The 288,358-nt window shown below is 45.1% G+C and overlaps 3 protein-coding genes across 5 annotated transcripts; 1 reads left to right on the forward strand and 2 right to left on the reverse strand.

Moving 5' to 3' along the window:
- Window positions 1-74,595: 74,595 nt before the first annotated feature.
- HMMR (hyaluronan mediated motility receptor) lies at window positions 74,596-151,514 on the reverse strand. 2 transcript variants are annotated; one of them, XM_073573818.1, is made up of 21 exons: window positions 151,371-151,514; window positions 147,756-147,854; window positions 147,252-147,340; window positions 145,308-145,385; window positions 142,410-142,598; window positions 142,012-142,098; window positions 137,916-138,027; window positions 131,208-131,273; window positions 115,957-116,030; window positions 115,710-115,796; window positions 113,010-113,107; window positions 112,672-112,758; window positions 102,522-102,700; window positions 102,302-102,450; window positions 101,591-101,805; window positions 99,887-99,991; window positions 97,820-98,791; window positions 96,452-96,545; window positions 95,948-96,124; window positions 94,703-94,865; window positions 74,596-74,771 (listed from the first exon to the last, which is right to left on the reverse strand). In XM_073573818.1, the coding sequence occupies exons 4-21, from the start codon at window positions 145,317-145,319 to the stop codon at window positions 74,752-74,754; spliced, it is 2,886 nt and encodes a 961-aa protein (XP_073429919.1). In that variant the 5' UTR covers window positions 145,320-145,385; window positions 147,252-147,340; window positions 147,756-147,854; window positions 151,371-151,514; the 3' UTR covers window positions 74,596-74,751. The 2 variants fall into 2 exon arrangements, with proteins under 2 accessions (XP_073429919.1, XP_073429918.1); XM_073573817.1 differs by lacking the exon at window positions 151,371-151,514 and adding an exon at window positions 151,230-151,364.
- A 160-nt stretch (window positions 151,515-151,674) lies between these two features.
- NUDCD2 (NudC domain containing 2) lies at window positions 151,675-205,983 on the forward strand. Of its 2 annotated transcripts, XR_012231768.1 has the most exons (5): window positions 151,675-151,976; window positions 164,518-164,566; window positions 175,856-176,007; window positions 185,006-185,147; window positions 204,891-205,983. XR_012231768.1 is itself a non-coding variant. In XM_073573819.1 (4 exons), the coding sequence occupies exons 1-4, from the start codon at window positions 151,722-151,724 to the stop codon at window positions 204,972-204,974; spliced, it is 540 nt and encodes a 179-aa protein (XP_073429920.1). In that variant the 5' UTR covers window positions 151,678-151,721; the 3' UTR covers window positions 204,975-205,983. The 2 variants fall into 2 exon arrangements, 1 of the variants encoding a protein (XP_073429920.1); XM_073573819.1 differs by lacking the exon at window positions 185,006-185,147 and having other exon boundaries at window positions 151,678-151,976.
- A 59,687-nt stretch (window positions 205,984-265,670) lies between these two features.
- Window positions 265,671-278,373, reverse strand: CCNG1 (cyclin G1). Its single transcript, XM_073573820.1, has 7 exons — window positions 278,214-278,373; window positions 274,997-275,260; window positions 273,928-274,181; window positions 272,611-272,689; window positions 271,014-271,112; window positions 270,634-270,830; window positions 265,671-266,781 (listed from the first exon to the last, which is right to left on the reverse strand). Exons 2-6 carry the CDS (start codon window positions 275,258-275,260, stop codon window positions 270,639-270,641), a joined length of 888 nt encoding a protein of 295 aa, XP_073429921.1. The 5' UTR covers window positions 278,214-278,373; the 3' UTR covers window positions 265,671-266,781; window positions 270,634-270,638.
- Window positions 278,374-288,358: the final 9,985 nt, after the last annotated feature.

Below are 288,358 nucleotides of genomic sequence, written 5' to 3' on the forward strand. Positions count from 1 at the left end.
CTTCTCAAACCTGTTCACATGGCCTGGTTCTCTGAGTCATCTGCCGGGTCATCAAACTTGTCTTTGAACGAGCTTGAGGTTAACGCCATTGTGGGACGCAGGATTGTACATGGCAAAAAGTTTTATTTGGTGGACTGGAAGGGTCATGGTCCAGAGGCCCGGACCTGGGAGCCAGTGGAGAACATCCACGCTCCGCTCCTGATTGCGGCCTTTGAGCACAGCACTGATTGCAGCTGCACAGCAGGAATCCAGAGCCGTACATACAGCAGTCTCCCATTCCTCTCCGACCTCTCAGGGACCTGCACTGCAATCTGTTAGGAGCGGTGGAACACACTAAATAAAATTATAAATAAAGTGCGATCACCGCTCGGGGTCCACCGTGCGGTAGTTGGTAAGACCGCTGCTAGGTGGTGGCAGAACTATCAGGCGGTAGTGTGCACAGGGTTTAACAGCACCCAAGAGCACAGAGCAGACTCTGTTGTATTCACAGAGCTGCACAAATATATAAGTGTACACAGGGTTAACAGCACCCCAGTGCATAGTGCAGTCTCTTTGTAATCACAGAGCTGAAAAAGTGTATAACAAACACAAAACACTGAGTCTGTTTTAGCCACAGACCTCAGCGCTACCCACGCGGTATGTGGTCACAGGAGCAGTCCAAGCTGACGGTACTAACTCCGTCTAGACCTAGACCTACTGTGTTGGATAGAGAGAAGGGCGTCGCAACCGCAGACGCACCAGGAGCTGCTACTGCAGCACGGCGACAACTGAGCCGCAGATAACACACCGCAAAGAGGCAGGCGCGATGTAGACGCTAAGCTGCTGAGCGCTGGAGCAATGGCGCGCTGGCGCTGGCGCTAATACTGGCTCTAACTCAACCACACACACATTCGTAGTAACCAAGGAATGGAGGTTTCAAATGAGTCATTCACCAGTCCATGCAACCATCAGCAAACATACAGCAGCAAGTATGACTATACTAGCGCATGGCGGAACAGCCATGCGCACTTTTTATAGCGTACGGGACCTGCCGGAAATATCCAGAACTCCCAGAGGAGCCAATAGGATTCAGAGCAGGACCTGAGCACCTGACACCTGAACTCCAATAGGAGCTCATCCTGTGAGCATGCTCAGAAGCTGGTACAAAGGACTTAGCCTCTGGAGATAAATGTGAGGAACTGGATCTCTGCATAGGTATGGCAGAACACAGATTCCTAACACAATCTCAGCGATCCAGGTGCCCTGCTCAGACCAGCTCTCTGGGTCTGGATGTTGCTGCCACCTCTGGACCAGCAATGGTAGCACAGCCTGCTTTGCAGGAAACCACTCCAGAGGCTAAGTCCTCTCGCCGTGCTACTGGGCATTCCCACGAGACGATCTCCCAGTGGAGATCGGGGGTCACGTACTCAGGTCCTTGTCCTGATTCGATTGGCCCATCTCAGAGGTCTGGAAGGTCCCGGAAGCGCATGGCTGCTCGGCCATGCGCTAGTATAGGCTATACTTGCTAGATGTGTGAATGGTGACAGATGTATGATTCTGGTGGCTGACTCATTTGAAACCCATTCCCTCTGATATTACGCATGTGGATAGGGAAATAGAGTTATAGTCAGCGCCAGTCAGTGGCAAGCCATACGCCACAGTGCATACCGCACCGCTACACTAGTGTCCGATAGTGTTATGCCTCACGGCACTGTCGTACAGCGGCAGTAGTTACCGCCGCGCTGCAGTTAGCAGCACTTACCAGCGTCCATGGTAGTGACGCCGCACGCATGGTAGGTCAAGATGGACACCGACCTCTGCCTTGGGCCGTGTCCTGTGGCCATATACCGTGTGTGCAAGCCAGCCGAGACCTGTGAAGCTAACAGGCTCGGCATTTATGCTTTATTTATACTAAAGCGCCTCTGTGAGTCTAACAGAGTCAGCTCTGCGCTCCTCGGGTGATGTTTAACCCGAGCGCAGTATACCGCCATATAGTGAGTCTGCCATTACTCAGCAGCGGTTGTTACACCTACTACACGGTGGACCCCGGGCGGCGAACGTACTTCCTATTATTTATATTTAGTGCGTTCCGTCGTCCCTAACAGTGAGGAGCGTACACTGCTATACGGTGTCTGTATGGAAAATTGTCAATCTCCGTCTATTTTTTACGGAGTGACACACGCTGTCTTTGTATAGTTTTGACCATATCAAACAGCAGATATACGAAACTGTTTGAAAAGCGGACAGCTCTATAAGGTGTACAATAGGCAGTGATAGAGTTGCTTGGATCGGTAAGGGTAAGAATTAAATCATCTGCATATAACGCTATTTTAAAATTTCTATGCAAGGTTTTAATTCCTGAGATCTTTGTACTGTTCCTGATTAATTGGGCCAGAGGTTCAATGGCCAATGCGAAAAGCAATGGTGAAAAGGGCAGTCCTGTCTAGTCCCAATAGCTATATTAAACGTAGGGGAAAGATGATTGTTGGAATACACCCTCGCCCCAGGGCCAGAGTACAAAGCCATAATACCTCCCGTGAGTCGAGAATTCATTCCAAATTTTTTGAGAGTCGCTTCGAGATAAGACCAACTAAGGTGGTCAAACGCCTTCTCAGCATCAAGAGAGATAACAGTGGCTTTGAGGTTTTTCGAGGAAATGAGCTTAATTATGTTAATGAGCCTTCTCGTACCATCTATGGATTGTCTTCCTTTAATGAAGCCTATCTGATCGTTGGAAATTAGTGTCGATTGAAATTTAGTCTATTAGCCAAGATTTTTGCGTAAATTTTTACGTCTGTGTTGATGAGGGATATAGGTCTATAATTAAAAACTTGGCTAGTGTCAGAATTTGGTTTAGGGATTACGACAATGGTCGCTTCCAGCATCTCTTTGGGAAATTGACCTGATTGGAAAGCTGAATTAAATACTTTTACAAGGTGAGGGGCCAATAAATTACTAAAAGACTTGAAATAATCATTACTAAATCCTTCTGGTCCGGGTGATTTAAATGTTTTAAGTTTTTTTTTATAGTTTCCAGGATTTCTTGTTCAGTGAAGGGAGAAGACAAAAAAGATAAGTCTTCAGAGTTGAGTTTTGGAAGGTTCATGCTGGAAAGGAATGATCCAATCTCTGAGGTAGTTGGCTGCAAATTAGGGTTATCCTGATTAAAATTATACAGATTTTTGTAATAATCGACAAAAGCCTTTACAATATCTTTAGGGTGGACCAGAGATGTACCATTAGAGGAAGTTATAGTGTCAATTCTATTCTGTTTCCGTATATTCTTAATTCTGTTTGACATGTATTTTGAAGGGCGATTTATAGATAAGTAATGCTTGAATTTTGCCGATCTAATAGCTGAGTCGTAAAAATTGAATATGAGCTTCCTTAATTGCATTCTAAGATTGGTAAGTTCTGATAATACAGCTTGTTTGCTAGAGGAAACAGAGGATCGACAAAGTTCCTCTTCTTTAGATTTAATTGACTGTTGTAGGGTAAGGATTTTATCTCTGTTAACTTTTTTTGTCTGGAGGAAATTTGGATCAAAACTCCCCTCAATACCGCCTTGTGAGTGTTCCAACAGGAAAATGGATTTAGGAGGACGGAGTCGTATTCACTAAAATAATCTGTATGGCTGAGCTGATTTCAGATTTGGTGGAGGGGTTGTGAAGCAAAGTGGAGTTGAATTTCCACATGAATTGGGGGTGAGTTGGAGGCCCTATTGTCAATTCTGCAGTTACCGGAGAATGATCTAAAATAGATTTATTAAGTATGGAGACGGAGAACCTTGGCAAGGAGAAGACATCTGTGAGTCTATGGCCATCAGAAAAATGAGTAAATTCTCTAGATGTGGTGTTCAAACAGCGGAATGAGTCGAATAGCTCGTGATTATAAATCCAGCTTTTCAAGGATTGCGATCTTTGTCTGCTGGGGGAGGTGGAGTCTAGTGTATTATCTGGCACCATATTAAAGTCACCTAATAAAAGTAGAGTTCCTGAGCGTAAGGTGTCGATTTTTTTCATTAGCTTATTTAGGAAGCTAAGTTGTCTGATGGTGGGAACATAAGTATTAACTAGAGTTGAGCGAAACGGGTTGAAAAATTTCAAAAGTCGCTGACTTTTGGTAAAGTCGGGTTTCATGAAACGAAACCCGACCCTAGGGTGAGGTCGGCCACGAGCTCGGCGACTTTAGCGCCAAAGTCGTGTTTCAAAAGTTTGTTTTCCGCCCTTTTTCAGCCAATCAGGATCCACGGACACTGTGGGCAGCGTGATGACATAGGCAGGGGTCACCACCATCTTTGAGAAGGGCATGCAAGTGATTGGCTTGCTTTGGGGGGCGTCACAGGGGGTATAAAAGGGCGTGCACGCTGACCGCCATGTTACTCATGCTGATCTCAGAATAGGGAGAGCTGCTGCTGCTGCTGATTCTGTAGGGAGAGCATTAGGCAGGGAAGAAGACACCAAAAACTGCTTCTGCTGCTAGCAATTTTGCCTGTACAACACACCAGTCACTGTGTGTGCAGTGCAAGTGGAGGCTATATTTTGCTGGATCAGCTGTGTTGGTTGTTATGCTGCCTTATAAGGCTTCCTGATAGCTGCATTGCTGTTTTCCCACTGCTCTGCAAACTGCTTTTTTAAAAGCAATCCAAATTTTTTTTTTTGTTCCTGGTGAGGTACTGAGCGTGCATTTTTTCACACCATACAGCGGTGTACGCTCCTCACACAGCACCGTGTAACAACTGTTATCACGGCCACAGTAAAGCTATCTGTGTTTGACTCTGTAAGAATAAGTCGAGGACATGTTCCGTTCTTACAGACCTACACCTTCTAGTTTTGTCTGGTTTTCAAACAGTTAAGTATATTTGCTGTTTGATCACATTCAAAACTGTAGAGAGACAGCGTGTGTCAGTCCGTATACTTAAAAAACACGGAGCTTGACAATTTTACGGACACCGGACAGCGGTGTACGTGCACGCTCCTCTCTCAGTACCGTGTAAAGGCTGTTATCACGGCCACAGCGAAGCTATCTGTGTGTCACTCTGTAAGAATAAGTCGAGGACATGTTCTGTTCTTAAAGACCTACACCTTCTAGTTTTCTCTGCTTTTCAAACAGTTAAGTATATTTGCTGTTTGATCACATTCAAAACTATAGAGAGACAGCGTTTGCCAGTCCGTATACTTAAAAAACACGGAGCTTGACAATTTTACGGACACCGGACATCAGTGTACGTGCACGCTCCTCTCTCAGTACCGTGTAACGGCTGTTATCACGGCCACAGCGAAGCTATCTGTGTGTCACTCTGTAAGAATAAGTCGAGGACATGTTCTGTTCTTACAGACCTACACCTTCTAGTTTTGTCTGCTTTTCAAACAGTTAAGTATATTTGCTGTTTGATCACATTCAAAACTATAGAGAGACAGCGTGTGTCAGTCCGTATACTTAAAAAACACGGAGCTTGACAATTTTACGGACACCGGACAGCGGTGTACGTGCACGCTCCTCTCTCAGTACTGTGTAACGGCCGTTATCACGGCCACAGTGAAGCTATCTGTGTGTGACTCTGTAAGGATAAGTCGAGGACATGTTCCGTTCTTACAGACCTACACTCTAGGGAGATTCCTATTGTTCCCAATTCTATATACACCTTGTACAGTCATGGCCAAAAGTTTAGAGAATGACACAAATATTATATTTTCACATGATCTGCTGCCCTCTGGTTTTTATGTGTGTTTGTCAGATGTTTTTATCACATACAGAAATATAATTGCAATCATATTATGAGTAACAAAAGGTTATATTGACAGTTAGAATGAGATAATGCAGCAAGTCAATATTTGTAGTGTTGACCCTTCTTCTTCAGGACCTCCGCAATTCTCCCTGGCATGCTCTCTATCAACTTCTGGATCAAATCCTGACTGATAGCACTCCATTCTTGCAAAATCAATGCTTTTATTTTGTCTGAATTTGAAGGTTTTTGTTTGTCTACCTGTCTCTTGATGATTGACCACAAGTTCTCAATGGGATTAAGATCTGGGGAGTTTCCAGGCCATGGTCCCAAAATCTCTATGTTTTGTTCCCTGAGCCATTTAGTTATCACCTTTGCTTTATGGCAAGGTGCTCCATCATGTTGAAAAAGGCATTGTTGATCGCCAAACTGCTCTTGGACGGTTGGGAGAAGTTGCTCTTGGAGGACATTCTGGTACCATTCTTTATTCATGGCTGTGTTTTAAGGCAAGACTGAGAGAGAGCCCATTCCCTTGGCTGAGAAGCCACCCCACACATGAATGGTTTCAGGATGCTTGACAGTTGGCATGAGACAAGACTGGTGGTAGCGCTCACCTGGTCTTCTCCGAATAAGCCGTTTTCCAGATGTCCCAAACAATCGAAAAGGGGATTCATCAGAGAAAATGACTTTATCCCAGTCCTCAGCAGTCCACTCCCTGTACCTCTTGCAGAATATCAGTCTGTCCATGATGTTTTTTCTGGAGAGAAGTGGCTTCTTTGCTGCCCTCCTTGAGACCAGGCCTTGCTCCAAGAGCCTCCACCTCACAGTGCGTGCAGATGCACTCACACCTGCCTGCTGCCATTCCTGAGCAAGCTCTGCACTGCTGGTAGCCCGATCCCAAAGCTGAAACACTTTTAAGAGACGGTCCTGGCGCTTGCTGGTCTTTTTTGGGCGCCCTGGAGCCTTTTTGGCAACAAGGGAACCTCTCTCCTTGAAGTTCTTGATGATGCGATAGATTGTTGACTGAGGTGCAATCTTTCTAGCTGCGATCCTCTTCCCTGTTAGGCCATTTTTGTGCAGTGCAATGATGACTGCACGTGTTTCTTTAGAGATAACCATGGTTAACAGAAGAGAAACAATGATGCCAAGCACCAGCCTCCTTTTAAAGTGTCCAGTGGTGTCATTCTTACTTAATCATGACAGATTGATCTCCAGCCCTGTCCTCATCAACACCCACACCTGTGTTAATGGAGCAATCACTGACATGATGTTAGCTGGTCCTTTTAAGGCAGGGCTGCCATGATGTTGAAATGTGTTTTGGGGGATAAAGTTAATTTTCTAGGCAAATATTGACTTTGCAAGTAATTGCTGTTAAGCTGATCACTCTTTACAACATTCTGGAGCATATGCAAATTGCCATTAGAAAAAATGAAGCAGTAGACTTTGTAAAAATTAATATTTGTGTCATTCTCTAAACTTTTGGCCATGACTGTAGTTTGTCATACACTAGCCAATTTCTGCCTGTGACATAGCGGTGTGATATTCACTGGGCCTCACACATTCCAACAGTGTCCACAAGTGTGTTCAGAAATTCTACATCTCCTCTGTCCTATAGTGACATTTTTCACACCTGCGACATTGAGCCTGTGACATAGCAGTGTGATATTAACTGGGCCTCACACAACAGTGTCCACAAGTGTGTTCAGAAATTCTACATCCCCCCTGTCCTATAGTGACATTTTTCACACCTGCGACATTGAGCCTGTGACATAGCGGTGTGATATTAACTGGGCCTCACACAACAGTGTCCACAAGTGTGTTCAGAAATTCTACATCTCCCCTGTCCTATAGTGACATTTTTCACACCTGTGACATTGAGCCTGTGACATAGCGGTGTGATATTAACTGGGCCTCACACAACAGTGTCCACAAGTGTGTTCAGAAATTCTACATCTCCCCTGTCCTATAGTGACATTTTTCACACCTGCGACTTTGAGCCTGTGACATAGCGGTGTGATATTAACTGGGTCTCACACAATCCAACAGTGTCCACAAGTGTGTTCAGAAATTCTACATCTCCCCTGTCCTATAGTGACATTTTTCACACCTGCGACATTGAGCCTGTGACATAGCGGTGTGATATTAACTGGGCCTCACACAACAGTGTCCACAAGTGTGTTCAGAAATTCTACATCTCCCCTGTCCTATAGTGACATTTTTCACACCTACGACATTGAGCCTGTGACATAGCGGTGTGATATTAACTGGGCCTCACACAACAGTGTCCACAAGTGTGTTCAGAAATTCTACATCTCCCCTGTCCTATAGTGACATTCTTCACACCTGCGACATTGAGCCTGTGACATAGCGGTGTGATATTAACTGGGCCTCACACAACAGTGTCCACAAGTGTGTTCAGAAATTCTACATCTCCCCTGCCCTATAGTGACATTTTTCACACCTGCGACATTGAGCCTGTGACATAGCGGTGTGATATTAACTGGGCCTCACACAACAGTGTCCACAAGTGTGTTCAGAAATTCTACATCTCCCCTGTCCTATAGTGACATTTTTCACACCTACGACATTGAGCCTGTGACATAGCGGTGTGATATTAACTGGGCCTCACACAACAGTGTCCACAAGTGTGTTCAGAAATTCTACATCTCCCCTGTCCTATAGTGACATTCTTCACACCTGCGACATTGAGCCTGTGACATAGCGGTGTGATATTAACTGGGCCTCACACAACAGTGTCCACAAGTGTGTTCAGAAATTCTACATCTCCCCTGCCCTATAGTGACATTTTTCACACCTGCGACATTGAGCCTGTGACATAGCGGTGTGATATTAACTGGGCCTCACACAACAGTGTCCACAAGTGTGTTCAGAAATTCTACATCTCCCCTGCCCTATAGTGACATTTTTCACACCTGCGACATTGAGCCTGTGACATAGCGGTGTGATATTAACTGGGCCTCACACAATCCAACAGTGTCCACAAGTGTGTTCAGAAATTCGACGTCTCCCCTGTCCTATATACACCTTGTACCTTGTTTTACATTACTATATAGTTTGTGGGATTTTGTGTACATTTTTCCCAAAAATGAGGAAGGCTGGTGGAAGAGGCCATGGAATTGGGCAGGGGTTGCCAGCTGGTAATGATGGTGTTGGTGGTGGATCTGATGGTAGTGGCAAAAGCAAAATAGGACCGAAAGCAGGAGGAGTTGAGCCTGCGTCATCGTCTGGCTCCGCAAGGCCTCGAAGGCTTACTTTTCTAGGAGTTGGCAAACCGCTTTTAAAGCCAGAGCATCAGGAAAAAGTTTTGGCTTACATTGCTGACTCAGCCTCCAGCTCTATCGCCTCCTCTTCTGAAGTTGTAAAAAATAAAAGCACTGAGTCGTCATTGGAGGGTCATGTTCATGAACCACAACTTTCCTTGTGTCCTTCACCCCAACCAAGATTGAAGGATGACGCAGGCCATACAACTGATTACTCCATGGAGCTGTTTTCACATACCATGCCTGGGTTATCAAGTGAAATGGTGAATTACCCAGGCCAAGATGAATCTGACATGGAGTGCACTGATGCACAGCCACTGATAGATGATTCTGCTGGTACATTCAGTCAGAGCACTACATTGTCCTCGCAGTGTAATGAGCCAGATTCTGACCCTGATGAGACTCAGGTGCCCCTTCCCGCATACTATACCACCATACACGGTGACACAGAGGAAGGTGCACATGACATTGAAGAGGAGGTGATGGATGACCCAGTTGTTGACCCAGATTGGCATCCATTGAGGGAAGAGGGTGCTGCTTCCAATAGCTCAGATGAGGAGGAGGAGCATCCACAACAGACATCGACATCGCAACAGCTGTTATCTGGCAGGCCCGGAGCACTCCAAAGACAGGTTCCAAAAATCAAAAGAGTTGCTGGACAGCTTGTCCAGACGGTGAAAATAGCACAGCGTGCTAGGCCGCAAAATGTCTTCCAAAGTAGGAAGAGTGCAGTGTGGCACTTTTTTGAACAAAATCCTCATGATCAGGCCAAGGTTATCTGTAAGAAGTGCGCAAAGACCTTTAGCCGAGGGAAAAATCTGAAAAATTTGAATACCAGTTGCATGCTTAGACATTTAACCAGCATGCACTTGCAAGCGTGAACACAACATCAATCCTCAAGTACCACATGTGCAACTGATCACAAAGAAGGTAGTCAGCAACGCTACATTGTTTCCCCCACTGTAAGCCCACCGGTTAGCACAGCAGCAAATGTTGAGGTGTCGTTGCAAGGCCAAAGCAGTCAGGAAATCCCACTGTTATATCAACGAAAGACTGAATCTAGGCCATCAGAAAGAACACCAACTCCATCACCATCATCAACCCTCTCTCAGTCCGCCCTGTCCACCGCTAGTTCCACCATATGCAGCTCTCAAGTCCAGCTCACCCTCCCAGAGACTATGAGTAGGTCAAGAAAGTACTCAATCTCTCATCCGTGTACACTGGGTTTGAACGCCCACATTGCCAAACTAATCTCGTTAGAGATGATGCCCTATCAGTTGGTGGAAAGCGCAGCTTTCCGAGAACTCATGGCCTATGCAGTAACACGCTATGACCTACCCAGTCACCACTTCTTCTCTCGCAAAGCCATCCCAGCCCTCCACCATCATGTGAAAGACCACATTGTCCATGCACTTAAGCAGTCAGTGAGTGGAAAGGTGCACCTCACAACAGATGCATGGTCCAGTCGGCATGGCCAGGGCCTTTACGTGTCCATCACTGCGCACTGGGTTAATGTGGTGGATGCAGGGTCCACAGGGGACAGCGGTGGTGGGACAGTGCTGCCTAGCCCACGGTATAGGAAACAGTTGGCTGTAGGCGTTCAACCCTCCTCCTCCTCCTCCAGAAGCGAAAGCTCGTCCACAGAGCGCAGTCGTACGAGCACTCCATCTGCAGCTGCCACTGTTGCACATGAGGTGTCCCCCTATCGAGCAGCTAATGGAAAGCGTCAGCAGGCTGTGTTGCAGATGATGTGTTTGGGTGACAGACACACTGCCGAGGTGCTGGCTGACTACTTTCAGCGACAAACTGAGTCATGGCTGGGCAGTGTACATCTTGAGGCAGGCAAGGTAGTTAGTGATAACGGCCGTAATTTTGTGTCAGCCATAGCCCTTTCAAAACTCAGCCACATACCTTGCTTGGCTCACATCTTGAACCTGGTGGTGCAGTGCTTCCTCAACAATTATCCGGAGTTATCAGCCCTGCTCCAGAAGGTGCGAAGACTGTGCGCGCACATCCGCCGGTCGCCTGTACACTCCATTCGTATGCAGAAGCTACAGCGATTGCTCCACCTTCCCAACCACCGCCTCATTATCGACATTGCAACAAGGTGGAACTCCACCCTGCACATGGTTGAGCGGCTGTGCGAACAGAGGCAGGCCATAATGCATTTGTGGGGGGATACACGGCCAGGCACTTTGAGAGCAGACATGGAGTTGACAGTTGTGCAGTGGTCGAAGCTGAAAGACCTCTGTAAAGTCCTTCAGTGTTTTGAGGAATGCACACGGCTGGTAAGCGCAGACGACGCCATCCTAAGCATGAGAATCCCACTTATGCGTCTGCTCATGCAAACTTTGACGCACCTTAAGGAGCAGGCGTCTGCAGCCAATGTTGACGGGGAGGAAGAGGAGGAGGGAATCCTTGATGACATTCAGCCATTGTCTGCTCAGGGACCTCTCCTGGATCAGGTGGAGGAAGAAGAGGAGGAGGATGATGATGGGGATGATTACTTAGGGGAAGGAGGATGCATCTCGTGGGGCAAGTGAAAATGTCGGCGTGGCAAGGTCTGGTACAGGGTTTGTGCGTGACTGGAGGGATGTGGATTTGCCAGAAAGTGCTCCTCCAACCAGCACTCACAGTGCCTCATTGACACCATAAATACCACCATTGCTCTGGTCATGGTGTAGTGGTATTTATCCCTTTTATATGGTACTATTCAGTTACTATTTGGTTCTAATATATGATCTGGTCATGATGTGGTGATATTGTGCACATATTTGGACAGGACAGGTGACAATGAGACTGTACATAAAGGTGCATGCAAGGCAAGAAGGGGAATGCACTTTAACAATTAGCTATTGCTACTTTACCTGCTTTGAGCAGGGGGTTGGACCAGATGGCCCAGGAGGTCCCTTCCAACTCTACAATTCTGATTCTATGATTCTGACACCGGGAACATTGGCCCACATGTCAGATTATGCCTTGCAGATCCTAAAAAGGGACCCCCGCATTGCCAAAATGATGAACGATGACGACTACTGGTTGGCCAGCATCCTGGATCCACGCTATAAAGGCAAATTACAAAACATCATGCCACACGAGAACCTTGACCTAATATTGGCTAATAAACAAGCAACTCTGGTAAACCGGTTGGTTGAGGCGTTCCCAGCACACAGCAGCGGTGATGGTTCTCACACGAGCCGTACGGGCCGGGGGCAGCTTGGCAGAGGTGTTCGTGGTGCACACAGCAGAAGTGGCGTTGGAGACAGGGGTTTCATGACAATGTTGTGGACTGATTTTTCAAGTACCGCTCACACAACTGGTAATACTGCATCGATGGAAAGTGACAGGAGACAGCAGTTGTCAACTATGGTTACAAACTACTTTTCCTCCCATATCAATGTTCTCCCACACAGGTCATTCCCCTTTGACTATTGGGCCGCTAAACTGGACACCTGGCCTGAATTGGCACAATATGCCTTACAGGAGCTCGCTTGCCCAGCTGCAAGTGTGCTATCGGAAAGAGTCTTCAGTGCAGCTGGATCAATCCTGACAGAAAAAAGGGCCCCAGCATTTGCAATCTTTACCTCTCCCTGCTCCTCCGCTGTGTAGTCTGGGCCGTCAAATCCATACTGTGCCTGACACCGTCTGAGCCTGCCTCCTGATCTATAGACATATATTTTGAATGTGTACACTATGCTATCCATACATGTTATCCGGTGATACAGTACCCTTTCTCATATTTGTGCAATCATGTGTAATCCATACTGGGCCTGACACCATCTGAGCCTGCCTCCTGATCTATAGACATATATTTTGAATGCGTACACTATGCTATCCATACATGTTATCCGGGGATACGGTACCCTTTCTCACCTTTGTGCAATCACGTGTAATCCATACTGGGCCTGACACCGTTTGAGCCTGCCTCCTGATCTATAGACATATATTTTGAATGTGTACACTATGCTATCCATACATGTTATCCAGGGATACGGTACCCTTTCTCACCTTTGTGCAATCACGTGTAATCCATACTGGGCCTGACACAGTCTGAGCCTGCCTCCTGATCTATAGACATATATTTTGAATGTGTACACTATGCTATCCATACATGTTATCCGGGGATACGGTACCCTTTCTCACCTTTGTGCAATCACGTGTAATCCATACTGGGACTGACACCGTTTGAGCCTGCCTCCTGATCTATAGACATATATTTTGAATGTGTACACTATGCTATCCATACATGTTATCCGGGGATACGGTTCCCTTTCTCACCTTTGTGCAATCACGTGTAATCCGTACTGGGCCTGACACCGTTTGAGCCTGCCTCCTGATCTATAGACATATATTTTGAATGTGTACACTATGCTATCCATACATGTTATCTGGTGATACGGTACCCTTTCTCACCTTTGTGCAATCACGTGTAATCCATACTGGGCCTGACACCGTCTGAGCCTGCCTCCTGATCTATAGACATATATTTTGAATGTGTACACTATGCTATCCATATATGTTATCCGGGGATACGGTTCCCTTTCTCACCTTTGTGCAATCACGTGTAATCCATACTGGGCCTGACACCGTTTGAGCCTGCCTCCTGATCTATAGACATATATTTTGAAAGTAAAAAAGTAACTTTAAACTCCAGCGGACAAAATCCAGGATGCAAAATTTTAAAAAGTTTTTTCTTGCATTAGCAAAGATTTTTATTATGAAAGTCCATCATAAAATAAATCCACACTTCTGGACAGTAGATAAATAGATTAGGGGAAGGGGGGTTAGCCTCTCAGACTACGCGTTTCGGCGAATTAACGCCTTCTACATGGTCTGTCCAACTGAAAATTAAGCTACCAATATATAAGGAAGAGTGGGGAAGGGATGAAAAAAGGAATTAAAATCAAGAGTAAGTCCTCCCATACTTTAACCCTATGATGACAAAACCCCAATCAATAGTGATACATGGAAAGAGCATATGAAAAATCAGTTAACAAGTATACAAATATATATATGGGAAAAAAATGTTCCAGCATTCTACATCATAATAATGTCACTAAATAAATATCTTGACTAGAGTTGAGCGACTTTTGCTTTTTTAGGGTCGCGTTTCGTTTCGTGAAACCCGACTTTTCCAAAAGTCGGGTCGAGCAAGATCGTCCGATTATAGGGAAAAGTCGGGGTCGTCCCGAAACACGAAACCCAATGTAAGTCAATGGGGAATAAAAGTCGGCAGTGAGAGGAGGACAGGAAACACACCTACAGTGCCCATTTGAATGGCAAAAGCATCAATTCTTCTTACTTAAGCTTGTCAACCTTAATTAACTTCATAATACAAGTTACGCACTGAAAAATGGGGGTTATTTGGCTAAATTTGTGGGGGGGGGAGGGCTGGCTGCAGGTTTTCATGTGCCCTGGGCGAAAGAGCGCCCCTTTAACACATACCACAACTCATCATGCTCCGATACGGCAGAGGAAATAGCGGTATAGTACAATGAAAAATACCTCACTTTTTACATCTCATGACGAGGCCCATCTATTTCTCCATACAAAATCATTGGTCCCATATAATGTTTGAAACAGTATATGATGAGCTCCACATAATGCTACAGTATATGTTGGTCCCCATGGATGAAGCTCCACTGTCTTATGGGCCCAAATAATGCTCCAAACATAATGGGCCCCATTTCTAATGCTCTAGTGTATAATGGGCCCTGTAAATGCTGCTCCAGTGTCTGATGTCCACCTTTGGAATGTTCCAGTGTATGGTGGGCCCCATCTATCATTCTCCAGAGTATAGTGCTCCCCAAAAATTGCTGTCCCAACATAGAAAACAATCAAATAAGTCTACTCGCTAGGGAATCCCTGTACTTGTCTGGACAGGTGCTGTAGCTTGCTTAACAGCTCGCCAGCCGTTCTCACGCCCAGTATGGATTGCACGTGATTGCACAAAGGTTAGAAAGGGTACCGTATCCCTGGATAACATGTATGGATAGCGTACACATTCAAAATATATGTCTATACAGCATGAGGCAGGCTCAGACGGTGTTAGGCCCAGTATGGATTGCACGTGATTGCACAAAGGTTAGAAAGGGTACCGTATCCCTGGATAACATGTATGGATAGCGTACACATTCAAAATATATGTCTATACAGCATGAGGCAGGCTCAGACGGTGTTAGGCCCAGTATGGATTGCACGTCATTGCACAAAGGTTAGAAAGGGTACCGTATCCCTGGATAACATGTATGGATAGCGTACACATTCAAAATATATGTCTATACAGCATGAGGCAGGCTCAGACGGTGTTAGGCCCAGTATGGATTGCACGTCATTGCACAAAGGTTAGAAAGGGTACCGTATCCCTGGATAACATGTATGGATAGCGTACACATTAAAAATATATGTCTATACAGCATGAGGCAGGCTCAGACGGTGTTAGGCCCAGTATGGATTGCACGTCATTGCACAAAGGTTAGAAGGGGTACCGTATCCCCGGATAACATGTATGGATAGCGTACACATTCAAAATATATGTCTATACAGCATGAGGCAGGCTCAGACGGTGTTAGGCCCAGTATGGATTGCACGTCATTGCACAAAGGTTAGAAGGGGTACCGTATCCCGGATAACATGTATGGATAGTGTACACATTCAAAATATATGTCTATACAGCATGAGGCAGGCTCAGACGGTGTTAGGCCCAGTATGGATTGCACGTCATTGCACAAAGGTTAGAAGGGGTACCGTATCCCCGGATAACATGTATGGATAGTGTACACATTCAAAATATATGTCTATACAGCATGAGGCAGGCTCAGACGGTGTTAGGCCCAGTATGGATTGCACGTGATTGCACAAAGGTTAGAAGGGGTACCGTATCCCCGGATAACATGTATGGATAGCGTACACATTCAAAATATATGTCTATACAGCATGAGGCAGGCTCAGACGGTGTTAGGCCCAGTATGGATTGCACGTGATTGCACAAAGGTTAGAAGGGGTACCGTATCCCCGGATAACATGTATGGATAGCGTACACATTCAAAATATATGTCTATACAGCATGAGGCAGGCTCAGACGGTGTTAGGCCCAGTATGGATTGCACATCATTGCACAAAGGTTAGAAGGGGTACCGTATCCCCGGATAACATGTATGGATAGCGTACACATTCAAAATATATGTCTATACAGCATGAGGCAGGCTCAGACGGTGTTAGGCCCAGTATGGATTGCACGTCATTGCACAAAGGTTAGAAGGGGTACCGTATCCCCGGATAACATGTATGGATAGCGTACACATTCAAAATATATGTCTATACAGCATGAGGCAGGCTCAGACGGTGTTAGGCCCAGTATGGATTGCACGTCATTGCACAAAGTTTAGAAGGGGTAACGTATCCCCGGATAACATGTATGGATAGCGTACACATTCAAAATATATGTCTATACATCAGGAGGCAGGCTCAGACGGTGTCAGGCACAGTATGGATTTGACGGCCCAGATTACACAGCGGAGGAGCAGGGAGAGGTAAAGATTGCAAATGCTGGGGCCCTGGCCAAGCAAGGGGGGCCCACTCGTGGGCGTCGGTACTGGCACTGGGCCCCTCATAGTACAGCGGTGTGTCTGACGGCAGGTGTGCACCACCACCGTCAGAGACACTTGATTGCACTATGAGGGACCCTGTGCCAGTGCCCGCGCCCAAGAGTCGGCCTACCCACCTGTCCAGGGCAACGGCACTCGCACGGTGTCGTGCGCTAGGTGGTGACCCCGGCCATGGGGGGGAGGCAGCACAGTTAGGGAGTTTTAGAAAGTGGCATATGTTGATGTTGGACATTCAACTGATGCAAAAGGCGAAATAGGTGAAGTACCAGGAAGAGGTGGACCAAAGCAAGCCATTTTTCTGTCACCCTATGTGTCATCAGGGGAAGGTGGGACAAAATCCTTGGAAACCCATGCGTGGTTCATTTTAATGAAGGTTAGATCATCCACATTTTGGGTTGACAGACGGGTCCTTTTTTCTGTCAGGATTGATCCAGCTGCACTGAAGACTCTTTCCGATAGCACACTTGCAGCTGGGCAAGCGAGCTCCTGTAAGGCATATTGGGCCAATTCAGGCCAGGTGTCCAGTTTAGCGGCCCAATAGTCAAAGGGGAATGACCTGTGTGGGAGAACATCGATATGGGAGGAAAAGTAGTTTGTAACCATAGTTGACAACTGCTGTCTCCTGTCACTTTCCATCGATGCAGTATTACCAGTTGTGTGAGCGGTATTTGAAAAATCAGTCCACAACATTGTCATGAAACCCCTGTCTCCAATGCCACTTCTGCTGTGTGCACCACGAACACCTCTGCCAAGCTGCCCCCGGCCCGTACGGCTCGTGTGAGAACCATCACCGCTGCTGTGTGCTGGGAATGCCTCAAGCAACCGATTTACCAGAGTTGCTTGTTTATTAGCCAATATTAGGTCAAGGTTCTCCTGTGGCATGATGTTTTGTAATTTGCCTTTATAGCGTGGATCCAGGATGCTGGCCAACCAGTAGTCGTCATCGTTCATCATTTTGGCAATGCGGGGGTCCCTTTTTAGGATCCGCAAGGCATAATCTGACATGTGGGCCAATGTTCCCGGTGTCAATGATGCACTGCGAGTGCTGGGTGGAGGAGCACTTTCTGGCAAATCCACATCCCTCCAGTCACGCACAAACCCTGTACCAGACCTTGCCACGCCAACATTTTCACTTGCCCCACGAGATGCATCCTCCTCCCCTAAGTAATCATCCCCATCATCCTCCTCCTCTTCTTCCTCCACCTCGTCCAGGAGAGGTCCCTGAGCAGACAATGGCTGAATGTCATCAAGTATTCCCTCCTCCTCTTCCTCCTCATCAACATTGGCTGCAGACGCCTGCTCCTTAAGGTGCGTCAAAGTTTGCATGAGCAGACGCATAAGTGGGATGCTCATGCTTAGGATGGCGTCGTCTGCGCTTACCAGCCGTGTGCATTCCTCAAAACACTGAAGGACTTTACAAAGGTCTTTCAGCTTCGACCACTGCACGCCTGTCAACTCCATGTCTGCTCTCAAAGTGCCTGGCCGTGTATCCTCCCACAAATGCATTATGGCCTGCCTCTGCTCGCACAGCCGCTCCACCATGTGCAGGGTGGAGTTCCACCTTGTTGCAATGTCGATAATGAGGCGGTGGTTGGGAAGGTGGAGCAATCGCTGCAGCTTCTGCATACGAACGGAGTGTACAGGCGACCGGAGGATGTGCGCACACAGTCTTCGCACCTTCTGGAGCAGGGCTGTTAACTCCGGATAATTTTTGAGGAAGCACTGCACCACCAGGTTCAAGGTGTGAGCCAAGCAAGGTATGTGGCTGAGTTTTGAAAGGGCTATGGCTGCCACAAAATTACGGCCGTTATCACTAACTACCTTGCCTGCCTCAAGATGTACACTGCCCAGCCATGACTCAGTTTGTCGCTTCAAGTACTCGGCCAGCACCTCGGCGGTGTGTCTGTCGCCCAAACACATCATCTGCAACACAGCCTGCTGACGCTTTCCACTAGCTGCTCGATAGGGGGACACATCGTGTGCAACAGTGGCAGCTGCAGATGGAGTGCTCGTACGACTGCGCTCTGTGGACGAGCTGTCGCTTCTGGAGGAGGAGGAGGAGGGTCGAACTCCTACAGCCAACTGTTTCCTAGACCGTGGGCTAGGCAGCACTGTCCCACCACCGCTGTCCCCTGTGGACCCTGCATCCACCACATTAAACCAGTGCGCAGTGATGGACACGTAACGGCCCTGGCCATGCCGACTGGACCATGCATCAGTTGTAAGGTGCACCTTTCCACTCACTGACTGGTTGAGTGCATGGACAATGCGGTCTTTCACATGATGGTGGAGGGCTGGGATGGCTTTGCGAGAGAAGAAGTGGCGACTGGGTAGGTCATAGCGTGGTACCGCATAGGCCATGAGTTCGCGGAAAGCTGTGCTTTCCACCAACCGAAAGGGCATCATCTCAAACGAGATTAGTTTGGCAATGTGGGCGTTCAAACCCAGTGTACGTGGATGAGAGACTGAGTACTTTCTTGACCTACTCATAGTGTCTGGGAGGGTGAGCTGGACTTGAGAGCTGCATATGGTGGAAGTAGCGGTGGACAGGGCGGACTGAGAGAGGGTTGATGATGGTGATGGAGTTGGTGTTCTTTCTGATGGCCTAGAATCAGTCTTTCGTTGATATAACAGTGGGATTCCCTGACTGCTGTGGCCTTGCAACGACACCTCAACATTTGCTGCTGTGCTAACCGGTGTTCTTACAGTGGGGGAAACAATGTAGCGTTGCTGACTACCTTCGTTGTGATCAGTTGCACATGTGGCACTTGAGGTTTGGTGTTGTGTCCACGCTTGCAAGTGCATGCTGGTTAAATGTCTAAGCATGCAACTGGTATTCAAATTTTTCAGATTTTTCCCTCGGCTAAAGGTCTTTGCGCACTTCTTACAGATAACCTTGGCCTGATCATGAGGATTTTGTTCAAAAAACTGCCACACTGCACTCTTCCTACTTTGGCAGACATTTTGCGGCCTAGCACGCTGTGATCTTTTGACCCTCTGGACAAGCTGTCCAGCAACTCTTTTGATGTTTGGAACCTGTCTTTGGAGTGCTCCGGGCCTGCCAGATAACAGCTGTTGCGATGTCGATGTCTGCTGTGGATGCTCCTCATCTGAGCTATTGGAAGCAGCACCCTCTTCCCCCAATGGATGCCAATCTGGGTCAACAACTGGGTCATCCATCACCTCCTCTTCTATGTCATGTGCACCTTTCTCTGTGTCACCGTGTATGGTGGTATAGTGTGCGGGAAGGGGCACCTGAGTCTCATCAGGGTCAAAATCTGGCTCTGTACACTGCGAGGACAATGTAGTGCTCTGAGTGAATGTACCAGCAGAATCATCCATCAGCGGCTGTGCATCAGTGCACTCCATGTCAGATTCATCTTGGCCTGGGTAATTCACCATTTGACTTGATAATCCAGACATGGTATGTGAAAACAGCTCCATGGAGTAATCAGTAGTATGGCCTGCGTCATCCTTCAATCTTGGTTGGGGTGAAGGACACAAGGAAAGGTGTGGTTCATGAACATGAGCCTCCAATGACGACTCAGTGCTTTTACTTTTTACAACTGAAGAAGAGGAGGCGATAGAGCTGGAGGCTGAGTCAGCAATGTAAGACAAAACTTTTTCCTGATGCTCTGCCTTTAAAAGCGGTTTGCCAACTCCTAGAAAACTAAGCGTTCGAGGCCTTATGTAGACAGACGATGACGCAGGGTCAGCACCTCCTGCATTTGGTACTATTTTGCTCTTGCCACTACCATCAGATCCACCACCAACACCATCATTACCAGCTGCCAACCCACGCCCAATTCCACGGCCTCTTCCACCAGCCTTCCTCATTTTTGGTAGAAATGTAGACAAAATCCAACAAACTATATAGTAATGTAAAACAAGGTACAAGGTGTCTATAGGACAGGGGAGTTTTAGAATTTCTGCACACACTTGTGGACAGTGGACACTTGTGGATTGTGTGCGGCCCACTGATATCTGAGCGCTATGTGACACGCTCGATGGCACAGCTGCCTGTGACCAAAGTGACGAGAGGATAATGGAGATTTTGAATCTCTGCGTACACTTGTGGACAGTGGACTCTTGTGGATTGTGTGCGGCCCACTGATATCTGAGCGCTATGTGACACGCTCGATGGCACAGCTGCCTGTGACCAAAGTGATGAGAGGATAATGGAGATTTTGAATCTCTGCGTACACTTGTGGACAGTGGACACTTGTGGATTGTGTGCGGCCCACTGATATCTGAGCGCTATGTGACACGCTCGATGGCACAGCTGCCTGTGACCAAAGTGACGAGAGGATAATGGAGAATTTGAATCTCTGCGTACACTTGTGGACAGTGGACACTTGTGGATTGTGTGCGGCCCACTGATATCTGAGCGCTATGTGACACGCTCGATTGCACAGCTGCCTGTGACCAAAGTGACGAGAGGATAATGGAGATTTTGAATCTCTGCGTACACTTGTGGACAGTGGACACTTGTGGATTGTGTGCGGCCCACTGATATCTGAGCGCTATGTGACACGCTCGATGGCACAGCTGCCTGTGACCAAAGTGACGAGAGGATAATGGAGATTTTGAATCTCTGCGTACACTTTTGGACACTGGACACTTGTGGATTGTGTGCGGCCCACTGATATCTGAGCGCTATGTGACACGCTCGATGGCACAGCTGCCTGTGACCAAAGTGACGAGAGGATAATGGAGATTTTGAATCTCTGCGTACACTTGTGGACAGTGGACACTTGTGGATTGTGTGCGGCCCACTGATATCTGAGCACTATGTGACACGCTCGATGGCACAGCTGCCTGTGACCAAAGTGACGAGAGGATAATGGAGATTTTGAATCTCTGCGTACACTTGTGGACAGTGGACACTTGTGGATTGTGTGCGGCCCACTGATATCTGAGCGCTATGTGACACGCTCGATGGCACAGCTGCCTGTGACCAAAGTGACGAGAGGATAATGGAGATTTTGAATCTCTGCGTACACTTGTGGACAGTGGACACTTGTGGATTGTGTGCGGCCCACTGATATCTGACCGCTATGTGACACGCTCGATGGCACAGCTGCCTGTGACCAAAGTGACGAGAGGATAATGGAGATTTTGAATCTCTGCGTACACTTGTGGACAGTGGACACTTGTGGATTGTGTGCGGCCCACTGATATCTGAGCGCTATGTGACACGCTCGATGGCACAGCTGCCTGTGACCAAAGTGACGAGAGGATAATGGAGATTTTGAATCTCTGCGTACACTTGTGGACAGTGGACACTTGTGGATTGTGTGCGGCCCACTGATATCTGAGCGCTATGTGACACGCTCGATGGCACAGCTGCCTGTGACCAAAGTGACGAGAGGATAATGGAGATTTTGAATCTCTGCGTACACTTGTGGACAGTGGACACTTGTGGATTGTGTGCAGCCCACTGATATCTGAGCGCTATGTGACACGCTCGATGGCACAGCTGCCTGTGACCAAAGTGACGAGAGGATAATGGAGATTTTGAATCTCTGCGTACACTTGTGGACAGTGGACACTTGTGGATTGTGTGCGGCCCACTGATATCTGAGCGCTATGTGACACGCTCGATGGCACAGCTGCCTGTGACCAAAGTGACGAGAGGATAATGGAGATTTTGAATCTCTGCGTACACTTTTGGACACTGGACACTTGTGGATTGTGTGCGGCCCACTGATATCTGAGCGCTATGTGACACGCTCGATGGCACAGCTGCCTGTGACCAAAGTGACGAAAGGATAATGGAGATTTTGAATCTCTGCGTACACTTGTGGACAGTGGACACTTGTGGATTGTGTGCGGCCCACTGATATCTGAGCGCTATGTGACACGCTCGATGGCACAGCTGCCTGTGACCAAAGTGACGAGAGGATAATGGAGATTTTGAATCTCTGCGTACACTTGTGGACAGTGGACACTTGTGGATTGTGTGCGGCCCACTGATATCTGAGCGCTATGTGACACGCTCGATGGCACAGCTGCCTATGACCAAAGTGACGAGAGGATAATGGAGATTTTGAATCTCTGCGTACACTTGTGGACAGTGGACACTTGTGGATTGTGTGCGGCCCACTGATATCTGAGCGCTATGTGACACGCTCGATGGCACAGCTGCCTGTGACCAAAGTGACGAGAGGATAATGGAGATTTTGAATCTCTGCGTACACTTGTGGACAGTGGACACTTGTGGATTGTGTGCGGCCCACTGATATCTGAGCGCTATGTGACACGCTCGATGTCACAGCTGCCTGTGACCAAAGTGACGAGAGGATAATGGAGATTTTGAATCTCTGCGTACACTTTTGGACACTGGACACTTGTGGATTGTGTGCGGCCCACTGATATCTGAGCGCTATGTGACACGCTCGCTGGCACAGCTGCCTGTGACCAAAGTGACGAGAGGATAATGGAGATTTTGAATCTCTGCGTACACTTGTGGACAGTGGACACTTGTGGATTGTGTGTGGCCCACTGATATCTGAGCGCTATGTGACACGCTCGATGGCACAGCTGCCTGTGACCAAAGTGACGAGAGGATAATGGAGATTTTGAATCTCTGCGTACACTTTTGGACACTTGTGGTTTGTGTGCGGCCCACTGATATCTGAGCACTATGTGACACGCTCGATGGCACAGCTGCCTGTGACCAAAGTGACGAGAGGATAATGGAGATTTTGAATCTCTGCGTACACTTGTGGACAGTGGACACTTGTGGATTGTGTGCGGCCCACTGATATCTGAGCGCTATGTGACACGCTAGATGGCACAGCTGCCTGTGACCAAAGTGACGAGAGGATAATGGAGATTTTGAATCTCTGCGTACACTTGTGGACAGTGGACACTTGTGGATTGTGTGCGGCCCACTGATATCTGAGCGCTATGTGACACGCTCGATGGCACAGCTGCCTGTGACCAAAGTGACGAGAGGATAATGGAGATTTTGAATCTCTGCGTACACTTTTGGACACTGGACACTTGTGGATTGTGTGCGGCCCACTGATATCTGAGCGCTACGTGACACGCTCGATGGCACAGCTGCCTGTGACCAAAGTGACGAGAGGATAATGGAGATTTTGAATCTCTGCGTACACTTGTGGACAGTGGACACTTGTGGATTGTGTGCGGCCCACTGATATCTGAGCGCTATGTGACACGCTCGCTGGCACAGCTGCCTGTGACCAAAGTGACGAGAGGATAATGGAGATTTTGAGTCTCTGCGTACACTTTTGGACACTGGACACTTGTGGATTGTGTGCGGCCCACTGATATCTGAGCGCTATGTGACATGCTCGATGGCACAGCTGCCTGTGACCAAAGTGACGAGAGGATAATGGAGATTTTGAGTCTCTGCGTACACTTTTGGACACTGGACACTTGTGGATTGTGTGCGGCCCACTGATATCTGAGCGCTATGTGACACGCTCGATGGCACAGCTGCCTGTGACCAAAGTGACGAGAGGATAATGGAGATTTTGAATCTCTGCGTACACTTGTGGACAGTGGACACTTGTGGATTGTGTGCGGCCCACTGATATCTGACCGCTATGTGACACGCTCGATGGCACAGCTGCCTGTGACCAAAGTGACGAGAGGATAATGGAGATTTTGAATCTCTGCGTACACTTGTGGACAGTGGACACTTGTGGATTGTGTGCGGCCCACTGATATCTGACCGCTATGTGACACGCTCGATGGCACAGCTGCCTGTGACCAAAGTGACGAGAGGATAATGGAGATTTTGAATCTCTGCGTACACTTGTGGACAGTGGACACTTGTGGATTGTGTGCGGCCCACTGATATCTGAGCGCTATGTGACACGCTCGATGGCACAGCTGCCTGTGACCAAAGTGACGAGAGGATAATGGAGATTTTGAATCTCTGCGTACACATTTGGACACTGGACACTTGTGGATTGTGTGCGGCCCACTGATATCTGAGCACTATGTGACACGCTCGATGGCACAGCTGCCTGTGACCAAAGTGACGAGAGGATAAGGGAGATTGGATTGCTTTTAAAAAAGCAGTTTGCGGAGCAGTGGGTAAACAGCAATGCCAGCGTGTCAGGAAGCCTTAGAAGGCAGCCCAACAACCAACACCACTGATACACCACAATATAGCCTCCCCTTGCACTGCACACACAGTGACTTGTGTGTTGTGCAGGCCAAATCGCTAGCAGCAGAAGCAGTTTTTTTGTCTTCTTCCCTGCCTAACGCTCTCCCTACAGAATCAGCAGCAACCTCTCCCTATACTAAGATCGGCAGAAGTAAGATGGCGGTCGGCGTGCACGCCCTTTTATACCCCCTGTGACGACCACCAAAGCAAGCCAATCACTTGCATGCCCTTCTGAAAGATGGTGGTGACCCGTGCCTATGTCATCACGTTGCCCACAGTGTCCGTGGATCCTGATTGGCTGAAAAAGAGCGCAAAACAAACTTTTGAAACGCGACTTTGGCGCGTAAGTCGCCGACCTCGTGGCCGACCTCATCCTAGGGTCGGGTTTCTTTTCATGAAACCCGACTTTGCCAAAAGTCGGGGACTTTTGAATTTTTTCGACCCGTTTCGCTCAACTCTAATCTTGACACAAAGATACAACAAACAAAAGATATATATATATATATATATATATATATATATATATATATATATATATAAACATACATTCACCAGATGGATAGATCATCAATTTTAATTATAAATTTATTATTTCTTATTCGATTCCCTTTAATCCTTCTTTCTGAAAAAAAAACAAAAAAAAAACGGAAACACATTCAATAACAAGTAATAAGGTCCTGTCTCTTATTCATGCCATCTGGTGTACGACTACCTAAAGTAAAAATCCAAAACCTCTCACTATTTAATAATTTGCGTTTATAATTACCGCCACGTGGAGGTGGAATAACCTATTCAATGCCCATAAAGGAAAATGAATCTGTGTTTCTTCCATGGACTATCACAAAATGTCTAGATGCAGCAGAAATAGTAAGTGCCGTAGTGCTCTCAATATCGCTCAGATGTTTACGAATACGCCTTTTTAAGGGTCCTGAAGTACAACCAATATATTGGATCAAACAAATGGTGCATTCTATTGAATATATGATATAGTCAGAAATACAATTAATAAAATTGTTAATTACATAGGTTTTTTTATAAGCAAATGAAGAAAAAAGTTTCGATTTTTTCGCAAAATGACAGCACTTGCACTTTCTTGCACCACATGGAAAAAACCCTTTCATATCCAACCACGTTGTTGGAGTGGTGGATTTTTCAGAAAAATAACTCGGGGAAAGGATATCCCTTAAAGAAGGTGCTTTTTTGGTAATAAATTCAATTTTGTTATTTCTCAAGATTTCCCTTAATTTTGGGTCCTGATTAAGAATGGGTAAATATTTCAGAAGAATTTTCTTGATATTATAAAAATCTGTACTATATTGTGTTGAAAAAAATATTGTAGATTTTCTAGTATCAGAATCTTTTTTCTTTTCGCCAAAAAGGTCACTACGTTTTACTTCATTAACAATTTTATCCGCTCTATCAAGACACCATCGGGAGTATCCTCTTTTCTTTAATCTCTTACAAGTTTTTAATTTTTCACTCTCAAAGGTAGCAGGGTCTGTACTATTCCTTTTAATCCTTATTAATTCACCAATGGGAAGATTTTTTATAACATGGGGTGGATGGCAAGAATCCGCCGCTAAAATGTTATTAGAAGTTGTAGGTTTTCTAAAAGGTAAAATCTCAACCTTCCCATCTATATTAGTCCTCAATGTAACATCCAAAAAATTAATTGAATTTTTGTTAGAACAAAAGGTAAATTTCAAATTGAAATCATTGTGAATAGAAAGGAAAAATACAGGGCGCATCCACTGTGTAAAATCCGTATCAAAGAACACATTAACAGAGAAAAAGGAAGGTGCTCACCTATTGGGGTTGTGAGAAAGTCACAACACCCATAAATGCATGAGAAGCAGCAGAAAGTCTGCATAGGGTCCTAGGACAAAATTGCAAAAACGGCGTGAAAGTGCAATGAGGACTGCGCTTGCTTCTGGTGGAGTACAAAGTTCTTTATTCAGCCAACGCGTTTCCTGAGCCTACTGGCTCACTTCATCAGGGCAGATTACACTGAAAGATAATGAAACATTCTTATAGAGAAAAAAAAAAAAAATTGGCGCCAATGCAGGGTTAAATGACATCAACAAAGGTAAAAAAAAAACAAAAAAACTCAAAAACAATGAAATTTTATTACAAACATAAAAACACTACAATAAAAGTGTATTAAAATAAGAAAAAGTATAAAATTATGCAAAAATAAAAATAGAACAGAGTGCTATGGATCACGGGGTAAAAAGTGACTAAGGTTAATGAAAAAAAGGGGGGGGAGGGGTGAGACCTCAAGGAGTATTAGAACCTGGCTCATGAAGTGCAGATGTATGCTGTAAAGTACAAGTACCAGGTATTAGTCCACTAAACCATTGGATTTAGCTGAAGTAGTTTAAGAAAAATTTTTTAGAAATTATTTGTTTTATAAAAATCAAAATCCAGCAAAATAACTTGAAGTGGTATTAGAACCTGACTAATAAAGTGCAAGTACAGGTTGTAAAGTACGAGGTATTAGTCCACTGAACCATTAGAATAAACAGAAGTGGTTTTAAGAACATTAAAGGAATTATTTGTCAATTTATTTTATAGGAATCAAAATTCAAAAAAAAACTTCAAATGGTATTTTTGTAAAGAAATAGTCTTTTCATTTTATTTTGTAGAGGGAAAATCAAAATCGGACATCGGAAAAAAAAAAAAAAAAAAGTCATAAAATTGGGTAAAATGTAATAAAAGTGTATGAAAATCACAATAAGGATGAAATCAAATGAAAGCATCATTGATAATATTGAGGCCATAGGAGCCAATTGTCTTCAATTTATTGATCCAATAGATCTCTTTTCTGTTTAATGCTTGGGTTCTATTGGAAACGTGTTCAGGGATGTGTTCTATAGGAAAAATGATGGCTTTAGAAAAATCTCTTTGGTGAAATGAATCAAAGTGTCGTGACAGACCATGTTGTTGGTATCCAATTTTAGTGTTGTGTCTATGTGAGTTCATTCTACAATGAAGGGGTTGTGTGGTTCTCCCAACATACAATTTAGGACAAGGACACAGGATAACATAAATAACAAAGGCAGACACACAGGACAGGTGATTAGTGATGGTGAATTTTTCTGAGGTGAATGGATGTGAAAAGATGAAAGTATTATGGGCAATATTACTGCAAAGGCTACACCTGGGCCTCTGGCATCTAAAAATGCCTGGTGTCAAGCCGGTATGATTGTCGGGAGTATATTGGCTCAATCTGCTAGGGGCCAGATGATTTTTTAGTGATCTGGCCTTCCTAAATGTAACAGTAGGTTTGTCAGGAAGAACTTTATTAAGTACAGGATCTTTTTGGATAATGTACCATAGGTCCCCTAGTATATTTTTAATCTCCTTATGTTGGGAGTTGTAGGTAGTGATAAAATTGGCCTGATAGTTAGCATGTGTATCTTTTTCTTTAGATCTCCCACTTAAAAGAATTTGCTGGTTAAAATGTTTTGAAACATTATTAAAAGTAGAATGAACCAATTGGGAAGGGTATTTTTGAGCCAGGAATCTTCCCTTGAGGACCTCAGCCTGATTATTAAAATCCTCATCTTCTGTACAGTTCTTTCGGATTCTCTGAAATTGATTATGAGGAATGTTAAAAAGCCATTTAGAATAGTGGCTGCTCTTAAAATGGACATAACTATTGGAGTCTACCTTCTTAAAAAAAGTTTCGGTATAAATTTTGGAGTTTTTTATATAAAAGGTGATATCAAGGAAGTCCATCTGGGTATTACTAATGTGGGGGGTGAACTCCAAACCCCATATGTTGTTCTGTATAGAAGTAAAGACGTCAACTGGAATAAAACTGGTGTCAAAGATTAAGAATAAATCATCAATGTATCTTTTATATAAAACCACGCCCTCTAGAAATGAATCAATGGTAATAAAAGTATTCTCAAAGACCCCCATAAAAAGATTAGCATAAGTTGGCGCGACCCGTGATCCCATAGCGGTGCCTCTGATCTGATGATAAAAATCCCCCAGAAAAGTAAAAAAGTTATTATGTAAAATAAAATCCATCCCATTAAAAATAAAATCCTTTTGAGGGTCAGACAATCGAATGTCAGTAAGTAGAAATTTTTTAAAACCGCTCAAACCCAGTTGGTGATCAATATTGGAATACAAAGCAGATACATCAAATGAAATAAAAACATAAGAATTTTTCCAAGGTATATTGTTAGTTAGGTTGATCAATTGTGTAGAATCCTTTAAAAAACTGGGGAGCTGTAGGACATGAGGCTGCATGATTCTATCTATATAAAATGATAAATTGCTGGTGAGAGAGTCAATACCAGAAATAATAGGTCTTCCTGGTGGATTAATGGTACTCTTGTGTATTTTGGGTAAATGGTACAGGAAAGGAGTAGAGGGGTTCTTAACTGTTAAAAACTTCCTTTCATGGTCATTAAGAACCCCAGAATCATGCGCCTTTTTGATAAAATCATTGTAAATAACAGTAGCTTGGGGGATGGGGTTCTGGGGGATGGGCAGATAAAATTTTTTGTCAGATAAAATTCTAAAAGCCTCATTCACATAATCAGTTTTATCTTGAATCACTATCCCTCCACCTTTATCTGCAGATTTGATAACCAAATTCGTGTTTTTCTCCAATCTTTCCAATGCCACACGTTCTATTGAGGACAAATTCCGTTTTACTGGTATATTTTGTGTAGGTAGTGTATTAAGACGATCCAATAGAAGATCAGAGAATGTTTCTACATGATGTCCTCTACTTTCTAGTGGGTAGAATGAGGATTTCCCTCTGACATAAAGGTGGAAGGAAGAGACCACTGTGGTGTTAGAAGTGTCAGGGTTAGAATGAACTTTTTTGAGTTCAAAATGTCTCAGTAGGGTAAGTTTCCTAATGAATTTTTGGGCATCAAGAAATAATTCAAAACCACTGCTTTTATTTGTAGGGCAGAAGGAGAGTCCCTTGCTTAATAACCCTTCCTCATCTGGGGACAGGGGGTGAGATGATAAATTAAAAACATTTGATTTTATGGATTGTCGCTTTTCTCTTTTTTTCTTTGCTCCTTGGCCTCAGGCTCCTCTATAGGATTTTTTCTTTTTAGTGTGACCTTCTGAAAAAAAGAAGGGATATCTCTTTTTGCTTGGGGAATGCGATTGCATGCAGCTGGTAAAAAGGACACTGCTGCTGAATGACCAGTAGCTGAGTTGTCAATAATGACCTGGTCATTAATGATCAACCTCTTTTCAGTAGAAACAGCAGGGAGTTTGTCTATACAGGAGGTAGTAGGGTTGTCAATGTTAAGAACAATGAGATCAGTGGTGACCGGAGGATCAAGATCAAAGACCTCAGTAGTGTCTAATTTTGCAGGGGTGAGCGGGGGTCAAAGAAAGGTAGGGGGAAGGAGGAAGACCTCCTTCTATCAATAATTAGTGCTGCCATGTCATTGGCAGAATTAGGAGTGACATTAACAGTGGGTATGGAAGTAGGGCTTTCCCCACTTGACTTGAAGGAATTGATGTTGGAGTCCATCAATTCAGAAAGGGTACGTGTGGGCATAGTAATGGTGGAAGGAGTAGGTGTAATAGATACAGCTGGCCCAGGGGGATCCCTCGGTTTGCTTCTAGGGTGCTGGTTTTTCCCTCTATTGCTATTAATAAAGACTCTCCCTGGGTTGGTGTTCATGGAGGAGTGAGTCTGAGTGTTAGGAAAAAAAAGGGGGGGGTTTTAATGTGAGAAAAATTTTTAAAGTGAGAAGAATTATTAGGAACTACAGAGCTTTCTTCTAGAATGGGTGAGTCAAGGGTAGGGGAGGAAGGGGACTCTCTATCCCTGCTCAATTTCTTTGACTTTTTTACAATTGTATCATGCTCCAAATTAAGAGCTGCAATAGAAATACTAGAATTGATTTTTCTAAAGAGAGGGTGATCAGAGAAATTGGATAACATTGCATTAGTTTCCAGTACCTTTTCTGCTGCAATCTGAGCAAGAGTAGTCCTTTTCTTATGTAGGCAATGTAAAAGCCTCTGCATACAGTCATACTGAATATCCTCCCATTCATCTGAGAATGCAAGATCTTGCGGAAAAGGTGTCTGTAAAGAAATCCTGAGTCCTTTAGGACAGATGTGTTCGTCCATATATATAGCTAGAAATCTAGCGTGTAGGCTGTTGGAGATTTCTTCTTTGATGGAATCTTCTAAGGTGTGGAAAAGGGTCCTCATGGTCCTGGTGTCGTCCTCCGAAAAGGCTACTTGTGGGGTCTCCTCCTGGTTGACCGGGTGGATTTTGCCAACCACCTGTAATATGAGGCGTTCTCTGGAGAGAAGGCGATGATTGAAATAGTCCATAACGGATCCTGGACAGTGGAGCAGCTCCTGAGAAAATCACCGACCGCTGAGCCCCCGCCAAGGGACACGAGTGAAATGTGAATAGAAAAGAAAAATACAGGGCGCATCCATTGTGTAAAATCTGTATCAAAGAACACATTAACAGAGAAAAAGGAAGGTGCTCACCTATTGGGGTTGTGAGAAAGTCACAACACCCATAAACGCATGAGAAGCAGCAGCAAGTCTGCACAGGGTCCTAGGACAAAATTGCAAAAACGGCGTGAAAGTGCAATGAGGACTGCGCTTGCTTCTGGTGGAGTACAAAGTTCTTTATTCAGCCAACGCATTTCCTGAGCCTACTGGCTCACTTCATCAGGGCAGATTACATTGAAAGATAATGAAACATTCTTATAGAGAAAAAAAAAAAAAAAAAATTGGCGCCAATGCAGGGTTAAATGACATCAACAAAGGTAAAAAAAAAACAAAAAAACTCAAAAACAATGAAATTTTATTACAAACATAAAAACACTACAATAAAAGTGTATTAAAATAAGAAAAAGTATAAAATTATGCAAAAATAAAAATAGAACAGAGTGCTATGGATCACGGGGTAAAAAGTGACTAAGGTTAATGAAAAAAAGGGGGGGAGGGGTGAGACCTCAAGGAGTATTAGAACCTGGCTCATGAAGTGCAGATGTATGCTGTAAAGTGCAAGTACCAGGTATTAGTCCACTAAACCATTGGATTTAGCTGAAGAGGTTTAAGAAAAATTTTTTAGAAATTATTTGTTTTATAAAAATCAAAATCCAGCAAAATAACTTGAAGTGGTATTAGAACCTGACTAATAAAGTGCAAGTACAGGTTGTAAAGTACGAGGTATTAGTCCACTGAACCATTAGAATAAACAGAAGTGGTTTGAAGAACATTAAAGGAATTATTTGTCAATTTATTTTATAGGAATCAAAATTCAAAAAAACAACTTCAAATGGTATTTTTGTAAAGAAATAGTCTTTTCATTTTATTTTGTAGAGGGAAAATCAAAATCGGACATCGGAAAAAAAAAAAAAAAAAGTCATAAAATTGGGTAAAATGTAATAAAAGTGTATGAAAATCACAATAAGGATGAAATCAAATGAAAGCATCATTGATAATATTGAGGCCATAGGAGCCAATTGTCTTCAATTTATAGATCCAATAGACCTCTTTTCTGTTTAATGCTTGGGTTCTATTGGAAACGTGTTCAGGGATGTGTTCTATAGGAAAAATGATGGCTTTAGAAAAATCTCTTTGGTGAAATGAATCAAAGTGTCGTGACAGACCATGTTGTTGGTATCCAATTTTAGTGTTGTGTCTATGTGAGTTCATTCTACAATGAAGGGGTTGTGTGGTTCTCCCAACATACAATTTAGGACAAGGACACAGGATAACATAAATAACAAAGGCAGACACACAGGACAGGTGATTAGTGATGGTGAATTTTTCTGAGGTGAATGGATGTGAAAAGATGAAAGTATTATGGGCAATATTACTGCAAAGGCTACACCTGGGCCTCTGGCATCTAAAAATGCCTGGTGTCAAGCCGGTATGATTGTCGGGAGTATATTGGCTCAATCTGCTAGGGGCCAGATGATTTTTTAGTGATCTGGCCTTCCTAAATGTAACAGTAGGTTTGTCAGGAAGAACTTTATTAAGTACAGGATCTTTTTGGATAATGTACCATAGGTCCCCTAGTATATTTTTAATCTCCTTATGTTGGGAGTTGTAGGTAGTGATAAAATTGGCCTGATAGTTAGCATGTGTATCTTTTTCTTTAGATCTTCCACTTAAAAGAATTTGCTGGTTAAAATTTTTTGAAACATTATTAAAAGTAGAATGAACCAATTGGGAAGGGTATTTTTGAGCCAGGAATCTTCCCTTGAGGACCTCAGCCTGATTATTAAAATGCTCATCTTCTGTACAGTTCTTTCGGATTCTCTGAAATTGATTATGAGGAATGTTAAAAAGCCATTTAGAATAGTGGCTGCTCTTAAAATGGACATAACTATTGGAGTCTACCTTCTTAAAAAAAGTTTTGGTATAAATTTTGGAGTTTTTTATATAAAAGGTGAAAGAAGGTCCATCTGGGTATTACTAATGTGGGAGGTGAACTCCAAACCCCATATGTTGTTCTGTATGGAAGAAGTAAAGACGTCAACTGGAATAAAACTGGTGTCAAAGATTAAGAATAAATCATCAATGTATCTTTTATATAAAACCACGCCCTCTAGAAATGAATCAATGGTAATAAAAAATCAATGGTAATAAAAGTATCAATGGTAATAAAAGTATTCTCAAAGACCCCCATGAAAAGATTAGCATAAGTTGGCGCGACCCGTGATCCCATAGCGGTGCCTCTGATCTGATGATAAAAATCCCCCAGAAAAGTAAAAAAGTTATTATGTAAAATAAAATCCATCCCATTAAAAATAAAATCCTTTTGAGGGTCAGACAATCGACTGTCAGTAAGTAGAAATTTTTTAAAACAGCTCAAACCCAGTTGGTGATCAATATTGGAATACAAAGCAGATACATCAAATGAAATAAAAACATAAGAATTTTTCCAAGGTATATTGTTAGTTAGGTTGATCAATTGTGTAGAATCCTTTAAAAATCTGGGGAGCTGTAGGACATGAGGCTGCATGATTCTATCTATATAAAATGATAAATTGCTGGTGAGAGAGTCAATACCAGAAATAATAGGTCTTCCTGGTGGATTAATGGTACTCTTGTGTATTTTGGGTAAATGGTACAGGAAAGGAGTAGAGGGGTTCTTAACTGTTAAAAACTTCCTTTCATGGTCATTAAGAACCCCAGAATCAATTTATCATTTTATATAGATAGAATCATGCAGCCTCATGTCCTACAGCTCCCCAGTTTTTTAAAGGATTCTACACAATTGATCAACCTAACTAACAATATACCTTGGAAAAATTCTTATGTTTTTATTTCATTTGATGTATCTGCTTTGTATTCCAATATTGATCACCAACTGGGTTTGAGCTGTTTTAAAAAATTTCTACTTACTGACAGTCGATTGTCTGACCCTCAAAAGGATTTTATTTTTAATGGGATGGATTTTATTTTACATAATAACTTTTTTACTTTTCTGGGGGATTTTTATCATCAGATCAGAGGCACCGCTATGGGATCACGGGTCGCGCCAACTTATGCTAATCTTTTTATGGGGGTCTTTGAGAATACTTTTATTACCATTGATTCATTTCTAGAGGGCGTGGTTTTATATAAAAGATACATTGATGATTTATTCTTAATCTTTGACACCAGTTTTATTCCAGTTGACGTCTTTACTTCTTCCATACAGAACAACATATGGGGTTTGGAGTTCACCCCCCACATTAGTAATACCCAGATGGACTTCCTTGATATCACCTTTTATATAAAAAACTCCAAAATTTATACCAAAACTTTTTTTAAGAAGGTAGACTCCAATAGCTATGCCCATTTTAAGAGCAGCCACTATTCTAAATGGCTTTTTAACATTCCTCATAATCAATTTCAGAGAATCCGAAAGAACTGTACAGAAGATGAGGATTTTAATAATGAGGCTGAGGTCCTCAAGGGAAGATTCCTGGCTCAAAAATACCCTTCCCAATTGGTTCATTCTACTTTTAATAATGTTTCAAAAAATTTTAACCAGCAAATTCTTTTAAGTGGGAGATCTAAAGAAAAAGATACACATGCTAACTATCAGGCCAATTTTATCACTACCTACAACTCCCAACATAAGGAGATTAAAAAAATACTAGGGGACCCATGGTACATTATCCAAAAAGATCCTGTACTTAATAAAGTTCTTCCTGACAAACCTACTGTTACATTTAGGAAGGCCAGATCACTAAAAAATCATCTGGCCCCTAGCAGATTGAGCCAATATACTCCCGACAATCATACCGGCTTGACACCAGGCATTTTAGATGCCAGAGGCCCAGGTGTAGCCTTTGCAGTAATATTGCCCATAATACTTTCATCTTTTCACATCCATTCACCTCAGAAAAATTCACCATCACTAATCACCTGTCCTGTGTGTCTGCCTTTGTTATTTATGTTATCCTGTGTCCTTGTCCTAAATTGTATGTTGGGAGAACCACACAACCCCTTCATTGTAGAATGAACTCACATAGACACAACACTAAAATTGGATACCAACAACATGGTCTGTCACGACACTTTGATTCATTTCACCAAAGAGATTTTTCTAAAGCCATCATTTTTCCTATAGAACACATCCCTGAACACGTTTCCAATAGAACCCAAGCATTAAACAGAAAAGAGGTCTATTGGATCAATAAATTGAAGACAATTGGCTCCTATGGCCTCAATGTTATCAATTATGCTTTCATTTGATTTCATCCTTATTGTGATTTTCATACACTTTTATTACATTTTACCCAATTTTATGATTATTTTTTTTTTTTCCGATGTCCGATTTTGATTTTCCCTCTACAAAATAAAATGAAAAGACTATTTCTTTACAAAAATACCATTTGAAGTTGTTTTTTTGAATTTTGATTCCTATAAAATAAATTGACAAATAATTCCTTTAATGTTCTTAAAACCACCTCTGTTTATTCTAATGGTTCAGTGGACTAATACCTCGTACTTTACAACCTGTACTTGCACTTTATTAGTCAGGTTCTAATACCATTTCAAGTTATTTTGCTGGATTTTGATTTTTATAAAACAAATAATTTCTAAAAAAATTTTCTTAAACCACTTCAGCTAAATCCAATGGTTTAGTGGACTAATTCCTGGTACTTGCACTTTACAGCATACATCTGCACTTCATGAGCCAAGTTCTAATACTCCTTAAGGTCTCACCCCTCCCCCCCTTTTTTTCATTAACCTTAGTCACTTTTTACCCCGTGATCCATAGCACTCTGTTCTATTTTTACTTTTGCATAATTTTATACTTTTTCTTATTTTAATACACTTTTATTGTAGTGTTTTTATGTTTGTAATAAAATTTCATTGTTTTTGTGTTTTGTTTTTTTTTTTTACCTTTGTTGATGTCATTTAACCCTGCATTGGCGCCAATTTTTTTTTTTTTCTCTATAAGAATGTTTCATTATCTTTCAATGTAATCTGCCCTGATGAAGTGAGCCAGTAGGCTCAGGAAACGCGTTGGCTGAATAAAGAACTTTGTACTCCACCAGAAGAAAGCGCAGTCCTCATTGCACTTTCACGCCGTTTTTGCAATTTTGTCCTAGGACCCTGTGCAGACTTGCTGCTGCTTCTCATGCATTTATGGGTGTTGTGACTTTCTCACAACCCCAATAGGTGAGCACCTTCCTTTTTCTCTGTTAATGTGTTCTTTGATACGGATTTTACACAGTGGATGCGCCCTCTATTTTTCCTTTCTATTCACAGTTCACTCGTGTCCCTTGGCGGGGGCTCAGCGGTCAGTGATTTTCTCAGGAGCTGCTCCACTGTCCAGGATCCGTTATGGACTATTTCAATCATCGCCTTCTCTCCAGAGAACGCCTCATATTACAGGTGGTTGGCAAAATCCACCCGGTCAACCAGGAGGAGACCCCACAAGTAGCCTTTTCGGAGGACGACACCAGGACCATGAGGACCCTTTTCCACACCTTAGAAGATTCCATCAAAGAAGAAATCTCCAACAGCCTACACGCTAGATTTCTAGCTATATATATGGACGAACACATCTGTCCTAAAGGACTCAGGATTTCTTTACAGACACCTTTTCCGCAAGATCTTGCATTCTCAGATGAATGGGAGGATATTCAGTATGACTGTATGCAGAGGCTTTTACATTGCCTACATAAGAAAAGGACTACTCTTGCTCAGATTGCAGCAGAAAAGGTACTGGAAACTAATGCAATGTTATCCAATTTCTCTGATCACCCTCTCTTTAGAAAAATCAATTCTAGTATTTCTATTGCAGCTCTTAATTTGGAGCATGATACAATTGTAAAAAAGTCAAAGAAATTGAGCAGGGACAGAGAGTCCCCTTCCTCCCCTACCCTTGACTCACCCATTCTAGAAGAAAGCTCTGTAGTTCCTAATAATTCTTCTCACTTTAAAAATTTTTCTCACATTAAAAACCCCCCCTTTTTTTCCTAACACTCAGACTCACTCCACCATGAACACCAACCCAGGGAGAGTCTTTATTAATAGCAACAGAGGGAAAAACCAGCACCCTAGAAGCAAACCAAGGGATCCCCCTGGGCCAGCTGTATCCATTACACCTACTCCTTCCACCATTACTATGCCCACACGTACTCTTTCTGAATTGATGGACTCCAACATCAATTCCTTAAAGTCAAGTGGGGAAAGCCATACTTCCATACCCACTGTTAATGTCACTCCTAATTCTGCCAATGACATGGCAGCACTAATTATTGATAGAAGGAGGTCTTCCTCCTTCCCCCTACCTTTCTTTGACCCCCCCGCTCACCCCTGCAAAATTAGACACTACTGAGGTCTTTGATCTTGATCCTCCGGTCACCACTGATCTCATTGTTCTTAACATTGACAACCCTACTACCTCCTGTATAGACAAACTCCCTGCTGTTTCTACTGAAAAGAGGTTGATCATTAATGACCAGGTCATTATTGACAACTCAGCTGCTGGTTCATCAGCAGCAGTGTCCTTTTTACCAGCTGCATGCAATCCCATTCCCCAAGCAAAAAGAGATATCCCTTCTTTTTTTCAGAAGGTCACACTAAAAAGAAAAAATCAAGATGAGGAGCCAGAGGCCAAGGAGCAAAGAAAAAAAGGGAAAAGCGACAAACCATAAAATCAAATGTTTTTAATTTATCATCTCACCCCCTGTCCCCGGATGAGGAAGGGTTATTAAGCAAGGGACTCTCCTTCTGCCCTACAAATAAAAGCAGTGGTTTTGAATTATTTCTTGATGCCCAAAAATTCATTAGGAAACTTACCCTACTGAGACATTTTGAACTCAAAAAAGTTCATTCTAACCCTGACACTTCTAACACCACAGTGGTCTCTTCCTTCCACCTTTATGTCAGAGGGAAATCCTCATTCTACCCACTAGAAAGTAGAGGACATCATGTAGAAACATTCTCTGATCTTCTATTGGATCGTCTTAATACACTACCTACACAAAATATACCAGTAAAACGGAATTTGTCCTCAATAGAACGTGTGGCATTGGAAAGATTGGAGAAAAACACGAATTTGGTTATCAAATCTGCAGATAAAGGTGGAGGGATAGTGATTCAAGATAAAACTGATTATGTGAATGAGGCTTTTAGAATTTTATCTGACAAAAAATTTTATCTGCCCATCCCCCAGAACCCCATCCCCCAAGCTACTGTTATTTACAATGATTTTATCAAAAAGGCGCATGATTCTGGGGTTCTTAATGACCATGAAAGGAAGTTTTTAACAGTTAAGAACCCCTCTACTCCTTTCCTGTACCATTTACCCAAAATACACAAGAGTACCATTAATCCACCAGGAAGACCTATTATTTCTGGTATTGACTCTCTCACCAGCAATTTATCATGTTATATAGATAGAATCATGCAGCCTCATGTCCTACAGCTCCCCAGTTTTTTAAAGGATTCTACACAATTGATCAACCTAACTAACAATATACAGTACCTTGGAAAAATTCTTATGTTTTTATTTCATTTGATGTATCTGCTTTGTATTCCAATATTGATCACCAACTGGGTTTGAGCTGTTTTAAAAAATTTCTACTTACTGACAGTCGATTGTCTGACCCTCAAAAGGATTTTATTTTTAATGGGATGGATTTTATTTTACATAATAACTTTTTTACTTTTCTGGGGGATTTTTATCATCAGATCAGAGGCACCGCTATGGGATCACGGGTCGCGCCAACTTTTGCTAATCTTTTTATGGGGGTCTTTGAGAATACTTTTATTACCATTGATTCATTTCTAGAGGGCGTGGTTTTATATAAAAGATACATTGATGATTTATTCTTAATCTTTGACACCAGTTTTATTCCAGTTGACGTCTTTACTTCTTCCATACAGAACAACATATGGGGTTTGGAGTTCACCCCCCACATTAGTAATACCCAGATGGACTTCCTTGATATCACCTTTTATATAAAAAACTCCAAAATTTATACCAAAACTTTTTTTAAGAAGGTAGACTCCAATAGTTATGTCCATTTTAAGAGCAGCCACTATTCTAAATGGCTTTTTAACATTCCTCATAATCAATTTCAGAGAATCCGAAAGAACTGTACAGAAGATGATTTTAATAATCAGGCTGAGGTCCTCAAGGGAAGATTCCTGGCTCAAAAATACCCTTCCCAATTGGTTCATTCTACTTTTAATAATGTTTCAAAAAATTTTAACCAGCAAATTCTTTTAAGTGGGAGATCTAAAGAAAAAGATACACATGCTAACTATCAGGCCAATTTTATCACTACCTACAACTCCCAACATAAGGAGATTAAAAATATACTAGGGGACCTATGGTACATTATCCAAAAAGATCCTGTACTTAATAAAGTTCTTCCTGACAAACCTACTGTTACATTTAGGAAGGCCAGATCACTAAAAAATCATCTGGCCCCTAGCAGATTGAGCCAATATACTCCCGACAATCATACCGGCTTGACACCAGGCATTTTTAGATGCCAGAGGCCCAGGTGTAGCCTTTGCAGTAATATTGCCCATAATACTTTCATCTTTTCACATCCATTCACCTCAGAAAAATTCACCATCACTAATCACCTGTCCTGTGTGTCTGCCTTTGTTATTTATGTTATCCTGTGTCCTTGTCCTAATTGTATGTTGGGAGAACCACACAACCCCTTCATTGTAGAATGAACTCACATAGACACAACACTAAAATTGGATACCAACAACATGGTCTGTCACGACACTTTGATTCATTTCACCAAAGAGATTTTTCTAAAGCCATCATTTTTCCTATAGAACACATCCCTGAACACGTTTCCAATAGAACCCAAGCATTAAACAGAAAAGAGGTCTATTGGATCTATAAATTGAAGACAATTGGCTCCTATGGCCTCAATATTATCAATGATGCTTTCATTTGATTTCATCCTTATTGTGATTTTCATACACTTTTATTACATTTTACCCAATTTTATGACTTTTTTTTTTTTTTTCCGATGTCCGATTTTGATTTTCCCTCTACAAAATAAAATGAAAAGACTATTTCTTTACAAAAATACCATTTGAAGTTGTTTTTTTGAATTTTGATTCCTATAAAATAAATTGACAAATAATTCCTTTAATGTTCTTCAAACCACTTCTGTTTATTCTAATGGTTCAGTGGACTAATACCTCGTACTTTACAACCTGTACTTGCACTTTATTAGTCAGGTTCTAATACCACTTCAAGTTATTTTGCTGGATTTTGATTTTTATAAAACAAATAATTTCTAAAAAAATTTTCTTAAACCTCTTCAGCTAAATCCAATGGTTTAGTGGACTAATACCTGGTATTTGCACTTTACAGCATACATCTGCACTTCATGAGCCAGGATCTAATACTCCTTGAGGTCTCACCCCTCACCCCCCTTTTTTTTCATTAACCTTAGTCACTTTTTACCCCGTGATCCATAGCACTCTGTTCTATTTTTATTTTTGCATAATTTTATACTTTTTATTTTAATACACTTTTATTGTAGTGATTTTATGTTTGTAATAAAATTTCATTGTTTTTGAGTTTTTTTTTTTTTTCTTTTTGACCTTTGTTGATGTCATTTAACCCTGCATTGGAGCCAATTTTTTTTTTTTTTCTCTATAAGAATGTTTCATTATCTTTCAATGTAATCTGCCCTGATGAAGTGAGCCAGTAGGCTCAGGAAACGCGTTGGCTGAATAAAGAACTTTGTACTCCACCAGAAGCAAGCGCAGTCCTCATTGCACTTTCACGCCATTTTTGCAAATTGAAATCATTGATATTAATATAATATATAAAATTCTGTATTTCCAATTGTGTACCTCTCCAAATAAACAGCAAATCATCAATGAATCTACCCATCCATACCACATTCCTTTTAAAGGGATTACTATAATTATGTAAAAATAATTCTTCCCACCTCCCCATTACAATATTTGCAAGGGAGGGGGAGAATTTAGATCCCATTGAAACACCAGATCTTTGTAAAAAATACCGATCATTAAAGGAAAAATAGTGATGTGACAACAAAAATCAACTGCTGATGCTAAAAAATCTTTAATGACAATATCATAGCTACTGAAATGATCCAAATAATAAACAAGAGATTTTAAGGCTATAGAATGTGGTATGGATGGATAGAGAGCAGTAACATCACATAAAAGCCAGATACAATCCTCCTGCCACTGAAACCCCTCTAGCATGGATATAATTGCCTTAGTATCACGAATAAAACTTGGAATTTTACAGGCAAGAGGTTGTAGATAGAAATCCACCCACTCTAATGCCTCTGACGTCGACTGTGATATGGTTAAAAATAATCCTGATCTTTTGATACGCCCTGCAGACAAGGGAGGTGCAGTGGTGATCCTTAATGCGGGATTGTATGCTAAACTGAACCTTCTGGTATTGGAGGATAAGGAGATGTATATGGAGTTGAATAGGAATCCTACTAAAGAATTTAATATTGCATTGAAATCATTACTTGAGGAAGGATGTTATACAGGTGCCATAGATAAAAATCTTATGGAATATATTCATGTTTGTGATCCTGTTGTCCCAGTCTATCATTCCCTCCCCAAGATCCATAAAAATATATTTCCTCCACCTTTAAGACCTATAGTAGCAGGTATTGGATCTTTAGGGGAGAGGTTGAGTGAGTGGGTGGATTTCTATCTACAACCTCTTGCCTGTAAAATTCCAAGTTTTATTCGTTATACTAAGGCAATTATATCCATGCTAGAGGGGTTTCAGTGGCAGGAGGATTATATCTGGCTTTCATGTGATGTTACTGCTCTCTATCCATCCATACCACATTCTATAGCCTTAAAATCTCTTGTTTATTATTTGGATCATTTCAGTAGCTATGATATTGTCATTAAAGATTTTTTAGCATCAGCAGTTGATTTTTTGTTGTCACATCACTATTTTTCCTTTAATGATCGGTATTTTTTACAAATATCTGGTGTTTCAATGGGATCTAAATTCTCCCCCTCCCTTGCAAATATTGTAATGGGGAGGTGGGAAGAATTATTTTTACATAATGATAGTAATCCCTTTAAAAGGAATGTGGTATGGATAGGTAGATTCATTGATGATTTGCTGTTTATTTGGAGAGGTACACAATTGGAATTACAGAATTTTATATATTATATAATATCAATGTTTTCAATTTGAAATTTACCTTTTGTTCTAACAAAAATTCGATTAATTTTTTGGATGTTACTTTGAGGACTAATATAGATGGGAAGGTTGAGATTTTACCTTTTAGAAAACCTACAACTTCTAATAACATTTTAGCGGCGGATTCTTGCCATCCACCCCATGTTATAAAAAATCTTCCCATTGGTGAATTAATAAGGATTAAAAGGAATAGTACAGACCCTGCTACCTTTGAGAGTGAAAAATTAAAAACTTGTAAGAGATTAAAGAAAAGAGGATACTCCCGATGGTGTCTTGATAGAGCGGATAAAATTGTTAATGAAGTAAAACGTAGTGACCTTTTTGGCGAAAAGAAAAAAGATTCTGATACTAGAAAATCTACAATAATTTTTTCAACACAATATAGTACAGATTTTTATAATATCAAGAAAATTCTAATGAAATATTTACCCATTCTTAATCAGGACCCAAAATTAAGGGAAATCTTGAGAAATAACAAAATTGAATTTATTACCAAAAAAGCACCTTCTTTAAGGGATATCCTTTCCCCGAGTTATTTTTCTGAAAAATCCACCACTCCAACAACGTGGTTGGATATGAAAGGGTTTTTTCCATGTGGTGCAAGAAAGTGCAAGTGCTGTCATTTTGCGAAAAAATCAAAACTTTTTCTTCATTTGCTTATAAAAAAACCTATGTAATTAACAATTTTATTAATTGTAGTTCTGACTATATCATATATTCAATAGAATGCACCATTTGTTTGATCCAATATATTGGTTGTACTTCAGGACCCTTAAAAAGGCGTATTCGTAAACATCTGAGGGATATTGAGAGCACTACGGCACTTACTATTTCTGCTGCATCTAGACATTTTGTGATAGTCCATGGAAGAAACACAGATTCATTTTCCTTTATGGGCATTGAATAGGTTATTCCACCTCCACGTGGCGGTAATTATAAACGCAAATTATTAAATAGGGAGAGTTTTTGGATTTTTACTTTAGGTAGTCGTACACCAGATGGCATGAATAAGAGACAGGACCTTATTACTTGTTATTGAATGTGTTTCCGTTTTTTTTTTTTTTTTTTTCAGAAAGAAGGATTAAAGGGAATTGAATAAGAAATAATAAATTTATAATTAAAATTGATGATATATCCATCTGGTGAATGTATGTTTATGTATATATATATATATATATATATATATATATATATATCTTTTGTTTGTTGTATCTTTGTGTCAAGATATTTATTTAGTGACATTATTATGATGTAGAATGCTGGAACATTTTTTTCCCATATATATATTTGTATACTTGTTAACTGATTTTTCATATGCTCTTTCCATGTATCACAATTGATTGGGGTTTTGTCATCATAGGGTTAAAGTATGGGAGGACTTACTCTTGATTTTAATTCCTTTTTTCATCCCTTCCCCCCTATTCCTTATATATTGGTAGCTTAATTTTCATTTGGACAGACCATGTAGAAGGCGTTAATTCGCCGAAACGCGTAGTCTGAGAGGCTAACCCCCCCTTCCCCTAATCTATTTATCTACTGTCCAGAAGTGTGGATTTATTTTATGATGGACTTTAATAATAAAAATCTTTGCTAATGCAAGAAAAAACTTTTTAAAATTTTGCATCCTGGATTTTGTCCGCTGGAGTTTAAAGTTACATTTTTTCATTTGAATCTTTCGTGGCTGGCTCCTGCTCTGGTCTCCGTGCAGACTTTCTCCTGGATTGATATTGGATCTCACACACCGGGGTGTATGGGTAAGCTGGCTTTGAAAATCTGGAGTTTTTTTATATTTTGAATGTGTACACTATGCTATCCATACATGTTATCCGGGGATACTGTACCCTTTCTCACCTTTGTGCAATCACGTGTAATCCATACTGAGCCTGACACCGTCTGAGCCTGCCTCCTGATCTATAGACATATATTTTGAATGTGTACACTATGCTATCCATACATGTTATCCGGGGATACAGTTCCCTTTCTCACCTTTGTGCAATCACGTGTAATCCATACTGGGCCTGACACCATTTGAGCCTGCCTCCTGATCTATAGACATATATTTTGAATGTGTACACTATGCTATCCATACATGTTATCCTGGGATACGGTACCCTTTCTCACATTTATGCAATCATGTGTAATCCATACTGGGCCTGAGAACGGCTGGCAAGCTGTTAAGCAAGCTACAGCACCTGTGGTTTGCACACGTAAGTTTTTCATTTTTTCAGAAATGACGGTTAGGCCTAATTCCGGAACTGCGGTTGACCTGCACTTACTGGGAAATCATCGTTCGCGGGTAATAATTGTAATCCCAGATCCCCATCACTAACGTTGTTCAGCGGGTTATCTGCACCTGTAAGCGATAAGCGCTGGCCTTTTCAGTGTAGCGCACATGCAGCCACGGACATGTAAGGGCATGACACCAGTTATTGGCCAATCTCACGTGCCAGAGCCTCGCGTGTCCCTCTAGTAAGCCGGACTCGGACCGCGGGGCATGACGGAGTCTCGTTCGTTAACGGAATTAAGCTAGCAATGTGTGCATCTTTTTTGTGGCTGGATGGTTGAGGTTGCCCATGTTGAGTCAAATTACGCCGTAGGCTCCACTCCTGGTGGTGCCCTTCTGGACATTCCTTTAAGGTTCAGCTTTGCAACCATACTGCCCACGTAAAACAAACACTTTGCCTTCATGAACGCTGTTTGGAGGGTCATGACTCGTGGGAATAATGCCGCCCAATCAGTTAACCTGCTAGAGAGATCCTTCGTTGCTCCCAAGCATGACATCACACTCCCTAGGAGGAAGGTAATGCCACTGTGGCGACCGTACTCCTGGGGGCGACACAAGTGCACTGATGCCCAGCCACTGCTCGATGAATCTGCTGGTACATTAACCCAGACCACTACATTCCCCTCGCACGCTACACGGCCTGAATCTGACCCTGATGAAACTCAGGTTACCCTTCCCATATACAGTTCCATCTTACACGGTGACAAAGAGAAAGCTGCAGATGAAAGTGTAGGTTTGGCCCACCCGCCGTCAGACACACCACCGTACTATCAGGGGCCCTGTGCCAGTGCCATCACCAATGAGTGGGCCCCCCCTGCTTCCTCAGGATCACAGCACTTGCAAGGTTGAAATACTGTGCAGTGAGATGGAAGATGGGGACGACGAGGAGTCCAGACTAGTACAGGGATTCCCTAGCGAGGAGACTTATTTCATTGTTTTCAATGTTGGGACAGCAATTTTTGGGGAGCACTATACTCTGGAGAATGATAGATGGGGCCCACCATACACTGGAACATTCCAAAGGTGGACATCAGACACTGGAGCAGCATTTACAGGGCCCATTATACACTAGAGCATTAGAAATGGGGCCCATTATGTTTGGAGCATTATTTGGGCCTATAAGACAGTGGAGCTTCATCCATGGGGACCAACATATACTGTAGCATTATGTGGAGCTCATCATATACTGTTTCAAACGTTGTATGGGACCAATGATTCTGTATGGAGAAATAGATGGGCCTCGTCATGAGATGTAAAAAGTGAAGTATTTTTCATTGTACTATACCGCTATTTCTCTGCTGTATCGGAGCATCATGAGTTGTGGTATGTGTTAAAGGGGCGCTCTTTTGCCCAGGGCACATGAAAACCTGGAGCCAGCCCTACCCCCCCACAACTTTAGCCAAATATCCCCCATTTTTCAGTGCGTAACTAGTATTATGAAGTTAATTAAGGTTGACAAGCTTCAGTAATAAGAATTGATGCTTTTGGCATTCAAATGGGCACTGTAGGTGTGTTTCCTGTCCTCCTCTCACTGCCGACTTTAATTCCCCATTGACTTACATTGGGTTTCGTGTTTCGGTCGGATCCCCGACTTTTCCCTATAGTCAGCTGATTTTGCTCGACCCGACTTTTGGAAAAGTCGGGTTTCATGAAACGAAACTCGACCCTGAAAAAGCAAAAGTCGCTCAACTCTAGTATTAACTATTGTGAAGGTGTGGCCGTTCAATTTGCATAGGAGAATATGATAGTGACCTTTTACGTCCTTGACTTCAGAGAGAAATTCAAAGGAAATTGAATTACCAATCAGGGTTAAAACCCCAGCTTTCTTTCATGGGCTGCAAGACTCAAATACAAATGGGAAATTTTTGAGATTTATAGAAGGGTGGTTGTCTTTTTTGAATTTAGTTTCTTGGAGGCATACAACCTCAGGATGTAACCCGTTAATTTCTTTACCAATGGAAAATCTCTTCCAAGGGCTATTTAGCCCCCTGACATAAGACACAACTTTTATTTTCATGTTACAAGAGTGGCAAGGACCATATGAAGTGGGGTAGATGAAATAAGGAAACCAGAGGGCACCTACCTTTGAAGAACTTAGTTAAGAAAAAAAAACCTAAAACTGAAGACCTGTTTAAAACCGAAAACAGAAAAACACAAAACAGTAAGAACAAAATTGTCCTTCAGAAAAAGCCTAGCCGGTAGACTCTAATTCCTTAGTGGGGAAAGTTTGTGTAAGGATCCCATCAGAGGCATCTTTTAGCTGTCAATCATAACTGCACTGTTCCTAGAAGGAAAATAATCTCATGTGATATATGAGTCCATAAAGAAGTAGAGAAGTAAGAAAACGTGTGGAAAGAATAATAAGCAGAGTAATACACTGAACAAATAATCAAAAAGTGTAGAGAGGCCTTTTAACCAGGAGTGAAAATATGTAGGCAGGGTCTTTCCGTTGGATCATCCCGTCTCTGAAGAAGGCCTGGGGTCTTGAGAGTTAGAGTTTCTATGGCGATCGAGTATCCTGCAGTAGGACAGGAAATCTCTTCCTTCCTTAGGTGAGAATAGGGCGGTCGTCTTTCCTTTGTAGAATACCAAAAGTTTAAGTGGAAAGCCCCATTTATAGGGGATATTATTTTCCCTCAAGGTGGAGGTGACTGGCTTAAAAGACTTTCTACCTTCAATCATTTCCTTTGAAAGATCTGTGAATAGCTGAAGGTGAGCATAGGGTTCTGGAAAACCTCCTAGATTTTTAACAGATTTTTGAATTTTTTCCTTGATCTTGAAGAAGTGGACCCTTAAGATGGTATCTCTAGTTAGATCTTTATCGATATTCCGTGGTTTGGGAAGTCTGTGGATCCTATCTATGAGGAGATCCTGGTCTGTAAGTGTCGGTAGTAATTTTTTGAAAATTGTCTTGACGAAGTCTTCTAGTTTATCCGGTGAGATGGATTCTTGTATTCCTCTTATTTTCAAGTTGTTTCATCTGTTCCTGTCTTCTATATCCGCAACTTTAATTTTAAGTCTGTGAAATTCAGATTTGAGGTCATGGGTGTCTTTTGATAAATCATCAGTGTGTTCTTCCACTACAGTTAGCCGTTTTTCGTGGTTGTCTAACCTGCTGCTAAATTTATCCAAGGTGGACTGTAAAATTTTATTTTGGCTTTCAAATGATTGAGAAATACTGGACGTGATTTTCTGTGAGAGAGTATCCATGTAAGAGTGTATGGATATAACATCCAGATTTTGGGAAGGAGAAGGATTGGTGTTATCCATCTTAAATTTTGACCTTTCCGGCGAAAAGTTTGATGAATTATCTCCAGACTCAGGACTTGAAGCGTCGGCTGGCGATGTGAATTTTTAAGAAGTTTTACCAGGATTTTTCCTTTTTGATGAGAGAGATGTATCCATGACCTCTGTATGAGGAGATCTGGCCTTAAATGGGTTAACGATATCCACTTGATCTTTAAAGTGACGATTGTAAGAATCCTGAAATTTTTGTGCTTTTTGAGGAGTCGTATTAGACACTTTCGTTGATTTGGACACTGGAGTAGACTTGTGACTCATCTTGTGCCCTTTTTTGAATCCTGCTTTGCAGGGATTATATTGGAGAAAATTGATATTATTGGTGATGTTTATACAGAATAGACGTTAAAAATATAGAATATTCTTGTGTCTTCCTATGCCTTTTTATAAAAGGGACCGTGCGGAATGAGATTCACCACAGAATCAGATGGCACTTTTAATATTGTATGATGCATACAGTAAAATCCTTTATTAACTGTGCGCCAATATAGACGCGCTCCCTGTGACTTTAAATGCAGCCGTGACAGGCGGCTAGTCTTCACACAGGGCTCAGTGACGTCAGTCCCCGCTCATGAAATATTTAACAGGGGAGCCGGCAGCTGATACACGGCACCGCTGAAGAAAGGCAGATCACCCCAGTGGAGCCGCACAGGAGCGGTGGGGAGCGGAGGAAACATAGAAATAGGCACAAATCACGGACTATTTTGGATCCTTCCACCTCACAGATCTCTTATGACAGGAAAATGGCGTACTTGAGATAGGACGTTGAGATGAAAGAGATCCCTCTGCAGCCGATATAGCTCCCGCAGCCTCGCACAAAGCAGGGGAATATACAGTAGCTAAATTAGGACACCCTGGGACTTCCAAAGGGTCTAAAACAGACAAGAGGAGATTCCAAAAAAAAGTCAATGTCTTTTAATTATGCAACGAGAGAAATCCTGTCAGATTAGGCACAGGGTAGGGACTATTTTGTATCCTTCCGCGAATCAGCTGGTATATGACAGGATTTTTGTAAAAAAATCTCTCCAAAAGACAATAAAAATCTTTAAAATGTGGTAGACAAGCGTGGAGATACTTTTTCTGAAGACAAGGACAGCCAGTGGGTAATAGAGGGAGCAGGGAAAGGATTTTTTTACTCACGGTTAGTGTTGAGTGATACCATCCGATATCGTGAAATATCGGATCGGATTGGATCGGACCAATGCCCAAAAAGTATCGGATATCGCTGATTCCGATACCGGAAACCAATGCAAGTCAATGGGACAGAAATATCGGAATTAAAATAAACCCTTTCTTTCCTTGTAGGTAGAGTTGAGCGATACCGTCCGATACTTCAAAGTATCGGATCGGAATGGATCGGCCGATCTTAAAAAAAAGTATCGGTATCGCCGATTCCGATACCGGAAGTCCCATTCAAGTCTATGGGACTTCCGGTATCGGAATAAGAAAAACCCTGTTTTTGCCTTGTACAGCCTCTCTGGGGTCTGTACGGGCCTTTCGGGGGGCTGTGCCGGCCTGCCAGGGGGTCTGTGCAGGCTCCGGTGGTCTGTGCCGGCCTGCCGGGGGGCTGTGCCGGCCTGCCGGGGGGCTGTGCCGGCCTGCCAGGGGGGCTGTGCAGGCTCCGGTGGGCTGTGCCGGCCTGCCGGGGGGCTGTGCAGGCTCCGGTGGGCTGTGCCGGCCTGCCGGTGGTCTGTGCAGGCTCCGGTGGGCTGTGCCGGCCTGCCGGGGGGCTGTGCAGGCTTCGGGGGTCTGTGCAGGCATCGTCCGATGGGACTACAAGTCCCATCGGGCGATGCCTGCTACCATGACAGTGATTGACACATTAGACAAAGATGGGACAGTAGTAGTCCCATCATCCGGCTAATGTGTTGAATGTAAAAAAAAAAAAAAAATTACATGCTACATACATGCTACATTCATACTACATACATGCTACATTCATACTACATATATACTACATGCAACATATATACTACATGCATGCAACATGCATACTACATATATACTACATGCATGCAACATGCATACTACATATATACTACATGCTACATACATGCTACATACATACTACATACATACTGCATGCTACATACATACTGCATGCTACATACATACTGCATGCTACATACATACTGCATGCTACATACATACTGCATGCTACATACATACTACATATATACTACATGCATGCTACATACATACTACATATATACTACATACATACTACATGCATGCTACATGCTACATACATACCACATACATGCTACATACATACCACATACATACTACATACATACTACATACATACTACATATATACTACATGCATGCTACATACATACTACATATATACTACATGCATGCTACATACATACTACATGCTACATACATACTACATATATACTACATGCATGCTACATACATGCTACATACATACTACATGCATGCTACATACATACTACATGCATGCTACATACATGCTACATACATACTACATGCATGCTACATACATACTACATACATACTACATGCATGCTACATACATACTACATATATACTACATGCATGCTACATATATACTACATGCTACATACATACTACATGCTACATACATACTACATGCATGCTACATACATACTACATGCATGCTACATACATACTACATGCATGCTACATACATACTACATGCATGCTACATACATACTACATACATACTACATACATACTACATGCATGCTACATACATAACACATATATACTACATGCATGCTACATACATACTACATGCTACATACATACCACATACATACTACATACATACTACATGCATGCTACATACATACTACATGCTACATACATACTACATGCTACATACATACTACATACATACTACATACATACTACATGCATGCTACATACTACATACATACTACATACATACTACATGCATGCTACATACATACTACATGCTACATACATACTACATGCTACATACATACTACATACATACTACATGCATGCTACATACTACATACTACATACATACTGCATGCATGCTACATAACACATATATACTACATGCATGCTACATACATACTACATATATACTACATGCATGCTACATACATACTACATGCTACATATATACTACATGCTACATACATACTACATGCATGCTACATACATACTACATGCATGCTACATACATACTACATGCATGCTACATACATACATGCTACATACATACATGCTACATACATACATGCTACATACATGCTACATACATACTACATGCATGCTACATACATACTACATGCTACATACATACCACATACATACTACATATATACTACATGCATGCTACATACATACTGCATGCTACATGCATGCTACATACATACTGCAAGCTACATGCATGCTACATACATACTGCATGCTACATACATACTGCATGCAGGAAATGTAACATCAACTGTTATTCATTGTCCTATTAAGGGAATAGAAGAATCCAGGATATCTATAAACAGAAAGATAGTGAGGAAACACTTAGCAAGCCTAAATGAATTCAAGTCTCCAGGTCCAGATGAATTACACCCCAGAGTACTGAAGGAGATAGCAGAAGAAATTTTTGAACCCCTCTCTATAATCTTTGAAAATTCTTGGAGAACAGGAGAAGTGCCAGAAGACTGGAGAAGAGCAAATGTTGTTCCTATCTTCAAAAAGGGGAAGAAGGTGGACCCAGGTAACTATAGGCCGGTGAGTCTGACTTCTATACCAGGAAAGATCTTTGAACAAATTATTAAACAACATGTATGTCAATACCTGGATAAGAATGAAGTGATTAAACAGAGTCAGCATGGGTTTGTAACTAATAAGTCATGTCAGACTAACTTAATTTCCTTCTATGACGGTGTCACTGATTGGGTGGATCAAGGAAATGCTGTAGATATAGTATATCTTGACTTCAGCAAAGCATTTGACAAAGTCTCTCATACAATCCTTATTGAAAAAATGATTAAGTATGGAATGGACAAGGCAACTGTTAGGTGGATTCATAACTGGCTTAGTGATCGGACCCAAAGAGTGGTCGTAAATGGCTGCACATCCAGTTGGAAGAATGTCTCAAGTGGGGTACCACAGGGCTCTGTCCTGGGCCCTGTATTGTTCAACATCTTTATCAACGATTTAGATGAAGGAATTGAGGGTAAACTGATTAAATTTGCTGATGACACAAAGCTAGGAGGGATAGCTAATACTAGAGAAGAGAGAGAGAGGATTCAAAAAGATTTAAATAAACTGGAGAAGTGGGCAGCAACTAACAGAATGGTTTTTAACAGGGAGAAATGCAAAGTACTACATCTGGGCAATAAAAATGGAAAAAACATATATAGAATGGGAGGAATAGGGCTAAGTGACAGCACATGTGAAAAAGACTTGGGTATACTAATAGATCACAGACTGAATATGAGTCAACAGTGTGATGCAGCAGCAAAAAAGGCAAATGCAGTTCTAGGATGTATTAACAGAAGCATACAGTCTAGATCACGTGAAGTCATTATTTCCCTCTACTCCTCTTTGGTCAGACCTCATCTGGAATATTGTGTCCAGTTTTGGGCACCACATTTTAAAAAAGACATCAACAAACTGGAGCAAGTTCAGAAAAGAGCGACCAGAATGGTGACCGGTCTGCAAACCCTGTCTTATGAGGAAAGGTTGCAGGATTTGGGAATGTTTAGTTTGCAAAAGAGAAGACTGAGAGGAGACTTAATAGCTGTCTACAAATATCTAAAGGGCTGTCACATTGTAGAAGGATCAACTTTATTCTCATTTGCACAAGGAAAGACTAGAAGCAATGGGATGAAACTGAATGGGAGGAGACACAGATTAGATATTAGAAAAAACTTTTTGACAGTTAGAGTGATCAATGAGTGGAACAGGCTGCCACGAGAAGTGGTGAGTTCTCCTTCAATGGAAGTCTTCAAACAGAGGCTGGACAGACATCTGACTGGGATGATTTAGCGAATCCTGCTTTGAGCAGGGGGTTGGACCAGATGGCCCAGGAGGTCCCTTCCAACTCTACGATTCTATGATTCTATACATACTACATATATACTACATGCTACATACATACCACATATATACTACATACATACTACATACAATACATTCATACAATACATACATAGACATACAGTACATATAACATAGAGTAACATACTTACCAATACTTGTCACATTGTTCCCCGAAGCCATTGTCTTTTAAAGGAATAAATATTAACATAACAAACCACAAAAATACTCACCCACGATCCGTAGCAGTCCACGAGTGTGTCCCATGATGATCTTGGGTAGAGAACTGCAGCATCAGCTGATGCCGCCGTTCTCTACGGGCTGCAGGAATCCAATGACGGAAGGTAGGTATCCTTCCGCACTGTATTCCTCCGCCACTTAAAAAAAAAAGTCCCTAGTCTCACTTTATGCCATTGCTGCGTGGGAAATTCCCACACAGCAATGGCATAAAGTGAGACTAGGGACTTTTTTTTTTTTTTTAAGTGGCGGAGGAATACATTGCGGAAGGATACCTACCTTCCGTCATTGGATTCCTGCAGCCCGTAGAGAACGGCGGCATCAGCTGATGCTGCATGCTACATACATACTGCATGCTACATACATACTGCATGCTACATACATACTGCATGCTACATACATACTACATATATACTACATGCATGCTACATACATACTACATACATACCACATGCATGCTACATGCTACATACATACCACATACATGCTACATACATACCACATACATGCTACATACATACCACATACATACTACATACATACTACATACATACTACATGCATGCTACATACATACTACATGCTACATACATACTACATGCTACATACATACTACATATATACTACATGCATGCTACATACATACTACATGCATGCTACATACATACTACATGCATGCTACATACATACTACATGCATGCTACATACATACTACATGCATGCTACATACATACTACATGCATGCTACATGCATGCTACATACATACTACATGCATGCTACATACATACTACATGCATGCTACATACATACTACATGCTGCATGCTACATACATACTACATGCTACATACTACATATATACTACATGCATGCTACATACATACTACATGCTACATACATACTACATGCATGCTACATACATACTACATGCATGCTACATACATACTACATGCATGCTACATACATACTACATGCATGCTACATACATACTACATGCATGCTACATACATACTACATGCATGCTACATACATACTACATGCATGCTACATACATACTACATGCATGCTACATACATACTACATGCATGCTACATACATACTACATGCATGCTACATACATACTACATGCATGCTACATACATACTACATGCATGCTACATACATACTACATGCATGCTACATACATACTACATGCATGCTACATACATACTACATGCATGCTACATACATACTACATGCATGCTACATACATACTACATGCATGCTACATACATACCACATGCATGCTACATACATACCACATGCATACTACATACATACCACATGCATACTACATACATACCACATGCATACTACATATATACTACATGCATGCTACATACATACTACATGCATGCTACATACATACTACATGCATGCTACATACATACTACATGCATGCTACATACATACTACATACATGCTACATACATACTACATACATACTACATATATACTACATGCATGCTACATACATACTGCATGCCACATACATACTGCATGCCACATACATACTGCATGCCACATATATACTACATACATACTACATGCATGCTACATACATACTACATGCATGCTACATACATACTACATGCATGCTACATACATACTACATGCATGCTACATACATACTACATACATACTACATACATACTACATGCATACTACATGCATGCTACATACATAACACATATATACTACATGCATGCTACATACATACTACATGCTACATACATACCACATACATACTACATACATACTACATGCATGCTACATACATACTACATGCTACATACATACTACATGCTACATACATACTACATACATACTACATGCATGCTACATACTACATACATACTACATACATACTACATGCATGCTACATAACACATATATACTACATGCATGCTACATACATACTACATATATACTACATGCATGCTACATACATACTACATGCTACATATATACTACATGCTACATACATACTACATGCATGCTACATACATACTACATGCATGCTACATACATACATGCTACATACATACATGCTACATACATACATGCTACATACATACATGCTACATACATGCTACATACATACTACATGCATGCTACATACATACTACATACATACTACATGCTACATACATACCACATACATACTACATATATACTACATGCATGCTACATACATACTGCATGCTACATGCATGCTACATACATACTGCATGCTACATACATACTGCATGCTACATGCATGCTACATACATACTGCATGCTACATGCATGCTACATACATACTGCATGCTACATGCATGCTACATACATACTGCATGCTACATGCATGCTACATACTGCATGCTACATGCATGCTACATACATACTACATATATACTACATGCTACATACATACCACATATATACTACATGCTACATACATACCACATATATACTACATGCTACATACATACCACATATATACTACATACATACTACATACAATACATTCATACAATACATACATAGACATACAGTACATATAACAGAGTAACATACTTACCAATACTTGTCACATTGTTCCCCGAAGCCATTGTCTTTTAAAGGAATAAATATTAACATAACAAACCACAAAAATACTCACCCACGATCCGTAGCAGTCCACGAGTGTGTCCCATGATGATCTTGGGTAGAGAACTGCAGCATCAGCTGATGCCGCCGTTCTCTACGGGCTGCAGGAATCCAATGACGGAAGGTAGGTATCCTTCCGCACTGTATTCCTCCGCCACTTAAAAAAAAAAGTCCCTAGTCTCACTTTATGCCATTGCTGCGTGGGAAATTCCCACACAGCAATGGCATAAAGTGAGACTAGGGACTTTTTTTTTTTTTTTTTAAGTGGCGGAGGAATACATTGCGGAAGGATACCTACCTTCCGTCATTGGATTCCTGCAGCCCGTAGAGAACGGCGGCATCAGCTGATGCTGCAGTTCTCTACCCAAGATCGTCGTGGGACACACTCGTGGACTGCTTCGGATCGTGGGTGAGTATTTTTGTGGTTTGTTATGTTAATATTTATTCCTTTAAAAGACAATGGCTTCGGGGAACAATGTGACAAGTATTGGTAAGTATGTTACTCTATGTTATATGTACTGTATGTCTATGTATGTATTGTATGAATGTATTGTAGGTAGTATGTATGTAGTATATATGTGGTATGTATGTAGCATGTAGTATGTATGTAGTATGTATGTAGCATGCATGTAGCATGCAGTATGTATGTAGCATGCATGTAGTATATATGTAGTATGTGGTATGTATGTAGCATGTAGTATGTATGTAGCATGCATGTAGTATGTATGTAGTATGTATGTAGCATGCATGTAGTATGTATGTAGCATGTAGTATATATGTAGCATGTATGTAGCATGCATGTAGTATATATGTAGTATGTATGTAGCATGCATGTAGTATATATGTGTTATGTATGTAGCATGCATGTAGTATGTATGTAGTATGTATGTAGTATGTAGCATGCATGTAGTATGTATGCAGTATGTATGTAGCATGTAGTATGTATGTAGCATGCATGTAGCATGCATGTAGTATTTTTTTTTTTTTTTTTAACATTTAACACATTAGCCGGATGATGGGACTACTACTGTCCCATCATTGGCTAATGTGTCAATCACTGTCATGGTAGCAGGCATCGCCAGATGGGACTTATAGTCCCATCGGATGATGCTTGCACAGACCCCCGGACATCAGCACAGCCCCCCGGCAGGCCGGCACAGCCCCCTGGCAGGCCGGTACAGACCCCCACAGGGTGCACAGACCACCGGCAGGCCGGCACAGCCCCCCGGCAGGCCGGTACAGACCCCGGGCAGTCCACACAGCCCCCCGGCAGGGACCCCCGGCAGGCCCGAAATGACGGCGCATCATGATGCGCACACACCGCGCATCATGATGACGTCAGGCTGTCAATCAACTTTGAACTTCCGATTCCGATGCCGACTTCCGATATTGAAAAAATATCGGAAGTCTGTATCGGAATTCCGATACAGCAAGTATCGGCCGATACCCGATACTTGCGGTATCGGAATGCTCAACACTACTTGTAGGTTAATTCTACATGAAGAAAAACAACTAATAATAATGTAGAATGTATTGGGGGAGGTGGAAGAGACATTAAAGGCATAGAGGTTTAGCCCAATCAAATGGAATAGCAGGAAATTTTTTTTTTTTTTTTTAAGACGTCCGGAGTTACAAAGATATTGACTATGTTAACCTTTTTTATACTTTGTCAGATATGTATGTTTCACTACTTCCATGCTCTTCACCTTCTTTTTTACTTCTCCCACACTTTCTCCTTCATGATCTTCAGCAGCAGCATCTTTTTCATCAACTTCTTCTTCACCTTATTCATCTTCTTCTATCTTCACATTCTTCCTATTATTCTTTTTTTTTTACATTCTTCATATTCTTATTCAAGTATTATTCTTCTTCATATTCTACTTCTTCATCTTCTTCCTATTCTTCTTCTTCATCATATTCTTATTTGTGACAGGCATTCCTGTAGCTGTTATCTATAAAATTTTGAAGATTACACAAGCCGTTCTGCCTTTCACAAAAGATTTACAACAGGATTTGTCCTCGTTCAGTTTGGCCTGCAGCAGCAGGCATTTTCCAGGGGCACCACGACGAGGAATGGACTCACCCCCATACACTGCTTAGTCTTCTTCTGTTTAAAATTTGATAATATCTTTTGCTCTGATTTTTAGTCTTATGCTTAATGTTCTTCTGCTTTTTGTTATTCTGCTTTTTGTTCTTCTGTCTCTTGTTGTTCTGCATCATGGTGGTTGTCTTCATGTTCTTTGTCCTCTTTGTCATCTTCTTCAGGGTCATCTTTTTGGTCTTCTTTGGGGTGGTCTTCAGGGTCGTCATCAGGGAGATCCAGAGTGATTACCAAAAACCATTTCAAAAAGTTTGAACTTGGAAATGTTACAGAAGGTACAGGAAGGCTGAGGAACTGCCGAGAACCAGCAGACGGTGCTGGAACCCGGATGGGCAGCAGAAGGAACAAGAGGCGATGGAACTACCGAGGACCAGCTGACAGTGCTGGAACCCAGATGGGTAGCAGAAGGAACAAGAGCCAATGACACTACCGAGGACCAGCTGACGTTACTGGAACCTGGTGACTAAGCAGGAGGTACCTGTGCTAGAAAGCACTACCAAGGACCAGCAGACATTGCTGGAACTCGGATTCCGAGATGGAGGCACCTAAGCCAAAGGCACTGCCGAGAACCAGCTGATGGTGCTGGAACCCGTAGGGTCAGCAGAAGGAACAAGAGGCAATGGAACTACCGAGGACCAGCTGACGGTGCTGGAACCCGGATGGGTAGCAGAAGGAACAAGAGCCAATGGCACTACCGAGGACCAGCTGACGTTACTGGAACCCGGTGACTAAGCAGGAGGTACCTGTGCTAGAAAGCACTACCAAGGACCAGCAGACATTGCTGGAATTCGGATACCGAGAAGGAGGCACCTAAGCCAATGGCACTGCCGAGAACCAGCTGACGGTGCTGGAACCCGGATGGGTAGCAGAAGGTACCCATGAAAAACAAAGTTGCAAGGCCGTGAGCCGGCCGCAGTTACTGAAACCCACAGTCCTACAGGGGGTGCTTGTCCTATTGGCAGTATGGAACCAGCCTTTATTGTCAGAACCCGCAGCCCACATAGGAAGCACCTAAACTGCAGGCACCATAGAGTCGGCTAACCCGACCGCAACACGACAGGACAATGTATTAGTGGCAAGGTGATGTGGACACTACCCGGAAACAGCTGGCGTGCTGGAACCAGGCTGCACAGGAGGGAGTACCCATGCCAAAGACACTGCCGAGAACCAGCTGACGGTGCTGGAACCTGGAGAGGCAGCAGTAGTAACAAGAGCCAATGGCACTACCGAGGACCAGCTGATGGTACTGGAACCCGGTTACTAAGCAGGAGGTACCTGTGCCAGAAAGCACTACCAAGGACCAGCAGACATTGCTGGAACTCGGATACCGAGAAGGTGGCACCTAAGCCAAAGGCACTGCCGAGAACCAGCTGACGGTGCTGGAACCCAGAGGGGCAGCAGAAGGAACAAGAGGCAATGGAACTACCGAGGACCAGCTGACGGTGCTGGAACCCGGATGGGTAGCAGAAGGAACAAGAGCCAATGGCACTACCGAGGACCAGCTGATGGTACTGGAACCCGGTTACCAAGCAGGAGGTACCTGTGCTAGAAAGCACTACCAAGGACTAGCAGACGTTGCTGGAACTCGGATACTGAAAAGGAGGCACCTAAGTCAATGGCACTGCCCAGAAACAGCTGACTGTGCTGGAACCCGGATGGGTAGCAGAAGGTACCCATGAAAAACAAACTTGCAAGGCCGCGAGCCTGCCGCAGCTACCGAAACCCACAGTCCTACAGGGGTGCTTGTCCTATTGGCACTACGGAACCAGCCTTTATTGAAAGATCCAGCAGCCCACATAGGAAGCACCTAAACTGCAGGCACCATAGAGTCGGCTAACCCGACCGCAACACGACAGGACAATGTATTGGTGGCAAAGTGACGTTGACACTACCTGGAAACAGTTGGCGTGCTGCAACCAGGCTGCGCAGGAGGGAGTACCCGTGCCAAAGACACTGCCAAGAACCAGCTGACGGTGCTGGAACCCAGAGGGGCAGCAGTGTTACTACTGCTGCCCCTCCGGGTTCCAGCACCGTCAGCTGGTTCTTGGCAGTGTCTTTGGCACGGGTACTCCCTCCTGCGCCGCCTGGTTGCAGCACGCCAACTGTTTCCAGGTAGTGTCAACATCACTTTGCCACCAATACATTGTCCTGTCGTGTTGCGGTCGGGTTAGCCAATGGCACTACCGAGGACCAGCTGATGGTACTGGAACCCGGTTGCTAAGCAGGAGGTACCTGTGCTAGAAAGCACTACCAAGGACCAGCAGACGTTGCTGGAACTCGGATACAGAGATGGAGGCACCTAAACCAAAGGCACTGCCGAGAACCAGCTGACGGTGCTGGAACATGGAGGGGCAGCAGAAGGAACAAGAGGCAATGGAACTACTAAGGACCAGCTGACAGTGCTGGAACCCGGATGGGTAGCAGAAGGAACAAGAGCCAATGGCACTACCGAGGACCAGCTGATGGTACTGGAACCCGGTTGCTAAGCAGGAGGTACCTGTGCTAGAAAGCACTACCAAGGACCAGCAGACGTTGCTGGAACTCGGATACAGAGATGGAGGCACCTAAACCAAAGGCACTGCCGAGAACCAGCTGACGGTGCTGGAACATGGAGGGGCAGCAGAAGGAACAAGAGGCAATGGAACTACTGAGGACCAGCTGACAGTGCTGGAACCCGGATGGGTAGCAGAAGGAACAAGAGCCAATGGCACTACCGAGGACCAGCTGATGGTACTGGAACCCGGTTACTAAGCAGGAGGTACCTGTGCTAGAAAGCACTACCAAGGACCAGCAGACGTTGCTGGAACTTGGATACCGAGAAGGAGGCACCTAAGCCAATGGCACTGCCGAGAAACAGCCGACGGTGCTGGAACCCGGATGGGTAGCAGAAGTTACCCATGAAAAACAAAGTTGCAAGGCCGCGAGCCTGCCGCAGCTACCGAAACCCACAGTCCTACAGGGGTGCTTGTCCTATTAGCACTACGGAACCAGCCTTTATTGACAGATCCCGCAGCCCACATAGGAAGCACCTAAACTGCAGGCACCATAGAGTCGGCTAACCCGACCGCAACACGACGGGACAACGAATTGGTGGCAAAGTGATGTTGACACTACCCGGAAACAGCTGGCATGCTGGAACCAGGCTGCGCAGGAGGGAGTACCCATGCCAAAGACACTGCCGAGAACCATTTGATGGTGCTGGAACCCGGAGGGGCAGCAGTAGTAACAAGAGCCAATGGCACTACCGAGGACCAGCTGATGATACTGGAACCCGGTTACTAAGCAGGAGGTACCTGTGCCAGAAAGCACTACCAAGGACCAGCAGACATTGCTGGAACTCGGATACCGAGAAGGAGGCACCTAAGCCAAAGGCACTGCCAAGAACCAGCTGACGGTGCTGGAACCTGGAGAGGCAGCAGAAGGAACAAGAGGCAATGGAACTACCAAGGACCAGCTGACGGTGCTGGAACCCGGATGGGTAGCAGAAGGAACAAGAGCCAATGGCACTACCGAGGACCAGCTGATGGTACTGGAACCCGGTGACTAAGCAGGAGGTACCTGTGCTAGAAAGTACTATCAAGGAAAAGCAGACGTTGCTGGAACTCGGATACCGAGAACGAGGCACCTAAGCGAAAGGCACTGCCGAGACACAGCTGACGGTGCTGGAACCCGGATGGGTAGCAGATAGTGTTGAGCAATACCTTCCGATATCGGGAAATATCGGATCGAATTGGATCGGACCGATACCCCAAAAATATCGGGTATCGCCGATTCCGATACCAGAAACCCATGCATGTCAATGGGGCACAAATATCGGAATGAAAATAAACCGTTTCTTTCTTTGCAAATTCAGTTCGGGAGGGGGGAAGAGTGTGGGCGGTGCATGGGCGGAGACTGTGTGTGTGGGTGGGGTCTGTACGGGCCTCTCGGGGGTCTGTGCGGGCCTGCCGGGGTCTGTGCGGGCCTGCCGGGGGTCTGTGTGTGCTGCCGGGGGTCTGTGCGGGCCTGCCGGGGGTCTGTGCGGGCTTGCCTGGGGTCTGTGTGGGCTGCAGGGCGTCTGTGCGGGCCTGCCGGGGGTCTGTGCGGGCCTGCCGGGGGTTGTGTGTGTGTGCAGGCATCGTCCGATGGGACTACAAGTCCCATCGGGCGATGCCTGCTACAATGACAGTGATTGACACATTAGCCAATGATGGGACAGTAGTAGTCCCATCATCCATGTTGAACGTAAAAAAAAAAACATACATACTACATACTAGATATATACAACATTCATACAACATACATACTACATACATACTTCATATATACTACATTCATACAACATACATACTACATATACAGTATACTACATTTATACAACATACATACATACTACATACTACATATATACTACATTCATGCAACATACATACTACATATATACTACATTCATGCAACATACATACATACTACATACATACTACATATATACTACATTCATACAACATACATACATACTACATACATACTACATTCATACAACATACATGCATAGTACATACTACATACATATTACATACATACAACATACATAAAACATGCTACAGACATACAACATACATACTACATACAATACATTCATACATTCATACAATACATACATATAGACATGCACTTTTATGGAACTTTGGAATAGGAACTTTTAAATTCCTATTTTGCATCTGTTTTCTCTCAGAAAGGAAATGTAACATCAACTGTTCTTCACTGTCCTATTAAGGGAATAGAAGAATCCAGGATATCTATAAACAGAAAGATAGTGAGGAAACACTTAGCTAACCTAAATGAATTCAAGTCTCCAGGTCCAGATGAATTACACCCCAGAGTACTGAAGGAGATAGCAGAAGAAATTTTTGAACCCCTCTCCATAATCTTTGAAAATTCTTGGAGAACAGGAGAAGTCCCAGAAGACTGGAGAAGAGCAAATGTTGTTCCTAACTTCAAAAAGGGGAAGAAGGTGGACCCAGGCAACTATAGGTCGGTGAGTCTGACTTCTATACCAGGAAAGATCTTTGAACAAATTATTAAACAACATGTATGTCAGTACCTGGATAAGAATGAAATGACTAAACAGTGTCAGCATGGGTTTGTAACTAATAAGTCATGTCAGACTAACTTAATTTCCTTTTATGACGGAATCACTGATTGGGTGGATCAAGGAAATGCTGTAGATATAGTATATCTTGACTTCAGCAAAGCATTTGACAAAGTATCTCATACAATCCTTATTGAAAAAAATGAATGGAATGTATGGAATGGACAAGGCAACTGTTAGGTGGATTCATAACTGGCTTAGTGATCGGACCCAAAGAGTGGTCGTAAATGGCTGCAAATCCAGTTGGAAGAATGTCTCAAGTGGGGTACCACAGGGCTCTGTCCTGGGCCCTGTACTGTTCAACATCTTTTTCAACTATTTAGATGAAGGAATTGAGGGTAAACTGATTAAATTTGCTGATGACACAAAGCTAGGAGGGATAGCTAATACTAGAGAAGAGAGAGGATTCAAAAAGATATAAATAAACTGTAGCAGTGGGCAGCAACTAACAGAATGGTTTTTAACAGGGAAAAATGCAAAGTACTACATCTGGGCAATAAAAATGAAAAAAGCATATACAGAATGGGAGGAATAGGGCTAAGCAACAGCACATGTGAAAAAGACTTGGGTATACTAATAGATCACAGACTGAATATGAGTCAACAGTGTGATGCAGCAGCAAAAAAGGCAAATGCAATTCTAGGATGTATTAACAGAAGCATACAGTCTAGATCACGTGAAGTCATTGCCCTCTATTCCTCTTTGGTCAGACCTCATCTGGAATATTGTGTCCAGTTTTGGGCACCACATTTTAAAAAAGACATCAACAAACTGGAGCAAGTTCAGAAAAGAGCGACCAGAATGGTGACCGGTCTGCAAACCCTGTCTTATGAGGAAAGGTTGCAGGATTTGGGAATGTTTAGTTTGCAAAAGAGAAGACTGAGAGGAGACTTAATAGCTGTCTACAAATATCTAAAGGGCTGTCACATTGTAGAAGGATCATCTTTATTCTCATTTGCACAAGGAAAGATTAGAAGCAATGGGATGAAACTGAATGGGAGGAGACACAGATTAGATATTAGAAAAAACTTTTTGACAGTTAGAGTGAGTGGAACAGGCTGCCACGTGAAGTGGTGAGTTCTCATTCAATGGAATTCTTCAAACAGAGGCTGAACAGACATCTGACTGGGGTGATTTAGTGAATCCTGCTTTGAGCAGGGGGTTGGACCAGATGGCCCAGGAGGTCCCTTCCAACGCTACGATTCTATGATTCTATGACTACATATAATATAATAAATTTTTGGCACTCAACTTGTTGCAAAGTGAAGATTTTTATTTGCAGTCTCAATAATTAGACGTTTCGGCTTTCACATATAAGCCTTCATCAGTAAGCTGCAAATCAGATACAAATGTACAGTACAAGTCAAGGGCTACATGGTGTACAAATAATCAAGATAACATACAGTGGATAACACAATGTATTCATAGTAGTGCACTAGTGATAGACGGGACGGGTTGAGGTATAGGGAAAGGGAGGAAAAAACGTTTCTTAGGAAAAAAAATTAAGGGGGGGAAGGTGTATAACCTACCCAGACTGCTCTCTTGAATAAGTCTGCAGTGTATCTAAAGTGACAGAAAAAAGAGTACATATGTAGTATATATAATAATAATTGTATTAGGTTAGTAACCGGAATCAATGGTCCGTCACTACTCACTCAATAGTAAGGTACCACTATGTTAGTGGTGTGAATGGTCTGATCCGTGTTGAGAATGATTCTCATTCATCTTGAAAGAAAGGAAATTGTGACTAAAACAGAGGACTAAAATGTAAATGTACCATGTTTTTATGATAAATGCCAGTGAAATATTATAGATACCAACCGATAAAGATTTTGTAACTGGAGTAATCTGTAAAGATACCGTAAAGAATCCTATGTGAGGGGTCTGTAGATCATAAAAAGCAAAAGAATTTCACTCAATATATTGAGGAGTAAAATTGACAACGAGCCATCAATAGATTTACTCACTTAGTGTCAGATTAGGAATCAACTGTAGGTTTCAATTCCCTAGAGAACCCATACCACGCTGTGTGATGTAGCTGTTAAATAAAAACGTATAGTGTATGAGGGGTTAAATAGCGCTACAGAATAAAGTATATATATGGATGTCCAGTTAGGAGTGGGCTTACCATTGGTGGGTGGCGGCGTGTTGTATCAGGAAGAACGCGGTATCCACCGCTTGTAGCCAGGGTGTCCATAGCGTGCATCGTGGATTTTAAATAGACGGTGGGCGGGACATTGTCAGATTGATTGGACCGCGTCACCGGAAGTGACGTTAGCGTCCATTTGAATGCGCTGATAGGCTTAGTAAGATGGAGGGGCGTGTTATGGGAGGTGGCGCTGGAATGCTCGTCACCCTACAGAACGTACACAGGCAATTGTGCTTCCTGTGTTGACGCGCAGAGCGAATGTTTGTAGAGAGTAAAGTTTAAGCGAATGTGCATGTGGTGTTATGTATGAATGCGGTTATATCTAAAAAAAGAAATTAAATATGTAATTGTGAACAATATGCAGATTGAGCAATCTATCTTAAGTCACTGAAGAAAAAGGTTTTTGTTTCATGATGTCCCACATAAGAGTGAGTTCAAAATATCTCAATCGGTGTTCCAAATCAAGAGAGGTTCTAATGGATAAAAAATAGAAAATAGTTTTAAAGAAACTATAATATGTAAAAAATGTTTTAGCTTGAAGGAAGCAGGAGGGGGAAGTCCGAGGGAGTAACAAAGACAATCGGTGACATTTGCGTGTAGTTCAGAATTGACGACTCGGCAAAATCAAAACAATGTGTTAGAATGAGGCAAAAATGACATGATTTAATGGCAGAACACAATACCATATATATGTTTATTGAATCACAGGACTATTTGACTATATGTGCACAGATCCCTTATATGAAGGACAGTAAATCATAGTCCCTATTAAGGCCCTTAGGTGCTAAAGTACAGTGGGGCAAAAAAGTATTTAGTCAGTCAGCAATAGTGCAAGTTCCACCACTTAAAAAGAGGAGAGGCGTCTGTAATTTACATCATAGGTAGACCTCAACTATGGGAGACAAACTGAGAAAAAAAAATCCAGAAAATCACAGTCTGTTTTTTTTTCATTTTATTTGCATATTATGGTGGAAAATAAGTATTTGGTCAGAAACAAGCAATCAAGATTTCTGGCTCTCACAGACCTGTAACTTCTTCTTTAAGAGTCTCCTCTTTCCTCCACTCATTACCTGTAGTAATGGCACCTGTTTAAATTTGTTATCAGTATAAAAAGACACCTGTGCACACCCTCAAACAGTCTGACTCCAAACTCCACTATGGTGAAGACCAAAGAGCTGTCAAAGGACACCAGAAACAAAATTGTAGCCCTGCACCAGGCTGGGAAGACTGAATCTGCAATAGCCAACCAGCTTGGAGTGAAGAAATCAACTGTGGGAGCAATAATTAGAAAATGGAAGACATACAAGACCACTGATAATCTCCCTCGATCTGGTGCTCCACGCAAAATCCCACCCCGTGGGGTCAGAATGACAAGAACGGTGAGCAAAAATCCCAGAACAATGCGGGGGGACCTAGTGAATGAACTGCAGAGAGCTGGGACCAATGTAACAAGGCCTACCATAATTAACACACTACGCCACCATGGACTCAGATCCTGCAGTGTCAGACGTGTCCCACTGCTTAAGCCTGTACATGTCCGGGCCTGTCTGATGTTTGCTAGAGAGCATTTGGATGATTCAGAGGAGTTTTGGGAGAATGTCCTATGGTCTGATGAAACCAAACTGGAACTGTTTGGTAGAAACACAACTTGTCGTGTTTGGAGGAAAAAGAATACTGAGTTGCATCCATCAAACACCACACCTACTGTAAAGCATGGTGGTGGAAACATCATGCTTTGGGGCTGTTTCTCTGCAAAGGGGCCAGGACGACTGATCCGGGTACATGAAAGAATGAATGGGGCCATGTATCGTGAGATTTTGAGTGCAAACCTCCTTCCATCAGCAAGGGCATTGAAGATGAAACGTGGCTGGGTCTTTCAACATGACAATGATCCAAAGCACACCGCCAGGGCAACGAAGGAGTGGCTTCGTAAGAAGCATTTCAAGGTCCTGGAGTGGCCTAGCCAGTCTCCAGATCTCAACCCTATAGAAAACCTTTGGAGGGAGTTGAAAGTCCGTGTTGCCAAGCGAAAAGCCAAAAACATCACTGCTCTAGAGGAGATCTGCATGGAGGAATGGGCCAACATACCAACAACAGTGTGTGGCAACCTTGTTAAGACTTACAGAAAACGTTTGACCTCTGTCATTGCCAACAAAGGATATATCACAAAGTATTGAGATGAAATTTTGTTTCTGACCAAATACTTATTTTCCACCATAATATGCAAATAAAATGAAAAAAAACAGACAATGTGATTTTCTGGATTTTTTTTTCTCAGTTTGTCTCCCATAGTTGAGGTCTACCTATGATGTAAATTACAGACGCCTCTCATCTTTTTAAGTGGTGGAACTTGCACTATTGCTGACTGACTAAATACTTTTTTGCCCCACTGTATGTAGTATGTATGTAGTATGTATGTTGTATGAATGTAGTATATACGAAGTATGTATGTTGTATGAAAGTTGTATATATGTAGTATGTATGTATTATGTATGTATGATGGGACTACTACTGTCCCATCATTGGCTAATGTGTCAATCACTGTCATTGTAGCAGGCATAGCCCGATGGAACTTGTAGTCACATCGGACGATGCCTGCACACACACACACACAACCCCCGGCATGCCCGCACAGACCCCCGGCAGCCCGCACAGACCCCCGGCAGCCCACTGCAGACCCCCGGCAGGCCCGTGCAGGCCCCCGGCGGCCCGCACAGACCCCCGGCAGGCCCGCACAGACCCCCGGCAGGCCCGCACAGACCCCCGGCAGGCCCGCACAGACCCCCGGCAGGCCCGCACAGACCCCCGGCAGGCCCGCTCAGACCGCGCATCATGATGACATCATTTCAGCAGCCAATCATAGCCATGCCATTAGTTAACATGGCTAACACAACTGGCTCATTGCATTATGGGAACTTCCGATTCCGGTATTCGATATTGTAAAAATATCGGAACTCGGCATCGGAACTCCAATACAGCGAATATCGGCCGATACCCGATATTTTCAGTATCGGCATGCTCAACACTAGTAGCAGAAGGTAGCCATGAAAAGCAAAGTTGCAAGGCCGCGAGCCTGCCGCAGTTACCGAAACCCACAGTCCTACAGGGGCTGCTTGTCCTATTGGCACTACGGAACCAGCCTTTATTGCCAGATCCCGCAGCCCACATAGGAAGCAACTAAACTGCAGGCACCATAGAGTCGGCTAACCCGACCGCAACACGACAGGACAACGTATTGGTGGCAAAGTGACGTTGACACTACCCGGAAACAGCTGGCGTGCTGGAACCAGGCTGGGTAGGAGGGAGTACCTGTGCCAAAGAGACTTCTGAGCAGCAGCTGGCGGCGTTGGAGCCCAGGGATTACAGTAGAAACAGAGTGTATCCAGAAGCCTAATTGGAGCAAGTTTAAAATCTGGAGTAGTGTGAATGTGGACACAGCAGGCAAAATTGCCGGACACACAGCAGGGGATCAGCTGACGTTACTGAACCCCACTAACACTGGAACATGTGTTTTTCTCTGTGCAGACGGCACTTTTGAGCAACAACTGGTGGTGTTGGAGCCCACGGTCATTCATGGAGTAGGCTAAGGCCTAATTGGAGCAAGTTTAATATCTGATGTTGGGATGAATGTGGAGGGAGCAGGAGATATTGCCGGACACACAGCAGGAGAGCAGCTGGCGTTACTGAACCCCACTAACACAGGAGCGAGTGTTTTTCTTTGTGCAGACGGCACTTACGAGCAACAACTGGCGGTGTTGGAGCCCAGGATCAATCATGGTGTAGGCTGAGGCCTACTTGGAGCAAGTTTAAAATCTGATATAGTTTAAATGTGGAGGGAGCAGAAGATATTGCCGGACACACAGCAGGGGAGCAGCTGGCGTTACTGAACCCCACTAACACAGGAGCTAGTGTTTTTCTTTGTGCAGACGGCACTTCCGAGCAACAACTGGCGGTGTTGGAGCCCAGGATCAATCATGGAGTAGGCAGAGGCCTACTTGGAGCAAGTTAAAAATCTGACGTAGTTTGAATGTGGAAGGAGCAGGAGAAATTGCCGGACACACAGCAGGGGAGCAGCTGGCGTTACTGAACCCCACTAACACAGGAGCTAGTGTTTTTCTCTGTGCAGATGGCACTTCTGAGCAACAACTGGCGGTGTTGGAGCCCAGAGATTACAGTTCAGGTGGTAGAAGCATGAACACAACAGGAGACCTGGATACTGTTGCCAACCAATTATTTATTCTGGAAGAGGACTGGCAAATTCCGGCGAGATCCAGGCCTTGTTTATTTTCAGAAAATTAAGCCTGTCAACGTTATCGGAGGATAGTCGCGTGCGACGGTCTGTTAGTACACCACCTGCGGCACTAAAGACGCATTCCGATAATACACTAGCAGCAGGGCAAGCCAGCACCTCCAATGCATACTGGCTAAGCTCTGGCCATGTATCCAGCTTAGAGACCCAAAACTTGAAGGGGGAAGAACCGTCTGGGAGTGCACTGACAGGGCAAGACATGTAGTCTGTCACCATCTGACGGAAACGTTGCCTCCGGTTGACTGGAGCCGTCTATGATGGAGTAGACATTTGTGGCGGGCACACAAGTTTGCCACATTTGGGCCATACTGGTTTTGCCTTGTGCTGAGGCGCTGACTCTGCTCCCACTTTGTGCCGAGCTTCCTCCACTGCCTCGACGCACAGAGCTGCTTTGTAAAGCACTAGCAGCACTGCTCTCGGGTGGAATGGAGAACATGATGGAATGCACCAGTGTGTCTTGGTACTGCTGCATTTTACGCTCCCGGTTCAACAGTGTTATGAGGCTTTATAAGTTGTCCCGGTAGGGAGGATCTAGGAGGGTGTACACCCAATAATCAGCCGTGTTGAGAATGTGGGCGATGCGGTGGTCGTTTCTCAGGCACTGCAGCATTAAATCAACCATGTGCTGCAGACTCCCAACTGGCCAAGAAGCGCTGTCCCCTGCTTGAGGCGTCATCTCTGCCTGCTCTGCATCACCCCACCCTCGCTCTACATACGGACTACTAGAGCATTGTGCACCTCCCTCCTCTGGAGATGTCTTCCTCCTCCATTGACTCCTCCTCACAAAGTGTCCCCTGCCTAGGCCTTTGTGAGGAACCACGTTGCGCAGACTGTCCAGAAGCAGATGGCATTTGTGACTCCTCATCCTCCACCTCTTCCAAAACCTCCTCCCTTAGTGCTTGCAGTGTGTTTTGAAGCAGGCAGATAATGGAGACAGTCATGCTGACTAGTGCATCATCTGCACTCGCCATCCGTGTGGAATCATTGAAGGCGCGCAAAATGTGGCAGATGTCCTTCATAGAGGCCCACTCAATGGTGGTGAAGTGTGACCGACGCGCAGTGCGACTTGTTTGCGCCTGATGAAGCTGGTACTCCATTACTGCTGCCTCCTGCTCACACAACCGCTCCAACATATGTAACATTGAATTCCACCTGGTGGGTAGGTCACATATGATGCGATGTTCCGGAAGGCGGAATCGGCGCTACAGAGCTGCAATGCGTGATCTTGCCATGCTGGAACATCGCAAGTGAGCGCACTCTATGCGGACCTTGTGCAGCAGTGCATCAAGATCCGGATAGTCCTTCAGAAAGCTCTGCACGACCAAGTTCAGCACATGTGCCAGACAAGGGATGTGAGGTTGCCTAGGCCCAGAGCTCCCACCAGATTTCAGCCATTGTCACACACTGCCAAGCCTGGCTGGAGATTCGCTGGCACAAACCACACGTCGCTCTCCTGCTTGATGGCATTCCAGAGCTCCTGCGCCGTGTGGCTTCGATTCCCCAAAGAAATTAAATTTCAGCACGGCCTGTTGACGTTTGGCCACGGCTGTGCTCATATCGATCGTAACAGGTAAGCGTTCACGGGTCCATGTGGAGGTCTACCTGCAGCGCTGATTCTGAGGAACTGGAGTATGAGGAGTCAATGTGTACAGACTGGATTCCTGCAATCCTTGGAGTTAGCAGAACACGTTCAGCGCCACTCTCAAGATCTGTACCCGGCTCCACAACATTGACCCAATGGGCAGTGAGGGAAAGGTTTCGTCCCTGTCCATGGTTATTGGTCCATGCATCGGTGGTCAGGTGGACCTTGCTACTGATGGCATTTAGTAGCGCATGTTTAATTTTTCCCTCCACATGCTTTTGCAGGGCAGGGACGGCAGCTTGCCTGCTGAAATAAAAGCAGCTGGGCACGGTGTATTGTGGGACTGCCAGTGCCATGAAGTTACGGAAGGTGTCAGTCTCCACCAGCCTGAATGAAAGCATTTTAAGGGCCAGTAGTTTTGCAATGCCAGCATTCAGAGCCTGTGCTCGGGGATGGTTTGCCGAGTATAGCCGCCTTTTCTCCCATGCCTGTGCTACCGATGGCTGTAGAGTGGCCTGGGAGTATGAGGATGACAGGGAACGTGGTGCTGTGGGTGGAATGTCACTGGGTCTCCGGATAACAGTGCCAGAGGTTCTTCCTTGGCGATCCTGTGAGGAAGTCGAACCAGCTGTGTGAGCTGGAGGCAGAGGCCCCAACACGAGCTGAAGAGGTGGTAGGTGGTGCTGTACGTTGGCCTACGTCTTCAGTGTGTCTTTGTAACTCCACCACGTGCTTGGTCCGCATGTTTCCACATATTTGTGGTATTGAGGTTGCTGAAACTTTTCCCTCTTGACTTTGATTACACAGCTTGCATTTTACAAAGCAAATGTCATCTGCAACTGTCTAAAAAGGACCACGCACTGCAAGTCCTGGGAGCACCCGTTTTGGAAGAGGAATGCTCCTAACAGGTGCCGAAGTGGAGGCTACAGGCAACCAAGTTTGCCCCCTCCCTCCTGTTTTGGCCGTTCGGGGAATCTCTTCCTCAGAGCTGCTCCCACCACCTTCCTGTTCCTCACACCATGATGGGTCAAGGACCTCATCATCTACACTCCTCTTCAAACACCAGCTTCTCCTGGGTAGTCTCACCAGCACAGTACGCACCAGAAAGTGGTACCTGAGTCTCATCTGATACATACTGAGGTGTGCTGACCCTAGGCACTGGCCCACCCACCTCTTCAGATTTAGAGGGACAAAGCAGTTGCGCATCACTGCATACTCCATCTTCACATTCTAGAATGCTGCTTGGCTGGCCCCGTTTCCAAGCCAAGAGATTCAGAGAACTGAAGTAGAGATGGCTCCTGTCCAGGGCTCTCTGTCTGCCTGGGCAATTTGGTAGGTGGTGAAGAGACAGATGGTTGCTCTTCAGTGCTCTGGCTCTGAAAGGATGTGGACGTAATTGAAATCGATCCATCCGACATTGGCTTCAATTTGTTCATCCCGCAGCAGTGGGGTACGGCGAGGTCCTACAAAGCTGCGCATACAGGACTGTTCCCTGGTAAAACTGGGGGATGCTGAGTCACTGGTGCCCGCAGCAGGCACAGAATCCCCACGTCCTCTCCCTGCTGAGACTCCACACCTTCATCTTGGTAGACTGATAAAGATACGCAGAAAAGTACAAAGGGGGGGGATTAGTGTGCTTATTCCTGAACAGCTGCTAACAGGTATAAGAAACACTAATTTTATAAAGTGTGTGGACTACACTTTAATGTGGCCTACACAACTGTCAAGTGGAGTGCTTGTGAACTGTGTTTTTTTCCAAAAAATAAAAAGGATGTGACCAAAGATGTGAAAGCGATAGTATCACAAACTTTTTGGAGCCATTACAATGTAGGAAGGTAACCTACAATGCAATAGATGAGGCTCCAAAAAATAAGCTACTACTAATCTGGCTGGGGCTGCATTGCACAAGCCAGAAAAAAGGCTCCTCTATTTACTCCTATATAGTGTTTGCAACCAATCTAGCTGGATACAGATGGAAGCACACTAATAGGAGAAATTCTGGAAAAATAAGCAGCACTACAGCAAAAAAGAACAATGTATGAGGCAGTGACGTACGCTGAGCGAACTACAACAATAGGAGGCTGCAGAACACACTAAAGCGTGAGCTGCACTCACACACAGAGACCTCACAGACAGCTGTGAACAGTGCTGAGAACTGTGCACTAGCACTGAAAGGCTGCAGAAAGTCTCCGCTGTCTACTCCTAGTGTTTGCAACCAATGTAGATGGATACGGATGGATGCACACTAATAGGAGACTTAGTGAAAAATGAGCAGCAATAAAACAAAAATATGTATGAGGCAGTGACGCACGCTGAGTGGCCTACAACCAGAGGTGGCTGCAGGACACACTACACAGCGTGAGCTGCACTCACACAGACCTTGCAGACAGCTGTGAACAGTGCTGCAAGGCAAAAGAAAGCTACAGTGGTTGATAAAGTAGCCTGGGTAAAGAACAATATTATATAGCAAATCGCTATCTTTAACTGTCCCTCAGAGTCTTGAACAGCAGCCTGTCCCTAACTGAATTCACAGCAGCGTGAACCCAAAATGGCGGCGGCTTTTATAGTGCATCATGACGTTTCAGCAGCCAATCACAGCCATGCCATTAGTTAACATGCCTGCATGCCTAACAGGATGTGCCCACACTTCTGAGGATTCCTCATTGGCTGAAACAAATCAAACTGACTCATAGCATTATGGGAACTTCCAATTCCGGTATTCGATATGCATAAAGTATCAGAACTCCGTATCGGAATTCCGATAGCGCGAATATCAGCCGATACCCAATATTTGCGGTATCGGAATGCTCAACACTATTCACGGTTCAAAATGGTGTCACCTTGCAGTAAAATGGCAGGAAAAGGCCTCAGATTTCAAAGATGTCTTTTTTAATGTCCAAAGCTCAGACAAGGGGTATCAATGTACCTCTGAGTAATGAGATAACAATCCTTCCGTGGGTTAGCGGAGAGCGATTTTCTTTTGCTTTGTCACTTTAGGAGATGCCTCCACAGAGAGCCTGAGCCGTGCGTGTTACACCATCGCCAGCTCAGGCCACGCCCCCTTTCGTGGCCTTTGAACATCGTGTTTTACACAGGAGAAGCTCCACTTTTGACACAGGCTCTGATGTCAAAGAGCTTCCTTTAACCAGTTTTCTATATCCATTTTTCTCTTAGGCCATTCCCTTTAAAAGGCCATTTTGTTCAATTTTGGACAAGCATCTAAGAAGGTTATTACTGTATAGCAAACTAATATGGACTTGGACCACTGGTGGAAAGTTTAGAGGGGATGAGGAGAGCCTTCATATAGACACGTTAGAGGAACATCCAGGACAATAAGACATCAGCAATATAGAGATAAAATTTTATTAAAAGAAAATAAAAACAACTAATTATTGTATAGGTATTCTAAATTCTTTTCACGATATAGACATTATTGCATTTTATGTGACAATACACAGTACCACATTTAAAACATTACATATTGTACATGTAGAAATGGCTCCTCAGCACTTCTTTCGGTTTCCTGTAAAGAAGCACAGAATAAAGTTACCATGAATCGAAAGTTGGACAAGGAATAACACAATGTACATTAATGAAAGTAGACTTCCATTCAGATGCTTAACTCCGAGGGAAAGGGATCAAATCTTTGTTAGATGCCCCAAGACAGGGGACTGGGGGAAACCTCAAGCCCGTGGGCCATTTATCCAGCTCTCTGGCAGATTCCAGGGAGCCACAGTGCTTGGGCTGGCAGCTGTATTTTGATGGCCTCAATTCCAGCATTAGCTTCTTCTTGCTCGGTGAACATATGCACGCAGTGTTCACTACTGAACGGTGAGGCGCAAGCAATGAAAGATTACGTCGTGACACCTGTGCCAGCATCCGGACGTACTTTGTGAGGAGTTAGCGTGCAATTTGTATGGTCCCCGTAGACTAGTATAAATATCCAAATGGCTCTTGGAAAGAAGAGGATTCCTCACCTCTGTTTTAAGAGATAACAGTAGCTGCATTACCACGTTGGCCAACTATCATGCAGTATTAGTCTATAGTGCCATGACGCCCTGATATGGTTTAGGAGTCCTGCCGGGCCCATTAGTCAAACTGCTCACAAGCATTAAGGAGACACAAAAACCATTTCCAATAAAACAAAGGTAACAGGTTATGATTACTCTGTTTCCTGACAGGATTTTCTATCACATATTGTGTGGTAAAAATTACATGGCAATATTATTTATCAGGCTAATTATAGTTATATCAAACAAGTATGACAAGACCCAACACAGGGCGAGTGTCGGTCAGGGGTGCGGTTACTGCGGCGGCTCTCTATACTCTGAGCAGTAACTGAACTGGCGACGTCCCGGTGACTGTTCCCCCTACTGGCAGTGTTCCAGTTTCAAAATTAATTTTCTCCCTGCAGCTTTCAGCTGAGTGCAGGCAGCTTAATAATGCCATTAACCCCATATCTGCAGATTTGGTCTCCTGATCAGTTTTTGGAAGACATTACCCTACTTGTAGTTCCTCTTGTGACATACATGCCCCCATTGGAACACCTATGACAATCAGCTCAAATAGATCACACTCAACACCAGAAGTTTAACCCCTTAAGGACAAAGCCTCATTTATAAAATCTGACATGTTATCAGTTTATGAAGTAACTAGCTGAAGAGCCCGGCGTTGCCTGAGTATAGTAACCAACTGTGGTTAGTTATAACAAATTATAATGATTATATTGCACATAAAAACATTTCACATCATATATTCAACACTACAGATTTGCAACACAAATTAACTAAACGATTACCCAAGTATTGATAGTATTTTATTTTCAACTCATTCAAAAGCCTTTTGATAAACATGTGTGTGTGTATCTAACCCTATCCTGTGTGATGTCTGCTGAGCTGTGTCTAATCCTCTCCTGTGTGATACTTTCTGCTGAGTTGTATATATAATCCTATCATGTGTTACTGACTGCTCAGCCGTGTATCTAATCCTATCATTGTGATACCGTCTGCTGAGCCGTGTATATAATCCTATCCTGTGATACTGTCTGCTGAGCCATGTATCTAATACTAGTCTGTGTGATACTGCCTGCTGAGCTGTGTATTTAATCCTATCCTGTGGGATACTGGGCTCCCCCTGCAGTCTGTGTCAGAGGGTGGTCTGTGTTGGCACGGTAATAAATTGTGTTATTTCCAGCTTTACAGAAGGATGATAACACCATAGAAATTATAAGAATAGGCAAAATTGTATGGTGAATTGGAACACATGGTTAAGATTTCACCTCACAACATAGCCTACGACGCTCTCGGTGTCCAGACATGTGACTGTGCTAAATTTTGTCGCTGTAGCTGCGATGGTGCGGATGCCAATCCCAGACATACGTACATACACACACACACACAGAGCTTTATATATTAGATAACTCTGGAACGCTTCATATTGTACTTTATGTTTGTGGTAAATTTGGTTGATATGATTGCGAATATTTTTGATATTTTCAGAAATTAAGGGCATAAAAATTCAATTTTGAAGATTTGCGTTTTATTTTTACAGTTAGGCTGGGGTTACACTTGCGTGTGCAATGTGAGAAACTCGCACGAGTCTCTTGCATCAATACCCGGCACTGCCGCCGGCACTCAGACAAGAGTGTGCGGCTGCATGTATTTCTATGCAGTCGCCACACTCCGGTCCCGAGTGCCGGCGGCAATGCCAGGTATTGATGTGCAAGTTTCTTGCATTGCACACGCAAGTGTGACCCCAGCCTTACACTTTATGAGGCAATAGCTCAGGAATGCTTCAACGTATCCCACAGAGTGTTTTTTCGTGACATTGAACTTCATGATAGTGGTAAAATTTCCTGGCGTTTATTTATGCAATTGTCAAACTTAATTTTTGTGCCCTTAAATCAGAGTCATGTCACACACAAAATAGTTACTAAATAACATTTCACACGTCTACTTTACATCAGCACAATTTTGGAAGCAATTTTTTTTTTGTGATGAAGTTATACACATTAAACGTTGAACAGCGATTTCTCGTTTTTCAACAATTTTTTTTTTTTTGTTAAGGATAACATCAGGTTTGAAGTGACTGAGGGGTCAATATGACTGAAAATACCTGAATGTGATACCATTCTAAAAACTGCACAAAACCACATTCAATAAGTGTATTAACCCTTCATGTGCTTCACAAGAACTAAAGCAACCTGGAAGAAAAAAAAAAAAAGTGATGTAAAAATGAGAAATAGCTGGTCAACTTTTAACCCTTGTAACTTCCTAACGAAAAAACATTTTGGTTCCAAATTTGTGCTGATGTAAAGTAGACATGTGGGAAATGTTACTTAAGTATTTTGTGTGCCGTATCTCTTTAAGGGCATGAAAATTCAAAGTTGGAAAACTGCAAAATTTGCGCCAAATTTCCGTTTTTTTTCACAAATAAAACACATGTTAAATCAAAGAAATTTTACCACTATCATAAAGTACAATATGTCACGAGGAAACAATGTCAGAATCACCGGGATCCATCGAAGCGTTCCAGAGTTATTACCTCATAAAGCAGGGGTGGGGAATCTTTTTTGCCAAGGGCCATTTGGATATATATACACCATCCTTCAGGGGCCGTACAAACTCCGCCCACAAAGTACATCCTGACTCTAGCACTGGTTTCATGACTTAATCTTTCATTTCATGCCCTTCAATGTTCAGTAGTGAACACTGTGTGCTAACAGAGCAAGAAGAAATTAATGAGCTTGTGGCAATCAAAATACAGCTCCCTGCCCAAGAATGCGGTCCCTGAGAATCTGCTTGGGGGCCTGATAAAAGATCGAGGGCCGTAAATGGCCCTGGGGCCTGAGGTTCCCCACCTCTGTCATAAAGGGACAGTGGTCAGAATTGTAAAGATTGGCCCGGTCATTAACTTGCAAACCACCCTTGGGGGTAAAGGGGGTTAAACTTTTGCCCTTTTAGGGATCCTTTAATCTTCAACTTGCATAAACCGTTCACAATAACAGTAACTTTCACAAGGGGTGCGCAAACTTTTACATGCCACTGTACAAATACATACTTCACGGTTTTGCTTTTTCACTTAGGCTGGAGACACTAGCGATTTTAAAAATCTGTCAGATTATGATGCAGGAGAGTCGGACGAGTGTAATGCAAGCGTCATGTGTTTATGTGAGCAAATCCGATTTACATTAGAATGCAGTGAGATTGCTATCTGATTGCAATGCGATTTTAACATGAGCTTTTACATACAGCAATTCTGTAATTTAATATACAGTACAGACCAAAAGTTTGGACACACCTTCTCATTCAAAGAGTTTTCTTTATTTTCATGACTAAGAAAGTTGTAGATTCACTGAAGGCATCAAACTATGAATTAACACATGTGGAATTATATAACAAAAAAGTGTGAAACAACTGAAAAGTCTTAGTTACTCACAGGTTAACGGTATTTTTCGGAGTCCATGACAGCACCACCTGAGAGGGGATCCGCCCTTTAGGAACAGGAAACCTACAGATACAAAAGGGTGGCACCTCTCCCACGCATCAGTTGGATTACAGAGCACAAGAGGACTTCCAAGGTTAATGCATGATTTATGTACAGTATTGTTTACAATTATAAACTTTTATCACCAGTGAGCATATACAAGAAATAGACGTGCACACCCCAATTAAACTAAAGGGAGGGAATATATGGGTGCTGTCATGGACTCCGAAAAATACCGTTAACCTGAGTAACTAAGACTTTATTCGGTCGTCCATGACAGCACCACCTGAGAGATTTACAGAGAGTAATATCAGCTTTAGGGAGGGACTACAGCCTGCAGCACCCTTATACCAAAAGAGAGGTCTGTGGAAGCACCCAGGTCTAGCCTATAATAACTATAAAAGGTGCTCGAAGAGGACCAAGTAGCCGCCTTACATATCTGGTCAATGGAGACTTCTGATCTTTCGGCCCATGAGGTCGCCATGGCCCTGGTGGAATGCGCCCTCAGCTTCCTGGGTGGCGACCTGCCCTTTGTGGTGTATGCTATTGAAATCGCCTCTCTAATCCATCTGGCTAGTGTATTTTTTGATGCTCTACAACCTTTTCTGGGGCCTTGATGAGAGATAAATAGGGCATTATCTTTCTTCCAGGTATTGGTGACTGTCAGATATTCTATGAGGCCTCTCCTGACATCCAGGGTGTGTAGTTTCCTTTCCTTCTCGTTAGTTGGATTAGGGAGGAAGGATGGAAGAACTATTTCCTGTGTCCTATGGAAACTAGAAACTACCTTCGGCAAGTACGCTGGATCAGGTCTAAGTATTACCCTATCCTCTTTGAACTGTAAATAAGGAGGACACCTAGATAAAGCCTGGATATCGCTTATTCTGCGGGCTGATGTTAGAGCTACCAGGAAGGCTACCTTGAGGGACAGGTTTTTTAGGGAAGCCAACGAGATAGGTTCGAATGGGGTCTCTGTCATAGCAGTGAGGACTAGGTTCAAGTCCCACGGCATGAACCTATCCTTCATTATTGGCCTGGATCTACCTGCCGCCTTAATGAATCTGCTTACCCAATAATTACCAGCGATGTTACAGCTAAACAGGGCCCCCCAAGGCTGACACTTGTACTTTAAGGGTACTGGTAGAGAGCCCCATGTCCAGACCTTTTTGTAGGAACTCTAATATCTGCATTATAGGCGCTGAATCCCAGCGACTACTCCTGAGTTCTGAAGGAATTTTTTCCAAGTTCTGACATAAAATTTTGTGGTAATGATTTTTCTACTCTTAAGTAGGGTGTTAATTAAGTCTGCGGAGAAGCCCTTCTCTTCTAATAACGACCGTTCAAACTCCACGCCGTCAGATGAAGGCCAGCCACCTGAGGATGGAAGACTGGGCCCTGGGACAGGAGATCCGGGATGTCCAGCAGAACCCAAGGATCGGATACCGACATGGCCCTGAGGCATGAGAACCATGCTCTCCTGGGCCAAAATGGAGCGATGACTATAACCCTCGCTCTGTCTTTCCTGATTTTCTTCATCACCAGGGGTAGAAGAGATAGGGGAGGGAAGGCGTAGGCTAGTTTGAAGTCCCACTTTATCAGGAAGGCATCTACCGCCAGAGGATTCTCTCTGGGATTTAGGGAGCAGAATTGTTTCAATTGCCTGTTGTCTCTGGTGGCGAAGAGGTCTACCTCTGGATATCCCCACTTTTGAACAATCAGATTGAATATGGAGGTGTTTAGGGACCATTCCCCTTGCTTTAGCTGATTGCGGCTTAAAAAGTCTGCCGTGATGTTGTCTCTTCCTTTTATATGCAACGCTGTTAAAGATAGAAAGTATTGTTCTGCTAGATGGAACAACCGCTCTGCTACAATCATCAGGGGTCTGGAACGGGTCCCGCCTTGGTGATTGATATATGCCACGGTGACCTGATTGTCGGAGAACACTCGCACGTGATGGCCCTGTAGATACACAAGGAGCTTTTTAGCCGCCTGTTCTACTGCTGTCAATTCTTTTAGGTTAGATGACATTCCTAACTGATCATGTTGCCATTGGTCCTGGACTAATATTTCACCCATATGAGCTCCCCAACCGTAAGGACTAGCATCCGTGGTGACTATGCGGGTTACGTTATACCCCCAGGGTACCCCTTCAGACAAGTTATCCCTGTCTAACCACCACTCTAGGGACTCCCTTGTGTTACGGGACAAGGTTAGCTGACCCTCCAAGTAACCCCCAAGGACTTTTTGATGTAATAAGACCTCGCTCTGTAGTTTCCTTGCATGAAACTGGGCCCACTGGACTGCCAGGATACAGGCCGAAAGAGAGCCTAGAAGGGACTTGGCTTTCCTGAGGGACATGGTGGGGTTATTGAAGGCGTTCAGGATCTGATAATAGAGGCGAACAAGCTTCTCCGGAGGCAGACGGCATTCCTGTTTTTCAGAATCCAGGGTTAGGCCCAAGAATTGTTGGACTTTCATTGGTTGCAACCGAGACTTTTTGACGTTCAGCAACCATCCTAACCGTTCTAGGGCAGACATTGTGTTTTGTAGCTGTTGTAAACAATGAAAACTCTAGTCGTAGTCCCACAGCTATTATCCCCAATATCGAGCTGCTATTAGAGATCAGAGACCAGGATGGGTAGAAGGCAGCTAGTCTCCCTCCTACCGGGGCAACTAGTCATTGGGGCGGCTTTTTCGTATCCCGAGCTGGACCTTCCTGGCGCCCCCCTCCAAACATGAATCCTGTACCTTTCCTTTTTTTCTCATCCCATCTGCCCTGATCTCTGGACGGCCTTCTCCGGAAAAAACCTTTCCTGGTAAAGGGACGTCTGTAAGAGGGGTTTCGGAGACTGGGAAATTTCTTTTTGTCATCTCCAGCTTTCTCTAACAATTCCTAGCTTTGTGTCATCAGCAAATTTAATTAGTTTACCCTCAATTCCTTCATCTAAATCGTTGATAAAGATGTTGAACAATACAGGGCCCAGGACAGAGCCCTGTGGTACCCCACTTGAAACATTCTTCCAACTGGATGTGCAGCCATTTACGACCACTCTTTGGGTCCGATCACTAAGCCAGTTATGAATCCACCTAACAGTTGCCTTGTCCATTCCATACTTAGTCATTTTTTCAATAAGGATTGTATGAGAGACTTTGTCAAATGCTTTGCTGAAGTCAAGATATACTATATCTACAGCATTTCCTTGATCCACCCAATCAGTGATACCGTCATAGAAGGAAATTAAGTTAGTCTGACATGACTTATTAGTTACAAACCCATGCTGACTGTTTAATCACTTCATTCTTATCCAGGTATTGACATACATGTTGTTTAATAATTTGTTCAAAGATCTTTCCTGGTATAGAAGTCAGACTCACCGGCCTATAGTTGCCTGGGTCCACCTTCTTCCCCTTTTTGAAGATGGGAACAACATTTGCTCTTCTCCAGTCTTCTGGCACTTCTCCTGTTCTCCAAGAATTTTCAAAGATTATGGAAAGGGGTTCAAAAATTTCTTCTGCTATCTCCTTCAGTACTCTGGGGTGTAATTCATCTGGACCTGGAGACTTGAATTCATTTAGGTTAGCTAAGTGTTTCCTCACTATCTTTCTGTTTATAGATATCCTGGATTCTTCTATTCCCTTAATAGGACAGTGAAGAACAGTTGATGTTACATTTCCTTTCTGAGAGAAAACAGATGCAAAATAGGAATTTAAAAGTTCGGCCTTCTCAACATCCTGTCTTACCATTTCATCATTTTCATCCTGTAAAAATCCTATAGCATCTTTGACTTTTCTTTTACTTTTGACATATCCCCAAAATCCTTTATTATTGCTTTTGACATCTCTTGCAAGCCTCAATTCATTTTCAGCTTTAGCTAATCTGATTTGTGCCCTGCAGGTTCTGCAGACAGCATGATATTCTTCTTTAGATATGCCTCCCTCTTTCCATTTTATAAACATTTTTTTCTTCCTTTTTAGCATGTGCTTAAGTTCTGTGTTCATCCATCCTGGTTTCCTTAAATGCTTCCTATTCTTCCCTCTTTTCAGAATTGTTAACAACTGTGCTTTGAGAATTTCATTTTTCAAGATTTCCCATCCTTCCTGGACATTTTTGTCTTTAAGGATATTCAGCCATTGGATCCCTCCAATTCTCTTTCTGAATCCCTGAAAATCTGCCTTTCTGAAATCTAACCTTGACGTCTGAGTCTTCACAGGTCTTCCGCCTCTAGTAATCCAAAATTCTAATATAGCATGGTCGCTACCTCCTAGGGTCCCAGCCACTTTTACCTCCTCAACCATTTCCTCCCTGTTTATAAGGATTAGATCCAAGGTAGCAGTTCCCCTTGTTTTCTCCCCTACCTTTTGGAAGATAAAGTTGTCAGCAAGAGAGGATAAGAATTTCCTTGACCTGTTAGTTTTGCCTGAGAGAGATTCCCAACAAATGTCTGGATAGTTGAAATCTCCCATGACAACTATGTCATATTTTTTGGAGAACTTGGCCATTTGATGCATAAAGAGTTCATCCATATCTTCAGCTTGCACAGGCGGCCTGTAGTAAATGCCTACAATGGTGTCCTTTCCATTGTTCTGTCCTTGTATTCTTACCCAAACAGTTTCCACAGAACTCCCAGTCTCTGAAGCTTCAATCTCTGTGCAGATATACGCGTTTCTAACATACAATGCGACACCCCCTCCTCGTTTATCAAGTCTGTTTCTTGCAAATAAGTTGTATCCTTCTTGTCTTGTATTCCAATCATGTGTATTGTCCCACCAAGTTTCAGTGATTCCAATGACATCATATTTCTTTTCCTGTGTTAGTAGTTCCAATTCTCCTTGTTTGTTGCCCATGCTTTGTGCATTAGTATAGAAACATTTTAGTTTGTGATTTGTTTCTCTTTCTCCAATATTTTTGTTAATCAGATTCTTTTGTCTTTGTTCTTCCTTTCCACTTCTAATAGCAGAGTTCTCAATAGCATTTGTCAGGTGTATGGCTTTTTCTGGTCTTTTGCTTCCCTTCCCATGTTGTTCTAGTTTAAAGCTCTCCTTACAAGTGTAGCGAGGCGACTTCCGAATACATGCTTTCCAGTCTTTGTAAGGTGCACCCCATCTCTAGCAAGTAGTCCATCGTATAAGTAATTCACTCCGTGATCCAGAAATCCAAATCGTTGCTGACGGCACCATCGACATAGCCAGTTTACCTGCAGAATCTTATTCCACCTCCTTGTTCCATGGCCATCCACTGGGAGGATAGAAGAGAAGACCACCTGCGCTCCCAGTTCTTTCACTTTCTTGCCTAAGTCTTCAAAGTCTCTGCAGATGGTTTCCAGGTCATTTCTTGCGGTGTCATTTGTCCCCATATGTAGTAGCAGGAGTGGGTAGTCATCTGTAGGTCTGAAGAGTCCTGATATCCTGTCAGATACATCTTTAATTTTTGCACCTGGAAGACAGCACATTTCTCTTGAAGTTATATCCGGTCTGCAGATAGCGGCCTCTGTTCCTCTCAACAGGGAATCCCCCATGACCACCACTCTCCGTTTCTTCACAACATTTTTCTTTCTCCATCCAGGAGGACTCTGCAGGCGTACAAGGTTGCTGTTTGTTGGCAAAGTCTTATCCTGATGTATTTCTTTGGTTCCAACCACCGTGTCTTTGTGCAACGCAGAAAAGGTGAACGGATGGACTCTACATGCCTGGTTCCCACCATGAAGCATGGAGGAGGTGGTGTGGGGGTGCTTTGCTGGTGACACTGTTGGGAATTTATTCAAAATTGAAGGCATACTGAACCAGCATGGCTACCACAGCATCCTGCAGCGGCATGCTATTCCAATTGCTATTGCGTTTAGTTGGACCATCATTTATTTTTCAACAGGACAATGACCCCAAACACACCTCCAGGCTGTGTAAGGGCTATTTGACCAAGAAAGAGTGATGGGGTGCTACGCCAGATGACCTGGCCTCCACAGTAAACAGACCTGAACCCAATCGAGATGGTTTGGGGTGAGCTGGACCGCAGAGTGAAGGCAAAAAGGCCAACAAGTGCTAAGCATCTCTGGGAACTCCTTCAAGACTGTTGGAAGACCATTTCTGGTGACTACCTCTTGAAGCTCATCAAGAGAAGGCCAAGTGTGTGCAAAGCAGTAATCAAAGCAAAAGGTGGCTACTTTGAAGAACCTAGAATATAAGATATTTTCAGTTGTTTCACACTTTTTTGTTAATTATATAATTCCACATGTGTTAATTCATAGTTTTGATGCCTTCAGAGTGAATCTACAATTTTCATAGTCATGAAAACTCTTTGAATGAGAAGGTGTGTCTAAACTTTTGGTCCATAGTGTGTGTGTGTGTGTGTGTGTGTGTGTGTGTGTGTGTGTGTGTGTGTGTGTGTGTGAGAGTGTGAGTGTGAGTATATATATATATATATATATATATATATACATACACATACACACATTTTACACATATACACACACGTGCACACAATCAGTGACAGACACACAAACACGTGTCACTGAGATATATGTATTTATATTGCATAAAGAGATAGACACAAGAAAAGCCAATCATTTATCCGCCGGGTTCTGTAAAATCACAGTAGGCAGGATAGAATAGATGGATTACATACAGTAAATACAAATGGAGTAGGTAGATTTATAGAAGTCAGTGACAAATATAATTAGTACAGATGTGCAAATTCCATGTATTTAATTAAAAGATTATTTTTCAGAAAAAAATGGTGTGGGCTCACGCGCAATTTTCGTAACCAGCAGAGGGAAACGCGGTGACTGGGGGCAGATGTTTATAGCCTGGGAAGGGGGTAATACCCAAGGAGCTTCCCTCCCATGCTATTAATATCAGCTCACAACTGTATACTTAGCCTTTACTGGCTATTAAAATGGGGGACCCAAAACACATGGGGTCCCCCCTCTAATTAAAGGGAATCTGTCACCCCATTTTTGGCCTATAAGCTGCGGCCACCGCCATCAAGGGATTATCTACAGCATTCTGTAATGCTGTAGATAAGCCCCCAATGTAATCTGAAAGATAAGAAAAACGAGTTGGATTATACTCAGCCGGGGATCCGGTCCAATAGGTGTCACGGTCCGGTGCCTCCCATCTTCTAGAGATGACGTCCTTCTTACTTCTGTCGTGGCTCCTACGCAGGCGTACTTTCTCTGCCCTATTGAGGGCAGAGTAAAGTACTGCAGTACGCAGGCACTGGACATCTGACCTTACCCGGCGCCTGCGCACTGCAGTACTTTACTCTGCCCTCAACAGGGCAGATAAAGTACACCTACGCAGGAGCAATGGCAGAAGGCGGACGACGTCATCTCTAGAAAATGGGAGGCGCCGGACCAGACCGCGACACCGACCGCACCCCAGCGAGTATAATCTAACTTGTTTTTCTTCTTTCAGATTACATCGGGGGCTTATCTACAGCATTACAAAATGATGGCAGTGGCCGCAGCTTATAGGCCGAAAATGGGGCGACAGATTCCCTTTAATAACCAGCAAAGGCTATGCAGACAGCTGAGGGATGATATTAATAGCCTAGGAAGCACTATACTGTTATTACGCAGCGCCATGTACAAGTGTTGGTGAGGAATAAGGCTCATTATTGGCCAGACTGTAAAGGCAAACCAGCAATCAATAAGGGGTTAGTGAGCTATAAAAGTTTGACATGATGTTTGGGGAGTAATTGGTACTATTTTCCTACATATATTGCAAGATAAGCAAAAAGAAAAAAAAAAGGAAGAGCAAGAAAAGTGTGTCACGCGCGACCCTGAACCAGACCTGGCAAAACCAGAGTAGTCGGTCGCCCACCTTGCTGGTGTCTTCTGGCAAACGCCTTGAGTCATTTGGCTGATCTTTGGGATCTGGATCCCCTCGATCTGGGCTGCTGAGCACACATTCTCCCCAATTGATTGGTTCTATAAGAGACCTGCCGCTCCCTATCCTGGTTGGGGTGGCTTGAGGCGGCGGAATTGGCCGCTGTGGTCCACCCGGGGTTGCGAAAGGCCCGGAAACGTCCCTGAAACGGGTGGCGAAAAGGCGGTTTAACCTTTTGCTGAGGGAGAAAACCACTCTTTCCTCCTGTGGAATTGGAGATAAGTTGATCTAATTATCCCCAAATAGACAGCCGTATTGATAAGGCAGGGAGGTCAAGGACGTAGAATCAGCCCGCCATGTACTTAACCATAGAGCTCTACTAATAGAAAATTGCGTTAGCAGCAAGTGCCACGCAATTGGCTGCATTCACAGATGCATTGATTATGTAGTCTCCAGCATTCGCGATCTCTGATATCTCTGCAGGCAGATCTTGCCCCTGCACAAGCTTGTTCCCAAGTTGCTGCGAACGAGGGAGAGAGCGCTGATCCTGACGCCTCCTATACTGAGCGAGCCAAGCTCTCTGAGGCGATTGGTCGGATCCTTAATAGAAGAACCAGTAGGTACGGATACCACCATGGTTACTTACCGGTAGCCGGTTTTTCCGGAACCCATGACAGCACACCTGAAAGAGGGATACGCCCCGCCAGGACAGGAACCTACTGAAATATAAGGGGCGGCACCTCTCCCCCGCTTTAGTTGGTTACAGAGCATTGAGAGGACTCCCCGGTTAGTCACATGTTTATCCGACACCACATCACACAAATACACCCTACTAACGTGCACACCCATACGGTGAAAAAGGGGTGGGGGGGGTGGGGGGAATATACAGGTGCTGTCATGGGTTCCGGAAAAACCGGCTACCTAGTGCTGACACCTGTACTTTAAGGGTATTTACCGCTAGGACTAACTGTAGTCCTGCCTGTAAGAATTCCAAGATGGCCTTAATCGGGGGTTTTTGGTCTAACGGCTTACCCTGGAACTGCAGAAACTTATTCCATGTTCTACCGTCTATGTTAGTTGTTACTGGCTTTCTACTTTTCATCAGCGTAGCCACCAACCCAGGAGAGAGCCCTATATTTCTTAAAAGTGACCTTTCAAATTCCACGCAGTCAGATGGAACCCCTTGACTTGCGTGTGGAATACTGGACCCTGAGCTAGCAGGTCTGGAATCTCTGGTAGTACCCATGGATCTGAGAGGGACATTATTTGCAGTAGCGAGAACCAGAGCCTTTTCGGCCAGAACGGGGCTATTAAGATCACTCTGGCCTGATCTCTTATTTTCTTTACCACTGCTGGGATTAGAGCTACTGGAGGAAAGGCGTAACTCAGTTTGCAATTCCACGGAATTTGCAATGCGTCCACCGCCCATGGTTTTTCTTTTGGGTTCAACGAACAGAATCTCTCTACCTGTCTGTTGCTTTTGTTGGCAAAGAGGTCTACTACCGACTCCCCAGAGTTGTACTATCTTCTGGAACACTAAGTGATTTAGGGCCCATTCTGCTTGCCTCAATGTGTTGCGGCTTAGGAAGTCGGCTTGTACGTTTTCTACACCTCTTATGTGGAGTGTCGTTAGGGAGAGTAGAGGTCGTTCTGCTCTGTGAAAAAATTTTTTGGCCTCGTTCATTGAGTGTGACCTTGTCCCTCCCTGGTGGTTGATATACGCCACTGTCACTTTGTTGTCCGACATGATCCAGACATTGTGGCCTTCTAGGCAGGGAATAAAGATTTTTAAGGCTTTGTTTACTGCCCGTAGTGCTTAGGTTGGAGGATGCATTTTGCTCTTGGGGTCCCCAGGGTCCCTGAGCTTAGGTGCGCCCCTCACCCCGAGGAACTTGAGTCCGTCAGGATCACAACGGACACCGGTCTGTGCCATAATGTTCCTGCTACCAGGTTTGCCCTGTCTAGCCACCATGTGAGAGTTTTTGACCTTTAATGAAAGCTCCAGCCTTCCTTCCAAACACCCTCTTAGCGATTTCTGTGCTGATAGGATTTCTGCCTGCAATGACGGGTATGAAATTGTGCCCATCTGACCGCTGAAATACAAGCTGTCAGGGTGCCTAGTAAGGACATCGCGCCCCTCAGGGTCATGTGAGGCTGGTCTAGGGCTGCCAAGGTCATAATCCTCACCTTTTCCACCTTGGCCTCTAGCAACAGACAAGTTTGTTGTTCCGAGACCAGGATGAAACCTAGAAATATCTGCCTCTTTAGGGGTTGTAGTCTTGACTTCATGATATTCACCATCCAGCCAAGTCTCTGTAGGGTATATTTGCTACCCTTTCCACCTGCTCTGTGCAGTGATGTTCCAAGTTGCCCACTATTAGAAAATCGTCCAAGTAGGGTATTATAATTGTGTTGTGGATTCAGAGGAAGGCTGTCATCTCCGCTACGACTTTCGTAAACACCCTCGGGGCAATGGATATGCCGAATGGAAGGGCTCTGAATTGAAAATGCCTGAGGTTGCCCTTGATGTACAGAGCTACCCTTAAGTATTTTTGGTACTCTGGATGGATCGGGATGTGGTAATAGGCATCCTTTAGATAGACTACGGCCATAAAACAATTGTGGTGTAATAGTTTTATGGCCAAAGTTACCGACTCTATTTTGAAGGTCTGGTTTTCTATCCATTGATTGAGGCCTCTGAGGTTTGTGATCGTCCTGAATGACTGGTCTGTTTTTTTTTTTATTAGGAAGAGGGGTGAGTAGAACCCCCTTCTCTCCTGTCCGCTTGGGACTTCGGTCAGAAGACTTAAGATTTAAGCAGACTTAAGATTTCTGACTCCAGGGCCAACTGCTCTTCTATCCCCTTCCTGACGGGGGTCACCACAAATGATGCTCTCGGCCGTTGGGAAAAAAAGAAAAGGGATTTTGAGGTTTTTTTTTTTTTTATATACAATGTTTAAGATCCAGGCATTGGAAGAGATACTTTCTCAGGCCTGATAAAAGAGCATCAGTCTCCCCCCTAAAGGGATCCCGGCGTCATTGTGGGGATTTTTTTGCGGATGAGGTGGCTCCGCCGAACATAAATCCAGACTCCTCCTTCCTTGTGTCCTCCCATCTTTTCTGATCCCCCGGAGGACGGCCCCTGTTGAATTTTCCTCTCCGAAAGGACGGCCTTCTTTGATTTCCAGGAAATCTGGGGAAGCCCTTCTTTCTATCACTTGCTTTTTCCAGGATGTCGTCCAAATTTTTTCCAAATAGAAATTGTCCATCACATGGAAGAGAGCACAACTTAGCTTTTGATTGTAGGTCTCCAGGACAGCCTTTAAGCCATAATGCACGCCTTGTGGCGTTTGATAATCCTGCTGCCCCCACCGTCAGTCTCATGGAATCGGCAGAGTTGTTGGCCAAAAAAAGCTGCTGCTCCTCCATGTAGAAGATACATATCCGCCAGAATTTTTTCCCTCAAAACTTTGGATGCGAGTTTTTCTTCCAGCTGCTGTAGCCAAATCATTAAGGATCGTGCTGTGCAGGTGCCGGCTATTGCTGGTTTCAATCCCCCTGCCGCTGCTTCCCATGTATGTCTTAGGTAGGAGTCTGCTTTAGTATCTAGCGGGTCTCTCAGTACCCCTGAGTCTTACAGGGGCAGGGCCGATTTTTTGGATGATCTAGACACTGCTGCGTCAATCTTTGGGACTTTGTACCATATTTCCGTGTCTTTAGGCTCAAAGGGGTATCTCCTTTGAGGAGGAAGGAAGGCTTCCTGATCTTTCAGGCTTTTTCCATTCTCTTTTTCAATGAGTGCCTGGATTTTCTCATTGACTGGAAAGGTGCGCTTTTTCCTTTCCTGTAACCCCCCCCGAACATGACGTCTTCTAGGCACTTAGTCGTTTTCTCCTCCTGTAGGACCATGGTTGTCCTAATGGATTTAAGGAGAGCATCCATATCCTCTACCGGAAAACGGCTTGCCCCCCCGTGTCACTATCCGAGGAGGAGGACATGTGTTCGGCCTGATATTCAGCCGAGGAGGAGTCGTCTGATGAAGAACTAGGGGAGTCTCTCCTACTCTCTTTCTTTAATAACACTAAGTGAGACTTCCACCTCAGACCTGATGACTGATCTGAGGTTAGTTGCCAAGCTCGGCACCTCCTCCGCCATAGTTCGCTGGATACAGCTGGCACAAAGGTCCTTTTGCCAATCTATCTCTAGGGGGCTCTGACATATGGCACAATCCCTATTTCTTTTGCTCCCTGCTTTTTGGCTTTTCCCTAAGGAAAAAATAACACAAGAAGGACCCTATTAACATTAGTCTAGCATTCACGGAGATCATTCACCACCCATAAAGTCGGGTACCGGACTCGGAGGCTGTGTTGGAGCATGTGGCCTGTGCTCTCTCAACCTCGAGGAATCCCTCGATCTGTGGCTCGGGCGACTGCTGCTTTTGCCGCTTGAACGGCTGCCATGCTTACGAGCGGAGGTTTGTGATGGAGGCAGAGACGGTCGAGGCGGTGAACGTTCCTGCTGTGACCCCACTGTATTACCTGGCCGCCCGTTCTCCTTTAAATAGGTCCGTCCGGTGAGCGATTAGTCTTCCCCTCCCCCCTGCGACCGCCGCCATTCTTCTTAATGCGGCCGGCGACGCACCAGGCGCCATCTTGCCATCGCGTCTGAAGTCAGCCGACACGCTCCCAGGGTGCCCCGCGCTGCTGACATCAGATGCCGGAAACCGCCTCCGGCTCTCCGTCGTGTCCGAGGGAGAAGGGTCGGGCGCACGCAAGGGGAGGGAGTCACAGAGGAGCGCCACACTACAGAGGTCGCCTAGCCGCACCCACACAAACCCAGGACCTGCAGGAGGATCCCCGGGGACTGCGCTTCCAGGCCACAGACGGCCGGTGCTGCAGGTAAGCTGACCTGCTCTTCCCGCGCCGGGACGGCCCTGGGTCCATTTCATCCATGACAGGCACCGCCGCTGTTAGACTGGGATTCTGTTCCAGGACAGGAACCCAACTGAAGCGGGGGAGAGGTGCCGCCCCTTATATTTCAGTAGGCTCCTGTCCTGGCGGGACAGATCCCTCTCTCAGGTGTGCTGTCATGGGTGAAGGGAAAAACAGGGTTTTAGTGGCTAGGCGCAAAACCGGTGGGTCCACCATCGGAGATTGCATCCATTTTCTACGAAGGTCCGGGGCAAATGGATACCTTGCTTCGAGTGCCCCTTTGACCCGAGAAACACCTGTCCGGTCGTTTCCTGTGTCGCTGCACTATGTCCTCAAACTCAGGATGAGTGGCAAAAAACTGAGTGGCCGCTTCACTCGCTTAAGGTACTGTCACACTTAGTGATGCACCAGCGATCCCGACCAGCGATATGACGCTGTCAGGATCGCTGGTGCATCGCTAAGTGGTCGCTAGTGAGCTGCCACACAGGCAGATCTCACCGACATCGCAGGGGTCGCTACTTACCTGTCACACTAGGCGACCCTGCGTCCTCCCGTCCGGCTCCACGCTCGTCGCTCCACAGGAAGCGCACGACGAGAAACGGTCCAGCCTGTTCTCGCGCGATCAGCGATAACCAGCGGGGGAGCGGGTCGTAGGTAAGTATCAGACAGCGATATCGCTAGCAATATCGCTATAACGTCACAAGTTATAGCGATATCGCTTAGTGTGACAGGCCCTTTAAACGCCACCTTATGCCCCGTAGCTGCTGAGGGATCATCCCCAAGGTCTGATTGACGGCTTCTATGAGGCCGTCCACCTTTTCACGTGACCCTGGAGTAGCAATCTAAGATCTGCTCACTATCAACCACTGGTGACGGGGAGCGGGCAGCAGAACTTACGGATGCCAACGCACCGGATGGGCTGGGCGACAGTGTGGATTCTTTTCCCCTCGGGTCTGCCTGGAATGAGTGGCCCCTGCAGGCCAAAGGATCTTGTGAGGTGGAGGTTCCCACTAAGGCCGGCGAGCCACTGTCCCTGGGCCTATCTGGGGCCTGAAGGGACTCGATTGCCCTTGTAAGTGACGCCATGGACTGTGATAGGGCCCACTCCGGGGGGTTCGGGACCTTGGTCACGGTCATAGGGGAGGGCTCCTGGGCGCGTTCGGACTCGCAGGCCTCGTATAATCGCTTGCTCTGTGCCCACGGGAACGCAGCCCGCCAAGAGATGCATGCAGCGTAAAAAAAAAAAAAAAGTGTGCATCTTTGCTTTTTTGGACCTGCTGTATCTGTCCGTTGCTGGGGAGGGGGGAGGAGGTAGCACCTAGTCTTTCCTGTAGCGTGGCCTTCCGCAGCACTTACCCCAGTCCTGTGCCCCCATGCGTCCTGGATGCCTCTTCACCTCAAAATCGCGCGCCCCAGCTGTGGGGCGGGCCTGCCAGTGTATTGACGGCTCCAGGGCGGTACTTCCAGCTTTGCAGCCTAGCCGCGCTCCGCCGAAGCCAGGGACTAAATTTATTCACCGCCGCCCAGACCTGAGAGGCGGGCCCCTGGAAGTGACGCGCGGCCCAGAGGCAGGACTTTCATGGCGCCGAAAACTGGCGATGCTTACTGGTGCGGACTACCCACAGCACGCCCACCGGCTAAGGGCTCCACCTGATGATTTGCCCGCTGGTCTCCATTCTGGTCCCGGCGCTTTAAGCTGCTAGCAATTGAATTGCACACCTGATGGGAGCAGGCACGCAGAGCCCAGACGCCCAGGCCATCCTCTTCTGACGATCCTCTTCAGCTTCTTGAGCTCAGGTATGTGAGGGGGGCCTCGAACATTAGGATGGTGCATGCACCCTAGCTCCGTCTAACCCCTTCAGGGGGTGAGGAGAGGGACCGTCCGCCGCCTTGCAGCACCGCCATCTTGCGTTGGTGGAGCAGTGGGGGCCGCTCAGACTGTCTTGTGCCTCTGTATAGCCCATGGTTTCAATACCTAGGGGTGGTCAGGGCCAAGTCCGGCATCACGTCGCGGGAGAGGATATGTGGAGGGACACTCGCATGTGCTCGCCTGTTGATGGTTTGGGGAAATCGTACCCTTTCAATAGGGTCCGTTGCCCCTATTATCCTATTCATAGAGGAGAAAATAAAAAAATTAAAAAAAAAAAAAAAAAAAAAAGAGGTCTGGGGAATACAGCCCAGATATGTCCCACGATGCGGGGGAAAGGATACGTGGAGGCGATACTCACACGTGCTCGCCTGTTGGTTTGGGGAGATCGGAACCTTTCAATAGGGTCCATCGCCCCTTGTCTCATCTTCGTGGAAAAAAAAAAAAAAAAGTCTGGAGAAAAACAGACGTGTGCCTCTCCAAAGGACACTAAGCAAAAAACTGATTTCCGCCCACAATGCGGGCAAGGGTGTATACTTAGTGTCAGCCTCCAAGCGGCAGAAGCATACACCCACAGTATCCGTGTCCCCCAATGAGGCGAAGGAGAAAAGAGGAATCTAGGACTTCAGCAGGAGAAAGTTATTATGTAAAGGCAGAAAAGTTCTGAGATATGCTCTTCTGTGACTGACAGTCGTTTTTTTTTTCTAGTGAATGTGACCCCAATTAGAACATCTGCTACGGAGTCCCAAGATTTCTACGTATGCCCCTGATACACAGAACTTGTTTAGTGCAGTCTATACGGCGAGTGGAAGGCAGAAATTGCCATAGACTCCACTTTCTCTATAGGGAGTCCGGCTGTGTCTGACAGCCACCGGCTCCCCTCTACCGCAGCTTCATAATAGTGTACAGCTGCTCTACTATGAAGTTACATTTCAGAACATGGACTGCCAGACGTTTATCAGCCATCGGCGCTCTTAAAGTAATCAATTGTTGCATAAATTAGGCACTATATAGGTCAATATGCTTGATAAAAGGCTACAGGGCAGGAGCTGAAATATTCCTGTGCGGCTTAAACCACTGAATGCTACATTTTTCTTTTCACATTTGGAGGGACTTTGAACATCTGAGTACTTTTGCACCCTATACTATTTGACAATGCTACCATTTTGTTATTTGCATACTAAATTATCAAATGTATATAAAATAAGGCCTTCTGTAAGACTTCATGTAGCAGTTACAGACCCATAAGTCTGGTTGTCATTTACAGATGCAGCATTCTTCACATCAGCCATGTTACAATCCCAACTAGTAACGCAAGGTCCTGACTATGATGCAGTTTTGGCTTACCATCTCTTAAAGGGACTTTTGGATAAACGTTCTCCTTGACATCATGCTGGAATGCTTTGGATGGGTCAAATCTCCTTGCACCTTGCAGATCATTTAAGTGGGATTGAAGCTGCCTTTCTGCTTGTTTCTCCTTGGAAAGCTGGGTTTTAAGTTTGCTCACCTCCTTCAAGGAAAAAAAAAAAAAAAAAAAAAAAATACCTAGAGAGTTAAATATTGTCAAAATAGAAGTTCAGCAATAGCTTTACATGGTCAATCTGTTCCTCCACTACTGAAGAATCATCGCTTGAATGGATATGCAAGTGAGGCAGTATATCTGAAGCATCTGTCACTCCAGCTCTATTATTCACCCAGTGCCACCTCCTCCTGCTTTACTGACAGCCTAAATGCTGTGTGACTTCAGGCAAAAGAAGTAGTCACTCAAGCAAGATGCGGCTGTGCAGGGTTGGAATAGAGCTGGAGTGACAGAGGCAAATGTGGCTGTAGAGCATTTTGTAGATCAATTCAAACGCTCATTTCCCAGTAACGGAGGAGCAGGCTGGCCATGTAAGGGTATTGCGGATGTGTATGTGACAATGCCACATGCACATGTAGTGTGGGGGCTGGGAGGGGAGTTGAGGCAGTGAAATCTTGCTTACAGATCCCCTTAAACTAACCACACAGAATTTTATTGGTGCTATTGAAGAGGAAAAAATAAATAAATATATATATATATATATATATATATATATATATATATATATATATACACACACACACACACACACATACATATATACACACACACACACATTATATATATCTCTCTCATTAACATTGTAATGCATGTTAGAGAATTATAGAAAGGGTCCTTTCTTCTTGAATCCATGCAGAGAGTGAACAACTCAAATCTGAATATTAATCTTTCTATAGTGAGGCATTACATTACTCCCACCAATGAAAGTATTGAGAGGGATGACTAAGCCTGAAAGCAGAAAGACACGAGGAGGAGCTGTGGAGGCTCCAAATGCAGAAAAAGAAAATTCTAAAAAGATGCATGATCCAGTTAACGGCCATACATTTTATTTCTGGGGGATGTGGGGTGGGGTTGAGCAATTGCCTTGATGCCGGCAATTGGGGCCTTCAGTGAGGAAGTTTGAGCAGCAGCGCAGTTTTTAAGGCGATGTGGAGAGAATCCAGCTCCTGATCCTTCTCCACACCTGTGCACGACGTGGTTAGGGTCTTTTACAGGCCTTGCCTGTTCCTTACCTGCTTTAGCTGACAGTTCTCGGCTTTCAGCTTCATTACATGCTTTATCTTCTGCTTTTGATTCTGATGCCCCAGCAGCTTGGCATACGCATCACTAAGCTTGTTTAGTTCATCCTGAGCGGCGCCGTGTTCATTAAGTAAGGCCGATTTTTCAGCTTCAAACGCATCCAATTGTTCCTGCAGGGAATTACCAGAAAGAAACTGAGCAGCAGCACCAAGCATGGAGCTTCAGCAAAACTTGTATCTAGTAGAGTCAAATAGCCGGTGTTTGTAAGCGGCGGAGTCCAGGGGTCGGTCCTACTATTCAGTGGAAAGCTGTCAATCGCTGCATCTCTTTTATAAAGTCAAGAATCTATAAATAAACGTTTTGGTGAGATTTCAGATTCGGTCACCATTTAGCACCTTGGAGCTACATCGTTTTTTGTAGCTTTCTGCAAGAGGGTAAAATATTACACACTCGCATGGTCATAAAATCTCAAAGTTCTCCATAATCTTTCCACTTACCTTAAATGGACGAACTTTATTCTGCAACTCCTCAAACATTGTGCGCCACTTGTTTGCTTCCAATAAAATTGCTTCGTTACATTCAGATTCTTTACTGTAGAAAGAAAATTTATAGATACAAGTCTCAATGTATGTGATTAAAGGGGATATCCGGGACTTTGGAGAAGGAGGGAAAAAAAAAAAAAAATGTGCCTGAGCACCAACAGGCAGGTAGTTGCTACCTACGTGCCTGTTGTGCCTTTCGCCATTCATTGCTGGCACAGAGCGCTCCTGACACTAAATCAGATGCCTCTGCTGATGTGTCACGTTGACAGGGCGTCGGCTTCTGATGTCATTCTGTGGACAGCCGGCTCCTCCAGTTAGGAGGGAATCCAGTTGTCAATCAGAATGACGTCGAAGTCCTGCACCATCAACTGAGCAGAGCGAAAATGAAGCGGCTATTTGGTCGCAAGTACAGGCAGGAGCGGTCTGACAGCAATGGACAGCGCCATGCACAACAGGCAGGTAAGTAGCAGCTGCCTGACTGTTAGAGCTTAGCCGCATTTTTTTTGCCTTTTCTCCAACTCCTGGTTATTGCCTTTAATTACCAAAAGCTCTGAAATAAAAAGAAGGATCTCTGTCAGAAGGAAACCTCCCGCCCCAAACTATTTATGTGGTCATATTAATAGCAATGATAAGGTCATCCACATTGTTACTTCTAAAATAGCTCCTTGATTAAGAAAAAAAAAAAAAAAAAAGATTCTGGACAGGGACTAGAGTCAGCAACTTGGGAAGGGCTTCGACCATCCTAGAGCACTTTAGCTTTATTTTCATATCAATTAACAGCGAGTTTTCTGACAGAGCAACAGATTGCATAATTAGTAGAGGTGCGAATGGCATGTTTCAGAGAACAATATAGCTACACATTGTGTGTGGGGGTGAATGGTTTTGGCAGATTTTCCCTTTAATATTATTCAGGATACTTTTGCTGAGCAGTAGAAGACCATGCAAATGTCTTAAAGAGAATCTTTCAGCAAGTTTGCGATGTAATCTGAGGAAAGCATAAGGTAGAAACTGAGACACTGATTTCAGCAATGTGTCACTTATTAGGCAGTGTCCTATTTCCATACTGTACAATGAGTTATCAGCAGGCGATCATTACCGGGACTGATGGGCACATGAACCCTGGTCCAAGCCTGACCCCAAGCAGTGATTAGCAGCTTGCTGCCAATATACAACATACACAGAAAGCTGTAGTGAGGGCAGTGTCAGCATTCTCAGCTCTGCTACATCTGTTTTCCTACATTATATTGCTCTCAGAGGAGTAGCAAAAACATTGTGAAAGATTCCCTTAACACATAGATCAAAAATATTAAATCTAATAAATACCTTGTGTAGTTATCTTTGAGCTCCTGAAGTTGGGCTTTAAGACTTTCAAGTTCATTATTTTGCTCATCCGCTTCTTGTTTGGCCATAAGCAGGGACTTCTGTAGATTAGCAACTTGGTCCTCTAACCGTTCACTTGCCTTGTGTGAAGATTCTTGCAGCTCGTGAAGCTGGTGCTCCAGTGCTTTCCTGATTTTATCAGAAGTAACGTGCAGTTCATTCGTTTCCTTCTCCAGTGCTTCCTTGTTTTTTCTCGCTGTTTGCTCAAGCTGCCACGCCATTTCAGATCTAGTTTTGGAGGATTCTTTCTGAAGCTCAAGGATTTGAAGCTCTAACTCAAACACAGTTTTGCTCGATGACACTTGCAGATCCAACAGTTGCTTTTCCAACATCTCCTTGGTTGTTTTTGAGCTTTCTTGGAGGTCATAGAGTTGTCTCTCCAACATGTCTTTAGTTGCAGCTTCAGCACATTGCAGCAACAACTGCTTTCCTGAGGTCTCCTGAAGCTCATACAACTGCTGCTCCATTGTCACCTTCGTTCCTTCCAGGTCAGTAATCTGTTGTTCTAATTCTTCTTTACTCTTGGCTGCGGATTCTTGGAGCTCAAGGATCAGCTTCTCCAATTCCCCCTTCTTTCTGGCAGAAGACTCCTGGAGCTCCAGAAGTTGCTCTTTGAGTCCAGCCTCTATTTCTGAGGCGTCTTGGATCTGCACTAGCTGCTTATTTAATCTGGTTTCCATGTGGCTCAGTGACTCCTGAAGCTCAAGCAATTGGTTTTTTAGTGCTAACTTTGTTTGGGTGGATTCTGCTTGCTGATTACACGTTTGAACTTCTAATTCTTGTAGGACTTTTACTTTATTTTCCAGGTGTTGCTGTAGAAGTTTCCTATCATCTTCTGCTAGAGCAAGTTTCTCCAGTAAGCAAGCATTAGTGGATTTCAGTAAATCAATCTCTGTGGTTGCTGAAACCTGGATGCTAAGCAAAGAAAAAAAATATGTAATTACATAAAAAAAAAAAAATAAATAAATTAAAAAAAAAAAGGAACTACACTGAACCACCCCAATTTCTAATTGCTGTGAGGTAGCGCTGTCATTCAAGGTTGGGGGACACTCGCTTGGCAGCCACACAATCAAATCCAGCTTGGGTTTTCATAAGCCATAACATAGTCCATGAGGTTTGTCATCATAAACCACAGCAATATAAACAGCGTCACAGGATAGCGTCCATTATACAGGCTATTCAGCCTCATCCTTATCTTACCCACGTCAGGGTTCCCACATGGCTGTTTCTCCAGGCAGCAGAAATCCACTCACTCCTCAGGGACTCTCAGACACTGGCCGCCATTACACACACAGCCGCTCCACAGGCTGTTAGTGAGGAGATCCTCCTCCTCACGGGACCTTCCAAACTGGACCAATCAGGTCCCAGCATTCAATCATGTGACCTACCCTGGCCACCATATATGGTCCGTAGCCACGCCCACTGGGTCACATGGCTATGACCTCATCACAGGTCCTTCACATACTCGCATAGCCTTTTACTATAGGTGTTATCAGCCACACCCCTGGGTGGATTTGTAGGCAGCTAGAACACGCCCATCTCTCCAGCTGCCTGAAGGCTTCTCCCTAACACATAGGCACGAAAGATCAGCTCTGCAGATCAGCATATAACCAAGCCTTCATCTTAAAGCCACCCACTTTGAGATACCCAACGGCCACTCAGTATTCTGCCACTCATCCTCTCTTGGGACATCCACACAGCGCCCCCTAGTGGACACAGTGGTCATTACACCACATAGCCTAGTTGCTGCAATAATGTTTGACAATTGCATCTAAAGGATTAACGTTCAGGTGACAATTGCACTGTGTGGGGCACTCGCAGCTCCCGAGCACCCTCCTTACAAGCAGTATACACATTGGCCGGACACTTGGGGAAGATGTTGCCATAGCGTAGAAAGGGTTTGTCGTGCATTAGTGTTGCCTTTTCCCAGAAAAGTTGCATGGTAGGAAAAACGGCTTTCCTTTTGGAGATCGTATTAGTATTGATTCATAATAAAACTAATGCAGGTACCTTTCATATTCAGAAAGCTTGCACAAGGTGCTCTTGTGTTCTTCTTCAAGCTGTGAAAATTCCCTTTTGTGCTTTTCTTTAGCTTTTTCTAGCTCTCGACTTTTCCTGTTAAAACCATGGAAAGATATTAGCTATGGAATAAATACCAAACGTTACACAGGACAGACTTCTAGTAGCAGAGACAGCGGACTGAAGCCATTACACCCTAAAGCAGGTATGATGCCAACAAAGGTGACCCCAAACAAAGAAAGATATCCCCACTGAATTCCTACACAGTACTGTTATGGAAATATATATGTATTTCATACAGATCTCACTTGCCTGCTATAGGCTATATACTCCTGTACTCTTATATAGGCTATATACTCATATATACTGCACACAGATACATATTCACAGTTTGAACCTTATAACTAGTTGGTGGAAATAACCTGCTACCCAGTCATCTCATTGTCTTGTGACTTGAGAAATATCTAGCAGACATAGGGAATGATGAACTTAGGCCAGGTGGTCCGGCCGATATTGGAGACTTGCTGACAAGTGCAAGACTCCGGACAGTAAATCACGTGGTGTCTAAATAACCCCAGGTCGGACACCCATATATGTTCATGCATTTAAACTGACCAATTAGCTAAGAAATAAAGCCTTTATGTTAATGAGTAGCCACTCCTTTATACGAACTGATAAAAGACTATATATGAATAAAGTTTCCAGAGTTCTGCTGGAATGAGTTGTTGCTAACTAAGTGTAGCTTCCTCTTTTCCTTTGAACGCTCAATAAGACTGTCAAATCAGGACAGGCCACAGTACGCACAGGGGTAAATCTATCCAAATCAAAAATAAATCCACATCAGTACCCTCCACACACGGTATGACGACTACTGTACTTCTCAACCCTCTCGGCAAAGAATGGTGACCCCAATTCTGTTTGATGCTCCACAGAGTCCTCCACGCAATATAAATGGGCCCCACGCCGAGTTCTGTGAAGCTCCGTACTGCTCGGTGCGAAACAGTGACGTCACTGTGCCCATTGCGTGAGGGGTCCGATGCAGAGGGAAGGAGTGGGACCGCTCCCTTTTTCATCACTGCTTGCAACTGTATCGGCATCCAGGATGCCAATACATTTGAAAGTGCGATGATGGGAGGTGCAGGTGTCGCAAGCCAAGTATAAAAATCACCTTGCGGGCCAGATTTGACCCACAGGCCAGAGTTTGACATGTGTGCCCTAGAGGGAGAAGGAACAAGAAGAGGGAGAGAATGATAACCGCAGCATGCACTATTTGGGGCCCTTTTGGAAGGCAGCTGCTGCACCCATGCATGATGGGGGAGGTTGCACAGCAATTTACCACTGTAACCAATTCAATAATTTCAACATTAGCATGAACCAGGCCTTTCTTAGGAGGCATCACCTTGCCATCAAAAATTGGTTTGGGCTCACAATATTTGTTATAGATAAGTAACTTTTCTGTAATTTAAAGTGTTGGCCCATTTGCTTCAGATTTTCTTTGAAAATGTGGTAATAAAAAAAAAAATTACAATAAAAAATCTGCAGCGTAATACACTTACTTGCTAAATGGATGAGATTAAACAGCTCTCCTCACTGAGAATTCAGTGTAGAAACCCTTACAGGCTTCCATGTCATTTGGAAGGGTCAGTGCCAGTGGTCAGACAATAGGAGAGCGATCATAAGGGTATCACAACTCACCCTCGTAAAATTTCTTTCAGATGGGTCAGCTCCACAGCCCTTTCCTTGTTTGCTTGTTCTAGATGGAGGATCATTTTCTCTGCCTCCTCCTCCTGCTGTTGCAGTCTATCCAGCTCATCCAGGGCCCCCTCCAGCTCATCTTCCAGAAGGCTCCTCTCTTTCATCATTTCTCCTTGCACTTTCTGCAGTTCCATCTTGAGCATGCCAGAGGTGTCCTGATGTGAAAGAGGTGGACAACAACTTATGGTAGTAACCAGATATATATTTAAAGGGGTTGGCTCAAGAAAAAAAAAAAAAAAAAAGTGAAAAATTGCAAAGTTTTCAAATACAAGCAATTCTGCAGTTGACCCCTTATTAAAATGCCTACATTTGTAAGTAATATCTATAAACGCTAAAAATCAAAAATTCTTCCACTCTTATGTTACTGGGCAGCGTTTAGTCCCAACCTGACCAGCTAGCTAGACTCTAGTGAGTGCCTGCTCACCCCACCCCGAATCTAGCTGGATCACTGGATTCCGTCCTCCTGTACTTCTCCCAAGCTGCAGAGGCAAAGCCGCTCCTCCGCTGGCAGCCTGGTTTGGACCAGAGCTGTGACTATACCGACTATCTTCTGGGGTGCACCAACCCAAAGCAAGAAGGTAGTGGCCAGCAAGCTCCTAAAGCTGCATCTGACAAAATCAGAACAAGCGCAGTGGTACAGATCTCCATTACCAATTCCTTCTGCAGGAGCATTTCCAGATCTTCTCCTTGCTTTTGTAAGGTGTGACATGCTTCATCTCCTTGGCTCACATTCTGCTTCAGGGCTTCCAATTCTGCAGACAGACTGCTCTCTCGTGTGTTGCTTTCTGCCAAGAGTCTTTCTGTAACATATGGAACAAGTCATCTTAACACTGACCTATATCAGAGTCTCGGACAGTATTCGGATGCTTACCTTTTTCCTGCAGCTGTACAATGTACTTGGCCTCCAGCTCTCTCATTTTGCCCGATAGCTCCTCTTCTTTTTGGATGAAGCTTTCCCTTTGGCTTTGGTGCTCCACCTCTTTCTGCTTTAATTGCTCTTCAGCTTTGTCTATAAGCAGCTTGTAGTTTTCAGCTTGGAAAGTGATACCACTGAAAACAGAGTTACACGTTTAACCCACAGTAGTAAACATTCTAGAAACTTCCTGACATCTTCCAAAAGCACCACCTTCCCTGAATCCAACCATGTAATCACTTAGTTTACTGGGTGCAGCCATAGTGACAGTTTTTAGCAACGCAGAAGAGCTGAGAAAGCTAACCCCACCCACACCAGGCTCTCCATGTACATAAATTAATAAACACAGTCTTATAACTAATAAATGAAGCAAACAAACGTCAATATTTCGCATATATGTACACAACCTCCTGAGAATTATTTGGAGGCAAGACGAAAAAAAAATGCCAAAAATTTTTTTTAAGTTTAAAAAAAAAAAAAAAAAATCTTCATTCATTGAAATATAATTAGTGTTGAGCATTCCGATACCGCAAGTATCGGGTATCGGCCGATATTCGCTGTATCGGAATTCCGATACTTTTTTCATATCGAATACCGGAATCGGAAGTTCCCATAATGCTAGGAGCCAGCTCGATTTGATTCAGCCAATGAGGATCCTCAGAAGTGTGGGCACATCCTGTTAGGCATGTAGGCATGTTAACTAGTGGCATGGCTGTGATTGGCTGCTGAAATGATGTCATGATGCACTATAAAAGCCGCCGCCATTTCTGGTCACTCTGCTGTGAATTCAGTTAGGGACAGGCTGCTGTTGAAGACTATGAGGGACAGTTAGAAATAGCGATCATCTAAAATATCTATTGCTCTACCCAGGCTACATAATCCACCACTGTAGCATTTTTGTAGCCCAGCAGCGCTGTTTTAATAGCTGTCTGCAAGGGCTGTGTGAGTGCAGACCCACGCTGTGTAGTGTGTCCTGCAGGCACGTCTGCTTGTAGGTCGCCCAGCGTGTGTCTCTGCCTCATACACATTTTTCTTTATTGCTGCTTTTTTTTTCTCCTCTATAGTGTGCTTCCATACGTATCCATATACGTTGGTTGCAAACACTAAAGGAGTGGACAGCGGAGCCTTTCAGCAGCCTTTCAGTGCTATAGCCCATTTCTCTGCACTGTTTTTGGCTGTCTGATAGGTCTCTCTGTGTGTGAGTGCAGCTCACGTTGCAGTGTGTTCTACAGCCACCGCTAGCTGTAGTCCGCTCAGCGTGCGTCACTGCCTCATACATAGTCCTTTTTTTGCAGCTAATTTATCCAGATTTTTGTTCCTATATTAGTGTGCTTCCATCCGCAGCCATTGTCATTGGTTGGTTGCAAACACTATATAGGATTAGATAGAGGAGCCTTTTTGCTGGCTTGTGCCCCCTTCAGGGCCATCCAGACTAGTATCACCCCATTTTTTGGAGCCTCATCAATTGCATTGTAGGTTAGCTTCCTGCATTGTAATCGCTCCAAAAAGTTTGTGATACTATAGCTTTCAAACTTTGGTCACATCCTTTTCTTCCCCCCCCCCCCCCCCCCCCCAAAAAAAAAGGAAATAAAGTTCACCAAACACTCCACTTTACAGTTGTGTAGGCCACATTAGATCATATTAAAGTGTAGTACACACACTCTTAGCCAAATTAGTGTTTCTTATACTGGTTAGCAGGTGTTCAGGAATAAGAACACTAAGCCACCCCTTTTTTACTTTTCTGCCTATCTTTATCAGTCTACCAAGATGAAGGCGGCAGGGAGTAAGGCACGTGGTCGTGGAGTTTCAGCAGGGAGAGGACGGGGGGATTCAGCAGGGAGAGGACGTGGGGATTCGGTGTCTGCTGCGGCCACCAGTGACCCGGCATCCCCCACTTTTACCAGGCAACAGTCCATCATGCGCAGCTTTGTAGGACCTCGCCGTACCCCACTGCTGCGTGACGAACAAATTGAAGCCGTTGTCGGATGGATGGCAGCTAACGCATCCACTTCAATGACTTCCGCATCCTCCCAAGGCCAGAGCACTGAAGAGCAACCATCTGTCTCTTCACCACCTGCCAAATTGCCCAGGCAGTCTGAGAGCCCTGTACAGGAGCCATCTCAATCTTTACTTCTGTTCTCAGAATCTGTTGGCTTGGAAAGAGGAGGCCAGCCAAGCAGCATTCTAGAGCGTGAAGAGGGAGTATGCAGTGATGCGCAACTGCTTTGTCCCTCTGAATCTGAAGAGGCGGGTGGGCCAGTGCCTATTGTCAGCACACCTCAGTGCTCATCTGATGAGACTCAGTTGCCAATTTCTGGTGCGTACGGTGCTGGCGAAACAACCCAGGACCAGCCGGTGCTTGAAGAGGGGAGTGGAGATGATGAGGTCCTTGACCCATCATGGCGTCAGCCACAGGAAGGTGGTAGGAGCAGCTCTGAGGAAGAGATTCCCCGAACAGCCAAAAGAGGAGGGAGAGGGCGGGGGCAGACTTGGTTGCCTGTAACCTCCACTTTGGCACCCGTGAGGAGCAATCCTCTTCCAAAACACAACGGGCGCTCCCAGGACTTGCAGTGCGTGGTCTTTTTTTGACACAGTTGCAGATGACATTTGCTTTGTCAAATGCAAGCTGTGTCACCAGAAAGTTAAACGAGGGAAAAATGTGAACAACCTCAATACCACAAATATGTGGAAACATGTGCGTACCAAGCACGAGGTGGAGTTACACAGACACACTGAAGATGTAGGCCAACCTTCAGCAGCACCTACCACCTCTTCAGCTCGTGTTGGGGCCTCTTCCTCCAGCTCACACACAGCTGGTTCGGCTTCCTCACTAGAATGCCATGGAAGAACCACTGCCACTGTTGTCCAGAGACCCAGTGAAATTCCACCCACTGAACCACATTCTCAGTCATCAGCACACTCCCAGGCCACTCACCAGCAATCGGTAGCACAGGCATGGGAGAAAAAGCGGCCATACTCGGCAAACCATCCCCGAGCACTGGCTCTGAATGCCGGCATTGCCAAATTACTGGCCCTTGAGATGCTGTCATTCAGGCTGGTGGAGACTGACACCTTCCGGAACTTGATGTCATTGGCAGTTCCATAATACAATGTGCCCAGCCGCTTTTATTTCAGCAGGCAAGCCGTCCCTGCCCTGCAAAAGCACGTGGAGGGAAAAATTAAAAATGCGCTACTAAACGCCGTCAGTAGCAAGGTCCACCTGACCACCGATGCGTGGACCAGTAGCCATGGACAGGGACGATACCTTTCCCTCACTGCCCATTGGGTCAATGTTGTGGAGCCGGGTACAGATCTGGAGAGTGGCTCTGTACGTATTCTGCCAACTCCAAGGATTGCAGGAATGCAGTCTGTACATATTGAGTCCTCCTCCTACTCTAGTTCCTCGGAATCAGCACTGCATGAGCCTGTTAGGCCAGATATGAGCACAGGTGTGGCCAAACGTCAACAGGCCGTCCTTAAATTAATTTCTTTGGGGAATCTGAGCCACACAGCACAGGAGCTCTGGAATGCCATCAAGCAGGAGAGCGATGTGTGGTTTGTGCCAGCGAATCTCCAGCCAGGTTTGGTAGTGAGTGACAATGGCCGAAATCTAGTGGCAGCTCTGGGCCTAGGCAACCTCACTCACATACCATGTCTGGCACACGTGCTCAATTTGGTCGTGCAGAGCTTTCTGAGGGACTATCCGGATCTTGATGCACTGCTGCACAAGGTTCGCCTAGAGTGTGCTCACTTGCGGCGTTCCAGCATGGCAAGATCGCACATTGCATCTCTGCAACGCCGATTCCACCTGCCAGAACATCGCATCATATGTGACCTCCCCACCAGGTGGAATTCAACGTTACATATGTTGGAGGGGTTGTGTGAGCAGCAGTAATGGAGTACCAGCTGCATCAGGCGCAACCAAGTCGCACTGTGTGCCGGACACACTTCACCACCACTGAGTGGGCCACTATGAGGGACATCTGCCAAGTTCTGCGTGCCTTCGATGACTCCACGTGGATGGCCAGTGCAGATGATGCACTAATCAGCATGACTGTCCCCCTCATCTGTCTGCTTCAAAAAACCTTACAAGCACTAAGTGAGGAGGTTTTTGAAGAGGTCGAGGATGAGGAGTCAGAAATGCCATCTGCTTCTGGCAAGTCTGCGCAACATGCTTCCACACAAAGGCCCAGGCAGGGGACACTTAGTGAGGAGGATGACGAGGAGTCAATGGAGGAGGAGGAACACATCTCTCCAGAGGAGGGAAGTACACAAGGCTCTAGTAGTCAGTGTGTACAGCGAGGGTGGGGTGATGCTGAGCAGGCTGAGATGCTGCCTCAAGCTGGGGACAGCGTTTCCGGTCCAGTTGGCAGTCTGCAGCACATGGTTAATTTCATGCTGCAGTGCTTGTTAAATGACCGCCGCATCGCCAACATTCTCCACACGGCTGATTATTGGGTGTACACCCTCCTAGATTCTCGCTACCGGGACAACTTACAAAGCCTCATACCACAGTTGAACCGGGAGCGAAAAATGCGGGAGTACCAAGAAACACTTGTGCAGGCCATCATGTTCTCCATTCCCCCCGCAAGTGTTGCTGGTAGTGCTTTTCAAAGCAGCCATGTGGGTAGAGGCAGTGGAGGAAGCTCTGCACAAAGAGGTAGCAGAGGCAGTGCCGCAGGACAAGGCAAGGCCAGTATGGCCCAAATGTGGAAAAGTTTTGTGGGACCGCCACAAACGGCTACACCATCACAGACAGCTCCAGTAAGCAGGAGGCAACGTTTCCGTCAGATGGTGACAGACTACTTGTCTTGCCCTGTTAGTGTACTCCCAGACGGCTCTTCCCCATTCAAGTATTGGGTCTCTAAGCTGGATACATGGCCAGAGCTTAGCCAGTATGCATTGGAGGTGCTGGCTTGCCCTGCTACCAGTGTATTATCGGAACGTGTCTTTAGTGCTGCAGGTGGTGTGGTAACAGACCGTCGCACTCGACTATCCGCCGATAATGTTGACCGGCTTACTTTTCTGAAAATGAACAAGGCCTGGATCTCACCTGAATTTGCCAGTCCTCTTCCAGAATAAATAATTGGCTGGCAACAGGATCCAGGTCTCCTGTTGTGTTCATGTTTCTATGACCTGAACTTTATTTCCTGGGCTACAGCAACGCCCGTTGTTGCTCAGAAGTGCTGTCCACACAGACAAAACACGCGCTCATGTGTAAGTGGGGTTCGGTAACGTCAGCTGATCCCCTGCTGTGTGTATGGCAAAGTGTCCTGCTCCCTCCACAGTCAAACAACCTCAGATTTACACCTGGCTCCAAGTAGGCCTCGGCCTACACCGTGATTGTCCCTGGGCTCCAACAACGTCAGTTGGTGCTCGGAAGTGCTGTCCACACAGAAAAAAAAAAACACTTGTTCTTGTGAAAGTGGGGTTCGGTAACGTCTGCAGATCCCCTGCTGTGTGTACAGCAAACTCTCTTGCTGCCTCCAAATTCAAACAACGTCTTATCTTAACTGCCTCCAAGTAGGCCTCAGCCTACAAAATGACTATCCCTGGGCTCCAACATAGTCAGTTGTTGCTCGGAAGTGCTGTCCACACAGAAAAAAAAAACCACTCGTTCATGTGAAAGTGGGGGTCCGTAACGTCAGCTGATCCCCTGTTGTGTGGAGGGCAAAGTGCTGCTGCCTCCAAATTGTAACTACTTCAGATTTAAACACTCTCTGATTTGGCCTCTGTCTCCACTCTGTCTCTAGTATTTCCCCTGACCTCCAACACCGCCAGTTCCTGCTCACAGTTGCCGTCCACGCATTCCACACGTGTTCCTGGTATTCTGTTACGTGAGCAGATCCCCCAATGTGTGTCCGGCACGGGCTCCTGCGCTGTCCACCTTCCCACTGCAAACGGTGGGAATGTGGACAGAGCAGGAGGCAGTGGCAGACACATCAGGGGATCTGCTGACATTACAGAACCCCAGTAACACAGGAACACGTGTGGATTGGGCAGACGGCTGCTGTACGCATAAACTGGTGGTGTTGGTGGTCACGTGAAATCCTGGAAACAGAGTGGAGACAGATGCCTAATTGGAGCACGTTGACAGTCTGTTGTAGCCTACAATCTAAAACTACCACCAAGTAGGCCTCGGCCTACACCATGATTGTCCCTGGCCTCCAACAATGCCAGTTGGTGCTCGGCAGTGTCTTTGGCATGGGTACTCCCTGTTGCCCAGCCTGGTTCGAGCACGCCAGCTGTTTCCGGGTAGTGTCAAGGTCACTATGCCACCAATCCATTGTCCTGTCGTCTTGCGGCCGGGTTAGCCGACTCTACGGTGCCTGCAGTTTAGGTGACTCCTATGTGGGCTGCGGGAACTGGCACTGAAGGCTGGATCCGTAGTGCCAATGGGACATGGACCCCCTGTAGGACTGTGGGTTTCGGTAACTGCGGCTGGCTTGCGGCCTGGCTACTTTGCTTTGGATGGGTACCTTCTGCTACCCACCCGGGTTCCAGCAGTCAGCTGGTTCTCGCCAGAGCCTTTGGCCTAGGTGCCTCCATCTCGGTATCCGAAGGTCCAGCACCGTCAGCTGGTCCTTGGTAGTGCTTTCTAGCACAGGTACCTCTTGCCTAGTAACCGTGGTCCAGCACCGTCAGCTGTTCCTCGGTAGTGCCATTGGCTCTTGTAGCTTTTGCTACCCATCTGGGTTCCAGCACCGTCAGCTGGTTCTCGGCAGTGTCTTTGGCACGGGTACTCCCTGTTGCCCAGCCTGTTTTCAGCACGCCTGCTGTTTCCGGGTAGTGTCAAGGTCACTATGCCACCAATCCGTTGTCCTGTCGTCTTGCGGCCGGGTTAGCCGACTCTACGGTGCCTGCAGTTTAGGTGACTCCTATGTGGGCTGCGGGAACTGGCACTGAAGGCTGGATCCGTAGTGCCAATGGGACATGGACCCCCTGTAGGACTGTGGGTTTCGGTAACTGCGGCCGGCTTGCGGCCTGGCTACTTTGCTTTGGATGGGTACCTTCTGCTACACACCCGGGTTCCAGCACTGTCAGCTGGTTCTCGCCAGAGCCTTTGGCCTAGGTGCCTCCATCTCTGTATCCGAAGTCCAGCACCATCAGCTGGTCCTTGGTAGTGCTTTTTAGCACAGGTACCTTCTGCTTAGTAACCGTGGTCCAGCACCGTCAGCTGTTCCTCAGTAGTGTCATTGGCTATTGTTCCTTCTGCTGCCACTACGGGTTCCAGTACTGTCAGCTGGTTCTCGACAGTTTCTCAGCCTTCTTGTACCTTCTGCTACATTTCCAAGATCAAGCTTTTTGAAATTGTCTTTGGTAATCCTTATTGATCTCCATGACGACGACGACCCTGAAGACCACACCAAAGAAGACCAGAAATATGACCCTAAATAATAAGACCAAGAGGACAAAGAACATGAAGACAACCACCAAGATACAGAACAAAAGACAGAAGAACAAGAAGCAGAAGAAGCAAAAGCAGAAGAACATTAAGCATAAGACTAAAAATCAGCATAGAAGAAATCAAAATTATAAGCAGAAGAAGACTAAGCAGTGTATGGGGGTGAGTCCATTCCTCCTCGTGGTGCCCCTGGAAAATGCCTGCTGCTGCAGGCCAAACTGAACGCGGACAAATCCTGTTGTAAATCTTTAGTGACAGGCAGAACGTAAGGTGTAATCTTATAACTTTTATAGATAAGTACTACAGGAATGCCTGTCACCATAAGAAAATGAAGAAAAAGAAGAATAGGAAGAAGATGAAGAAATAGCATATGAAAATTAATAATAGCTGAAGAATTGAAGAATGCAAAAAAAAAAAAAAATGGGAAGAAGGTGAAAAAGAAGATGAATAAGGTGAAGAAAAAGTTGATGAAAAAATGCTACTGCTGCGGATCATGAAGGAGAAAGTGTGGGAGAAGTACAAAAGAAGGTGAAGAGCATAGAAGTTGTGAAACATACATATCTGACAAAATATAAAAAAAGGTTAACATAGTCAATATCTTTTTAACTCCGAACGTCTTGAAAAAAAAAAAAATTGGAATTAATGCTATGCCATGTGATTTGAATAAACCACTATGCCTTTAATGTCTCCTCCACCTCCCACAATACATTCTACATGATTCTTATTTGTTTACAATTATGTTGAATTAGCCAACAAGGAAATAAAGGGCTTTTTTAAATTCCGATACCCGATATTTTTTTCATATCGGGCGATACCATCCGATACGATATTTTTGGGTATCGAACGGTATCGCTCAACACTAAATATAATACATTGGATAAAAAGTTTGTTTTTTTTTACACATCAAGCTAATGGAACATGATGAAGAACAGCACTGGGAAATGTAAGGTGAATACCAAGAACACACAAATTACTTTAAAAAGCAGTGCACAAAAAATACAAAAATGTAAAAAATTATTTAATGCAAAAGTGCATGCTGCATGTGAAAGTACAAAATCTGAATATCTCAGAAAAATTGGTATTAGAATTATATCAGTGATGATAGATATGCCCACCACATGCTTATAATGAAAAAATCATGCGAAAAAAAAAATAAAACACTGAAAAAAAACTCCTCATTGATATGCATCAAAGTGTAACTGCATGCAAACTGCTGCACAAAAAAGGGGTGTGTGAAATAATGTTACAATCCAGATAATTAGAGGCTAAAAAGCCTAAAAATAAAGATAAATTTGTTGCAACAATAAATCTTGAGTGTTCAGTGCACAAATGCAACAACTGCATGTAATTAAACAGTTAAATTAGACACATGCTTATGTGTCGGTAAAGTGAATTCAAAGACGCCCCCATAGAAGAAGCACTCTGTGAAACTGTGCTGTCGGGGTTGAACGCAGTGATACCAAATGTGTATTTGTGTATTTTTTTATGGTTTTATTTTTAATGGGGCAAAGGGGGATTGAATTGAAGTTTTAACACTGAGTTTAATAGTCTTCTTAGGAGACTCGAAGCCGCGATCGGCCAGTCGCTTGTGCTATACATAGCAGGGCTTCGGCACAGCTCTGTATAGCAGAAATCACAATATCATTGGCAGACCCCCAGGTGGCAACCCATCAGTGCACCCTGATCACGTGACCAGGGTCCTGATCAGCGGAATGATGGGTTTCAGGCCAGCGCTTGTTAAAGCCCAGTGTCTGATTAACAGCTGCAGGCAGAGCACCGCTCCACCCATTGCTGTTAAAGGCACATGATGACTGAACAAATCAATCATGTGCCAGGGAGGTGGAGAGATGTGGGCTCAGCATGCCCACATCAAATGCAGGGACATGACCTTGTAAATATACATGTAAAAAAGTTGTGAAGGGCTTAAAAAGGCAGCTGGGTGTAGCCTTCATAAAATACTTATTTTGTCTATTGCAGATGTAGCACAGCCAAGTCCTCTGCTCTGTATGTAACCCCCCCCCCCCCCCACTGGCAGCTTCCTGCGTACGCAGCTGCTGATCAGCGGTGGGGGCAGGGTTACACATATTAGCTGGACTGCCGGTCCCGTGAGCTGCAGAGATTAAACACTCTGCATTGAAACTACAGCACACATCTTGATAAGTGACATCCCTGGAATTCGGGCCATATATTACGCTACTCTCCGATTGATAAAACATGCTGATAGTAGTAGATGGTGTTAAAGGGATTAACAAGAGAGTTAGTAACACTGGTTTCTTTAATGCTAGGGCCATATGATGACGTGTAGCACGTCAGATTGCAGTGTTTGGGCGAGAGATCAAATCTAATATTTTCCTAAATCCATGCACCGATTTAGTTCTAAGTTTTTCCAATTCCATCTTTCAGTTGCAAGATGACAACTAACTTGCCACAGACTTAAATAAAAAATGGTCTAAGATTTGGTATTTTTTTGTTCCAAAAAGACACCAAAAAAGTCAGTTCTAATTTAGACATGCATCAGAAAATCACGATTAAGTTGGTGTCACACAACACAGGCCACGGTGCAGCCATAGTCTAACACGGATTGTGCAGAAACGGACGCAACAAACAGCACCCAATAATAGGGCCGTTCTAGAGCCAAGCAATGCACCAGCTATGGAAGGCGAGAGTCCCTGCTCCCAGGGCTCCAGCTATTCTGATAGTCACCTCATTTGTTCCAGCAGATCAGAAAGCTTCTTCTCAGTCTCAGCCTTCTCCTGCACCAACCTGATCCTTTCCTCTTCGGTTTTGGCACTGGATGAGGGAATATAAAACATGACTGATGTGAAAGGAAACAGGACCATTAACATTTAGAAATACCTCCTATACCAAGTGCAAGACAAAATAATGCTACTTTCCTATATTTTCAGCAGAAACTGACATAGGTTAGGAAGGCGTGGACGGGGAAATCGAAGGGCAACCAAAGGAGTGGAGGGGGAAAGGGAACTGAAGTAGTGGATGGGGACAGTAGAGTGATTCCCTTCAAATCTTAAAAAGTTACTTACAGCTGCACTTCCAGCTGAGTAACTTTCTGTAGAGCTTCTTCGAGCCTTGTTCGAGCCTCCAGGAGTTTATGTTCAATGTCTTCAAGTCTGGCAATGGCCTGAAAGAGTTGGATATTTGGTTTAGAATATAAATCTGACGTAAATGACAGTATTGTGGACCAGGCATAGACCTGTACGTGCGACTTTATTCATGCTCATTAATAGGTAACCCTAATTGGTTTCATGCTCTAAAGACCAGTGGCCATTGATGAACACGTGCATTTGCACACACATAATAGATTATATATACACACTTAGTAGCCAGGTTGGTAGCCTATGGCAGCCATTAAAAGCCCTGCAAAGCTCCCACTACTTGTGACATCCTCCACCATGGGAGGTGTGGGGGTAGCCTAATAAGAAGCGGTGCCCAGGATGCCAGCAGGTGGTAGGAAACCATGCTCTAGTCCAGCTGCCACAGTGGAGCATCGTGGACTTTGGATCGGGGTCCTACAACTTTGCTCAAGTCCAATTAGAATCTAACTATTTCTCATAGATCAGGATTGAAAACTTGAAAAAAAAAAAATAAATAAATAAATAAATAAATAAATAAATAAATCAACCCAAATCTGATGCTTTAACGGTCTATGCATATTTAAAGGGGTTATCCACTATTTCCACAGATGTCAGGGGACATGTTGAGGCAATTACTCATCTACAAGTATTACAGATTTGTCTCCTTTCTACAAATTAGTGCATTTTTAATCAGACCGCACAGCCCTGTTGGCCATACGATGGTGGCTGATGACCGAGCTTGATCACATACCGCTCCACAAACAGCCATTTTGTGGACAGGAGAGCAGTGCAGTCTGAGGAAATAGGAGAACCTGAACTGCCAGAAAATCTTGTCCAACATATTTGTTATCACAAATGGCAACACACAAGCAGTGAAATAAGTATTGAACACGTCACTAATTTTCTAAAGGTTCCATTAACTTTAAATTCTCACCAGATGTCAGTAACAACCCATCGAAAGCACACAAGCAAACAAACCAAACCATAGATGTCCATACATGTGTGATAATGAGAAATGAGGGGTGGGGGGAGTATTGACTACATGAAGATAGATTTCAGCTTGTATCATGACCTTTCTAAACCCATCAGTAGTTATAAGTCAATCTTGCCACTACCAGCTGGTTCAGCTGAGCCTATAAAAAAAAGGTGTCACACAGGAAACATCTCATGATGGGTAAAACCAATGAGCTGTCGCAAGAGCGTCACCATCAACCGGCCACCACTAGGTGCTCCCCAAAAGACTTCAGACAGAGGAGTGAAGATAATCAGAAGAGTTGGCCAAGAGCCAAAGACCACCTGGGGTGAGCTAGAGAAAGACCTGGAATCAGCAAGTACAATTGTTTCAAAGGAAAAACGCTCAAACTCCATTGCCTGAATCGCTACACGAGACTATTGCTGAACATAAAGAATGTTCAACACCACATTTAGATTGCTCAACAACATTTAGACAAAACTGTCAAAAATACTGGGAGAAAATAATTTTGGTCTCATCTGACTGGACCGAAATCTTTGGATGCAATACTATGCACCATGTTAAAACACCATACCAACAGTGAAGATTGGAGGTGGGCACATCATGGTGTGGAACGGTTTTTCAGCATACATTCCTGGCAAATAAATAATTGAAGTGTTAAGTCTGCTGCCATCTACCAGGATGATGAAGATGAAACGAGGGTGGCCAAATCAACAAGACAATGATCCAAACAACCAAAAAAAAAAAAAAGCTCCTGTTGAGGGCGGAGCAAAGTACTGCAGTGCACAGGCGCCAGGAAAGGTCAGAGAGGCCCAGCACCTGCGCACTGCAGTACTTTGATCTGCCCTCAACAGTGCAGAGAAGTATGCTTGCGCAACAGCACGATGCTGGGGAGCCATGACACAAGCAGGAGGGCGGTGTTGCAAGAATATGGTAGGCGCTGGACCTGGACCTGCGACACCCATCGGATCGGACTGCGCCCCCCCCCCTCCAAGTTGAGTATAAAGTTATTTTTCTTATCTTCCAGGTCGGACTGGGGGCTTATCTACAGCATTATAGAATGCTGTAGATAAGCCCTGAAAGGCGGTGGCCGCATCTTACAGCAGCCAAAACAGGTGACAGGGGTTCCGTTTAAATACATTTCAGTAAGTGTGTACAATACTTTTCCCCCTGTGTCATTTCTCATAATTACACATCTTATTTGGTTCTAAACATTTTCTTTAAATGTTATAATATGCTGCAAACTGAAGTCCCACCAATCAGCTGCTTGTGCACATCCAGCCGCTGGAGGAGCAGCAGTGTACAGAGCCAGAAAAGTGGAGCTCCGAACACTGGCTGGTCCATGCTGCTGCATCTCAGCTCCCACTGAAGTGACTGGAGGGAGGCAGAGCTGCCATTTGCTGCAGAGTCAAGTGATGGGGTGCTGGGCCACCACTGATCTTATATTAACATGCCATGAGTAGGTTAATTCTGAAAGCCTCTAGTCATTCGCACATTAAATAAAAATCCAGGAGGTCGATAAGGTAAAGGAGGACATGTGCTATACTGATTTACGCAGACCTACCTATAAAACAAAATACAAACCTGAACTGTCTTTCTCCAAATAGCCATTTATGTAGTTAAAGACGAACATCTAATAAAGAAGTTGTAAAGAAAAACGGAGTTTGCTCACTCACCAGACTCTGCTCAGATATTTGAGATGTTGCGACTTGTAATTTGCCTTGATATTCTTGTTCTTGAGCACTCATCTGCTGCCCGAGATCCTGGAGAGGAAGTTACAAGTTTTAATTCATCGATTAAGTGACACCGACGATCATCAGAGCCATTGATTGATGTGGCATGACGGCTGTAAACGGAGGAAGCGTACCGGCTGTTTCTATTGATAATAGCAATGGCATGCAGAACGCCAAGAAGATAAATTACCTGCATCTTCTCATGGGCATGCGATAGGTATATCTCAAGATTTGCATTTTCTCCTTTCAATTCTTTAATTAAGACTGAAAAAGAAGGAATATAAACTCAGCGTTACAGAATACCATCGAACAAAAGTTATGGCACTGAATGGCTAGTTTGGTGGCCGTTTAATAGCCAGTTTACACTGGCAGACCAAAATAAACGACACGCACAGGGCGATTAGCATTAGATTGCTCAGAGTGAATAGGCCGCCATGGTTCTCGGCAGCATGAGGTCTGCTCACACGACAATGCACCACTGAGAACCAGGATCTTCTGCACTGCACAAAACCCATTTCACCAGATTCGTTTCACTTGTTCACCAAGTTAGCGGCAGCCTGCTTACACTTAGATTGTGAACGAGCACTCCTAACGCATTTTTCATGATCTTCCTCCAATGTAAGTTTACCCAACATCCAAATCCATTTCATTCAGTTATCGGATTCGACAAGAAAAGTGAGACCCCTTCTTAACTAAAATTAATGCCATCTTTGGTATCGGGGTAACAGCATGAACTGTAACGCCGTTTCCCAGGCGTCATTACCTGTCACACAGATGTCATCCGTGTGTCAGTGCACGGGACGTTTTGCAGCCCATGCTGCACACGTCAGCTTGTCTTGTTTTGCCCATGGACACACGATCTGTAAAACACACCGACATGTGCATAGACCCATTCATTTGAATGGGTCAACGTGTACAAGTGTCTCCTGTATGTGTGAAAACGGTCACCACACATGGGAAACACTAATGTGTGAAAGAGGCCTTAAAACATGGTTCATCAGCAGTGCCCACCCACCAGATTTTGTGACCCGTGAGCAGTTCTTTGGCGATTGCGAACATAGGGAGGAAAAAAAATTTTTTCCAAAATTTCAAAAAATCATCATTTGAAAGGTAACTCCCCAAGCCCTGACTGATGCACTGGCGAAATGCAGCAGAGCCCCATAGATAAAGGCTGGGGCAGCACAGGTGCATTCCACTGATGAGGACAGCCAGTAACCCAATATGGTCCAGCTGCCCAATGGAAAAAGCACACTAATAAGGCTTGCTTAACCCCTTCACTCCCAAGGGTGGTTTGCACGTTCATGACCGGGCCAATTTTTACAATTCTGACCACTGTAACTTTATGAGGTCATAACTCTGGAACGCTTCCATGGATCCCGGTGATTCTGACTGTTTTCTCGTGACATATTGTACTTCATGTTAATGGTAAAATTTCATTCAAATAACTTGTGTTTATTTGTGAGAAAAACGGAAATTTGGCGAAAATTTTGCGATTTTCCAACTTTGAATTTTTATGCCCTTAAATCACAGAGATACGGCACACAAAAAACTTGATAACTAACATTTCCCACATGTTTACTTTACATCAGCACAATTTTGGAACCCAAATTTTTTTTTGTTAGGAAGTTATAAGGGTTAAAAGTTGACCAGCGATTTCTCATTTTTACAACACCATTTTATTTTTAGGACCACATCACATTTGAAGCCACTTTGAGGGGTCTATATGATAGAAAATACCCAAAAGTGACACCATTCTAAAAACTGCACCCCTTAAGGTGCTCAAAACCACATTCAAGAAGTTTATTAACCCTTTAGGTGCGTCACAGGAATTTTTTTTAATATTTAAAAAAAAAAAATGAACATCTAACTTTTTTTCATAAAAAAAATACTTCAGGTTCAATTTTTTTTATTTTACCAAGGGTAACAGGAGAAATTGAACTGCAAAAGTTATTGTGCAATTTGTCCTGAGTACGCAGATACCTGACATGTGGGGGGGAACGACTGTTTCGGCGCATGGCAGAGCTCAGAATGGAAGGAGCGCCGTTTGACTTTTTCAATGCAAAATTGGCTGGAATTCAGATTGGACGCCATGTCACGTTTGGAGAGTCCCTGATGTACCTAAACAGTGGAAACCCCCTACAAGTGACCCCATTTTGGAAACTAGACCCCCCAAGGAACTTATCTAGATATGTGGTGAGAACTTTGAACCCACAAGGGCTTTACAGAAGTTTATAACGTACAGCGGTACAATTAAAAAATCATATTTTTTCCACAAAAATGATCTTTTCACCCCAATTTTTATTTTCCCAAGGGTAACAGGACCCTAAAAGTTATTGTGCAATTTGTCCTGAGTACGCTGATACCCCACATGTGGGGGTAAACCACTATTTGGGCGCATGGCAGAGCTCGGAAGGGAAGCAGCGCCATTTGACGTTTTGGGCTGGAATTGAGATCGGACACCATGTCGCGTTTGGAAAACTCCTGATGTACCAAAACAGTGGAACCCCCCCACAAATGACACCATTTTGGAAACTAGACCCCCTAAGGAACTTATCTAGATGTGTGGTGAGCACTTTGACCCCCCCAGTGCTTCACAGAAGTTTATAACACCCGGGCGTGAAAATAAAAAATTCGTATTTTTTCCACAAACATGATCTTTTAATCACCATTTTTTTATTTTCCCAAGGATACCAGGAGAAATTGGACCCCAAAAGTTGTTGTCCAATTTGTCCTGAGTATGCTGATACCCCATATGTGGGAGAAAACTACTGTATGGGCACACGTCGGGGCTCGGAAGGGAAGTAGTGACGTTTTGGAATGCAGACTTTGATGGAATGGTCTGCGGGTGTCATGTTGCCTTTGGAGAGCCCCTAATGTACCTAAACAGTGGAAACCCCCCACAAATGACCCCATTTTGAAAACTAGACCCACTAAGGAACGTATCTAGATGTGAGGTGAGCACTTTGAACCCCCAAGGGCTTCACAGAAGTTTATAATGCCAGGGCATGAAAATAAAAAAATCGTATTTTTTTAAAACAAACATGATCAATTAGTCCCCAATTTTTTCATTTTCCCAAGGGTAACAGGAGAAATTGGACCCCAAAAGTTGTTGTCCAATTTGTCCTGAGTACGCTGACACCCCATATGTGGGAGAAAACTACTGTATGGACACACGTCGGGGCTCGGAAGGGAAGCAGTGACGTTTTGGAATGCAGACTTTGATGGAATGGTCTGCGGGTGTCATGTGCGTTTGGAGAGCCCCTGATGTACCTAAACTATTGAAACGCCCCACAAGTGACCCCATTTTGGACACTAGACCCCCCACGGAACTTATCTAGATGTGTGGTGAGCACTTTGAACCCCCAAGTGCTTCACAGAAGTTTATAACACTCGGACGTGAAAATAAAAAAATCATTTTTTTCCACAAAAATGATATTTTTGCCCCCAATTTTTTATTTTCCTAAGGGTAACAGGAGAAATTGGACCCCAAAAATTGTTTTGCAATTTGTCCTGAGTAGGCCGATACCCTACATGTGGGGGTAAAACACTGTTTGGGCGCATAGCAGAGCTTGGAAGGGAAGGAGCACCATTTGACTTTTTCAACTCAGAATTGGCTGGAATTGAGATCAGACGCCATGTTGCATTTGGAGAGCCCCTGATGTGCCCAAACAGTGGAAACCCCCAATTCTAACTCCAACCCTAACCCCAACACGCCCCTAACCCTAGCCATAACCCTAGCCCTAACCCTACCCCAACACACCCCTAGCCCTAACCCTAGCCCTAACCCTAATGGAAAAATGGAAATAAATACATTTTTTTATTTTATTATTTTTCCCCAACTAAGGGGGTGATAACGGGGGGTTTGATTTACCATTTATGGCGGTTTTTATGTTTGGCGGCTGTCGCACGCTAAAAGACGCTTTTTATTGTAAAAATAGTTTTTGCATCACCACATATTGAGAGCTATAATTTTTCCGTATTTTGACCCACCGAGTCATGTGAGGTCTTATTTTTTGCGGGACAAGTTGACGTTTTTATTGGTACCATTTTCGGGCACGTGAAATTTTTTGATCGCTTTTTATTCCGATTTTTGGGACGCAGAATGAACAAAAACCAGCGTTTCATGAATTTCTTTTGGGGGGGGGGGGTGCGTTTACACCGTTCCGCGTGCGGTAAAATTGATAAAGCGGTTTTATTCTTCGGGTCAGTACGGTTACAGCGATACCTCATTTAGGTCGTTTATGTTTTTGTCGGTTTTATGCAATGAAAAATATTTTATATAAAAAATTATTATTTTTGCATCGCTTTATTCAGCGAGCTATAACTTTTTTATTTTTTCGCTGATGATGCTGTGTGGCGGCTCGTTTTTTGCGGGACAAGATGACGTTTTCAGCGGTACCATGGCTATTTATATGCGTCTTTTTGATCGCGCGTTATTACACTTTTTGTTTGGCGGTATGATAATAAATCATTATTTTTTGCTTCGTTTTTTATTTTTATTTTTTTAAGGGGTTCGCTAAAGGGGTTAACTAATGGGACAGTTTTATAGGGCGGGTCGTTACGGACGCGGCAATACCTAATATGTGTACTTTTATTGTTTTTTTTTTTTATTATTTCCAAAAAATGGATTTATTGGGGGAATATTTTTTTTTTTTTCTAATTTATTTGGCGATTTTTTTTAAATTATTTTTACACTTTTTTTTTTTTTTTTTTTACTTTATTAAATAGTCCCAGGTGGGACATCACTGTCCTGTGACAGATCGCTGATCTGTCACATCACAGATCACTGTGATAGATCAGCGATCTGACACAGGCACTGCAGAAGGCTTCCTCATGCCTGCGCTTTGCAGGCACTGAGGAAGCCAGCTTCCGCAGGCCCCCGAAGGCCCCCGTCGCCATCTTGGATTCGGGGGCCTGGAGGAAGGGAGTCCCCCGCAGCAGCGCTGCACATTGCGCTGCCGTGGGGGGCTCAGGGAAGCACGGAGGGAGCCCCCTCCCTGCCGATGCTTCCCTTTAACCCCCGGTACACCGCGATCGTGTTTGATCGCGGTGTGCAAGGGGTTAACGTGTCGGGGCGGTCCGTGACCGCCCCTGACACATTGTGCCGGGTGTCAGCTGTGATAATCAGCTGACACCCGGCCGCGATCAGCGGCGCTCACCACGTGGGCTCCGCTGATCGCGCCGACGTACTATCCCGTCCCCGGTCATACGGGCCCGGGTACCGTGGACGGGATAGTACGTCGGATGGCAGGAAGGGGTTAAGACATAAGTCACACTGATAAGTGCGATGCAATGTGTCAGAGCAACCTATTGAGGACGCCCATAATTCTAGCAGTCGGGCAGCTCAGCACTATAACATGCATCACACAGAAAAACCAAGCCAACATAAAGGGCTCCAACTGCATCCTGCAAAAATTTTTCAAAAATTTCAAAAAAACAACATCATGTGCTTTTTCCACTGGGCAGCCGGACCCTCTTGGGTTACTGGCTGTCCTCATCAGTGGTATGCACCTGTGCTGCCCCAGCCTTTATCAATGGGGCTCTGCTGCATCCTGCCAGTGCATCAGTCAGGGCTTGGTCAGTTCTTTGGTGATGCCTGTGACAGAGTGCTAAGCTTGCGTTTTACCCTCTAGGCTGCGGGGATCTGCTGCTTCTGCACTCCAAATTAGCTCAACTTGCCCCCCACACCTTACCTATACTCCCCAGGCAATCTTAACTGAAGGTCTTGCTACTGCTGTGTTGCCCAGGATCTTGCTTGCACTGTTTTCACAACCTTTGGACATCTCGCACTGTAGCTTCTCCAGTGGTCACAAGAGAAACCTGAAGATCATGCGATCCAGACACCGGTGCTGGGATTACTCCTACAGATTGTCATAGGACAGAGGCCCTGCATGGCATAGTATGAAGTCCAATGCCCCAGGGGTGTCTGATCCCACACTTCCTGCCGGCAGCCATCTTGTATCGTATCTGTCCATTTCAGGTCAGAGGCCTTGAACCCTTGAACTGCTGGTGCTTCTGCACTGGACTTTTGTTTCTAACCCCTTCTGGGAGTGGGACAGGGCTGTCCACTTATCCAACAGCACTGTGTAACTGGAGGATTTCCATTACCAGGTCTCTATTGTACTGTCTACAAAGTTCAGAAAGAGAAAAGCACCTAACCTGATGTGCCACACTTCGGCCTTCACCACAATGCGTACACAGGCTCTGCCTTAATGTTTTGAGGTCATACCATCGGTGCAGCCTAATGTTAGCCCACCCATCCTTGAACTACCAAGGATACCTAAAGACATCTGGCAGATTTTCTTTTAAAATCTTCTCTGCCTCTTGGTGAGGAGGGGAGAACCTGATATGCTGAAGAAAAGAAAAAAAAAGTAAAAAAAAAAAAGTAAAAAAAAAAAGTAAAAAAAAAAAAATTATATATATATATATATATATATATTTAGGTCCATATATATTTGGACAGAAAACATTTTTCTAATTTTGTTTCTAGACATTACCACAAAGAATTATAAACAATTCAGATGCAGTTGAAGTTCAGACTTTCAGCTTTCATTTGAGGGTATCCACATTAAAATTGGATGAAGGGTTTAGGAGTTTCAGCTCCTTAGCATGTGCCTCCCTGTTTTTAAAGGGCCCACAAAAACAGCAACTGAAAACCACCGCAGTGAAGGCCTGGCAGAGCATCAAAAAGGCGGAAACAGCGTCTGGTGATGTCCATGAGTTCAAGACTTCAGGCAGTCATTGCCAACAAAGGGTTTTCAGCCAAGTACTAGAAATGAACATTTTATTTACAATTATTTAACCTGTCCAATTACTTTTGGTCCCTTTAAAAACAGGGTGGCACATAAGGAGCTGAAACTCCTAAACCCTTCATCCAATTTTAAGGTGGATACCCTCAAATGAAAGCTGAATGTCTGAACTTCAACTGCATCTGAATTGTTTTGTTTAAAATTCATTGTGGTAATGTCTAGAACCAAAATTAGAAAAATGTATTCTCTATCTATCCCTTTAATGTATTAAGTAACGTCTACTATACTCTACTGCCATCTGCTGGAGAATCTCAGCAGTACAGATACCAGATTGTCTCTGGTCATGTGTGCACAGTACAGTCATGGCCAAAAGTTTTGAGAATGACACAAATATTATATTTTCACATGATCTGCTGGCCTCTGGTTTTTATGTGTGTTTGTCAGATGTTTTTATCACATACAGAAATATAATTGCAATAATATTATGAGTAACAAAAGGTTATATTGACAGTTAGAATGAGTTAATGCAGCAAGTCAATATTTGCAGTGTTGACCCTTCTTCAGGACCTCAGCAATTCTCCCTGGCATGCTCTCAATCAACTTCTGGATCAAATCCTGACTGATAGCAGTCCATTCTTGCAAAATCAATGCTTTTATTTTGTCTGAATTTGAAGGTTTTTGTTTGTCCACCCGTCTCTTGATTGACCACAAGTTCTCAATGGGATTAAGATCTGGGGAGTTTCCAGGCCATGGTCCCAAAATCTCTATGTTTTGTTCCCTGAGCCATTTAGTTATCACCTTTGCTTTATGGCAAGGTGCTCCATCATGTTGAAAAAGGCATTGTTGATCGCCAAACTGCTCTTGGACGGTTGGGAGAAGTTGCTCTCGGAGGACATTCTGGTACCATTCTTTATTCATGGCTGTGTTTTTAGGCAAGACAGAGAGAGCCCATTCCCTTGGCTGAGAAGCAACCCCACACATGAATGGTTTCAGGATGCTTGACAGTTGGCATGAGACAAGACTGGTGGTAGCGCTCACCTGGTCTTCTCCGAATAAGCCGTTTTCCAGATGTCCCAAACAATCGAAAAGGGGATTCATCAGAGAAAATGACTTTACCCCAGTCCTCAGCAGTCCACTCCCTGTACCTCTTGCAGAATATCAGTCTGTCCATGATGTTTTTCCTGGAGAGAAGTGGCTTCTTTGCTGCCCTCCTTGAGACCAGGCCTTGCTCCAAGAGTCTCCGCCTCACAGTGCGTGCAGATGCACTCACACCTGCCTGCTGCCATTCCTGAGCAAGCTCTGCACTGCTGGTAGCCCAATCCCAAAGCTGAAACACTTTTAAGAGACGGTCCTGGCGCTTGCTGGTCTTTCTTGGGCGCCCTGGAGCCTTTTTGGCAACAAGGGAACCTCTCTCCTTGAAGTTCTTGATGATGCGATAGATTGTTGACTGAGGTGCAATCTTTCTAGCTGCTATACTCTTCCCTGTTAGGCCATTTTTGTGCAGTGCAATGATGACTGCACGTGTTTCTTTAGAGATAACCATGGTTAACAGAAGAGAAACAATGATGCCAAGCCTCCTTTTAAAGTGTCCAGTGGTGTCATTCTTACTTAATCATGACAGATTGATCTCCAGCCCTTTCCTCATCAACACCCACACCTGTGTTAATGGAGCAATCACTGAAACGATGTTAGCTGGTCCTTTTAAGGCAGGGCTGCAATGATGTTGAAATGTGTTTTGGGGGATAAAGTTAATTTTCTAGGCAAATATTGACTTTGCAAGTAATTGCTGTTAAGCTGATCACTCTTTATAACATTCTGGAGTATATGCAAATTGCCATTAGAAAAAATGAAGCAGTAGACTTTGTAAAAATTAATATTTGTCACTCAAAACTTTTGGCCATGACTGTAGATTTCACCCAGCTCACTGCTGCAGCCACCCAACCAAGCTGGGCCCTTCAGTAGGACATTTTGCAGGTTTGTCACATTTTCAAATTCCGCAAGGGAAGAGTGGTTCACTTTCAAGTGGCCCTTAAAATTAGACCGTATCGCCATGTCCAATCCCTTGCAGGCAGGGTCCGCTGTCCTACCGGACCAGTTGGTGACTCGTTGAGTGCAACAAATCTTTCATGTTGGGGGGAGCAAGACTTGAGGCACCAAAATTCCCAAGGCCATATCTTACTCAAGGGGACCTGAAAGAACAGACATCTTCAGCTCCGCACAAGTCTGTGGTATGCACACACCCCGACAGACGGGCGCAGCCTCACTCAAAGCAAGTGTATTGAGCAAAGCAAGAAACAGTCTAGTGGGAATGTATACTGCATACCTGTGGTCACATGACCGCTGCTCCAGGCACCTGAGAAGCCTCACAGTATGCAGTGCATGCGATGTGAATATTGCAGGTATGCACCCACCCTTGGCAGCAGTTGAGGTACGCACCGGCACAAAGTGTCTTGTTCATGCAAGAAGGTCTAAAGTATTACACAAAAATTTCATAATACTTCCAGCAAGAGATAAAGAGCCCTTCCCTGGGAAACAAAAGTCATAAGACACAGTGATAGAGACACTGCCAGTGTCCTTCCTAGACAGTCCACCCGCATTGTCACTGGCCAAGACTCACCAGAAACACGTCTAGATTTGGTCAGCTTCTGTCGGTGACTAACAGACTCGAGATGTTTCCACCTCTACTACAAGACAACTATGGAGAAGCTCAGCTGCCCAGCCTAGATTACATAGGTTTGGGAGGGAGAATAAAAAAAATGGACCTAGGATCATTAAGTTCAACCTTTCACCCTTCTCCACCAATTGTACATTGTCACTAAATTTAACTATAACCCACAATATTTGTACTGAGGAAATCGTCCAGCCCCTTTATTAAAAGCTGTCATAGTAAATGGAGACACTCTTGTGGTCGGCATTCCACAGACTGCTCTAACCGTAAAGAACCCTTTCCTATTTAGCTCCCGGAATCGCCTTTCTTCCTTCTGTAATGAGTGCCCCTTGGTCCTAAGTATGGTCTTTGGAAGGAATAAGTATAGCAACAGTCCTTTGTACTGATCATTTTTACATATAAAAAGATGCCTCGGGGGGGATGGATGCCTTCATCCTCTAATCATCTAGTTGCCCGCTTTTGGACTGGCCACCTTCTGAATAGCCTTTTTAAAGTGTGCAGCCCAAAACTGGATCCCATATTCTAGATGTGGCCTCACCAGTGATGTATAAATGGGGTAACAATACATTGGGATTACTGGATTTTCTCTTTTTATACCCATGAAAATTGCTTTCACACTTTGCTGCATGACATTGAGTGCTGCTGCTCAGATTACTTGTAACCAGAATACCCAAGTCCTTCTCCTGTTCTGTAGTCCCAAGTATACTTCCATTTATTGTATATCCAGCAATTAGGATTACTCCATCCCAGGTGCATTACTCTACATTTATCAACATTAAAACTTATTTATGAAGAGTTTGCCCATTCAGACATCTTATCCAGATCGATTTGCAATATTGTAATGTCAAGGTCAGATTTTATCATCCCATATAGTTTGGTGCTGTCAGCAAAGACTGACACTAATCTAAATCCCATCCACTAGGTCAATAATAAAGAGGTTTAAAAGAATCAGTCCTAGCACAGATTCCTGCATTAGCCCACTGCTGACTCTCCTATTTAGAGAACGTACCATTTATGATGACCATTTCCTGCCATTTAGCCAATACCTTACCATCTGCATATAGTTTCCCCCAGTCCTTGCTGCAGTATAAAGCTGTTATGTGGTTGTCAGTTATTATATTATCTACAATATAGCTCTGAAGGTCATCTCTTATGCCCTCAAAAACTTTGCACACTAGTGATGTCAGGCTAACAGTATGGTAGTTGCCTGGATCCACCTTCTTATACATCAGTACATCAGCCATCCTCCAATCCTGTGGAACCACCACTGTTACAGAGAGTCTAAAAATATAAGACCGTGATCTATCAATTACTGAGCTCAACTCCCTCAGTATCCGTGGATGAATGCCATCTGGGCTGAGGGATTTGTCAATGTTTAATTTGATCAGACGCAAATGTACTTTGTGTTAGACTAATATCAAGCGGTGAAATTTGATTTTAGTGAAGAGGGGAGTAAAACCCTTCACCCCTTTCCAACACAGGCACCTCCAGGAGGACAGCCTTCTATACTAGAAACAAAATAGGAGAGAGGAGGGGGTGCTACTGGTGTGATAATCTCCTCCACTTGACCACTGGGTAAAGGCCCCTTTACATTTGCGATGCACCAGCGATCCCGACAACGATACGACGCGGTCAAGATCACTGGTGCATCGCTAAATGGTCGCTAGTGAGCTGCCAAACAGGCAGATCTCACAGCGATGTAGCGACGCAGCAGCGGTCGTTACTTACCTTTCAGATGCGGCGATCCTGACGTCCTCCCGCCCACATTCACGCGATAGACAGCGAGGGAGCCGGTCGGAGGTAAGTATCACACATAGATATCGCTAGAGTCACAAAATCTGTGACGCTTTAGCGATATCGCTATGTGTAAAAGCCCCTTAAGAATTAAGTATACTAACCTGCCATGGTTATGCTGCAGGCATAACCACGTTTGCAGAGCCTGCTGTGCTTATTGTGCGCCATTCACCGTCCCGGCTTCCGGGTTCAGATGTTAGCCAGTCACGTGGAGCGTCACGTGATGCTGATGTCACCACAGGTCCTCAGTCTTCAGTTCTTGCAGGATGGTTGAAAGTCTGCTGGGTCTGTGCTGCACCAAACCGCTCACCCAGAAGGGTGTAAAATGCAAGGGAGGAAAAGTGTGGCCGATTAGGGCGCTCAGACCAAGACAGACACTTGTTTTAGATGGAAAAGAAAACTTTTTTACTTGGCCATTATGTCCTCACAAAGCTTTTCGGCAGTGACGCCGCCTTCATCAGTTGATGATCAGTCTTCTGTACTAGGGCTAGAACTTCGGCTTCTAGGGCTAGTTGTTCTCTGCAAAGTCAAAACATACTTTCTCTAAAGGGATTGACTGGAACTCTAGTTTTAAACCAGTTTTCATCAGGCTGAGAATCCAGCAGCTTCCAGCTATTCTTTCCCAGGCAGGGAAAGAGGGGAGCTTCCCCCTACCTGGGAGCAGGGGTCACGGGCCCAATTTCACAGCATCCTGGAGACTGCTCCAAACAAAGCTTCTACTTTTTTCTCTGGTCCTCCCATCTAGCGTTCTCTGAGGAGCTTCCTCCTGCACTTCAACCAAAGAGTCCTACAGGCTGTGTTCTAAAGTGCTGCTGATCTTGCAATTAGTCAGTCAGCTGAAGCGTCCGATCGAAATGCTGCAACTCCTCGCACGAGTGGGATAGTGGCTAAAATATTGTCCCTAGCCGCTTTGTCCTTCAACTTGGCTTCTAGGCAATCTAACCAGATGCTGCCATACTCCGCAGTAATCAACTTCTGCTTTTCATCATGCTGCTGCAGCACCTGCTGCTCAGGGTTTTGCTTCATCTTCTTGGAGGGAACGGCTGGAGCAGGGAAATCGCTCACCCTGCGGTCTTACTGCAACTAAATGTGGGACAACATGCCTCTCCAGGCAGCTTCCGGTCTCCTCAAAAGCTCCTCATCAGATGGCTCCTGTGTCTTTCGTACACGCATCATCTGAGCACACCTCCAGGCGCATGTATGTGCAGATCACCAGCGTGATGCTGCTGCATCTACCCGCACACGAGAGAGTCCTTAGTAGCATATTGAACCGCTGGAGTGCATTGTAATCAGTGTCACAGCTGTGTTCACCATGCAAAATAAGTCAGCTTAGTAAAACCTGTACTGGGCTTTTATTTTTGGAGATCTATGGGATGGTAGTGGGATGACCACTCCCTCCAGTTTAGGTCTCACAGGGACCCTGCATTGGCCAAGGCAGGGAAGGGATCACTGCCTGAGCCAACCAGCCAGGCTTGGGAAAAAAGTCCAACATCCAAGTCTTCAGGCTTCAATCTTCAGGTACACAGACCCTGCTAACAATTTCCTCTGTCAAGGACAGGAAACCAACTGATGCGAGTGAGAGGTACCGCCTTTTTATCCTGCAAATCTCCTGTCCTTGAAGGGCAGATCCCCTCTGATGGTGCTGTCAAGGGTGATCAAGAAATACAGGAATATTCTTGAACAAAACCTGTTTCAGTCTATCAGTGATTTGAGACTGGGACAGAGGATCACCTCCCAACAAAAGAATGCCCCCAAGCATACTGCGAAAGCAACAATGGAGAATCTGTGGTCAGATTTGATGATTGCTGTTCACCAGAGAAAACCATCTAACTTGAAGGAGCTGGCACAGTATTGCCTTGAGAAATGAGTAAAAAATTCCAGTGGCAAAATGTAGAAAGCTCAGACTTATCCACAGGGACTTCCAGCTGTAATTTCCCCAAAAGGAGGCTCTACAAAGTACTGACTTTAGGGGGTGAATAGTTATGCACACAGAAGTTCTCAGTTATATTGTATCATTTGTTGTTTACTTCACAAAATATTATAATAAAAAAAAAAAAAAAAATCATCAGATGAACTGACCCAAACCCTCAAAAAAGACAAAGCCTAGCCATACGCCTTTCTGCTACAGAAACGCATGTCATCCGTAAACTGAGAAAGTGAGGGGAATAATGCGAGGGCAGTTACCGTATGTATCCCCCAGAATGTACTTCGAAGCATATTGAATCGCTGGAGTGCATTGTAATCAGTGTCACGGCTGTAGTTACCATGCAAAATAAGTCAGCTTAAAAAAACCTGTACTGGGCTTTTATTTTGGAGAGATCTATGGGATGCATCTCTCCCTCCAGTCTAGGTCTTGGTTTTCATTTAAACCTGCAGTAAAGGTTTGGGTTTGTCAGCTTGTGGTAGGAGTTCACATGTAGCAGAGCTGAAGGTGTTATGGACATATATGGCTGTGTGACTCACACAGACCAAGCAACGTGGGCAACCTTATGGGAGTGAAAGTGTCCGCGGCACTGGACTTTCTTTACCTGTTCCCGGCTGCAATCCGGAGGCGAGCAGGTTCATGTGTGCAGTTTTTGGACAATAAAGGACGTTTGATTTAACTTTGTTGGGTCACTCACCAAATTCACTGGCGGAAATGCTGCTGCTTTACAATGGCTATCAAAGTTTTGTCAAAGTATCAAAAACAAAGCAACTTTATGTAAAGCGTGACATGCCAAGAACTGCTATATAAACGAAAGGAACCCAGTTTACAGTAAAACTTCAATCGCAAAATGCAAATACGCATCATGGGACTGTAGTCTTAGGCTAGGTTCACATTAGCGTTCCTCAGAGCTGTGGAGGGCTGCGGACTTCCTTGTGATGCTCCGCCCATTGCTGCACCTTCTCCGGTCAGCTCCACCTATGTCAGCATGCGGCCTGCATACCCTATCTTTAACATTGGGTACGCAGGCCGTGCGGATATATGTGGATGCGTCCGGATGCGTCGTTTTGACAATGCTGCAAACAAAACAAATTGCAACACGGTGTGTTCACCGCATCGTCAAAAAGATGCATGCGGACGCATCCACATACATCCGCACGGCCTGCGTACCCAATGTTAAAGATAGGTACGCAGGCTGCATGCAGATTTAAGTGGAGCTGAACAGAGGAGGTGCAGCAGTGGGCGGAGCTTCACAGAGGAACTACGCAGCCCTCCACAGCTATGAGGAACGCTAATGTGAAGCCGGCCTTACAGGGGTGGTCAGAAACAAACACTGATTTTAAATTCTAGATGCATCTAATGCAAGAAGCAATTGGCCTTTCTAATATACTGTAAGATGTCCCTACTGTTCCCTCTACCGTATGTGCTGTTCTACTTCCATTTAGTTTGAGAATCCGCATTCTTTCTTGACAGCAGCATGTACGAGGTTGGACTGATGCCAGCTCCAGCTATTCCGGGTGCAGGCTGTGTAACAGCCACGTCCTGTGCTGCACAAAGCGGGCTCTGCTCCTGAGCCCGCACAGTATAGTGACTGCTCAGAGGTCACCAAGAACGTCATGTATAAGGAGCCTCCATGTTAACCACATTACTAAAAGGGATGTTGAAGTTTTAGACTATTATTGCTGTACCTGCTGCCATGTGTCTTCAAACATACTCTGGCTTCTAATTCAGCAAGGTGATCAGTCAGACATGGGAACCAAAGGCCGTAACTGCATTTTTAATTAGGCCATAACTTAGAAAGAACTGGTGACATATTTCCTTTGCCCCATCTGAGTGCATCATAATGAAGGGGCAGAGACCCCAATGTGTCGCTTGATGGGCAGCTTGTCATTTTGATAAAAACTAGTTTTCTGCAGATCCAGCTGTTCTCTGAATGTTGAGCTCTGTATAACTCCGCTCAGCCCACCGATTGGCAGAAAGCAGCCAATTGGTGGTGGAGGCAGGGTTATACAGAGATCATGAATATGATTGACTACCTGGCAGTAGGTTTACTAGTCCACTAATGATAATCCGCTTATAAACCTGATTTCATCAAAACTACAGCAAGCGATACATCGCTGGAATAGGGACCACTATGCTATTAGGTGATAAAAACCTGGTGACATACCTCTTAACACCGTGGGGTCATAAAGACACCATGTTAAATAGCAGCAGCACAATGACTTGTGGATCCAAGAACACAATTGGTGGCTTGGCTTTAACACAATTCGAATAAAATTTCGTTACGACCAGTACAGCGATGTTACCTTGTGCTTGGTCAAGCTCCTTCTCCAAGAATTTAGCATGCATAGCGGATTCTTGTTGACCCTCATCTGGAGTGCAGATAAAAAGAACATTTGTCATTAATTACACATCGCACTGTACGTATGCGTCACCAGCTACGTCCCACCGACTGTACATAAGGCTGTAATGTACAGTTGTGGCCAAAAGTATTGACACCCCACCCCTGCAATTCTGTCAGATAATACTCAGTTTCTTCCTGAAAATGATTGCAAACACAAATTCTTTGGTATTATCTTCATTTAATTTGTCTTAAATGAAAAAACCCTTCTAATATCAGGGACCTGGAGCAGTTTGCCAAAGAAGAATGGTCTAAAATTCCAGCAGAGCATTGTAAGAAACTCATTGATGGTTACCGGAAGCGGTTGGTCGCAGTTATTTTTGCTAAAGGTTGTGCAACCAAGTATTAGGCTGAGGGTGCCAATACTTTTGTCTGGCCCATTTTTGGAGTTTTGTGTGAAATGATCAATGTTTTGCTTCATTCTCTTTTGTGTTTTTTCATTTAAGACAAATTAAATGAAGATAATACCAAAGAATTTGTGTCTGCAATCATTTTCAGGAAGAAATGCTCAGCTACTTACCGGTAGCGATGTTTTTCAGGAGCCCATGACAGCGCCACAAGAGAGGATCCGCCCTTCAGGGACAGGAAACCTAGACATAAAAAGGGCGGCCCTCTCTCCCACTTCAGTTGGATTACAGAGCATGAGAGGACCTCCCTGGTTAGTAGCAATTCATAAATGCACAGTCAAACTAAATATACTTTACTCCCGTGACAAATTTTTAACCAAAGTAAAGGTGCTGATCCAAGACGTGAAAGCAGAGGGAGGGAATGTGAAGGTGCTGTCATGGGCTCCTGAAAAACACCACTACAGGTAAGTAGCTGAGCATTTATTCAGTCGCCATGACAGCACCACGAGATTTACAGAGATGAGAACTCTAGGGAGGGATAGCTGCCTCAAGCACCTTTCTCCCGAACGTGAGGTCGGCGGACCCGCATAAATCTAGTCTATAGTGGTTGAAAAAAGTTGATGGAGAGGACCAAGTGGCCGCCTTACATATGTCCTCGATGGATACTTCCGATCTCTCCGCCCAAGATGTCACCATGGCCCGAGTAGAGTGCGCTCTTATGCCTTCCGGAACCTCCAGCCCACCTGCTGTATAAGCAAAAGAGAAAGCCTCCCTAATCCACCTAGCTAGGGTGTTCTTGGACACTAAGTCCTTTTCTAGCTCCCTGAAAAGATACAAATAGAGCATTGTCCCTTTTCCATGGCTCCGTGGCCGAAATGTAACTATGAAGGCACCGTCTCACATCAAGTGAATGGAGCTTCTGCTCGGTCAGGTTAGAAGGGTTCGGGTAGAAGGATGGTAGGACTATTTCTTGAAGCCTGTGGAATTTCGAGGCAACTTTGGGTAGATATAAGGGATCTGGCTTTATGGTGACCCCATCTTCCCCAAACTGGGTGTATGTTGGTATTCTAGCGGGCCTGCAGGTCACTAACCCTCCTGGCCGATGTTAGGGCAACCAACAGGGCAGTTTTGAATGACAGGATCTTTATGGGAATGGAATCAATAGGTTCAAAGGGGGGCTCTGTTAGTGCTGATAAGACTAAGTTGAGGTCCCATGGGACCAGCCTGTCTTTAATGATGGGTCTGGATCTTGCTGCTGCTTTAATGAATCTTGCCACCCAGTAATTGCTCGCTAAGTTACAGTTGTAAAAGGCCCCTAGCGCCGAAACCTGGACTCTAAGTGTATTCGTGGCTAGACCCATCTCCAACCCCTTCTGAAGAAATTCCAGAATCTGATCAATTCGTATTCTCAGACCAACTTCTGCTCCTGACACTGCCAAAAACCTTTTCCAGATTCTAGCATAGATATTTGTTGTGGAGACTTTCCTACCTTTGAGGAGGGTATTGACTAGCCCCCGGGAAAACCCTCTCCCCCTTAACAGCTCCCCCTCAAACTCCATGCCGCTAGATGTAAGTTGGAGACTCGTGGGTGGTATACTGGACCCTGGGATAGAAGGTCCGGGAGCTCGGGGAGAATCCATGGCTGGGACACAGACATCTTCCTCAGCCAAGGAAACCATGACCTCCTGGGCCAGAATGGGGCTATCAAGATAACACTGGCCCTGTCCTCTCAGATTTTCCTTAGCACCATTGGAATCAAATTCAGAGGGGGGAAGGCATATGCTAGGCCGAAGCTCCACCGAACCAGGAAAGAGTCCACCGCGTACAGGTTTTCTCTGGGATCCAGCGAGCAGAACAGAGGAAGTTGACTGTTCTTTCTCCTGGCGAACAAGTCTATCTCTGGAAGCCCCCACCGGTGTACAATCTGTCCGAAGATGGCCTTTTTTTAGTGTCCAGTCTCCCTGTTTGAGCCTGTTGCGACAGAAGTCGGCTGTTAGATTTTGTTTTCCCTTTATGTGTAGAGCTGTGAGGGATAGGAGGTGCAGCTCTGCGATCTGGAAAATGCGATTTGCTACATCCATTAAGGGCCTGGACCGGGTTCCCCCCCGGTGGTTAAATTAGGCTACAGTTACCTGGTTGTCTGAAAATAGTCTGACGTGTTCGACCTGTAAGGACACAAGGAAAGCATTTACCGCCTGCTCTACTGCTAGCAGTTCTTTAAGGATAGAGGAGAAACTTCGTTCGGAGGGAGACCACACTCCGTGGAACCAGTTGCCCTCCATATGGGCCCCCCCAACCCCTGGGGCTAGCATCCATGGTTAGAATTCGGGAGATTCGGTTAATCCAAGGAACACCTCTACGCAGATTCGAACTTAGGGACCACCAGTGAAGGGACTGAATAGTAACGTTAGATAAGGTGACTAGCCTCGAGGCAACCCTCCAGCTGATGGGTGTTGTGTAATATGTCCCACTGTAGGGTTCTTGTGTGGAATTGTGCCCAGAGAACTGCTGGGATGCATGCCGTAAGAGAGCCTAAGTGTGACATAGCTCCTTCTAAGGGTAACTGATGGATTATCTATCACCCTACGCATCTGATGCTGGGTTTTCAGAACTTTAGACACTGGTAACAGACACTCCTGTAAACCAGAGTCTATGGTAAGGCCTAGGAACTGTTGTACTTTCGTGGGTCGTAGTCGTGATTTTTTAAAGTTAATGATCCAACCCAGATCTTGGAGGCTGGCTATTACCTTCCCTAATTGGGTGGCACAATGAGACTCAGTGTTCCCCACAATCAGGAGATCATCTAGACAGGGAATTACTACAATGTCCTGCTCGTGCAGATGGGCCATGACCTCCGCCATTAATTTTGTAAAGACCTGGGGTGCCACTGCCACCCCAAAGGGAAGTGCTGTATACAGAAAATGGCTTATCTCTCCCCCCAATGAGATGGCTACCCTTAGGAATTGCTGATGATCTGCATGTATCAGGACATGATAATAGGCGTCTTTAAGGTCTAGGACTACCATAAAGCATCCACCGAACAGTAGTTTAATCGCCGATTTTACAGACTCCATTTTGAAAGAATAGTTTTAATAAATTTATTAAGGCCTTTGAGATTGATTATGGTGCGATAAGAGTCATCCAGCTTCTTGACTAGAAAGAGGGGGGGGGGGGGGGGGGGGGGGGGGGGGAGTAAAACCCCTTACTTCTTTGTAGCTCAGGAACTTTAACCAATACACCTTTCTGGAGAAGATTGTAGATCTCGGCCTCCAGCGCCTTCTGGTTTGTGGACGAAGAATGGATGGGAGTTAGGATAAACTTGTCACCCGAAGTCTGCTGGAACTCAAATCTTAGTTCTGTTCTTATGATGCTCCGGTTCCAAGGACTACTTGAGATACGCGACCAGGCCGGGTAGGACAGCAACCTTCCTCCCACCTGGTCTGACAGTCATTTGGGCTCGTTACGGTCTCGAGGGTTGTTAAACATATACCCCCTACCTCTTCTCCTGGCGTCATATCTGGGTCCTTCTCTGGAAGATCTCCTTCGATCAAACCACCTTCTGTAGGAGCCTCTTCTGAAAGGCAGTCTACCTAAATATGGGAAGCGTTTGCTATCGCCTGCCTTTTCCAGCAGTTCGTCCAGAACTTTGCCAGACAAGTAAATCCCTTCACATGGGATGCTACATAATTTAGATCTGGCCTGCATATCGCCTGGCCAACACTTAAGCCACAAGGCCCTGCGGGCAGCATTGGAGAGGGCCGCGGATCTGGCTGCCAATTTCACAGAATCCGCCGAAGCATCAGAGAGGAAGTCCGCTGCTCCCTGAGCTGTAGAGGGAGGAAAGAATGTCCTGTCTTGGGACCTTATCCCTAATCTGTTCTTCCAGCTGGTCTAGCCAAACCGTTAAGGATCTGGCGGTGCATGTGGCCGCAATTGCTGGCCGAAGGGCTCCAGCTGACGTCTCCCAGGTTCCCTTGAGGAACGCATCCTCCTTCATATCCAGGGGGTCTTTTAAACTACCCAGATCCTCAAAGGGAAGGGAAGTATTTTTGCAAGCCTTTGCTATAGCCACGTCCAGTTTTGGGGCTCCATGATGCTGAATCTGTCTCTTCGAATGGATACCTTCTTTTAAAGGCCAGAGGTAGGGAGCCCTTCCTCTCAGGTTTTTTCCATTCTCTTGTGATAAGGGCACTGACTATCAGAGGGAATGACCTTCGATTTTTTCGGTCCAAACCCCGAAATAGAGTCCTGAACTGACTTCTCTGATGGGGTTATCTCAATTCTCATTGTAGTATTTACTGCTTTTACCAGATCATTGACCTGCTCCAGTGGGAAACAGGAACGTCCTGATCTGGTTTCAGATGAGGAAGATGATCATGGTGAATCTGATCTTAGCTCCTGTGAGTCACTATCGGAGACTAGGACCAGTGATCTAGGGGACCTTCCCCTAGATTTTGCCAGAGATAGGGATCTAACTGAACCCCTGACTTCCTGCCTGACTATCTTCCTTAGGCCTGTTTCACACATCCGTTTTTTGTGTCCGCCAAACGGATCAGTTTTTGATTTTTGCCGCAAACGGATGCTACCGGATCCGTTTTTTGAAGGATTCGCGGTAGCCGCTAATGCAAGTCTATGGGAAAAAAACGGATCCGCCAAAAACATGGCGGATCCGTTTAACGGAAAACGACGGATTTAAAAAAAGCGGAAGTGTGATCCAGGACTTATACTGGAGGAAAAGTCAGCCGTCTCTTCCGAGACCAGGCGGTTAATACAGGGTCTACAGAGTTTTCTTCCCTGACCGTCCGGGAGGGGGACTCCGCACTCGGCACACTGTCTGTGTTTGCTTTTCCCCGAACACTTTTTCTCCTGGCAGAATGGGAGAGAGGGAAAATAAGGGGAACAGATCATCACCCACTGAACTTTCTCGTGGCTCACTTACTGTGCTGTCGTAAGCCAGGGTACCGGGTTCTGCGGGGGGTCCATCGGAGCCGCCAAACTTACGGCTCATGGATTTCTCAGGTCTCGCCTTCTGAGTAGACCTGTGTTTCTCAGAACGGCTGCTGCCAGAACGCTGCTCCGGTTTCTCTGAAGACTGAGGCTGCGTCTCCTCCAGAGGCTCTGGCTATTCCTGCGACGCCATTATGGGCTGATACAGGGCCAGAAGCAGCTCTCCCTGTGACCAAAGCCCTCAAATAGCCATGGCACCGCCCCCTCTGGTGCTCGCAGGTGTCTTCCACCAGCGTAGTCTCTTTTTTCCTCGTGAACCAGCATCCCCCCCTCCCCGGCAGGGCCGGCGAGACGCCCCCCCACCCAGCCGGCGCACGCCCCCAGGACGCCGCACACGTGCTCGCCGCCCGACCCCCCAGAGACGCGCACCTGTGATGCCAGGGCCGCGGCCTGTAGCGCTTGACCGGCGCATCACACGGCGCAACCAGGCCGCGTCATCAGTCCGCGCCCGCACGCCCTCGGCCTCCCCCTGAAGTGGAAGTAGGCAACGGCGCTGACGTACCCGGGCTTCACCGAGCAGGAAGGACAGCGTCCGCCCCTCTGAGGAGAAAGAGGGAGCCAGCCTACTCACCCAGTACCGGCACTGGCTCTCCTGTAGTGGACACTCTCCCCTGGAGGCCACCTACAGTTGCATCACCTGCACCGACAGTTCCCCTGCCGTGCGGTGCTTCCATGGCCCTGGTCAGGCCGAGGCAGGGGACCCCCGCTGCCTGAGTCCGCCACCAGGCCTGGGTCTTCCACGATTCCAGCTTACGGTATGTCTGCAGGGATCCCCTGTCAGGGACAGGAAACCAAGTGAAGCGGGAGAGAGGGCCACCCTTTTTATGTCTGTAGGTTTCCTGTCCCTGAAGGGTGGATCCCCTCTCTCGGGGTGCTGTCATGGCGATTGAATAAACTGAGTATTATCTGACAAAATTGCAGTGGTGTCAGGGGTGCCACAATTGTATGAACTCCGTACACATTAGACGTAAGCAAATTCCGCCAATCGTACAGTGTGTACAGGGTCCTCCAGTTGCTCTTGATAAGTGACTGGGAAGATAAGCAGCCGGCATGGAGGCCACAGCCATCCCATGTGTACCCATCAGAAGGGGACTGTACACACTAGTTAGTTCTCAGTGGCACAGTTTGTTTGAATCCAAGTTGCAGGTGATGTGGCTACTGCTGCCCTACAGATATGGAGAGCTGTACAACAGGAACAGGCCCGTCAGTGGCACCCCCTATACAACAGTATAGTAACAGGTGCATCAAGTCACACGTACCTAGAAGTGCATTCTTTTCTTTCAGAGACTCCATATCAGCCTTGGACTCCGCCAAGATTGCCTGCAGCATCTGGATTTGGCCTCCTAGATTTGCCTGAACAACATTAATTTCCTAAAAAAAAAAAAAATAAATAAAAACCTTTAAAAGTCATTGGATTTTCTGGGACTGATGGGTGGTCCGGGACTGTCCTCAGACTCTCTTAATAGATAATTCTGCCCCTTTAGGGAGGTGGATCATGTATACTTTGCTGCAGGGATTAAAGGGAATTTGTCACCAGTATATTGCAGTGTAATCTGAGACCAACATGATGTAGGGGCCAAGACCCTGATTCCAGTGATACATCACATACTGAACCACTTGCTGTCATTTTGATTTAAAGAAAAAAAAAATCCCCATTTCCTCTTCTGCATACCACCCCTGTTATGAATGGGTCACCGAGGAGGAAAACAAGACCAAGCCAAGTCACAGAACACCAGAGAGGTTGGTAACTACACAGATTGCAGACCCCTGATCCTAACCACACATCTAACAGCAGCCGCGGAGCGTACCTGCGATGATTCTACATGCCTCGTCACAGCCGGAGGACTAAATAAGCCTAAAGCAAGAAAAGGGGAGAACTAAACTGCCCCAGAGCAGACCCCAAAGGAATAGACAGCTGTTGTGATTTCATTCTCTGGTTCACCAGTTGTGAGTTCCCCTTCTGGACTCCCTCTAGTGGTGACAGGAGGTGGTGTGGCTGGTTTGATCGGTGGAGATCTGCCACCTGAGAATGAGGATGACGATTGGATCTCAGGATTCTCAGATTAGATTTAAGTCAGCCGACACCCTATTCAGTTGCTGGTGATTCCTTCTGGCTTGTCAGCTCTTGGTTTTCAGCTCTGTTCCAGTCATCTGAAGCTAAGTTTTTCTGCTAATGTTCACACTTGATTTTGTTGGCCTATTCAGTTTTTTGTGTGGTCTGCCAGCCCCGGCGGGGGGCTGAGCTGAATTTCCACTCTTATTTATCAGTATTTTGCCTATTGACTTTTTGTCCCTTACTAGTTCGGTCTCTTATTGCTCTGTCTCAGAATATTTCAGAGTGCTGATATAGTGGGAGAAGTCTAGTAACTTCAGGGTTAATTTTGCTATCAGAAGTTTTGGACATTATTTTTGTAGGGTTTTTTGCAGGTTGCAGATAGTGTCTTCCCTTTCCTGTCTAGTTAGTTTGGGCCCCATCATTTGCTCAGCCTATTTTCCTGCCTGTGTTTGTGCCTTCATCTTGTTTCACCGTCAATACATGTGTATTGAGGTCTGCTCTGGGGCAGTTAGTTTTCCCTTTTCTTGCTTTAGGCTTATGTAGTCCTCCGGCCGTGACGAGGCGTCTAGGTTCATCGTAGGCACGCTCCACGGCTACTGCTAGTTGTGCGGTAAGATCAGGGATCTGCAATCTGCATAGTTACCGACCACTCTGGTTTTCTGTGGCTTAGCTTGTTTTGCTTTTTTTCTCCTCGGTGACCCATTCATAACAGACAGCCCCAACACATGTATTGACGGTGAGACAAGATGAAAGCACAAACAGGTAGGAAAATAGGCTGAGCAAAAGATGGGGCCCAAACTAACTAGAAAGGACAGGAAAGGAAAGATACTGTCTGCAATCACGCCAAAAAAACCAGCAAAAATGTCCAACACTTCTGATAGCAAAAAATAACCTGAAGTCACTAGACTTCTCCCACTATATCAGCACTCTGGCATATTCTGAGAACAGAGCAAAAAGAGGCCAATCTAATAAGGGACAAAAAGCAAACTAGCACATAAAATGACAAGAGTGGAAATTCAGCAGAGCCCCAGCCAGGGCTGGCTGACCACACAAAAAACTGAATACACCAAACCAAATCAAATGTGAACATAAGCAGAGAATAAGGCCTGTTTCACACTTCCGTTTTTGTGTCCGCCAAACGGATCCGTTTCCGTTTTTTTGACGGAAACTGATGCAAACGGATCCGTTTTTTAAAAACGGATCCGTTTTTTTGACGGATCCGCGGTAACCGCTAATGGAAGTCTATGGAACAAAAAAAACGGATCCTGAAAAAAATGGCGGATCCGTTTTTTTACGGAAACCAACGGATTTTGACGGATTTGAAAAAACGGAAGTGTGAAACAGGCCTAACTTAGCTTGAGAAGGCAGGAACTGAGCTGGAAACTAAGACCTCAGGAGGCAGGAAAAAAATCACCAGCATGGGAATAGGGAGTCGGCTGTCTTAAATCCAGTCTGAGACTCCAGATGTCCAATCCTCATCAACATCAGGTGGCAGGTCTCTGTTAATTAGATCAGCTTCATTACCTCCTGCCACCACCAAAGGGAGGCCAGAAAGAGAACTCAACTCCTCTGTCAGCACAACCAGCTCCCTCGCCAGAAACCAGAGGCAGACCAGAAAATGAGTTCACAACACCCCCCCGACATACAGACACACACGACTGGTGGTTTTCTGCCAATCAGATGGGGGAGGGGATACATAGAAGAACTATATGACTTAAGACAACCAGCCCATTTCCTTCTAGGAAAATAGGTTATTGACACACCAACCAGCAGTTTAGTAAGTGACATGTCATGGTGCCCTCAAGCTGCTCCGATTACATCTCATGAACCTGGTGACAGATTCCCTTCAAGTAGGAACACAGCGATTAAGAGAAACCAGATGACTGGCTCCCTATATAAAAAAAAAAAAAAAGCCATCAGATCCAGAAATGCCTTTTACCTGCAGATACAAGGCTTATCTGCAGGCAAAAAGGCATTTAAAGCACGTCTTGCAACTTCGTGCACTGCCCCCACCACAATGACTGGAAGTGACCAGCTGCAGGGAGAATATAACTTTATTTTCTCACTGCAGCTGCAGTTATAGTAAGCAGACAGGAGTTCAAGGAAACCAGTCACCGGGAAAAAATAAAAGCCCTGCAGATATGGGATTAGTCACATTACTAACCTGCCCAGCGCCCACACTTAAGGCCCCGTCACACACAGCGATCTCGCTGTGACGGGGCCTTAAATGTGGGCGCTGGGCAGGTTAGTAATGTGACTAATCCCATATCTGCAGGGTTTTTATTTTTTCCCGGTGACTGGTTTCCTTGAACTCCTGTCTGCTTACTATAACTGGAGCTGCAGTGAGAAAATAAAAGTTATATTCTCCCTGCAGCTGGTCACTTCCAGTCATTTATTCATGTAGACCGCTTGGAGTTCATTCTGTTCAGTTTCAGTCCCTTTATGCAAATGGAGAAAGAGAAACCAATCACAAACTAAAATGTTTCTATACTAATGCACAAAGCATGGGCAACAAACAAGGAGAATTGGAACTACTAACACAGGAAAAGAAATATGATGTCATTGGAATCACTGAAACTTGGTGGGACAATACACATGATTGGAATACAAGACTAGAAGGATACAACTTATTTGCAAGAAACAGACTTGATAAACGAGGAGGGGGTGTCGCATTGTATGTTCGAAACGCGTATATCTGCACAGAGATTGACGCTTCAGAGACTGAGAGTTCTGTGGAAACTGTTTGGGTAAGAATACAAGGACAGAACAATGGAAAGGACACCATTGTAGGCATTTACTACAGGCCGCCAGTGCAAGCTGAAGTCCAAGTAGTGGACAACCCCTTCAATGCTAAAACATGCTATTGCATAATCATCCCTGAAACACCTGACCTCTAGGATCAGCAATGATCCTAAATATGGAGAGGTCAACGCTACACAGCAGTTCATGCACAGTAAGGCCACGTTCCCACAGTGAGTTTTTGGTGACTTATGTTGTGCATTTTTGGAAAAAAGAAAAAAAGAATTTCTGCACTTATGTATATTAAGTAATTGGAGCAGAAAATCTGCAACATCAAAAGCTCATTATGGGAACGTGGCCTAAAGCTTCCAAAATAAGCAGGGACCCATGAACTGGCCCACGGTGCAGCAGCACCCTGCAATATGCCACTACTTACGGAGAATGGAATATCCCTTTAAAATTAGGTACGTTATATGAAATAGAACCAGAATGCGATGCGACTAGGACAAGTCACGTATTCAGGTCTGACCCAGGGAAGGAGGCAACGTACAAACACAAACCTTGTCTTTTGCATCCACTTTAGTTTTTGCTTCCATTAGCTCAGCACATAGACTGGTAATTTTTCGCTTTGAGCCGTCATCAGAAAACTAGAAGTGGGAGAACATAAGTTATTCACAGGCTCATTGATTGCTGTCTGCACACCCTTCCATTTTAGCAATGTTAAAGTCTTGTGTAGTACAAGGCAGACGTCAAATCACGTCCCTCGGAGGAAGGTGGTTAGAGTGCCACTAAACCAAGCTGCCGCACTCATAACAGCCACCAGTTTAGCCATGGTCGAAACCATAAACCAGTCAAAAAAAAAGTGTGCATGAGACTTCTGAAGTCTCAGATTTTGCAGGTACTGTGAAATGTGGCTGAAAAATTGCATAAAAACGCAGTGTGTGAACACAGCCTTTACCTTAGTTTTTAACAGGTCGTTTGCCTTGTTCAAGTCGGCAGTTTGCCTTTCCAAGGATGCGATGCTTGCAGCTAGGGAAGATTTTTCTCGCACAGCGGTGACCAGTTTAAGCTCCGTCTTTTTGAGTTCTTCCTCCAAAAGTTGAAGTCTCTTATCCTGTTCAGCACGCTCCTTTAAGAGAGCACGGATCTAAACGATGGGTGAGGGTTGAAAATGTAGAAATTATACTATATAAAGTGTAAAGTGTTAACACAAAAATTAAAACATTTATATTTGTTTTTAATGGAGTAAAGTAAATTAAAGTTTTGACATGTTTCACTTGTAAAACTACAGGGAGCAGCGGCTGAAATTTGTACCACTTGCTCGCATTACGACTGCAGTAAAAGTGGGCGTGGTCTGCTCACGTGTGATGTCACCACACCACTCCCTTGTGGGGGGGGGGGATTGCTAAAGGATAAGGGAGGATGAAGTTTAAGATCACGGTGTGGAGCCATATTGTTGGTGACTGCAAAGTGATATCGAGATGTGGACAGTGACACTGAACACTGCCGTCAGCACCAATTCTGTCAGTAGGTGCTACGATCAGCATCACACATGGGGGTTAGATGGTGCTGCAGACTTCATTGCGCGCTGGGCTTAGATACAGGGCATGCACTGTATCACATAATGAGACTAGATATAAGGCTCAGGTCATAGTAACATAGTTTTGAAGGCTGAAGGAAGACCTTATGTCCATCTAGTTCAGCCTATTTTTAGTGCAGCTGTTCTGCATTGTTGATCCTGGGGAAGGCAAAAACCCACAGAGTAGAAGCCAATTTTCTCCATAGGGAAAAAAATTCCTTCCCCTATAGGTCATAGCTGCATGTTAAGAAAAAAAAAAGTGGAGAAGAGTTAAAAGCAGTGCATTTATGGTAATTTTGTACCAATATGTAATAAACCTAAAAATCAAGGAACCTTTCCTTTAACCCCTTAATGACCAGGGGTATTTTTGGTTTTGCATTTTCATTTTTCCCTCCCCTTCTTTCCAGAGCCATAACTTTTATTTTTCCGTCTATATGGCCATGTGAGGGCTTATTTTTTGCGGGACAAGTTGTACTTTTAAATGACACCATTGGTTTTACCATGTCGTGTACTCGAAAACGGGAAAAAAATTCCAAGTGCGGTGAAATTGCCAAAAAAGTGCAATCCCACACTTGTTTTTTGCTTGGCTTTTTTGCTAGGTTCACTAAATGCTAAAACTGACCTGCCATTATTATTCTCCAGGTCATTACGAGTTCATAGACACCAAACATGTCTATGTCCTCTTATCTAAGTGGTGAAAAAAAAATTCCAAAGTTTGCTAAAAAAAAAAAAAAAAAAAAAAAAATTTGCGCAATTTTCCGAGACCCGTAGCGTCTCCATTTTTCATGATCTGGGGTCGGGTGAGGGCTTATTTTTTCTGTGCCAGGCTGACGTTTTTAATGACACCACTTTTGTGCAGATACGTTCTTTTGATCGCCCGTTATTGCATTTTAATGCAATGTCTTGGCGACCAAAAAAAAAACGTAATTCTGGAGTTGAATTTTTTTTTCTCAGTACGCCGTTTAGCAATCGGGTTAATGCTTTTTTTTTATTGATAGATCGGTCGATTCTGAACGCGGCGATACTAAATGTGTACATGGGTTTTTTTTTTTACGGTTTTATTTTGATTGGGGCGAAAGGGGGGTGATTTGAACTTTTAGGTTTTTTTAATTTTTTTTTTTTACTTTTGGCATGCTTCAATAGTTTCCATAGGAGGCTAGAAGCATGCGCAGCCCGATCGGCTCTACTACATAAGGGCGATGAGCCGGTGGTGGTCGGCACTGAAAGCCATATGCCTGGAACAACCATAGAGGTCTCAGAGACCTCTGGTTGTCCAGGAAACATGACGCCGACCCCCGATCACGTGACGGGGGTCGGCGATGACGTCATTTCCAGCCCAGCGGCCGGAAATGCTATTTAAATGCCCGCTGTCAGCTTTGACAGCAGGATTTAACTAGTTAATAGGCGCGGGCGAACAGCGATTCCGCTCACGCCTATCGCAGGCACATGTCAGCTGTTCATAACAGCTGACATGTTCCGGCTTTGATGCGGGCTCAGCGCCGGAGCCCTCATCAAAGCAGGGGAGATGTCTGATGACGGACTGTGTCAGTCATTGGACATTAAGGGGTTAAAGCATGGACTCCAGGAGAGTTATAAGGGTGAGGCCAAATTAAACAGCACTTCAATAATTTGGGGATTTTGCAGAGGAACAACTGCTAAATGCGACATTCTCAGGCTTTGCCAATTATCTGTTACAAGGCTCAGATCAGCCACCAAACAATGGGTTGGACAGTACCACATCTGCACTGACCAGGAGGTAAATGCGCTTCTTGAATAGACTGAGCAATTGACAATCATCTCTAGGACAGGTCATAAATGAGATCGGTGGCGTTCCAACACTGATCAACTGAAGTCAGCTGTCCCATTGCTGGATATTAGTGATGTATGGGGCAGAAGACCACAGCACAATACACCGTTTAGTGTCTGCTGCCAAGTACTGAGGTTACTCCCACATTTAAGTGGGGTGTCAGAGCCACGCCGATCTCATTTCATTCATCCACCTCACAGATTGGTCATCAGTTGTTTAGTTCCAGACATCACTTTAGAAGGGGTCGTCCAGGTTTTTCATGAAAGTCTCCAGTCCGTGTCTGTAGGGTTATGAATCCTCACATCGTGCACTGTATCACTAGCGACAGTGGCGAGACCAAGCAGTCATATGGCGGCAAGTATGCGATATGCCTACACCCATCCACATTCCAACTAGACGTGTGCAGCCAGGCTGAATAAAGGCAAATACACAGAAAGAGGATAAATGATATCGCATCATAGTGCTGTCACCTCTTTTTCCATGTCCTTCTGTTTCTTCGTCTCCCGGATGAATTCGGTGTCCCGCTCAGGTTTCTGTCTCAGGTTTGGCTGTGAAAAACATGGTGTCAATTACAGATTCACCATCTTGACCAGTCAAGGAAAAATGCTAATTACTTACCGGTAAGGCCAGTTTCACACATCCGTATTTTACCATCAGTCAAAATCCACCGTTTTGCAAAAAAACGGATCCGCCATTTTGCTTGGCGGATCTGTTTTTTTTTTCCCCATTGAGTTGCATTACTGGCGGATCTTGATGGATGGCCATCCGTTAGATCCGTTTTTTGCGTATCCGCCAAAATTTTGGCATTCGGATCCGCATTTTACATTACGCATGCCCGGAGGATTTGCCTCGGCCGCTAATTCTGGCGGCTGAAAAAAATTCTCTGGCAGCAGTTCCTTTAAAATTTTTCCTTTGACGGATCTGTTAAAACAGTCCGGTGCCAAACATTGTGGTCAGTACAGGAACGGATGCCGGGAATTCAGCTGCCTCTGCTGATGTCAGAGCAACAACTTCTTTTCCGACCCGCTCTATTGACAGGGCATGCCTTCAAATGTCATTCTGATTGATAATTTCCACAATTGGATGTGTTTAAATACACTCTTCCTGTGCTGATATAATCTTATAAATGTGTCCCTGCTGTGTATTGTCTGTGTCTGATCATACCACATCTCCTGGGCAGGGGAGGAAGCAAAAGAGTATACAGACATTACATCTTGGGATTGCTGACAATTCTTTTGGTGAGAAGACATTTCCCTGCCAGATTTTAAATAACATTTTACTTAAAGTGCACCTGTCACCACTTTTGGCCCACTATAAGATTCGGCCGCTGCCTTTCAGGGCATATCTACAGCATTCTATAATGCTGTAAATAAGCCCCCGGTCCGACCTGAAAGACAGGAAAAAAGTTTATTATACACACCCGGGGCGGTCCAGTCCGATGGGTGTTGTAGGTCCGGGTCCTCCCATCTTCTTGCGACACCGCCCTCCTGTTGCTTCACGGCTCCCAGGCATCGCACTCCTGCACAGCTGTACTTATCTGGACTGTTGAGGGCAGAGTAAAGTACTGCATGCAGTGCGAAGGCGCCGGAAAAGGTCAGAGACCCAGCGCCTGTGCACTACAGGAATTTGCTCTGCCCTCAACAGGGCAGATCAGTACGGCTGTGCAGGAGCGCGATGCCGGGGAGACATGAAGCAACAGGAGGGTGGCGTTGCAAGAAGATGGGAGGCACCAAACCTGCGACACCCATTGGACCGGACCGCCCCACGGGTGAGTATAATAAGACTTATTTTTCTGATCTTTCAGGTTAGATCGGGGGCTTATCTACAGCATTATCGAATGCTGTAGATAGGCCCTAAAAGGCAGCGGCCGCCGCTTATAGCAGCCAAAAGAGGTGACAGGTTTGCTAAAAAAAAATTAAAAAAAAAAAACAATCGTTTGTGTGATGTCTGTATACTTTTCCAATTATAGAAATTATTGTTCCAAGGTGTATTGAAAAACCCTTTAATTCCTTTTTTTTTTTTTTAAAACACGGGCCCCGTATTAGCTTTGCTCCAGTTGCTTGGTAAAGTATCGGTCACTAGAGGGCACAGCAATAACTGAGCCAAGCTCCTTAACCCCTTACAGACATCCATCGTACATGTACAGTGCAAGTCGGAAGCGGTTCTATGGAGCAGGCTCATGGGGAGAGCTCGCCCCATACTCAGCAGGTGAAAGCAAGTGCTGGCTGGAACACCGCCACTATCAGCAGGTGGCATGGAGCACTATTATTAACCTGTTAAATACCACCGTTAGACAGTGGCATTAACAGCACATTGGCATGGGAGCCGGTCATCCGATGCACCCATCGGGACACCCGTGACAGGCGTCGGGTGAGGGCACTGTCCTGTCCGGCTGGAGAGAATTCTTCACTTACCGTTGAACCAAGAGACGTGTGCTTGCGAAGCCGTGCTGGGGACGTAGGCTCGTCATCTCGGTCCACACTCTGACTGTCCGCACACGAGTCTGAATGGTAAAGGGGAACGTTTTATAGGAATTTATTGCAGAATTCTAGAAAAGCCTGCATACCTATAGTATTTAATAAGAAATCTCACCTGTACTCCAAGTAAACCATGGCACATACATTCCTGATCCTAGTTCCAGACCATTATGTCCAGGAGATGCATCTCCAGCACAAATACCACTAGAAACCGTGAAAGGTGCCGACGGCCCCCATACACCCAGTACACAGACATACAGCGGCTGGCAGGCACCAGTGCGGGGGCTGGGAATTGCGCTCTAGATCGAAGCCGGATCATAGCTAGCCGGTATCCACTAGATAACACCGCACAACTTTTTAGATGCTTTTAAATTAGTAATGCAGCGGCTCTTGGCCCCTACGTACAGCAGCATACGCAGGCAAGTGATCTGAATTACCAACCTTTCTTTGCTCTAAACCGCTGGGATTTTTCAAACGATACTGGTCCCTTGAGGCCGTCAGTCACCTTGACATCATAGGATCCTGGAGCCGGGGTACAGCCTTTAAATAAAATGCATACATTAACTGTATAGATTTGCCTTTACTGTATGATGCAGTACACCTCATTTCTGCCCACATTTACAACTTGTATGCCAAGGTCCCAACGTTTTGCGATGGATACAACAGATACGTCAGAAGCCTTCCTGACAGTAAAGATTTGCATTATTGAGCCAGCGGTGCAATACCCCGCAGTGCAGCTAGATGGAGCAGTGCAAACAAAGCAGCAGCACTCATGTGCCACAGATGGGTTGAACAAGTCAGGCATTGGTGGCCTATTCTATCCATACGTTTCAACACTTGAAGCTTGGACAGAGGTGACTAGTCACTATATAGCATGTCGCAGCAATGCATTAGCCATAGGCTATAAAATGTATACGTTTAAAAGGATAGATCCCCTTGAATGTCCCAGGCTGCAGACTATAAAGAAACAGCTCTTTATTCACCTTCCCCTAGTCGACCTACGCCTCTGCTCCTCATGTGTGGCATTGGCTGTGGCGCAGACATCACAATGAGAGTGCGGCAGCCAATCAACAGCTCTGAAGAAGGCAGAGCCGCTGAACTCACAGACTGACTGTCGACAACTATGGCACAGACCTCACATCGGCAGCCAGCGAGCTCAAAGGTTCTCAGTATAGAAAGAACGCTCCCTATAGAGCTGCTGATTGGCTGCCAAGCTCTCAACACATCAGCGCCAGAAAACAGGAGCAGTGGCGGAGTCGCTGGTGGATCCGTGGAAGAACAAATCCTTCAACTACATCCAGGTCCCCCATCAACTAGATGTCCTTAAGTCTGTACTGTCCTCTGCCCTGATGTTCAGCAGCTTACAGGAGATTGTGCAGCCGTCAGGTCTGGAAGCCGGCTGTCAGACACAGCCACACTCCCCATAAAGAAGGGAAAACAGTCATTTCAAAATGGCCAAACCAAGAGGTCTTGTGAAGGGGTATTTTGAGGTTATTGAAGGGTCTGCCCAGACTTCGTAGTCTCTATACAGCATGCACACCACACACTGTCAGGGTCCTGCAGTATTGCTGGTGAGAGTGGGAAGTCATGGGCAATTCACTTGTATTGAGCAAGGCCAAGCAGGTCTAGTGGACACGTGATTGCACGAATGCAAACCACATACTTGTGATCACGTGAATGGCCGGTCTCACTGGTAATACCGGGAGGGTCCCGACAGGGTGCAGATTCTGTAAGGATTCAAAAGTCTGTACAGTATATACATAGTGAATGCAGACTTACAAGAAAATCCCTTTAAATAAAGCTTTAAATGGACTCATCTGTTGCCATTCTCCTGATACGAGCTCTTCCCTCACAGTGTACAGCTGATTCCAAGGAGATCACCACCAGGAAACCAATGAAGGTAAAGCACGCTCACCTCTGCTTCATTCATTCTCTACAGGACTGCCAGAGAGCCCACAGTACAGCGCTCATCTATGGCAGGCACCAAAGAGTATGAACGAGTACAAGAGCACAAATATGCCAGACCCACCGACCCTTCAGCATATAGCTAGCGTGCTCTATGGAGCTATTCCATCTCTCTCCGCTGCTTCCTGAAAAATACTGACGCAACCAGCACAGGACAGCTTAGATCAAATACTCTAAGGAAGTCTCATGAGGTTTATATTGCCCATTGTGAGAGCAACATAAAGTAGGGGCAGAAATCAAGAAGCTAATGATGGACTCCTTGTTGTAGCTTTGAAGGAAGGAGAAAAAAAAAAAAAAAAACGTGGCCTAGGGCTACCTTCATCCCCCCCACCCTCCAACAGCAGTCCAGGGACACCCCCAACCCTGCCAGCGGCAGGCTAGGGCCTCCTCCCCCCCAACCAGCTACAGCCCGGGACCACCTCCTCCCCCCCACCCAGCTACAGCCCGGGACCACCTTCTCCCCCCCACAGCCCAGGACCACCTCCCCCCCCCACAGGACCACCTTCTCCCCCCACCCAGCTACAGCCCGGGACCACCTTCTCCCCCCCACAGCCCAGGACCACCTTCCCCCCCCCCCCCACCCAGCTACAGCCCGGGACCACCTTCTCCCCCCCACAGCGCGGGACCACCTTCTCCCCCCCACAGCCCGGGACCACCTTCTCCCCCCCACAGCCCGGGACCACCTTCTCCCCCCCACAGCCCAGGACCACCTCCCCCCCCCCACAGCCCAGGACCACCTCCCCCCCTCACAGGACCACCTTCTCCCCCCACCCAGCTACAGCCCGGGACCACCTTCTCCCCCCCACAGCCCAGGACCACCTTCTCCCCCCACCCAGCTACAGCCCGGGACCACCTTCTCCCCCCCACAGCCCAGGACCACCTTCCCCCCCCCACCCAGCTACAGCCCGGGACCACCTTCTCCCCCCCACAGCCCGGGACCACCTTCTCCCCCCCACAGCCCGGGACCACCTTCTCTCCCCCCCCCCAGCTACAGCCCAGGACCACCTTCTCTCCCCCCCCCCCCAGCTACAGCCCAGGACCACCTTCTCTCCCCCCCCACCTCCAGCTACAGCCCAGGACCACCTTCTCTCCCCCCCCCCCTCCAGCTACAGCCCAGGACCACCTTCTCTCCCCCCCCCCCTCCAGCTACAGCCCAGGACCACCTTCTCTCCCCCCCAGCTACAGCCCAGGACCACCTTCTCTCCCCCCCAGCTACAGCCCAGGACCACCTTCTCTCCCCCCCAGCTACAGCCCAGGACCACCTTCTCTCCCCCCCCCCCCCCCAGCTACAGCCCAGGACCACCTTGTCTCCCCCCCCCCCCCCCCAGCTACAGCCCAGGACCACCTTGTCTCCCCCCCCCCCCAGCTACAGCCCAGGACCACTTTCTCTCCCCCCCCCCCAGCTACAGCCCAGGACCACTTTCTCTCCCCCCCCCCCAGCCCAGGACCACTTTCTCTCCCCCCCCCCAGCTACAGCCCAGGACCACTTTCTCTCCCCCCCCCCCAGCCCAGGACCACCTTCTCTCCCCCCCCAGCCCAGGACCACCTTCTCTCCCCCCCCCAGCCCAGGACCACCTTCTCTCCCCCCCCCCAGCCCAGGACCACCTTCTCTCCCCCCCCCCAGCCCAGGACCACCTTCTCCCCCCCCCCCCAGCCCAGGACCACCTTCTCCCCCCCCCCCCCAGCCCAGGACCCCCTTCTTCCTTCCCACCTCTGGGCACATATAATCCCTCCCTCCTGGACTCCTAATCTCGCTTACAGATTACAGTTCTGGGCAGGTATGGGTTGAGGATCCACAGCAGAAGAGCCGAGCGCCCCGCTGCCATCTCCGTGTGCCCGTCACCCGCAGCAGTGCCCGGCTCTGCCAACCCCAGCATACACCGACACAGCCTGGCATTGCGGCACCAGAACATGGCACACAGGATAGCAGAGTCCTCCGCCCGCACATACCGACGTGCTCGTTAAACCTCTTCAGAGGCGCCTTGGGAAAAGACATGTTCACGGTTCCGGCACCGGCCAGCAGCACAACAACCAGCAATTACCGACTTTCCTCCTATCTCCTCTTTAAAAACAGCGCAGAGAACAGCCCACCAATAGCGGAGTTACTCCCGACCAGCAACGGGCGCTGCAACCAACCAGGAGTGTCTATCAGCCGTCCAATCACACGTTAGAGGTTAGACCATTGAGTGGATGTAGATTGATGCGCCTCAGGGGGCGTGGCGGGAAGTGAAATCTCTGGGGCGTGTTTTCGTTTGGATTAGTCCGAAAATTCGCGCTTCTATTGGTTGGGGCCATGACAGACATCTTTATTAACCAATAGTAATAAACCGCAGTGTTAGAGAGAGGGCATCTTCCCCTCAGTGTATAATATGGTGCATCCTACATAAACGTATAATGGCCATTTGGTATAGATCGTGTGTCACGTGATTCTCGGTTCGTTTGATGGTTCAACGGGTAGTGCGCATGCGCATTGCGCACAGCAGCTTTTCGTGCGCTGACTTGCAGGGCATGTCGGTGAATTTCGAGGAGCGGAGCGGGGTGGTGCCGTGCAAGACTCCGTGGGGCTGCTGGTACCAGACAATGGAGGAGGTGTACATAGAAGTGCAGGTGCCCCCCGGGACTCAGAGCCGGGACGTGCGCTGTAAGCTGGGGATCCGGGAGCTGGCGCTGACCGTGCGGGACACCGTCTTCCTACAGGTGCGGGCAGCACCGCGGCCGGTGACGCTGCAAAAACCGCAGCTCTGCATTGTTGGGGAATACTGCGCTGTAGACAGATGACACAGCCTGTTTTTTTGTAAGGCCTCTTTCACACTTCAGTTTTTTGCATCAGTCAAAATCCGCCAAAAGGACGGATGCCGGATCCGTTGTTGAACTGATGACAACGGATGACACCCATCCGGGTTTTTTTGACGGATCCGCAAAATGAAGAAGTTTAACCCCTTCATGACCCAGCCTATTTTGACCTTAATGACCTGGCCATTTTTTGCAATTCTGACCAGTGTCCCTTTATGAGGTAATAACTCTGGAACGCTTCAACGCATCCTAGCGATTCTGAGATTGTTTTTTCGTGACATATTGGGCTTCATGTTAGTGGTAAATTTAGGTCGATAATTTTTGCGTTTATTTGTGAAAAAATCAGAAATTTGGCGAAAATTTTGAAAATTTCGCAATTTTCAAATTTTGAATTTTTATTCTGTTAAACTAGAGAGTTATGTGACACAAAATAGTTACTAAATAACATTTCCCACATGTCTACTTTACATCAGCACAATTTTGGAAGCAAAATTTTTTTTTGTTAGGAAGTTATAAGGGTTAAAAGTTGACCAGCGATTTCTCATTTTTACAACAAAATTTACAAAACCATTTTTTTTAGGGACCACCTCACATTTGAAGTCACTTTGAGGGGTCTATATGGCAGAAAATACCCAAAAGTGACACCATTCTAAAAACTGCACCCCTCAAGCTACTCAAAACCACATTCAAGAAGATTATTAACCCTTCAGGTGTTTCACAACAGCTAAGGCAATGTGGAAGGAAAAAATGGACATTTTAATTTTTCCAACACAAATTTCCTTTCAGCATCAATTTTTTCATTTTCACATGGGCAACAGGATAAAATGGATCCTAAAATTTGTTGGGCAATTTCTCCTGAGTACACCGATACCTCATATGTGGTCATAAACCACTGTTTGGGCGCACGGCAGGGCTCAGAAGGGAAGGAGCGCCATTTGACTTTTTGAATGGAAAATATACTGGAATATTTAGCGGTTGCCATGTCGGTGTTTGGAGAGTCGCTGTGTGCCTAAACACTGGAGCTCCTCCACAAGTGACCCCATTTTGGAAACTAGACCCCCCAAGGAACTTATCTAGAGGAATAGTGATCACTTTGAACCCCCAGGTGCTTCTCAAATTGATCTGTAAAAAAAAAAAAGTACTTTTTTTTCACAAAAATTATCTTTTAGCCTCAGTTTTTTCATTTTCACATGGGCAACAGGATAAAATGGATCCTAAAATTTGTTGGGCAATTTCTCCTGAGCACACCAATACCTCATATGTGGTCATAAACCACTGTTTGGGTGCAGGGCAGGGCCCGGAAGGGAAGGAGCGCCATTTGACTTTTTGAATGGAAAATTAGCTCCAATCGTTATCGGACACCATGTCGCGTTTGGAGAGCCCCTGTGTGCCTAAACATTGGAGCTCCCCCACAAGTGACCCCATTTTGGTAACTAGACCCCTTAGGCTAAGTGCAAACGTACCGGAACTCTCGCGGAAATTACCGCGAGAATTTCGGAATTCCATTCCGCGGGAAAATCGCATTTTAAATTCCCGCGATTTTCCCGCGGAAAAACTAGCATTTTGCAAGCGTAATTAGCTTGCAGAATGCTAGCGTTTTCCAAGCGATCTGTAGCATCGCTTGGAGAACTGATTGACAGGTTGGTCACACTCGTCAAACATAGTGTTTGACGAGTGTGACCAACTTTTTACTACTGAGGCCGCCTATGCAGCATCAGTAGTAAAAGATAGAATGTAAAAAAAAAATAGTGTTATTCTCACCCTCCGACGTCCCGCGCATCCGTTCCCAGTAATCCTTTGCGAAAATGCCCGCGATGACGTCAGTTCTCGCAGGATCGCGACGTCTCGCGGTAATTCGCGATGACCGCGAGACTTCGCGATCCCGCGAGAACGGACGTCATCGCGAGCATTTTCGCAAAGGACTACTGGGACCGGAGCGTGAAGAGAAGCGGGAAGGCTGCGTGGGACGTCGGAGGGTGAGAATAACAATATTTTTTATTTTAAATTCTATTTTTTACAGGGATATGGTACCCAAAGCCCGGAGGACAGTCTCCTCTCCTCCGGACCGTGGGTACCATCCGCAATTGTGCTGCTTACTTTCCGCATGGTGTGCACAGCCACATGCGGGAAGTAAGCGGAACAATGCATTCCTATGGGTGCGGGATCGCCGCGATTCCGCAAATTAATGAGCATGCTGCGGTTTTTACCGCGAAGCGATTCCGCCGCGGTAAAAACCGCAGCATTAGCACAGCATTGCGGAATCCCATAGGAATGCATGGGATGCTTATTTTTCGCGGCAAAATCGCGCGGTTAAAACCGCCGCGGAAACGCGAAAAAAATGCAACGTGTGAACTCAGCCTTAAGGAACTTATCTAGATGTGTAGTGAGCACTTTGAAACCCCAAGTGCCTCACAAAAGTGTATAACATAGAGCATTGAAATTAAAAAATAATTTTTTTTTCCTCAAAAATGATTTTTTAGCACGCTATTTTTTATTTTCACAAGGGTAACAGGAGAAATTGGACCACAAAAGTTGTTGTCCAGATTGTCCTGAGTACGCTGGTACCCCATATGTGGGGGGGGGCACTGTTTGGGTGCACGGCAGGGCGCAGAAGGGAATGAGCGCCATTTGACTTTTTGAAATGAAAATTGGCTCCAATCGTTGGCGGACACCATGTCGTGTTTGGAGATCCCCTGTGTGCCTAAACTTTGGAGCTCCCCCACAAATGACCCTATTTTGGAAACTAGACCCCCTAAGGAACTTATCTAGATGCATAGTGAGCACTTTGAACCCCCAGGTGATTCACAGAAGTTTATAATGCAGAGCAGTGAAAATAAAAAATCTTTTTTTTTTTCCTAAAAAAAAATTTTTTAGTCTGCAATTTTTTATTTTCACAAGGGTACCAGGATAAATTGGACCCCAAAAGTTGTTTCCCAGTTTGTCCTGAGTACGCTGGTACCCCATATGTGGGGGGAGACCACTGTTTGGGCACACGTCGGGGCTCGGAAGGGAAGTAGTGACATTTTGAAATGCTGACTTTGATGGAATGGTCTGCGGGCATCATGTTACATTTGCTGAGCCCCTGTGTGCCTAAACAGTAGAAACCCCCCACAAGGGACCCCATTTTGGAAACAAGACCCCCCAAGGAACTTATCTAGATGTGTGGTGAGCACCTTGAACCCCCAAGTGCTTCACAGAAGATTGTAACGCAGAGCCGTGAAAATAAAAAATGATTTTTAGCCCGCAATTTTTTTTTTCACAAGGGTAACAGGAGAAATTGGACCCCAAAACTTGTTGTCTAGTTTGTCCTGAGTACGCTGATACCCCATATGTGGGGGATGACCACTGTATGGGCACACGTCAGGGCTCGGAAGGGAAGTAGTGACGTTTTGGTATGCAGACTTTGATGGAATGGTCTGCTGGCATCATGTTACATTTGCAGAGCCCTTGATGTTCCTAAACTGTGGAAACCCCCCACAAGTGACCCCATTTTGGAAACTAGACCCCATAAGGAACTTGCCTAGATGTGTAGTGAGCACCTTGAACCCCGAAGTGCTTCACAGAAGATTGTAACGCAGAGCCATGAAAATAAAAAATCTTTTTTTTTCCTCAAAAAATGAATTTTTAGCTCGCAATTTTTTATTTTCACAAGGGTCACAGGAGAAATTCGACCCCAATAGTTGTTGTCCAGTTTGTCCTGAGTACGCTGATACCCCATATGTGTGGGGGAACCATTGTTTGGGCACACATCAGGGCTCGGAATGGAAGTAGTGACGTTTTGAAATGCAGACTTTGATGGAATAGTCTGCAGTCGTCATTACGTTTGCAGAGCCCCTGATGTGCCTAAACAGTGGAAACCCCCCACAAGTGACCCCATTTTGGAAACTAGACCTTCCAAGGAACTTATGTAGATGTGTGGTGAGCACTTTCAACCCCCAAGTGCTTCACAGAAGTTTATAATGCAGAGACATGAAAATGAAAAAAACATTTTTTTTCCACAAAAATAATTTTCTAGCCCCCAATTTTTTATTTTCCCAAGGGTAATAGGAGAAATTAGACCGCAAAAGCTGTTGTGCAATTTTTCCTGAGTACGCTGATACCCCATATGTGGGGGTAAACCACTGTTTGGGCACACGTCGGGGCTTGGAAGGGAGTGAGCACCATTTGACTTTTTGAACGCAAAATTGGCTGGAATCAAAGGTTGCACCATGTCGCGTTTGGAGACCCCCTGATGTGGCTAAACAGTGGAAACCCCTCAATTCTAACTCCAACCCTAACCCCAACACACCCCTAACCACAACCCTAACCCCAACACATCCCTAACCCTAATCCCAACCCTAACCCCAACACACCCCTAACCCCAACACTAACCATAACACTAACCACAAGCCTAACCCTAATTCTAACCCTATCCCTCTTTCCAACCCTAACCCTCTTTCCAACCCTAACCCTCTTTCCAACCCTAACCCTCTTTCCAACCCTAACCCTCTTTCCAACCCTAACCCTAACCCTCTCTCCAACCCTCACCCTGATGGAAAAATAAAAATATTTTCTTTATTTTATTAGTTCTGCCTACCTATGGGGGTGATAATCGGGGGATTCATTTACTTTTTATTTCATTTTGATCACTCTGAGAGTGATCAAAATGAAATAATGGAATCTGCAGCCGGCAGATTCGAGCAGGCGCACTGCGCATGCGCCCGCCATTTCTAAGATGGCGGCGCCCATGAACCGGACCCGCCGGACACCAGGAGCGACGGGGGGGACTTGGAAGGTGCCGGGGGAGGTGAGGGGGGGATCGGAAGCTGGCGGGGAGCGAAGGGAATGGGAGGGGGGGCAGATGATGACAGCGGCGGCAGATCGCCGCTGTCATTCAGTGGCAGGGGGGGCGATCGCCGGTGGGGGGGCAAATCGGTGTCTCCAGCCATGTCCGATGCTACTGCAGCATCGGCCATGGCTGGATTGTAATATTTCATCAATTTTCATTGATGAAATATTACTATCGCTCTGATTGGCTGTTAAAAGTGAAACAGCCAATCAGAGCGATCGTAGCCACGTGGGGGCGAAGCCACGCCCCCTGTGGTGAATTACAAATCCCCCTGTATCTGCGGGTCAGGTGACCTTTCATTGACCCCAGTCACCCGACCCGCAGGGGGGCTTTGAATTCATGACACAGGGTATGCGTCATAGGTCGGATTGGCACCGACTTTCATGACGCATACGCTGTGTCACAGGTCGGGAAGGGGTTAAAGGAATCGCAGCCTGGAAAAGGAGAGAGAGTGAGAGAATTTTTTTTGTACGGCACCCAGAAAGAATTTCGGGTTAAATGAGTGTCTGAAGGATCCGCCAGAGGAAAAAACGTTACAAGCTCCGTTTTGAAATCTTTGAGGATGGTGACGGACAGCAACTTTTGGCGGATCCTCAAAAAAAACGGATGCAAAAAAAAATTGAGGATCCGTTTTTTTCAAAACCTGGCGGATTGTGACTGATTGTAAAAAACTGAAGTGTGAAAGAGGCCTAAGCAGTTTCTTTGCTGGCAAGAAAAAAATGGCAGCAGAAAAAGAAACCCGCTGCAAAAATGCATCATGTGAACATCGTCTTACAGAGCTGATTTTATTCTTCGGCGCAGAGCTTTTACAGAAAGCAACGTGTGGCCATTTTTCTGAGCCGTAACTGTTCTCATTTGGTCGATGGAGCGGAGTCTGGGGCCCCGTTTTGGAAGATCCCACTTCTGTTAGTATACCTACTGAATATTAGGTGCGGCTACCGTTCTCATGAGGGAAAAAGGCCACGTTATCGGATATTATGGATTATTATACATTACTGGCCTCCGACAGCTAGTAATGTTGGATAGAGGCATCCACAAAATTCATCAGATCATAGCACTTATTAGATGTTTTAATCCCAATCAGATCCAAAAATAATCATGTGCCAAAAGACATGCACAAAAACCCGTCTGTCACGCTACATAAACACTATTAGTGCAAGGGTAAACAGAAAAAAGCACAATACAGCCAAATAAATTCCAATCAATTATTTATTGGATACTCTATTTACAATTTAACATAAACTATTCCTAAAACCAAGTAACCTCAGATGTGAGACGCGCCCTGAAGAAGTGTGGACAAAACGCGCGTCGTGGTGGAGGGACACAGCACTTTCTGGATTTTTAACGACCGCCATTATGCCTATTAACGGCGGTAGTTAAGGGTGCTTAAACCAGAGCACCGTCAATTAACGGCGCTGTGGAAAAAGTATAGCGCCCCCCAGAGTCAGATTTTCTCCAGAGTCTCAACTGCTGGGGGTAGCTGAGACCCCAGAGAACATGATTCGGGTCGGTTTTTACCGACCTCGCTTTTGCCATCAGCGTTATTAACCGTATAACGTCAACTGCAAAAAAAAAAAAAAGTCTAATATACCATTTAATTCCTCCTCTTATGTGATCGCACATCTTAGGAGAGAGAAATAGGGTTCCCAATCCCCCCCCCCCCCCGGTACCTCCCAGTGGTCCTCAGCACGCTTTTTTCCCCTCCATGGGCACCGCCATCTTCCGGGAATAAAATGGCAGACGCATGCGCAGTGCGCCCGCCGAGATCTGCCGGCCAGTACCCGGCAACAGTAGGAAGATTTTTCCTTTTGGTCACTGTGATAGACCCTATTACAGTGATCAAAATAAAAATAAATAGTAAATAAACCCCCCCTTTATCACCCGCATAGGTAGGGATAAATAATGAAATAAAGAAAATATATTTATTTTCATTTTTTCATTAGTGTTAGGGCTGAGATTAGGGTTAGGGGTGTGTTGGGGTTCGGGTTGGAGTTAGAATTGAGGGGTTTCCACTGTTTAGGCACATCAGATGCTCTCCAAACGTGACATGGCGCCACCATTGATTCCAGCCAATTTTGCGTTCAAAAAGTCAAATGGTGCTCCCTCCCTTGCGAGCCCAGATGTGTGCCCAAACAGTGGTTTACTCCAATCTATGGGGCATCAGCGTACTCAGGACAAATTGCACAACATCTTTGGGGGTCTAATTTCTCCTATTACCCTAGGGAAAATAAAAAAAATTGGGGACTAAAAAATCATTTTTGTGGAAAAAAAATGATTTTTTATTTTCACGGCTCTGCGTTATAAACTTCTGTGAAGCACTTGGGGGTTCAAAATGCTCACCACACACCTAGATAAGTTCCTTGGGGGTCTAGTTTACAAAATGGGGTCACTTGTGGGACGTTTCTACTGTTTAGGCACATCAGGGGCTCTGCAAACGCAACATGACGCCCGCAGAACATTGCATCAAAGTCTGCATTCCCTTCTGAGCTCTCCCATACCCCCAAACAGTGGTTCCCCCCACATATGGGGTATCAGCATACTCGGGACAAATTGCACAACAAATTTTGTAGTACAATTCCTCCTGTTAGCCTCGTGAAAATAAAAACTAGCGGGCTAAATAATCCTTTTTGAGGAAAAAAATAATTTTTCATTTTCACTGCTCTGCGTTATAAACTACTGTGAAGCACTTGGGGTTTAAGGTGCTCACCACACATCTAGATAAGTTCCCTAAGGGGTCTAGTTTCCAAAATGGGGTCACTTGGGGGGGGGGGGGGGGTTTCCACTGTTTAGGCACATCAGGGGCTCTCCAAACGCGGCATGGCGTCCAACCTCATTTCCAGCCAATTCTGCATTGAAAAGTCAAACTGCGCTCCTTCCATTCCAAGCCCTGCCGTGCGCCCAAACAGTGGTTTATCCCCACATGTGGGGTATCGGTGTATTCAGGAGAAATTGCACAACAAATTTTGTGGTTCATTTTCTCTTTTTACACTTGTGATATTAAAAAAAATTGTTTCTGAAGTAAAATGTTTGTAAAAAAAAAAAAAGTTAAATGTTAATTTTTTCCTTCCACATTGCTTCAGTTCCTGTGAAGCACGTAAAGGGTTAATAAACTTCTTGAATGTGGTTTTGAGCACCTTGAGGGGTGTAGTTTTTAGAATGGTGTCACGTTTGGGTATTTTCTGTCATATTGACCCCTCAAACTCACTTCAAATGTGAGGTGGTCCTTAAAAAAATGGTTTTGTAAATTTTGTTGTAAAAATGAGAAATCGCTGGTCAAATTTTAAGGCTGAGTTCACACGTGGCGTTTTTTTCGCGTTTCCGCGGTGGTTTTAACCGCGCGATTTTGACGCGAAAAATAAGCATCCCATGCATTCCTATGGGATTCCGCAATGCTGTGCTAATGCTGCGGTTTTTACCGCGGCGGAATCGCTTCGCAGTAAAAAACGCAGCATGCTCATTATTTTGCGGAATCGCGGCGATCCCGCACCCATAGGAATGCATTGTTCCGCTTACTTCCCGCATGTGGCTGTGCACAACATGCGGAAAGTAAGCAGAACAATTGCGGATGGTACCCATGGTCCGGAGGAGAGGAGACTATCCTCCGGGCTTTGGGTACCATATCCCTGTAAAAAATAGAATTATAAAATAAAAAATATTGTTTTTCTTACCTTCCGGCGTCCCGCGCAGCCTTCCCGCCTCTCTCCACGCTCTCGTTCCCAGTAATCCTTTGCGAAAATGCCCGCAATGGCGTCCGATCTCGCGGGATCGCGAAGTCTTGCGGTCATTCGCGCGACGTCATCGCGAATTACCGCGAGACGTCGCGATCCCGCGAGAATGGACGTCATCGCGGGCATTTTCGCAAAGGATTACTGGGAACGGATGCGCGGGACGTCGGAATGTAAGAATAACAGTATTTTATTTTTTATTTTTTTTTTTACATTCTATCTTTTACTACTGATGCCGCATAGGCGGCCTCAGTAGTAAAAAGTTGGTCACACTTGTCAAACACTGTTTGACGAGTGTGACCAACCTGTCAATCAGTTCTCCAAGCGATGCTACAGATCGCTTGGAGAACGCTAACATTTTGCAAGCTAAATACGCGGGAATTTAAAATGCGATTTTCCCGCGGAATGGAATTCCGGAATTCTCGCTGTAATTTCCGCGAGAGTTCCGTTACGTGTGCACTTAGCCTTACCCTAATAACTTCCTAACAAAAAAAAAATTTGGTTCCAAAATTGTGCTGATGTAAGGGTGGTTTCACATTAGCGTTTAAGGCCGCAGCGTCGGCCTGCGCACGGCCACCGCTAAGCCCCGCGCCTCCGCCTACGGGCACATGACGCTGGATGCGTCATACGTCCCCTATCTTTAGCACTGGGGACGCAGGCCGTGCGCAGGTATGCGTTTGGCGGCGCGTTCGTCCTTTTGACGGGTGCGCCGACCAGCGCCAAACGCAACTTGTTGCAATTTGGTGCGCTTGGCGCACCGTCAAAAGGACGCATGCGCCACCAAACGCATACCTGCGCACGGCCTGCGTCCCCAGTGCTAAAGATAGGGGACACATGCAGCGTCATGCGCCCGTAGGCGGAGCTGCGGCAGGGGGCGGGGCTTAGCGGCGGCCGTGCGCAGGCCGACGCTGCAGCCTTAAACGCTAATGTGAAACCACCCTTAAGCAGACATGTGGGAAATGTTATTTATTAAGTATTTTTTGTGACATATCTCTGATTTAAGGGCATAAAAATTAAAAGGTTGAAAATTGCAAAATTTTAAAAATTTTCGCAATATGTCCATTTTTTTCATAAATAAACACAAGTCATATCGAAGAAATTTTACCACTAACATGAAGTACAATATGTCACAAAAAAAAATCTCAGAATTAGCGGGATCCTTTAAAGCGTTCCAGAGTTATAACCTCATAAAGGGACAGTGGTCAGAATTGTAAAAATTGGTCTGGTCATTAAGCTGCAAATTGGCTGTCACTAAGGGGTTAATCTTTTTTTCCGTTTACCTTGCTCTAATAGTGTTTATATAGAGTGACAGATGGGTTTTTATGCTTATTAGATATGCCTTAAAATAGAAGCACTTAATAATGGCCCAAACACATGAAAAGAGCAGGGTAAGTGTAAGGCTAAGTTCACACGTAGCGGAACTCTCACGGAAATTACCGCGAGAATTCCATTCCGCGGGAAAATCGCATTTTAAATTCCCGCAATTTTCCCGCGGAAAAACTAGCATTTTGCAAGCGTAATTAGCTTGCAAAATGCTAGCGTTTTCCAAGCGATCTGTAGCATCGCTTGGAGAACTGATTGACAGGTTGGTCACACTCGTCAAACATAGTGTTTGACAAGTGTGACCAACTTTCTACTACTGAGGCCGCCTATGCAGCATCAGTAGTAAAAGATAAAATGTAAAAAAAAATAAAAAATGGTGTTATTCTTACCTTCCGACGTCCCGCGCAGCCTTCCCGCCTCTCCACACTCCCGTTCCCAGTAATCCTTTGCGAAAATGCCCGCGATGACGTACATTCTCGCGGGATCGCGAAGTCTCGCGGTAATTCGTGATGACCGCAAGACTTCGCGATCCCGCGAGAACGGACGCCATCGCGGGCATTTTCGCAAAGGATTACTGGGAACTCGAGCGTGGAGAGGCGGGAAGGCTGCGCGGGACGTCGGAAGGTGAGAATAACAATATTTTTTATTTTAAATTCTATTTTTTACAGGGATATGGTACCCAAAGCCCGGAGGACAGTCTCCTCTCCTCCGGACCGTGGGTACCATCCGCAATTGTTCTGCTTACTTTTCGCATGGTGTGCACAGCCACATGCGGAAAGTAAGCAGAACAATGCATTCCTATGGGTGCGGGATTGCCGCGATTCCGCAAAATTAATGAGCATACTGCGCTTTTTACCGCAAAGCGATTCCGCCGCAGTAAAAACCGCAGCATTAGCACAGCATTGCAGAATCCCATAGGAATGCATGGGATGCTTATTTTTCGCGGCAAAATCGCGCGGTTAAAACTGCCGTGGAAACGCGAAAAAAAGCCACGTGTGAACTCAGCCTAACCCTGGAAGTATCATAGACATGTAATAAGTTCCTTTTAATGGGGTCCAGAAGGTCAGCAGAATAAGAGGGGCCTTGTGACCCCATCAGAGCTCACTATGCAATAATCAGCATTCCCCCAGTCAGGATGTTTCTGTCTCAGAAATGTCACACGGAGCTTTGATGTAGGGCTGGGCCATTAAACTAATTAATTTGAATAATTTGCCATTGTATGTCTGCCTAATTTTTATTTTTTACTAAATTGGCAATTAGATATTTAGCTCCACCCCCTCTGCTGTCATTGGTGGTGCGAGCAATGTAGGCTGGAGAGCAGAATTGCTTAAGCTAGCCCCGCCCACATCATGGCTTTTTGTGTATATTGCCATTAAGATGCTAATCAGTGCTGGCGGTGTGGACGGACCAGGAAGCACGTGAGCACCAGTCCGGGCTGTGATAATCTCCTGATGATAAAATGCTCATTGTATTGGAAACAGCACACAGCCTAGTAAGTGACATACCACTGAAATCAGTGTCTCAGCCCCTACCTTGTTCTGCCTTCAGATTATGTAGCAAAAGTTCTGACAGATTCCCCTTAAAGCCTCGTGTGACATTTTCTGTGACTGACACTGCCGGACTCGGGGAATGCTGATTATTACATACCTGTCTAGGGAGCCCTGATGGTGTCACTCAACCCCTCTTATTTTGTTGGCTTTCTGATCTCCCATTATAAGGAATTTATTGTAAGTGTATGTCTATTATACCTTTCCTGATCCTTTTTTTTTAACTCCTTTTTGTATATTTGGACCATGGCTTTTTTTTAAGTCACATCTAATAAATACAATGATTTTATGAGGTGATTATGGGACTTGTCTAGAAAAGAGTCTAATATTTCCTTGTATAATAGGAAAAACAAATGCAACACAATTACCTTTGCAAAATCTGTTTTTTGATCTTGTGAAATTCCACTATTTTGAGCTTAAAATAATTTACAAACTATAAGAGAATTTCTGGGATTTTTTTTTTTCAAAAATTGCGAAAGAGCAGGAAATGTTGTAAAATTTGGAATTATTTTCTCCTTGGATACAGCTCCACTCCGGCCATCCCAGCCTCACTCCGGCTATCCCAGCCTCACTCCGGCCATCCCAGCCTCACTCCGGGCATCCCTGCCTCTCTCCGGCCATCCCTGATTTCTCCGGCCATCCCTGCCTACCTCCGGCCATCCCTGCCTCTCTCAGGGCATCCCTGCCTCACACCGGTCTTGCAGTGGTGGGTGAAGACCCATCCATCAGTCATGTGACCATTGTAGCCAGTCACTGACCTCATCAGTCAGGTGTTGTGCAGACGACACTGCTGAAGCTAATGATTTGCTGCAGCGGTGACGTGAATGATGGGTGGTATGTCATAACTGGTGGGGACCTCTAGAGAGCTTGTTTTATGACCTCTGTACATTGCATTTGTAACTTTTGTAAAGTCCCAGAACGACTTTCACTGTAAATTCAATAATAAGAACCAGTTCTCTGTCTTCCCCTGAAGCCATTCCTTATTGTGCTCGGCTAGTACATCATGCCTTCTTATGTTTCAGGGACGGCTGTATGACTCCACCATCGCTGACGAAAGCACCTGGACATTGGGTAAGAGCCTAGCTCACTTTCTTACATGGATAAGTGAAAAATAAAGGTGTTGTAAAAGGTTTTAGAGAACTTGGTAAATGTGACCTAATACATTGTTATTTACAGAAAAACAATATTCAATGCTTTATTTCCTGTGCTTATTGCAAGTGAAATTGTAAGTGCATAAGAGTTATTCCGAAATCCAGAAGTAAATTTAAATTAATCTTTAAAAACGAATAACTTTTATAATTTAGGTCACAGTTACTGACATCCGCCGTACATATACGTCATAGGTTGGTAGCTGGTATATGGAGTGGGCTCACGGGGTGTGCTCGCCCCTTATCTGGCAGGTATTATATATTAATATTAGGAACCTGCCTCTAAATTTAAAAATTAAAGATGTGTCTGACAGGATATCAGGACTCTTCAGACCTACTGATGACTACTCATTCCTGCTACTACATGTGGGGACAAATGACACCGCAAGAAATGACCTGGAAACCATCTGCAGAGACTTTGAAGACTTAGGTAAGAAAGTGAAAGAACTGGGAGCGCAGGTGGTCTTCTCTTCCATCCTCCCAGTGGATGGTCATGGAACAAGGAGGTGGAATAAGAATTTGCAGGTGAACAACTGGCTATGTCAATGGTGCCGTCAGCAAGGATTTGTATTTCTGGATCACGGAGTGAATAAACTTATACGATGGACTACTTGCTAGAGATGGGGTGCACATTACGAAGACTGGAAAACATGTATTTGGAAATCGCCTTGCTACACTCATCAGGAGAGCTTTAAACAAGAACAATGCGGGAAGGGAAGCAAAAGGCCAGAAAAAGCCATACACCTGGGAAATGCTATTGAGAACTCTGCTATTAGAAGTGGAAAGGAAGAACAAAGACAAAAGAATCTAAATAATAAAAATATTGGAGAAAGAGAAACCAGTCACATACTACAATGTTTCTATACTAATGCACAAAGCATGGGCAACAAACTAGGAGAATTGGAACTACTGACTCAGGAAAAGAAATATGATGTCATTGGAATCACTGAAACTTGGTGGGGCGATACACATGATTGGAATACAAGGCTAGAAGGATACAACTTATTTGCTAGAAACAGACTTGATAAACGAGGAGGAGGTGTCGCATTGTATGTTAGAAACGCGTATATCTGCACAGAGATTGAAGCTTCAGAGACTAGGAGTTCTGTGGAAACTGTTTGGGTAAGAATACAAGGACAGAACAATGGAAAGGACACTATTGTAGGCATTTACTACAGGCCGCCTGTGCAAGCTGAAGATATGGATGAACTCTTTATGCATCAAATGGCCAAGTTCTCCAAAAAATATGACATAGTAGTCATGGGAGATTTCAACTATCCTGACATTTGTTGGGAATCTCTCAGGCAAAACTAACAGGTCATGCAAATTCTTATCCTCTCTTGCTGACAACTTTATCTTCCAAAAGGTAGGGGAGAAAACAAGGGGAACTGCTACCTTGGATCTAATCCTTATAAACAGGGAGGAAATGGTTGAGGAGGTAAAAGTGGCTGGGACCCCAGGAGGTAGCCACTGTTATGGATGAGTCACCGAAGGAGGAAAAAACAAAAATAATAGCTAAGTCCAGAAAACCAGAGAAGTTGGCAGCTATCGGATTGCAGACCCCTGAACCTATCCACAACAACTAGCAGTAGCCGTGGGGGGTTCCTACGGTGCCCTAGACCCCTCGATCACAGCTGGAGAACTAAACTAGACTAAAGACAGAAAGGGGAAATCTAAACTGCCCCAGAGCAGACCCCAAAGCAATAGGCAGCCCCAACATATAATGACTGTGAAGCAAGATGAAAAACACTAACACAGATAGAAAGATAGGTTGAGCAAATGATGGGGCCCAAGCTAACTAAATAGGACAGGATAGAAAAGCTGATGTCTGCAATCCGCAAAAACCCTATCCAAAAATGTACCAACAGACTGATAGGAAAAACAGGCCCTGAAGTCGCTAGGCTTCAAAAAGACTATATCAGCACTCAGGTATATTCTGAAGACAGAGCCAGAGATCAACAGATCAGAGACAAAAATGGAATTCAGCTCACCCCTGGCCAGGGATGGCTGAACTCCAAAAAAAAAGGCAAACAAAACCAGAACTAAAGTGTACAACAAGCAGAGCAAAACTTAGCTTTGAGAAGCAGAAGTCTGACTGGTCTCCAAGAATCCACCAGGAAAATCACCAGCAAGGCAGCAGGGCGTCGGCTGCCTTATTTCCAGTCATCAGTTCCTGTGACCCAGTCATCATCTACCTGCTCAGCTGTTTGGTAATCAGCCTCACTACCTTCCTTCGCCAGAAGAGGGAGTTCATCAGACCTCACTGGTGAAGGGAAAAATGAACTCGCAACAAGCGACCATGCTATTTTAGAATTTTGGATAACTAGAGGAGGAAGACCTGTGAAGACTCAGACGTCAAGGTTAGATTTCAGAAAGGCAGATTTTGACGGATTCAGAAAGGGAATTGGAGGGATCCAATGGCTGGATATTCTTAAGGACAAAAATGTCCAGGAAGTATGGGAAATCTTGAAACATGAAATTCTCAAAGCACAATTGTTAACAATTCCGAAAAGAGGGAAGAATAGGAAGCACATGCTTAAAATGAAGAAAGAAATGTTTATAAAATGGAAAGAGGGATGCATATCTAAAGAAGAATATAATGCTGTCTGCAGAACTTGCAGGTCCCAAATCAGATTAGCTAAAGCTGACAATGAATTGAGGCTTGCAAGAGACATCAAAAGCAATAATAAAGGATTTTGGGGATATGTCAAATGTAAAAGAAAAGTCAAAGATGCTATAGGATTTTTACACGATGAAAATGATGAAATAGTAAGACAGGATGTTGAGAAGGCCCAACTTTTAAATTCCTATTTTGCATCTGTTTTCTCTCAGAAAGGAAATGTAACATCAACTGTTCTTCACTGTCCTATTAAGAGAATAGAAGAATCCAGGATATCTATAAACAGAATAGTGAGGAAACACTTAGCTAGCCTAAATGAATTCAAGTCTCCAGGTCCAGATGAATTACACCCCAGAGTACTGAAGGAGATAGCAGAAGAAATTTTTGAACCCCTCTCCATAATCTTTGAAAATTCTTGGAGAACAGGAGAAGTCCCAGAAGACTGGAGAAGAGCAAATGTTGTTCCTAGCTTCAAAAAGGGGAAGAAGGTGGACCCAGGCAACTATAGGCCGGTGAGTCTGACTTCTATACCAGGAAAGATCTTTGAACAAATTATTAAACAACATGTATGTCAGTACCTGGATAAGAATGAAGTGATTAAACAGAGTCAGCATTGGTTTGTAACTAATAAGTCATGTCAGACTAACTTAATTTCCTTCTATGACAGAATCACTGATTGGGTGGATAAGGGAAATGCTGTAGATATAGTATATCGTGACTTCAGCAAAGCATTTGACAAAGTACCTCACACTATCCTTATTGAAAAAATGACTAAGTATGGAATGGACAATGCAACTGATAGGTGGATTCATAACTGTCTTAGGCTATGTGCACACGCTGCGGTTTTTGCTGTGGTTCTGCTGCGGTTTTGGCCGCAGCAGTTCTGCAGACAGTGTACAGTAGCATGTTATCCTATGGGATTAACATTCTGCTGTGCACACGCTGCAGACTTTTAACTGCGGAAAAGCTGCGGTTTTAAATCCGCAGAAACAATTGACATGTCAATTATTTCTGCGGATTCTGCTGCGGTTTGCCACCTATTCCATTGTCCAGGTGGAAAACCGCAGGTATTTTACCTGCGGTTTTATCTGCGGTTCTGCAGATAAAAACCCGCAGGTGAATCTGCAGTGTGTGCACATAGCCTTAGTGATCGGACCCAAAGCGTGGTCGTAAATGGCTGCACATCCAGTTGGATGAATGTCTCAAGTGGGGTACCACAGGGCTCTGTCCTGGGCCCTGTATTGTTCAACATCTTTATCAACGATTTAGATGAAGGAATTGAGGGTAAACTGATTAAATTTGCTGTTGACACAAAGCTTGGAGCGATAGCTAATACTAGAGAAGAGCGAGAGAGGATTCAAAAAGATATAAATAAAGTGGAGCAGTGGGCAGCAACTAAAAATGTTTTTTAACAGGGAAAAATGCAAAGTACTACATCTGGGCAATAAAAATGAAAAAAGCATATACAGAATGGGAGGAATAGGGCTAAGCATCAGCACATGTGAAAAAGACTTGGGTATAATAATAGATCACAGACTGAATATGAGTCAACAGTGTGATGCAGCAGCAAAAATGGCAAATGCAATTCTAGGATGTATTAACAGAAGCATACAGTCTAGATCACGTGAAGTCATTATTGCCCTCTACTCCTCTTTGGTCAGACCTCATCTGGAACATTGTATCCAGTTTTGGGCGCCACATTTTAAAAAAGACATCAACAAACTGGATCAAGTTCAGAAAAGAGCAACCAGAATGGTGACCGGTCTGCAAACCCTGTCTTATGAGGAAAGGTTGCAGGATTTGGGAATGTTTATCTTGCAGAAGAGAAGACTGAGAGGAGACTTAATAGCTGTCTACAAATATCTAAAGGACTGTCACATTGTAGAAGGATCATCTGTATTCTCATTTGCACAAGGAAAGACTAGGAGCAATGGGATGAAACTGGATGGGAGGAGACACAGATTAGATATTAGAAAAAACTTTGACAGAGTGATCAATGAGTGGAACAGGCTGCCACGAGAGGTGGTGAGCTCTCCTTCAATAGAAGTCTTCAAACAGAGGCTGGACAGACATCTGTCTGGGATGATTTAGCGAATCCTGCTTTGAGCAGGGGTTTGGACCAGGAGGTCCCTTCCAACTCTGCGATTCTATGATTCTAACAATCGCGGGTTGTGTGAATCTCTGCCCGTGTATAACCTGTTAAATGCCGCTGTCAAACTCTTAAATTAGCAGCATTGACAGCGCGCCGGCATGGGGGCGCATTGAATAGACACGTCCTTAACATAATCACGGGTCACCGATCGGAAACTATGACAGCTTGTCATTACAGAGCCCCCTAGAAACCCTACCTGTGGCCAGGTCAACCCTGAGTTGACTTCGAATACCTTGGACATAATACTATAGTGTAGGGGCTTAATGTAGGGGCCTCATAATACTATAGGTATTAAGGAGAAAATATACCCATATACAGACCATACCCATATTGTAATGCTGAACAGACCCTAAATAACACATATCACCCTATTGCGCATGCCCAATGGCCTCAAGAAGGTAAGAATCATGTATATACCCTGAGATGCAGACTATATACTGGATAATAAGGTGGACCCAGAGTTCTTGTCTAATATATACTTACCTTACACATAGAAAAGATGATCAAAAGGCAATGTATGCATAAAAAATACAATTTTTATTAGTACAAAATTAAAATCACATAACCTGATACTAGTGAAAAATAGACAAGGTACAAGGTGTTAACCACTCGTAACTCTCAAGGACGCACAGGTCCAGGAAGGACATCACAGATGGAATGTTCTGACACTACAGGTTAATACATAGTCTCTCCCTTGCTAGGCAAAAAAGTAACAGGCATTCAAATAAGGCCTAGAACAGCATTATTTACCTTGCGCCACATATATCACCAATTTAGGACAGCAGGATAATACCAAACAGATTACTAGCAATCCCTTATAATAGGGTTAATGCCACAGCAGTATATCCCAATAGTGCCTGCTAACAATGCCCATAATGCTTAGCACACATCCATAGTCCCCACACTACCCGGTCAATCCCTAATACCAGTGACCAAAAAAGCATTTCATAATAGGATCCATAATGATTACCTATTAACGTCAGTGGTACCAGGTGACGTGATTCCTGGGCCAGCGCGTCCGCCCCAATGCGCGTTTCGGACTCCTTCGTCAAGGGGCCTATCAATCAAACCATGTCCCAGCATTTTATAATCCTCGACCGAGGCGTGAATTACCGCCAGACCAGAAGTAGCGCTCACCGCCCGGAAGTGACGCACCATGACGACCGGCCACTAGCCATGCCAGACGGCGTCGGCGTCACATGTGGGCGGAACGGGGGCTGGCCCAGCCCACAGAGATAGACGCCGAGAGCCGGCAGGCACCGCAGCAACCAGGCATCATGGGCGTCCAGGACAGGAGCGCAGGGACATCCTCTTCCATGCATATATAGACAAACAGTGTACTTAATACAAAGCAATCCAGTGACGTGGGGGCAGAATGTGGGCATAACATCATATTTATACTGGCATAGATATAATACAAATACCAAAACATAAATCAACCATATTTAACATCCACCCTCAATTCTGTCTGGATCCCAGAATTCCAAGCGGCGGAAGTTTACTGACCTTCATATTGGGACACCCAAGTGATGGGTGTCTCAATATGAAAACTGCTGGTGGTATCAGCCTCTTGCGCGGTACCACCAGCGGAACACTGTCGCACCACACACACACACACTGTATACGCTGTACGCACCACAAACACACCCTGTATATGCCGTACACACACACACACACACACACTGTATACACCGTACGCAGTCTCTTGCACGGTACCACCAGCGGAACAACGTCGCGAACACGCCACCACCGGGATCAGCCGAATGATTCACTGACCGCCGCCATCTTTGTACAGGAAGAGCGCATGGGCAGTTTTAAGTTGACTGCCGCTATCTGCAAAAAGATGGTGGCGGTCTGATTTACTGCTCCTGCGCAAATTGGGTACACAAGACAAAGGAGATGACATGAGAGGAGAAGACAGCAGATGGGGGAGAGAGAAAGCGCACAGGGGTGAGACAGAGCACAGGGAGGAGACAGCTCAAATGGGACAGCACATGAGGGGAGAACACCGCACAGGAAGGAGAGAGATAGCACATGGGGTAGACAGGTCAAAGAATAGCTCATGGGGGGAGAGATTCTTAACGCTGAAAAGCCTGCCCCCATTGTGACATTACCACCCTCCTGATGCGATAGCAGCAGGCCTCCATCTAGTTATTAAATAGACCTATAGTGATTGGTAATCTGTCCAAAGATTGGGGAGTTGGACATACGCTCACAATACAGCCACCATATGGATAATACAGAGAAACAGGAACATCTTAAGGAATGATGGCCCAAAAAGACATGAAACAGATAATATCTAAAGAGTACTTATCCTCAATTATGATCAAGTTTTCATCCCCACGTATTTTCCCCCTCTAATGATAGGGGTTCATCAGAGGATCCATTCAAGTAGTGGAAGTTTCACAACAGGGCATTCTTCCCAGTGGAGGTGAGGGTGTAACCTATACCAGGGGTGGGCAATTAATTTTCCTGAGAGGCCACATATGAGACTGTTGTGGAGGGCTGAACCAATAGGCTAAGAGTGTGTGCACACGTTGTGGATTCTGCTGCGGAATTTTCCGCCCCGATTTGTCTAAATCCGCAGGTCAAAAGACCTGCGGTTTATTTGTGGATTTTCTACGGTTTTCTAACATGAAAACCTCAAAAAGAGGAAAAAATCCTCCAAAAAAATTAGATACAAACCAGACAGGCCCAAATGCATCTGCACTAATACAGGGTGCAGCGAACCCAAGTAAAATGGCAGCTGCACAGGTGCATAAATACCAAATGAAACAGCCAGCCTACAATCAGGGATTGGCCGTGTGGTCCACATGTGGATTATTTTTTCTGCACTGGTGGACCACACGGCCAATCCCTGATTGTAGGCTGGCTGTTTCATTTGGTATTTATGCACCTGTGCAGCTGCCATTTTACTTGGGTTCGCTGCACCCTGTATTAGTGCAGATGCATTTGGGCCTGTCTGGTTTGTATCTAATTTTTTTGGAGGATTTTTTCCTCTTTTTGAGGTTTTCATGTTAGAGTAGGACTGACAAGTGTAAGGAACTTTGATGCAGTTTGTCAGCTTCCGTATTAAGGCCTTAATATAAACCAATACCTTACATATATTGATATGTTTTTTGTGCACTTTTTATATCTTTTACAGGGTGCAGTTGGGCCCAAATGGTTCTGCAACTTGTGGCCTCTGTTCACATGGGATGCATTCTAGTTGGCACTGGGCAGCCCCCCTGTATGGTGTTACTAAGAGGTTGTGAGCCAGAAGCCCTGCATTCCCTGTGTGAACACTGCCACATGTGGATTATTTCTTCTGCACTGGTGTACCACACGGCCAATCCCTGATTGTAGGCTGGCTGTTTCATTTGGTATTTATGCACCTGCGCAGCTGCCATTTTACTTGGGTTCGCTGCACCCTGTATTAGTGCAGATGCATTTGGGCCTGTCTGGTTTGTATCTGATTTTCTACGGTTTTCCCCTGCGGTTTGACACCCGTCATGGAGCAGGTGCTAAACCGCTGCGGAATCCGCACAAAGAATTGACATGCTGTGGTTTTGAAACTGCAGCAAATCCGCGTGGAAAAATATGCAACGTGTGCACTGCGGTTTTCATTTTACATAGACTTACATGGTACTGTACAACGCAGCAGAAACTGCAGCGGATCCACAGGGCCGGATCCGCAGCAGAATCCGCAACATGTGCACACACCCTAAAACTAATTCTGCTAATTATTAATATTAACATATTAATTATCATGTTACATTAATATTAATTGTATGACTTAAAATTGAACTGAATTAAGTCTTCTGACATCCCCTTATAAACCGTATGAGCCTGCACACAGCCCCACTATATACAGTGTGTTCCCCCACATACCCTCCTATATACAATATGTGCCCCCACTTAGCCTCCCATATACAGTATGTGCCCCCACCTAGCCTCCTATGTACAGTATGATTCCCATCATAGCCTCCCATGTACAGTTTGAGCTCCCACAAGTATGAGCATCATGTACAGCCTGTGCCATACGTAACCTCCCATGTAATAATAATAATAATTTTATTTCTATAGCGCCGACATATTCCGCAGTACTTTACATTTCAGAGGTGACTTGTACAGACGATAGACATTACAGCATAACAATAATCACATAGATCATAACAGATACCAAGAGGAATGAGGGCCCTGCTCGCAAGCTTACAATCTATGAGACAGCTTATGCCACACGTAACCTCACATGTACAGCCTGTGCCACACCTAGCTTCCCATGTACAGCCTGTGCCACACATAGCCTCCTATGTACAGCCTGTGCCACACGTAGCCTCACATGTACAGCCTGTGCCACACCTAGCTTCCCATGTACAGCCTGTGCCACACATAGCTTCCCATGTACAGCCTGTGCCACACATAGCCTCCCATGTACAGCCTGTGCCACACATAGCCTCCTATGTACAGCCTGTGCCATACGTAGCCTGCCATGTACAGTCTGTGCCACACGTAGCCTGCCATGTACAGCCTGTGCCACACGTAGCCTGCCATGTACAGCCTGTGCCACACGTAGCCTCCCATGTACAGCATGTCCCCACGCAACCTCTGATATACAGCATGTGCTCCACGTAGCCCACTATATACATTTTCCCCAGACAGACTGTGGTGCACAGTATGCGCCCCATGTAGCACCCTAAATACAGCATGTGCCCAAGTAGTCCCGTATGTAAAGTATGAGCCCCACAGAGCCTCCTATATACAGCATGAGCCCCCCTTTATACAGTATGAGCCCCACACAGCCCCCTATATACCGTATTTTTCGCTTTATAAGACGCTCCGGATTATAAGACGCACCACAATTTTTGAGGAGAAAAATAAGAAAAAAATATTTTTTAATAAAATGGTGGTGCCTCTTATAATCCTTGCATCTTATTGCTTACCGGGGTTGGTGGCTGCGGTGTAGCGGGGTCCTAGGCTCGCTGCTGGAGGAGGCAGGCGTGGAGTGATGCTGCAGGCCGCATCCAGGGATGAGGGGGGGCTCCGATGTGTGCCGTTGCTGCTGCAGAGTCTTGTGCTGGTGTCAGGTTTCTCCACTTGTCCGGCTGTTGCAGGCCGGTGCTGCGGGTGCCTCCGGTGCGGCGTTGTGTGCCCATCGATGCCCGGGGCTCTGCCGACATTGTTCGACAGACCAGAGCCCCAGCATTTCCTCGGTTCCCTGTATACGTGCGCTGAAGTGCCGGTAAAAAAAAAAAATGGCCGCCGGCACGTGCGCAGATGGGATCTCGGGACCCAGTTCTCGAGAGATGAGATGTGAAATCTCATCTCTCGAGAGCTGGGTCCCGAGATCCCATCTGCGCACGCGCGGCGGCCATTTTTTTACAGGCACCACCGCGCGCACACAGGGAACCCAGGGAAAATGGCCGCCGGCGCGTGCGCAGATGGGATCTCGGGACCCAGCTCTCGAGAGATGAGATTTCAAATCTCATCTCTCGAGAACTGGGTCCCGAGATCCCATCTGCGCAAGCGCCGGCAGCCATCTTTTTACCGGCACACAGGGAACCGAGGAAATGCCGGGGCTCTGGCCTGTCGCACAATGTTGGCAGAGCCCCGGGCATCGAAGGGCACACAACGCGGCACCGGACACACCCGCAGCAGAGGCCAGCAACCGCCGGACGCCCCCGATCACAGCCTAGGTAAGGCATGTCCGCTTTGTAAGACGCACCCCTGTTTTCCCCCCAAATTTTGGGGAAAAAAAGTGCGTCTTACAAAGCGGAAAATACGGTATACAAAATTCCTATACACATGCTCTGCTTTTTCCAATGCACAGACTCTCCGCAGTACACACCTGACACAATGAAACATTGTCATTGCTGCTGACTCCCACGCTAATTGGTGGCGGATAGAGCCAGTGGCCCTGTCCCCCATCAATGTATTCACCGCTGCCTGCGTTCAGAGGATGCGGATAACGGTGACAGCGAGCGGCAGATAGATGGACGGTACAGTGCAGTCCGTAGGGCCACTGTTTCAGCCATTCATCTGGGAGGGCCAGAGTGAAACGGCCAGAGGGCCGGTTGTGACCCTTGAGACGCACGTTGCCCAGGTCTGGTCTATACAGATTATAGCTGACAATAAAGGTGGAAAAAATTCTGAAATTCTTTTTCTTGGTATGATTTTTATATTACAAATGCCTGACATTTTACCAGGGATGCGTAAACTTTTACATCCACTGTATGAGAAGCAGAAGGCTTGTGTGTTGCGCTTTTGAAATACTTTTTATTTGACCACTTTGCTTTTTCTGAAAGTTTTATATTTTTTCTGGCATAAATTAGCATGCGCATGCTTTTACTGTCCAGTGGAAATAACTGCAAAAATATACACCAGGCAAACATGTACATTCTGTTTAGTGTCATTAAATATTTTTTTATCATGTAATTATTTTTTTTTCTTTCTTGACAAAGAGGACAAGAAACTTATTCGAATAGTTCTAACCAAGTCCAACCGGGATGCTGGCAATTGTTGGCCGTCTTTACTAGAAGGAGAGTACTCTGCTGATCCTTGGGTTAAAGAGGAGATGCAAAAAAAGCTGACACTGGAGAGATTCCATAGAGAGGTAATGAATTATCCTGGAAAATAGTTATTTACACAGTAATACTTACATTTTTCTATACTCAGACATGCCTAAAATTGCACTATGCTGCATATACAGCTCTGGTAAAAATTAAGAGACCACGTTCAGATGTTCAGTTTGTCTGATTTTTTTCTTTATAGGTATATTAGCTGAAGAGTTCGGCGTTGCCTGGGCATAGTAACTAACTGTGGTTAGTTTTAACAAATTCTAATGATTATATTGCACATAAAAACATTTCACATCATATATTCAACACTAAAGATTTGCAACACAAATTAACTAAACAATTACCCAAGTATTGATAGTATTTTATTTTCAACTCATTCAAGAGCCTTTTGATAAACAACAATTTTGGTTTTTCCTTTCGGTGCAAAGATGAACAAATTTTTGGCAGTTCCAACTCTTGAACAGATCACGTGAAGTTGACCATGAGAAAAGCATGGAGATTACAAATCGATCCCTACTACTTTCAAGGACTGTCCCTGAGCCTTGTTAATGGATATTGCAAATGCCAGTCGAAATGGAAACTAGAAGCGTTTAAAATCAAAAGGCAAATCAGATGGAATGAGTGGAATTGGAATGAAATTGTCCTCTCCTTTGGCACATCCTGTTGCTGAGCTGTGTATCTAATCCTATCTGTGTGATACCATCTTACTGTTCTGTGTATCTTATTCTGTACTGTGTGATACTGACTGCTGAGCCGTGTATCTAACCCTATCCTGTGGGATACAGTCTGCTGAGCTGTGTATCTAATCCTATCCTGTGTGATACTGTCTGCTGACCGGTGTATCTAATCCTATCCTGTGTGATACTGTCTGCTGAGCCATGTATCTAATCCTATCCTTTGTGATACTGACTACTGAACTGTGTATCTAATCCTATTCTGTGTGATACAGACTGCTGAGCCGTGTATCTAATCCTATCTGTGTGATAGTCTGCTGAGCCGTGTATCTAATCCTATCCTGTTATACAGTCTGCTGAGCAGTGTATCTAATCCTATCCTGTGTGATACTGACTGCTGAGCTGTGTATCTAATCCTATCCTGTGTGATACAGTCTGCTGAATCGTGTATCTTAACCTATCCTGTGTGATAGTCTGCTGAGTTGTGTATCTAATCCTATTCTGTGTGACACTGTCTGCTGAGCCGTGTATCTAATCCTATCCTGTGTGATACTGTCTGCTGAGCTGTGTATCTAATCCTATCCTGCGTGATACTGACTGCTGAGCCTTCTATCTAATCCTCTCCTGTTTGATGGTGTCTGCTGAGCCTTGTATCAAATCCTATCCTGTGTGATACTGACTGCTGACCTGTGTATCTAATCCTATCCTGTCTGATACTCAGGGCTGCCACTAGGAATTTCGGAGCGCCATACTGGCAAAATTTTCGGGCCCCCTTGAGACTCCGCCCCCAACTTCCAACCTTCCACAGTCCCACCACCCACTCTTGGAAAAACTCAAATTCTCCACCACGTCCTCAATCAGATATTAACAGTTCCCATCAAACACCAGATCACATACATAGCCAGCAGCTTTTGTTCTGGCCAGAAGAATTTTTAAACTGTCACTGTTATGATTGAGTCACCGAGGAGGAAAAAACAAAACACAAGCTCAGCCCAGAAAATCAGAGAGGTTGGAAACTAGCGGATTGCAGACCCCTAATCCTATCACACAACTAGCAGTAGCCGTGGAGTGTTCCTACGGTGATCCTAGACACCTCGTCACAGCCGGAGATCTAAATAAGCCTAAAGAGAGAAAAGGGAAAAACTGACTGCCCCAGAGCAGACCCCAAAGCAATAGGCAGCCCCCAACATATAATGACGGTGAAGCAAGATGAAAACACTAACACAGATAGAAAGATAGGTTGAGCAAATGATGGGGCCCAAGCTAACTAAAAAGGACAGGACAGAAAAGCTGCTGTCTGAAATCTGAGAAAACCCTGCTAAAAATATTACCAACACAACTGATAAGCAAAAAGGACCCTGAAGTCACTAGACTTCAACCCCTATATCAGCACTCAGAATATTCTGAAAGCAGAGCAAAAGAGAACACTGATCAAGGAAAAAGAATCCAGCACACCCCCAGCCGGGGATGGCTGAACTCAGAAAACAAGGTAAACAAAACCAAAACTAATAAGTTCAATAGCAGAGCAAAAACTTATCTTTGGGAAGCAGGAATCAGACTGGTCTCCAAGAATCCAGCAGAGAAATCACCAGCCACTCAGAAGGGCGTTGGCTGCCTTATATCCAGTCTGAAGTTCCCGTTACCCAGTCACAATCCACCTGATCAGGTGTTTGGTTTCTTTCATCCAAATCAGCCTCACTACCTTCCTTCACCAGAAGAGGGAGATCCTCGGACACAAAAGGTGAATGAACAGATGAGCTCACAACAGTACCTCCCCCTTGAGGAGGGGTCATCGAACCCTCATCCAAGCCACCAGGCCGATCAGGATGAGCCTGATGAAAAGCACGCACCAATCTTTCGGCATGAATATCAGAAGCAGAGACCCAGGAATTATCCTCCTGACCATAACCTTTCCATTTAACCAAATACTGGAGTCTCCGTCTAGCCAGACAGGAATCCAGTATCTTCTCTACCTCATATTCCATGTTACCTTCAACCAACACAGGGTCAGAAGGTGCCGCCATAGGAACCACTGGTTCAACAAACCTTATGAAACACATTATGAATCTTAAATGTGACAGGAAGAGCCAACCGAAAAGAGACCGGATTAATAATCTCCAAAATCTTGTAAGGTCCAATAAATCTAGGTTTAAACTTTGGAGAAGCCACTTTCATAGAGATATTCTTTGATGACAACCAGACCATATCACCCACCTTAAACCGGGGACCAATGGTCCTATGCCGGTTAGAAAACCGCTCTGCCTTTTCCTGGGAGACAACTTATCCACCACTTGGTCCCAAATCTGCTGCATTCTGTCCACCACAGTGTCAACCCCTGGACAGGCAGAAGACTCCACCTGCCCTGAAGAAAATCGAGGATGAAACCCAAAGTTACAGAAAAAGGGTGACATCAAAGTGCCAGAACTAGCTCTATTATTTAAAGCAAATTCGGCCAAGGGTAAAAATGAGACCCAATCATCCTGATCAGCAGATATAAAACATCTCAAATAAGCCTCCAAAGTCTGGTTTGTTCTCTCCGTCTGCCCATTGGTCTGAGGGTGAAATGCAGAGGAGAAGGACAACTGAATTCCCAACTTGGAACAAAAGGTCCTCCAGAATCTAGAGACAAACTGAACTCCTCTGTCCGATACAATGTTCTCAGGAATCCCGTGCAAGCGAACCACCTGTTGCAAAAACAAGGGCACCAACTCTGAGGAAGATGGCAACTTAGGGAGTGGTACAAGATGGACCATCTTAGAGAATCTATCACAAATCACCCAGATAACAGTCATCCTCTGAGAGACAGGCAGATCAGAAATAAAATCCATTGAAATATGGGTCCATGGCCTCCTGGGCTCCGGCAAGGGCATCAACAACCCACTAGAACGAGAACAAGGCTTAGATCGGGAGCAAGTCCCACAGGACTGCACAAAATTTCTGACATCACGAGACAAGACAGGCCACCAAAAAGACCGACTCGCCAAATATCTAGTACCAAAAATACCTGGATGATCAGCCAACGCGGAGCAATGAACCTCAGACATCACTTTCCTCCTCCACTGGTCAGGAACATACAACCTACCACTGGGACAACGCTCAGGCTTATCCTCCTGAAACTTCTCCAGAGCACGTCTCAAATCAGGCGAGATGGCAGAAAGAACCACCCCCTCACCTAAGATGGTAGCAGGCTTGGTCACAATAGGAGAATCAGCCAAAAAACTCCTAGAGAGGGCTTGAGCCTTAACGTTCTTAGTGCCCGGAAGAAAGGAGACCACAAAATCAAAACGTGTGAAAAACAAGGCCCACCTGGCCTGTCGCGGATTCAAGCGTTTAGCCGACTCAAGGTAGATCAAATTCTTGTGGTCAGTGAGGACCACAACTTGATGTCTAGCTCCCTCCAACCAATGTCTCCACTCCTCAAATGCCCTCTTCATGGCCAACAGTTCTCGATTCCCCACATCATAGTTGCTTTCCGAAGGAGAGAACTTTCGTGAAAAGAAGGCACAGGGGTTCATTTTAGATGTTACAGGATCCTTTTGGGACAAAACAGCTCCTGCACCAGTCTCTGAAGCATCCACCTCCACCTGAAATGGAAGTGAGACATCGGGTTGTCGCAAAACCAGAGAAGAAATGAACCTCCGCTTCAGCTCCAGAAAAGAAGAAACAGCCTCTGGAGACCAATTCAGCAAATCAGCGCCCTTCTTAGTCAAATCAGTCATTGGTTTGGCAATAACAGAAAAATTGGCTATAAACTTAAAAATTAGCAAACACCAAAAACTTCTGGAGAGCCTTCAAAGAAGTGGGCTGAACCCAATCATAAATGGCCTGTACCTTGGCCGGGTCCATTTCAATAGTTGACGGAGACAAAATAAATCCCAAAAATGAAATCCTCTGTACACCAAAAAGACATTTCGATCCCTTAACATACAGGGAGTTTTCCCTCAAAATTCGGAACACAGTCCGAACATGTTCCACATGAGAGTCCCAATCCCTGGGAAAGATCAAAATATCATCCAAATAGATGATCAGAAACTTATCCACAAAGTCCCGGAAAATATCATTCATGAAGCACTGGAAGACAGAAGGGGCGTTAGTGAGCCCAAAAGCCATCACCAGGTACTCAAAATGTCCCTCCAGAGTATTAAACGTTGTCTTCCATTCATCCCCATGCTTAATGCGAATAAGATTATACGCCCCCCTGAGGTCAAGCTTGGTAAACCAGCAAGCACCTTCAACTCTAGAAAATAGGTCAGAAATCAGGGGTAATGGATACTACTGATATTTAACAGTAATTTTGTTAAGGGAGCGATAGTCAATACAGGGCCTTAATGGACCATCCTTCATGGCCACAAAAAAAACCCCAGCACCCAAGGGTGAAGAGGGATGGTTTAATATGACCCTTCTCCAACGACTCCTTAATATAAGAATGCATAGCCTCGTGTTCGGGTACAGATAAATTAAAAAGTTGACCCTTGAGAAATTTACACCTCGGACTCAGCTCAATTGCACAGTCATAACTCCTGTGAGGAGGCAAAGACGCATACTTACTCTCACTAAACACATCATAAAAATCAGCCAAATAGTCAGGAACCTCATGCGACTGGGGAAAGGTGGAGAAAACAGGAGTGTCACCAAGAGCACACCGACAACCCCAACTCACCACAGACACAGATTTCCAGTCCAAAACTGGATTATGGATTTGCAACCAGGGGAACCCCAGAACGATGGTATCATGCAAATTATGCAACACCAAAAATCTGCAATTTTCTTGATGGTCTGGGGCGACCCGCATTACCACCTGGGTCCAAAACTGAGGTTTATTCTTCGCCAACGGAGTAGCATCAATACCCCTCAAAGGACTAGGCGTCCGCAGGGGCGTCATAGGGAAACCACAACGTTTAGCAAAGTCCAAATCCATTAGGTTCAAGGCTTCTCCTGAATCCACAAAGGCTTTAGCGGAAAATGTAGACAGGGAGCAGATCAGAGTAATTGCCAGAAGAAACTTAGGTTGTACACCACCTACAGCAAATGTGTGTGCAAAACGTTTCTCTCGTTTAGGGCAGACAGAAATAATATGAGAGGCATCTCCACAGAAAAAACACAGCTTATTACGTCTTCTAAACTCCTGACGTTGCGCCCTAGACCAAACTATCACATTGCATAGGTTCAGACATTTGTTCAACAGGTGGCAGCATTTCCCGTGTAATTTTACGTTCACGTAAACGCCGATCAACCTGAATGGCTAATGACATAGAATCGTCAAGACCAGAGGGAACAGGAAATCCCACCATAGTATCTTTTACGGTTTCTGACAAACCCTTCCCGAAAGAGAGCTGCCAAGGCACCATCATTCCAAGTGGTGAGGACCGCCCACTTTCGGAATTTTTGACAGTACAGTTCTGCAGAATCTTGACCCTGGCTCAATGCCAACTGGGTCTTTTCAGCTTGATCAATCGCATTAGGTTCATCATGCAACAACCCCAAGGCCTGAAAAATGCGTCCACATTTGTTAGAATAGGATCATCTGGTACTAAAGAAAACGCCCAATCCTGGGGATCACCGCGCAGCAAGGAGATGACAATTTTAACCTGCTGCGCAGAGTTCCCCGATGAGTTAGGCTTCAAGGCAAGAAATAATTTACAATTATTCTTAAAATTCAAAAATTTAGACCGATCCCCAAAAAACACATCAGGAGTGGGGATTTTTGGTTCAGCAGCGTGTGAAAGCGCAAGATAGGCGGAAATTCCTCGCACTTCCGCAGCAAGCTGCTCCACACGATCAGACAATTGCTTAAACTCCATCAGAAAAAAAAATATTCCTCCTACGGCCTCAGAAAAAGAGGAAAAAATATACACAAAAAAAGAATCCGGCCCTTTTTTTTTTTAACAACTCCTTCCTGCTTTTGAGTACCCTAGAATCTGCGGTATGGCTGGTGATTCTGTTATTAATGAGTCACCGAGGAGGAAAAAATAAAACACAAGCTCAGCCCAGAAAATCAGAGAGGTTGGAAACTAGCGGATTGCAGACCCCTAATCCTATCACACAACTAGCAGTAGCCGTGGAGTGTTCCTACAGCCAGAGATCTAAATAAGCCTAAAGAGAGAAAAGGGAAAAACTGACTGCCCCAGAGCAGACCCCAAAGCAATAGGCAGCCCCCAACATATAATGACAGTGAAGCAAGATGAAAACACTAACACAGATAGAAAGATAGGTTGAGCAAACGATGGGGCCCAAGCTAACTAAAAAGGACAGGACAGAAAAGCTGCTGTCTGCAATCCGAGAAAACCCTGCTAAAAATATTACCAACACAACTGATAAGCAAAAAGGACCCTGAAGTCACTAGACTTCAACCCCTATATCAGCACTCAGAATATTCTGAAAGCAGAGCAAAAGAGAACACTGATCAAGGAAAAAGAATCCAGCACACCCCCAGCCGGGGATGGCTGAACTCAGAAAACAAGGTAAACAAAACCAAAACTAATAAGTTCAATAGCAGAGCAAAAACTTATCTTTGGGAAGCAGGAATCAGACTGGTCTCCAAGAATCCAGCAGAGAAATCACCAGCCACTCAGAAGGGCGTCGGCTGCCTCATATCCAGTCTGAAGTTCCCGTTACCCAGTCACAATCCACCTGATCAGGTGTTTGGTTTCTTTCATCCAAATCAGCCTCACTACCTTCCTTCACCAGAAGAGGGAGATCCTCGGACACAAAAGGTGAATGAACAGATGAGCTCACATGTCACCATGACCTGGTATACTCTTTTGGCCAGGCCCTACTCTACTATAACCTATAATATTTTATATATTTTTCTTTAAGGGAATGAGTCACATACATACAAGGGACAAATACCATCACACCATGACCAGACCACATATTACCACCACATAGTGACCGAATAATACCACATACAAAGAACAAATGCCGCCGCACCGTGGCCAGACCACATATTACCACCACACAGTGACCGAATAATACCACATACATGGAACAAATACCGTCACACCATGACCAGACCACATATTACCACCACATAGTGACTGAATACTACAATACTGATCAGTAATAATAAAAAAACACTATACTAAGTGACAATATACACAGGAACTCTGTATTTACTTTCAGTGTACAGGTGATATAGGGATCACCAGTGACATAGTCAGGACCTCTGTATATAGTGCAGTGTAGAGGTAACACAGGGATCACCAGTAACATTATACACAGGACCTCTGTATACAGTGTCAGTGTACAAATAATATGGTGATCACTGATGACATTGTACAGAGTATAGTGTCAGTGTACAGGTAACGTACTGACTCACCAGTGACGTCTCTAGCTGAAATCCGTCATATTTTCTTTTTCATGCAGCACAGACCGCCATCTTTTCTTCCAGCCAGGACTCGTCTCTTTATAAAATAACACATACGAGTAGTTACCTAGAGCACGGCTTCCAGAGCACATTCCCCACTTTTTCCCTTTCTTGTACACTACACATCTGAATACAAATATGCACCCACCATTAATTGTTTATTATGCAACCCACCATTCTAAATATAAATTATAATCTGCCACTGAGCCCCTTCTAGCTATACAACCTAGTATATCAATTAATTAGCACCTGTACTCTTTCCCCCAATTCATTAATTCATTACCAGTCACGGCATACTCCCGCCGCTCCCCCAACTCATTATATTTACATGCCCCTTCTGCCCCAATTCATTGTCATGTCTTCTCTCTCCCACCGTCTATTCATTATCTACCCACATTCAATACATCATTTACTCCCCGACCCTTAAAGTTCATTATTTGCTCTCTCCCCAGATCATCATTTACTCTCCCCACCCCCACCTTCAATTCATTTGCTGTCCCATCCCTCACTCTCAATTCATCATTTGTAGTCTCCCATCCCCTCCCCCCACTTCATCATGTGCAATCTCCTTTCGCCCCCACTTCATCATTTGCAGTCCCCCTTACCCCCAACTTCATCATTTGCAGTCCCCCCTACCCCCACACTCCATCATGTGCAGTCCATTTACCCCCCACTTCATGTGCAGTTCCTTTTAACCCCTCCTCCCCACTTCATCATGTGCAGTCCTCCTTACTCCTTCCCCCGTCATCATGTGCAGTCCCCCTTTAACCCCCCCATCATCATGTGCAGGAGGGGGGTTAAAGCAGGACTGCACATGACGGGGGAACGAGTAAGGACTCCTTCCCCCGTCATGTGCAGTCCTGCTTTAACCCCCCTCCCCACATCATCTGTGCAGTCCCCCTTACGCCTTCCCCAATCATGTGTAATTCCTCCTTCACCCATTTAATTCATTTTGTACAGAAAACAAAAACGTTTTGTATACTTACCTCACAGTCGCTCACCAGCAGCGCGGATCTGCGTGCAGCGTCCGGTACATGTCGGGCGGCGCGTTCTCGATGACGTCATCGCATACGCACCATCACCTGACAGGAAGCACACAGAAGATGGAGGCAGCAGAAGCTGCGCAGCCGTCAAGGTAAGATGGCCGTGCACAGCTCCTGGGCCCCAGCGCCGACGTGTGGGCCCGATGGGGCCCCATGAACAGTAGCACATAAGTGGGGCCCCGGACATGCGGGCCCCTCTGTGTACTGCTGTTCACCGGGCCCCATACAGTTGTGGCCCAAAGTATTGACACCCCTGCAATTCTGTCAGATAATACTCAGTTTCTTCCTGAAAATGATTGCAAACACAAATTCTTTGGTATTATTATCTTCTTTTAATTTGTCTTAAATGAAAAAACACAAAAAGAATTGTCCTAAAGCCAAATTGGATATAATTCCACACCAAACATAAAAAAGAGGGTGGACAAAAGTATTGGCACTGTTCGAAAAATCATGTGATGCTTCTCTAATTTGTGTAATTAACAGCACCTGTAACTTACCTGTGGCACCTAACAGGTGTTGGCAATAACTAAATCACACTTGCAGCCAGTTGACATGGATTAAAGTTGATTCAACCTCTGTCCTGTGTCCTTGTGTGTACCACATTGAGCATGGAGAAAAGAAAGAAGACCAAAGAACTGTCTGAGGACTTGAGAAACCAAATTGTGAGGAAGCATGAGCAATCTGAAGGCTACAAGTCCATCTCCAAAGACCTGAATATTCCTGTCTACTGTGCGCAGTGTCATCAAGAAGTTTAACGCCTTAATCCCATGTGACGTACGCTGGGTGAGCGCCGCTGATTGCGGCCGGGTGTCAGTTAATTATCACAGCTGACACCCGGCACAATGTGTCAGGGGCGGTCACGGACCGCCCCCCGACACGTTAACCCCTTGCACACCGCGATCAAACACGATCGCGGTGTACCGGGGGTTAAAGGGAAGCTGGCAGGGAGGGGGCTCCCTCTGTGCTTCCCTGAGCCCCCCACAGCAGCGCAATGACCAGTGCTGCTGCGGGGGTCTCTTTGCCTACAGGTCCCCGGATCCAAGATGGCGACGGGGGCCTGTAGGGAGCTGACTTCCTCAGTGCCTGCAAAGCGCAAGCATGAGGAAGTCTGCGTCTATGCCTGTGACAGATCGCTGATCTGTCACAGGACAGTGATTCCCCCCTGGGACAACCTAATAAAGTTAAAAAAAAAAAAAAAAAGTGTAAAAATAATTTTTTAAAAATCGCTAAATAAATTGGGAAAAGAAAAAATATTTGGAAATAAAAAAAGAAAAAAAACAATAAAAGTACACATATTTGGTATCGCCGCATCCGTAACGACCTGCCCTATAAAACTGTCCCATTAGTTAACCCCTTTAGCGAACCCCTTAAAAAATGAAAAACGAAGCAAAAAATGATTTATTATCATACCGCCGAACAAAAAGTGCAATAACGCGCGATCAAAAAGAAGCATATAAATATCCATGGTACCGCTGAAAACGACATCTTGTCCCGCAAGAAACGAGCCACCATACAGCATCATCAGCGAAAAAATAAAAAAGTTATAGCTCGCAGAATAAAGCGATGCAAAAATAATTATTTTTTATGTAAAATAGTTTTCATTGCATAAAACCGCCAAAACATAAAAAAATGACAAATGAGGTATCGCTGTAACCATACTGACCCGAAGAATAAAAGCGCTTTATCAATTTTACCGCACGCGGAACGGTGTAAACGCACCCCCCAAAAATTCATGAAACGCTGGTTTTTGTTCATTCTGCGTCCCAAAAATCGGAATAAAAAGCGATCAAAAAATGTCACGTGCCCGAAAATGGTACCAATAAAAACGTCAACTCGTCCCGCAAAAAATAAGACCTCACATGACTCGGTGGGTCAAAATATGGAAAAATTATAGCTCTCAAAATGTGATGCAGAAACTATTTTTACAATAAAAAGCGTCTTTTAGCGTGTGACAGCTGCCAAAAATAAAATCCTGCCATAAATAGTAAATCAAACCCCCCGTTATCACCCCCTTAGTTAGGGAAAAATAATAAAATAAAAAAAAGTATTTATTTCCATTTTCCCATAAGGGCTAGGGTTAGGGTTGAGATTAGGGTTAGGGGTGTGTTGGGGTTAGGGCTAGGGTTAGGGCTAGGGCTCAGATTAGGGTTAGGGGGGTGTTGGGGTTAGGGTTGGAGATATGATTGGGGGGTTTCCACTGTTTGGCACATCAGGTGCTCTCCAAACGCAACATGGCGTCGGATCTCAATTCCAGCCAATTCTGCGTTGAAAAAGTCAAATGGTGCTTCTTCCCTTCCAAGCTCTGCCATGCGCCCAAACAGTGTTTTACCCCCACATATGGGGTATCAGCCTACTCAGGACAAATTGCAAAGCAACTTTTGGGGTCCAATTTCTCCTGTTACCCTTAGGAAAATAAAAAATTGGGGACAAAAATATATTTTTTATGGAAAAAAATTTATTTTTTTATTTTCACGCCCGGGCGTTATAAACTTCTGTGAATCACTTGGGGGTTCAAAGTGCTCACCACACATCTAGATAAGTTCCGTGGGGGGTCTAGTTTCCAAAATGGGGTCACTTGTGGGTGGTTTCCTCTGTTTAGGTACATCAGGGGCTCTCCAAATGCAACATGACACCCGCAGACCATTGCATCAAAGTCTACATTCCAAAGCGTCACTACTTCCCTTCCGAGCCCCGACATGTGCCCAAACAGTAGTTTTCTCCCACATATGAGGTATCAGCGTACTCAGGAGAAATTGGACAACAACTTTTGGGGTCCAGTTTCTCCTGTTACCCTTGGGAAAATAAAAAAATTGGGGACTAAATTGATCATTTTTGTGGAAAAAATACGATTTTTTTTATTTTCACGCCCAGGCATTATAAACTTCTGTGAAGCACTGGGGGGTTCAAATTTCTCACCACACATCTAGATAAGTTCCTTGGGGGGTCTAGTTTCCAAAATGGTGTCATTTGTGGGGGGTTTCCCCTGTTTTGGTACATCAGGTGCTTTCCAAACGCGACATGGTGTCCGATCTCAATTCCAGCCAAAAACGTCAAATGGCGCTGCTTTCCTTCCGAGCTCTGCCATGCGCCCAAATAGTGGTTTACCCCACATGTGGGGTATCGGCGTACTCAGGACAAATTGCACAATAACTTTTAGGGTCTTGTTACCCTTGGAAAAATAAGAATTGAGGGTGAAAAGATCATTTTTATGGAAAAAATATGATTTTTTAATTGTGCGGCTGTATGTTATAAACTTCTGTGAAGCCCTTGGGGGTTCAAAGTTCTCACCACACATCTAGATAAGTTCCTTGGGGGGGTCTAGTTGCCAAAATGGGGTCACTTGTGGGGGGTTTCCACTGTTTAGGTACATCAGGGGCTCTCCAAACGCGACATGGCGTCCAATCTGAATTCCAGCCAATTTTGCATTGAAAAAGTCAAACGGCGCTCCTTCCCTTCTGAGCTCTGCGATGCGCCAAAACAGTGGTTCCTCCCCACATATCAGGTATCAGCGTACTCAGGACAAATTGCACAATAACTTTTGCAGTCCAATTTCTCCTGATACCCTTGGTAAAATAAAAAAAAATTGAACCTGAAGTATTTTTTTTGTGAAAAAAAGTTAAATGTTCATTTTTTTTTTTTTAAATATTCAAAAAATTCCTGTGACGCACCTAAAGGGTTAATAAACTTCTTGAATGTGGTTTTGAGCACCTTAAGGGGTGCAGTCTTTAGAATGTTGTCACTTTTGGGTATTTTCTATCATATAGACGCCGCAAAGTGGCTTCAAATGCGATGTGGTCCGTAAAAATAAAATAGTGTTGCAAAAATGAGAAATCGCTGGTCAATTTTTAACCCTTATAACTTCCTAACAAAAAAAAATTTTGGTTGAAAAATTGTGCTGATGTAAAGTAAACATATGGGAAATGTTACTTATCAAGTTTTTTGTGTGCTGTATCTCTGTGATTTAAGGGCATAAAAATTCAAAGTTGGAAAATTGCGAAATTTTCAAAATTTTTGCCAAATTTCTGTTTTTTTCACAAATAAACGCAAGTTATTTGAATGAAATTTTACCACTATCATGAAGTACAATATGTCACGAGAAAACAAGGTCAGAATCACCAGGATCCATGGAAGCGTTTCAGAGTTATTACCTCATAAAGGGACAGTGGTCAGAATTGTAAAAATTGGCCCGGTCATGAACGGCAAACCACCCTGGGGGCTTAAGGGATTAAAGCCCATGGCACTGTGGCTAACCTCTCTAGATGTGGCGGAAAATAAAAATTGACAAGAGATTTCAACGCAAGATTGTGCGGATGTTGGATAAAGAACCTCGACTAACATCCAAACAAGTTCAAGCTGCCCTGCAGTCCGAGGGTACAACAGTGTCAACCCGTACTACCCGTCGGCATCTGAATGAAAAGGGACTGTATGGTAGGAGACCCAGGAAGACCCCACTTCTTACCCCGAGACATGAAAAAGCCAGGCTGGAGTTTGCCAAAACTTACCTGAAAAAGCGTAAAACGTTTTGGAAGAATGTTCTCTGGTCAGATGAGACAAAAGTAGAGCTTTTTGGGCAAAGGCATCAACATAGAGTTTACAGGAGAAAATAAAGACATTCAAAGAAAAGAACACGGTACCGAAAGTCAAACATGGCGGAGGTTCCCTGATGTTTTGGGGTTGCTTTGCTGCCTCTGACACTGGACTGCTTGACCGTGTGCATGGCATTATGAAGTCAGAAGACTACCAACAAATTTTGCAGCATAATGTAGGGCCCAGTGTGAGAAAGCTGGGTCTCCCTCAGAGGTCATGGGTCTTCCAGCAGGACAATGACCCAAACACACACTTCAAAAAGCACTAGAAAATGGTTTGAGAGAAAGCACTGGAGACTTCTAAGGTGGCCATCAATGAGTCCAGACCTGAATCCCATAGAACACCTGTGGAGAGATCTAAAAATGGCAGTTTGGAGAAGGCACCTTTCTAATATCAGGGACCTGGAGCAGTTTGCCAAAGAAGAATGGTCTAAAATTCCAGCAGAGCATTGTAAGAAACTCATTGATGGTTACCGGAAGCGGTTGGTCGCAGTTATTTTGGCTAAAGGTTGTGCAACCAAGTATTAGGCTGAGGGTGCCAATACTTTTGTCTGGCCCATTTTTGGAGTTTTGTGTGAAATGATCAATGTTTTGCTTTTTGCTTCATTCTCTTTTGTGTTTTTTCATTTAAGACAAATTAAATGAAGATAATAATACCAAAGAATTTGTGTTTGCAATCATTTTCAGGAAGTAACTGAGTATTCTCTGACAGAAATGCAGGGGTGTCAATACTTTTGGCCACAACTGTATAGCAGTAATGCCCTGCCCTGCACAACAGTGCAGTAATGCCCTGATGGCGGCTCTGGTGATACTGACTGCTGAACTGTGTATCTAATCCTATCCTGTGCGATACAGTCTTCTGAGCTGTGTATCTAATCCTCTCCTGTGTTATACTGTCTGCTGAGCCGTGTATCTAATCCTATCCTGTGTGATACTGACTGCTGAACCGTGTATCAAATCCTACCCTGTGTGATATTGACTGCTGAGCCGTGTATCTAATCCTATCCTGTGTGTTAAGGGCCTGTCACATTAAGCGATATCGCTAGCATTATCGCTATAATATTGCTAGCGATATCGCTGTGTGTGATACTTACCTACGACCGGCTCCCCCACTTGTTATCGCTGATCGCGCGCGAACGTCCTGGACCGTTTCTCGTCGTCAGCTTCCTGCTGGGCTTCCTGTGGAGAGATGAGTGACGAGCGTGGAACCGGGCAGGAGGACGTCAGGATCACCTAGTGTGACAGGTAAGTAGCGACCCCCGACCCCTGCGATGTCGCTGGTGAGATCTGCCTTTGTGGCAGCTCACTAGCGACCACTTAGCGATGCACCAGCGATCCTGACTGCGTCATATCGCTGGTCGGGATCGCTGGTGCATCGCTAAGTGTGACAGTACCTTTACTGTCTACTGAGCTGTGTATCTAATCCTATGCTGTGTGATACAGTCTGCTGAGTCGTGTATCTAATCCTATCCTGTGTGATACTGGGCTCCCCCTGCAGTCTGTGTCAGGGTGGTCTGCGTCAGCACGGTAACAAATTGTGTTATTTCCAGCTTTACAGAAGGACGATAACACCATAGAAATGATGAGAATAATAGGCCTCAGTTACCACAACTGTCTACAAGGAAAACTGCTGCTCATAGCAACCAATCACAGCTCAGCTTCTTTTAAACAGCTCTGATGAAATGAAAGATGCCTAGTGATTGGTTGCTAAGTGGAGTGGACGTGGCTGATACACTCATTTATATATATACTAGTGTCATGGTTAAGACATGGTTAATTTCCTGTTTTCTCAGGGTTAATTTTGCTGGCCTCCCTTTGCATCTGGGAGGGGTATTTATACTCACTCCAGACTAGGATTCCCTGTCAGTTATACTGTTATTCTGACTGTGTGTCTGACCCCCTGGTGTGCGTGTATACTGAGTTGCTTGATTGCCTCCCGTGTATGACCTAGTCTGTCCCCTCACTCTGTACTCCGTCTCACATTTTGGTACTATTGTCTTCCCCGGTTCTGACCTCCTGGCTTGGCTATTGTTACGCCGTTACAGTTTGTCCCTAATGTACCGTCTATTGCCCGTTCTGGTTTTCTGATCTATTGCTACGTCCTGACTATCCGTTCTGTCTAACCCTTTGGTACAGTCGTGCTATCTCGTGTTTTGACCCCGGCTTGATCTGGTTTATGCCCCTTGGTAACTTTGTCCCGTAGTTACCTTTCTAGGAGTTTTCCTATAGCTCCTAGCTCTCTGGAGTTTAGGCCACGCCCCCAGCAGTCACGTGCTTCAGGTCCTGCTAGTCTGAAGCACGCATCTTCACCGCTGCTGCCCTGCTCCACAGGTATCTCTGAGCACAGTTGGTTTTACTCAGAACACGCGCACTGGCTCAGTGAGCAAGTGCACTGCGGTGTTCCTGACAAATAAGCTGACACTTCCAGAATAGCATTCCACCTGAAGATGACGGCTGTGACCATGGAAACGCGTTGTGGGTATTGGAGGAAGATTAAAAGCTGAGTTTTTAACTTTTTATTGGTCTCTGCCTCTTCTTTAGCGCTCCTACAGACCGCTTTTTTTTGCAGCACATTACTAAAATTCCTCTTTTGAGGACTAGCGGCAGGAGCAGCTTGGAGGGCAGTTGTTTTTGAGAGGACTTGCGGTTGCTGGGCGTTACTTAAGACCTCCATGATCCTTGGTATCGTACCTACGGCTGGGGCCGGCTACAGGATTACGTCCGGAAGCCGGCGAGAGACGGACCGAACAGGAGAGCTGAGTTTGCTGACAGCCACGTGCAGTGCCCTCCCGAGGTGAGAGGATACGTTTCCCACCCACCACTAACGTTTACACCAGGGTTGTGCAAGGGTGGCACAACCCCCTAAGGTGAGCACCCTGTTTATTCAGTTAGGGAAGCAAATTTTAATACAGGTACACTCATTGCGCCTCTCTTTCCATTTTTTTTTCCAAAAAGGAGTTCAGGTCTTTCAGAGAAGGATACAAGCTTTTTTTTTCTCTAAGGCCCCGCTCCTACGGGGACGAGTTCCAGACTGTGGGGGTCATCATTTCCCTACTTCAGGGGGCTCCGCAAGTGTGGGCTTTCTCTCTGCCTTCCTCTGCTCCTGAACGGATGTCGGTGAACTTGTACTTTGAGGCTCTGGGGCACATCTGTGATGAGCCTGATAGAGTGCGTCTGGCAGAGGATATGGTGATGAGTGTGACACAGGGGAGGCACTCTGCTGAATGGTTCTGCTCAGAGTTTAGATGTTGGTCCGCCAAAGTATCCTGGAACGACGACGCCCTGATGTGGTTGTTTCGCAGGGGCCTGTATGACAGTCTGCAGGACGCTCTGGCATTTCATCCGCCTCCTGATACCCTGGAGGGCGCCATGATGCAGGCGGTCCATATGGACCGGAGACTCCGTGCTAGAGGAATGATGCAACAAGAGTCTCCCTTGTACCCCAAATTGTGTGACTACCGCCTTTGTTGACTGTGGTTCCTCCATTAATCTGATTGATGCCCAAGTTGTGACTCTTAATAAGATAGGGACAGTCAGGTTAAAAGACCCTGTTAAAATTGTGGCTGTGAATTCATCCCCTCTTACCCGGGATGGAATTTGCTTTATGTCTGAGGTTTTTTTTATGGAAGTGGGTTCCACTCATGTGGAAAAGTTAAGTTGTTTCATTATGAATAATCTGCCTGAAGGACTGGGGATGCCCTGGTTGCAACGCCACAATCCTCTCATTGATTGGGTGAAGGGGGAGGTCACCCGATGGGGATGTAATGATAATGGTCTGTGTTGTAACACGATTCCTTATGTCAATCCGATAAAATCTGTATCTGTGTCGTCTGTCAGTCTAGAGGGTATTCCGGAGTACGTGAGAGTTTGAAGATGTGTTTTCCTAAAGCGAGGCTGAGGCGCTCTCACCACATAGACCATATGATTGTGCTATCGATTTAGTACCTGGAGCCAAATTACCCAAGGCTCATTTGTTTAATTTGTCCGGGCCTGAGCGCCAAGCTATGAAAGAGTACATCAAAGAGAGCCTTTGCAAGGGGCATATTCGGCCCTCGGTCTCACCCGTGGCAGCGGGGTTTTCCTTTGTAAAGAAAAAAGATGGAGGGTTGCGACCGTGCCTCGACTTTCGGGAACTGAACAAAATTACTGTTAAGAACACGTACCCTCTCCCGTTGATTCCTGATCTATGCAACCAACTCACGGGGGCCAAATGGTTTTCTAAGCTCGATCTACGAGGGGCTTATAACCTTATAAGGATCCGGGAGGGGGATGAATGGAAAAACAGCGTTCCTGACAACTGAGGGGCTGTTTGAAAACCTGGTTATGCCCTTGTCATGATCTGACAGTTTTAAATTGCACTGGGTGAACTTTTTTACTTTGGAAAGTTCCAAGGTGTCTTGACTGTCCCCGGTGGTGGTTAGTGGTATTGCACTTTAGGTTTTTGTGCACGTAATTTATGTATCAGGTGTGACACCCTATAAAGGTGTGCTAGGGGTGTGCAATCACTGCCTGTGATATTGTGAGATTGTGTTCACTCTGAGTTTGGAGAGCCTGGTGGAAGGATGGAGCTGGTGAGGAGTCCTGCGCAGCTTAGCCAAGGGTGACGTGTTTCAGCTATGGTGTCTGGACGAAGGGCTGGCATGGCGTGGTGGAGTCGCAGTGATGGTGTCAGCGGGAAGTGTCTGCATGGGCTGGTGGAGTGGCGACTATGGACAGTGGCACTCACCATGTGGGACTTGGCTGCTGAGCTGGACTCAAGCATGCTCGACTTCGTGTCAGAAGCTGAACTCATCCTTGGGACTCTGTTACTAAGCAGCTGCAACTGGTGGTGGACTCTGCTCCAAGGCTGCACTAAGGTGAAGGATCCTGTTATGGTGATGGATCCGGGTGGAGGAGAAGACGCACGCAGGTGGTGGGCTCTGTTGCTAGGAGCGCACGCAACAGAGCAAAGCTAAGTGGTGTTTCCCCTGTATTGTCTCTTTCCTCATGTGTGTTATTAGTGCAGTGGTGGGATTAGTCTCCGCACCGACCCATTCCCTAGTGAGGGTTTAGGGTCAGGGAGAGCAAGGGCGTTAAGGTACGCGTGCGGCGACAGGTGCGGAGCCTGTATAGGGAATGTAAGGAGTGCAGGGACACTGGCTCAGGGGAGCTTAGGAGGTCTCCATGTCCCCCATTCCCTATCGCAGGGCCCACCATTGTTAAAGTTTCCCAGGTTCCCCCTTTATTATTTAAATTCGCCTTACTGGAGGCGGGGTTTCCAGAATTATTGTATAACGTGTAATACCTAAATTCGCCCGGTGGAGGCGGCGTATCCACCGGCACGTTTTATTATTTAAATGCGCCCCACTGGAGGCGGTGTATCCAGGGTCACGTGTGTTATGGGTTCGCCTTGCGGAAACATCTGCGTCCTGACACACGTGACCATGACAGCCCTTCGGCCTCACTAACACTCCTGCTGTTTTTCAGAACGTCATTAATGTTGGTTTTTCTGACTTGATCGGGCATTATGTAGTCATTTACCTGGATGACCTCTTGATATACTCTGAGGACAGTCAGTCACACTTACACCATCTTCGTATGGTTCTTATGAGACTCCGGGAGAACCATTTGTATGCTAAGCTGGAGAAGTGCTCATTTTTTATGCAAGAACTATCTTTTCTGGGTGTAATTGTATCTGGGGAGGGATTCCGCATGGATCCAGGGAAGGTTCAGGCCATTACAGATTGGGTGCAGCCTCATGATCTGAAGGGGTTGCCGCGATTTGTGGGCTTCGCTAACTGTTATAGGAAGTTCATTAAAGGGTTCTCGCAGGTGGTGAAACCCTTGACGGACCTCACTCTTAAAGGGGCAGATGTAAAAAATTGGTACGTGGCCGCAAAAAATGCCTTCCTTACATTAAAGAAGTGTTTTACTACAGCCCCTGTGTTGGTACAACCCGATTCATCAAGACCTTTTATCGTCGAGGTCGACACTTCGGAGGTGGGGGTGGGGGCAGTATTGTCACAGGGCCCCGACCGTGACTTACCTCAAACCCTGTGCCTTTTTCTCTAAGAAGTTCTCTTCGGCCGAGAGAAACTATGATGTCGGTAAAAGGGAATTGTTAGCGGTTAAATTGGCCTTCGAAGAATGGAGGCACTTTTTGGAGGGGGCCGCTCATCCCATTTCGGTCATCACTGATCATTAAAAACCTGGCCTATATCGAGTCTGCTAAGAGATTGACCCCCAGACAGGCTCTGTGGGCACTTTTTTTTTTCTCAATTTCATTTTACCATCACGTTTCGACCAGGATCTAAAAATGTAAAGGCCGATGCCTTATCCCGAAGTATTGATTTTGTGTCCCCTCCAGAATCTCCTTCCTCCATTCTTCAACCGGGAGTGGTTGTAGCCGAAATCTCCTCTGAGTTACAGAGAGAGATTCTGGAAGCACAAGCACAGGCTCCCAGAAATAAACCCCCAGGTAAATTGTTTGTACCCGAACAATTCCGCCTCACACTCCTTCAAGAATTTCATGATTCTGTGTTAAGTGCACACCCTGGTATTGCAGCTACCCAGGGGGCAGTAGCTAGGGTTTTTTGGTGGCCCTCTATGGGTACTGATATAAAAAGGTTTGTAAATACTTGTGGGGTGTGCACTCGCTCTAAAAGCTCTCAGGTCCGGCCGGCTGGGGAATTGGTGCCTTTATCACTAATCTTCCAAGGGCAACTCAGTGGTATGGGTAGTGGTTGATAGATTTTCTAAGCAAGCCCACTTTGTGCCATTACCTGTGTTACCATCTGCTGAAACCTTGGCCCGCCTGTTTATACAGCACATTGTTCAGTTGCATGGAGTGCCTGTGAACGTGGTGTTGGACAGGGGTGTGCAATTTGTGGCCAGGTTTTGGAGAGCGTTTTGTATGAAGTTGGGGGTCACGTTGTCATTCTCCTCTGCCTATCACCCGGAATCCAACGGACAGACTGAACGCACCAACCAGTCATTGGAGCAGATTCTGAGATGCCTGGCCTTCTCCAGACAGAAAGACTGGTGTGAGGTATTACCCATGGCAGAATTTGCATTCAACTGTCGTATTAATCAGTCTACCGGAAAGTCTCCCTTTCAGGTCAATTATGGGTTTGTTCCCCAGTTTGGGGAATTTTCCCTTATGGATTCAGATTGCCCTGGTGCCGAGGGGATGGTGCAACAGTTAAAAACCCTCTGGAGGGAGGTGCAGGGGAACATCTCCAAAGCCCAGAAGAAGTACAAACATTTTGAGGACAGGAGAAGGGGGTTGGGTCCTGGGTTAACAGTGGGGGAAAAAGTCTGGTTGTCCACCCGTAACATCAAACTTAAGATACCCTCTATGAAGTTGAGCCCCAAATATATTGGTCCATACAAGATTGTAGAGGTGATCAACCCGGTGGCATACAGATTACAGTGGCCCACCTCCTTCAAAATATCTAACGTCTTCCACAGGTCCCTATTAAAACCTGTGGGGACAGTTAGAGAAGATCCCTCATCCCTGGCTCCACCAGTATTGGTAGAGGGTCAACTGGAGTACGAGGTAGGGTGCATCATTGATTCACGGTGGGTGCGCCGGAGACTTCAGTACCTTATTCATTGGAATGGATATTCCGTTGAGGTTCGGTCATGGGTTCTGGCCAGTACGGTGCACGCTGATCGACTGGTGCGGGATTTTCATGCCAGATACCCTAAGAAACCTGGGGGTCCAGTGGCCCCCCATTAAGAGGGGGGTACTGTCATGGTTAGGACATGGTTAATGTCCTGTTTTCTCAGGGTTAATTTTGCTGGCCTCCCTTTGGATCTGGGAGGGGTATTTATACTCACTCCAGACTAGGATTCCCTATCAGCTATACTGTTATTCTGGCTGTGTGTCTGACCCCCCTGGTGTGCGTGTATACTGCATTGCTTGTTTACTTCCCGTGTATGACCCGGTCTGTCCCCTCACTCTGTTCTCTGTCTCACATTTTGGTACTATTGTCTTCTCCGGTTCTGACCTCCTGGCTTGGCTATTGTTACTCCGTTACAGCTTGTCCCTACTGTACCGTCTATTGCCCGTTCTGGTTTTCTGATCTATTGCTACGTCCTGACTATCCATTCTGTCTAACCCTTTGGTACTGTCGTGCTATCTCGTGTTTTGACCCCGGCTTGATCTGGTTTATTCCTCTTGGTAACTTTGTCCCATAGTTACCTTTCTAGGAGTTTTCCTATAGCTCCTAGCTCTCTGGAGTTTAGGCCACGCCCCCAGGAGTCACGTGCTTGAGGTCCTGCTAGTCTGAAGCACGCATCTTCACCGCTGCTGCCCTGCTCCACAGGTATCTCTGAGCACAGTTTTTTTTACTCAGGACACGCGCACCAGCTCAGTGAGCGAGTGCAGTGCGGTGTTCCTGACAACTAGCTGGAGAGCCCGGCGCTGCCTGGGCATAGTAACTAACTACGTTTAGTTAAAACAAATTATAATGAGATAGATATATATATATATATATATAAGTGTAGAGCCCCGCCCAGTCCGCATAGCAACATTCACTATAATATCCCGCATCATCCCGTCAGCCAGAGCTACCGGACTACTATCCCTAATATCCCACATTATCCCGTCAGCCAGAGCCACCGGACTACTACCTCTAATATCCCACATCGTCTCATCAGCCAGAACCATCGGACTACTACTCCTAATATCCCACATCGTCCTGTCAGCCAGAGCCACCGGACTACTATCCCTAATATCCCACATCATCCCGTCAGCCAGAGCCACGGACTACTACCCCTAATATCCCACATCATTCCGTCAGCCAGAGCTACCGGATAACTACCACTAATATCCCACATTATCCCGTCAGCCTGGGGTCAGAACCAGAGCGCTAAGTGGAACGGTCCTAACTTCCATACTGGGGATCCCTTTAAGAGAGGCCTGGTGTCAGAACCAGAGAGCTGAGTGGATTTGCCCTGACTTCCATACCAATGATCCCTTTAATAGAAGCCTGGAGTGAGAATCAGAGTGCTGAGGGATTTACCATAACTTCCATACCGGAGATCCCTTTAAGAGAGGCCTGGGGTCAGTACCAAAGCGCAGAGTGGATTTGCCCTCCCTTCCATACCGAGGATCCCTTTAAGAGAGCCTGGATCAGAACCAGAGCTCTGAGTGGATTTGCCCTGACCTGACTTGCATACCAATGATCCCTTTAATAGAACCCTGGGGTCAGAATCAGAGCGCTGAGGGATTTGCCCTAACTTGCATACCAATGCTCCCTTTAATAGAATCCTGGGGTCAGAATCAGAGCGCTGAGGGATTTGCCCTAACTTCCATACAGGAGATCCCTTAAAGAGAGCCTGGTGTCAGAACCAGACTGCTTAGTGGAACGTTCCTAACTTCCATACTGGGGATCCCTTTAACCCCTTCACTACCAAGGGTGGTTTGCACGTTAACTCCCGGGTCAATTTTTACAATTCTGACCACTGTCCCTTTATGAGGTCATAACTCTGAAACGCTTCCATGGATCCCGGTGATTCTGACACTGTTTTCTCGTGACATATTGTACTTCATGTTAGTGGTAAAATTTCATTCAAATAACTTGTGTTTATTTGTGGAAAAAACGGAAATTTGGCGAAAATTTTGAAAATTTTGTAATTTTCCAACTTTGAATTTTTATGCCCTTAAATCACAGAGATATGGCACACAAAAAACTTAATAAATAACATTTCCCACATGTTTACTTTACATCAGCACACTTTTGGAACCAAAATTTTTTTTTTGTTAGGAAGTTATAAGGGTTAAAAATTGACCAGCGATTTCTCATTTTTGCAACACCATTTTATTTTTAGGGACCACATCACATTTGAAGCCACTTTGAGGGGTCTATATGATAGAAAATACCCAAAAGAGACACCATTCTAAAAACTGCACCCCTTAAGGTGCTTAAAACCACATTCAAGAAGTTTATTAACCCTTTAGGTGCGTCACAGGAATTTTTTGAATATTTAAAAAAAAAATGAACATTTAACTTTTTTTCACAAAAAAAATACTTCAGGTTCAATTTTTTTTATTTTACCAAGGGTAACAGGAGAAATTGGACTGCAAAAGTTATTGTGCAATTTGTCCTGAGTACGCTGATACCTGATATGTGGGGGGAACCACTGTTTCGGCGCATGGCAAACCTCAGTAGGGAAGGAGCACCGTTTGACTTTTTCAATGCAAAATTGGCTGGAATTCAGATCGGACGCCATGTCGCGTTTGGAGAGCCCCTGATGTACCTAAACAGTGGAAACCCCCCCAAGTGACCCCATTTTGGAAACTAGACCCCCAAGGAACTTATCTAGATATGTGGTGAGAACTTTGAACCCACAAGGGCTTCACAGAAGTTTATAACGTACAGCGGTACAATTAAAAAATCATATTTTTTCCACAAAAATGATCTTTTCACCCCCAAATTTTATTTTTCCAAGGGTAACAGGACCCTAAAAGTTATTGTGCAATTTGTCCTGAGTATGCTGATACCCCATATGTGGGTGTAAATGACTATTTGGGCGCATAGCAGAGCTCGGAAGGGAAGCAGCGCCATTTGACGTTTTTGGCTGGAATTGAGATCGGACACCATGTCGCGTTTGGAAAGCCCCTGATGTACCAAAACAGTAGAAACCCCCCACAAATGACACCATTTTGGAAACTAGACCCCCCCCAAGGAACTTATCTAGATGTGTGGTGAGCACTTTGAACCCCCCAGTGCTTCACAGAAGTTTATAACGCCCGGGCGTGAAAATAAAAAAATCGTATTTTTTCCTCAAACATCATCTTTTAGTCCCCATTTTTTTTATTTTCCCAAGGCTAACAGGAGAAATTGGACCCCAAAAGTTGTTGTCCAATTTGTCCTGAGTACGCTGATACCTCATATGTGGCAGAAAACTACTGTATGGGCACACGTCGGGGCTCGGAAGGGAAGTAGTGACGTTTTGGAATGCAGACTTTGATGGAATGGTCTGCGGGTGTCATGTTGCTTTTGGAGAGCCCCTGATGTACCTAAACAGTGGAAACCCCCCACAAGTGACCCCATTTTGGAAACTAGACCCCCTAATGAACTTATCTAGATGTGTGGTGAGCACTTTGAACCCCCCAGTGCTTCACAGAAGTTTATAACGACCGGGCGTGAAAATAAAAATATCATTTTTTTCCGCAAAAATGATATTTTTGCCCCTAATTTTTTATTTTCCTAAGGGTAACAGGATAAATTGGACCCCAAAAGTTGTTTTGTAATTTGTCCTGAGTAGGCTGATACCCCATATGTGGGGGTAAAACACTGTTTGGGCGCATGGCAGAGCTTGGAAGGGAAGGAGCACCATTTGACTTTTTCAACGCAGAATTGGCTGGAATTGAGATCAGACGCTATGTTGCCTTTGGAGAGCCACTGATGTGCCCAACCAGGCGGCTGTCACGCTAAAAGACGCTTTTTATTGTAAAAATAGTTTTTGCATCACCACATATTGTGAGCTATAATTTTTCCGTATTTTGACCCACCGAGTCATGTGAGGTCTTATTTTTTGCGGGACGAGTTGACGTTTTCATTGGTACCATTTTCGGGCACGTGACATTTTTTGATCGCTTTTTATTCCGATTTTTGGGACGCAGAATGAACAAAAACCAGCGTTTCATGAATTTCTTTTGGGTGGTGCGTTTACGCCGTTCCGCGTGCGATAAAATTGATAAAGCGGTTTTATTGTTTGGGTCAGTACGGTTACAGGGATACCTCACTTAGGTCGTTTTTTTATGTTTTGTCGGTTTTTTGCAATGAAAACAGTTTTATATAAAAAATAATTATTTTTGTATCGCTTTATTCTGCGAGCTATAACTTTTTTATTTTTTTGCGGATGACGCTGTATGGCGGCTCGTTTTTTGCGGGACAAGATGACGTTTTCAGCGGTATCATGGATATTTATATGCGTCTTTTTGATCGCGCATTATTGCACTTTTTGTTCGGTGGTATGATAATAAATCATTATTTTTTACTTCGTTTTTTATTTTTATTTTTTAAGGGGTTCGCTAAAGGGGTTAACTAATGGGACAGTTTTATAGGGCGGGTCGCTACGGACGCGGCGATGCCAAATATGTGTACTTTTATTGTTTTGGTTTTTTTTTATTTTGAAAAAATGGATTTATTGGGGATTTTTTTTTTTTTTTTTTTACTAATTTATTTAGCGATTTTTTTTTTAAATTATTTTTAACACTTTTTTTTTTTTTTTTTACTTTATTACCTTTTTACTTTTATTACCTTTTTTACTTTACCTTTTTTACTTTATTACCTTGTCCCAGGTGGGACATCACTGTGACAGATCAGCAATCTGTCACAGGCAGTTCTGCAGACTTCCTCATGCCTGTGCTTTGCAGGCAGTGAGGAAGTCTGCTCCCTACAGGCCTCCGAAGGCCCCCGTCGCCATCTTGGATCCGGGGGCCTGTAGGGAAAGAGACCCCCGCAGCAGCGCTGCACATTGCGCTGCCGTGGGGGGCTCAGGGAAGCAAGGAGGGAGCCCCTTCCCTGCCGATGCTTCCCTTTAACCCCCGGTACACCGCGATCGCGTTTGATCGCGGTGTACAAGGGGTTAACGTGTCAGGGGAGGTCCGTGACCGCCCCTGACACATTGTGCCGGGTGTCAGCTGTGATAATCAGCTGACACCCGGCCGCGATCAGCGGCGCTCACCACGTGGGCGCCGCTGATCGCTGAGACGTAATATTCCGTCCATGGTAATTAGGTCCAGGGTCACATGGACAGAATATTACGTCCATTGTAGGTAAGGGGTTAAGAGTGGCCTGGCGTCAGAACCAGAGCGCTGAGTGGATTTGCCCTGACTTCCATACCAATGATCCCTTTAGTAGAAGCCTGGGGTGAGAATCACAGAGAGGCCTGGGGTCAGTACCAAAGCACAGAGTGGATTTGCCCTCACTTCCATACTGGAGATCCCTTTAAGAGGGGCCTTGGCTCAGAACCAGAGCGCTGAGTGGATTTGCCCTAACTTCCATACCGGGGATCCCTTTAGGAGAGCCTGGGATTAGAACCAGAGCGCTGTGTGGATTTGCCCTGACTTGCATACCAATGCTCCCTTTTAATAGAATCCTGGGGTCAGAATCAGAGCACTGAGGGATTTGCCCTAACTTCCATACAGGAGATCCCTTTAAAAGAGCCTGGGGTCAGTACCAGAGCATTTGAAGGCAATTGTCCTGACTTCCATACCGGAGATCCCTTTAAGAAAGGCCTGGGGTCAGTACCAAAGTGCAGAGTGGATTTGCCCTAAATTCCATACCAATGATCCCTTTAAGAGAAACTGGAGTCACAACCACAGAGCTGAGTGGAACGGTCCTAACTTCCATATCGGAGATCCCTTTAAGAGAGGCCTGGGGGTCAAAACCAAAGAGCTGGATGGATTTGCTCTGACTTTCATACCAATGATTCCTTTAAGAGGGAAGATGTGCCTATATGATAGAGGATGTGTGATGTGTATATGGGCACAGGAGGGGGGATTCATTTCTGTCATGTGCTCTGTGCTCCTTTTTGGGGGGCAGACAATGGCTGGGAGCTTATGTTCCTGGGGATGCTAAATTTCTCCCACCATGTCAGTGTCTGCTGAGGTGTTGTCAAGTGGGAAAACTTGTTCATAGGAACCAATCACAGCTCAGCTTCTTTTAACCAGCTCTGGTGAAATAAGAGATGCTTAGTGATTGGTTGCAAGGAAAACTGTTGCTCATAGCAACCAATCATAGCTCAGCTTCTTTTGAACAGCTCTGTTGAAATGAAAGATGCTTAGTGATTGGTTGGTGATATATACACACACACACACATTCAGTTTTATGTATAGAGATAGATGGGAATACCCTTTCAGGTTCAATGTTTCGCTTCTACTCCCATGGACCTTTTTAGGCTATAAGATTTGTTATTTTACAAATTGCAAAAAATCAGTATACCCCACTGAAAGTCTTAGGAGCAAAACTAAAGTTTAGAGTTACAAAATTCTGCTTAACAAGAAGTCAACCACACGTAAGACTAATTATTCATTGAACCCCGGAGGTATTTTCATTTTTGCGTTTTCGCTTTTTGCTCTCCTTCTTCCCAGAACCTTAACTTTTTTATTTTTCAGTCAATATGGCCACGTGATGGCTTGTTTTTTGTGCGACGAGTTGTAATTTTGAACGACAACATTGGTTTTAGCATATCATGTGCTGGAAAACAGGAAAAAAAATTCCAAGTGCGGTGAAATTGCAAAAAAAGTGCAATCTCAGTTGTGTGGGGTTTCTTTTTTTTTTTTTACCATGTTCACTAAATGCTAAAACTGACCTGCCATTATGATTCTCCAGTTTTCCTTAACAAAGAAAACCTCTTTGCATTTCATGTTGTCAGTAATAGTACCAAATAGAAGAGAAATGTCACAAGATTTGAAAAAGGAAATAATTTCTTTAAACAAGAAAGGTAAAGACTACAAGACTAGCACAGCAAAGATTAGAAAACGTGATACAAAAATGTAACAACGGTAGAACTACAGCCAACCCACAGAAGTTAACACTTAAGCAGCAGCGTCTTCTGATGAGAAGGGTGAGATGAGAAGTTTTAGACCGGGGTCACACTTGTGAGTGTGATGTGAGAAACTTGCATCAATACCTGTCACTCGGACCGGAGTGTTTGCGGCTGCGTGTATTTCTATGCAGCCGCACACTCCGGTTCGAGTGCCGGCGGCAGTTTCTCGCATCACACTCGCAAGTGTGACCCCGGCCTTAGCCAGATTTTTTCTACTTGGTACATAATTGTATATTTTGTTTCCTCGGCCCAATTACATAAATGGCTGTGGGAAGAAATTCCTAGGAAACTGCAGGAGGTTTTGTCAGCCTCCATGCTGGATCTCGTTGAAGGTCTTCCTCCGTTATGATCCCTAGAATTGTCTAAGAGACATGGTTTAGCATAGGAATGAAAATGCCATTATTCCTCATAGGAGCTCTGCATTTCCATTGATACAGCTGCAAATGTTTCCTTTGTGGATTGAAAACAATGTTTGGAAGCACAGCAGATAACCGCACAGTGATAAATCCCATTGTGTGTGAGTAAGCCACCTAGTAGTACAAACTGCAAATCTGCAAAGTTCTTTCTCACGAAATCTGGGGGTCAGCCTCCAATTATTGCTGCAGATTCCACTTGGAATATTTTCACAAGAGTAGTCTACTCATACCTATTCATAATAGGTTATTAAATCAGTAACCCATTGTTCTTGTGTTTCTTTTTTAGAATCCTGGATTTGACTTCAGTGGAGCAGAAATTTCAGGAAACTACAGCAAAGGGGGGCCGGACTTCTCCAATTTACAAAAATAAACTCAGTTCTTAATGGACTATTTATATTTTTTTACAATTGCAGGATAGAAATAAAATTAAAAACTATACATTTTCTACTTGATGTGTAAAAGAAAAGTCATAAAATTGGGATAACCTTATTACATATACAAAACAAAATCTGAACCGCCATGCAAGTTCCCCAAGTGTTATTTCAGACCAAATGGAATGCGTTATGTGCAGTAGTCATTCATGACAGACATTTAACCCTTTTTAAGGGAATCTGTCACCTACTTTTTCGAGTATCAGCTGTGGGCACCGCCATCAGGGGCTTATTTACAGCATTCTATAATGCTGTAGATAAGCCCCCGATGTAACCTGAAAGAGATGAAAAACGACCCAGGGGCGGTCCGGGGCCAGTTTTGGTCCGATGGGTGTCACGATCCAGTCCGACTCCTCCCATCTTCTAACGATGACCTCATCTTTGCTTCCCGTCGCAGCTCCTGTGCAGGCGCACTCTGCTCTGCCCTGTTGAGGGCAGAGCAGAGTACTGCAGTGTGCAGGTGCCGGGAAGGATCAGAGAGATCCTGCGCAATGCAGTACTCTGTTCTGCCCTCAACAGGGCAGAGCATTGCGCCTGTGCAGGTGCCGCGACAGGAAGCAAAGAAGAGGGCATCATCATTAGATGGGAGGCGCCGGACTGGACCGCGACACACATCGGACCAAAACCGGACCGCTCCTGAGTGAGTATAATATAACTGTTTTTCTTCTCTTTCAGGTTACATTGGGGGCTTATCTACAGCATTACAGAATGCTGTAGATAAGCCCCTGATGGCGGTGCCGGCAGCCGATTATCGAAAAAATAGGTGACAGATACCCTTTAAGGACAGAGCCACTTTGTAGTTTAAGGACCGAGCTTCATTTTTTTAAATCCGAACACTGTTACTTTGTGTGATAACTTTAGAATGCTTCAATGGATCCCTCTGATTATGTGTTAGTTTTCTCGTAACATATTCTACTTCTTGATAGTGATAAAATTTATTTGATAAGATTTGCGTTTATTTGTGACAATATTGGAAATTTGGCGAAAATTTCACAATTTTCAAAGTTTGAATTCTTATGCCGTTTAAACTAGAGAGTTATATAACTCAAAATAGTTACTAAATAATATTTCCCACATATCTACTTTACACCAGCACAATTTTTTAAACATAATTTTTATTTTGTTATGCAGTTATAAGGACAAAATGTTGACCAGCGATTTCTAATTTTTACAACAAAATATACAAAACCTTTTTTTCTGAGAGACCACATCACATTTGAAGTGACTTTGGGGGCCTATATGACAGAAAATACACGAAAGTGCCACAATTCTAAAATCTGTACCCCTAAAAGTCCTCCAAACCACATTCAAGAGGTTTATTAGCCTTTCAGGTGCGTGACATGAATTAATGGAAAGTTAAAGGGGAAAAAAATGAACATTTAAATTTTTTTGACAAAAATTTAACTTTAGCCTCAAATGTTTTATTTTCAAGGGTAACAGGAGAAAATGAACCATTAAACTTTGATGAGCAATTTCTCCTGAGTTCACTGATACCCCAAATATCAGTGAATAACTACCCTTTGGGCGCATGTAAGAGCTTGGAACGTAAGGAGCATCTTTTGACTTTTTGAGTGCAAAAATGGCTGGAATTGAGATTGGACGCCACTTCGCGTTTGGAGAGCTCCTGATGTGTCTAAACAGTCGAAACCCCACACAATTGACTCAGTTTTGTAAACTAGAACCCTTAAGGAATGTATGTAGATGTGTTGACCACCTTGAACCCCCAGATGCTTCACAGAAGTTTATAACGTAGAGACGTGAAAATATAAAATTCATTTTTCTCCAGCAAAAAAAGTTTTTAGCCATATTTTTTACAAGCGTAACAGAAGAAAATAGACCCCAAAATTTGTTGTGCAATTTCTTCTGACTGCACCGATACCCCATATGTGGGGGAATACTACATTTGAGGCACAATGCAAAGCTCAGAAGGGAAGAAGCGCCATATTGCAGTTCAGATAAGCTGGAATGATTTGAGGGTGCCATGCAGGGCTGTGGAGTCAGTAAGCCAAATCTGTAACTCCGACTCCTCAATTTCCGATACACCAACTCCGACTCCAGCTCCACCATATATTGCTTATATTTAAGTGAAAAATTTATTGTAGTACAATGTGAACATTAGACAGTTAATCATTTTTATGATACAATAATCAAGATATTTAGATAGAACATAATGTATATTTATTGGAATACAACTTTAGAACACAAAAAACTAATAAATTGTAAATATGCAATACACTATGTGTGTGTGTATGTGTGTGTGTGTATATATATATATATATATATATATATATATACACACAACTGTAATAAACTGTGTCAGGCTATGTGCACACATTGCAGATTCAGCTGCGGGTTTTTCCGCGCGGATCCGCACGTAAGGTGACCTGCGGTTTAGCCCTGCGGTTTCACACCTCTACTATGTTAAACGTGTGAAACCGCTGCGGAAACCGCCCAAAGAATTGACATGCTGCGGTTTGCAAACCGCGGAAAAAAACGCAGCGTGAGCACAGCGGTTTTGAAAAGCCATAGGGTTACATGGTACTGTACCATGTCAGCGGAACTGCTGCTTTTCCGCAGGGCCAAAACCGCTGCGGAAATGCAGCAGAATCCGCAACGTGTGCACACAGCTTCAGTGGCAAAAAACAGTTTTCAACAAAAACATACTAAATAACATTTGTGCAGTCTATGGATTTGGATTTGTTCTAAGAAATAGAATTGCCTCCATCAGATCCTCCTTCATAGATGACCTCAAATCTGACCTAATAATTTTAAGGCCAGAGAACAACAACTCTACACCAACTTGGTTTGGAGGCAAAGCCGTAACCACATGGGCAACATCTCTAACAGTTTCCGGTTATAAAGGAATTGCCTCATGCACAGTCAGTTTTGATGAACGGTTGAATTTTTCTATTTTTTTGAGAGCAAGTGAAACATTTTGCTGAAATATGGTCAATCTGCTTGCTATAGGAGATGGAGTGAAATCTTTTTCCTTGCGGCAATGCTTTGCCTGCTCCATGTCATCCAAATACTTGTCAAAGTCAAACTCCTCATCTGATGATGAAGATATGGCTGCAGTAGCACTGTCAGGACCCAAGTCCTCTTGCGCCTGGCAGTCCTCCTGTAGGCCACTCATCCTAACTACTACCTCATTCAGAGCTTCTTCTCCTTTTAGTAAACTGTTGATCATCAAGCAGTATACGATGACTTGGGTCCACATAAACAGCTGCCAGAAAAATTTTATTTTCCAATAGCTGTGTCTCTCTCCGTTTCATTGAAGCAGAAATGTCATCTGTGATTAAACAGAAAAATAGCAAGTTCTTCCACTCCCTCATGAAAATGCCAGGAGTTAAATCCTCAGCTTGTAATTTTTTTAGCCACGGTAAATGGGTGATTAAGCAATTCCTTCAATTCAGCCACCTGTGTCCATTGACCTTCATTTAGGGTTACCTGAGGGTTCCCAATATCTATAAGAAACTTTTAGTTCAAGCAATCGCTCAATCATTAAATAAGTGCTGCCCCACCGAGTGGCTTGATCAACAATTGCCCCTTTCCCAGCACGTCTCTTCAAGATGGAATCAATTTTAGGGGTTCTGGCGGCAATAACCAATTTCCTCACTTTTCCAATCAGATTTCCAGCATGTCCCTCTTGCAGGCTATCTCTTATTGCCAGCTGCAGCGTGTGCACAACAGCGCATGTGATGAATAGGAAAGTGTTTTGAAGCACCTTCAACAAGATCATCTATTTGTAAAGTATAATTTTGCTGTTCTTCTGTTGTAATATGTTTGTTCCTCAGTTACATGAACAGCACTGTGGCCTTCCATCTCAAACATGCTGAATCCTAAATTTTCTAGCTGTTGTTCATTACTCTCATTCATCAGTTTAATTGTACTTAAGTTTGAAGCATTGTCCGTTACAATAGCAAGAACCTGTTCTTTGTAATCTTGCAGAACTTTTTCCACTAAGGCCTGGATGAGCTTTAGCATCTTTTACTGCCAGTGTCTTGGTAACAATTTCTTTGTTGTCACAAACATATCGAACATTGATGGCAAAATAGTTCACTCTGATGTGTGCAGGGATCCATTTTAAGAAACATGAAGCGTCTTTTGAGAGTCTTTTCTAGATCTTCCTCTCTCTGGTGAAGAAGACAGGACCGAGGAGGGGAGATTGCCCCCTGCAGTCTTGAGCCGATGCAGGACAGGAGAACTGCAGCATACAAATGAGTTTTGATAGGTGCGTGCCTCTGACCCCCTGCCCCTCGCTGGCTACAGCCATGATTCACACAGAGCGTTTTTGCGGATCCGTTTTTTTGCAGTAAAATGCAGTGACTCTGGGCATCCCAGCAAAGTCAGTGGGTTTCAAGATATGACATTCAGACACATTGTTTTGTGAGGATGCGTTTTTGGGCTGAATGAGCATGTCAGTTTGTGCAGCATTTTTCTAATCTGCTTTTGCTATTGAAAACATGAGCTCAAAAACCTTTCAGGTGATGCATTTTTTTTAAAAAGCTGATCTGCTTTTGCAGCTGAAAAACGTATCCTCAAAAAACGCAGCAAAAACACTGTGTGAATGTAGCCTTAGATCAGGAATAGAACAGCCATTTATAGGACATTTCATAACTTTCCCAAATTCCTATGAAAAAATAATTCAGCACATCCTGCATTGAACTACTGTACCCAATTTATTATATATTTTAGGAGTTGGAGACTCCGACTCCACCAAAATCAGCACCAACTCCATAGCCCTGGTGCCATGTCACATTGGCAGAGCCCCTGAGGTGCCAGAACAGCAGAAACCCACCATAAGTGACCCCATTTGGCAAACTGCAGCTCTCAATGAATTCATCTAGGGGTGCAGTGAAAATGTTGACACCACATGTACCTCAGAATTTTATACCATTTGGCAGTAAAGAATGAATAATTATAAATTTAATCATAAATTTTTCATTTTTATATGGGCTAATAGGAAAAAATGGACCTCACAGTATGTTGTGCAATTTCTCCTGATTGCGCCAATACCCTACATGTAATCGGGAAATACTTTTCAGGCACAGTAAAAAGCCCATAAGGGAAAGAGCGCCTTATTATATTTGGGAAATACTTTTCAGGCACAGTAAAAAGCCCATAAGGGAAAGAGCGCCTTATTATATTTGGGAAATACTTTTCAGGCACAGTAAAAATATATACAAAGTCCCTAAGTGCTATAAGAGCAGAATCACCCCTCAAATGACCCCCATTTTGGTAAGCATAGCCCTGACAAACGTGGACGATAAAAGTGGTTTAAGCACACTGGGGCTCAGGAGGGAGGTAGGGCATTTGGATTTGGGAGTGCTGAATTTCTTTTGGGTGGTGAGTAAGCCATAGCACTTTTCAAAGCCTTTGTGTTACCAGTAACGTGGAAACTCCCTATTTTTCCATTGACAGTTAACGGACCTGAGTGGAGACTTTTTTTGTGGATTGAGTTGAATGCTTTAGTTGAAAAATTTGACATAATATTTGGAATCACATTTATCCGGCGCTCTACACTAAGCACTTACAGTAGTGTTCAAAATAATAGCAACCCAATATGACTAACCTGATTAATCACTGTTTTTGGTATAAATTATATTTCCACATGTCAAACAATTTACCAGTTGGTGCAGTAGATTCTAAGAAAACCAACAGAATCATCATTCATGATCTGCAGGTTTTTAAGTCTGTGTATCAGAATAATTAATTGAAAGGGGATGTTCAAAATAATAGCAATGTGGAGTTCAATTAGTGAGGTCAATTATTCTGAATAAATAGGTGTGGCTCTTTAAGGGTGAAGTCAGGACATGTACATGCATTTCTACTTGAAAGCCTATGAAATATGGGTCATTCAGGACATTGTTCAGAAGAACAGTGTACTTTGATTAACCCCTTAACCCCCAAGGGTGGTTTGCACGTTCATGACGGGCCAATTTTTACAATTCTGACCACTGTCCCCTTATGAGGTAATAACTCTGAAACGCTTCCATGGATCCCAGTGATTCTGACATTGTTTTCTCGTGACATATTGTACTTCATGTTAGTGGTAAAATTTCATTCAAATAACTTGCATTTATTTGTGAAAAAAACAAATTTGGCAAAAATTTTGAAAATTTTGCAATTTTCCAACTTTGAATTTTTATGCCCTTAAATCACAGAGATATGGCACACAAAAATCTTAATAAATAACATTTCACATATGTTTACATCAGCACAATTTTGGAACCAAAATTTTTTTTGTTAGGAAGTTATAAGAGTTAGAAGTTGACCAGTGATTTCTCATTTTTGCAGCACCATTTTATTTTTACGGACCACGTCACATTTGAAGTCACTTTGAGGGGTCTATATGATAGAAAATACCCAAAAGTGACACCATTCAAAACCACATTCAAGAAGTTTATTAACCCTTCAGGTGCTTCACAGGAATTTTTTGAATGTTTAAAAAAATGAACATTTAACTCTTTTTCACAAAAAAATTACTTCAGATCCAATTTTTTTTATTATTTTGCTACGGGTGACAGGAGAAATTGGACTGCAAAAGTTATTGTGCAATTTGTCCTGAGTATGCTGATACCTGATATGTGGGGGGGGGACCACTGTTTCGGCTCATGGCAGAGCTCAGAAGGGAAGGGGCGCCGTTTGACTTTTTCAATGCAAAATTGGCTGGAATTCAGATCGGACGCCATGTCACGTTTGGAGAGCCCCTGATGTGCCTAAACAGTGGAAACCCCCGACAAGTAACCCCATTTTGGAAACTAGACCCCCCAAGGAACTTATCTAGATATGTGGTGAGAACTTTGAACCCACAAGGGCTTCACAGAAGTTTATAACGTCCAGCCGTACAATTAAAAAATCATATTTTTTCCATAAAAATGATCTTTTCACCCCCAATTTTTATTTTCCCAAGGGTAACAGGACCCTAAAAGTTATTGTGCTATTTGTCCTGAGTATGCTGATACCCCATATGTGGGTGTAAATGACTATTTGGGCGCATGGCAGAGCTCGGAAGGGAAGCTGTGCCATTTGACTTTTTTGGCTGGAATTGAGATCGGACACCATGTCGCGTTTGGAAAGCCCCTGATGTACCAAAACAGTGGAAACCCCCCACAAATGATACCAATTTGGAAACTAGACCCCCCAAGGAACTTATCTAGATATGTGGTGAGAACTTTGAACCCACAAAAGGGCTTCACAGAAGTTTATTACGGCTGTACATTAAGTTAAAAAATCATATTTTTCCCACAAAAATGATCTTTTCACCCTCAATTTTTATTTTTCCAAGGGTAACAGGACCCCAAAAGTTATTGTGCAATTTGTCCTGAGTGCGCTGATACCCCATATGTGGGAGTAAACCACTATTTGGGCGCATGGCAGAGCTCAGAAGGGAAGCAGCGCCATTTGACTTTTTTGGCTGGAATTGGGATTCGACGCCATGCCGCGTTTGGAAAGCCCCTGATGTGCCTAAACAGTGGAAACCCCCCACAAATGACACCATTTTGGAAACTGGACCCCCCCAGGAACTTATCTAGATGTGTGGTGAGCACTTTGAACCCCCCCAGTGCTTCACAGAAGTTTAGAAATCCCAGGCGTGAAAATATAAAAATCATGTTTTTTTCACAAACATGATCATTTAGTCCCCAATTTTTTTATTTTCCCAAGGCTAACAGGAGAAATTGGACCACAAAAGTTGTTGTCCAATTTGTCCTGAGTACGCTGATACCCCATATGTGGGAGAAAACTACTGTATGGGCACACGTCGGGGCTCGGAAGGGAAGTAGTGACGTTTTGGAATGCAGACTTTGATGGAATGGTCTGCGGGTGTCATGTTGCTTTTGGAGAGCCCCTGATGTACCTAAACAGTGGAAACCCCCCACAAGTGACCCCATTTTGGAAACTAGACCCCCACGGAACTTATCTAGATGTATGGTGAGCACTTTGAACCCCCAAGTGCTTCACAGAAGTGTATAACGCCCGGGCGTGAAAATAAAAAAATCATTTTTTTTCCACAAAAATGATATTTTTGCCCCCAATTTTTTATTTTCCTAAGGGTAACAGGAGAAATTGGACCCCAAAAGTTGTTTTGCAATTTGTCCTGAGTAGGCTGATACCCCATAAGTGGGTGTAAAACTCTGGACACATGGCAGAGCTTGGAAGGGAAGGAGCACCATTTGACTTTTTCAACGCAGAATTGGCTGGAATTGAGATCAGCTGCTATGTTGCGATTGGAGAGCACCTGATGTGCCCAAACAGTGGAAACCCCCCAATTCTAACTCCAACCCTAACCCCAACACACCCCTAACCCTAGCCCTAACCCTAATGGGAAAATGGAAATAAATACATTTTTTTAATATTATTTTTCCCTAACTAAGGGGCAGCTGTCATGCGCTAAAAGATGCTTTGTATTGTAAAAATAGTTTTTGCATCACCACATTTTGAGAGCTATAATTTTTCCGTATTTTGACCCACAGAGTCACGTGAGGTCTTATTTTTTGCGGGACGAGTTGACATTTTTATTGCTACCATTTTCGGGCATGTGACATTTTTTGATCACTTTTTATTCCGATTTTTTCGGACGCAGAATGAGCAAAAACCAGCATTTCAAGAGTTTCTTTTGATAAGGCGGTTTTATTCTTTGAGTCAGTACGGTTACAACGATACCTCATTTATGTCTTTTTTTATGTTTTGGCGCTTTTATGCAATAAAACAATTTTATATAACAAATAATTGTTTTTGCATCGCTTTATTCTGCGAGCTATAACTTTTTTATTTTTTCGTTGATGATGCTGTATGGTGGCTCATTTTTTGCGGGACAAGATGACGTTTTCAGCGGTACCATGGATATTTATATGCGTCTTTTTGATCGCGCATTATTGCACTTTTTGCTCAGCAGTATGATAATAAAGCATTATTTTTTGGTTTGTTTTTTATTTTTTAAGGGGGTTAACTAATCGGACAGTTTTATAGGGTGGGTCGTTACGGGCGCAGCGATACCAAATATGTGTACTTTTATTGTTTTTTTTATTTCCAAAAAATGAATTTATTAGGGAATATTTTTTTTATATTTATTTAGCGATTTTTAATAAATTATTTTTACACTTTTTTTAACTTTATTACAATGTCCCAGGGGGGACATAACTGTCATGTGACCGATCGCTGAGGAAGCCAGCTCCCTGCAGGCCCCCGAAGGTCCCCACCGCCATTTTGGATCCAGGGACCTGCAGGGAAGGAGGCCCCCGCGGCAGCGCTGCACATTGCGCTGCTGCGGGGATCTCAGGGAAGCACGAAGGGAGCCCCCTCCCTGCCGATGCTTCCCTAAACCCCCGGTACACTGCGATCGTGTTTGATTGCAGTGTGCCAGGGGTTAACGTGTCGGGGGCTGTCCATGACCGAACCTGTCACATAATGCCGGGTGTCAGCTGTGATAATCAGCTGACACCCGGCCGCGATCAGCGGCGCTCACCATGTGAGTGCCGCTGATCGCTATGACGTACTATCCCATCCCTGGGAATTAAGTCCCAGGGCACATGGACGGGATAGTACGTCATATGGCAGGAAGGGGTTAAGAAATAGATTGGAGAGGGTAAAACTTATAAAGAGCAGACAGTGATAGGCTGGTTAGCTAAAATGATCTCCAATGCTTTAAAATGGAAAGCCAAACCAGAGACATGGAAGAAAACAGAAGACTACCATTCGAATGGATGTAAGAATAGCCAGAATGGCAAAGGCTCAGCCAATGATGAACTCCAGGATGATCAAAGACTGTCACAGTACTCACAGGTCACTTGAGACTGTTAGAATACGTCTGTGTGAAGTTAATCTCTTAGCAAAAAGTCCCTGCAAAGTCCCACTGTTAAAAAAGACATACTTAAGCAGATACAGTTTGCTAAAGAACACATCAACTGACCTATAGAGAAATGGAGAAACATTTTGTGGACTGGTGAAAGTAAAATTGTTCTTTTTGGGTCCAAGGGCCGCAGACAGTTCATCAGACGACCCCCAAACTCTGCATTCAAGCCACAGTACACTCTGAAGACTGTGAAGCATGGTGGTGCAAGCATCATGTTATGGACATGTTTCTCTTACTATGGTGCCGAACCCTATTTACCGCATACCAGGGATAGTGGACCAGTTTGCATATATTAAAATACTTGAAGACGTCATGTTGCCTTACGCTGAAGAGGCTATGCCCTTGATATGGGTGCTTCAACAAGAAGATTGTTCTGCCCATTCATGTGTAGCAAGACATTTCTTAAGTGCTGTTCCAGCTATGGCCATTAGATGTCATAGTTGCCCTTGTTCATGGATTTAGAATCCTTTCCCTTTAATAGTTGTTCTGTTTAGAACCGCCCCTCCAAGTTTCCCGGGCTGAAGCTTGTAGCCGTTTTCTCCTGGATCTCTGAGCTACTCACATGTTTCCTGTTCTCTGCAAAATCGCTGCTTCTGGCAAGCGGATTCCGGTGAGGGTTTAATGCAGTTATGTGTTGTGCTATGTATCTGTGTTGGCTAGCCATAATGCAGCCCCCCATGATATTTGCAATATATTTTCAGCTCCTTGTAATGCTCTTGCTCTGCATGTAGTTATATGCATTTCTGTTCATGGTAGTGCAATGCTAGCAACCTCAGTTTGTTTAGATATCTCTTTTCACTGCATTGTGTGTTGTATTACTTAGCCTCTGTAATAATGCCTGCTACTGATATAACAGCACTCTGTATCATTGATTTACTGTTATGATAGCACCTTGTATTATTGCTGTGTTGTTATCTGCCAGCACTGACATACTGCACTGTCTATTTCTTTATAGTTTTTACCCGATCTCATCCACAATTGTGTTCACCAATCTCCTCCACTATATTATCCATTATCATCTACCATTGTTCACATCATCTCAATAAATATAGACTTAAGCACCCATACAGTCTTTTTACTGGGAGTGGATGAAGGGTTTAGCCATATGCTGGAATCCACACAGCGTCATACGTGGAAGAAGGCAGAACAGTAAAAATGGAGCGCCGGCTGCAAGCAGTGATTGTATAGACTGTATGGGACTGCTACCACCCAGACTGCTCCGCATACGGGTACTAAAGCAGCCACCATACAGCCGCAGGGGACAAGATTCCAGGGCTAAGTGAAAACGGAACCGCTGGTCGCATGCAGTGATTACACAGACTGTAAGGGAATAAGAGCCCAGGTCTCAGTAGAGGACCGCCGGTCACACGCGGTGATTGCATAGACTGTACTGGACTGCTAACACCCACACTGCTCCGCATACGGGTATCACAGCAGCCCGCCAAACAGCCGCAGAACGAGAGTGCAGCCTGCCAACAAGTGCTACACCATTTCCGCCACTCTGAAGTCTGCTTACGCATAGACTCAGTTTCCCGCCAATATACTCAGCAGTACGCAGCTAGACTCACAATGTCCCAAACAGCACATCCTCACTCAAAACGAGGTCACGAGCAAGTTCTAGCAGGTCGTCAATAGCAGAACTCACTGCTGTCGCTCGTGCCAAAGCAGCCAAAGCGAGATCCTCCTTTACCGAACAAGAGATGCATCTAAAGCTGAGACAAGCAGATCAAGATACGGAAACTGCAAGCCAAAACCGCACCTTTGCAGGCAGAGAGAGAGGCAAAAACTGCATTCCTGCAAGCCGAAACTGTACGTTTGCAGGCAGAAAGAGAATTGGAAACTGAACGTTTGCAGGCTGAGCTAGAAAGACTTGTGGCAGACAGAGACAGCAGCTGCAACAGCTAAGTATTTGGAAGCTATGAAGAATCCTGATTATGAGAGATGCAGCAACATCCTCGGACCAGATCTAGCGAAGCAAGATCCAGCACAGCGCATCACAGAGTACGTCCTTCAACATTGGGGCATGGATGACAGCCCTGACGCATCATATCGATCAGCCTATGCCTATTACCAGCGATCCAACCCTGAACTTCACTACCATTGACGAAGAGACGTCCAGCACAGAGATGTCGACCACAGCTACTGTTCCACTGAGCAGAAGGTACAGCTCCCATCCCGCCTTAAAGAGACACCTTCCTCATCGAGGAGGTACTGCACAGACTATCCGAAGTCAGAAACATCTTACAGGTATGGTGATACACCACACCGTAGACATGACTATAATACACCGGCTCGTGTCAGCACTGACCGAGCCACCATGGACTTTGCAAAGTTCTTTGCCCACCAAGAACTAGTTACAAAAGGACTTTTAAAGTTCACTGACAAACCCGATAACTATAGGTTATGGCGAGCCTCGTTCCAGAACGCCATTCATGGTCTGGACCTTTCTTGTAGTGAGTAGTTAAATCTCCTAGTAAAGTGGCTTGGAAGAGAGTCGGTCGAGCATGCCAAAAGACTGAGAGACATTACGCACAGGTCTCTGTAAAGTGTGGGAAAGACTTGATAAATGCTATGTGACAGTAGAAGTCATAGAGAATGCTTTATATAAAAGAATTGATGATTTTCCTAAGATAGGAAGTTATCAAAAGCTTAGAGAATTGAGTGATTTATTGATAGAGTTACAGGTTGCCCAGGAGGAAGGAGATTTGCCCGGATTGGCATACTTAGACACCACTAGGGGTGTCAATCCGATAATACAGAAACTTCCTTACAACGTACAAGAAAAGTGGGTTACATGTGGTTCACGGTATAAATGAAATCATAATGTACCATTCCCTCCTTTCACTGTATTTGTTGATTTTGTCATCCAACAAGCTAGGATCAGAAATGACCCTAGTTTTGACTTCACTCTGTCATGTTCCACTGCCCCCGGTGTCAAACCCAGTAGGACACCAGTGGCAGTCCACAAAACTAACATTATTCACATTGTGAGGAAGGCCTGTGGAAAAAAACACCCTTCAGATGAGAACAGGCCTCAGGATGTCAGTAAACAGTGTCCTCTACACAAGAATCCATATCCTCTACTAAAATGCAGAGCCTTCAGGGTGAAGTCTTTAGAGGATCACAAAGGTTTTGTCATGGGGCAGTTGCGGGTAAACAGGAGATGTGAAACCAGGGCCCCTGAACTGCCCCTAAGACTAAGGGGGTTCCCTGACTTTCCTTAACTTGGGGGTACACTTAAAGGTAGTGAGGCCCAAGTCTCCAACCTGTCCCTATCTCCTGTTCAGCCCTGAGCTAAACATCCAACCCCCTCCCCAGGGGGTGAGACAGGGAATAAAGTAAACTGCACCAAAAAACAGGGAAAGGGTAATATAGACACCTCGGGCTTAAATAAACTGAAAGACAACACTTAGCTAGCTCTGCGGCAATGCTCCAGGATAGCAGTGTTAGCCACTTGAAAACAGCAGACAACTGAAGATCCACAGAACTCTGTCAACTCCTGAACTCCAGGTTGGTTGGTCTCCAAAGAGAAACAATATCACCAACAGAAGGTTGGTGTACCTGGTGAGCTTATGTACGAAGGTGGGAGTGGTTTCCGCCTGCATAGATAATTAATCACAATGCAGTAACACCAGCGGCCATCGGGGAGGGGAAAAACTATTATTAACCCCCGGCGGCCTGAAAGGAAAAAAGTTTTAATATAAGAGCCCGGATCTGCCACAGATCCAAAAATGGATTGTGACACTACCCCCTTTCTATGAGGGGCCTCTGGACCCTCAACACCTCACCGGAAAACCACCTACCGTGAGGATGCCTAGATCCACAAGAGTTCACCTCAGCAACCACCTGACTCTCAGTTTTATAGCAAACATGGGGAGATGGAAGTAGCAATGTATGCTTTGGAGGCACCACAAATCTCCAGAGCGACAACTTGGGGAACGAGTTGTGAATGGGCATTGCTGGGGGTAACTCCAGCTGGTAAGTCCCCGGGCCGAGAATGGCTGACACCCGATATGGCCCGATCACCTGAGAACTCCAGACCCCAGCGGCACACTTCCACTAGATGTTTTAGTGGGTACCCACACACAGGTCCGGACCTGAACGTTTATTGCCTCACACTCATTTGCCACAAGACGGTGAACTCTTCAAGGAACTGACAACAGAGGCCCCTGTGTCCACACACTCACACCCCCACGATTTTCATAGGGAACCACTACCCTCCACCCATCCTTCCTCCTAAGAGGACTCCAATTACCCAGGTTAGCAAATGGTGAGGGTTGAGACTGGCCCCTACTCCCTGGCAGCACCTCTGCTGCCCCCACTGGAGAAGAAGGGGGTGGTTGTAGAATGATGGCAGAGACAGTAGCCCCCAGACAGCAGCCTTCACACGACTGACCCCAGCGGACTATTTCCCTGGACCGCCCATCTATCACCGGTTTGTGTTTTTCCAACCAAGGGTGGCCTAAAACGATAGGTGATGGCATATCCCTCAAGACGTAGTGTGGCGCCCCTGAGGCTCTGTCGCCACAGAGGTACTGCACCTTCTCCTAAGGTGTAGTGCCCCACCAACTAGGTAAGTTGGGAACTCCTTTCCACACTCCAACACCTGCACCCTCACACAGCATAGTTCAGCAATGGACCAGATTGCGGCTCCATGCTTAGAGGATAGCAGAGCACCTTTCGTTGGTCGTTGCTTCGTAACACGAGATGTGCTGGGAGGTGGGTGGAGTTGAGATATATAAAAGGTTGAGAAGGTTTAGAATTACAGTTCAGTCTGGAGTTCAGTCTGACGGGGAGTCTGAGTCAGAGATCAGGCTGACAGGAGGTCAGCCTGACGGGAGGTCAAGGCAGAGGAAGACAGTCAGGAAAGGCTGAGGACTGGTCTTAGTGGAACAAGCTCCCTAGGAGAGGAAGAGAAGAAGGGGTGCTGCAGCTGTCTCTGTGATCTGAGTCAGCTGGCACTGGAAAGGAACAGAAGGAGAAAGACGTAGAACTGCAACCTAAGCTTCCATAAGAGAGAGAAGGAACAGCGCGGAGCGAAGGAGTAGGAGAACAGAGAGGAGTTGTGGGTTGGAAGAGGAACCCTGCCTATAGGTTCTCAGCGCAAGGCTGGGGCCCGATCCCCGAGGTTGTATGGACACTTATGGCTCTGCAGCAGACACCGGTGGAGTAGTTGGCTGTAAATGCACTACTCCCATCCAAGACTTGGGGCACAACAGCATCTGTATAGAGAGCCGGGACTCAGGATAAAGGAAGTCCCCGAAGTAGACTACAGCTGTCTGCCGTACAAGGAGAGTTGTTAGGAACATCTGACAGGAGGAACTTCAGATGTTATGAATGGGTCACCGAGGAGGAAAAAGCAAAACCAGCTAAGTCACAGAAAACCAGAGAGGTTGGTAACTATGCAGATTGCAGATTCCTGATCCTAACCACACAACTAGCAGCAGCCGTGGAGCGTTCCTACGATGAACCTAGACGCTTCGTCACAGCCTGAGGACTAAATAAGCCTAAAGCAAGAAAAGGGGAAAACTAACTGCTCCAGAGCAGACCCCAAAGGAAAGACAGCCCCCACACATTTATTGACGGTGAAACAAGATGAAAACACAAACACAGGCAGGAAAATAGGCTGAGCAAACAATGGGGCCCAAACTAACTAGAAAGGATAGGATAGGAAAGACACTATCTGCAATCTGCCTAAAACCCTACAAAAATAAAGTCCAACACTTCTGATAACAAAATTAACCCTGAAGTCACTAGACTTCTCCCACTATATCAGCACTCTGAAATATTCTGAGACAGAGCAAAAAGAGGTAAATCTAATAAGGGACAAAAAGCAAATTGGCAAATACAGATAAATAAGAGTGGAAATTCAGCACAGCCCCAGCCGGGGCTGGCCGACCACACAAAAAACTGAATAGGCCAACAAAATCAAGTGTGAACATTAGCAGAAAAACTTAGCTTGAGCTGACAGGAACAGAGCTGAGACCCTAGACCTGACAAGCCAGAAGGAATCACCAGCACCAGGATAGGGCGTCGGCTGTCTTAAATCCAGTCTGAGATTCCTGAAGTCCAATCGTCATCCTCCTTATCATGTGGCAGATCTCCACTAATTAAATTAGCCTCACTACCTCCTGTTACCACCAGAGGGAGCCTGGAAGGAGAACTCACAACTGGTAGACCAGAAAATGAACTCACAACATTCAGAGTACCACGGTACTGGAGCTCTTCACACTAAAAGGCACAAAAGAGGAGTCGTTCAGGAAAGGTACATGTTGGCGGAGTGTTGGAGAGGAGAAGCCTGACTTGCCTGGGAGGTTGATTGAGTCTCTGCCCCGGAGGACACGGCACAGCGGCAGGCACCAGTGTGTAGCACGAACTGTGAGTAAAGCTTTGGATCTACAAGCCCTGGTGTCTTCCATTCAATTGTGCGCCAACTCCGCCAGCACTGCTACATCTGGGTACCAACATTCCTCTCACCACCTGTGCCTATACACTGCCCTGGGGTTACAGCTTCACCTGTGGGGAGCTACACCATCTACGCTGCAACACACCATCAGCCCCAGAGGATCTACACGCAGCGTTGGCTTAACATCTTGCTTGCCAAACACCACAGGTGGCGTCACGAACTATCACATAAACTATATTACAAACCACCATTGATTTGGGCACCCAGGGCCACGGCCGGGGCCATCACTGCAGCGACACATCCCCCTGACACCGGCCCGGTACCGAGTACCCACAGCCCTGGGAAGGGGGCGACCCATGTAGCATGACTGGGACTCTTCATGCTGGGTCCCTAAGCGCAGATGTATTCTTTCTACCACTTGGGTCAACCTCCCCTGGCTCAGTAGGACAGAGTCAATGGCCTGGACGCTTAGGGGTTTGGCCAGCGTCCAACACTTTAGGCCATGAGTCTGGACAAAGTGAGCGTCCACCAAACTGACTCTAGTTCCACTGTCCACAAACACCGGTATGCCCTCAGGTACCCCGTCAACCACCACTTCAGCTGATAAAGTACACTGAGAGGGCAAAATGGAGGAAATATACACTCGCTGGTCGCCTCCCTCCACACGACCAGGGGGACGCGGCTTCTTAGGTTGTACTGGGTCAACCTCCCCTGGCTCAGTAGGACAGAGTAAATGGCCTGGACGCTTAGGGGTTTGGCCAGCGTCCAACACTTTAGGCCATGAGTCTGGACAAAGTGAGCGTCCACCAAACTGACTCCAGCTCCACTGTCCACAAACACCGGTATGCCCTCAGGTACCCCGTCAGCCACCACTTCAGCTGATAAAGTACACTGAGAGGGCAAAATGGAGGAAATATACACTCCCTTGTCGCCTCCCTCCACACGACCAGGGGGACGTGGCTTCTTAGGTTGTACCAAAGATTTGGCGCACACTGGGCTGACTCCTATAAAATGGCCAGTCTGCCCACAGAAAAAAAAAACCCCACACCACAGCGAATCGCAGGCAACCCCTTTTTGAAATCAACTGCTCAGATCTGCATGGGTTCCTGTTCCGTTGTATCCTCCTCCTTAGCAAGGACTATAGGGGGCACATATGGTGTATGTGTCTCCCTGAGGCATCTATCCACCCGGATGGCAAGGGACATGGCGGCCTCCAGCAACTTGGGGGTGGCGTACTGCACAAGAGTATCCTGCAACCTTGGGGACAGACCCTGCACAAAATGACTCCTAAGGGCAGGGTCGTTCCACTGAGTATTCGTGGCCCACCTCCTAAACTCAGAGCAGTACTCCTCAACCGGCCGGGCCTCCCGCTTGATTTTACAGAGTCTGGTTTCTGCTAGAGAGATGCCATCTGGATCGCCATACACCAGCGCCAGAGCCGCAAAAAACCCGTCTACTGACCGTAAGGATGGCGAATCGGTGGGCAGGGAAAAAGCCCAGGCCTGGGGATCCCCCTTGAGTAGGGAGACAATAATCCCCACGCGTTGATCCTCACTCACAGAAGAACGGGGGCGGAACCTGAAATATAATTTACAGGCCTCCTGAAACACTAAGAATTTGTCTCTCCCTCCATAAAACCTGTCAGGTAGAGATATCTTAGGTTCTGTTTGAGCCTGAGCAGAAGACCAGATCCCCACCAACTGCTGCAGCTGCTGCACCATCTCACCCTGCAGCACCCTGAGCTCATAGGTGAGAGGCTGAAGCAGTTGAGCTTAGGTCTGAAACTGAGTCATGACTCACCAGGAAAAAGAAAATGGGAGGGTGCTAGGCATCAGATTCCTGCCCCTGCACAGGAGGAATCTTGAGCCTTGCCTACTGCGGTCTCCCATTCAGTCGCAACCACAGTGGAGCCTGCTCAGCAAAGACGTCATTCCCAGCATCTTGCTCAGGCTAGTGCTGTCAGGTTGGTTGCTGCTGCCACCTCTGGGTCAGCTTTGGCAATCCGCACTAGCCAGCAGCGAGCAGCTCCAAATGCTAAGTCCTTTTTGCAGCGTTCTGAGCATGCCCGTAGGACGACCTCTCATTGGAGGTTGGGGGTCACACGCTCAGGTCCTTCTCCAGCTCAGACTGGACCATCAGGAAGGTCCCGGAAGGACGCTGCTATAAAAAGTTTGTATGGCCGCTTGGCCATGCGCTAGTATAGTCTGTAATTTGTAGCAGTATGTGTGATGATGGATGCTTGTGAAACGCTGACTGACTCATAATGAAACCTCTTCCCTCTGATACGAATGTTGTTAGGGTTTAAAGTTCCAGTCAGCGCCGGGTAGTGGCACTGCCTAGCGTCGCAGTGCTCCCAGCTCCCATCACATGCTAGCGCCAGTGTGCGCCACACTACATTAGGCACTATGGTACCGCACTTTCAGCGACATCAGCCTGAGTGGCACTGTGCGCCACTAATGCGCTTTCCATACCAAAGCTCAGGCTGGTTAGTGGCGTCCGCCAGAGCTGCTCTGTAGGTACTTCGTGCGGTATTGAGCTATCAGCAGTGCCCTGTGGCTGTTAACAGGGCACAGCGTTCAGTAAGGGTCTCTCCCTGGCATCGCAGTTGCGGCGCTGAGCGCTGGTGGGTCTAGAGGGACTCTAACCCCGTGTTATTGATGGTATAACGGCGACCGCAAAAAAAGTCTGATTTTCCATTTAATTTCTCTCTCCTCTGATGTCATCGCACATCAGAAGAGAGAGAAAGAGGGTCCCCCGAACACCCCCGATCCCCCCGGTACCTCTGTTTTCTCTGCAAGCCCCCCTGAAGTCCCCCAGGCCACTAGATTCTTCCAGGAGAAAATGGAAGGCGCATGCGCAGTGCGCCCGCCGAGATCTACCGGCCGGCACCCAGCAACAATAGATTTTTTCCTATTGGTTCATTTTGATCACTGTGATAGACCCTATCACAATGATCAAAAAAAAAAAATAGTAAATCAAACCCCTCTTTATCACCCCCTTAGTTAGGTAAAATAAAATAAAAAAATGTACTTATTGTATTTTCCCATTAGGGTTATGTCACGCCGTCTCTGCATACTCACCCGGCCATCGCTTCCACGCCGCAGCCCCTCGCCGCCCGACAGGCACGGCGGTCACCTCTGACAGGAGAGCGGCCGACGACGTCTTTGCATGCAATGCGCATGCGCCATAGGCCGCGGCCACGCCTCCCTTCTGCCTCTTGTGCTCCGGTTGTGCCCTGACCTGGAAACACCCCCTGACCAATGGCAGACCAGACAGGGGCATATCAGGCCGCTTCCCCCTGAGGGAGGCGCCTGATCGTTGTGCTTCCTAGCACACTGGGCCCCGCTTCTGCGTGTGCTTTCTGCAGTCTCACAATCCCATTCTCGTGTTCTTCCTGCAGCAGCCTCGCAGTCCGGCTATCAGTGTCCCCTGCTTCCCTCCAGTCCTGCCGTCCTACTCCAGTCCTGTCTCCGGTGTTCCTGTTCCATCCTGCTCCAGTCTTGCCGTCCTACTCCAGCCCTGCCTCCGGTGTTCCTGTTCCATCCTGCTCCAGTCCTGCAGTCCCACTCCAGTCCTGCCTCCGGTGTTCCTGTTCCATCCTGCTACAGTCCTTCCGTCCTACTCCAGTCCTGCCTCCGGTCTCCTGTTCCTTCCTGCTCCAGCCATCCCTCCACGTTCCAGTCTACTGTCTTACTCCATTCCTGTCTCCTGTGTTCCAGCTCTGTCCTGTCATCTACACTTCAGTCCCTCCACGTTCCAGTCTACAGTCTTACTCCACTCCTGTCTCCTGTGTTCCAGCTCTGTTCTGCCATCTACACTTCAGTCCCACCCTCCTACTCCAGTCCATCCTAAGCCACCCCTCTTGGTACCAGCTGCCGTGGTACTCGAACCCCTGGGCCTGCTCCTAACAGTCCCTGTATAGTTCCACCTGGCAGCTTGCCCGGGGCCCCTCGGTGCCACAGCCCAGAGGGTCCACTCCTGGAGATTCCGGCTCCAGACCAGCCACGCTAACAGGTTAGAGTTGGGCTAAAGGTAGGGTTAGGGTTGGGACTAAAGTTAGGGTTAGGATTGGGACTAAAGCCCCTGTCACACACAGCGATCTCGCTAGCGAGATCGCTACTGAGTCACAAGTTTTGTTACGCAACAGCGATCTCACCAGCGAGATCGCTGTGTGTGACATCTATCAGTGACCGGCCCCTCTACCGGGTATCGCTGATCGTTCTTGAAAGCTCTGGACTTTTTTTGGGTCGTTGGTCTCCCGCTGGCCAGCATGCATCGCTGCGTGTGGCAGGCTGAAGAGCAACGACCAGTGAGCTCCCAGCTCATATCCAAGGTAAACAGCGGGTTTCTAAGTGCCATGCGGCGCTTAGAAACCCTCTGTGTACCTTAGTTACCAGCGTACTGGTGCAGGGAGCTGGTAACCAAGGTAAACAGCGGGTTTCTAAGTGCCGTGCGGCGCTTAGAAACCCACTGTTTACCTTCGTTACAGGCTCCCTGCACCAGCACGCTGGTATCTAAGGTACACAGCGACGTTCACTCTCGTCGTCCCTGGTGCTGATCGCTGGTGAAGCTGCCTGCTTGGCAGCTCACCAGCGATCATGTAGCTACACACCAGTGATCCTGACAAGTTCATATCATTGTCGGGATCGCTGGTGAGTTGCTATGTGTGACGGGGCACTTAGGATAGAGTTGGGGCTAGAGTTGGGGTTAGGGTTTAGATTAGGGTTAGGGGTGTGTTGGGGATAGGGTTGAAGTTAGAATTGGAGAGTTTCCACTGTTTAGGCACATCAGGGGCTCTCCAAACGCGATATGGCGTCCGATCTCAATTCCAGCCAATTCTGAATTGAAAAAGTCAAATGGTGCTCCTTCCCTGCCAAGCTCTGCTGTGTGTCCAAACAGTGGGGTATCGGCATACTAAGGACAAATTGGACACCTTCAGGGGTGCAGTTTTTAGAATGGTGTCACTTTTGGGTATTTTTTATCATAGACCCCTCAACGTGACTTCAAATGTGATATTGTCCCCCCAAAAAATGGTGTAAAAATGAGAAATCGCTGATTAAGGTTTAACCCTTATAACTTCTTAACAAAAAAAATTTTGGTTCCAAAATTGTGCTGTTGTAAAGTAAACATGTGGGAAATGTTACTTATTAAGTATTTGTGTGACATATCTCTGCTATTTATGGGCATGAAAATTCAAATTTGGAAAATTGCGAAATTTTCAAAATTTTCGCCAAATTTCATTTTTTCACAAATAAACGCAAGTTATATCAAATAAATTTTACCACGATTATAAAGTACAATATGTCACGAGAAAAAATTGTCAGAATCACTGGGATCAATGGAAGCGTTCCAAAGTTATTATCTCATAAAGGTATAGTGGTCAAAATTGTAAAAATTGGCCTGGTCATTAACAGGCAAACTACCCTTGGGGGTAAAGGGGTTAATATCTTGGCAATAACCCTTTAAAATTTGGTGTATGATGTACCCTAGACCATGAAAATATTGTGGCTCAAATCAATGCTGCTGAGTTGGTAAGCCAAACCTCCGACTCAAGATTCCTCAATTTCCCTGACTCCAACTCCACAGCACTGTAAAGAACTACTTGCCTAAATCCTGTCTTCCTGTTCACTCTAGCAGTTCTGAGATGAGTACAGGCATTCCTTCCCAGTGCCTTTTTTTTCTGATCTCTAGATGAGGAGCTTCACCACTGAGCATGTACATAGTGTGCAGCACAGATTAATCTCCACTAAAAACCTAGATCGGGAACAGAACAGACATTTATAGGACATTTCATAACTTTCTCAAATTCTTATGAAAAAATATTCAGCACATCCTGCATTGAACTACTCTACTCAATTTATTATATATTTTAGGAGTTGGAGTCAGTCCATTTTATACCAACTCTGACCACCAAAATGGACATCGACTCTACAGCACTGGTTCACATATATCCAAAACAGCGGCCCATCAGAAACTCGGGAGGGGAATAGTTCTACTCATAGAGTTATAGAGTTAGCACACAAGTTCATGAGCCTAAGAATGTACACCATGATAGGTGCTTACATAGTTGCATACAGTAGGTTGAAAAAAGACCTAGGTTCATCAAGTTCAACCTTTCTCCACCAATTCTACATTTTAACACTAATTTACCTATAACGCCCAATGTTATGTGTATCGAGGAAATCATCCAGCCATTTTATTAAAAGCTGTTATAGTGTGTGCCATTACTACCTCTTGTGGTAGGGCATTCCACATTCTGACTGCTCTAACCGTAAAGAACCCTTTCTTATTTAGCTGCCGGAATTGCTTTTCTTCCACCCGTATGAGTGCCCCCTGGTCCTCAGTATGGTCTTTGGAAGGAATGTCATGTGCCAGTCCTTTTTGCTGGCCACACATATATTTCTACATGTAAATGAGATCCCCTCTGAGGCGTCTTTTTTCTATGCTAAACAAACCCAACTTTTCCAACACCTCATCATATGAGAGGTCTACCAACCATTGTAATTATCTAGTTGACAGTCTTTGAACTGATTCTAACTTCTGAATATCATTTTTTTTAAACGTAGAGCCCAAAACTGGATCCCAGGGTTAATAATACCTTGGGATCACAGGATTTTCTCTCTTTTTATAGATCCTAAAATCTTTTTTGCTTTTGCGCCTGCTGCATGACAATGAGTACTGCTGCTTAGCTTACTTGTAATCAGAATACCAAAGTCCTTCTCCTTGTCGGTAGTCCTGAGTATACTCCCATTAATTGTTTATGCAGCAATAGGATTACTCCAACCTTATTAGCCAAGCGTTAGCCCATTCAGACATCTTATCCAGATCGCTTTTCAATATTGTAATGTCAAGGTCAGATTTTAATAGCCTACATAGTTTGGTGTCATCAGCAAAGACTGACATTTTACTCTCGATCCCATCCACTAGTTCATTAAAAGAATCGATCCTAGTACAAAACCCTGCGTTACCCCACTGCTGACTATATCCCATTTATAGAACGTACCATTTATCCCGACTCTTTGTTTCCTGTCATTTAGCCTATTCCTTACCCATCTGCTTATGGTTTCCCCTAGTTCATGCTTCCGTAGCTTCAGTATAAGGCTTTTATGTGGTACAGTATCAAATGCCTTTGCAGAGTCCAGCTAAATCAGGTCAGCCACATTACCAACATCCAGATTTGCACTTACCTCCTCATAGAAACCCAACATGTTGGTTAGACATGATTTATCTTTCATGAATCTAAGCAGGTTGTTATTTATTCTATTATTTTCTGCAATATATCTCTGCAGGTCATCTCATCTCTTATGATGCCCACAAAAACTTTGCACACTACTCGTGTAAGACTTACCGGACGGTAGTTACCTGGATCCACCTTCTTAGGATTCTTAAATATCAGTACCACATGGTCTATCCTCCAATCTTACGGCACCACCCCTGTTACAAGAGAGTCTAAAAAAATAAGACACAGCGGTCTGTCAATTACTGAGCTTAATTCCCTCAGTATCCGTGGATGAATGCCATCTGGGCCAGGGGATTTGTCAATGTTTAATTTATTCACATGCAAGCATACTTCTTTTTGTGTTAGACTAGTTATATCAGGTGGTGAACTTTGATTTTTGCCTTGTTGAATGATCACTGCAACAGACAGGTCATTGGTGAAAAGTGCCTGAATAGTATCTCAGCATTTTCTTTGTCCTCTATGATTTTCTTTTTGCCATTGACGTATTTATAACATTTGGGGGGATTTATTTTAAAGGCGCTGGCAATTTGTTTCTTTGTAGATTACTTTGCTCACTTGATTTAGTTTTTACATTTCTTATTTAAATCTTTATATTCTATTTCTGTTTTCTCAATATTCTGGATTTTGAATGCCATTTGATTTTGTCTTATTAAACTTTGTCTTATTTGTCCATAATGGTTTCTTTTTATTCCTTGACATTTTATTACCAGAGAGTAGGTAGGCTTTTGCATGATCTTAGGCTAGGTTCACATTAGTGTTTGTGTGCACAGTGTTTCGTCTGCATGCGCAAACGCATGTCAAAGCGCATAAAAACGCATGTTTACGCTGCGTTTTTTATCCGCATCAGCTTACGCATGACGGCAAAAAAAAGGTTGTGCTTGTATGCGTTTTTTCAGCGCTTTCGTTCAGAGAATTTCCTTGACACAAGCCACATCCAATGGGCGTGTCTCATTTTCCGGACATGATTATGTGAAAAACGCATGCATTTCGAACACATGTGTATGCATGTCCTTGCGTATGCATGCGATCCCATAGATAGTAATGCATTTATTTGTCGCACTTATCCGCATGCGCATGAATGCGCATATTTGACGGATTTTTGCCGCTTCCAAAAATCCAACATGATGCGTTCGCCGGACTCCACTGCACACCGAAAAATGACGCATGCATACTCAAATGCATGCCCCTGTGTACACCACATTAAAAATAGGGAAACATGATGCATACGGATTGCTGCAGATGAAACGCTGCGCAAACAGACGCAAATGTGAAACCAGCCTTAACGGTTGCAGGCAGAGGAGGCTTAATACTTCTTGTGTAGATCAGAAGACCAAGCCAGCTCTGAGAAGAAAAAGCTCAAGAGAACTTATCAAGGTCTGTAAAGAGGAAAGCCGGACAAAGGAATGAAACAGAATAGATGTTTTATTCGTGACGGTCACTTGAAGCAGAATGGTCTATGATGGTGTATCTTTACTGATGTTGCCTCAATGGTCAGAACATACCAGTTATGTGACAGCCAGTAACTGGGTAGCCGAGCTGTATATCATGTCTATGTGGTTGATCAGTATGGACAATAACCGTGTAGCCGTATCAGATACTGCGTTTATGATTGGCTCAATTACTCGACCTATTAAATGTGGATGTGAATTGCTAGTTTAGTCAATTACTGAGTGGTCATGTCAGAAACCATATCTATGGTTAGCAAATTCTCTCTTAGTTGAAGGAGGTAAAGCATGAAAATCCTGCAGAGATGTGATGTACAAAGTTTAGATTTAGCACGACTATTGTAACTGTCTGCAGTTATTTTGTACAGCTACAGCATATAACATGAAAATAATATACGGTACTTAGTTAACATGTTTTTTTTTATAAAAAAAATGCAAAAGCCATCCAACCACTTCACGGTGACTGTGATGTAAAATAGTGTGCATGCAGCGTGTAATGCTATTTATTTATTTACTGCAGGGTATTCAATCATTATGTTTCTGTCTTTGTTTTTTTCTGTTCAGTGGCCAATGTGAACTTGTGCTTACACGCTGCATGCACACCAGTTTATATCCTAGTTCATACCTTTTTTTTATTATTCTGAACAATAGATGAATGTAGCTGGTTTCCACTGGTTTCTGCCAGTTCTGAGCTGATACCACTGCTGAACATCTTCTGATTTCAAAGGGAAGTAAGCAGGGATGGGATTCAAATTTTTAACAACAGGTTCTGTGTTTGTGTGTAGGAAAACCACACCCATTTTAAGCCACACCCATTTTAAAGCCACACCCATTTGCACACACCTTTTCCTCACTCCTCTGTCCACCCCAGACTCCTGTGTCCCCTCTGTACTCCTCTGTCCACCCCAGACTCCTGTGTCCGCTCTGTACTCCTCTGTCCACCCCAGACTCCTGTGTCCGCTCTGTACTCCTCTGTCCACCCCAAACTCCTGTGTCTACCCCAGACTCCTCTGTTCTCCTCTGCCCACCCCAGACTCCTGTGTCCCCTCTGTACTCCTCTGTCCACCCCAGACTCCTGTGTCCCCTCTGTACTCCTCTGTCCACCCCAGACTCCTGTGTCCCCTCTGTACTCCTCTGTCCACCCCAAACTCCTGTGTCCGCTCTGTACTCCTCTGTCCACCCCAAACTCCTGTGTCTACCCCAGACTCCTCTGTTCTCCTCTGCCCACCCCAGACTCCTGTGTCCCCTCTGTACTCCTCTGTCCACCCCAGACTCCTGTGTCCCCTCTGTACTTCTCTGTCCACCCCAGACTCCTGTGTCCCCTCTGTACTCCTCTGTCCACCCCAGACTCCTGTGTCCGCTCTGTACTCCTCTGTCCACCCCAGACTCCTGTGTCCGCTCTGTACTCCTCTGTCCACTGCAGACTCCTGTGTCCCCTCTGTACTCCTCTGTCCACCCCAGACTCTTCTGTCCCCTCTAGTCCTCTCTGGACTCCTTTCTCTCCTTCAGACTCCTCAGTCCCCTCTGGACTCCTCTGACCCCTCTAGTCCTCTGTCCCTTCTGTCCCCTCCAGACTTCTCTCTCTCCCTCAGACTCCATTGTCCCCTCTTGACTCCTCTCTTTCCCCTCCAGACCTCTCTGTCCCCTCTGGACTCCTCTCTGTCCCTGAGACTCCACTGTCCCCTTCAGACTCAGTGTGTTCCGTGTACCTGAGCGCCTGACAGCGTCCTCACAGCACCACCCGCTTTCTAGTCACTTGCTGAAGGACGGGGGCACGTCTCCTCGGTTATATATGGTAGCGGTAGTTCCGAGTTCTTTCTTCCAGGGGCTGGAGGTGAGCTTTGTGCTCCCTGTGGATGTGACGCGATGATCCCCGCACTGTGCTGGCTGCAGCTGTATAGTCCTCAGTACCGGATCGCAGCTCTGAATCTCCCCGGTTCGGGGAACCGGCTGCCTTTTTAACAAGCGGTTCCACCGAACCGGGGAGAACCGGCCGAATCCCACCCCTGGAAGTAAGCATAGTGGGCTCAATAGCATGCTGGAATCAGATGCTCTTGTTTCATGAAGAGGCTTGTGTGGTTGGGTAATGGTAGCTGGGTTTGATGATAGCTGTGATTTGTCAAAAAACGAGTGCTACTACGAGTGTGAAAGCACAATCAACATTCAAAATGGACCAAACAGTCAGCCAGAAAGCATTGGTACTGAGATGTGGTCTGCGGTCCCCACCTGCAGAACCACTCCTTTATTGAGGGTGTCTTGATAATTGCCAATAATTTCCATCTGTTGCCAATTACATTTGTACAACAGCATGTGAAATTGATTGTCAATCAGTGTTGCTTCCTAAGTGGACAGTTTGATTTCACAGAAGTTTGATTTACTTGGAGTTATATTCTGTTGTTTAAGTGTTCCCTTTATTTTTTTGAGCAGTGTATATATATATATATATATATATATATATATATATATATATATATATATAGTACAGACCAAAAGTTTGGACACACCTTCTCATTCAAAGAGTTTTCTTTATTTTCATGACTATGAAAATTGTAGATTCACTCTGATGGCATCAAAACTATGAATTAACACATGTGGAATTATATAATTAACAAAAAAGTGTGAAACAACTGAAAATACTGTGTGTCTTATATTCTAGGTTCTTCAAAGTAGCCACCTTTTGCTTTGATTACTGCTTTGCACACTCTTGGCATTCTCTTGATGAGCCCAATACTTGGGCTCCTTTTGCATCATATAGATGTAGTTACGTCCATTTGATGTTCTTTTGAGAAAGTTTGTAATACTTACCTGCTGCAAAAATTAATTGTACATTCCAGTCCCTCTATCGTCATCCTTTTTCTGTACCTTTCTTTTCTTTTGTTTTTATGAGAATAATAATTTAATAAAATATTTTTTTAATATATATGTTTTTTGAAACACTTCTTTTTACCCATGGTTTACAGCTACCTAGGGTATTTTGGTATAATTCGGTTTGTTTTGGGAAAGTGGATTTGCCCTTAAATAGGTTTTTTTGTACTATTAGGACATTAAGTTGATTTAATATTGTAATTCATGTGTGTGGTAAAATTTCTTTGATATGACTTGCGTTTATTTATGAAAAAAATGTAAATTTAGCAAAAATTTTGAAAATTTGTGTCCTTAAATCAGAGTCATATCGCACAAATAGTTTATACATAACATTTCCCACATGTCTACTTTACATCAGCACAATGTTGGAAATATAACTTTTTTTATTAGGACGTTATAAGGGTTAAAAGTTGACCAGCAATTTCTCATTTTTTGAGCAAAATTCACGAAACCATTTTTTAGGGACCACCACACATTTGAAGTGAGTTTGGGGGGTCAATATGACAGAAAATACCCCAAAGTGACACCATTCTAAAACCTGCACCCCTCAAGGTGCTCAAAACTGCATTCAAGAAGTTTATTAACCCTTCAGGTGCTTCCCGAGAACTAAAACAATGTGGAAGAAAAAACTGAACATTTTACTTTTTTCACAAAAAATTTACTTGAGATCCAAACGTTTTTACTTTCACAAGGGTAAGAGAAAATGGACCACGAAATTTGTTGTGCAATTTCTCCTAAGTATGTTGATACCCCGTATGTGGGGGAAAATCATTGTTTGGGCGCGTGACAGGGCTCAGAAGGGAGGTGTCATGATCCATGCTGGATTATGACAGGTTTTGAATAAGTAACCTTTTTTTTTCCTTTGAGCTGGTAGCTTGGAGTTGGTTTTGCCCTGGTGGCCATTGTGGTTATTGCACGGTGGTGTCTTTTGTTCTAGTTTGCCCCCGATGGTGGTTAGTGTTATTGCACATGATAATGAAGCAGGTGTGATTCCTTGGGTCCTGCCTATAAAGGTGTAGCAGCTGGTTTCACTCACTGTTGGTGATATTGGTCTTTTCCAACCATCCTTGGTGAAGGAAGGAACTTGAGAAGAGTCCCGGGCAGCTCAGTCAGAATCCTGGAGTGGCAGCTATGGTGTCAGCGAGGAGTTCTTGCAAAGCTTGGTGGAGTGGCAGCTATGGTGTCAGCGAGGAGCTCTTGCAAAGCTTGGTGGAGTGGCAGCTATGGTGTCAGCGAGGAGTTCTTGCAAAGCTTGGTGGAGTGGCAGCTATGGTGAAAGCTACACTCAGATGTTGGACTCTGTTGCTGGAAAGCTACACTCAGATGCTGGACTCTGTTGCTGGAAAGCTGCACTCGAATGCTGGACTCTGTTGCTGAAAAGCTGCACTCAGGTGTTGGATCCGGTTGGAGGAAAAGATGCACTCAGGTGTCAGACTCTGTTGCTGGGAGCATTAGCAACAGAGCAAAGCTAAGTGGTGTTTCCCTGTTTGTCACTTTCCTCAATGTGTGTTTTAGTGCAGTGGTGGGATTAGTTTCTGCACCGTCCACTTCACTAGTTAGGGATTGGTTCAGGGCGAGCTAGGGATTTCAGGTATCCTGATCGGCGTCTGCTGCGGAACCGGCCTAGGGATCATTAGGAGTGTAGAGACACTGACTCAGGGGAGTGCAGGAGGTCTCCACATCCCCGTTCCCTATCGCAGGGCCACCATTGTAATTGTTTTCCTGGTTTTCCCCTTTATTCTGAAATTCGCCCTGCTGGAGGCGGTGTATCCAGACATACGTGTACTACTGAAATTCGCCTGCTGGAGGCGGTGTATCCAGCTGCACGTTCTATTATATAAATTCACCCTGCTGGAGGTGGTGTATCCAAGGTCACGCGTGTCATATAAATTCACCCTGCTGGAGGCGGTGTGTCCAGTCACACGTGACCATGACATTATCACCAACCTTACATTTTGTTTTTTTTCTGGTAGGCCTTTGGCCAAGTTCAGGCTGGTGAGTAATTGCTGCTGGGCCTCACTGAGGTGAGTGAGGAGCTGCATGGTGTGTTGAAGCAGTTCCAGCGGCAGTTATCAGGGTCTGGGGCCTTCCCTCTGGCTCAACCAGAAAATCAAATTGCGGCTCTGGCAAAGAAGCCCCCAGAGTCCCTTCTGGTGAGCGGGTCTTGCTCAAGCACGCAGACACACCGAGGCAGGTGGGGGTAGTGGGTGTCCCCATGGTGCTGCCTGGTATTCCCCGAGGTGAAGGGGTACATCCCTGTGGTGGGCGGATTTGTGTTATAGTTCACGGGTCTCACCACCAAAGAAGCTGCCCCCTCCTGGTCGTGCGGAGGAAGGCGATCAGGGAGTGTATATTTCCTCCATATCCCCGTCCCCTTCTCCTCCAGTTGTGGCTGCAGGGGTTCTGCCAGGGAGTAGGGGCAAGTCTCAACCCTCGCCATTAGCCAACCCAGAGAGGCGCAGGCCTCGTAGTAGGAGGAGTTGGAAGGTGGTGTTTCCCTTGGTGAATAGCGGGGGTGTGAGTGTGGTGACACAGGGGGACGCCTCTGTTGTCAGTTCCAGTAAAAGTTCACAGTATTTGACAAAGTAATGGGTGGCTATAAACATTCTGGTCCGGACCAGTGTGTGAACGAGCGTGTATGGGTGTCCACCAAATAACATCCAGTGGAAGTGTGTGCGGAGTCTTGTCAGCTTTTTACCTCCAAACATGCTCATACACAACTCGCTGCCCAGGACGGTGCTCTGGGGATGTGCAACGCCGCCAGGACATACATTGCCAATACCAGCGGTGCCCATTTGTCATTAACCTGAGGTACAGGTAGTTGCAGAGGTGAACTCTGGATCTGGGCCTCCCCTCTGTAGGTGGTTCCCTGATGAGGAGCGGTCTTGAGGGTCCGGAGGCCCCTCATTAAGGGGAGGGTACTGTCATGATCCATGCTGGATTATGACAGGTTTTGAATAAGTAAACTTTTTTTCCTTTGAGCTGGTTGCTTGGAGTTGGTTTTGCCCCTGGTGGCCATTGTGGTTATTGCACGGTGGTGTCTTTTGTTCTAGTTTGCCCCCGATGGTGGTTAGTGTTATTGCACATGATAATGAAGCAGGTGTGATTCCTTGGGTCCTGCCTATAAAGGTGTAGCAGCTGGTTTCACTCACTGTTGGTGATATTGGTCTTTTCCAACCATCCTTGGTGAAAGAAGGAACTTGAGAAGAGTCCCGGGCAGCTCAGTCAGAATCCTGGAGTGGCAGCTATGGTGTCAGCGAGGAGTTCTTGCAAAGCTTGGTGGAGTGGCAGCTATGGTGTCAGCGAGGAGCTCTTGCAAAGCTTGGTGGAGTGGCAGCTATGGTGTCAGCGAGGAGTTCTTGCAAAGCTTGGTGGAGTGGCAGCTATGGTGAAAGCTACACTCAGATGTTGGACTCTGTTGCTGGAAAGCTACACTCAGATGCTGGACTCTGTTGCTGGAAAGCTGCACTCGGATGCTGGACTCTGTTGCTGAAAAGCTGCACTAAGGTGTTGGATCCGGTTGGAGGAAAAGATGCACTCAGGTGTCGGACTCTGTTGCTGGGAGCATTAGCAACAGAGCAAAGCTAAGTGGTGTTTCCCTGTTTGTCACTTTCCTCAATGTGTGTTTTAGTGCAGTGGTGGGATTAGTTTCTGCACCGTCCACTTCACTAGTTAGGGATTGGTTCAGGGCGAGCTAGGGATTTCAGGTATCCTGATCGGCGTCTGCTGCGGAACCGGCCTAGGGATCGTTAGGAGTGTAGAGACACTGACTCAGGGGAGTGCAGGAGGTCTCCATATCCCCGTTCCCTATCGCAGGGCCACCATTGTAATTCTTTTCCTGGTTTTCCCCTTTATTCTGAAATTCGCCCTGCTGGAGTTGGTGTATCCAGACATACGTGTACTACTGAAATTCGCCTGCTGGAGGCGGTGTATCCAGCTGCACGTTCTATTATATAAATTCACCCTGCTGGAGGTGGTGTATCCAAGGTCACGCGTGTCATATAAATTCACCCTGCTGGAGGTGGTGTGTCCAGTCACACGTGACCATGACATTATCACCAACCTTACATTTTGTTTTTTTTCTGGTAGGCCTTTGGCCAAGTTCAGGCTGGTGAGTAATTGCTGCTGGGCCTCACTGAGGTGAGTGAGGAGCTGCATGGTGTGTTGAAGCAGTTCCAGCGGCAGTTATCAGGGTCTGGGGCCTTCCCTCTGGCTCAACCAGAAAATCAAATTGCGGCTCTGGCAAAGAAGCCCCCAGAGTCCCTTCTGGTGAACGGGTCTTGCTCAAGCACGCAGACACACCGAGGCAGGTGGGGGTAGTGGGTGTCCCCATGGTGCTGCCTGGTATTCCCCGAGGTGAAGGGGTACATCCCTGTGGTGGGCGGATTTGTGTTATAGTTCACGGGTCTCACCACCAAAGAAGCTGCCCCCTCCTGGTCGTGCGGAGGAAGGCGATCAGGGAGTGTATATTTCCTCCATATCCCCGTCCCCTTCTCCTCCAGTTGTGGCTGCAGGGGTTCTGCCAGGGAGTAGGGGCAAGTCTCAACCCTCGCCATTAGCCAACCCAGAGAGGCGCAGGCCTCGTAGTAGGAGGAGTTGGAAGGTGGTGTTTCCCTTGGTGAATAGCGGGGGTGTGAGTGTGGTGACACAGGGGGACGCCTCTGTTGTCAGTTCCAGTAAAAGTTCACAGTATTTGACAAAGTAATGGGTGGCTATAAACATTCTGGTCCGGACCAGTGTGTGAACGAGCGTGCATGGGTGTCCACCAAATAACATCCAGTGGAAGTGTGTGCGGAGTCTTGTCAGCTTTTTACCTCCAAACATGCTCATACACAACTCGCTGCCCAGGACGGTGCTCTGGGGATGTGCAACGCCGCCAGGACATACATTGCCAATACCAGCGGTGCCCATTTGTCATTAACCTGAGGTACAGGTAGTTGCAGAGGTGAACTCTGGATCTGGGCCTCCCCTCTGTAGGTGGTTCCCTGATGAGGAGCGGTCTTGAGGGTCCGGAGGCCCCTCATTAAGGGGAGGGTACTGTCATGATCCATGCTGGATTATGACAGGTTTTGAATAAGTAAACTTTTTTTTCCTTTGAGCTGGTTGCTTGGAGTTGGTTTTGCCCCTGGTGGCCATTGGGGTTATTGCACGGTGGTGTCTTTTGTTCTAGTTTGCCCCCGATGGTGGTTAGTGTTATTGCACATGATAATGAAGCAGGTGTGATTCCTTGGATCCTGCCTATAAAGGTGTAGCAGGTGGTTTCACTCACTGTCGGTGATATTGGTCTTTTCCAACCATCCTTGGTGAAGGAAGGAACTTGAGAAGAGTCCCTGGCAGCTCAGTCAGAATCCTGGAGTGGCAGCTATGGTGTCAGCGAGGAGTTCTTGCAAAGCTTGGTGGAGTGGCAGCTATGATGCCAGTGGGGAGTTCTTGCAAAGCTTGGAGGAGTGGCAGCTATGGTGAAAGCTGCACTCAGATGCTGGACTCTGTTGCTGGAAGAGAGCTACACTTAGATGCTGTACTCTGTTGCTGGAAAGCTGCACTCGGATGCCGGACTCTGTTGCTGGAAAGCAGCACTCGGATGCTGGACTCTGTTGCTGTAAAGCTGCACTCACATGCGGGACTTTGTTGCTGGAAAGCTGCAATCAGGTGTTGGATCCGGTTGGAGGAAAAGATGCACTCAGGTGTCGGACTCTGTTGCTAGGAGCATTAGCAACAGAGCAAAGCTAAGTGGTGCTTCCCTGTTTGTCACTTTCCTCAATGTGTGTTTTAGTGCAGTGGTGGGATTAGTTTCTGCACCGTCCACTTCACTAGTAAGGGATTGGTTCAGGGCGAGCTAGGGATTTCAGGTATCCTGATCGGCGCCCGGTGCGGAACCGGCCTAGGGATCGTTAGGAGTGTAGAGACACTGACTCAGGGGAGTGCAGGAGGTCTCCACATCCCCGTTCCCTATCGCAGGGCCACCATTGTAATTGTTTTCCTGGTTTTCCCCTTTATTCTGAAATTCGCCCTGCTGGAGGCAGTGTATCCAGACATACGTGTACTACTGAAATTCGCCTGCTGGAGGCAGTGTATCCGGCTGCACTTTCTATTATATAAATTTGTCCTGCTGGAGGCGGTGTATCCAGGGTCACGCGTGTCATATAAATTTGCCCTGCTGGAGGCAGTGTATCCAGGGTCACGCGTGTCATAAAAATTCGTCTGGCTGGAGGTGGTATATCCAGGGTCACGCTGTCATGATCCAGTGTTGGATCTGGCGGTATTAAAAGCACAAAGTGTACTTTTTTTACTTTGGTTAAGTTCAAAGGTGTTTTGACTGTCCCCAGTGGTGGTTGTGATATTGCACCTTAGGTTAGGTTGCACTTAATTATGGTTCAGGTGTGACACTCTATAAATGGGTCTCAGGGTGTTCACTCACTGCTGGTGATATTTCTTGCTGAGTTGTTGGAGAGCCTGGTGGAATGATGGAGCTGGATAGGAGTCCTGCGCAGTCAGCCAGAGAGAACGAGTGCCAGCTAATGGTGTCTGCAGGAAGGACTGGCATGGCCTGATGGAGTCGCAGTTTATGGTGTCGGCGGGAAGTGCGGGCATGGCTTAGAGGAGTGGCGACTAGGAAGAGAGTTGCACTCAGCATGTTCGACTTGGTTGCTGAGAACTGGACTCGAGCATGCTTGGATTCTTGGCAGAGGCTGGACTCATCTTGGGACTCTGGGTATTGGACTGCTGCAAGTGGTGATGGACTCTGCTCCCAGGCTGCACGATGGTGACGGATCTAGTTATGGTGATGGATCCAGGTGGAGGGGAAGATGCACGCAGGTGGTGGGCTATGTTGCTAGGAGCGCACGCAACAGAGCAAAGCTAAGTGGTGTTCCCCCTGTATTGTCTCTTTCCTCATGTGTGTTATTAGTGCAGTGGTGGGATTAGTCTCCGCACCAACCCATTCCCTAGTGAGGGTTTAGGGTCAGGGTGAGCAAGGGCGTAAAGGTACGCGTGCGGCGACAGGCGCGGAGCCTGTTTAGGGAATGTGAGGAGTGTAGGGACACTGGCTCAGGGGAGCTTAGGAGGTCTCCATGTCCCCATTCCCTATCGCAGGGCCCACCATTGTTAAAGTTACCCAGGTTCCCCCCTTTATTATTTAAATGCGCCTTACTGGAGGCGGTGTTTCCAGATATATGTATGCATGGCATGTAATACCTAAATCCGCCAGGTGGAGGCGGCGTATCCACCTGCACGCTTTATTATTTAAATTCGCCCCACTGGAGGCGGTGTATCCAGGGTCACGTGTGTTATGGGTTCGCCTTGCGACATCTGCGTCCTGACACACGTGACCATGACATTATCACCAGCCCTACTATTTTTTTTCTGGTGAGCTTCGGCCATGTGGAGACCTGTGGTAATTGCTGCCGGGCCTCACTGAGGAGAGTGGGGAGCGGCATGGTGTGTTAGAGCCGCTGCAGCAGCAGTTATCAGGGTCTGGGGCCTCTGCTCAGATGACCAGAGAAACAAAAATGGCGGCTGCGGTCTGGCAAAAGCCCCTAGAGTCGCTGCTGGGGAGCGGGACTTGCTCATGCACGGGGAGGTACCCAGGCAGGTGGGAGGAATGGTGCCCCACGGAGCTGCCTGGTATTCCCCGAGGTGAAGGGGTACATCCCTGTGGTGAGCAGACTAGGTGTGTAGTCGCTGCTGGGGAGCGGGACTTGCTCTTACAGGGGACGCACCCAGGCAGGTGGGAGGAATGGTGCCCCACGGAGCTGCCTGGTATTCCCCGAGGTGAAGGGGTACGTCCCTGTAGTGAGCAGATTGGTGAATAGTCCGCGGGGCTCATGCCAAATCTTCGATGCCGCCCCTCCTGGTCGTGTGGAGGCGACCAGCGAGTATATATATTTTCCTCCATATTCCTGCGGCTATGGTACTAAAACCCCCTAGAGTCGCTGCTGGGGAGCAGGACTGGTTCATGCAGGCGGGCGCACCCAGGCAGGTGGGAGGAATGGTGCCCCACGGAGCTGCCTGGTATTCCCCGAGGTGAAGGGGTACGCCCCTGTGGTGAGCTGACTGGTGTGATAGTCCGCGGGGTTTTACGCCAAATCTTCATACCATCGAAGAAGCCGCCCTCCTGGTCGTGTGAAGGCGACCAGCGAGAGTATATTTCCTCCATTTCCTGGTCCCCTTCTCCTCCTGGTGTGTGCAGCAGGTGTGCTGCGGGGGAGTAGGGACAAATCTCTACCCTCGCCATTAACCAACCCTAGGAGGCGTAGTCCTCATGGTGAAAGGGTTGGAGGGTGGTGTCCCTTGGTGAATAGTGGGGGTGTGAGTGTGGTGACACAGGGGGACGCCTCTGTTGTCAAGTCCAGAGTGAGTTCACCAAGTTATGACAAATGTATGTGTGCAATAAACGTTCAGGTCCGGACCTGTGTGTGAACGAGCATGTATGGGTGCCACCAAAAATCATCTTGGAAATGTGTTGTGGAGTCTGATCAGCTCTTAGCATACATACACATACATAATCTCGTTCCCCAGGTTGGCGCTGTGGAGATGAGTGGTGCCTCCAAAATGAACATGTATTGCCAATATCAGCGGTGTTTGTCATGAACCTGAAGTGTCAGGTAATGGTGGGGTGAACTCAGGGTCTGGGCGTCCCCGCTGTAGGTGTTTCCCTAATGAGGGGTGGTCTTGAGGGTCCAGAGGCCCCTTATTAAGGAGGGGGTACTGTCATGATCCAGTGTTGGATCTGGCGGTATTAAAAGCACAAAGTGAACTTTTTTTACTTTGGTTAAGTTCAAAGGTGTTTTGACTGTCCCCGGTGGTGGTTGTGGTATTGCACCTTAGGTTAGGTTGCACTTAATCATGGTTCAGGTGTGACACTCTATAAATGGGTCTCAGGGTGTTCACTCACTGCTGGTGATATTTCTTGCTGAGTTGTTGGAGAGCCTGGTGGAATGATGGAGCTGGATAGGAGTCCTGCGCAGTCAGCCAGAGAGAACGAGTGCCAGCTAATGGTGTCTGCAGGAAGGACTGGCATGGCCTGGTGGAGTCGCAGTTTATGGTGTCGGCGGGAAGTGCGGGCATGGCTTAGAGGAGTGGCGACTAGGAAGAGAGTTGCACTCAGCATGTTCGACTTGGTTGCTGAGAACTGGACTCGAGCATGCTTGGATTCTTGGCAGAGGCTGGACTCATCTTGGGACTCTGGGTATTGGACTGCTGCAAGTGGTGATGGACTCTGCTCCCAGGCTGCACGATGGTGACGGATCCAGTTATGGTGATGGATCCAGGTGGAGGGGAAGATGCACGCAGGTGGTGGGCTCTGTTGCTAGGAGCGCACGCAACAGAGCAAAGCTAAGTGGTGTTCCCCCTGTGTTGTCTCTTTCCTCATGTGTGTTATTAGTGCAGTGGTGGGATTAGTCTCCACACCAACCCATTCCCTAGTGAGGGTTTAGGGTCAGGGTGAGCACGGGCGTAAAGGTACGCGTGCGGCGACAGGTGCGGAGCCTGTTTAGGGAATGTGAGGAGTGTAGGGACACTGGCTCAGGGGAGCTTAGGAGGTCTCCATGTCCCCATTCCCTATCGCAGGGCCCACCATTGTTAAAGTTACCCAGGTTCCCCCCTTTATTATTTAAATGCGCCTTACTGGAGGCGGTGTTTCCAGATATATGTATGCATGGCGTGTAATACCTAAATCCGCCAGGTGGAGGGGGCGTATCCACCTGCACGCTTTATTATTTAAATTCGCCCCACTGGAGGCGGTGTATCCAGGGTCACGTGTGTTATGGGTTCGCCTTGCGACATCTGCGTCCTGACACACGTGACCATGACACACGCGTATCATATAAATTCGCCCTGCTGGAGGCGGTGTGTTCAGTCACACGTGACCATGACAGGAGGGAGCACCGTTTGACGTTTTGAACTCAAAATTGGCTGAAATCAATGGCGTGCGCTATGTCGCCTTTGGAGACCCCCTGATGTACCTAAACAGTGGAAACCCCCTAATTCTAAGGCCAACCCTAACACAGCCCTACCCCTGACCCTAATCCCAACCCTAACATAGCTCTATCCCTGACCCTAATCCCAACCCCAACACCTCAACCTTTCCAGCTTTCAAGATGGCGCTGACTATCATGCTGCGCTATTGCGCATGAGTGGTAGTATACCGCATACTGCCTGAAACTTCAGGCCCTAAGCACTGCATTGCTGTGAATGCTGGTGCTCGGCGTTTTTTTATAAAGTTGCTGGGGTGAGTCATACTTATTTATATATGAAGTTTTCAGCTGCCGCTGATTAATAATTATTATCTATTAACAATATTTATGTATTGTATATAGGAATATCTTTTGATTATGTTACGCACTATGGCATTTGGCAGTTAGTAAGCACTTTATGACTACATATTTTGATCTTGGAGATCTTGTTTTATACATGTTAAATTGCATAATAGTCACAAAATACAGTTAGGTCCATATATATTCGGACAGACAACATTTTTCTAATTTTGGTTCTAGACATTACCACACAATGAATTTTAAACAAAACAATTCAGATGCAGTTGAAGTTCAGACTTTCAGCTTTCATTTGAGGGTATCCATATTAAAATTGGATGAAGGGTTTAGGAGTTTCAGCTCCTTAACATGTGCCACCTTGCTTTTAAAGGGACCAAAAGTAATTGGACAGATTAAATAATTGTAAATAAAATGTTCATTTCTAGTACTTGGTTGAAAACCCTTTGTTGGCAATGACTGCCTGAAGTCTTGAACTCATGGCCATCACCTGACGCTGTGTTTAGTCCTTTTTGATTCTCTGCAAGGCCTTCACTGCGGTGGTTTTCAGTTGCTGTTTGTTTGTGCACCTTTCTGTCTGAAGTTTAGTCTTTAACAAGTGAAATGCATGCTCAATTGGGTTGAGATAAGGTGACTGACTTGGCCATTCAAGAATATTCCACTTCTTTGCTTTAATAAACTCCTGGGTTGCTTTGGCTTTGTGTTTCGGGTCATTGTCCATCTGTAGTATGAAACGACGACCAATCAGTTTGGCTGCATTTGGCTGGATCTGAGCTGACAGTATGGCTCTGAATACCTCAGAATTCATTCGGCTGCTTCTGTCCTGTGTCACATCATCAATAAACACTAGTGACCCAGTGCCACTGGCAGCCATGCATGCCCAAGCCATCACACTGCCTCCGCCGTGTTTTACAGATGATGTGGTATGCTTTGGATCATGAGCTGTACCACGCCTTCACCATACTTTTCTCTTTCCATCATTCTGGTAGAGGTTGATCTTGGTTTCATCTGTCCAAAGAATGTTCTTCCAGAACTGTGCTGGCTTTTTTAGATGTTTTTTAGCAAAGTCCAGTCTAGCCTTTTGATTCTTGATGCTTATGAGTGGCTTGCACCGTGCAGTGAACCCTCTGTATTTACTTTCATGCAGTCTTCTCTTTATGGTAGATTTGGATATTGATACGCCTACCTCCTGGAGAGTGTTGTTCACTTGGTTGGCTGTTGTGAAGGGGTTTCTCTTCATCATGGAGATTATTCTGTGATCATCCACCACTGTTTTCTTCCATGGGTGCCCAGGTCTTTTTGCATTGATGAGTTCACCAGTGCTTTCTTTCTTTCTCAGGATGTACCAAACTGTAGATTTTGCCACTCCTAATGTTGTAGCAATTTCTCAGATGGGTTTTTTCTGTTTTTGCAGCTTAAGGATGTCTTGTTTCACCTGCATGGAGAGCTCCTTTGACCGCATGTTTCCTTCACAGCAAAACCTTCCAAATGCAAGCACCACACCTCAAATCAACTCCAGGCCTTTTATCTGCTTAATTGAGAATGACATAATGAAGGGATTGCCCACACCTGTCCATGAAATAGCCTTGGAGTCAATTGTCTAATTACTTTGGTCCCTTTAAAAACAGGGTGGCACATGTTAAGGAGCTGAAAATCCTAAACCCTTCATCCAATTTTAATGTGGATACCCTCAAATGAAAGCTGAAAGTCTGAACTTCAACTGCATCTGAATTGTTTTGTTTAAAATTCATTTTGGTAATGTCTAGAACCAAAATTAGAAAAATGTTGTCTCTGCCCAAATATATATGGACCTAACCGTACCTGTATAATCTGAGTGCTTTAAGAAGGCACTCATTTGACACATTGTACTGCTTGAGAAAGGTCCGCACCCTTTCTGGACCGAAACGTCGCACTGTATGGGCTGTGAGAATCATGTGGCAATAGTGGATGAGGGCAGGTATATCTCGCCCAGATTCCTTTCCTATGTGGCCTAGTCTGGTCAGTATCGCACCTGCTTACTAATGAATAATGGAATGTGGATATAAAAGGATACCAGGTGGTTGTGTGAGTGTCTCAGCCTGGGAACACAGAGAGCCTGTCTGTGTGAGAGACACACGTGAGTGGAAGCAGTGCCCACTGCAACTGTGGTTTGGCTGGACGGGAGAAGCCCGCCAGTTGGTAGTTAGGTTGTCCATTGTTTAGTTAGTGCCGGACAGGCAAGGATTTGTTTTATGTTTTATTTCCTTTTGCATTGCTTTCACTGTTAATAAACCTGACCCAGGGTCAGTTATACCCGAATCCCAGCTCTGCGCCTGAGTTTCATGCTGAATGCACGTGACCTTTGACCCCAGCAAAGGCGATCCTGGAGTGTTTTATCACATTGTGGTGGAGAATGCGGGCATCACGTTGCAAGCATGAGCATGGAGGACGTGGTGAAAGCGCTGGTACAGTCCACCGCCGTCCAGCAAGAAGCTAATCGGGTGATGATGGCCCAGCTGAAGAAGTTGGTGGACATGACAGTTACCGATCGTTCGCTTCTCCAGCAGATGGCGCAGCGCTTGGCAAGCTTACCTGAGCTTAACCTGGAAGCCGAGTCGAGAGTGATTCACGTGAGTCGGTACTGGCAGAAAATGACGACCGAAGATGACGTCGAGGCATACCTGACCACGTTTCAACGGACGGCGGTGCGAGAAAAATGGCCGAAGGCACGATGGGCCGGCCTGATTGCCCCGTTTCTTTCCGGTGAGGCCCAAAAGGCTTATTATGACTTAGAGCCTGAAGCCGCGCAGGACTTTGACAAATTGAAAGCCGAGATCTTGGCCCGGCTGGGAGTGACGACCGCTGTCCGTGCACAGAGAGTGCATCAATGGACTTATCAGCCGGATAAACCACCGCGGTCACAGATGTTCGACCTGATCCACGTGACGAAGAAGTGGCTACAACCCGAGGTGCTGACAGCGCCAGAGATAATCCAGAGAGTCGTCATGGACAAGTACCTGAGAGCTCTACCGCCAGCCCTGAGGAAGTGGGTAAGCCATGGAAATCCTACGACGGCAGATCAACTGGTGGATCTGGTTGAACGTTACTCCGTGGCGGAAGGACTCCGAGACGACGTTACCCCACCTCGTTCCTCATCATCTCCACGTGGAACCGGTAAGACTGTTCCAGGGAGTAGGGGAGATGGAAAAATCCCTAAGACAGTGGGGGAGGAAAATGGGACTGCCCGCACTGCGAGGCCAAGAGTAACGAACTATGGTCTAAGCAAGGGGCCCGTTAGGTGTTTCCGCTGCCAAGAGATGGGACATATTGCTGCGAACTGTCCGGTCACTACTGAACCCATGCAGTGCGACGTCACAGACTCTAAAAACCGCATGTCTATGGTTGCACGGGTAGTGAGTGTGAATGCCGGTCAAAAGGATGTGGAAAAACACTTGTGTGATTTAACTGTTGATGGCAAAAATGTGGTGGCATTGTTAGACTCGGGAAGTGTGGTGACTCTGGTGAAGGCCAGTCTGGTGTCAGCCCCGACTGGACCATCAGACAAATTTTCTGTAACGTGTGTGCATGGAGACACCTGTTCGTACCTCACCACGGTAATATGCATTACAACTTCCTATGGGTCTGTGCAACATAAAGTGGGACTCGTCCCGGCGTTATTGCATGATGTTATCCTGGGCCGGGATTTTCCCCACTACAGGCAATTGTGGGAGAATCAGTTGATGCCTTCGGGTAATAGTGTACATGATTCTTCTCCCAGGGCGCGTGTGGGTCCCGAACCCCGGGAAGAGGTCTCCCCGGAAGACTCGGGGGAAGAGTCTGTGGGAAATGACCTGCAGTTCCCGTTTTCAGTCATGGCGGGTGATACGGAGGAGACCGGGGAAGAGGAGGAGGCCGACAGCCGTCCACCTCCCCGTTTGCCGGATTTAGAAGTTCAGAAAGATGACTTCCAAAGCGAGCAAATAAAGGATCCTACCCTTTCTCAGGCTAGGACAAATGTAAAAGTGATAAATGGGGTACCCGTAGAACCTGGCTCTAGGCTGGCATATCCTTACATGGTTCTGGAGAATGATTTACTCTATCAGATAGAGAAAAAGGGGGAAGATACGGTGCAACTATTAGTCGTGCCAAAACCCTACCGGCGGCAGGTGCTGGACCTGGCCCACGGACATGTGATGGGAGGTCACCTGGTAGTCCAGAAAACCACCGAAAGGATATTACACTGTTTTGTTTGGCCAGGCATGCATCACGATATCCGTGTATATTGTGAGTCTTGTCCTGACTGCCAAGCCTCTGCACCTAAGCCCCGGTTCTGTAGCCCTTTGGTACCCCTACCTATTATTGAAGTCCCGTTTGAGAGGATTGGGATGGATTTAGTTGGGCCCCTTCCACGGTCTGCACGTGGACACCAACATATCCTGGTCATCTTGGATTATGCCACTCGTTACCCGGAGGCCATCCCTTTGCGTAACACGGCCACCAAGACGATTGCCAAGGAACTGGTGCATTTGTTTAGTCGGGTCGGTATACCAAAACAGATACTCACCGACCAGGGGACCCCCTTTATGTCCAGGGTAATGAAGGAGCTCTGCCGATTGTTACAAATCGAACCGTTACGCACATCCGTGTATCACCCTCAAACAGACGGGTTGGTCGAACGGTTCAATAAAACTCTGAAGCAGATGCTGAGAAAGGTGATAGACAAGGATGGGAAGAACTGGGACTATTTACTTCTGTATTTGCTTTTTGCCATCAGGGAAGTACCCCAGTCTTCCACGGGGTTCTCGCCTTTCGAGTTATTGTACGCCCGACGTCCTCGCGGACTGTTAGACGTTGCAAAAGAAACCTGGGAGGGTCAGGTCACTCCGTTTAAAACAGTGATAGATCACGTCACACAAATGCAGGACCGTATTGCGGCTGTTATGCCTATCATCAAAGAACACATGATACAGGCTCAAGGAGCCCAAAAAAGAATCTATGATAGGGGCGCCAAGATCCGTACGTTTGCACCCGGAGATAGGGTGTTGATCCTGGTCCCCACGGTGGACAGTAAGTTCCTGGCAAAGTGGCAGGGCCCCTTTGAGATTAAGGAAAGAGTTGGTGAAGTAAACTATAAAGTATACCAGGCAGGTAAACGGAAACCTGAACAGATTTATCATGTAAATCTGATAAAACCCTGGAAAGATCGGTCTGCCTTGTCAGCGGAGCTGGCCCGTCCCATCTGCTCGCATACCGTACCGGAGGTACGAGTTGCAGAGACTCTCTCGGAGCAGCAAAAGACTGAGGTCAGGCAGTTTCTACTTCACAACCAAAAGTTTTTCTCAGAAAAACCCGGGCAGACTACGCTAATAAAACATGACATCGTAACGGAACCTGGTGTCACAGTTCACGTAAAGCCCTACCGAATCCCGGAAGCGCGCCGTGAAGCCGTTTCCCGAGAAGTGAAGGCAATGTTAGAGTTAGGTGTCATTGAGGAATCGCACAGTGCTTGGTCCAGCCCGATTGTGCTAATTCATAAACCGGACGGCACCATCCGGTTCTGCAATGATTTCAGGAAACTGAATGCGGTCTCAAAATTTGATGCCTACCCCATGCCACGGGTCGACGAGTTAATAGATCGGTTAGGAAAAGCCCGGTATATTATGACCCTAGACCTAACAAAGGGGTATTGGCAGATCCCTCTGGTGGAGGCTGCCAGAGAAAAGACAGCATTTGCTACCCCAGAAGGTCTATTTCAGTATGTGTATATGCCGTTTGGACTGCACGCAGCACCGGCGACCTTCCAGAGACTGATGGATCGAGTCCTGAGGCCACATAGGCAGTACGCTTCGGCCTATTTGGACGACATTGTCATTTACAGCTTGGACTGGGAGACTCATCTCCAGAAAGTACAAGCTGTGATTGACGACCTGTGGGAGGCAGGTCTAACCGCGAACCCCAAGAAATGTCACATCGGGCTAGAAGAAGCCCGGTATTTGGGGTATGTAATTGGGAGGGGTGTTGTTAAACCCCAGGTTGATAAGATTCAGGCGGTTCAGGACTGGCCACAACCTGTCAACAAGAAGCAGGTGCAAGCCTTCCTGGGAATCGCCGGTTATTATCACCGGTTCATACCCAATTTTGCAGCCATCGCTACCCCCCTGACGGATCTTACAAAAGGGAAAGACTCCGTCATGATTAAATGGAGTTTAGCGGCTGAAGAAGCCTTCCATAGCCTAAAATGGGCACTTTGCTCTCAGCCTGTACTGGTGACTCCGGACTTCCGCAGTGAGTTTGTGGTACAAACGGATGCCTCTGATACCGGTATCGGGGCCGTACTCTCACAAGTGAGGGACGGAGTGGAACACCCAGTCCTCTATCTCAGCAGGAAGCTGAATAAACACGAGCAAAGTATGCAGTCGTAGAAAAAGAGTGCCTAGCCACTAAGTGGGCTCTAGAGGCCCTCAAATATTACCTGGTGGGCCGAAAGTTCAGGCTGATCATGGATCATGCCCCTCTCAAGTGGATGCACTTGAACAAGGAACGGAATAGCCGGGTGACCCGGTGGTTCCTTGCCCTGCAGGCCTACACTTTTACGGTGGAGCACCGCCCAGGGGTACAGATGGGAAATGCAGATGCCCTGTCCCGAGTGCACTGTTTGGCGGGTGTCATTGCTCGACCGGAGTGGTCTGAGCAGAGGGGGGGATATGTGAGAATCATGTGGGAATAGTGGATGAGGGCAGGTATATCTCGCCCAGATTCCTTTCCTATGTGGCCTAGTCTGGTCAGTATCGCACCTGCTTACTAATGAATAATGGGAGGTGGATATAAAAGGATGCCAGGTGGTTGTGTGAGTGTCTCAGCCTGGGAACACAGAGAGCCTGTCTGTGTGAGAGACACACGTGAGTGGAAGCAGTGCCCACTGCAACTGTGGTTTGGCTGGACGGGAGAAGCCCGCCAGTTGGTAGTTAGGTTGTCTATTGTTTAGTTAGTGCCGGACAGGAAAGGATTTGTTTTATGTTTTATTTCCTTTTGCATTGCTTTCACTGTTAATAAACCTGACCCAGGGTCAGTTATACCCGAATCCCAGCTCTGCGCCTGAGTTTCATGCTGAATGCACGTGACCTTTGACCCCAGCAAAGGCGATCCCGGAGTGTTTTATCACAGGGCACATAGCCGGATGGGCTAATAAACATCAAATTGAATCCTCCAAGGCGTGCTGCTTTCATTTCTGATGGATATATATTACACATACACACTGTTCAATAAAGTAAAGGAAACAAACAACACAAAGTAACTCCAAGTTAGTCACACTTCTGTGAAATCAACCCATCCAGTTATGAAGCAACACCGATTGTAAATCAATTTCTTCTGGTATTGTGCAAATGGAACAGACAACAGATAGAAATAATAGGCAATTAGCAAGACAAGCTCTATTAAGAAGTGGATCTGCAGGGGGTGACCGCAGACCATTTCTCTGTTCTCATCCTTTTTGGCTGTTGTTTTGGTCACTTTTGCATTTTGTGACTGCTCTCACTCCTATTGGTACTGTACAGTAGCATGAGGTGGTGTCTACAACCCACAGAAGTTGCTCAGGTATTGCAGCTCATCCAGGATGGCACATCAATGGGAGCTGTGGCAGGAAGAGTAGCTGTGTCTGTCAGCACAGTGTCCAGAGTATGTAGCAGATACTGTACCAGGAGATGTAGTAGGGCAACAACCCAGCAGCAGGACCTCTGCCTCCTCCTTTGTGCAAGGAGGAACAGGAGGAGCAGTGCCAGAGCCCTGCAAAATAACCTCCAGCAGGCCACTAACATCCATGCGTCTGCTCAAACTGTCAGAAACAAACTTCATGATGGTGGTATGAGGGCCCAACATCCACAAGTGGGTGTTCTGCTTACAGTCCAACACCATGCAGAGCGATTGGCATTTGCCAGAGAATACCAAGATTGGCAGATTTGACATTAGCGCCCTGTGATCTTCAAGGGTGAGAGCATGTTCACAATGAGCAGAGTCTGGAGAACGTTCTGCTGCTTGCAACATTATACACCATGACCGGTTTGGCAGTGGGTCACTAATGGTGTGGAGATGCATTTCTTTGGACAAAAAAGCCAAGAAGCCAGCGCTGCCTTTGGTCTTCACACAATACATAAAGTGCACATGCACATATTACTTTCTAACTGAACTTTAAAATGAGACATTTAGCAAACAAATGATCAATTCTTTGAGCCGCCACGCCAAGGCATTCTCATATACATTTAGGAGGCCGTAAGGGCACAGTGAATATAAATAACGTAGAGTAGGAGTGCCCCATATGAGAATGCCTTGGCGTGGCGGCTCAAAGAATTGATCAATTGTTTACTAAATGTCTCATTTTAAAGTACAGTTAGAAACTAATATGCGCATGTGCACTTTATGTATTGCATGCTGACCATAGCGCTGGCTTCTTGGCTTTTTTGTTTGTATTGGTTTGTGGCTGACCCCCACTTTTTGCCGTGCGTGCTTGGTTATGCACGACATTCTATCTGTCTTTTTTTGTGATTGATCTAGACTGCTGTACACACATACAGCAGCCCTCCCCTCCCCCAGGCTCTATTTGATTATGCATCAGTGTGTGAGCCTGTTTTACCCTTCATCTATGGTTGTTGGTGTGGCAGTGTGGAGGTCAGTTCTGAAATGTCCATGTCCGGACCTGGTCGGCCTTTATCTGCGCTTGCCCTTCTGGCACGACGGGAGTGATTCAGAAATGCTTAGGGTACATTTGCATTTTATACAGTCTTGCTTTTAATACATTTAGGAGTAGGACTGCCCAATATGAGAATGCCGTGGCGGGGTGGCTCAAAGAATTGGTCAATTGTTTGCTAAATGTCTCATTTTAAAGTACAGTTAGAAACTAATATGTGCATGTGCACTTTATGTATTGCATGCTGACCATAGGCAGCGCTGGCTTCTTGGCTTTTTTGTTTGTATTTCATTGGAGGGCCACACTTGTGCTAGCCAGAGGTACCCTGACTGCCATTCGGTACTAAGATGAGATCCTCAGACCCATTGTGACACCTTATGCACTGGGTCCTGCGTTCCTTCTGCTGCAGGACAATGCTAGGCCTCATATGGCTGAAGTGTGTCAGCAGTTCCTGCATGATGAAGGCATTGATGCTATGGACTTGCCTGCCCGTTCCCATGACCTAAATTCAATTGAGAACATCTGGGATATTAGGTTTCGTTCCATGCACCAACGCCACGTTGCACCACAGACTGTCCAGGAGTTGACTGATGCTTTAATCCAGGTCTGGGAGGAGATCCCTCAGGAGAACATCCGTCGCCTCATCAGGATCATGCTCAGGCGTTGTAGGTAGGTCATACAGGCATGTGGATGTCACACACTACTGAACATCATTTCCTTGTCTTGAGGCATTTCCACTCAAGTTGGATCAGCCTGTAATTTGACTTTCTACTTTGATTTTGAGTATCACTCCAAATCCAGACCTCCATGGCATATTAATTTAGATTTACATTGATCATTTGTATGTTTTATCATTCTCAAGCATTCCACTACGTAATGAATAAAGATTTATAACTGTAATATTTCATTCAGTGACATCTAGAATGTGGTATTTTAGTGTTCCCTTTATTTTTTTTTGAGCAGTGTATATATTGTATAATATACAGTATATCTATCAGAAAATATTAAGGTTGCTTACCTGGTTGCCGATTTTTCCAGAACCTATGAGAGCATACCTGAAACGGGGATCCATCCAGCAAGGACAGGAAACCTACTGAAATGAAAGGGTGGTACCTCTCTCCCGCAACATAGGGCCATCCGAAGTGCTGATACAGTTGAAAACAATGATGGAGGAGGGAGTATCAGTTCCCTTTCCCATCATTCCCCCCCTCTGCATCAGACGTCTCAGTGAAGCGGGCGCGATGTTGTCATTACATCGTGCCCTCTAAACTGAGGTATGCAGAGGATCTGAAGACACCATGAAGAGACCAAAGAAGCGAGGGAGTAGGTAGAGGTGACTTATTTTTTAATGTGAGACCATTATACTGCATGGAGAAAACCAAAACAAGAAACAAATATCCTAAAGTAAAAAATAAATTGCAAAAATTGCATGAAGGTAGTAATAAAAATAAGGGTATTTAGTAAACATAATTTTGATCAATGTGCATTCTGTGAATATAAGGGTGTGACCTCCCTGTTTCTGAGTTGGGAAATCCATCCAGTCTGGCCTATGCTTTTACTAGTGGTTCAGTCCCTCGGTCCTTGTTCACATTACGTCACTTGAAAGTGGAAAGGTTTTAAATACAATAGTTAGGACTGTCCCACAAGGGTTGCCTTGACATGGCGGGATGGCTTGTACATGCTTTTGATCAAAATTATGTTTACTAAATACCCTTATTATTATTGCTACCTTCATGCAATTTTTGCAATTGATTTTTTACATTTTTATTTTAGGATATTTGTTTTTTGTTTTGGTTTTCTCTGTGTAAAGGTCATGTGTTTATATGCATTTACATTTCGAATACACATTAATTTACTTTTTCAGCTCAGACTTAGTTTCTCATTATACTGCAAGGAATGCTATGCTGGGCCCGTTATACTGTATGGAGCCCTATTTTTTGTGGCTATTATATTGAATGAAGGGATATATCCCTGAGGAAGGTGCTAGGAAGGGCGCCGAAACGCGTAGGAAGGAATAAAGAAGTACTTTGTTACAACATCTTGCATCCCAGGTGATTTTGTGGACTCAGCAGCACGGACTGTGGCACACCTTGCTTCCCATATTTTCTGCCACATGATGTTGTAACAGTTGATGCATTACAAAGTACAAGGAGGACTAAGTGTCTTTCTTGATATATATTACAGGCTATGGACACTAGATTCTGTGATGGGACAGTCTGATTGCCTCATGAATCTGGGAAGAATTTGTTTCCCCTAATATGGGGAAATTAGCATTTGCCCCTTGTTTTTTTTTCTTTCCTCTCTCTAGATCAATACATCATGTTTTAGGATGAAGTTAGTAGACATATGTCTCCCTTCAACCATAAACTATGACATAGTCCAGACTTTAGGAATCAAGAGTAGAGTTCCATATCTCTTGTGTAGACAACGCATGGACAGTAACTGATCAGAGACTCCTGTTCTGAAACGCCAATCCAAGTATAGCTGCTTAGAAGGCCAAGCCAAGTCTGAAAGCATGAGACAAATGAAGCTGGCACAAGTTCTCTCCAACCGGTGTTTAGCCTAGAAACACAAGGCATAAAGTCCAAGCCCTGAACCACACTGGGAGGCGTGAGGTCTGAGGCTTAGGAGGTATGCTTGGAGGTACGAGGTTAGACTCAGACTTTAAGCATTCTTCACACTTCAGTGTTTAAACACGTACATGAAAAGTCAGTACCAATGTCAGTTTTTTCCATCAGTGTATCCTGAAAGGGAAAAATTACAAAGCGTCTCCTATCCTTTGCAGTGTTACGCCATGCACACACTGTGCGTGTTTTTCACGGACCCATAGACTTGTATCAGCTCTGGTCAGTGTTGCCAGGGAAAAAATGTGGACATGTCCGTGTGAAGGAGGCCTAATCCATCTGTGAATTCTAATACGATAACCCTTACTACGAACGTTCTCTGAGTGGAAGATCTCAAATGTCAGGCTAGCCCCATCTGATCAACCCAACAACAATTTCACCATGAAGCTCAGCTGGAGGGCAGTTTCCACAGCATTTTATAACATTGACATGGAAAAATAAAATTTTAGTGGTAAAAATGTAATTTTTGGATTTGCTGCAAATTTGTCAGTTACACAAGGGTTAATAGGTGAAACTAGACCCCACAATTTATTGCATAATTTCTCCCTAACGTAGTGTTGTATCATAGGTTGTCAGAAATTACTGTTAGGCCACATGTCAGGGCTGTGAAGGACAGAACGCCATTTGGCTTTTAGAGCACAGATTTTGCTAGAATAGTTTATGAGTGACATTTGCGGAGCCTTGAAGGTGCCAAAACAGCAGGAAAACCCCAAAAGTGACCCCATTGTAGAAAATGCACCTGTCAATGAATTCATCTATGGCTGCAATGACTATTTTGTAACATTCACATCAGGTTTTATTCCCAGAATTGCAAATCTGCCAGTCTAGTGCCCATACATTGTGTCCCCATACATTGTGCCCAGCTTGTGCTTCTGGCAATATGCCATACCCATAAATTAAGTGCCTTCTCGCCATTACAATAATGCCAAATATGTGGCCACTTACTGTGGTTTAGGCACAGTGGGGCTCAGAAAGAGGGGGACATTTGGATTTGGGAACTCAGAATTCACTGGAATTTGAGGGAGTGGAAGATGACGGACCTGAGCGGGGGCTGTGCAGGATGAAATAGGGTTTTTATCGGTAACATTTTAGGGCACATAAGTTTTCCATCACTTCAGAATAAGACTAAATCACATTCTTTTGTTCTACGCTGAGCATTTATGCCAGGGTTTCCGTGTAACAATATACCTAGAAGGAATATAGAGCGCACATAGGGTCTTATCCGAGATAAAAGGAATATTCGTGAGGGATAATCAAATTCACTCACCTATTATGGTTGTGTGAGACACAACCACTGCACTTAGCATTGGCGGCTGCTGCAAGCCCCGATGTGATGATCCTTTGCTAGGTGGAGAGAATGGGGCATCTGACTGCGCTGCTCACCGGTCAGGATGATGGACCAGAGTCCAAGTGGATGTAATAGAAAATAGACTTTATTTCTACGCGTTTCGTGGTGATCACACCACTTCCTCAGGACTGTCTATACACATACAGGGTCTGCTATTTATAGCAAAGGAGGCAGATGGAGACGCCTCCTTTAAAAAGGCCACACCCAATGGGCAGGGGAATCAGACTTAAGCACATATATACATCGTAAACTCAACAAACAATAATAAAATATGGAGTATATCACTTAAAACCATTGTTCATACATTTAAAAATCTACATGCAGAGAAACACAATAAAACAGTAGTTCAATAAATAAAACTTTGCAAGTTGGGGGAGTGCGTAAACCAATGGTGTTAGCCCATTCATTCTTTAGCAGGACCCTGCTAATTGTGCTTTAAACCATTGAGCCACAGAAGGAATTGATTGAATCTCTTTATTTGGTGGTGGTGGAGAATAGATGATAGTGGATTAAAAAACTGTAAGAAGGGAAAAAAAAAACAATGAAGGGATGAACCCCTTCATAACAAGGAGCAGATGTTTGTCAAATCTGTATCACAAAATACAGAGGAAAATTGAGGTGGGTTGTACAGGGGAACAGAGCACACTCCATAGATAAATTAGTTGAACAAATCAGTTGGTTCATTGAGTCCATGTGGATTTATAGTGTTCAGCTTGTGAATCCAGAAGATCTCTTTCCTATTAAGAGTCTGGACTTGGTTGGGGTTATCAGGGGGCGCATGGTCAATAGGGATCACCCGGAAGGAAATCCTTTTGTTATGATATAACGCATAATGCCTGGAAAGGCCATGCTGTAGAAAGCCTTCTTTTATTTTATGCCTATTCGAGTTTATTCTTTTATGTAGCTGTTGCTTCGTCCTGCCCTCATATAATTTCTTACATTCGCATATGATAACAGATGACGATACTGGATTGGCAGGTCAAATGGTATTTGATTTGAAACGCATATGAATTTCCACTGTCTCCTGAAAAAGTTTTTGCATCATGTATGATGCTAGAGCAGCATAGGCATCTCGGGGTGCCACATCTATAGGAGCCTTATGAATAAAAATGCCCCTGACAAATATCTGCATTTCAAATATTAGAAAATCAGCATAATAATTCAATAGCAGACACCAATAAATGGACAATAAGGACAATCGCAATCTACCAAGAGAACACACTGAGCAAAGCTTCAAAAAAGCGACTATAAGTCCAAAGTAAAATCAATAATTTTTATTATTAAGACAAATCCAGATACAAGTGGGGAGAAGTGGACAATAACGTGCGGAAACCGCACACCGCATGGATAACAGAGGGCTGCTGTACAATCAGAACCTATACAATAGGAAAAAATACATGCATAAATTTGCTGAATTATCACAATGTGCATATAGAGCATGGCAATGTATAGCAAATAAGAGTGCACCGCCAAAAAAAACTAAAAAAAATAATTCCTTATTCAAGCTCCATCCATTAAGTAAATAAGTAAATACACAGGTCCTTGTCAGATAACAGGTAATGATTCACCATAGTTCAACAGATATATAACGCCTAAAAGGCAAATTAGCAAGAGAAGCAAGAAATACCCGATGAAATGACAGGCAAAGGTTCCAACAGTTAGCAACCCACCCCAACGACCGTTTCGGAGGATTACTCCTTCATCAGGGGGCTTGTCTGAGCTTTTTTGCAGAGTAATTGAAGTCCTCTTTCTTCTTTAGCCGGCTTGGAGCCAACATGTTTTTCAATGTCGGGGCCCTTCGGAAGGTTATCAGGGGATTGTTGGGAAGAAGCTTCCCCAATATGGGATCATTAAGAAGTATACCCCAATGTTTTTTCAGAACCAGACGAATTTTCCTGTTCTGAGCTGAAAAAGTGGTAATAAAATTGAAGTTAAACTTAGCATCAGATGCTGTTTTTTTTGTTTTATTGGAGACTAAGTCTGTCTGTTCTATTTTTTGGCTTTCAGAGAAGGCTCTATGGATCAATTTTTTGGGGTAACTTCTTTCAAGAAATCCATGTGATAAGACTTTTGATTGGTTGATGATATCTATGTCCATACTACAGTTCCTCTTGATTCTTTTGTATTGGTTAAGTGGGATATTCCTCAGCCATTTGGTGTGGTGTCCACTTTGATAATGGACCTAACTGTTCGCATCCACAGGTTTGAAATAGGTTCTTGTGTGGATTTTTGTATTAACATGAAAGAAAGTGAGGTCAAGGAAGTGGACTGTGTCAGGGTTTACTACAGGGGTGAAACTCAAACCCCAGGTATTATCTTCAATGCTCCTGCGGAAGGACCCCACATCATCCTTAGAATTATCATAAATGAAGAATAGGTCATCTATGTAACGTTTGTAAATGATATTGGGGGCATGTGAACTACTGTATATGAAGATGGACTCGAAGATGGCCATGAACAAATTTGCATAAGTAGGTGCCACCTTCGAGCCCATCGCGGTCCCAAGTATCTGACGGTATAGGGTATCTTTAAAAGTAAAAAAATTATTATGGAGTATGAACTGCATGCCTTCATACAAAGATTCTTTTGTGTCATCCGTGGGTCAATGTCTATGAATGTTTTAAAATACACCAGTCCCAAATCATGTGGGATGCTGGAATAGAGGGCGGATACATCCATGAAGATGAAAACAAATGTGTCTTCCATGAGATGTCCTTCGTGAGTCGGATTAGATGACTGGAGTCCCTCAGATAACTGTGTAGTTGGTCTACATGTGTGTGCGCATCACCACATCCACATAATTTGCAAGGTTCGATGTCAGGGACCCCATCCCTGAAATTATGTGTCTCCCAGGGGGTCTTTTAGCATCCTTGTGGATTTTGGGGAGGTGATAGAAAAAGGCAATCGGTGGGTTTACAATTCTCAGGAAATTTTTCTCTGATTTGTTCAGAATATTCAGTCTATCAGCCTTTGATATTACAGCGTTATAAGTGATCACTGCATTATTATATTGAGTGTTATTCACTCTCCTATTAAGGGAATAGAAGAATCCAGGATATCTATAAACAGAAAGATAGTGAGGAAACACTTAGCTAACCTAAATGAATTCAAGTTTCCAGGTCCAGATGAATTACACCCCAGAGTACTGAAGGAGATAGCAGAAGAAATTTTTGAACCCCTCTCCATAATCTTTGAAAATTCTTGGAGAACAGGAGAAGTGCCAGAAGACTGGAGAAGAGCAAATGTTGTTCCTATCTTCAAAAAGGGGAAGAAGGTGGACCCAGGCAACTATAGGCCGGTGAGTCTGACTTCTATACCAGGAAAGATCTTTGAACAAATTATTAAACAACATGTATGTCAATACCTGGATAAGAATGAAGTGATTAAACAGAGTCAGCATGGGTTTGTAACTAATAAGTCATGTCAGACTAATTTAATTTCCTTCTATGACGGTATTACTGATTGGGTGGATCAAGGAAATGCTGTAGATATAGTATATCTTGACTTCAGCAAAGCATTTGACAAAGTCTCTCATACAATCCTTATTGAAAAAATAACTAAGTATGGAATGGACAAGGCAACTGTTAGGTGGATTCATAACTGGCTTAGTGATCGGACCCAAAGAGTGGTCGTAAATGGCTGCACATCCAGTTGGAAGAATGTCTCAAGTGGGGTACCACAGGGCTCTGTCCTGGGCCCTGTATTGTTCAACATCTTTATCAACGATTTAGATGAAGGAATTGAGGGTAAACTGATTAAATTTGCTGATGACACAAAGCTAGGAGGGATAGCTAATACTAGAGAAGAGAGAGATAGGATTCAAAAAGATTTAAATAAACTGGAGAAGTGGGCAGCAACTAACAGAATGGTTTTTAACAGGGAGAAATGCAAAGTACTACATCTGGGAAATAAAAATGAAAAAAGCATATATAGAATGGGAGGAATAGGGCTAAGTGACAGCACATGTGAAAAAGACTTGGGTATACTAATAGATCACAGACTGAATATGAGTCAACAGTGTGATGCAGCAGCAAAAAAGGCAAATGCAATTCTAGGATGTATTAACAGAAGCATACAGTCTAGATCACGTGAAGTCATTATTTCCCTCTACTCCTCTTTGGTCAGACCTCATCTGGAATATTGTGTCCAGTTTTGGGCACCACATTTTAAAAAAGACATCAACAAACTGGAGAAAGTTCAGAAAAGAGCGACCAGAATGGTGACCGGTCTGCAAACCCTGCCTTATGAGGAAAGGTTGCAGGATTTGGGAATGTTTAGTTTGCAAAAGAGAAGACTGAGAGGAGACTTAATAGCTGTCTACAAATATCTAAAGGGCTGTCACATTGTAGAAGGATCAACTTTATTCTCATTTGCACAAGGAAAGACTAGAAGCAATGGGATGAAACTGAATGGGAGGAGACACAGATTAGATATTAGAAAAAACTTTTTGACAGTTAGAGTGATCAATGAGTGGAACAGGCTGCCACGAGAAGTGGTGAGTTCTCCTTCAATGGAAGTCTTCAAACAGAGGCTGGACAGACATCTGACTGGGATGATTTAGCGAATCCTGCTTTGAGCAGGGGGTTGGACCAGATGGCCCAGGAGGTCCCTTCCAACTCTACGATTCTATGATTCTATGAGTGTTATCAACCTTATTATAAGTCTTGGGGTCAGATAATAGTCTCATTGCTTCTGCTAGGTAGTCCCCCCCCCCGGTCCTGTACCACTATTCCCCCACCCCTTGTCTGCCATGCGGATGACAAGGTCTGGATTGCCCTTTAGGGATTTTAATGCCTCTTTTTCTTTTAGGGTAAGATTGGATTCCCCCTTGCTATGTGTCAAAATGATTTTGTCCAGGTCATTTGAAACAAGATCAGAGAAAGTTTTCAGATGGTGGCCTTGACTTTGGATGGGGTAAAAATTAGACGTTCCTTTTAATCCAGTGTGATAGATGGGATCCTCTGTTGTTTTGGTGCTCTGGAGGGGGTTTTCTTTTGAAAAATGTCACTTAAGTGTTAGCTTTCTTATGAAGGACTGAAAGTCCATAAATAGATCTATTTCTCTAGTGTTATGGGTGGGGCAAAAAGAAAGACCTTTCTGTAGAAGAGAGGTTTCTGTAGATGTAAGGTTATAACTAGATAAATTGTAAATTGAAAATATTGTTACTATTAGTGATAAAATCATTGGTAGATGTATCCATGTCATTTGTTTGTACTTTTCTTATATATCAGGGATGGCCTCCCTTTTTTGTTTGTGTTTTCCACCCCCTCTTTTCCCTCTGGGGCTTTTTTTCGTTTTACTGATTTTACTGAGAGGCACTTCGTGATTACATTGTTCTGGACAGGACGATGCAACAGCTACATAAAAGAATAAACTTGCATAGGCATAATATAAAAGAAGGATTTCTACAGCATGGCCTTTCCAGGCATTATGCGTTATATCATAACAAAAGGATTTCCTTCCGGGTGATCCCTATTGACCATGCGCCCCCTGATAACCCCAACCGAGTCCAGACTCTTAATAGGAAAGAGATCTTCTGGATTCACAAGCTCAACACTATAAATCCCCATGTGCTCTGTTCCCCTGTACAACCCACCTCAATTTTCCTCTGTATTTTGTGACACAGATTTGACAAACATCTGCTCCTTGTTATGAAGGGGTTCATCCCTTGTTTTTTAATTTTTTTTCCCCTTCTTACAGAGTTTTTTAATCCACTATCATCTATTTTCCACCACCACCAAATAAAGAGATTCAATCAATTCCTTCCGTGGCTCAATGGTTTAAAGCACAATTAGCAGGGTCCTGCTAAAGAATGAATGGGCTAACACCATTGGTTGAAGCACTCCCCCAACTTGCAAAGTTTTATTTATTGAACTACTGTTTTATTGTGTTTCTCTGCATGTAGATTTTTTTTTAAATGTATGAACAATGGTTTTCAGGGATATACTCCATTATATTTTATGATTGTTTGTTGAGTTTACGATGTACATATGTGCTTAAGTCTGATTCCCCACCCATTGGGTGTGGCCTTTTTAAAGGAGGCGTCTCCATCTGCCTCCTTTGCTATAAATAGCAGACCCTGTATGTGTATAGACTGTCCTGAGGAAGTGGTGTGATCACCACGAAACGCGTAGAAATAAAGTCTATTTTCAATTACATCCACTTGGACTCCTCTGGTCCATCATCCTGACCGGCGAGCAGTGCAGTCTGATGCCCCATTCTCTCTACCTAGCAAAGGGTTTCCGTGTAAACTAACAAAAATGGGATTCAGCCGAAAGGCCGTTTAGTGTCTGCTCCGGTGGCATCCATCTTTTCAGGCCTGCACTTATGCGCTAAAAAGACACCTAAAGTGATGGGACAGTGCTGGAACACAAACCAGTCCAAAGTGACTCCATCTGCCTCATAAGTGAGTGGTTCCGTCTGAATCACAGTTTTGGGAAATTTCCACGGAAACCCCGACAGAAGCGCTCAGCGGAGTACAGGATAAATGTGAGCCGAGCCTTATTACGATTTTTGGGAGGTAGAATGAACAACTAGACAGCAGTACAAGAATAGTTATTTTTATGCGGTTCACCATGTGCTATAAAAGATAAATTGGATTTTTTTGGGTTGGTGCAATTACAGCAATATCATATTTATGCAGTTTTTTTGTAAGATCTTGCTGCCAACAGAGTAAAAATGTTTTTTTTCTTTTGTCACCATAGTCTGAGCTGTAACTTTAAACTTTATTTTTTGGCAAACAGGGCTGTATGAGGGCTTATTTTTTTGCAGGATGAGTTGCAGAATTTTTTGGCATCATTTTGGGGTACATATTTTTGGAATGCTTTCTATTCAGATTTTTCTGACACAATATGAACAAAACCCAGCAATTTAGATATTGTTTTTATTTTCTTGTGCCATTCACCATGCGCTAATTGTGATACAGACTTGTTAGTCAGGTCAGTAAGTTTAAGGTGATACCAGATGTTTTATATTTGTAATTTTTATACACCAAAATCAAATTTTAGAAAATTGACAAAATTAATTGTTTCAGCATTGTCATTCTGAGAACTGTAACTTTTTCACCATATGAGCCATATTAGAGCTTGTTTTTTGCAGGGCAGTTTTTTTTTTTTTTTTTTTTTAAACATGACTATTGCTTAAGGGTACGATTCAACGTACCGTAATGTCTGCACTTTGGTCAGAGCGGAAACCCGGCTCCGCCCAGAGCCCCTCCCCCTTCTGTACGCACAGCAATTCCGGATGTGCTCATTGAACACATCCGGAATCACTGCAGCGTATCCATAGAGTAGGCAATTTACCTTGCAGAGACTGAGCATCTCCGCCAGGTAAACCGACATGCTGCGGTCTAAAAAGACACGCCGCATGTCCGGTTTAGCAGGTGTGTCACCCGTGTATTCGGATGCATAGTGGAGACGGGATTTCATAAGATCCCCCCCACTATGCTGTAACATCTGGCAGCTGCAGATTAAACGCTGCGGCTGTACGCAGCGTTCAATCTGCAGCAAATACTGAATGTTTCCGCTACATGGAAACATGCCCTTAATCACTTTTTTGCAAGTCAGTATAATGAAAAAGCAAGTCAAACGGAATAACGTGCTAGTTTAATAGAGCGGGTCGTTGGACGCAGCAATTCCAATTTTGTACTTGTGTCATCAGCAACGCTGCGTTTTGAATAGCAAAACAGATTAGTAATGTTTTTTTCTCCCCACATATTTTGACTTTACTGTGGGACATGTATAATTTTTACTTTAATCACTGGTCTCATACATGAGTACAGCAGTGCATGAGAGCAGTCAGTGTCTCACTGACAGCCTGTGAGAGCCAGCTTATTGCTGGATCTTAGGCTACTGTACTCTGGGATTATCACCTGACTTCAAAGTACCATGGTAATCATCAAGACACTATTCTCCTCGTGAGGGTCCAGTGGATACAGGGGGGCGATCTTGTGACCCCCTTGTAACAACTTAAACACCACTGTCATGATTGACCTCAGTATTTAAGGGGTTAGTCTGCCCTGATTGGGTGCAAAACCAGTCGAGTGCGATACTGTAGGGTGTCAGCTGTTATGCAGCTGACAACTGTGGGAATTGCCACCACTTTGAAGCCCAATCATGAGGGCTTATGAGGCCAAACCATGAAAACAACCAAAGACCAGCGGTCATGATACAAGGCAGTAAAGTTAAACCATGAGGTTCCGTTCCCACGAACCAGATGTAAGATTCTGGATAGGAAAAATGTGGTCAGACAATCCACGCTGCGAATCACTAAAAACTCGGATTATTAATACAGTGGTCTTTATGCTACGTGTTTCAGAGTCTCACAGAACTCCTTCCTCAGGAAAAAACCGGAGGTGGTTTTTACCTGAGGAAGGAGTTCTGTGAGACTCTGAAACGTGTAGAATAAAGACCACTCTATTAATAATCTGAGTTTTTAGTGATTTGCAGTGCGAATTGTCTGACCACATTTTTCCTATCCAGAATCTTCCATGTTGGTCCCTTGTGGATCTGTGGTTCTGTAGCAGCAAATCCTCCATTGCCTGTTACACTCACCAAATGGAGTTTTGTATTACTTGCAATTATCTGCACACCGGATAACACACTATTGCACCATTTCTCTTACAGCAAACTTCACGATCCAGATGTAGCAGTGCTTTGCACGCTGTGTATTTTTGCTGCTCCCAATTGAACACAGACAAAGCTGAATGTGTTCACTGAACCAATTGACTTTACCACATTCAATTCATTCTATTGATGCAATTTCTGTAGCAGAGACTAGAGTCTCCGGTAGAGAAATAGACATTCTGCGGTCCTGAAAGACGTGCCACGTCAGTTTCTGCAGGTGAACATAGTTGCCTAGTGGACACTGGATTTCTAGCAATCCCATCCACTATGCTGTAACATCTGGCCGCTGCGGTTTTGACACTGCATAAATATTCAGCAATTCCTGAACGTAGGAAACGAACCCCAAGATGTAGGCCAGAGAGCCGCCGCCAAGCTTCAGCATAAAGCCATGTGACTAGTATTAGCCAAGAAGCCTAGTCCATCTGAGGAAACACTTCCACAATACATTTACCTGTGCTGCCTCCACACCATAGCTTCACCTTTTCCTTCCAACTCTGGATACACTCTAGAGCAGCGTTTCCCCAAACTCCAGTCCTCAGGAACTCTAACAGATCAGGTTTTCTTTAGCATTGCACAGGCATGAGCCTGTAGCATTTTCTGATGCCTTGATAATTCCATCACCTTTGCAATACTAAGGAAATCCTGAAAACTTGATCTGTTGATGGCTCTGAGGACTGGATTTTTGGAGACATTGTTCAGAACAGAACTGGTAGTAGCAAGAGAGCCTTCCTTGGAGGGAAGTTGTGTCAGAACCAGGAATACTGCACTATGGCACATGATGCACTAGCTAGTTGCAAGACTTCTGCCCAGGTAGGAGTCAGCACCAGGCCTTCTAAGTCTGTACTGTGTCGCTCTAAGAGAGAAGATATCTTCACTCTAGAAGAAACTCTCATGCAACCATCCCCTGCAGGCAAGAGGGAGGGGAGACTTTTTTTTTTTTTTTTACACTATGGGCAGGTATCCTCACATGGTCGTCGACAGGTCTCAGCATTTGCATGCAGCTAGAATGCTGCCAAGTTGGGTGGGAATCCACCTGATGGGACCACCCAGAGTTCTTCACCACTCACCTGGCGTTTGATAAACTGGGTTCTCCAACATACTAAAGCATGGAAAAAATCAGCTATTGATCTCTAAAAAATGGAGGCCTGTCTTGTTTGTGGCAGTGGTTCACATTAATTTGTGTTACAGAAGTCTGACTAAAGATAATTTATAGTAAATGGCAAAGGAATCAGTGCAGCGGTGAGGAAACAAGTTTGTTCTTCAGTTATGTATAGTTACAAGATAAAAGACAAGTCACATTGCCTTCTTTTCAATACATTTATTGAAAGGCTCACTTCTTACTGCATTGTGTATAGGCACTCCTTGTAACCCTGACAGAGGCCCTCGAATGTGCACGTCTGTAGGCAGCGCCTCAGTGAAGGACAGCTGTTACAGTAACTAACACCAGCCAGTCATACAACCACAATATCAGTATAATTATTACAAATACATACATTCCAGGAGAAGAAAACCATTAATTGAAATGCAGAAGACTGATATAATAGGGGCTGCATCCATGGCCGCGCTTCATGGCTACATACACTGATTTGGCCTAGTTTCTCTGATCCACTTCACAGGATCAAGCTTGGCATTGCCCGCATCTTTCTTCTAGACAGGAAATATCCATGTATTGTTAGTAACTTTGACCAAGTTTTAGCTTATAACAAAGTACCTACAAGGCGACCATCAATAAATAGTGTTTTTAAGGCTAAATTACTTTAATAATTAAATGCTAGACCATCAGTGACGGTCTACAGCAGAGAAAAATCTTCAAAAGGGCAGATCTGCACTAAGAGCTCATGTGTGACACTGAAACATCTCACGGCGCCGCCACCAAAAATGTGAAGAAAACTAGTAAAGTGCTTTGTTGGAGAAATTATACAGGCCAGTAGTTTGCTTCTTATAGTTGTAGGGCCACAGCGGCTGATAAGCAGAGCTATGCCGATAGTATCAGCATGTAGTGCAGTTAGTTACTCAGGATACATTCATATGACTGCATTTTCAGCCAGAATGCCGACTCCCCTGCCCCAAACTATGCAGAATGAACTGGGTAGTTTATATCTACATTAGTATTTCACATCTGTGAGAGATGAGAATCTGCATCAAGCCTTGAGAAAAAAAACCCCCTCATTATGCATTCTGCTTAGCTACCCCTTCCCAAAATGGACTATGTAGGTTGGAGTGAACATACAGCAGGCACCATCTCCTACTGCCAAGACTCCTAGGCCTGTGCAAATCTCTCCAAGTCCTGAAGACCTTTAGATCACATCTTGTCTTCGAATAACTAGCTGCCATGTTATCAGTGGGCTTCACAGTTTATGGATCCAACATAAGCGCCAGTGTCCAGGGAACAGAAGGTCAATAGTTTTCTAATCCTGCAGTGAGAAAAAAAGAAATATTACTAAAAAATGAAGGCAAACATTTCAGTCTTCTCCTATTGAAGACCTTTCCCTAGGATGTGTGGGCAGGGGTCCGACACTGTATCCTCACCAATCAGCACCAGTCATATATAGAGTCGAACAGCGGCTCTGCACACCGCATAGTGGCTATCCCCAGATACAACAAATCAGCTCTTGTACTTCAGAAGGAACTGAGAAGCCCAGAAAACCCCTTTGGCTGCAAATTAGGATTTCAGGATACATGCGCCAATTAAGTCAGAGTCCCAGAAGTATCTCTATGCCTGGTCCAACCACCTGGCTAATGGACACAAGTTACCAGCATCATAATTAACCGTGTTAGCCGAGTTCACCAAACCTGGGCTCAGACTGGGATTGGTTGTAATCTAGGTGCAAATATGGACTGTATTACAATCATAATCTAAGCCTTAGGAGTTCATTATGCAAAGGGATTTATCAACGTTACGAAACAACTCAATCTTCTATACTGGGACTTTTAACCTAACTTTTGTAGATTACAGTATAAATACTATTGATGAGCGAGTACACTCGTTGCTTGGGTTTTCCCATGCATGCTCGTGTGTCCTCCGAGTATTTTGGCGTGCTCAGAGATTTAGTTTGTGTCGACGCAGCCGCATGGTTTGTGGCTGCTAGACAGCCTGAACACATGTGAGGAATGCCTGCTTTGTTAGGGAATCTCCACCTGTATTCTGGCTGTCTAGCAGTCGCAAATCATGCAGCTGCGTTGACACGAATTAAATCTCCTAGCATGCCAAAATACTCAAGAGGTCACCAGATCATGCTTGGGAAAACCCAAGCAACGAGTACACTTGCTCATCACTAATAAATACACTTTCAGCACAAAGCTTTCCTATATACACGAGGAATAAAGCCATTCTGTGATTTACATATTCAATTCTCCCCTCTGCAGGTTCATTTCTAAAGGTAACGGAGCTGCTGGGTAGATACAAGCTGCCATCTGTCATTCTCACCATGTCGGTCATGTCTGCTGTTTCTGTTTTGCCTCAAGAACCCCTGGAGCGGTGTGCACGCGCATCTCGTGTCAGCTATCCTGCATGTTCCCTAGATCAGTGTGCACACTCACCTCATGTCTGTTGAGCTGCAGGATGCCTGCGTTTCTGCTCTGCCTTCTGTGATCATCTCGTCATGTCTAGAATCCCTGATCTTGTGTCCTTCCTATGTTCTAGCATAGGCTGGTTCTGCATTCGTCTCTGCATGTCTGAAACCCTGATCATGTGACCTTTTCTAGGATCCTGCACTGTCCGGTTCTGCAATCATCCCTGCATGTCTGGAATCCTGATCATGTGACTGCGCTCTGTGATCCTAGAGGATCTGAACTGGAAGTTCTACCCTGGTCCTGACCCGGAAGAGGAGGTGCTATGCCCTATATCAGTCCGCCCCTTCCTATGCTCAGGGCCTGAGTATTGTGTTGCTTCTCTGCATGGCTGTTTGGTCTGTGGGGTTGCTTCCTCTATTCTGTGCCCTTGCACCTTGCTCTGTAGTGCGTCTCTGCACACGCTCCGTGCTCGTATTCCGTCTCTTGTCTCATGCCCTGTCTAGTGTTTGTCCTTCGTGCCATGTTTTGTCTTTGCCTTGCTGTCCTTGTTTGTTCTGATTCTGTTCCGTGTTTCTTTCCATGTTTCCGGTCTCGCTTTGCTTGTGGCTTCAGGTACCCCTCTGTACCCTGTCCCTGACGTGTCTCCCTACACGTGCAGGCCTCGCTCTGTACCCTGTCCCTGGCGTGCCTCTCTGCACGTGCAGGCCTCGCTCAGTACTCTGTCTAGTCCCAAGATTCTCCCTTGGCCCAGCTCTGGGCTTCGGCTTACGCTCCGCTGCTAAGACTCTGTCCCTGACGTGTCTGTCTACACATGCAGGCCTCCGTTCTGTGCTCTGTCCCTGGAGTTCCCCTCGGTACACGCAGGCCTCGCCTTGTATCCTGCCCTGGCATGTCCTTTGCATGCGCAGGGTCCTGTCTACTACTCTATGCCTTGTCTCTGATTCTTCGTGCGCTCCTGCACTTTTCGTACTAGGCTTTGCCGTGCTCTCTACACGCGTCCCTGTCCTGTATCTTTGCCTAGCCCTGCCTTGTGGCTCCGTGCACGTGCCTGTCTGTTGTGCCTCAACCGTGCTGCCTCTAGCCGTGCTCGCCTGTGTGCCTCAGCCATGCCCCATCCAGTGCTATAGTGGTCTCCGGCTGCGTGGCCACAGCGGTGCCGCCTCTAGTCATACCCGCTTGCTTATGCCATCGTCGGCACCACCTGCCGCTGCTCCCAGCTGTGATCTCCGTGCTCCCTTGCATGCACGCTGGTTCTCGCACTGTGCCGTTTCGTGCTACTCTTGCACAAAGTCTTTTGTTCTCCTTGCTCTGCTCCCTAAGTTTGCCTGCCGGATTCCATAACCTGCCGACCGCTGCCAGAGGTCTGGACCTAGATGACTGCGGCCTGATGTCTGGAGTTGATGTCCGTAGCCTGCTTCCTGGACCCTGTTGGTCGACGCCAGCACCCCGGATTCCGATGCCATTGAACCCGTCCATGGCGTGCCCTCGCACGCGCAGGTCTCCGTCCTTGTACCAGTCCCTGGCGTGTCCGTTGACATGCATCATGTCGTTAACCCTGTCTTGTTTCCTTGCATGGAACCCTGGCTGACTTTCGGATGTCCGGATCCTGATGATTGCCTACAGAGCTTCCAAACCTGATGTCCCGGTTGATCTTCGTCCGGAGTCTGATGTCATCGTGCCTCCGCTTACCATCTGCACGTACCATGCTTGGACTTTGGCGTGCCCTTGCACGCACCTAGCTATGTTGTCCCTGTTCTGGTTATGTTTGTACCTGATGTTATCCCTGAAGCCTTCCTTAAATGAAGTTTCTTTGAACTAACGTCTCGTCTTGTCCAGCTGCCGTGGTGGCTCACCCCCTTGGTCAAGCCCCTGACACTCCCTGTATAGGGGGTGGTTCTCACTAGGTTAGCTTGCCCTAGGTGGGTGGGTGCCACGGCCCAGAGGGTCCACTCATTCAAAGAAGAAACAATTCAGCGTAAGCTGACGCACGTCACACCATCGTGTTACAGAAGAGGAGTGCTCCTGCTCATCCATCTCACCAGCACACCGTTTAGAAGCAGTAGTATAGCTGACATACTGCAGTATGAGCAGTGCAGCTGTGAATCCAGTACTCTGGCAAGTTAAATCAATTCAAGGCAGTGTGTCTCATTCCACTCACAGACTTCTGAGCAGCAGTAATTTGATCCTTGTGGTGTAAATTCAATGTGAAGCAAGGAGTAGGCTTTTAAAAAAGGAAATCTGTCAGTAGTATCAAACCTCCTAAGCCATCTATATGATCATATAGGTTATAGGAAGCTGAATAAAGTGATTGTATTCCTCTGGAATAAGACATTTTTCTTAATAGGTAAAGAGCTATTAAGATCTATATAGATAATCTGCCTACAGAGATTAAATGAAAAGAGGCATTACCAGTGAGACAAGTGGCTCAGAACAGCAGGCTACCAGACATTACAGGTCTCACACTGGTAGCAGCCTCTCATTTAAATTATTTGGAGGCAGATCGTTGTCTGACCCATAGATCATAATAGTCCAATTACACATTAAGAAAAAAAAAATTATTCCAGAGAAATCAGATCACATATCAAGGTGCCATTATATTCAATTATTCAACTTTCTAGGACTGCACACTCTTCTACATGGCTTAGGAGAGATGATCTTACTGATAATGTTCCCTTTGACCATTTCCATTGGAAGATATTTTATAAAAAAAAGTTCTCGTAAAGTGTTTTCTCCTGAAAATTAACCACAATTACCTGTATTAGGAACCAGATTCAGGAATGGTGGGAAGATGTGCTATCCTGTAATAACTGTGCTTCAGCTGTCTCGCCGTGCGGCCAGATACAATCCACTTGAGCTTCTGAACATTTGGCTTTGAACATTTGCTTGAAGAATATTCCGCAAGGCACTTTGATACTAATTCTTTCCAGCAGAACAACTCTCTGCCACTGATCTGAAAGTAAGGGCAAGAAGATGTTAACCCTCCGTAATGAGCCATTCCCCTCTGTGACTTCCACTGTAAACTGCAGTACAGACTAAACGACACAGTAATGTAACACTGGTGTAAGCCTATAAATAAGAAAACTATGGTGGGGTGACAATTGTTATATAAATGGTGTTGTGTAAATCATCTCACCTTGGAATATGTCTGGAGACCTTCTATTACTTCTGATAATTCATGCAACTTCTGATCCTGCATCTCAACCGCCAATATAGACAATGCCAACAAAGAGGGCTAGGAAAGAGAAGAGAGGGCAAGTGTGTGAGACAATGGCATCTCTACTATGGGGAACCATTTTTTACCCACATTGAATGGCATAAAAACAAACTTCAAATAAATACTGATATCCTGTACCAATTTATAACTTGGGATCTAACCCCATCCGCTTACTGAATTATAAGGTAAAATGAATGGAATCAGTCAAAACTACAACTTTGGATTATTGGTAGAAGGAAAAAAAAAAAAAAAAACAGTTATGAACTGGAAGACTCAGGAAAATGAATGTATAAAAACTACAATTTTGCCATGGTGGTAATGGTTAATATGACAGATGGACCTCACAGCAGTGAGTGCTGGCTTGGGGGTAATACAATGTAAGACATGGAATAACACTCAAATATGCCATCACTTACAGTACAAGCTCTAAGAGACACGGCAAACTCTGGCCCACAGGACGAGTATATTTGTCCCGCAATGCCAGTCATGTCCCTTGTTTTCAGATGCGGCCCATGCACTGTTAACTAGATTGGCATCCTTGTCGCCAATAAACATGAATGCAACGCTGGACGAGGGAGCATCAGCTGATGTTCCTCCCATATTATTCCCCCACTGCGCCGAGATGTGATAACGTGCCAGTTGTACAGAGATGTGCAGAGTAGCCAAAGACACCATGAAGAAACCAGAGCAGATGGGTAACAAGCAGATGAGTTTATTTTCTTTAAATGTGGGGCACATTGTACATTATGGAACACTATGTGGGTCTTATTCTTTATAGTGCATTGTGAGGAGGGCTGTGAGGGGTTTACAACTGGAGAATGATACAGTGATGGTCACCACTGTTGGGGTAGGTACAATAGCACCATCATAACGTGCATGTGGAGCAATTGTCTTATGACAATATCATGCTGTGGGGGCACTATTATTCAAGGGTTTGTGTGGTTTTTTATACGTTATTACATATTTAAAATTTGGCCATATTTTTTCTACTGCTCTTACATATTATTCCAGGATCTGTTAGTTAAAATATACTTTGCTCATGGGACAACCCCTTTAAGTATGTTTCCATATGAAAAGGTTTATAGTTATATTTCATAAAGACAAACTTCCTCAATTGTACAAATATCAAGATTGCCCAGCAACTTTAGTTTTGACCCTCTGTGTATTTAAATTTGACATCCCTGCTCCAAGACCACTATCTAACCGGGGAATGAAGGACTGCTTGCTCCATTGCAGCTCCACTTTGAGTAGTGAGGTCTTTGCAGAACAGATTCTTAGCCCCCCCCCCACATGCTACAAGTCATCCTGTGAAGGAAAAGTTTGAAGGGTATGCCGAACTGAAGCAGTGGCGGTCTCCTTGTCAGGATCAAGAGGGTCCCAGAAATCAAACTCACAAAAGTCTGTAAGTGCTATTAAAAGGGGTATTTGCCATGATATACAGAGTCCAAGTAATTTTGTCTATATTCCAGTACATGCAACATTACGGAAATTGTGTCATTTCTCTCCCTTCACTTACCTTTGCCTTAGAGAATCCAAGCCTACAGTGACAGGCCTTAAGATTTGCTTCAAGATGTTCCAATGGAAACAGTTTTTGCCTAATGGAGAAAAGTAGAAAAGAGATTATACACATATATTTAGTCATTGCAATTTGACATCGCTTTACATTTGTAGATTTATGATCCAGTGCATAGGTAGAAGTTAGCGTTTGTTTATAGGAGGATGTTCACTACCCCCAACAACCCCTTCCAATCACTGCTCCCCCTCGTAAATAACTGTCCTAGCCTCTGGTTCTCAGAGGGCATGCATGACATAAACCTTGCATCCAATCTGCAGCCGATTCACTCTCCCTTCCTTTGGACAAATCAGACATCCAGAGGTAGTGATAGCAGCCACAGCTTTGACTTCCTCCAGATATCAGTTATGTCCGTAGGAGAGTAAAGCAGACACTGACTGACTGCAGGGATCCTTTGACAGTGTTATGCGATCTCTGGGAGAGTCACCGCTGGAACCAGAGGTTATAATGATTATTCACTTGGGAAAACCATGATTTTTTATCATCCGAATCAGCAAATGCAGCCTACACTGCCAGATCAGCAGCTTCTATTTTCACCTATGGTATACTTTTCCCCCTCCCTCTACATAGGAAGCCCTTGCAGGCAGGGTCCTCGCTCCCACCTTACCCATGTCTCTTAAGCATGTCTGATTATACTTCTACGCCCAACCAGAACACTTTGGCCATCACACGTGTTTCTTCTAAAGGCCCCCCCATAAACATTAAAGAGATGTCATGGGTGGACTGACTGTACCATCAGATGTCAGTGGAGAGGAAGCCGAAGAGTGTAGTTATTCATGCATTCCTACGTAAGGAGGAGTTATAGTCTTCAGCCGCCTAGTGTATATGGGGGGGCTTTAACACTAGAGCTCTCCTCAGCGAGTCTAACTGACCCACAAGTCTGGAGAAGGGGCACATCAGCTAACCAGCCATTTTGTTGCAACATCTTTATATTTCTCCTGTCATATTTTAATAATCTCTGGAACACATTATCTTCAGCAACACCCCCAATGCTGCAGTCTCATGTCTCCCAGAATGCATTGCAGAACAGAACTTTCCATTGTCAGAACTATGCAGAGCTGTGACTGCTGCCCTGCGCTATACGCCAGATTCACACAGTAATGGAGAACCTCATGCACATGAGGCTGCAGAGTTCAGGTCAGGGGACCGCAGCCAGTCAGTGCATCACATCCATGCTCAGGCCACAACTCACATATGTTAGTCCCACCCAGGATTGATTGCTTAGTATTTACAGATTGACCTCAATAGTAATGATTTTACCTTTCATTTGACAAGTTCTCCACAACCAATGAATGGTAGACTTGTAAGAGGTGATACGCAGTTGTAGTTTTCACTTTCCAGCCCAACTTTTCCAAAACGATCTTCTCCATGCGCATCATGTCACACATTGTAAACTTGTACTGACTTATCCTGATCAGATCGGTCGCCAGGGGCACGTTTCGCTCTTCTTCTGTGCTTTTAACAGCGAGGTACAAACACGTCAAACCGACACAGCCCAGATATTTCGGTTGTACCTGAAATAAGATAAATATTACATCAGAATATTGCTTATTTTTCCTCAGAGTTCAGTTTTTACTCTTGCCCAATGTAGTGACACATTCAAGACTAATAGTGGGATCAGTGCTACCCAACGGGTCTTCAGAAGTCTTCAACTACTAACAGTGCAAATCTGTAAACTCCTCATTGCGTCTTTGTTGCACTGTCACTCCAGCCCATAAAAAGTTACACTTCCAATGTTCCTGTGCAGAGATAATCTTATAAATTTGCCCCCGATGTGTACTGGTTGTGTCGGCCCATACCGGAACATTGTCTGATCATACCTCAGCTCCTGAGTGGGGGGAGAAAAAGAGTAATAATAAAAGAAGAAGTGATCCAGCTGAAGTGCTCTGGTGATTTATTGAGTGCTGTTCAGACAACAGAACATTAGCCAGAAACGCGTAAACAATGTTCTGTTGTCTGAACAGCACTCAATAAATCACCAGAGCACTTCAGCTGGATCACTTCTTTTATTATTGCTGTGCGGCCAGGGCAGGGCCGGATCCGAGTCTGAGGTGCGGTGAGGTCAGACATGGGTGAGCTGGTCTTTCAAACCAGAAAAAGAGTATACAGACAGGACAACCATACAGCAGTCTCTGCAGTCCTATATAGTGGAACACGTCATGCGGTAGATCTTTCTATATCATGGGTCCTTATAGTGGACAGAGCCTCAGAATAAACTAATAGTGACCAACACTGGGCATACACCGCCTGAGTGTATGCACCCAACACTGGGCACAAACTTAGTGTGGACCTAGCCGTAGCAGCAGGTTTCCAAGTATGGGTCCTTTACCTTCATTTTGGCCAAAAAACGGTCCAAAATGTTCACAGCCAACGAGAAGGTTTCTGTACTGAAACCAAAGAACTGAGTTAGACTAAGCAGGTCCTTCACTTCAAAGTCACGAAGTCTGGACGTCATCCGGAGGCCATTGTCGTGAGCAGTTTCTATCAAACGCAAACCACAAGCTTTGGGCTGGCATTTCAGCTCCTGCTCCAAGAGTGAGTTCAGCTGGTAAAGAAGACACTGAGCTTCTGATGTTACAAGCGTGTCGATCATCTGCAAGACAAGACGACAGATCAGACTCGGTAAACATTCTGCATGTAGTCACATAGCGCTCTGCATCTGGTGGAAGAGATTAGTGTAGAATAGTCACTCACTGGCCCATGAGCCACAGGTGGTCCTCCGTTACTTCCTACCCCCCTATGTAAGACCACTTCATACAGTGCAGCTGTCCTGCATTACCTCCTAGCCCACCAATGCAAGACCTCTTCATACAGTGCACCTGCCCTCTTACCTCCTAGCTCCCCAATGTAAGACCACTTGATACAGTGCAGCTGCCTTCTACGAGGCTGAAGTTGGTTTCTTATTCGTCCAGTTTCTTATTTGTCAATTTTCGATTTTATGTCTTTTATAGGTTTAACAAAAAAATAAGCATCACAATAATTATACAATGCAGTGAGGTGCCCTGATGTGAATACACCTAAAAACAGCTACAAGAGTTATAAAACTGGCACAAAAATGGGCAAAGGGCATTAATAAGAGGGTTAAATGACTTTGGGCCACTGATCTCACACTAACACAGATCGTGATGCCCCGCATCAAAACCAGGTCCCTCTAGCCTGGCTCCAATGGGTTCTGAGCATTAGAATTGGCATCAAAGTGGGCAAGCAGCTGATTTTCACAGTTTTGAACAAGCAACTGATGGTTTTAAGGGGAGGGGTTAAGTGACTTTGGGCCACTGATCTCACTGTGTATTCTTAGTGTGAGATCAGTGGCCCAGTCATTTAACCCCTTAAAATCACCAGTTATTCAAATCTGTGAAAATGGGTTGTTTGTACATTTTGATGCCAGTTGTAATGCCCAGAACACATTTGTGCCAGGTTAGAGGGACCTGGGTTTGATACCAGGCATCACCATCTGTGTTTCTTAGTGTGAGATCAGTGGCCCAAAGTCATTTAACTCCTTAAAAACACCACTTATTCAAATGGCCAAAATTGACTGTGTCCACTTTGATGCCATTTCTGATGCCCAGAACCCATTTGGGCCAGGCTGAAAGGAGCTGGGTTTGGCCTGTTTCACACTTCCGTTTTTGTGTCGGCCAAACGGATCCGTTTCAGTTTTTTTGACGGAAACTGATGCAAACGGATCCGTTTTTAAAAAACGGATCCGTTTTTTTTACGGATCCGCGGTAACCACTAATGGAAGTCTATGGGACAAAAAAAACGGATCCTGCAAAAAAATGGCAGATCCGTTTTTTTACGGAAACCAACGGATTTTGACGGATTTGAAAAAACGGAAGTGTGAAACAGGCCTTTGATGTGGGGCTTCCTGTTCTATATGTTTGCAGTGTGAGCTCAGTGGCCCAAAGTCATTTAACCCTTTCATCAACGCCCTTCGGTGTCCACTTTGATGCCCATTTTTGTGCCAGTTTTAGGCTGTGTGCCCACATTGCGTTTAAGCATTTGCCGCTTTTTTCTGCAGCAGAAACACTTAAAAAACGCTAACAAAACACATCCCATGCAATCCTATGGGATTCCACAGTTGCAGTGTTAATGCTGCGCAATCGCATAGCGGAAAAATCCGCATGTTCATTATTTCTGCGGAATTGGAGATTCCGCAGCCATAGGATTGCATTGAAACGCTCACGTTACGCATGTCGCTATGCCTATCATGCGTGAAGTGAGCGCTTCATGTGCGGATGGCACCCAGGGTCTGGAGGAGAGGAGACTCTCCTCCATGCCCTGGGTACCATAACCCTGTAAAAAATAGAATTAAAAAAAAAATAAAATTGGGATATTACTTACCCTATGTCGGCCCCCCGGCGTCCTTCCCGCCTCTCACCACGCGACTCGTACGTCATCAAAGGTCCTTCACGCAAAGCACGCCTGGGAACTGAAGATACCGGGAGTGTGGCTGAGGACTCTAGGGGCCGTCAGAAGGCAAGTATATCCCATTTTTTAAAATTATTTTTTATTATTTTTAACATTCTTTTACCATTGATGCTGCACAGGCAGCATCAATAGTAAAAAGTTGGTCACACTTGTCAAACACTATGCTTCACAAGTGTGACCAACCTGTCACTTTTCCAAGCGATTCTTCAAATCGCTTGGAAAAGCGCTAGCATTCTGCAAGCTAAAAACGCTTGTGTTATGCGGGAAGACGCATGCGTTTTACCTGCGGCAGGGAGTTGCGGAAATTTCCGCAGCATTTCTGCAACGTGTGCACATACAGTAGCCTTAGTTTCTGGAGCTGTTAGGTGCACTCCCATCAGGGCACCTCGCTGCATGGTAGGTTATTATTGTGGTGCTCTTTTTGTTAAACCGATAAAAACTAAAGGAAAATTGCCGAATAACAAACCAACTTCAGCCCCGTCTGCCGTCTCTGGAAGACAAGAACAGAATCTGCCCCTCTTCTTCCGATTAGAGGGCACGGTGACATTTTCACCCATTTCTACAACCTACAAATGAATACATCCATTTGTGAAGATGTATAGGCCGGAGGGTTTTATTTTTACAAAGAAGAAAAAAAAAAAAAGCTAGGCCCCTGTACACACTAGACAGCGAGTCCTGACTGCCCCACGTTCAGGGATGTCTGGCTGAGCACAGGGATCAGCACCAGCCCACTCCACGGACTCCTCTCAGTGACATAAGCGGCCACCCGTGTACATCAGACTGCGGACACCCCGTGTGGCTCTGCACCTAGACCGTGCCCAGCTCCCCTGCACATGCGCAGTGTCAGGCTCCACACTTCCGGCCTCAGACCGCCAGTCAGGCCTATCGTAAAGCAGCAACCCCCGAACAGCTGCCGACACCAGTCACAAGCCCCGCCCTCACACAGGACAAGCCCGGACCTGTCCTCTCCATGGTAACAGCAGGCCCGGCCGTACGGGCCCCGCTACGGTACCGGAGCTCACCGCCTGGACGCACGGACTCCAGCAACAGGCAGAGACTAAAAGCGTTCCCAAGAGCTGAACTCTAGAAGCCGCCCCCACCTCACACCAGGGCCGTACCGTGTCCGGGGTGCGGGAGGTCCACGTCTTACGAAGTTACTGGAGCTTGGAAAATAGTTTCTTCTCCTTCCCGTTTTCTCCTATTAGATAGTCATTAAAGCGTCCCCCACCCCAAACTAACAGCCCCCTCCCCAGCTCTCCTGTACTCAGCTGACTAAAGGGCTCGCCCCCCTGACAGCCGCTTATATAGCCTGCCTGGAGGCCGCCCCTCCCCTCCTATTGGCCCGTAGTGAGGCAGCAGTTCCTCAGGATGCAGCACTCCACCTGCTGGTGATACTGTGTAACTGCAGAGTTCTCAGTGACGCAAATCCCTGCTCACACATTGCTTTTTTTAATCCACTTTTATGCACTGCTTACAAAGTTCTTGGTTTTTGCTGCAATTTTTGTCAGGGTACATTTGTCTTTTGTAGATGCCGATATAGTTTAGTGCTTAAAAAAAAAAAATCTGATTAAACTTCATTCATCAGGGCTTGGCACCAAAAACGCAGCAAAACCTGATACCTGCGTTTTTTGCACTAACAGCAATGAGTGGAAAACGTTGAAAAAACAAACAGTGAAAGAAGTGACATAATGCATTTTGCAAAAACGCAGCGCTCTCATAAAAAAGTCAGCAAAAAGAAAGCCAGGCCGTGTGCATGAGGATTCCGAACTCTCATATACTTTGGAAATGCAGCTCAAAATTTGCATAAACCCCCCGGCAAAAAACGCAGCATGTGCACATAGCCCAGTAGTGACCCTCCGCTTTCCTTTTGTCCATCGCTTCTCATGCAGATTGGTGATAACTCGCTGATTGGTGGGGGTCCGACTGCTGGGATCAGTAGAATGGGGTATTTTTGTCCCTATTACTATATAGATGCCCAAACCGGCCCTCCACTCATCCTGTAGGAAGTTTCTGGATAACACCGCACAGCACACAGCGGCCCTACAAGGCTGCTCCATTCTGCCCATCGGCGCGGGCACCAGAGGTCGGACCCCCACCAATCCCTAAGATTCCATCTGTCCTGTGACTCGGCCGTAACCGCTTTCACCAGACTTCCCTTTCAACTCTACTTGGTTTCTTCATGGTGGGAAAAAAAAATCCCTAAGTTCTTTCATTATACACTGCTCAAAAATAAAGCGAACACTTAGACAACAGAATATAACTCCAAGTAAATCAAACTTCTGTGAAATCAAACTGTCCACTTAGGAAGCAACACTGATTGACAATTTCACATGCTGTTGGGTAAATGGAATAGACAACAGATGGAAATTATTGGCAATTATCAAGACACCCTCAATAAAGGAGTGGTTCTGCAGGTGGGGACCACAGACCACATCTCAGTACCAATGCTTTCTGGCTGATGTTTTGGTCACTTTTGAATGTTGGTTATGCTTTCACACTCGTGGTAGCATGAGACGGACTCTACAACCCACACAAGTAGCTCTGGTAGTGCAGCTCACCCAGGATGGCACATCAATGTGAGCTGTGGCAAGAAGGTGTGCTGTGTCTGTCTGGTGTACTGGCCTGTCTCCTGGTAGTGCCTCCAGCCTCTGGACACTACGCTGACACAGCAAACCTTCTTGCCACAGCTCACCCAGGTAAAATGTAAAGGTATTTTATAGAATTACATTTTTTTCCCCCTTTACGCTTGCCCTATGTAAAAGTAACAAAATCAGCTTTAATCGCCCACCTCGCCCTGCCCCCAGTCTATGGTGAGAGGATGCAGTGGTGACATCACAGCTACAGCACGTAGTACCGAGGTAGCGTCACCGTGGAGCCCAGCAATTGGTTGCAGTGGTCACATGCTGTAGTCATGACAGCAGACTGTCAAACAAACAAACAAACATGGATGTTCATATTTTTACCTGCAAAAAGAACCAGGGTAAAAGCCATAATGTTGGTTAATATTTGTCCATGTGACGCTATTATTTTGATCACCCACAAAACATAGATATCGATGGAAAGGAGATTATAAGGCCTGTTTCACGCATCAGTTTTTTTGGTCAGTCAAAATCCGCTAAAATGGCGGATAACGGATCCGTTCCTGTACTGACCACAACATTTGTCACCGGACCGTTATTTTAACGGATACGTCAAAGGAAGAATTTTAATGGAACCGCTGCCGAGAGAGAGATAATTTTTCAGCCGCCAGAACAGAGTTTAGGGTTAAATTTCCGGCTGAGTGAAGTCTTTCGGGCATGCGCAGTGAGAAATGCGGATCCTGCCGGCCGAAAAAACGTTGCATGGTCCGTTCGGGCATGTCGGCGGATGTCAAAATTTTGGCAGATCCGCAAAAAATTGGATCCAACGGATGGCCATCCGTCAAGATCCGCCGGTAATGCAACTCAATGGGAAAAAAACCGGATCCGCCAAGAAAAATGGCGGATCCGTTTTTTTTGCAAAACGGCGGATTTTGACTGATGGACACAAACGGATGTGTGAAACAGGCCTAAGGAGTCAAACACTGATCCTTTAGGGTCTGTTCCCTTCCCGTGGTGATTGGGGGTTCAATGGTTTTGCCTCACTGTTGTCGAAACCCTGCAGCATTATAACCTCCCTGAAAGCTCATTGTGGGCATGTGGCCTAACGGGTGGGAGAAACCTGAGCACAAGCTGAAGCCGAAGACATTAGGACAAGGCAGGACACTGAGCGCTTATCCGAAGGTGTCGCCCTCCGGCTCTGCCCTCCAGAAAAGTCCAGCTGTCACCACATAACAGAGACTGTGTGTGTTCTTTTTAAGGCCATCTGTGATCTCAGGCTGTAGTACTGGCTCAGCAGAGCTGAGAAGAGGGCTGTGTCCTGACATGTCCCCTCCATATAGTCTCTCTCCATGTGTCATATGTATAGGACATACTGTACATGTCAGGACACATTCCTTGCTGAAAATTACCTTAATGTTTTTTTCTTAAAGAGTAACTAAACCTTTATAATGTTGTTTTCATATGTCAGTACGCTTATAATTACATTTGAACAACGGGGTACGGGTTCTGGGGTCCCCACCGATCGGCCAAACCTTTCCCGTGAGAGGTGCGCAGCTCAGGAGACAGAAGCGCTCCTGGCTGAAGTCACACACAGGGTATGGATTGTGTAGAAAGTGTACCCTTTGTAGCCTATGCTTTGTATTAATCTCTTGGGATAAGTCATTTTTTCATTTTTGCTCTTTTGGCTTTTCTTCCTGTTATTCCAAGAGCCACAACCTTTTTTTTTTTTTACCATCCACATAGCTGTGTGAAGCCTTGTTTTTTGAGCCCTCTGCGGAAGTTTTTATTGCTAATGTTTTGGGGCAGACACAATGTTTTGATTGCCGCGTATTACATTTTTTTGTGTTGTTGTGGTGGCCAAAACCACACAATTTTGATATTTTGATTTTTTTTTTTTACTTGTCATGCCGTTTACTGATTGAATCAATGTATTTTATATCTTGAAATAACAGACTTTTACGAACACAGCGATCTCAAATGTGTATTTTTTTTAAGCTTTTTTTTGTTTCTTAATTTTTTAATGGGAAAAGGGGGATGACTTAAAATGTAAAAGTTTATGTTTTACCAATTTTTTTTTTTTTTCAACTTTTTATTGTATTTACTAGCCCCCTTAGGGAACTTGAACCTGCAATCACCTGATCTCTTATGCTATACACCACAATACCATAGTATTGCTATGTATAGCAAAAATCTCAGTCTCCAATGAATGCCAGCCATGGGCTACCTTACCTAGGAATACTGTCATGACAGCCACCGAGGTCTTCAGCAGACCCTGGCCTTCATGGCAACCTATCAGCACGCCACGATCACATCATTGGCTCACCAAAGGGTACATAGAAAAGCACCTCCCCACTGAAGCGATGCAAATGCCGCTGTCCCGGATAGCCTGATTGACAGGTTAACCACTACTGGCAGAGCTACACTGCATGTGCATCTGTGAGAGGCAGATGATGGCTGATTATTATGTGGCGCCCCTGAGGCTCAGTCGCCACAGAGGTACTGCACCTTCTCCTAAGGTGTGGTGCCCCACCGTCTGGGTAAGTTGGGAGCTCCTTTCCACACTCCAACACTCGCACCCCGCACAACAGGGTAGTTCTGCATAACCACATTGCGGCTCACTGCTTAGAGAGTAGCAGAGCACCTCTGGTGGTTCCCTGCTTGGAACACTGGATGTGTTGGGAGGTGGGTGGAGTTTAGATCCATATAAAAGACTGGGAAGGTTTAGAATTACAGTTCAGTCTGCAGAGGTCAGTCTGACAGAAGGTCAGCCACTTGGAGAGGAGTGGCGATCCCTGGAAGAAGGGATGGAGGATGGAGTGCTGCAGCTACCTCAGTGACCTGAGCCAGCTGGCACGGGAAAGGAGAGAAAGGAGAAAGACATAGAACTGTAACCTAAGCATCCATAAGAAAGAGAGTCAAGTACGGAACGAAGGAGTAGACAACAGAGAGGAGAAGTGGGTTGGAAGAGGAACCCTGCCTGTAGGTTCTCAGCTCAAGGCCGGGGCCCGGTCCCCGAGGTTGTATGGACACATGGTTCTGCAGCAGACATCGGTGGAGTAGTTGGCTGTAAATGCACTACTCCCATCCAAGACTTGAGGCACAACAGCAACACAGATAGAGAGCTGGGAGTGAGGCGTCCCCGAAGCAGGCTACAGCTGTCTGCCGTGCAAGTAGAGTTCTAGGAACATCTCTTAGGAGGCATTCCAAGGTTACTAAGTACTGGAGTGCTTCACACCACAAGGCGCATTGGCGGAGTCGTTCAGGAAGGTACATGTTGGCGGAGTGTTGGAGAGGAGAGCCCTGACTTGCCCGGGAGGTTGGTTGAGTCTTTACCTCGGAGGACACGGCGCGGAGGCAGGCACCAGTGTGTACCACGAACTGTGAGTAAAGCTTTGAAACTGCAAGCTCTGGTGTCCTCCATTGATTTGTGCGCTAACACCTTCAGCACCGCTACATCTGGGTACCAGCATCCATACCATCCTGCACCTCTCCTGATCCATAGCACCTACACTGCCCTGGGACTACAGCTCCACCTGTGGGAAGCTACACCATCTTTGCTGCACCACACCATCAGTCCCAGCGGATCTGCATGCAGCGTTGGCTTAACACCTCCCTTACCGAACACCACAGGTGGCGTCACGAGCTATTCACATAAACTACATTAAAAACCACCATTGATTTGGGCGCCCAGGGCCACGGACCGGGTCACCACCGCTGTGACACATACCCCTGACACTGGCCCGGTACCTGACCCGCGGTGGATGCTGTGTCATTGCCCTACATGCTGCATTCTGACCGGACTGACTCTGCAAAGCTTTGCCTTTTGTCCCTACTTCCGGGGGGACCACTTATCTTTTGGCTCTCCCTCTTTTGAGCATTATGCAAATGACAGCAGTTCAATACATAGTACTGTGATGAAGGTCAATGTGACTGAAATGTCTATACTGTATGTACTGTATATTAAAAATCATTTTTTCACTGGAAATCATACATACTGTGTGTGCCAAGTTTCTATATTCATGTGTGTATGTTTAGGCAGGAGCTATGTACTCCTTTCTCCTTAACCCCTTAACGACTGCCGATGCACATAAAAATGGCAGCCATTAAAGGGCCTTATGCCCTCATTGCTGTTTAAAAACGTCAATAGGGAATAAGGGAATACCGCTGACCAAAACTTCCGCGGGTGACAGCTGTACACGACTTCAGGATGTGTGACTATAGGCCGCTCTGACGATTCAAGAACCCAATCCCCTTTAAATCCCCTTATCTAATAAATAAAACACTACACTGCGTGATGCAGGATGTAAAAGCGACATCAGCCTCGTTTACTCAATAAACAACAACTAAAACAATAATAAATAACCAGCAAAAGGAAGGGGCTGGGATTGAAAATTCAACACCATTTCCACGACCTGCAGCAAACGGCTCCTCCACACCACCCCCAGCTGCACCGTCTCAGGGGCGCTCAGCTACATGTTGCCCATACCAAATTGTTCTGCTGAGACCCCCCCTGTCCTGCTCCTATGCCCCTCCACCAAAACTTCTTCCCACAATTCAGGCCAAGCAGACATTGAGTCATGTGGCCTGCCGTTAAGCCCCCTTGTTAAGTGGAGTGGAGTCTGGGTCATTTGTTGTGAACACCTTTGACCTGGCTTCTGAGTTTGGGCTCCCTCTGGTGGTTGCTGCTGGTAATGGAGCTGGTCTGGCTGACAGAAGTCAATCACCTGAGGAGGATGATTGGAGGTCAGGTGTTACAGACTGGAGAGATTTAAGTGAGCAACCTTCCCTCAGTTGTTGCCGGTGACTTGGTTTTCTTCCTGAGCATTTTGGAAGTCTGCTTGCCACCTGCTTTGTCCTGCATCTTTCAGATAAGTTATTTGTCTGCTTGAATATTTTTGCATTTGATCCATTTTTTGCTTTTCTCTGATTTCTGCTTTTGCTGGTGTGAGTTCAGCCTTGTTCCCTGCTGGGACCTGTGCTGGACTCTGTTCCATATGCCACAGCTCATGTCAGTCTTTTTTCTAATCCCCTGTTATATCAGTATCTTTTGTTTTGCGTCCAGTTCACACCAGAGTTCTGATTTAGTGGGGGAGAGGTCGTGTGGCCTCAGTATTTTTGCACATCAGACATGTTGGATTTTTTCTTGGGTTTTTTTTTTTGCATGATTGCAGACAGTATCCTTTCCTGTCCTGTTCTATCTAGACAGTTTGGGCCCAATCATTTGCTTACTCTTATTTTCTGCCTGTGTTTTGTGCTTCATCTTGCTTACCGGCAATATATGTTCAGGGGCTATTTATTCCTTTGGGGTTCTACTCCGGGGCAGTTTAGCTTTCCCTTTTCTCTCTTTAGGCTTAGTTAATTCTTTGGCTGTGCTGAGGTGTCTAGGGCATCGTAGGTACGTCCCACGGCTAATTCTAGTTGTTTTGTCAGTTTAGCGGTCTGCAATCTGCTAAGTTACCAACCTCTCTGGTTATCTGGTTGCCTAGTCTATTCCCCTGCTATCCTCCTCGGGTACCTAATCATAAGTCATTACTTGAAAGCTGATGAGTCGCCCTCCCAGGGCTGTGGGGTACCGGGCCCTGTTATGATTGAGTGACCGTAGGAGGCAGACACAAAAATAGAAGCTACGTCCAGAAAACCAGAGGAGCTGGCAACTATCCGATTGCAGACCCCTGAACCTATCAACACAACTAGCAGTAGCCGTGGGGGGTACCTACGGTGCCCTAGACCCCTCGAACACAGCCGGAGAACTATATAGCCTAAAGATAGAAAGGGAAATCTAAACTGCCCCAGAGCAGACCCCAAAGTAAAAGGCAGCCCCCAACATATAATGACGGTGAAGCAAGATGAAAAAACACTGACACAGATAGAAAGATAGGCTGAGCAAACGTTGGGGCCCAATCTAATCTAAACAGGAAAGGAAAGGAAAGCTGCTGTCTGCAATCGGCAAAAAACCCTATCAAAAACATAGGCCAGCAAGCTGAAATGGAAAAAGGCCCTGAAGCAACTAAGCTTCAAAATTAAATCAGCACTCTGGTATTTTCAGGAGACAGAGCTAAGGAGTTCAGCTCACCCCAGAAGGGAATGGCTGAAATCCAGAAAAAAACAAAGCAAGGACAAATGCAAAAAGCAAGGAAGAAAACTTAGCTTTAGCAGAGCAGGAATTCAGACTGGACTCCAAGGATACCACAGAGAAATCACCCGCAGGGAAAATGGGCGTAGGCAGCCTTATATCCAGTCTGTGACTCCACTCAGCCAGTCATCATCATTAATCTCAGGTGTCTGATAATCAGACTCACTACCTCTCCTTACCAGAAGAGGGAGTTCCTCGGGCCTCAGTGATGAAGGTGAAAATGAACTCACAACAGTACCTCCCCCTTGAGGAGGGGTCACCGAACCCTCAACCACACCACCAGGGTGATCAGGGTGTGCCTGATGAAAGGCACGCACCAATCTTTTGGCATGAACATCAGAGGCAGAGACCCAGGAATTATCCTCCTGACCATAACCCTTCCACTTAACCAAATACTGGAGTCTCCGTCTAGCCAGACGAGAATCCAGTACTTTCTCTACCTCATATTCAATGTTACCTTCAACCAATACAGGGTCTGGAGGTGCCACTCCCGGAACAACAGGTTCAACAAACCTCTTCAACAAAGACTTATGAAACACATTATGGATTTTAAATGTGACCGGAAGAGCCAAACGAAAGGAGACCGGATTAATAATCTCCAAAATCTTGTAAGGTCCAATAAATCTAGGCTTAAACTTAGGAGAAGCCACCTTCATAGCAATATTTTTTGATGATAACCACACCAAATCACCAACCTTAAACTGGGGACCAATGGTCCTATGTCGGTTGGAAAACCGCTGGGCCTTTTCCTGGGAGAGAGATAACTTATCCACCACTTGGTCCCAGATTTGGTGCATTCTCTCCACCACAGTGTCAACACCTGGGCAGGCAGACGGCTCCACCTGCCATGAAGAAAATCGAGGATGAAACCCAAAGTTACAAAAAAAAGGTGACATCAAAGTGGCAGAACTAGCTCTATTATTTAAAGCAAATTCGGCCAAGGGTAAAAATGAAACCCAATCATCCTGATCAGCGGAAATAAAACATCTCAAATATGACTCCAAGGTCTGGTTTGTTATAATAATAATAATACATTTTATTTTTATAGCGCCGACATATTCCGCAGCACTTTACATTTCAGAGGGGATTTGTACAGACAATAGACATTACAGCATAACAATAATCACATACAGTAGATTATAACAAATACCAAGAGGAAAGAGGGCCCTGCTCACAAGCTTACAGTCTATGAGGAAAGAGGTAGACACGAAAGGTGGGTGGTAACAGTTGCCCTGATTGTAAGGACCAGCCATAATGTTAAGTGTTTGACAGTACAGACACAGAGGGCTAATGGATGCATAAAGCATGTGGGAACATGATGCGGGAAATCTGGTTATGGTAAAACTTTTGGCTGTGCCACACAGGGATAGATTAGGTTAATGTGTTAAGGCGATAGGCCAGTCTGAATAAATGCGTTTTCAGGACACGCTTAAAATTGTGGGGATTGGGGACTAATCGTATTGACCTGGGAAGTGCATTCCAAAGAATTGGCGCGGCACGTGTAAAGTCTTGGAGACGGGAGTGGGAGGTTCTGACTATTGAGGATACTAACCTCAGGTCATCAGCAGAACGGAGGGCACGGGTAGGGTGGTATACTGAAACAAGGGAGGAGATGTAGGGTGGTGCTGAGCCATGGAGGGCTTTGTGGGTGAGGGTAATAAGTTTATACTGAATTCTGAAGTGGATGGGTAGCCAGTGTAATGACTGGCACAAGGTAGAGGCATCGGTGTAACGATTGGTGAGGAATATGATCCTGGCTGCAGCATTCAAGACAGATTGGAGAGGGGAGATTTTGGTAAGAGGGAGGCCGATTAGAAGAGAGTTACAATAGTCGAGACGAGAATGAATAAGAGAAACAGTAAGAGTTTTTGCAGAGTCAAAAGTAAGAAAAGGTCGAATTCTAGAAATGTTTTTGAGGTGCAGATGACAAGAGCGAGCCAGTGATCGAATGTGGGGGGCAAAGGAAAGCTCGGAATCAAGTATGACCCCAAGACAGCGGGCATGTTGCTGGGGAGTAATAGTGGAACCACACACAGAAATAGCAATGTTGGGTATAGGTACATTAGTAGCGGGAGGAAACACCAGAAGTTCAGTCTTTGACAGGTTCAGTTTCAGATATAGTGAGGACATGATATTAGACACAGCGTTTAGACAATCGCCGGTGTTTTCTAGAAAGGCTGGCGTGATGTCAGGAGAAGAAGCGTATAATTGGGTGTCATCAGCATAGAGATGGTACTGGAAACCAAATCTACTGATTGTTTGACCAATAGGGGCAGTGTACAAGGAGAAGAGAAGGGGGCCTAGAACCGATCCTTGGGGGACCCCAACAGTAAGGGGAAGGTGAGAGGAGGAGGAACCGGCGAAAGATACAGTAAAGGAGCGGTCGGAGAGATAGGAGGAGAACCAGGAGAGAACGGTGTCCTTGAGGCCGATGGAACGGAGCATAGTGAGGAGGAGCTGATGATCCACAGTGTCGAATGCTGCAGAGAGATCCAAGAGAAATAGCATGGAGTAATGACCATTTGATTTAGCTGTTAGCAGATCATTAGAG

The sequence above is a fragment of the Dendrobates tinctorius genome, unplaced genomic scaffold, assembly GCF_039654945.1.
Source record: "Dendrobates tinctorius isolate UK_male_01 unplaced genomic scaffold, ASM3965494v1 ptg000036l, whole genome shotgun sequence".
Taxonomy (NCBI): Eukaryota; Metazoa; Chordata; class Amphibia; order Anura; family Dendrobatidae; genus Dendrobates; species Dendrobates tinctorius.

Bases quoted from the DNA above. Each gene is read 5' to 3' on its own strand.
- CCNG1 (XM_073573820.1), bottom strand. From the start codon at position 275,260: ATGATCGACACGCTTGTAACATCAGAAGCTCAGTGTCTTCTTTACCAG. The intron at 271,113-272,610 runs GTAAGTGAAGGG...TCTCTTTCCTAG, and splicing joins TTGGATTCTCTAAGGCAAAG to CCCTCTTTGTTGGCATTGTC. The intron at 270,831-271,013 runs GTGAGATGATTT...CCTTACTTTCAG, and splicing joins GTCTCCAGACATATTCCAAG to ATCAGTGGCAGAGAGTTGTT.
- HMMR (XM_073573817.1), bottom strand. From the start codon at position 151,275: ATGTCTTTTCCCAAGGCGCCTCTGAAGAGGTTTAACGAGCACGTCG. The intron at 142,099-142,409 runs GTAAAGGCTGTG...TCCCACTTCTAG, and splicing joins ACGACCTGTTAAAAACTAAG to TTTTCTGATGACGGCTCAAA. The intron at 99,992-101,590 runs GTGAGTTGTGAT...TGGTTTTAACAG, and splicing joins CTGAAAGAAATTTTACGAGG to GAAAAGTCGAGAGCTAGAAA.
- NUDCD2 (XM_073573819.1), top strand. From the start codon at position 151,722: ATGGTTCAACGGGTAGTGCGCATGCGCATTGCGCACAGCAGCTTTTCG. The intron at 151,977-164,517 runs GTGCGGGCAGCA...CTTATGTTTCAG, and splicing joins GGGACACCGTCTTCCTACAG to GGACGGCTGTATGACTCCAC. The intron at 164,567-175,855 runs GTAAGAGCCTAG...TTCTTGACAAAG, and splicing joins CGAAAGCACCTGGACATTGG to AGGACAAGAAACTTATTCGA.